At 43.1% G+C, this 278,229-nt stretch overlaps 8 protein-coding genes, 1 long non-coding RNA gene and 3 pseudogenes across 16 annotated transcripts; 6 read left to right on the forward strand and 6 right to left on the reverse strand.

The window, feature by feature from the left end:
- Positions 1-344: 344 nt before the first annotated feature.
- AKR1A1 (aldo-keto reductase family 1 member A1) lies at positions 345-11,254 on the reverse strand. Its single transcript, XM_081226024.1, has 9 exons — positions 10,889-11,254; positions 5,560-5,649; positions 3,717-3,836; positions 3,394-3,545; positions 2,602-2,797; positions 2,047-2,246; positions 1,701-1,773; positions 1,134-1,220; positions 345-510 (listed from the first exon to the last, which is right to left on the reverse strand). The coding sequence occupies exons 1-9, from the start codon at positions 11,078-11,080 to the stop codon at positions 445-447; spliced, it is 1,176 nt and encodes a 391-aa protein (XP_081082150.1). The 5' UTR covers positions 11,081-11,254; the 3' UTR covers positions 345-444.
- Positions 11,255-33,782: 22,528 nt separating this feature from the next.
- PRDX1 (peroxiredoxin 1) lies at positions 33,783-45,257 on the forward strand. The gene is made up of 6 exons (XM_081226336.1): positions 33,783-33,859; positions 36,326-36,442; positions 38,704-38,857; positions 39,600-39,722; positions 40,050-40,180; positions 44,902-45,257. The coding sequence occupies exons 2-6, from the start codon at positions 36,337-36,339 to the stop codon at positions 44,985-44,987; spliced, it is 600 nt and encodes a 199-aa protein (XP_081082462.1). The 5' UTR covers positions 33,783-33,859; positions 36,326-36,336; the 3' UTR covers positions 44,988-45,257.
- A 121-nt stretch (positions 45,258-45,378) lies between these two features.
- On the reverse strand, positions 45,379-50,504 carry MMACHC (metabolism of cobalamin associated C). Its single transcript, XM_081226335.1, has 4 exons — positions 50,374-50,504; positions 48,436-48,630; positions 47,553-47,705; positions 45,379-46,959 (listed from the first exon to the last, which is right to left on the reverse strand). Exons 1-4 carry the CDS (start codon positions 50,452-50,454, stop codon positions 46,546-46,548), a joined length of 843 nt encoding a protein of 280 aa, XP_081082461.1. The 5' UTR covers positions 50,455-50,504; the 3' UTR covers positions 45,379-46,545.
- A 645-nt stretch (positions 50,505-51,149) lies between these two features.
- On the forward strand, positions 51,150-54,127 carry CCDC163 (CCDC163 homolog). The gene is made up of 8 exons (XM_081214782.1): positions 51,150-51,245; positions 51,344-51,744; positions 51,795-51,825; positions 51,856-51,937; positions 52,101-52,213; positions 52,408-52,468; positions 52,749-52,816; positions 53,905-54,127. Exons 1-8 carry the CDS (start codon positions 51,168-51,170, stop codon positions 54,016-54,018), a joined length of 948 nt encoding a protein of 315 aa, XP_081070908.1. The 5' UTR covers positions 51,150-51,167; the 3' UTR covers positions 54,019-54,127.
- Positions 54,128-56,704: 2,577 nt separating this feature from the next.
- On the forward strand, positions 56,705-191,070 carry TESK2 (testis associated actin remodelling kinase 2). Of its 4 annotated transcripts, none has more exons than XM_081225800.1 (11): positions 56,705-57,032; positions 86,044-86,355; positions 121,278-121,399; positions 152,527-152,575; positions 176,816-176,962; positions 187,214-187,296; positions 187,523-187,607; positions 187,865-187,948; positions 188,162-188,248; positions 188,963-189,080; positions 189,401-191,070. In XM_081225800.1, exons 2-11 carry the CDS (start codon positions 86,134-86,136, stop codon positions 190,120-190,122), a joined length of 1,719 nt encoding a protein of 572 aa, XP_081081926.1. In that variant the 5' UTR covers positions 56,705-57,032; positions 86,044-86,133; the 3' UTR covers positions 190,123-191,070. The 4 variants fall into 4 exon arrangements, with proteins under 4 accessions (XP_081081926.1, XP_081081927.1, XP_081081928.1 ...); XM_081225802.1 differs by lacking the exon at positions 56,705-57,032 and having other exon boundaries at positions 86,142-86,206; positions 86,289-86,355; XM_081225801.1 differs by lacking the exon at positions 176,816-176,962.
- On the forward strand, positions 125,319-126,057 carry LOC308612172 (large ribosomal subunit protein uL30-like; annotated as a pseudogene). Its single transcript has one exon. The product of its transcript is annotated as a large ribosomal subunit protein uL30-like (transcript).
- On the reverse strand, positions 136,006-137,548 carry LOC308612745 (BCL2/adenovirus E1B 19 kDa protein-interacting protein 3-like; annotated as a pseudogene). Its single transcript has 2 exons — positions 137,263-137,548; positions 136,006-137,036 (listed from the first exon to the last, which is right to left on the reverse strand). The product of its transcript is annotated as a BCL2/adenovirus E1B 19 kDa protein-interacting protein 3-like (transcript).
- TOE1 (target of EGR1, exonuclease) lies at positions 190,977-194,574 on the reverse strand. The gene is made up of 8 exons (XM_081225810.1): positions 194,398-194,574; positions 193,524-193,666; positions 193,398-193,438; positions 193,156-193,252; positions 192,869-193,027; positions 192,340-192,599; positions 191,979-192,138; positions 190,977-191,899 (listed from the first exon to the last, which is right to left on the reverse strand). Exons 1-8 carry the CDS (start codon positions 194,447-194,449, stop codon positions 191,279-191,281), a joined length of 1,533 nt encoding a protein of 510 aa, XP_081081936.1. The 5' UTR covers positions 194,450-194,574; the 3' UTR covers positions 190,977-191,278.
- MUTYH (mutY DNA glycosylase) lies at positions 194,571-202,230 on the forward strand. The gene is given in 17 exon segments (XM_081225805.1): positions 194,571-194,727; positions 197,727-197,853; positions 198,397-198,548; positions 198,640-198,679; positions 198,793-198,866; positions 198,999-199,040; positions 199,122-199,193; positions 199,271-199,384; positions 199,470-199,567; positions 199,650-199,794; positions 199,879-199,942; positions 200,118-200,309; positions 200,414-200,550; positions 200,636-200,788; positions 200,965-201,006; positions 202,044-202,136; positions 202,138-202,230. Coding segments are annotated over 16 exon segments (1,596 nt in total). The 5' UTR covers positions 194,571-194,727; positions 197,727-197,732; the 3' UTR covers positions 202,195-202,230.
- Positions 202,231-202,968: 738 nt separating this feature from the next.
- Positions 202,969-204,816, reverse strand: HPDL (4-hydroxyphenylpyruvate dioxygenase like). The gene has a single exon (XM_081225808.1). The coding sequence runs from the start codon at positions 204,164-204,166 to the stop codon at positions 203,051-203,053; it is 1,116 nt and encodes a 371-aa protein (XP_081081934.1). The 5' UTR covers positions 204,167-204,816; the 3' UTR covers positions 202,969-203,050.
- Positions 204,817-207,392: 2,576 nt separating this feature from the next.
- LOC308612960 lies at positions 207,393-214,985 on the forward strand. 2 transcript variants are annotated; one of them, XR_014015188.1, is made up of 3 exons: positions 207,393-207,477; positions 212,621-212,729; positions 214,703-214,985. It is a non-coding gene; the product is annotated as an uncharacterized lncRNA (long non-coding RNA). The 2 variants fall into 2 exon arrangements; XR_014015189.1 differs by lacking the exon at positions 214,703-214,985 and adding an exon at positions 214,008-214,137.
- Positions 214,986-243,841: 28,856 nt separating this feature from the next.
- Positions 243,842-244,253, reverse strand: LOC308612560 (small ribosomal subunit protein uS8-like; annotated as a pseudogene). The gene has a single exon. The product of its transcript is annotated as a small ribosomal subunit protein uS8-like (transcript).
- Positions 244,254-278,229: the final 33,976 nt, after the last annotated feature.

Consider the following 278,229-nt stretch of genomic DNA (forward strand, 5'->3'; position numbering starts at 1 on the left):
TAGATGGGTGGGCGGGATGCAGGAACTCAAGACCCATGCCCAGAAGTGTGAAGAAACCACAGTATTCTCGATGCCCTGATCTCAGTCCGTAAGTGACCAACTTTTGGCATTCTCACTAAGACTACACTGGGATGGCATGTAGTGCTAAGAGATGCCTTTAGGTGGCGCTACTCCACTAATATACCTTATAATTTATGAAGGTGGACATGGAATTCAGCTGCACACTGGTTTCTCCAGAATCAAGAAAGATAAGAGAGTTTGGACTCATGGCAGGTCACACCCAGCATCCCTAAAAGAAACTGTTTCCATATCAGGTCTGACCAGACAAATAAGACAAGCAAGTATCATGGATGGATACTCCAATGGCTTTATTAACTCCTTCTTTCTGGGGATGGCAGGACGTTATAGCTGGAGAGATGAAAAGGAAGCCAGGAAGTTGTGGTCTCAATATGGGTCACTGAAGGGGTACAGAGGGTGACCTGCATCTCTCGGGACCCTCTTCCCATCCACCTGGAAAGAGAGACAGATGACTCCATTAGTAGGAGCTGACATTCCAAAGACCCAGAACATCTTTTCCCAAGAATCTTACTCAACAGCCACACCTGCGTACAGCACTATGACAGATGGCACTGACTGAGGCTAGGGCCTCAGAGAATGCGACAGTGCCAAGGGCATTCCAGCACCAAACCCACAGCCTGGTACGTGGCTGACCCTGCCCCTAAGAGTTTGCAGTCTCAGCTGGGATAAGGAACTCTATTTCCCTATGTGCAACAGGGAAACCTCTAACAAGGTTGAGAATGTCCCATTTATATCATTTACTGGGTTATTGTTATGTGTCAGGAAATGGGATCTTTTTACACATAGGAAGCTGAAGGTTGGAGAAGTTAAATAACTTGTTCTAGGTTACAAGGTATCGAGATGCAGGACTGGAACTCACAGGCTACATGCCTTATCCCTCACCCAGACTACTTCGTGGAGCTCAGAAAAGAAAAAAGAGCCCATTGTGTCCAGGACAGCAATCCTACCAACAACATCCTGCCAAGCCTGTGACCATCAAGGTTGAGGCCAGACTTAGGGCAGAATCCTGTCCCAAATCTCATATTCCCTGACTCTGGGGGGTGATACACACTCACCGTAAGCATGGGCACGATGAATCGCAAATTTTTATTCAGGGCATCCAGCTGCTTCATCTCCTCCAGGCTAAAAGTGAAGTCAAACACCTGGGGATGGGAGCAGGGTGGGGGGCGGGGGGGGGGTCGGTCAGGAAAGCCAGTTTTGCGAGTGGAAGTTGGGGTTCCAGAACAATGCCTTCTTAGCCAAACAGAGTCAGGGCCAGACTGTGTCCCAATGGACTAAAGAAGACAGGACAGGGGCTTTCCTGGTGGCGCAGTGTTTGAGAATCCGCCTGCCAATGCAGGGGACACGGGTTCGAGCCCTGGTCTGGGAAGATCCCACATGCCGCGGAGCAACAAAGCCCGTGAGCCACAACTACTGAGCCTGCGCGTCTGGAGCCTGTGCTCCGCAACGGGAGAGGCCGTGACAGTGAGAGGCCCGCGCACCGCGATGAAGAGTGGCCTCCTCTCTCCACAACTGGAGAAAGCCCTCGCACAGAAAGAAGACCCAACTCAGCCAAAAATAAATAAATAAATTTATAAAAAAAAAAAAAAAAAAGAAGACAGGACAGACACATCACCAAGTACCTGGATGTTCTGAAGGATATGGGAAGGTGTGACACTCTTGGGGATGCAGCTCACTTTCCGCTGGACCTGCCACCTGAGTGGGGGATTGCGGTATAGATGAGGAGGTTGGAGTCAGTACACATAAGCACTTTTTTTTTTTTGGTCCTCCATGCAGCCTTCTCTGAGCTCCTGGAACCCCTGAGCCTCATAGTAATAGGGAACATGCCTCAGAGTGGCCTCTCCCCAGATGACACGGCAGGATTCTCAGCCTCATCAAGGCATTTGGATAAGGAACCCCTCAACCCTTGCCTCCCAACCCAGAAGCCTTCTCCCTAACCTGACTGTCTTTCCCCAAGATTGCTTGTACCTGAGCAAGATCTGAGCTGGAGACCGGCCATGCTTTTCAGCCAGTGCCAGGACCACTGGCTCCTCAAGCAGGACAGGCTCATCAGGATCACGCCAAGCACGATCAGAGGAGCCCAGAGGGCTATAAGCAGTCACCTCCAGGCCGCGTGCTTGGCAGTGGGCAATCAGCTCATTCTGAGCCAGGTATGGGTGGCATTCCACCTGAGCCAAGAAACAACCTATCATCACGAGGTGGCCACAGCCAGCTTGCTGGCCCCACCCAGACATGCACATCGTGACCAACCCTGCATCACTGACCCCCTGCTTCCCCTCAACCTGCTTTTCTCACTCTCTAGACAGTTTTCCACTATTTCATTCTCTTCCCACACTTCAATGCCTTCCTTAAGCAGAGGATTTCTGCACCACACTTCTGACAACTTTCTAGCCATCTCTCTGAAGTAGAGCCATCATCTGCTCACTCATGCTCATTTACATACACACACACACATAGACACACATAGACACACACACACACACACACTCTGCCCCCAAACCAAATGATCTTTGCTGTGTTCACCTGCAGGACAGCTGGGCGCACAGAGGCCACACTGAGCACATCATCGATCTGCCGACTGCTGAAGTTGGACAGGCCCAGTGCCCGCACCAGCCCCTTAGCCACCAGTGCCTCCAGAGCCTTCCAGGTCTCCTTGTAGTGGGTGGAGTCATAGCGTATAGTCCCATCAGCATTCTTAGGAAAGGGGTTGTCTCCCCGCCTGAGTGAAAGACGGCCCCCTCGGTGTGGGCACAAATGCCAGGCTCCTGCCTACCTGCCCGTCTAGCCACGCTACATCCCATAATCCAAGCCCAGAAAGGGTAAAGGGCCAAGAATGAGAAACAAGCATGGTTTTTCACCTTTCCAGGTCATAACCCAAGTGTTAACTCTATATGGAATGCCCATCCCCCCTCTTCTTCTTCCTAGACACATTGTATCTCCTCTCCTCTGGAAAGTCTTCCTTAACTCCTTTCACCTTGGGGAGTTGCATGCCCCTGCAGCCTTCTTCAAGCACAGAGCACAGAGCTGATGGTCGGCTCCTCTCACACCCTCTGTGGGAGCTTACTCTACTACAACCCCAGGGCCTAGGTCAGCAGAAGCTAGTACATTTCCCTAATGTACAAAGGCAGTAGGAGGGACCACCCATGCACACCCTAGGATACACACCATGTGAGGCTGCACTCCTTTTTTGTAGTTAAACTGTAGCAGAAAAGGCTGAGTGTTCCTCTCCTGTTCTGCTACTGTGACTTACAAAAAGTTACTAACATGACTCCGCCAACCCCTGATTCCCTGGATGAAGACTCTGGCAAGGCTCACTCAAAGGCATAAGGCCAGTGCATCAGGTACAGGTCCAAATACTCCAGCTGGAGGTCAGCGAGTGTCTTCCGGAGGGCAGGCTCCACATCCTCGGGGTGGTGCTTCGTGTTCCACAGTTTGGAAGTCACAAACAGCTCCTCCCGAGGCACCAGCTAGTATAGGGGGCAGGGTCCATAGCTAGAAGAGCCAAGGGCACCCAATCTCACCCACCCTCACCTCTGGGAGAGGAATTAGAAGGAAGCTGATGCCAGATCCCTCTCGCCAGGCCTCAGCCCCAGCCTCTGAGTTTTCTCACCCCACCCCTCTGTAGCCCCAGTCCTCACCTTGCCAGGTCCCACATTCTCCTTCAGGGCCTCCCCAATCTCAGTCTCATTGCCGTAGATAGCAGCACAGTCAATGTGGCGGTAGCCTATACTCAAGGCATACTTAATCACTGCTTTTACCTGCCAGGTGAGAAAAGCAGAAGTTTTAGCTCTGTTGGTCTGGACCAGAAACTGCCCTCCTGAGGGTCACTGATGCGGGGAGGGGGCAGGAATTTACCACTGCAGTCATCCATGCAGTGGAAGTGAGAAGATGGCTCTAGTCTCGGGGACCAGAAGTCTCTTCAGAGACCCCAAACCCTTTGTCCCCACCCCACTAACCTCCAAGGTTTCTTCCAAGCAATCTCAGCAGGGCCCAGCTAGAACAAACAATGTGTTCTCAGCTAGATGCTCAGAAGGTGGATGGATACATTGACACAGGACAGAAGGCAGAAGTGTAGTCATGCAGACAGGTCCCCAGCCCTGGGGAGCTGGTTAGGGAAACATGATACACAGGTAAATAGTTCCCAGGGCAAGGCCACATGGAGAGAGACCCTTAGGAAGACATGTAGACCAAGAGAACTCAGGCGAGCAGAAGAGGTGATTGGGGAGAAAATGAAGGAAGGCAGAGAAGTGAGATGGAAGCTGGGCCCAGAGTCCCCCACCAGAAGAGAAGAAAGCAGACACCAAGGAGGAGGACAGGTCAGTCAATTTGTTAAAAACCAGACTAACATGGCATTAGGAGCAGAACCAAGGGTGTCAGGCCCCTGCCACTCAAGATCCCCATTTGGGTGTAGCTCTTACTATCCAGACATATGCCCCTCATACCTGACCCTACTCCCACCGCTCCATACCCTTCCCCATCCCCTCCATCCCTGCCCCCAATCTTGGCCCTGGCTCTGGCTGTCACCAACTGCCTTCATCTAGCTTCTGGACTTGTCCCAGGCCATGTCAGTGCCTGCCTACAGAACCAGGCTCCTAGGCAGCTGTAGGAAGGAAAGCAAAGGGAAAAAAGGCAGAGTTCATCCAGCCACACCACAAATCCCAGCCTAAATTCCAGAGAGAAGAGGCCATTCTCCTTGCCAGAGTCCCTCCCAAACTGCTCTAAACTCTGACTCAGATTCCAAGCACAAGGAACAAGCCCTGAGGAGATGCTCCACCCCAGGTGCAAGCTGAATCTCTACCTGTGTCAATCTAGGAAAATGTCTCCGCTCCCAGGCTCCCTGAGCTGGAAGGGTCTACACCAGGGGTTGCTAAACTCTAGCAGTTTTCTTTTGGTTTTTTTTTGGCCCTTGAGCTAAGAATGATTTTTATATTTTTAAATAGTTACATAAGTACATAATCACCTCCATTTTGCAAATTGTCTAACAAAATCTAAATTATTAACCACCTCGTTCTTTAAGAAAAAGTTTGCCGACCTTCGGTCTAAACAGTTGACCTAGTTATTCTTTAAGCCCTAATACCTGCTGTGTGCCTACCTCTGGCCTCAAGGAACCCAGCGTGGAACAGGAGACGTGATCACAGCACAGGGTGATAAGTGACATATTAGGGGTCAGCATAGGGCCAGGCACAGAGAGGTCCCATGCCTTCACAGCAGTGCACATCCAGTCAGGGAAAGGGCTCCTTCCTACACTCTAGGCAGTGCTGGGCCCCTCAACCACTCCTCTGAATCAGCTGTGGAAGCCAAGTGCTCACTGCTGGTCCCTTCTTGCCTTGTTTCTTCCCACTGCCCTCCAGGCTCATCCCACCTGAGGTGAAGTATAGTTGGGGGGGTGCTGCTAGAAAAAACACAGACACCCTCTCCTGAATAGTGCCTTTTCCCGAGCAGAGGAGCAAGGAGCTCCCCTCCTAATCTCCCATCTCTCACCTGGCCAGGCTCACTCTTCCAGGTGCCCAGTCCAACCAGGGGCATCTTCTGTCCAGTGTGCAGGAGGATACAGGAAGCCGCCATTGCCCCCTGAAACAAAGATGGGAAGAGAATGGTGTGGGGTCAGTGCTGCTGCTTGGGCCCACTGATCAAGACTCCTGTAAAACAGGAAGGGGGCACAGGGGTGATAGGAGAAAAAACAGAGTCATGTGTATATGCCTGTGAGCTGAGACAAGGTGCCTGGAACCAAGCAAAGCCGGTAACTCCTGGACAAACACCAACGGGACCACCAGCCTGGCTGCCCTTCTTCCATCAGGCTAAAGAGCTCTAAAACCTAAAAACAAAGGCGAGGTGGCTTCCCAGAAGTACCCAGCCTTAACTACATGAGGTCTCAAACCAGTGTAAGACAGACAAAGGCCTTTATGAGACAAAGTGAGACCCGGTGACAGAACTGGCTCAGGAAAGGGTCCCTTTTCAAAGGATGAAATGAATGTTCCCAAGAGGTTGTCAGAACTACAGAGACTCTGAGTCCCTCTTACAGAGGTCTGATTGGCCATGCTGCTAGGCCTGAGTGCGGTCTTACAAGGGAAGTATACTATTTTTTAGATGAAAAAAACAAGCTCAGAGAGGTAAAATTATTTGCCCCAAATCAACAGCTAAGTGGCAGAGCCAACTATTCAAGGAGGAGCTGATGGAAGAGGCGGGAAAAGGCAAGTAAACACAGACCTATAAAATACATGTGCATGTACACTCTGCTACAGAAAAACAAGTGAGTTCTGTAGGGCAAGAACCAGGGAATAATGACACTGGCTTTTAAGAATGAGTTGGGACAGTCCCAAGAGTCAAGGGTAAGAGTCTTTCCAGGAAGAGGAACTAGACACAGGACCTCAATGCAGCAGAAAGCAGGAAATTACAGATACATGAAAATTTCCAACTGAATGAAGCAGGTGGGTGATTGAAGCAACCCTGTTTGGAGAGCTATGAAAATCAGAAGTCTCCAAATGGGGAACTTCCCTAGTGGCGCAGTGGTTAAGAATCCTCCTGCCAATGCAGGGCACAAGGTTTCGATTCCTGGCCCAGGAAGATCCCACATGCCACGGAGCAACTAAGCCCATGCACCACAACTACTAAGCCTGCGCTCTAGAGCCAGGAAGCCACAACTACTGAAGCCCGCATGCCTAGAGCCCGTGCTCCGCAACAAGAGAGGCCACCGCAATGAGAAGCCCGCGCACCGCAAGGAAGAGTAGCCCCCGTTCGCCGCAACGGTAGAGAAAAGCACGTGCGCAGCAACAAAAACCCAACTCAGGGGGCTTCCCTGGTGGCGCAGTGGTTGAGAGTCTGCCTGCCGATGCAGGGGATACGGGTTCGTGCCCCGGTCCGGGAAGATCCCACATGCCGCGGAGCGGTTGGGCCCGTGAGCCATGGCCACTGAGCCTGCGCATCCAGAACCTGTGCTCCGCAACGGGAGAGGCCATGGCAGTGAGAGGCCCGCGTACGGGGGGGGGGGACCTCAGACAAAAATAAATAAATAAATAAATAAATAAACTTATTTAAAAAAAGAGTATTATGGTAGAGCAGGTAATTGGACAAGTTGTAACTATAACCAACACACCAAAATTGTCTTTCCTGGGCTTCCCTGGTGGCGCGGTGGTTGAGAGTCCGCCTGCCGATGCAGGGGACACGGGTTCGTGCCCCGGTCGGGGAAGATCCCACATGCTGCGGAGCGGCTGGGCCCGTGAGCCATGGCCGCTGAGCCTGCACGTCCGGAGCCTGTGCTCCGCAACGGGAGAGGCCACAACAGTGGGAGGCCTGCGTACCGCAAAAAAAAAAACAAAAACAAAAACAAAACAAAATTGTCTTTCCTAATACTTCTGACTCAGGAAGAATTTTATAGTCTAGCATAACCTTATGGAGGCTACCCTTTCTGCTGAAACAAAAATGTTCAATCTGGGCAGCAAACCACGGACCACTGAAAGCAATACTCTTCATTACCAAACTTCCCAGGGGCACCAACCTGCCCAGGGATCAGGCAAACATGTCTGGACTTCACAGGAGGAACTAGCCTGCTAGCTGCTACCAGGGTCTGTGGCTGGTTTCCTAGGCTTGATCTTCAACCCATGACCTGTTGACCTCTCCCAGATTTACCAGAACACAAGGGATGGCTCTGAAATTACACCCAGGCTGAGAGTGTGAACAAAAACCTGGCCTCAGAGGAAAAGGAAGAACCTCATGCTTGCCTCTCCCTTTTGCTTGTGAAACTGAAAACCAAAAAGGCTAAGGCTTGAGGTGGCGGACTGGTCCTAAGGCGTGCAGGTGCCCTGTGCCTATTCAGCAGTTCCCCCTGAAGACTGGAGTGCTCAGCCTGCCACTGAAGACTGGTCTGTAGCTCCCACTGCTCAGGCCACCGAGTGGGTAGGAACAACCACTGAGTGGTCTTAAGCTGTTCTTCCACAAACTCTTAAAATGGAAATAGGTTGATGGAAAATAAAGTTTCTAAAAAGAAAAAAAAAAAGGCTAAGGCTTGGAGGGGCAGGAATCATAGAGGTAGAAACGGCAAACACAGATCTGCAAAGAACAAGAGCTCCAAAGGACAGAACAGAAGGCAGAAGACAGATTTTTTCCTCTAGGACAGGAAGTCATCCTCTACCAGCTCCTGACTTCCTCATCTTCTGCCTGGTGCAACAGCCTTTCAGTCAGCCCTGCATTAATAGGCTCTGAGCTTGTCAGCATCTGCCTAGCTGGACCTCTGGCAGAATTCAGAAGCCCTCATGTTATCTTGGGAGAGGTTCTAGATGGAAAAGAGAGAAAAGCTGGGTGTGTGGGGAGAGGGGGGTGAGGGTAGTATCAGGATTCAGGTTTTATTATTCCCAGGTCAGTGCCTAGGTTCCTTCTCTCTGGGGCTCAGTCTTCCTTTCTCAGAGGAGGGCTCTAGAGCTGCCTTGATACAGGAAACTTGAAAACACAGGAAGAAGAGGAAGCAGTATTCACGTGAGTGTTCCCTGGCTGGATGGGCCTTTCTTCTTTGCTCCCCATAAATATTGATGTCCCTCAGCGTTCTGTCCTCAGTCCCTTCTCACTCCCTAGTCAAGCTCAAGTCTTCAGTGATCACCTTAATCACTAATTCTTCGCACCCCAGTGAATATATATATTCACCTCCCTCTGGACATCTCCACTTGTATATCCTACAGGTAAGTGAGACTCAACATGTCCAAAAGTATACTTATCAAATCCAGCAACACAGCACAGATTTCAAGCTCTGGGGTGGCACAGACCTGGGCTTGAATCTCAGCTCCCCCATTCTAAAGAGATTTTAAGTACTCTGCACAGTGCCTGACCATGTTCTTCTTTCTGTATACTCTATCTCACCAGGGACTCAAGGCCCTGGATGACAAGTGTTAAAGCAAACCAGACAACTTGTCTACAGTATAATCCATGGGGGTCTTAAAAAAGCCATCTAATGTATTTCAGTTTGTTTGAGGCACTTCTGAGCATTATCAGATTAGGGTTTCGACAGGTGATGGGGGGGTGGTTATCTTCTGGTTTCGAAGAAGCCAGGACGGAAAGCCACCTTAAATATGTAGCAGTGGCCAAGATTTGGTCTATCTGGCTGCATAAAAAATCCTGTAAATACTTGTAAATATTACAAAAGACACTGTTTGCTCTAAACTGTAATGTAAAACCTAAGATTGCAATAACACTTCCTGGACTTCTTTTTTCATTTTTTTTTGCGGTACGCGGGCCTCTCACTGTTGTGGCCTCTCCCGTTGTGGAGCACAGGCTCCAGACACGCAGGCTCAGCGGCCATGGCTCACGGGCCCAGCTGCTCCGCGGCATGTGGGATCCTTCCAGACCGGGGAATGAACCCGTGTCTCCTGCATCGGCAGGCGGACTCTCAACCACTGCGCCACCAGGGAAGCCCCTGGACTTCTTGATGTACGTGAAAAGAATATATACTTCCTAAATCTTTATCCAGCCTATCCCTGTCCAACTCCAGGGCCACTGCTCTAGCTGTGACCACCCCTCCCAGAACCAGGGATCTCTCTGCTTCCGGTGTGTCCCCTCTCCCCACAAAGCAGTCCCCAAATCTGACCATGTGATTCGCAGGATCTCTTCCAGTAGATCTCTCCTACCCTCGGGATAAGGTCCAGACTCCCTGGTAATACCCTTTATAACCTGGCTCCCACCTCCCCCATCTCTCCACCTCTTCATTTCAGACTCCATATTCCAGGCTTTGCAGAACCAGCCACCATATTTGACTCCAGGCCTCTGCACACTTTCCTCCCCCAAGTCCCACCCTTGCCTGGCTAACTGCAGGTCACCCTTCAGATAGCAGCTTAAATTTCTCGTTCCTCCCATGTCCTGACAGTTGTGCACATCACTGCATTTGTTTGTTCATTTTCCCTCACAAATCTTGGTACTCCTTGAGGTCAGGGCCTATCATCTACCTAAACCTGTAGCTGCTTGAGTGCCTGCTCCCTCCCCCACCCCACACACAGCGGCAAATGGGGGAGATCTTGTCAGCAGGAGGGTCATTTGATAAAGTCACTGCCTCCATCACCTTCTTCCTTTACTTCTTGGATAACCTGGAAAAAATCATCTCTGGAAAATAACAAAGCATTTACCATCATCTTCGGTTAAAAAAAAAAAAAAATCCCAGTGACTCCAGAAAGGATGATACTTGGGTTGCTCTTGTATTACAGATAAGAAAACTGAGACCTTGGGAAAAGTAACAGGACTGATCAGAATCATCAAGACTCTTCTAAGGGAGGTCCTGCAGCCCAGAGTATGGACAGGCTGAAGGGAGAGTTAATTTATACTAACCCCATCCGGTGAAGGTTCAGATTCTGTTCACTTTAACAGAGCAGTGGGTCAACAGAAAAACATGCCCTGGCTTTCCCAAACCCAAGGCAGGTGCCTAAGCAAGCGAACCCACGCCCCTCCTGCCACTTATGAGAAGCGTCTCTGCAATTCCACATTAAAGCCGGAGTTCCTCAAAAAATCGTGTTGGTGGGTAAACAAAAGGAAGATGGCAACCAAAACTTCCTGATAGTATGTGCCGAGAGCTTTAAGAGCTTTATCTCACTTAACTCTTATTACATACAGTTCTGATGTAGGAACTGATTTTACCGCTGAGAAAAATGAGGTCCAGAGAAACTGAGAACTTATCCAAGATCACTCAGCGAATAAGAGGAAGCTCAAATCAGAAACCAAGTCGGGCCGCTTCCTCAGCATTTGCTCTTCGCTCTAACCCGCGGGCGGACACATCTGTAGTGAAGGTTCGAGGCCACCTCCACTACGACAAAGATGGGGCAGCAGAAGAGAAACTCACCTCGGCACGAGCACAGGACGTTAGCAGGGAAGTATGGCTTTTCACCTCAGTCCTGTGCCCTGCTAGCGACCCAATGGGCCTCAGCTTCCCGGATTGGTGGGCAGCAAGAAACTGGCCTGAGCCTGGACACCGGGACTTAAGTCTGGCGGTGATGAAGAAGCTCCTCCCAGAGGAGGGGCTGGGGCCGGGCATTCAACATCACGCGCAGTGGTGGACCCCGCCCCTGTCCCCAGAAACAAGCTGGGGAGTGGACGCCTGAGCTGGGTGGTTGCACTATCTCTTCCTCAGGATGCTGGTGGGTAGATTGGCGGAGTTTGGGCACACCCCACAGCGCGAGTTTGGAGGACTCCCGGGCTAGTGAAGCCTGCGCCGACGGCCAAGTAAGCGGCCCCGGAGGCGGGGCCGGGGACGCCTCTGCCTGGCCCATATTGCACCGCGCGCCGCCGCGAGGCCGCTCTGGGCAACTTTTTCTCGTTCTGCGGCCAGAGGGAGGTGGCCCGGCTGCCACGTGGTGACATCTTCTGCAGTCGGCTCCTCCTAAGGACTACAGGCCCCACTCTAATCTATTCTCTTCCTTAGAGCCGGGTTGGCCAAGTTCCCTGAAAACGCCTAAGCTGGTCCCATTATTTGGTCAGGCAAACTGAGGTCCAGAGAACAGCCGCAACACAGAGGTTGACAGTAACAGGGAAGACCTTGGGACTACAGCCTTCAAGAGGTAAAAGTTAGTGCTCTCTGTATCCGGACTGTGGACCCTGGCAGCGCATTTATGTTTTATGTATATTTAGGCTTTATAAACATTAATTTATTGAGTCTTCACAACAATCCTGGAAGGGGAATGTTCTTTTTTATTCTATTTACTGCAAGCCTTTTTTATTGAAGTATAGCACACTGGTAAATGGAATATTGCCTGCCATATCAGGAAACAAAGGATGTCACGATCATCAGTGATTGAAGCTGTGCAGCCACCACCGAAGGTGAGCTGATGAGCCCTAAGGGAATTTAGGAAGGAAACAAAGAATACCTGCCATCTAGCAGCCATCAGACTGCAGCCACTCCCTAAGGTGAGCCCTGATTTCAAGACATGAAAACAGGATACTGGCCCCAGATAGCTGAGGTGCATAGCAAAGGCATGATTTCAGTGAGCCCAGACTCTTTCTTGCATCTTCCCATGCATAGAAAAGCGCTAAATTCCTTAACTTGGGATTTCTGGTTTTCTTTAATTAACAGTACCTGCCCTTTGTTGCAAAGCTCCTGTATATCCTAGCTCCCCCCTCGCCTCCCTGGAGCAGTTCTCTCAGTGTTACTTGAGATGCTGCCTTCTGGGCTTGAAGTCCTAAAAATTGCCACCAAATAAAACAACTCTCAGCTTTTAGTTTGTAAATATTTTTTTCATCGACAATACAGACAGAACAATGCACAAATCTTAAACGTACAACTCTGTGATTTTTTTTTCAACATAACCACCATCCAGATGAACATACAGTGTTACCAGCACACTTGAAGCCTCCTGTGAGGAAGGTATTCAGTACCATTTTACAGACTGTGCAGACTCAGCAAGGTTTCCCTTGCTCAGAGCCACACAGCTATTAAGTTACAGTTTTGTTTTTTGTTTTTTTGTGTTGTGTTTTTTTTTTTTGGCTGCGTTGGGTCTTCGTTGCTGCGTGCGGGCTTTCTCTAGTTGCGGCAAGTGGGGGTTACTCTTCGTTGAGGTGCACTGGCTTCTCATTGCAGTGACTTTTCTTGTGGAGCACAGGCTCTAGGCGCATGGGCTTCAGTAGTTGTGGCACATGGGCTCAGTAGTTGTGGCTCGTGGGCTCTAGAGCACGGGCTCAGTAGTTGTGGCGCATGGGCTTATGTGATTAGTTGCTCTGCGGCATGTGGGATCTTCCGAGACCAGGGATTGAACCCGTGTCCCCTGCATTGGCAGGCGGATTCTTAACCACTGCGCCACCAGGGAAGTCCCAAGTTACAGTTATGGGATTTGAAATCCCGTTTGCCATTTGGGCTGAGAGGTGTCTTGAATTTATGTTTTTCTTGGTGGAAGTGGGCAAGAAGCAGATTTGTCCTGATGTAGCTCTGCCTTTTTCTCCCCTCAACTCCTCCCCCACCCATCTGTACTCCCCCAGTGCCACTCTTCCCCATCTTTTTTTTTTTTTTTTTTTTTGCGGTACGCAGGCCTCTCACTGTTGTGGCCTCTCCCGTTGCAGAGCACAGGCTCCAGACGCGCAGGCTCAGCAGCCATGGCTCACGGGCCTAGCCGCTCCGCGGCATGTGGGATCTTCCCAGACCAGGGCACGAACCCGTGTCCCCTGTACCGGCAGGCGGACTCTCAACCACTGCGCCACCAGGGAAGCCCTTCCCCATCTTTTTTTACACCCAGATTACTCCCCACTGTCTCCCAAGTAGGAGTGGTGTCCTGATGGACTAAATGTCCGACATTTCACACCATCTATCCTCATAAAGACACTCAGATTCCAGCTTATGTGATTGTTACCGAGTCCAAGCTTGCTCTGCTCGCCGCACGACAGGCCAATGAATCAGAGGCAAGGTGCTGAGGCAAGGAATACCACTTTATTCGGAAAGCCAGCAGACGGAGAAGGTGGCAGACTAGTGTCTCTGAAAAACCGTCCTACCTGGGCCTGGATGCCAGTTTCTTTTATAGAATCAGAGAGGGAGAGGCAGTGAGGAAGTAAAGCAAAAGGGCCATCAGTCTTGCAAAACATCTCCTGGAATGACCAACCTCCTGAGGAGACGTGTTAGTTTCTTTTTTCTTGCAGCTACTCACAGGTGGGCTTGGTTACCTGAGGCAGGCCATTATATGTGATTATAATAACAAAAGCAACGAAAAGCAAAGGTTAAAGGCAATGAAACAGATCAGACATGGAGTCTGATTTAGATCTTCCCTGTTACACGATCAGAATTTAGAATCTCTCAAGTTCATCTTAGACCAGCAAAGACCATTATAAACAGGTAGGGCAAGGGGTCCCCAGAGAAAGAGAACTGTTACCAGAAAAACTGGGTTCATCCCTTGGTGGGTGTCAAGCCAAAAGACACAACCAAGCCAAAGATCAGGAGAAGGGAGAATTTATTATTGAAACCTAGCAGGACCCTGTAGGACTCCCGGGTACAAAGCCTTTCTGTGTCCCCCATTTCTTGTTTGTAGGAAATAGGCTTCACTCAGCCTCCATGACCTTCCCTAAGTTCCAAAGGGCAGGTTAAAACAGTTGCTAGGGCTTCCCTGGTGGCGCAGTGGTTGAGAGTCCGCCTGCCGATGCAGGGGATACGGGTTCATGCCCGGGTCCGGGAAGATCCCACATGCCGCGGAGCGGCTGGGCCCGTGAGCCATGGCCGCTGAGCCTGCGCGTCCGGAGCCTGTGCTCCTCAACGGGAGAGGCCACAACAGTGAGAGGCCCGCATACCGCAAAAAAAAAAAAAACAGTTGCTAATCAGAGAAGGGAGGGAATGCAGAAACAACAGAGGAACAATCAAGAAATACTAATGCAGCCTTGGGGCAGGGTCCTGGTTCCTCCTCAAGGAATATACATAACAATATTTTTGAGATCTTCTGCAGGAACTAAGGCCCCCACCCAGGGAGAGGATAGCAACCTCAGGCTGAGCACAAGATTCCTGGAGCATCGCCTTGTTACCTCACCACCAACCAATCAGAAGAAAGCCATACACCCTGCAGCCCTCACCCCAAATTTTGCCTATAAAAAGCTTTCGCCAAAAACCATCAAGGAGTTTGGGGGTTTTGAGCATGAGCCACCCATTCTCCTTGCTTGGTCTTGCAATATACCTTTCTCTGCTTCAAAGTTTGATGTTTAGGTTTATTTGGCCTCACTGTGCATGGGGCACATGCACTTTTGTTCAGTAACATTATTGCAACAAGTAAAGAGAACAACAGGGATCTTTCCCAAAACAGTGTCTCCCCCACAGCAAAAAAATGGGAACGTTTAAGCTAAGGGCACATGCATAGTCATGAAAGGGCTTGGATGGTCAACAGAGTCCAAGCTTTAGTTGATTAAAGTCACAAAAGTCAGAAAATCTCGACATCAGCATCCCTTATGTTCTAACTGATCTGGTGGTTGAGTGCTTCAGGCTAATCTTTTTTTTGTAAAACAGAACTGGGAGTCTTATCTTTGCTGTTGTTACTCCTCTGGCCTGGTAACTGTTTGTTCTTGCATAATTTTGTTCCCTTAAGATCACTAATTACTGAGACCTGTTCAAGGACAAGCACTGTGGCCAGGCTTAGATCACAAAATGGCTTAGGTCAAAAAGGACCCTCCCACAATCCACAATCTTCTGCCCCATCTAATGGACTCCCTCCTGCCCACTTCTTCCCCAGATCTGAGACTTTTGCTCTTAATTCTGGCCACTGGGATTGTTCCATGCAAGGTACAACACTAGCCTTCCAAGAGTTTTCAGAGCAATAGTCATCAGATTGGTGGTATATTGTCTTCTAAAAGAGATCGGCATGAGAACACACCATCCCTTTTACAGTCTTCCTCCTCCGTTTTAAAAAAGACAAACCTCTCAGCCAGCTCCTAGGATGCATTGCCCCCGTGTGCATTGAGGCTACTAAACAAAGGAACTTTTGGAAATACTGATGACTCTAATGACTGGATCATAAACCCTTATGCAAGTCATTTCCAATACTTTGTTTTGAAAACTATTGGTAAAAGCTGATAGACCATTAAAAATACTTTTGCGTAATAGATTTTGTGATTTTTGGAGTATAACTTGGAAAGAGTTAAAACAGCTAAGTGACATTGCTTTAGAAAGATTTCTATTTTCATCCACTTATTTATGTGAACAAGTTATCTCAATGCTTGTATCTATAAAAATGAAAAATAAGAATGGAATTGAGGGACTTCCCTGGTGGTGCCGTGGTTAAGAATCAGCTAGCCAACACAGGGGACACAGGTTCAAGCCTTGGTCCTGGAAGATCCCACATGCCGCAGAGCAACTAAGCCCGTGCACTACAACTACTGAAGCCTGTGCGCCTAGAGCCCGTGCTCTGCAACAAGAGAAGCCACCGCAATGAGAGGCCTGTGCACCACAACGAAGAGTAGCCCCTGCTCGCCGCAACTAGAGAAAGCCCGTGTGCAGCAACAAAGACCCAACACAGCCAAAAATTAATTTAAAAATTAATTTAAAAAATATTTTTAAAAAAAGAATTGGAGGTGAAGAAGTGGACAAAGTGCATATAAGCAACCTGTTTAGGAATTTTGCTATAGTGAAATGGGATGGTAGTTGGATGTGTAATGAAGTCAAAAGTGGGATTTTTTTTCTGCCTGAATTGGCAGATACATTAGTATAGTAGATTATGTGCTGATCCAGCAGAGTGAGGAAAACTGACAATTCAGGAGAAAGAGAAGATAGTTGCAGGGGCAACATCCTTGAGTAGGCAAGAGAGCATAGAATGTCTGCCTCAGATTGGAGGGCAGACGGATAGATACTTTTTTTTTTGGCCACACTGCACGGCTGGCTTGTGGGATCTTAGTTCCCCAACCAGGGATTTAACCTGGGCCCTCAGCAGTGAAAGCACAGAGTCCTAACTACTGGACAGCCAGGGAATTCCCCTGTCAAATACTTTTTAAAGTGATTGATGCCTCCTGATCTCCAGTATCTCATTTAATCCTCATGGTAATCCAGCATGTTGGTATTATCATCCTTATAAATTTAATTAATTAATTAATTAATTAATTATGTCTGCGTTGGGTCTTTGCTGTGAGCGAGCTTTCTCTAGTTGCATTGAGCAGGGGCTACTCTTCGTTGCGATGCTTGGGCTTCTCATTGCGGTGGCTTCTCTTGTTGTGGAGCACAGGCTCTAGGTGCCCGGGGTCCAGTAGTTGCAGCACGTGGGCTCAGTAGTTGTGGTGCAGTGGCTTAGTTGCTCCAGGGCATGTGGGACCTTCCCGGGCCCGGGATGGAACCAGTATCCCCTGCACTTGCAGGTGGATTCTTTTTTTTTTTTTTTTTTTTTTTTTTTTTGCTGTACGCGGGCCTCTCACTGTCGCGGCCTCTCCCGTTGCGGAGCACAGGCTCCGAACGCGCAGGCTCAGCGGCCATGGCTCACGGGCCCAGCCGCTCTGCGGCATGTGGGATCCTCCCGGACCGGGGCATGAACCCATGTCCCCTGAAGCGGCAGGCGGACTCTCAACCACTGTGCCGCCAGGGAAGCCCAACAGGTGGATTCTTAACCACTGTACCATCAGGCAAGTCCTATCATTCTTATTTTAAAGTGGGGTAAATTGAGTGTCAGAGAGGCTTAGCAAACTTGCTTAAAATGACAGAGTAATAAAGACGGGATTAAGAATTTTGGCTAGGGAATTCCCTGTCAGTCCACTGGTAGGACTCCATGCTTTCATTGCTGGGGCCCCAGGTTCGATCCCTGGTTGGGGAACTAACATCCCGCAAGCCGCCTGGTGTGATCAAAAAAAAAAAAAAAATGTGGCTAATTTCAAAGAGAGTGTCCGTTTCACCAAGATCAACAACGGCTGTTGAATCAGTGAATGAGAATGTGCACACAAGTGTACCACTCAAGAAGCTGGATAGTAGCCGTGTACACAGCTGTGTACAGCTGTGTCTGGAATGTTAGGCTAGGGAACTGGAAATCTCACAGACCTGAACCTCCAACCTTGAGGCTGCCCAACTAGATGGATTGTGAATCAACCAGGACAGGTGTTGTTTAGATGCAATTGCGTTTAAATCCTTGCTATACCCCTTAGTAGCTGTGTGACCTTGGGCACATTTCCTCATGTGTGAAATAGAGATTTGAATATCTACCTTGCTGATATGTTTTGGAATTAAATGAAACAATGGATGTAAATTGCCTCACAGTATACATAGTAGGGATTTAGTGAATAATTGTGATTGATTATTGTTTATATTCAGAGTAGACATGTTTGCAAGCTAGGCAGGGGTGACAACAGTCCCCTCCCCACCCAGTGAAGCTGCTGAAACTGCTCCCCAGACCTGAGAGAGATAGCAGGACTCCTGAATGGAAGAGGATTCTGCACAAGGGTTGCAGTCTCTTCTCTCTCTCTGTCTCTCTGACACACACCTGTGTGCACACACATTTACGTAGAGCTCTAGCTGTATTTGTATCAGGGCAGGATTCACAGTCACAAAGATCAATGCTGCAGTAAAGTGGTGGGAAGGAGGCTGCAGCCAACTGAAACCATTGGTCTGGGGCTGGAAAAGGGAGGGGAAGAGGAGGGAGTCCTGTGAGCAGGCCTGGCAAGGCGAGGGCAGAACCACGGCAGGAAGCAGACGGCCTGTCATATGGCAGTGCGGATTTCCCCTGGCAACTTCACTTCCCAATTTTACATCCTTCCATTGCACATGTGTCCCGCAGAGCCCGCCCCGTGCTAAAAGTGGGTAGAAGTGATTGATTGATTTATTCAACTGACAAATGCTTAATGATACCTACCACATGCCAGGGATTTTCTGGAAGGATTAATAGTTGTTGGTCAGGGAGCTAAACGGAGCTAGGGAAGAGCAGTCTGGGCAGAGGAACTAACATGTGTTAAGTTGTGGAGGAATGAAGTAAAATGTTACATTCCAGGAACTACATATGGTTTGATAAAAAGGGAGCATAGAGTTCCAGGGAGAAAAGTGGTAGATGAAACTGGAGAGGTAGGATGAGTCCAGTTCATAAAGAGCCTTAGTTACCACATTAAAATGTCTGGGTTAACTGACTAACCATATGGAAAAAAATAAAGGTTAGACTCCTACCTTGTACTAGACACAAAAGTAAATTTCAGGAGGTTTAAAGGTTTGAATATGGAATTCCCTGGCGTTCCAGTGGTTAGGACTCAGCGCTTTCATGCTTTCACTGCCGGGGCCCTTGTTCAATCCCTGGTCAGGGAACTAAGATCCTGCAAGACGTGCAGTGCAGCCAAATAAACAAATAAATAAAGGTTTGAATATCAAATAAATAAAATTTTTAAATGCTAAAAGAAGAAATAGGAGAATATTTGTACAATCTAGGGATGAAGAAGGCCTTCCTTAACTTTAAAGCAAAAGTTAGAAAGTATAAAGGAAAATATTGACAGTTTTTACAGATAAAAGTGAAAATTGTGCAGCAAAAGACAACATAAACAAGATTAAAAGACAAATGACACAGTAGGAAAAGAGTCTGCAATATTTAATTGTTGAAGGGTTCAAATATTACTTTGTAAAGAACTGCTAGAAAATCAATTTTATAAAGTTATTTATTTATTTATTTATCTGTGGCTGAGTTGGGTCTTTGTTGCTGCACGTGGGCTTTCTCTAGTTGCACACTCGGGCTACTCTTCGTTACAGTGCGAGGGCTTCTCATTGCGGTGGCTTCTCCTTGCGGAGCACGGGCTCTGGGCGTGCGGGCTTCAGTAGTTGTGGCACACAGGCTCTAGAGCGCAGGTACAGTAGTTGTGGCACACGGGCTTAGTTGCTCCACGGCATGTGGGATTTTCCCAACTAGGGCTCAAACCCGTGTTCCCTGCATTGGCAGGTGGATTCTTAACCACTGCGCCTCCAGGGAAGCCCCGAAAATCAATTTTAAAAAGACAAATATTTCGATAAAAATAGGCAAAAAGTTCTTAACATGTGGTTCTCAATATAAGAAAGAAAAATGGGGGCTTCCTTGGTGGCGCAGTGGTTAAGAATCCGCCTGCCAATGCAGGGGACGTGGGTTCGAGCCCAGGTCTGGGAAGATCTCACATGCTGCGGAGCAACTAAGCCCATGCGCCACAACTACTGTGCCTGCGCTCTAGAGCCCGCGTGCCACAATTACTGAAGCCCGCACGCCTAGAGCCCATGCTCCGCAACGAGAGAAGCCACTGCAATGAGAAGCCCTCGCACCGCAATGAAGAGTAGCCCCCGCTCGCCACACCTAGAGAAAGCCCGCCCACAGCAACAAAGACCCAATGCAGCCAAAAATAAAAATCAATAAATAAATTCATAAAAAAAGAAAGAAAAATGGCTATAAAAAGGTTATTCCAGGCTTCCCTTGTGGCGAAAGGAATTAACTACTCCTACACTCAATAATGTGAATAAATTTCCCAAACTTAATGTTGAGTGTAATAAAGCAGACATGAAAGAGTACATATACTGTATAATTCCATTTTTATAAAGTATGAAACCAGTAGAAACTAATCTATGGGGGCTTACCTGGTGGTGCAGTGGTTAAGAATCTGCCTCCCAATGCAGGGGACATGGGTTCTATCCCTGGTCTGGGAAGATCCCAAATGCCATGGAGCAACTAAGCCTGTGCGCCACAATTACTGAGCCTGCACTCTAGAGCCTGCAAGCCACAACTACTGAAGCCCGCACGCCCAGAGCCCGTGCTCCGCAAGGAGAAGCCACCGCAATGAGAAGCCCGTGCACTGCAAGGAAGAGTAGCCTCCACTCGCCGCAACTAGAGAAAGCCCGTGCACAGCAACAAAGACCCAATGCAACCAAGAATAAATAATAAATAAATAAATTTTTTTAAAAAAGGTTATTCAAACACACTAACAATGAAAGAAATACAAATCACTTTCCCTGTCAGATTGATAAAATTAAAAAGATCAAGCCCCAGTGTTGGGGACAGTGTAAAAAAAGAGACTTACCCATACACTGTTGATGGGAGTGCAAAATAGTATAATCTTTCTATAGGGTAATTTGGTAATATGTATTAAAATTTTTAATGTGCATCCCTTCCAAATTTCCTTCTGAACCAGGAATTTTAAGGAATTTAGTTAAAGGAAATAATAAAAAAGTGACACGGTTGTTTAGTGTGTTGTTTAGAGGAAAGCAGATTTACCCGAATGTTCATAAGAAGGGAACTGGCAAAACAAATCATTGTGCATCCACACAATAAAAGTGATCCAGGGCTTCCCTGATGGTGTATTTAAGAATCCGCCTGCCAATGCAGGGGACACGGGTTCGAGACTTGGTCTGGGAAGACCCCACATGCCACGGAGCAACTAAGCCCGTGCGCCACAACTACTGAGCCTGCGCTCTAGAGCCCTCGAGCCACAACTACTGAAGCCCGTGCGCCTAGAGCCCGTGCTCCGCAACAAGAGAAGCCACTTCAATGAGAAGCCCACGCACCGCAACGAAGAGTAGCCCCCACTCGCCGCAACTAGAGAAAAGCCCCGGCGCAGCAACAAAGACCCAATGCAACCAAAAAAAAAAAGAGCGATACAGCCACAGGAAAAAGTAGATCTGTAACTGTTGTAGTAGAAAAGTGTCCAAGATATGTTGTTAAATGGAGGAAAAAACAGAAAACAAAAAGGAGGTTATCGAAGGCAGGTTGGGCACTAGCTGTGCTCAGTTCATTCAGATTCAAAGATCAAAGTCCTAGGGCCTCAAAAGGCCAGGGTGCTACCACCTGCTTCTGGATCAAGGTTGTGCAAGGTAAGGGAGGAGGGTGGCCATGAGCCCGGGGTGGGGATGGGCATTTCTTCTCCAGCCCTGCCACAGCCATGACAAAGCCTAGGAGCCAGATACCTGCATTGGAGCCTGCATTTCCTTCTCCAGGCAGAATGTGGATGAGGGTTAAAACTCTGGGTACATTCTCGTGTCCTTCATTAGGCAAGAAGGTGAATTTTCTGAGCTCTGCTAGTGCTGGACTTTGGGAATCTGATTTCCTTTTTCTTGGGAATCTAGCAGATAAGCCTTTGCTATAAGGCTGTCCTTTTAGTCATAGACCAACTATAGCCAAGCTGCTTGGTTGTGTTTCTATTAGTGGAGAGGTATTCGAGTCCATTTCTGAGGATTAGAGGATCATAAGATTTCAGGGTCCCCAGAAATAAAAGAGTAGGCACTCAATAAATACTAATTAAGCTTCACATAAGCCTGGATTTCCAGTAAGATACTAGGAAGCAAAATAGTTTCATTAGATGAAATATTTCAGGATCTGAACATTGGACAAACCAAGCTATTATTATGTAAATGGCCAATTAGTAGCTAATTGGAACTCCCTGGCCAGGCCGCATCTGGAGACTCTCTTGAAATTGATGTAGTAAATCCAGCTTACAACACTTACTGAACAAAACATTCTCCAGTGAAAATCCCCACATTGGCCTTTCCCATCTAAGGTACTAGGGGCCCAATTCTTATACACTTAAAAAAAAGCCTGCAGTTTTTTTTCTGGAAAGGAGGAGGACAGAAGTCACAGCGCAATTCTCAGGCCCAGGTTAATTCCGTATAAGTAAATCTCCCTCCTGCCTGAAGAAAACAAAACAGGAATTCGAAAAGACATATGCACACCGATATTCATCACAGCGTTATTTACAATAGTCAAGATATGGAAGCAACCTGAGTGTCTATTGATAGCTGAATAGATAAAGAAGATGTGGTATATATATCGTGATATATGTGGTATATATTCAATATATCATGATACATGTGAGCCATAAAAATGAAATCTTGCAATTTGCAGGAACATGGATGGATCTAGAGGGTATTATGCTAAGTGAAATAAGTCAGACAGAGAAAGACAAATACTGTATGATCTTACTTATGTGTGAAATCTAAAAAATAAAACAGGGACTTCTCTGGCGGTCCACTGGTTGGGACTCTGCGCTTCCACTGCAGGTTCGATCCCTGGTCAGGGAAATAAGATCCCACATGCCTGTGCAACACGGCCAAAAAATAAAGTAAAATAATAAAACAAAAGTAAAATAAAATAAAGTGCAATAAAATAAAATAAACAGATAAACAAAACAAAATGAAAACAGATTCATAGATACAGATACAGGTTTCCAGAAGGGAAGTGGGGGATGAAATAGGTGAGGAGGAATAAGAGGTACAAAGCTCAAGTTAGAAAATAAATAAGCCACAGGGATGTAATATGAAGCATAAGGATTATGGTCAATAATATTGTAATAATTTTGTATGGGGACAGATGGTTACTAGACATTGTGGTAACTATTTCATAATGTATGCAAATGTCAAATCACTATGTAGTACATCTGAAACTAACATAATATTTTTAATTAACTAATTAATTATTTTGGCTTCATTGGGTCTTCATTGCTGCATGCGGGCTTTCTCTAGTTGTGGCCAGCGGGGGCTACTCTTCATTGCAGTGCACAGTGTTCTCATTGCGGTGGCTTCTTTTGTTGCGGAGTACGGGCTCTAGGCACGCGGGCTTCAGTAGTTGTGGTGCACGAACTTAGTTGCTCTGCAGCATGTAGGATCTTCCCAGACCAGGGCTCAAACCCGTGTCCCCTGCATTGGCAGGCAGATTCTTAACCACTGCACCACTAGGGAAGTCCCCTAACATAATACTGTATACCAACGATATTTCAATTTTTTAAAAAAATATTTATTTATTTATTTATTTGGCTGCACCAGATCTTAGTTGCGGCATGCAGGATCTTTGTTGCTGCATGCGGGATCTTCATTGCGGCATGCAGGATCTTTAGTTACAGCATGTGGGCTGTTAGTTGCGGCATGCAAGATCTAGTACCTTGACCAGGGATCGAACCTGGGCCCCCTGCATTGGGAGTGTGGAGTCTTAGCCACTAGACCACCAGGGAAGTCCCTCAATTAAAATAAATAAATAAATAAATAAAAGTAAAGCTCTATCCTGTCAGTTTTCCAGGCCATCCTCCGGACCAGAGTGGCTATGGTTGGCTCAGTTGCTTTTTTTTTTTTTTTTTTTTGCGGTATGCGGGCCTCTCACTGTTGTGGCCTCTCCCGTTGCGGAGCACAGCCTCCAAACATGCAGTTTCAGCGGCCATGGCTCACGGGCCTAGCCGCTCTGTGGCATGTGGGATCTTCCCGGACCGGGGCACGAACCCGTGTCCCCTGAAGCGGCAGGCGGACTCTCAACCACTGTGCCACCAGGGAAGCCCTGTTTTTTATTTTATATTTGATCTTGCTAGCCTATGGTGGAGGGGAGCAGGAACCTCAGTTCTTAAAAATGGGGAAATTGAGACATTGACTAATTCAGCAAGTACCCATACAGCAGTTTCTCTGCTCCTGACATGAATAAGGAACTTGTCATGAGTGTCCTCATGACACTCAAAGATAAGATCACCAAATGTGTGGCTAGCCACCTGAGAGCAATTCCCCTCTGCCTGAGGCATTCATGCATACTCCACATTCACTGAGCACCAGCTGCTTACAGACCATGTGCTGGATGCTGGAGATGCAGAGGTGAAGATGTGGCCCTACCCTCAAGGAATGGCAGTCCAATGCAGTGCTTCTCAATCTGTTATCTCTTCAATTCTATGAAGTACTTACTACCACCATAACCTTGACTCACTAAGATCATGGTCCATTGGGGGAAGGGAAAAAAATTAATAATTACAGAACGATGTGATAAGTGCTAGCTGTGATAGAAATAAGCACAAAGTATGGTGGAAATACAGAGGGAGGAACACTGAAAATCAGTTTGAGAATGGAGAGGTTGTCAGGAAAGGTATCCCAGAATGGTGACACTTTAGCCTAATTTTGAGAGACAAGCAGGAGTCAGGCAAAGAAGAGTCAGCAAACAGGATGTGGAGATCTGTAACATCATGATATACTTAAGGATTGCACACAGTTCTTTATAGTTCGAGCAGCTTGCAGTGTATGTGAGGGAGGAGAGACAAGGTGGAGAGCCTGGGTGTCAAGATATGGAACATTACACTGAACGCTTGCTAAGCTAAATACTGTGGGGAGATATCAGCAAGGGGGTTGGAAATCATATCACATAAGGAGCAGTTAGGGAAGTGGGGCTACTTAAATTGAAGAACTGAGAAGACAGGAGAGAAGAGTTTTGAAGAGTTTTTTAATGTGTGACTTCAGAATTAGAAAGGGCTAACTTTTATCCTGGCTTGGTAAGCCATACATGATGAGCAGGTTAGCTAGACAATTAGGTCGGTGGCCCAAACTGTTCAACCATTTGGGATGGCCCTGCCTCCTACCCAGTTCTGGTCTTAGATTAGAGTTCTCAGATTCCGGTGCGCTTGTCAGACCTGCTGTTCCTCTGGGGAAGATGGTAGGAAAGAATGTGGAGATGCCTCTAGTTGCAGAATTATGGCTTGTAGAGGGTCAAAGGAACGTGACTAATGGCTCCAGGAAAGGCGAGATCCCAGCTTGTGGTTAGACGTGTGGTTGAGGCTAGGAATGAATCAGTGAAGACTTGCCCAGAGGTAAAGCTGTCCTTTTCCATTTGTGTGCTTTCTCAGAAACTTTTATCCTTTGCCTCCCTTTTTCTCCCATCTGTCAGTGGCAAAGTAGGCTTCAGAAGAACAAGCCAAAGAGTCATTACAATGGGTGTGAGTCTTTCTGGTCCCAACATCATCGCTCTCCTAATTGCAGTGCTTCTAATGAGTGAGGCACTCTTTTCTGGAAGATTTGGCCAGGATGTCTAGAAGTAAAATATTAATGCATGAAAGAAGTAAGTAAAAGATTTTTTTCCCTGCTTCCAGGCGGAGAATGCCCTACCAGTCAGGACAAATGGGCCAGAAGGTTAGATAGGCTGGGAGACCTCAAGTCATTTATCTGACTTTCTCTAGCTGAGAGGTTCTCAACCTGAGGCAATTTTGTCCCCCAGGGGACATTTGGCAATGTGTTGGAGGGGGTGCCACTGGCATCTCAAGGGTAGGATATTGCTAAACATCCAGTTATGCACAGGACAGCCCCTCCCTCCAACAACTAATTATCAGACTCAAAATATTGATGGCACTGAGGTTGAGAAATAACTGATAAATGCTTATGTTTATAAAGATTTGGTTGTGGGGAGGATGAAGGTTTGAGCATTAGTACCTAAGGCATGAGGTGGCTAGAGGTAAAAACCAAGTTTAATTCTGTATACATAAGGTGCAAGTCCACTGCTAGTCTAGCTTACAGCTATACCATTGTTGATCCAGCTTGGGCACTTCCTTCACCTTTACTGTTCTGGTCTGGATGTATCTGTGCATTCATTCCAGCTCTCCTAAAATTGGAGGGGAAGGAAGATGGAAGAAGAGAAGGAAAATCAACACTTTATAGTTAGGTGTGGAGGGGTGAAAACTTGAGCCTAAAATCAAGAGTTTGATATTCTAAACACATGCCTCATTTAATTACGAACAGCAGCTTAGTATAAAACAGGACAATGGGGCTTCCCCGGTGGTGCAGTGGTTAAGAATCCACCTGCCAGTGCAGGGGACACGGGATCGAGACTTGGTCTGGGAAGACTTCACATGCCACGGAGCAACTAAGCCCGTGCATCACAACTACTGAGCCTGCGCTCTAGAGCCTGCGAGCCACAACTGCTGAAACCCACACGCCTAGAGCCGGTGCTCTGCAACAAGAGAAGCCACCGCAATGAGAAGCCTGTGCACTGCAAGGAAGAGCAGCCCCCACTCACCGCAACTAGAGAAAGCCCACGTGTAGCAACGAAGACCCAACGCAGCTTAAAAAAAAAAAATCAGGACAGTGATGGAAGAATAACAAATACCAAATCATACTTGAATTTAAGGTTTGGAATTTGATTGAAAATGTAGGATTGGGCAGTTTAATAAAATGAATTGCCACCTCTAGCCAGAGTAGGAAAACAACGTAACTTAGTCTCTTTTTCTAGCATTTCAACATCCTTACACAGCCACAGTCAGAATCCTAAGTTTCTTCTTTCAGATTCATCAAGGTCAGTTACCTATCTAATACCCTTCCTTTCTTCCTTCCTTCCTTTCTTTCTTCCTTCCTTCCTTCCTTCCTTCCGACAGATTCTCGATTTTGTTAGGACTGGTAGTATGCCCAATTAATAGACACAATTTCCAGCCTCCCTTACAGCTAGGAGCAGCCATGTGACATACTTAGGCAAATGCTGTGTAAACTGAGGGTTTCTGGGAATGCTTTGCCTCCCCATTATAGTTCCCACGTACTTCTGGATGCCTTTTTCCTTCTCCCTGCCTGGAATATAGGTATGAATTTGGAAGTAGAGCAGACATTTTGTGACTATAAGGTAGTTGTAAGAATAAAAGCTGCATGCTACGGATTTGGGATGAGAAAGTTAAAACTCTGGGTCCCTGATAGCAGCCTTGGACTGCCTACTTGTTAAATGGGAAAAATTAATCCCCTATTTGGTTGAGCTTGTTATTTGAGTTTAATCTGTTAGTTACAGCTGTATTCACTTCTAACAAACATCATCCTTGATAACAGTGTTTCGGTTGGTAACTGTAGGCCTTTGTGAGCCCCAAATATAATTTTATAAATTGAATTCTTTGTAAATTAAATGATTCAAGTGTTCTTTGAGCTGTTAAATGTAATGTTTTTCTTTCAGCGATAATTAAAAAAATTAACATAATCCTATTTTGAATCATCTGGATGCGCTCATAACTGAATGCTGCCCTGGGATTTTTATTTCCATGATTGCATTTGTTGTTACACTTACATTAAAGCATTTAGCTTTAATAGTTTATAGGTTTAACTTTAATGGTTTATAGGTTTAGCTTTAATGGTTTATAATTTTATGACAGGCTGCTATTAGGTTAGCAAGTTCTAATGTTAAGATGATCATTGCTCTAGGACATCTGCTTTATACTCACGTTGAATTGCCTTACCTGTTGCATCTAGTTAGCTATGAAGAAGGTGTGTCAGTTAACTGTGTCTACCACAGCAAATCAGTGCAGTGATATAACTACCGCTTTAAGCTAAGTGAGGGCCAGATGATGTCAAAAAACACTGTATGAACCAAGGATTCATGGCTAGATTGAATAGAGAAAGGTTGTGGGAGAACTGAGTCACCAACACAAGGTGTTGGCAAGTATAAGTATGCAGAACCCAGGGGGTGATGAACTATAACAGTATTAGGACCATATTCATGAAGGGTATTGCTTGAATGAAACTCATCTTGCATATTACAACTGGCAATAATTAATCAGCAACAAGTGTAGTAGTGATTAACAAGAAAAACATTTTCAGGAAGCAGTATTTTATTTCCTCTTTTGAAACAGTATTTTAAATTACATTCAATGTTGCATCCCAGGGTAACCTATCAAAATATTAAGTACCCACTTAAAGCCCTCAGCAACCAGCAACTTAGTAATGGATTTTTTTTTTTTAATCTAAAGGATTAGAGAAAACTCGGTAGTAAATCTCACAGGTGGCAGCATATATACCTACAAGTTGACTCACTTCTTAACTCATTCCTTTTTTGTTTGCTTTTTTGTTACCCTTTCCCAAGTGCAATAAACTTCATTGCTGATGGTGGAGATCAAAGGAAATTATTCTGGGTAGAAACAGTCCATCTTCATGAGTGACCCTTTGCCCACAAAGTGCTGTTTTGTTTTTGGTTTTGTTTTTGGTTTATTTGTTTTTGTTTGTTTTGTTTTTTGGTTTTTTTTGAGTTGCCTTTAATTGTTTTTGTCCCTCTTCTTACCCTCATAGAAAATCTTTGAGGTTCTGGTCTTGGCTCACCTCTTTCCACTTTCTCAGGGATTTCATTTATTCCTACAGTTTCAAGTATCCTTGATATTACAACTGTTGTCAAAAAATATAATTCATTAATTTATTTGACAAATACCTAGGGACCGGACTTCCCTGGTGGCACAGTGGTTAAGAATCCGCCTGCCGATGCAGGAGACACGGGTTCGAGCCCTGGTCCGGGAAGATCTCACATGCCGTGGAGCAACTAAGCCCGTGCACCACAACTACTGAGCCTGCACTCTACAGCCCAACGAGCCACAGCTACTGAGCCCACGTGCCACAAGTACTAAAGCCCGCATGCCTAGAGCCTGTGCTCCGCAGAAAGAGAAGCCACCGCAATGAGAAGCCTGTGCACCACGATGGAGAGTAGCCCCTGCTCACCGCAACTAGAGAAAGCCTGTGCGCAGCAACGAAGACCCAATGCAGCCAAAAATAAATTAAAACAAAAAACAGAAAAAACCTAGGGACTTCCCTGGCGGTCCAGCAGGTGAGACTGTTCGCTCCCAGAGCAGGGGGTCCAGGTTTGAACCCTGGTAGGGGAACTAGATCTCGCATGCATGCCACAACTAAGAAGCCTGCATGCTTCAACTAAGAAGCCCGCATGCCACAACTAAAAGATCCTGCATGCCGCAACTAAAGATCCCTCATGCTGCAACTAAAAGAAAAACCAAAAACCAAAAAACAAATATCTACTGTACCTATCATGTGCCAGGAACCATGCTGATAAGTATTAGGGTAATAACTTGATGAACAGGATAGGCAGTGTCCCTGCCTTCCCACAAGCTTACACTCAAGTTTCCACATTTCCAACTTTCTTCCTGGCTATCTCCTGCTGGAATCTCAAATTCAGCATGTCCCAAAGTGGACTTATTATCTCCTCCAAAATCTGTTTCATTACATTTCTGTGAATTGCACCAGCTTCATCCAATTCCCCTGGGACTCATCCTCGACTTCTTCCTCTCTTTCAATTCTCATAACTGATGCCCAGATCTTACAAACTCTGCCATCTGATCCCATCTCTCCACACTTGGCACTACTGCCTTCACTCAGGCTCTTGACCTCTTTCACCCAATCATGGCAATAGCTTCCTTCTTGGTTTCCTTATCCTATATCTTCTTGCTCCCCTAAATCTGTTTTCACTGCAGCTGCCAGAATGATAAATAATACAACCTGATGTCATTTTCCTATTCAAAACTCTTACTTTCTTTCTATACTTCCATATTCAATTTTGCCCCCTGGGTTAAAATTCAAACTCCTCAGCCAAGCTTATGGGGTACATCATAACCAATCTGTGTTCTTTGTCTCTACATTCTAGTCTTTGGCATTTACATTCTACTAATATTCAACTTTTTGTACTTCCCCAAACATATTATATTGTTTTCCACTTCATTTGCTGTTTTCTCTGCCTGGAGCTCTTTCCACACTTTTCTTCTCCTTAGCTAACTTTTTAGTGATCCTTCAAAACACCTCTATTAATAGATGGTGTTTTATTCATCTTTGCATGTCTGGTACCTAGCAGAGAATAGGCCTCCTGTAAATAGAAGAACAATAAATATATAACTAAACCTCTGTGCTGCTGATTTTCAAATCTACATCTCCAACAGTGACCTCTGGATACCTCTACCTGTATGTCTTGTGAGCATCTCAATGATGTTTTCCTCAAACCAAACTGATTATCTTCTCCTTTAAGAGAGGAGTCAGTAATAAGTTAGACTTCAGAGTCAGCCTGGCCAAACCAGGATAAGGCACAACTCCATTACAGTCTATGTAAAAAATTTAAAAAATATTTATTATTTATTTTGGCTGCACCAGGTTTTAGTTGCGGCATGTGGGATCTTCGTTGTGGCATGCGGGATCTTTAGTTGCGGCATGCGGACTTCTTAGTTGCATAGTGCATGCGGGATCTAGTTCCCGGACCAGGGATTGAAACTGGGCCTCCTGCATTGGGAGCTCAGAGTCTTACCCAGTGGACCACCAGGGAAGTCCCAGTCTATGTAAATTTGACACCTGCATAGTGTGCAACATGATGGCTCTGCTGCCTGGGATGGCATCTGGCTCCAAAACCTATTGAAGCCAAATCCGGCCTCTGTACCCTGACACTGAATTAAAGCTTGGAGACAGAATTTTGGTTGAAGTAGAAAAGAAGAGCTTTATTGCTTTGCCAGGCAAAGGAGGCCACAGTGGGCTAATGCCCTTAAAACCTGTGTCCCAACTTGGAGAGGGTAGTGAGAAGTTTTATAGTAATGGTTCACCGAGGGCATGATCAGCTTGTGGACATTCTTCTGATTGGCTGGTGGTGAGGTAAGTAGGAGTCAGCATCATCAACCTTCAAGTTCCAACTGGTCTGGGGTCTGTGTGCCTGTGGGCAGCATACCATTGTTAAACTTCTCCCACCTGGAGAGGGTTTCAGTATCTGCAAAACTCAAAGACATTGTTATGTGTATCCTTTGAGGGGGGAACCAGGACGTTGCCCCAAGGCTGCATTATTGTTTCTCTTGATTGTTTGTTTCTCCTTTGTCTGGAATCCCCTCCCTTACCTAATTAAAAACTGCTTGAATCTGCCCATTGGAACTCGGGGAAGGTCATGGAGGCTGAATGAAGGCTATTTCCTGTAATCAAAGGAATGGGGGACACAGAAAGGCTTTGTGTTCAGAAGCCCCACAGGGCCCTGCTTGGTATGACTATTAGTTGTTACTTTAGATAATTAAATTCTTTGGGCATCAGGCATCTCATCTATAAAATAGGTAGTACTCGATAAATGTTCATCATTTTTTAAAAAAAATATTTATTTATTTATTTTTGGCTGCATTGGGTCTTCATTGCTGCGCGTTGGGTCTTCATTGCTGCACGTGGGGCTTTCTCTAGTTGCGGCGAGCAGGGTCTACTCTTCGTTGTGGTGTGCGGGCTTCTCATTGCGGTGGCTTCTCTTGTTGCAGAGCACAGGCTCTAGGCGAGCGGGCTCTAGAGCACAGGCTCAGTAGTTGTGGCTCACGGACTTAGTTGCTCCGTGGCATGTGGGATCTTCCCGGACCAGGGCTCGAACCCGTCTCCCCTGCATTGGCAGGTGGATTCTTAACCACTGCGCCACCAGGGAAGCCCTCATCACTATTTTTAACCTCAAAACTTCTTCTCCTCTAGTGTTTCCTACATCACTGGTTAATGACATTACTCACATGGCACCAAGATATGAAACCAAGGAATCAGATTGAACTTCCTCTTTCATCTCACCCTAAATGCAATCAATCCAAAAGCCTGTAGAAATATTCTTTCTCTCCTTCTTCCCTTTCTGCTGCCAATGTCATTTTACAGTTCTGAGACTTCTCTAATCTGGACTTATTGCAGTAGCCTCCCAGTTGGTCTCTTTGCCTGTTGTCTCCTAGTCATTACATCGATCACACAGCTGCTAGAATCATCTTCCTAAAATGTGGTTCAAGTAGCTTAACTCCACATCTCAAAAATCTGCAATACACTCCAAAATTAATGAAGCACATCTCCTAGGCCAGTTAATGTGCCAGGTTCTGGTACTACAAATATAAATAAAACAGATAAAATCCTTCCCAGACTACTGGTGAACAAGAGAGGATAAGGGTCCTGTAGAAGGATAAAGTTCCCCTGCCCCCATTTCCAAAATCTTTACTGTTCTCTGAGGAAACAGATTCTACGATCACTTAATCAGACAGGTGTTCAACAGATTTCTTCTCTGTCATAATTGTTCTGCTATTTTGTTTTTTTATATTCCCACGAGGATTGGATGTTAATATTTCCCTGGGCCAGGATAACTCTTTTGGTTCTTAAATAAGACAAATAAGCTCAAGTGCCCAGCCTAGGGCCTGGCACATGGTAGATACAATAAATAGTATTTATCCTCTGGCTTATGTAGGACTGTGTGTTGTTGGTTTAACTTGCTCACAGCAATAACCATCCACTATTAAGTTCTGAATGTCTGTCTCCCCTGAGTCCTCAAGAAGAAGATGAGTAATGGCCAAAGAATTGTTCAGTCTCAGGAAGAGAATGAAAGAAAAAATCACTACTAGGGCTTCCCTGGTGGCGCAGTGGTTGAGAGTCCGCCTGCCGATGCAGGGGACACGGGTTCGTGCCCCTATCCCGGAAGATCCCACATGCCGCGGAGCGGCTGGGCCCGCGAGCCATGGCCGCGGAGCCTGTGTGTCCGGAGCCTGTGCTCCGCAACGGGAGAGGCCACAGCAGTGAGAGGCCCGCGTACAGCAAAAAAAAAAAAAAAAAAAAAAAAATCACTACTGTTGCATGGTAGGATGATAAATGCCAAAAAATTTTGAGGTGCTCAGCCAGCATGACACAGCACTTCCCTATTTCTTATCCTGCTATAATGTCCAAGGGAGTTAGGAGGATAGTGAGGGTTGGGGGCAGAAAGGGGGACACAATACTATTTATTAAACACTCCTATTTTATATCAGGTGCTATGTTGTGACGTAGGGACACAGAGATGGTTGTGACCCAAACCCTACCTTCCAGAAAGTCAGTCTAACAAGGAGAGATAGACATATAAACAAGTAAAATAGCTTAAAAGTTTTCTTTTTGCTATACAGGCTATTGTTTGGGCAGAAAGGAGGGAATGGTCAATTCTGAGGATGAGTGAAAGAATTTCAGAGGAAGTAGTGCTTCAGCTGAGTCTTCAAACACGTTTTCTGTAGGTCAAATAGAGAACGGGTTCCTCATGCTTGAACAAAAGCCTGAAGGCTTAAAATAGCTACACTCTGCTCTGGGTGTTACAATATAGGAGCAAGGAAGAGTTACAGTAGTAACAATGGCTAACACTTCTAGTGTATAATAAGAACTAGGTACTGTGCTAAATAAACTACAGGGATGATTTCAACAAAGAATAGTATTCCCATTTTACAGACGAGAAAAGTAAGGTTAATGGATTAAGACTCTTTTATGAAGGCCACACATAAAATAACAATGAAGAGTTTTAACTCAGGAATACAGAGCCCCAGTTTTTATGAATCACAAATCAGAGGGGTGAGTGAGTGAGTGACAAGATCAGATTTCAGAAAGATTCCCTCCAGCCACCATGGAATGGATGGGATGGGAAGTCATGGATAGCAGATAGAAAGCAGCAACCCTGTTAATCAGAACAATAAAAGGGAGGCTCTCTAAGCAATGAGGGTTACTGAGGATCAGCACGAGAACAGAGGCTGCGGGAATCGGTGTAGGGGGGGTAATATTTGAGAAATATTTGAAGAGATAGTTCTCAGGGCTTGGTTAGACGTGGTCTTCCGTGGGCAGCAGCTAGGACCCTTACTCTGGTTCAGGCCTTAAGGGCAAGGCGGAGGCGTTCGGGTTTGGAAGTGATCAAAAGAACGCCTCAAACCTCGGCGGCGCGGGGGGGATTGGTAGTCCGCGAGGCCGCCCCCAGCGAGGGAAAGCGCTGAGTCATACTGGCGGGGCGCGCTGGGTCGGGGCGGTGCTCGGGCCAGATTCCCCCCCCTTCCCTCTCCTCCGCCCGCGCCCCTGGCCAGCCCTGACTCTCGCGAGAGCCTTACAGGATATAAAAGCCGGCGCCCCGCGCATGGTTTGCGTGTGTGCTTCCTGACTGTCCTTTGTGCCTCGTGAGGAGTGGTGAGTATATGGGCAGCGCGGCCTCTGCGGACCGCATGGCCCCGTGCCCCACTCGTCGCCTTTTCCTCCTTCTCCTCCTCCTCCTCTTCCTCCTTCTCCTCCTCCTCCTCTTCCTCTTCCTCCTCCTCCTCCTCCCCCTCCCCCTCCCCGGAGCCTGCCTAGCTCAACTGGGGTTCTCTGACGGAGAAGGTGGCCGGGCGAGGTGGCCCTCACGTTGGACCCCCTTGTGGGTGCGGGGACGTGGTTGAAACCCGAGGCTAACGGCGGCTTGAGTATCCTCTTCCCCCGGCAACCAAAGTAGAGGGCGCTGATTGCTCGGCATGGCTTGGTCGTGATGGGGTTTCCTGCGGGTGTGTGTGGGGGAAGGTTCTAGAGTGGATCTGCAAACTGATTAGAAACTGAGGATACTCGTCTGTCCGTCGTGTATTAGGGGGAAAGGCTGTTCTCGGTCCTGAGCTGTGACTAGCAGTGGAGCTTCAGATACTAAGATTCCGTTTTCCGTCTTTAGTTCTCTATCTGCAGAATGGGTTTGTGGTGATCCTAAATGCCCTCGGTGAAGACTGCGCACTCATCTGCTGGTGCTTTCTTAAGTGCTAGGGTGGGGGGTGATGATGGGAGTGGCAGGGAGAGTACCTGAAGTGAGTTTTTGGGGAGTGGCTTCCTCCAGGGAAGTTCAAGGGGAGATTTCCTGAAGGGGACACACCGACTGGAAGTCCAGCAGCTTCCCATTCCCCACCATTGGTTGTGCTTTAGTGGTCGTGGGGGCCCCCTGGAAAATCAGGTTTGGACAAGAAAGCCATTTATGTTAGGGTCACATCCAGTGTTTGGTTGCCAAGTTGCTTTGTGCCTTGCTGGTTGGTTTTTTGGTTTGCTATTAAAGGTGTTAAGCAGTAAAAAGATTGTGTCAATCGATGCTTACAACGTTTCTTTTGGTTGTGGTATTATGAACCAAGAACTTGGGACTTGAAAAGTTAGTTTCTTGGCGCTTTCAAACTGATGGCTTACTGGGTTAAATCTTAACTTCTTATTTTGGTCTTGACCTGGGTGAATCCAGTGTAACATTACTCTTTGGCAATAAATTGACTCTTGTTCTACTTATTACTGCCCCAGGATCTTGGCCCCGAGGTAAGAAACCCACTTTTGAAAGGACTTCTGGGCCTTAAATATAACACCTAGAATTTTGAAATAGAGGCGATGCCATAAATCTTGGTCTTGTGTCCTGAAAAAGTTGGATTGGCTTTAGGGTGTGTGCTGTCTTGGGCAAATCTATCTGGAGAAAGGTCAAAGTGTGCTTACCACATTCTGAAGGCAGATGGAGGTGCAGTCCAGGGAAAGGGCAGCATGGCAGCTTCTGGGAGGCAGGTGCTCAGTGTTTATGGCATTGTGCATTTGCGTCCAGGTTTGAGAGTTTCCACCTCTTTCTCTCTCTGCGTGTGTGTAATGAAAATACAGAAGAAAATGTAATTGTACGAATGATGGTTCAGGAACAGTAAGAGTTTACTCCAATTGATAAAGAAATTTCCATTTTAAAATGAAAACATAACATTGTAAATCAACTGTACTCCAATAAAAGGTAAAAAAATAAAAACAAAAATAAACTTCGGGGGCTTCCCTGGTGGCGCAGTGGTTGAGAGGCTGCCTGCCGATGCAGGGGACACGGGTTTGTGCCCCGGTTCGGGAGGATCCCACATGCCGCGGAGCCTGCTCGTCCGGAGCCTGTGCTCTGCAACGGGAGAGGCCACAGCGGTGACAGGCCCGCGTACCGCAAAAAAAATAAAATAAATAAAAAAAAATAAACTTCAAATGCACAATACAAAAAAAATGAAAACAGAGCTGAGATTCAGAGGTGTGTAATATTTTTGTTTGGAAAGTTGGAAAGCTTGGTTCATGCTTCTTACTATTATAAAAGTTAGGGCTTCCCTGGTGGCGCAGTGGTTGAGAGTCCGCCTGCCGATGCAGGGGACACGGGTTCGTGCCCCGGTCTGGGAAGATCCCACATGCCGTGGAGCGGCTGGGCCCGTGAGCCATGGCTGCTGAGCCTGTGCGTCCGGAGCCTGTGCTCCGCAATGGGAGAGGCTACAACAGTGAGAGGCCCACGTACCGCAAAAAAAAAAAAAAAAAAAAAAAAAAAGTTAATGTAGGAACTTCCCTGGTGGTCCAATGGTTAAGACTCCACACTCCCAATGCAGGGGGCCCGGGTTTGATCCCTGGTCAAGCAACTAGATCCTGCGTGCCACAACTAAGGATCCTGTGTACTGCAACTAAAGATCCTGCGTGCCGCAACTAAAGATCCCTCACTCTGCAACGAAGACCCGGCACAGGCAAATAAATAAATACAAATAAATGTTATTGTATGCTCAGCATCACTGGACACTTTCTACAGCTAATTCTCTAAGTAGATGAAAGTTGCTGGTTATCTAGAAAAGTAAGGCTTGTTTCTAATTGACTTCCTCTTATCTTTTCCAGCTGATCACAATATGTCTTCAGGACATGCCAAAATTGGGCACCATGCCCCCCAGTTCAAAGCAACTGCTGTAATGCCAGATGGTCAGTTCAAAGATATCAGCCTATCTGACTACAAAGGTAAGAGTAGTTAGGTTCATTAATGTGGAATTATGTTACAATCTAGGGATGGCTTGTTCATTTTCTGTATCTCTTGTCATATTTGATTTTAAAATGATTTTTATATCTCCTGTGTCTTTAGGGTAAGAGGCTTTGTCTTCCCATTGAATTGAAGTGGTGATTATCATCAGTGAACATAGGGTAGATATCCTAAGTCCAAACTGCTTCTGGAGAAAGCATGTGTTTCATTATGTCTGGACATACATCTTTATTATTTTCCCAGTATTGCTCCTCAGTTATATTATGGGAGATATTCTCATTATCGTGTTATAAAAGGCCTTCAACAATTTAAAGTCTCAGAGCTAAAGTCTTTGGAACTGTGAGACTGTATATTCAGTTCAGTTTAAGAAATATGTGTGTCATGATTGCTGTATTAGGCAGAGGGCTTAGGCACATTCCCTTGACTGTTTTGCCCCCAGAGAAAAATTGATGTCACAATTAGAATAACTCCTTTCTGTTAAATAGTTTCAAGTAGACACCTAGCAAGTTCTAATGAGGCTCTTTTTACTTTGCAGTCATGGAGCAGCAGGGTCTTCTGGGACAATTGAAAATACAAATTCCTTAGAATGCAAACCTGAAACTCAGGTGTTAAGTATACCTTTCTTGGTGGTGTAACAGTCGGTTCCTAGTGTCAGCTTTTGGGTAGAACCTGTGACTAGGTTTCTTAACAAATTACACATATTGGTTGGAATGAGAGCAGATAAGTGGGGCCCTATGGAGAGAAGCTCCTCCTGGCAAACAAGGTAAGTATAGCACCATAGGGAGGTAACCCTGGCCCAAGGGCAAAGGCATGAGATGAGGTTTAGGAAGAGCTATTGTGTGCCCTCCAGGGCTTGACCTGCTGTAGCTTGTTAGGCAAAGCCGCTGAGGAAGGTTGTTTAGGTGAGTGTGTTTATAGTGATTTTGGCTTTCAAAGTGAATGTCAAAAGGACCTGCTTGTTTTTGACTTTCAAACATTGTTGCTATCTGGAAATAAGTGAATATTTGGAATTGTTCCAAATAGCTCAGCCCATTAGGTATAGTGAGAAGCTGCCCTCAGGTTGAAGATCTAGAATACTTCCAATTGGTAGTCAGAATGAGTTTCATAAAATTGCAACTAGAAATTCTGTTACCTACCAGGAGAATTTTTGGAACTTTTGCCTTATAAATTGTTTCTTTGCTTGTCCTGTCAGGCTTGTTTGAAACATGTCTGTGGTTATTCAGGTGATCACTTAAACCTTAGCCATCAGAGACTTCCCTGGTGGTCCAGTGGTTGAGTCCCCCTTCCAGTGCAGGGGACGTGGGTTCAATCCCCAGTCGGGAAACTAAGATCCCACATGCCGCGGGCATGCTGCAGGGCAACCTAAGCCCATTCGCCACAACTACAGAGCCTGCACACTACAGCTAGAGTGAAGCCCGTGCACACTGCAAGGAAGACCCCATGCAGCCTAAATAAATAAATAAACAAATCTTATCCATCGCATTACTGTGGTTCCTTGTGGAAGAGCTGCAGAGGTTCTGACTTTCTCTTGTTGGTCTTATTGCCTTGCAGCAGAGAATGCAGCAATTCAGCTCTTTCTGGGCACTGATTATATAAGCATTGGCATTAGACTGTCCAGTAGATAATTGCATCTTTGCTTTTTTTCTTCACTGGAGGACTTGGTGTTTGTGCTGATTTTAACTGTCCAAAGATCAAAATTAGACGGAACAGTGTTTATCTGTAGTTGGCAGCTAACATGGAGGCAGGAAAATAAAGCATGGAAACTGGAAGAACTTTTTCTTGTGGAAGAGGTTCTGACAGCTGCAAGGAGTCTTCTCTGTTGAGCATCTTGGCATTTTAACAAATGTGTCTGCCATCAACTTAAAAAGGCTTCTTTTTTCCCTAGGAGAATGTCTTCAGGTTTACATTCTCTATAAGGCAAGGAAGTCTGATTCTTTTCTTTTTTTTTAATACATTTATTTACTTATCTATGGCTGCGTTGGGTTTTCGTTGCTGCACATGGGCTTTCTCTAGTTGCAGAGAGTGGGGGCTTCTCTTGTTGCCAAGCACGGGCTCTAGGCATGCGGGCTTGAGTAGTTGTGGCACATGGGCTTAGTTGCTCTGCGGCATAAGGGATCTTCCCAGACCAGGGCTCAAACCCGTGTCCCCTGCATTGGCAGGTGGATTCTTAACCACTGTGCCACCAGGGAAGTCCCAGGAAGTCTGTTTCAAAGGCTAACTTGGGCTTTTTTTTTCCTCCCAGGAAAATACGTTGTGTTCTTCTTTTACCCTCTTGACTTCACCTTTGTGTGCCCCACGGAAATCATTGCTTTCAGTGATAGGGCAGAAGAATTTAAGAAACTCAACTGCCAAGTGATCGGTGCTTCTGTGGATTCTCACTTCTGTCACCTGGCATGGTAAACCTCTTGGTCCATTTGGTGTGGAGTTCTTTTGTTTTTCTTTTTTTTAATTATTACTATTATTATTTTTTTTGGCTGCACTGTGTGGCATGTGGGATCTTAATTCCCCGACCAGGGATGGAACCTGTGCCCCCTGCAGTGGAAGCGCAGAGTCTTAACCACTGTACCACCAGGGAAGTCCAGGCATATGGACTTTTTTTTTTTTTTTTTTTGCGGTAGGCGGGCCTCTCACTGTTGTGGCCTCTCCCATTGCGGAGCACAGGCTCTGGACGCGCAGGCTCAGCGGCCATGGCTCACGGGCCCAGCCGCTCCGCGGCATGTGGTATCTTCCCCAACCGGGGCACGAACCCGTGTCCCCTGCATTGGCAGGCGGACTCTCAACCACTGCGCCACCAGGGAAGCCCTGGACTTTTAAATTAAGCAGCAACTGGGACTGGGAGGCTTTGGCAATAGACTTTCTCAAGTATTGATTTCTGGCTCCTCATAGAAGGAGTACAAATGCTCTGATTTCTCTTGTTCTTACCGCCTGGCAGCAGAGGAAAAGCAGCTTGGATTACAGCTGAGTGTACCCTGGTGACCTTAACTGTCCTCAGCCCGTTATTTTACTGCTGGAAAAAGTTTGAAGTTTTCCAGGGAGTTAGATTAGGAATGTTGGACAGGAGAAGGAATAGTTATAGTTAATGCTTTTGCTACACAAGAGTTTGAATGAATGTGATTGTATGTGTGCTTTTTGCTGTAGGATCAACACACCCAGGAAACAAGGAGGACTGGGACCCATGAACATTCCCTTGATATCAGACCCCAAGCGCACCATTGCTCAGGACTATGGGGTCTTAAAGGCTGATGAAGGCATCTCATTCAGGTATATACCTGCTGGGGGGCTGACAGTCATCAGGAGAATTATCTGACTGGCTGAGGACCTTTTATTTGAAAGGTAGAGCCCTGATCTGTGGAGTCTTTTTTCTCATTTCATTTTTTTTTCCTGTTGTATTGAGAAATAATTGATAGACATCACTGTGTAAGTTTAAGGTGTATGGCATGATGGTTTCATTTCATTCTTTTATGCTGGGCCTAAGGGGAAGGCCAGTGCAAGTGTGGGAGACCAGCCTATTTCCATTTCTTCTCTATTCTAAGAAAGCAGTTTCTAAAACTGTACTGTCTCTCTCAAACCTTTAATACTTTTTTCCAGGGGCCTTTTTATTATTGATGATAAAGGTATCCTTCGACAGATCACCATAAATGACCTTCCTGTTGGCCGTTCTGTGGATGAGACACTGAGACTAGTTCAGGCCTTCCAGTTTACTGACAAACATGGGGAAGGTAAGTCAGTCTGCCTCGTGACAGGACAGCGGAGTGGGAAAGATGGGAGGAACAAAGTCTACCAGATAAGAAAAGGGTGATTATGTCTCTTGAAGAAGTTGCCATCTCTAGATTATAGTGGGTTGTGGGGGTGGGGCAGTGGAAAAGCCTGGGGAGGAGAATATAAAGGCTTCTTGTTCCAACCGCATATTCCCAGCTTCTCCCCTGATTATTTAGTATCGCTCACTGCTGCAGATTCAATTGATTAAAAGAGTATAGGAGGATCCCATAGGTGTGTTAAGGGCAAAACAAAAGGCTGGGAATCACACCTAGACATGAACCATGCCGCTCTTGACAAGTATTTACTGGGGGGAGAGCTTAATCCCTGTAGACCATATTTGTTTCATTGGGGTAATGTCGAACCAGTTTTGGAAAATGGAAATGAAAATAGGACTAAGATAACTTATCCAAAGACAGTAGGTAGAAACAGTTAATATATTTTTATCTTTTAAAAATCCATTCTGTTGGTGCAGTGTGGTTGTATTTGTAAGACTTACAATCAACAAATACCAAACTATATATATGCTCAATATAAAAATTTTTTTAAGGAAGGAGGGGTTAGGGCTGAAGGGTTTGAGATGAAATACCAAGGTTCTTCGTTAGAAGTTTCAGGATGAAAGACGATGTTTTTGTGAGTCTGAACATGACCGAGTAGATTTAATTTACGGTTTTTATCTAGCATTTGCTAGAGTGCAGGTCTTTCTTACTGCTCTAGCCCTTCTCTCCTTATATATTCTCTCATTGTAGTGTTTTGGTAAAGTCCTGAACTACTTGCTCCCAGCCTTTGAGTTTATAAGGCTGTAGCTTCTGACAGCTCCCCACCTCCGCCCAGTGTAGTTGTTGTTGGAATGAGATAACCTTATCCCAACTGGGTTGAGTTTTAAGAACTCAGCTCCTCCGTCTGCTGCAGGTGCTGGGTATGTAGGGGGAGGGGATCTTGAACCCCACCCCCACCCCAGCTTAATATGATTGAGGGTAAGATGGTTGTGATCAAGTGCTACTGATATCAAGTGCACAGGTGGACTTGGACAAATTTCTTGTCTTATTACATCTCATTTTCTTTCTCTAGAAAATAAGTAGTTCCGACTAGCTCTCTAAGGCTCATTTCAGCTCTGACCTTGTGAGTTAAAGGAGGTGGAAGTTAAGAGTCTGGATTAGTGGTGTTTGTTTGGGGGACCCAAAAGTGCTAGCTTGACTAGAGTGGAAGGCTAATAGGTAATGGGAATCAGAAGGCACCATTTGCAGAAGCATGTGTGGGCTTTACTCTGGATTAAAGGAGCAGACAGCTGCTGAGACTGCCCTCTGGTGGAGAATGAAGTTCAGTACAAAGACGGAAGGCGCTGTGGAGTGGCCAAGTCGGCCCTTTACTGGACTTTGCTAGGACCTTGCATAGACTCTTGAACCCAAGCTTTCATGACTCTGAAGCTTGCTTCCTCACACTCTTGTTCTCTGCTGCTTCCCATCCCATTAGAACAGGCACAGCTTTCTGTGCGCAGCCTTTTATGGCTTATAATATGATAGTTCCCACTTGAGAGCATGTAAATACCAACCAAGCAGTCTATATGAGGTGCTGTCATGTGTTGTTTATTTGACAAATAACCCTGCATTCCTATTTTTAAAACTGAGATATATAATTGACATGTAACATTATATTATTTTCAGGTGTACAACATAATGACCTTATGTTTGTATATCCTATGTTCCTATTTTTACCTAAAAATTTTTTTTGATCTTGAATTTTACACTTTTTTGCAGGGGAGCAGTCTTTAAGTAAACTACATTACATTTTAGCAGAGAGAAGGGTGGCACTGACAAATACCACAGAGAAATTTTTTACTGAAAAAATCCTATGTTCTTATTTTTAAGGACAAATAAACCAATATTTAAACACGGCATATATTCATAGTTAATGGTGGAACTGGGATCCAAATTCAAAGCCCTCCTTTTCTTAGGTAATTTAAAATGCTGAAAAAGTCATTGTTTAGGGCCTTCTGTGTTGGCGAGAGTTGTGGTACTTCAGCTGCACTTGAAAGCTGGTAAATGTGGGACTCAGCCAGTTCTTCTGGGCTCCATATTGATCCTGAAAAACCAGCACTGTTGGGTATGAGTGAAACATCCAAGTGTGGATCTTTCTGTCCTGTCATTAATTATTGGTACAGTCTTAAGTGCCAAGAGGCTTTAGTGCCAAGGAGACTAAATTGTCAAGGTCCTTCTTTCTGGTTCATTATTCCTCCTATCTTTGTATCATTTGTATTTCTGGACAGAAGAATCTTTGGTTTCCTTGCTGGCAAACTATGGGGTGGCTCTGGGTCTGGTCTCTGCTTTTATGTTGCTTTTTATTCTTGGAAGCTTGTTTATGTTTAGGACCTGCGTTCTAATCCTTTGGTGCCACTAAAGCCAATGACTGTGTAACAATCAAATGGAGATTTTGTAAAGCAGTTGGGTTTGCCATTTAGTGCTTGTTCCATCCATAACTTGTTCCCAGACTGCTGTTTGCAGTGTCTGACATCTGAGGCTGTGACATCCTTGGACTGAAAGGGGCTTCCCCTCTCTCACCTGAGCAAGTGAGATTTTTGCTGCTCCATTACTGGACTTTGCTGACTACATGCTTCCTAGAAGACTAAACAGCAAATAGAGTGGAAAATCAGAGATTGGTTCCCTTGCCTCACTTTCCTCAGGTTTGCCCAAGGAGCACTGCTAACTTAGGATCGTTGGAAAGGTTGCAAGGTTATGCTTTTCTGCATAAAGTGTGCGAAAGATTCAAACTTGGACCTTTTGCTTACCAGGGTATAGCAGGCAGTTACTTAGTGAAACAAGCAGGACCTGTTGTGGAGGTCCTGCCCCTTATTTCCGGCATTCTTGTTTGGCAGAGTTAGGAACACCGAGAAGGCAAACTGCTTGCTGCTTTCAGATCTCTGAAGGGCTGCTAGAGGGAAGAAGCAGCTTAGTGTTAGGGTTTACACAGTCCTAGCTTTGTCATTTGTTAGCTTATATTTTTTTGGGTATGGGGGCAAGTCACTTAAGGTTTTTTTTTAATCAATTTTTATTGTGGTTATATATAATTTACCTTTTTAAGTGTATAATTCAGTGGCATTAATTACATTCACAGTGGTGTACATCTGTCACCACTGTTTCTCTTTTTCATCATCCCAAACAGGCAGTAGTAACCATGAAGCAATAACTTAGCATTCCCCTTTCCCTCCAGCCTTTGGTAACTTCTACTTTCTGTGTCTATGAATTTGCCTATTCTAGGTATTTCATGTGAGTGAAATCATACAGTATTTATCCATTTGTATTTGGTTTCTTTCACCTAGCATAATGTTTTCAAGGTTTATCCAGGCTGTAGTATGCATCAGAACATTATTCTTTTTAAAGGCTGAATAATATTCTGATACACACACACACACACACACACACACACACACAAAATGTTAGGTCTATCCATCCGTTAACAGGTTAACAGGTTGTTTGCACCTTTTGGCTATTGTGAATAATATTGCTAAAATATTGGTGAACTGGTGTCTGAATCCTTGTTTCCAGTTACTTTGAGGCTATATATAGGAGTAGAATTGCTGGGTCACATGGTAATTCTATGTTTAGATTCTTGAGGAACTGCCAAACTGTTTTCCACAGCACATGCACCATTTTACATTCCCAGCAGCAATACCAAGGGTTCTTTACATCCTTCCCAACATTTACTTTCCTTTTTTTTTTTTGTTAAACTATAGCCATCCTAGGGGATGTGAAGTGATATCTCATTGTAGTTTTGACTAGTGATGGCATATTTTCATATGTTTATTTGACCATTTGTATATCTTTGGAGATATGTCTTTTTTCAAGTCCTTTGCCCACTTTTGAATTGGGTTATCTGTTGAACTGTGGGAGTTCTGGATTTCAATTTTGGCTATTAATCCCTTATCAGATAGGATTTATAAATATTTTTTCCCATTCTGTGGGTTGTCTTCACTCACTTCATAATGTCCTTTAATCTACAGAAGTCCTTAATGTCAATCAAGTCCAATTTACCTTATGTTTTTTACTGTTGTTTGTGTTTTCAGTATCATATCTAAGAGTACATTTCCAAATCTAAGGTCATGAAGTTTGACCACCCTGTGTTTTCTTCAAAGAGTTTACGGTTTTAGCTCATATGTAGGCTGTTGATCCATTTGCGAGTATATTTTTTGTGTATGGTATGAATAGATGTCCAATTTCGTTGTTTTACATGTGGAAATCCAGCTGTTCCAGCACCATCTGTTGAAGAGCATTTAAGCTTATTTTTCAAAAGGTGCATTTTTGAAGCATACATAAAATTACAGAGAACATATGAATACCCATTTACCTACTACCGTTAACAAAATCGTAATATTTTGCCGTACATGCTTTAGACAGATTATTTTTAGAACAAAGTATAAAGTTGAAGCTGTTACTTAATTTCTTTAAATTTCAGTTACTCTGTGAACAAATTAGGTATCATAGTAATTAGGTTTCTGGTGAGGATTAAATTACATATTTATAGTTTTGTACTAAAAGGCTGAGTGATCTCAGACTGCAGGGTGGGCTTCCTGGTGCCTGAATGTTGAAACTCTTTAGGGCTCAGATTTGGTTTTGAGGCATCCAATTGTCCTTGGGAGGGTGGAGCTCACCACTGATCGGGTTATTAATTAGTACCCTTTCTCTTGCAGTGTGCCCAGCTGGCTGGAAGCCTGGCAGTGATACCATCAAGCCTGATGTCCAGAAGAGCAAAGAATATTTCTCTAAGCAGAAGTGAGCACTGGGCCATTTTAGGGCCAGGCTGCAGTAGGTGGCCATGAGAACAAAACCTCTTTTGTACTACTGTTATGCTTAAAACACAAGACCTTGCACTCAGCCCAGATGTGGTGTGGGACAGGACAGGCCTTTCCTGCAGGGGTTGGGGAGGCCAGCCTTTCTTCCTCTGGAGGGAATGGCCTGAGCTGTATTATGGGGCAGGCAAACTGATGTGTATAGTAGTAGGGTATCACTTTCAGTCTTCTGTAGTTTGATTAAACTTGAGCTGAGACCTTGTTGATTCTTCATTTTAGGGGGACATTAGCCTTTGAGTGTAAGAGGAATTTACTTTTTGCTTTCCCTCTTTAGGGGAAAATGAGGTGTGAGAGTGCCTCAGAATCAGGAAATTATATTGAGGGGAAATGCAAGTAGATACAGAGAATGGACCTCAAAGCAAGGTGTTTCATTTCACCATATCTGGAGAAGAGCAAGGCCTACTACAGTACTGGCCAAGGCACTGCAATTTATGCTATAGGCTGGGTTGCAGGTTAAGAGCCCAATGAGATTACTGACATTTACTTTTACACTACTGGGAGGGCTGTATGAAAACCTGAAGCTTGGCCTCTTCTGATAAATGCCTGGTACTGGTTCTGTAAAAAGATCAGAGTTAGAGGCTTCAGTACCTTTGGAACTAAAAGGGGGAGGGGGAGACACACACAGTGCTGGTGTTCATAGGGTAGGCTTTCTGTGTCAGAAGCACAGTGCTGAGCACCTCTTGGCTTCCCTGGGTTTCTATCCTTGATTTAAGGGTAGTTCTTATCCTCATATCATTGTCCTGAGGGAGGGTTGTCAGTGGGGCAAAGGTGGATTCCTCCTGGGCTCTTGAGGCTAGGGCAGATTCAGGGCTGAGAATCCTGTATATCATGTGATACCCTTCTAGACACCTTCCAGACATGGCTACCCCAACCTACCTACCCTTCCAGTATTCAGACAAGCAAGAACTATGAGCAGCAGTATAGGATTCCTGGGGCCTTTAATAATAGCTTATATGCCAGGCACTATTTCATATTTATTCAGTCTCCATAATAATCCTCTGAGGCAGGTACCGTTATTTAGGGGATAGTTGCTTCTTAAGCCCTGTAACATGTAGCATCTTGAAGCACTGCAGAGAAATGGTAACAGGTAATCCATATTCCAGGGCAGGTGGCAAGTCTGGATCTGCTTTGGTCTTTTGACTAAACTTCTTTAAGCCTTGTTATCTTCATTTAAGATCTCTACTATAATTCTTTATCAAAAATGATCATCTTGGGGCTTCCCTAGTGGTGCAGTGGTTGAGAGTCCGCCTGCCGACGCAGGGGACACGGGTTCGTGCCCCGGTCCGGGAAGATCCCACATGGCTGGGCCTGTGAGCCTGCGTGTCCGGAGCAACGGGAGAGGCCACAACAGTGAGAGGCCCGTGTACCGCAAAAAACAAAACAAAACAAAACATCATCTTGTACCCAATAAAATCTTGTCTAGCCAAATAAGTCCCAGCAGGTGCCACTGTCATAAATGAGGATCCCACAGGGGAGGGGAGGGTATCAAGGGCCAGGGGATGCAGGTGGTGAGACCCTGGGGCTGAGCCAGCCTCTGCTGGGATTCTGAGGCTTACTGGGTATGAATGTGGTGAAGTGAAGCTCTTGGGATGTAGAGCTAGGCTCCTCTGAGGTCTGGGCCAAGCCCAGTGAGGCCAAGCGTTGGGCAGGTGGAGTGGAAAAGTAGGCCTTCTGCTCTTCTGAGTAGCGCTCTTGAGGTGGCACAGCATCCCGGTAAGTCCAGTCACGCCAATGGAAGTTGAAGCGTTCAAGCAGGGTGATCCGGTCCGCTCTTGCAGGTACACAGTCGAGGGGCTTTGTGGGTGGCAGATCCGGCACCTCTATTCCTCGCAGCAGCAGCACCCCTCGGATGGCAAACCAGCCCCCAAATCTGGGATGTATGCACACACCTGATATGTGCTGGGGAGTGGGTAAGAAAAAAACAGTCATGGAGGTCGTCTTGGCACCGAATCCAGCTACCAGCAATGCAAGCTAGGTTTGTTCACTTACTCTCATTTCTCATTCTGAGTCTACATGTGAGCCTCTGTCAGTCTTTGGACTCCTCTATTCCCTCTCCTGGACAACTTTTTTCATGAAGTCACTGACCACAAGGAAAGGTTCCTTGAGCTGAACTTCACCTTCCCAGTCTCACCACTCTAATCACAGCTCTGCCCCCTCCATTCTATCACAAAGACTAAGAACAGACTAGTTCTGACGTGATGTGTCCCTAGGAACCAGACCCCCCTGACCATGGTGCACCTTTGTCCTGGATTGTACCCATCAATTCCTTTACCCAGGGGAGGTGGAAGAATGACACCTGAAATCTTTTCTTTTGGCTGTGCCTCGCGGTTTGCGGGATTCTCAGTTCCCCAACCAGGTAATAAACCCGGGCCATGGCAGTGAAACCACGGAATCCTAAACACTAGGCCACCAGGGAACTCCTGGGACTTGAAATCTTGAGGGATTTTCCTTTCCTTTCCTTTCTCGGCCCCTATTCATATTTGCCCTCTGACCTGGGTTCCCCAGGGGTCAGACTCCACATCCTGTCGTTGGTAGTAATAAGCTGCCCCTGCCACATGGGCTGCTGTCTGGGCCAGAATCTTGGGGCGCCGGTTCGGGTGTACCTCGTAGTCAGCGATGATTTCTACTTGCATCTCTGGGAGGCTCTGTGATAAAGAACAAGATGGAAGCTTTTAGCACAAGAGGAATCATGACCATGTCCAACAAATCCTTAAGTTGTGTTAACACGGCCCTGTCCTCAGAAGTCATGTTTAAAGGGGAAACATGACCTTAAACTTGGAGTTGGGCTGGGGGCTCCAGCGTGAAGAAAACGATATTGTGTCTAGGAGGGCCCATGTTTGAAGGGAAATACAGTCTTGTTCAGAAACCTTTGAGGGGTGACTTGGCTCTGCCCTCTGGAGGCCCAGTGTGGAGGAAGACATGGCCCAGCTTTGGGGAGACCCAGTGTATGTGTAAGTGTGTATGTATACATGTAGTAAAGTGTGTAGTGGGGGAGTATTCTGTTCTCAAGAGACCCCAAAGACAGCATAAAGCTTCCAGGTCTAGGGCAAAGAAAGGTGAGAGATGCGTGGGGAATGTTGGGCTTATTCCCATTTCGCTTGGAGGCCAAGGGAAATCTGATCATATAGTTGTCCATCAGTGAAGGGTGAGTGAGACTGGTTTCAGACCTGGGGGGCTGCTAGAGGAGGTGGCCAAACCTGGGGTGAGAAGGCAGAATGGGGAGAGATCACATTGTCAAGGCTGGCTTTAGGATACCCTTCTGCCTGGGAAGTGGCTTCTAGCCCTAGGCAGGTCTAGATCCTGCACTAAGCTTCGAGGAGCTGGAAGCAGATGCAGGTTTTGAAGCTGGGGAAGGCTACAGCCAGCCTTGCTCACCTCTCTAACACGGCCCAGGTGGTAGGCCACACACTGGTCCACAGGGTCAGTCAGTGGTTGGAGGTGGCAGCTCTGCAGGAAGGGCTTGAGGGCCCGGTCAAACATGGCAGGTGTGCTGAGTACCAGGAAGGCCAGGGTAGGTCCTGGCAGGGGCAGGTGGAAGGCTGGAGGCAGGAGTGCATTGTACCATGCCACCTGGAACAGAGAAAATTCAGGCCACACAAGAGGGCCAACTTAGGCCTTAGCCAGGCCCATACCTTAGCTTCACATTCAAGGCTTCATGCATCTTGCCCAGCCTCCCATCTTATTTAATCAATGAAATTCTACTGATGTATGATGTGTGTTTATGGGGGCGCATCTGAATCTGACAGGGAGTTAAAATAGGCAAAGAATTCATAAAAAACTAAGGACAAAAAAAATTGATTATATTGTGGTAAGTGCAATAACAGGGCCAGTGAAGGCCCTCTGAAATTAGAAAAGGCTTCTTGGAAGCTGAGTCTTTAAGGCTAGGAAGGAAACTTACAGGCTGAGGTGGAGAGGGAGAATCTGGTGTGTGTTTTTAAATAGGTCCCAGTGTAAACAGAGGTAAAAAGTGCAAGGCATAGTTGGAGAATAGCAAATTGTCTAGTTTGACAGAAGTGAAGCATCTGTAGAGGGGAGCAGAGGGAGAGAAGGTTGGAGAGATCAGTAGGAGTAAGACTGTGACTGGCCTTGAATACTACCAATTTGAGGAATATGGGTCTAATTTGGTGACAATGAGGGGCTAGCCATTGAAGATTTAAGGAGTAAACTGACATGATCAGTTTTAGATCAGTCTGGCTGCAGTGTGGAGGATGGAATGGAGGCAAAGTGACAGCGAGGAGGTTACTGCAGAAATTCAAATGAGAAATAGTGGCCTGGACCAAGAGCATAGATGGGTTGAATGGAAGGGAATGGATCTGGGATAGGAGACAGATTGCTAAAGGTCTCAGTGGCTGATTGTATGTGGAGCTAGGGAGGTGAGAGAAGGAGGAGCTTAGGATGACTGGCAGGGCTGTATATGGCACTGTTCAATACCATAGCTCCCCCTATCCAGGCCTACCTGATTGCACCAGCTAGGCAGTCCCACTCTCCCCCATACCTGACACTCAAGCTCTTCCTGATATTTGGGATGTACATAACGTTCCAATCTATCTTTTCATATATAGTTCAACTCCATTTTTAACAGGGAAGCCTCTCTGAGGCTAGATCCAACCTACCTCTTCCTCTATAATCCTCTCCCAGCACTGCTGTGTGCCACTCAGTGGAAGAGGTGGAAGTGGGCTGCCTCTTAAGCATCAGGCAAAAGGCTCAAGCTGAGTTGATTTAGCTTTGTTTCCAAGCACAGGGCTCAGTGCAGGGGGCACTGGATATGGGGAAATGGACCTATATGAACAAGACTTCTGTGTCAGGCAAGTGTATAGTTTCTATACCCAGCTCAGCACTGGTGACTGGCAACATCATGAATGTAACCTTTTATTGGTAGATGGAACAACCCAGCCAATTGTTTGCTTGTTCAACACCATGAATGCCCTTCGCTAATCAGATGACCTAAATTCTAGCCATGCAAACATTCCAGACCTTGCCCTCCTCCCAACTCCTTCGGGAAGCTTCCAAAATGACTCTGGCCTCACAGTACCTTTCTTTCTGTAAATTACGTAGGTGACAAAGCCGCAGGGTTACTAGATCATATGGTGTCTCCTATTCATCAATCCGGCATTGTGTGAGGGTAAAAGGACAAACCTGCAACAGTTCTCTACCCGTTTACCCCAAGCGCCCGTTGAGACCCTGTCCCGATACGTCAAACGAACACGGGGCCAGAAGAGCTCGGGAAAGTTCAGAGGACTCCAGGGCCTCACGCCAGTGGCACCGAAGCCAACCATACACTTCGCCCTAAAACCACAGTAGGGATAAACCAACCTGAAAGGGGTAAACCTCGAAGCCAAAAGGGCACAACGTGTCCTCAATCTTCTGCTTCAGCTCTGCGACTTGCGGCTCCATAGCGCACGCTACACGCTGAGCCTGCTGGGGAATGGAGTCTCAAGGTAACTCGGGACGTTAAGCTTTGAGGCAGCTTGGACTCCATTTCCCAAGAACTACTGGGATCGGCAGCTGGACTTCGTTGGCTCTGCGCGATGCATCCTGGGATAAGTAGTTCATTCAGTCCTTAGAGACAGCCACTACAGAAGCAGAAAGACTCGGTTTCCCGGCAAGCTTCACGGTCGGGGTGTGACTGCGCGTGCTGCTTCCAGGGAAACGTAGTTTGGTAGCCTGCATCGCCAGCTGTCTCCAGTAGAGGTGAACTCAGTTTCCCAAGTGGCACCGTGGAGGCCAGAGCGAAGTCGGGCTTTCCCGGCCTACCGTAAGGTTTGAACCGGGCGGCGGCAGTAGTCGCTGGCACAGGTTCGGTGTGATGGTGCAAGTGTCGTGCGTCTGGAGAGGTCTCAACCAAGATTTGGTACCTTTCAACTCCCACCTCATATCTGCGTATCAGGGCATCCCGCTTCTCCTCCAGTTCCCCAAGGACGTTGCTCCCCTGACTAGTCCCAGAGGCGCAGTTTTGGTCTGATACTGCATCCTTACCTTTATTATTGCATCCCTCACTCACCTCTTTAGATCTGACGTTGTGGTCTTTCCTGAGCTGTGCCTTGGGTGTCCACAGTTGGGAGAGCAAGGGTATAAGATGCCAGGGAGCCAGAGCTCTGCCGCAGGCTATGAGTCGGAGCCTGAGCTGGTCTGAGCAGCTCAACGTGCTTCTCAATGCTACTGACGGAAATGTGGCCAGGATTAAGGTGAGGGGGCGCCTGAGTCCCCGCCCTCTGGTTTAGGGGATGTGGGTTAAGGGACTGCAAGACAGAACTCATTGGCCTGTACATTTGTTTTTTTGTAGCAAAGGCTATATCCCCTTGGAGTCTCCACCGCGGGTATTGTTCCTTTTTCTACCTATCCCTCAGCCTTTTCTCTTTCCAGAATCTGCCTTTTTCCAGTGCCTATGCCGTCCATTATTCCTTCCAAATTCCAGCTTTTTCTTTTCCTGAACAAACATTCCCCCCCCCCCCCCCGCAATAGGCTTTGCACTTGTCCCTTCCTTATTCCCTCAGCAGGAGACCTGACTGGGACCTGGATTTCCCCTCATTACTTACCTCCCCAGTCAGGGGTCCAAGCTCAACAGCCTTGGGCTCTAGAGACTCCCATTGTCCCAGAGAGACTAAGTTGGGCTGAGGCCCGTAGTGCATCTTTTCTCTGGGATGAAGTAACGATTCTTCGATCCCAGCTTGATCCCAGGCTCAGGTGAGGCATGGAATCCTACGTGAGTATGTTTGGGGTTTGCGTGAGACGAGGATACCAGGGTTTGGGGGAGCCCCTTACATAGTAGCTCATGTGGTTTTTCTGCCTGGGTAGGTGACTGAGGCACTAAAGCAGGCTGTGCAGGGCCTGCTGGAAGAGCGAGAGCAGCAGAAGTACCAGATCTCTGCCCTAGAAGGTATCTGATCAGTTCTTTTCTTCATATACACAGCCTCATATGTGTGAACACATTTTGTTGCACTCCTGTTGTGTGTGTACTTGTGTCTTGATTTGCAAGTGGAGTCTCTAGGCTCATGTGTGAAGTTCTTAGAGGGGCTGATCCCCAACTTGTCCCACTACAGCATCACTAAGTTTGCTGCAGGGGGGCCCAGAGCAAAGGGTCCTTCTCTTGGAGCAACGCCTGGAGGGGCTGAGAAGGGAACTGCAGGGCCTTCGAAGCCAGGTACAGGAACAGGCCTGAGCCCAAATACAAACAGGACCACAAAAGTGCAGTGCTACCATTGGCCTTCACCAAGAGCTGCAGAATGAGTAAGTGATGGGCAAAACCTCGCCTTCTTCAGGCCTCTGAACTCCTGGTACTCTGGTAGCCTCCTCTGGGCTTGTTAATTGGCTTTAGAATGACACTGCTGTCATCCCTGCAGGCCGTAACTGCTGTGGGAGGAGTCCGAGATTCTTCAGGAGGAATTGAAGTTGCTGCAGGACCAGCTGAGTGAGTAAAAGATTGGGGGTGGGTATGAAGTCACCTGTTCCCTTTTCTGGAAAGCCTTCTTGCTTTCCTAATAAATGACCATAGCTCCGACTGCTTGAGCTTCCTAGAAATCTGGCCAAATATTTTGTCTTACCTCTCATGGTGTGAGTCTAGTCTCCCCAGTCAGCTTGGAAACTTCTCAACAGCTGGACCAGAATGCTTCTGTCCTAGTTTTCAGTGCCAGAGAAGGGGAAGGAAGGAAGTTGGAGAACATCCCCCTTACATTTTCTCTCATCCACAGGCCAGCACCAGGAGCTGCTGCTGAAACAGATGACTGAGGGACGGCAAGCTCAGGCCCACAGCTGGAAGGTAGGACCAGGATCGGACCTATCTGTTCACATCTCCCTTTGGAGGCCCCTTCCTTTCTCTGTCTATCCTGTTTCACAGGCGGGCCAGGATACCCTCTCCTATCCCTATCTCATTCCTTCTCTTCCCTGTGCTGACTCCACCTGCCTCCAAAGCTCTTCTTCCCAAGCCCTCTGCTCCAGGCCATGAGAAACTATCTTTGTCCACATGAGGGTTCCAGGTGTGCTGAAGAGGCTAATTGTGGGGAGGGGGAGTTGCTCCTGGAGAGGGAGAGGTTTGATCCTACCTGGGCCCATGGTCTGGCAGATGTTGGATCAGCTGGAAAGTGGCCAGGAGGGCAAAAGTCACACCCTGGAGGCTGCCAGGACAGAGGTCCAGGAGGCCCGGTGGGAGCACGACCTCCTCAGGTCAGGGAGTATGGGTGCTTGCGGTAGTGGAAGGGATTTGTCTCACAGAGACCAGGCACTAGGGACCAAAGTTCAGCTATCTTAGATTTGAAATGGGCTGGTAGGGGTGGTATGGTAGGGGTTGCAGCCCATACGGGCAGTACTGGGCATTCTTTACTTGACACAGAGTCACGGAGGTATTTCTATATATTTGGAGGATAAAGGCGGAGGGGACTGGAGTCCTAGCCTCAGGAAGGAGGACAGTTCTGTGCTGGGAGGGCCCCCTTGACCCACCATCACCATCTCTGCCTTTGATTCTTTCCCCTTTGCAGGACTTCCGTTCACGTCCTCCAATCTAAGCTGCCCCTGGCTGCCACCTTCGCCATGTCTCTTTCTTCATCTAGCTCTGAAGTCAGTCTTCCAGACAGTAATAGTAGTTGGGAACTTTTAAGGTGGCTAGGTGGGGGTAAGGCATGGTTCTGGGGGAAGCTGAATCTGAATGGTGCCTGGATGCCAGCTGCCTAATTGTTGGACATTGGGTAGAATGGAGTCTCTGCCTCTTTCTTTGTGAATCCATCAGCCTCTGTTGCTCCTTATCCCAAGTCAGGCCTTTATGTCCTTCCCCTTCAGGGCCCACAGCCTAGGTCTGTATGTATCACAGTGCTTGCTGATGATTTGTTCTCTCTTCCCTTTCTTTCCTCTTAGATCTCCAGAGGCATACCCTTTCTAACCTGCAGCCCAACAGCTTTCAGCTCCAGGCCCAGAGCCCTATACTTTAAGGGCCCCAAGATGCTCCTGAGTGACTGTAAGGACTTGTAAGAACAGTAGGATGATGTCTTCTTTGCTCACCTTCCCCTCCAAGGTCCTGTTTCTGGGTCCCCTTCCCCTCTCCTCTTGATCTAGCTGGTGTTTGCCCTCCCTACTGAGGTTTGTCACTGCCTGTCCAGCCTTACCCACAAGCAATAAAATGGTTTAATCCTCCCTGATGTGTTTTCTGTGAATCAGCACCCACATGGGATAGACTCAGCTGTACCTTTTCTTCTTCCCGTGACTTGACTGCTTCCTGTCACCTCTCTCTCTGAAATCCAAGTTCATAGACATTTATAACTGTATCTTCTGAGTGCAAGCCCTGTGCTTAGTGGACGTTGGAAGGAAGAGCTCCCATTCTGGTGGGTAGAATGAGGTAGGACAATGCTCTGGGGCAGTACTGCTATGGGGATGCAGAGGAGGGCAAGACTGCATTTCTGCAGCAGTCTCCTCCTTAGTCTCTCTTCTTTCAGTCTCTACCTCTAGTCCAATGGCGTTCAGGGCTTTTTGACTGTGACCTCCAGTAAGAAATACAGTTTACATTGTAGCATAGTAAATATAAATGTATGTATTTATTAACTGAAACAAATTTCATGATTCAATACTATTCTTACTAAGAGTTATGCACTCTGATATTTCCCATTATATTTTTTAAAATGCTTTGTGGCTCTTGGTTCTGATCCTTCCACCACTTGGTTGCTCTCTGGAAGTATACCTTCCTGGGTAGACTAAGGGAAGCTTTACTTTTTTCTTACCTGGGCTTTGTATTCTAGACAGTGCAGTCCAGGGTTTCCCTAGAAGTAGCAGCATCTCACTGAGGTCTCATTAGGTCTCTTCCAGTGCTAAATACAGCCCCCAAAATAATGTCATTTATCCACCAAGTGGATGTTTATTGAGCATAATACATACCAGTCCTGGTATATATTTGTCCTAAGCTAAGATATGCAGTGGACTCCCATCTCTTAGCTCAGTCTAGCTGGGAAGAGGAGACAGTTATCTGAAATAAAAGCATAATAAAAGGCTGGGGTGAGTAGGGCAGGAATTACTTCCTGTTTTGGGGTACATTCAAGGCCCTGGCCTAATCAGCAGACAGGTCATGAAGGGTGGGCCTTTGACACCTGAATAGCTATAAGGCACTCCTCATGTTTTCTTCCCCCTCAGCATTAGGGAGATTGATGAGAATGGAATGGTAGAGATGAAACCTGGGTCAAACAGAACCTGTTCAAAAAAACAAAACCCAAAAGTTCCCATGAAGGCTCATCTTCCTGCTGAAGCAGATACAAGGAACCCCTGTCTTTTACATCTTTTACTGGGCAGGTGATATATCTGGCATAATGGCACTATTAAATCTACTTGCGACCAGTGCTCTACTTATTTATCAACTACTTTGCATCAAGGTCTGTGGAAGACAGGTTTGCAAGGGTGTCAGGGCTCCAACAGAAACACTAAATAGCAATGTGGAACAATGGTATTTGAACTGTCACCAGGTGGCAGCACATGATTTGTTGCCAGGAGAATGATACAGAAAAGGCTTGCCAAGGGGACTGGGCGATGGTGACCTCTTTTCTCCCTTTAGAGATTCTGTGAGCTATCAATCTTCCTAAAACAGTGTCCTGTAAAGGCTACTCTCCTGCTAAAGAACCTCTGATAATTCTCACAGCATAAAAAAGAAAGGACAAGTTTGGCATTTAAACTGAACCCACATTTAACCTCTTCTCTCTCCATTCTATCTCTTACCACACATCTTTCTTAAACTTTATTGCCACCAAAAATGCACACCACCTATACTCCAACTGTTCAAATCCCACTCATCTGTCAAGACCCTTCCAACAGGAGGCAAGTCTAAAGATGGCAGAAAGGAGGTCTCTAACCCCAGGGAACGTGGGTGCAGGAAGGCCATACTCCACTGTTTGCCTGCTCTTGCCCTGGAAGCTTCAATCTGCTCAGGCATGAGGTCCAGGCGTATGGAAAGCATGAGGAAATATGTGCCTGTTGAACAGCTGAATAACATTCTTATTCCCTACCCTGTTTTCAAGCCAGCTCAAGTGTTAACCTCCTGGAAGAAGCCTTCACCAAATCGAATCTCTTAGTTTAGAGGTATTGCTCGCTCAGCATTTATACCCATTGCTCTTACTATCTCAAGTCGCTAATAATTGTTTCAGTTTTCCCTCCACACTATAGTGAGATCCTGTCCGACTCTGCGTTCGTACGGCTTTTGCCTACTCAAGTCCTTATTCAGCTATATCTTCACCAAGCCAAAAGCCGCGCCAGTAGAATCCATTTTCTGTTGCCTTTATCAATTACCAAGCGCTTATATATTTGGCATTTTGATTGGCCCATTTTGTGTTTACTGTCCCGCCCTCTGAGAGGCTCCTGGGCTCGGGTTTTCCCCAGGTGTATTCCCTCCTTCTTGGTTCCGCCCTTGGTTCCGCCTTTCCCGCACACTGCCTCTTCTGTTTTTACTTCTACTTCCTTCCTATTGGTTCCCTTCCTCCTCCAGAGTTGGCGCTTTGGGCTGATGATTGGCTTGTCTGAACGCCCATTGTGTCCACCCTCATACCACGTGGCATTCCTAGTGCTAATTGGGCAATTCCACTAGCTCGTTTTTCCAGGATTAACGATTGATTGGCTGCTCTGAGGGAGGGCTTGAGAAGAGGGGCGTGACCGTTGAAACCCCGCCTCTGGCTTCCCTGCCCGCCTGAGCAGGAGTTTCAGTCGCTCGCGGCCGGGCAGCCCAGGGCGCTTCCAGCTGCGCTCTTTGGCTAGCCGGCCGGATCATTCTCCTGGCCTCGCCGAACAGGCGGGGGGAGCGGCCCCGACTGCGGGGTCATGGCAGTAGCCTCCTCGTCTTCCGCCGCCGCTGGCCCAGCCGAGTCGCCGGCTTCTGCGCGAGGGAGCCCTACCGCCTCCGCAGGCTAAGAGCCGCTGCCGCCTCCGAGCTGTGAGGGCTACTATGCTCCCTCTTTGCCTCCGCCTCCCCCTCCCGCCCGCGCAGGCACCCCTCTGGCTGCTCAGTCCCGCCTCAGGTAACGCCAAAGGAGCGCGTGGGGCACTAACCCGGGGCACCCCGGCCCGCGTGCGCGGCTGCCACCCGCCTGGGCTTCGGAGCATTGGTGCTCCGGTCTTTTAGCACTGGCAAGACTCCTTCGCTTCCCGGAGCCTCCTCTCAGCGTCTGGGGACACTCCTCGACCCCTTCCCCTACTCTTTTCACTTCCCTCAGGGTCCCGGGACGGCTCCTCCCCCCCACCCCGCGCCTTCTCCCTCCTCACCTTAGAGGCCCGGAACACGTAGAAGTTCCTTCGTATCTGGGACCTGGTCCCCGACTCCTTCAGGCACTTTCCCCACTTCAGAGACTCAGGACTTCTTCGTTTCCTCGGAGAACTCCCGTTTCTGAGACCTCCAGCTCCACCCTGTCAGCTCGCTCAGAGATCTGGACTCCCTCACTTTTCTCAAACGTAACACCCTCGAAAACACCCACTTCTACCCTCGAAAGATACTTCCCTCCCCTCAGACACTACTGACTCATTTTTTTCACTCCTCCCCTGTCATCCCTCCTCTCCGCATCTTTCCTTTTCCCTCCTCTGCCTTTTACCCTTAACTTTGAACACTCTGAACTAAGCCAGTATTCAGATTTAGCTAGAAGTGAAACCGGGTTTGTCGAATTTAAAAACCTTTCAATGATCCCTCTGAAAAAAACTTTGCTAAATAATTTGGACTTTATTCTGTAGGTATGGGAAGCCATTGAAGCTTTTAAGCAGGAGTTTGGTATGGTTGATTATCTCTGGTGAAAATGTGGAGGAAGAATTCAAAGTGAAGAGCGTGGAGGCAGAAAGCCTAGGTAGGCAGGAAAGTAGTGTGCTAATCCAGGTCAGAGGGGAATAGTGGTAGGAAAATGAAGAGAATGGCATGCAGTTCCATGAGATTTCAAAATAGAGTTGAGAGAGTTAGTGGGGGATTTCTAACTTGGCTGATGGGATGGTTTGGTAGTGTTAATTGAAATAGGGAACATAAAGAAGCAATTTTGAGGGAAGGTAATGAATGTGGTTTTGGACAAGTTTAGTTTGAGGTGTTTTTCAGGTATCATTGTGGGTAGATGGAAATTTGGGTCTGAAAACTGGGAGAAAGTTTGGAACTGAAAACATATATTTGAGGGTCAACAAAGAGTATATATATGGGGGATATTTGAAGCCTTAGTATGGGATGGTAATACTGAAAGAAGAGAAGAAAAGGGCTGTGGACCAGAAGGAATATCGTTTAAAGGGTAATAGACACTGAGAAAGAGAGGTTAAAACAGTGGGACAAGAACTGGAACAGAATGGCATTATGATAGAAGCCAAAGGAAGAAAGGGTTTCAAGAAGGGAGAGGGCGACCATCAGTGTATGATGTGGTGTATGACCAGTATAATGAGAATTCGGAAGAAACCACTGAATTTAGTAATTAGGAGATCACTTGCTTTCTTTGAAAGACACTTTAGATAGCGTGATGGTGGGAATGATGGCAGTAGTCAGATCGGGATGGATTGAGGAGCAAATGTGAGACAGTGACTAAAATTACTCTTTCAACAACTGTGGTTGTGAAGGAGAGCTGATAGTGAAACACCTTTGTTGAGGTTATGCTATATGCCAGGTATCATAAAGATGTGTTATAGATCACAACAGCCTTGTTTATGTATCAGTATCCCTCTTTTACAGTTGGGAAGGCTATAGGCAAGAATCTGAAAAAGTCTGTCTAGCTCTGAAACCTGTGTTCTTTCCACTATGGCACATGTGTGTTTTTCTTTTTAGTATGGTAGGTTGAGGGGAAATTTTATTTAGGAGATACGTTGGGCATTTCATTCTTTGACACCAAAAGGATAGACATCGAGATGGATAATGATGTGGTAGGAGGGAAGGAAGGTGAGAGAGTTTAAAAGATGGTTTTATTTTGTTGATGTGATCAGTTATCTGTGGAGACGTCAATTATCTTTGGAGACTGGAGGAACTATGGTGAGTTTCTGGCTTGAGTATTATGGCCATGGAAATATTCAATGGAAAATGAAAGAGGAATGGACTAAGGATTCTTTTTTAAATTAATTAATTTATTTTTATTTTTGGCTGCGTTGGGTCTTCGTTGCTGCACGTGGGCTTTCTCTAGTTGCGGCGAGCGGGGACTACTCTTCATTGCAGTGTGCAGGCTTCTCATTGCGGTGGCTTCTTGTTGCAGAGCACGGGCTCTAGGCGTGTGGGCTCAGTAGTTGTGGCTCGCAGGCTCAGTAGTTGTGGTGCACAGGCTTAGTTGCTCCGCGGCATGTGGGATCTTCCCGGACCAGGGCTCCAACCTGTGTCCCCTGCATTGGCAGGCATATTCTTAACCACTGCGCCACCAGGGAGGGAAGTCCCTGGATTAAGGATTAAATAAAAAAGATTGCTGACACATTTAAGCCCAGTTAAAGTTAGAAATATATATTTGTAGTGGGGCCCAGGAGCATGCATTTTCCACTCCAGCTGCCTAAGAGCAAGAGGGCAAAAAAGATGATTGGGTTGATCCAGAATTGGAATTTACAAGAAAGAAAGGTAAAATGGAGAGTAATTTTACATTGCTAGTGATAGTGTGGGAGGTATGATGGTATGATGCACTTTGAGCGTCAGAGCTGGGGCTGTGAGAAATAAAACCTTCATTGGGGCTGGTGTACTTGGAGAATAAGGAGACAATCAGAAATGTGGTTGAAGACTCGGTTTTGTAAGAAAAATAGAATGAGAAAGCTGAGAGTTCAGTATAAACATAGTTTCAACGTAAAACAAAAAACATTGTAGGGACTTCCCTGGTGGCGCAGTGGTTAAGAATCTGCCCACCAATGCAGGGGACACGAGTTCGAGCCCTGGTCTGGGAAGATCCCACATGCCGCGGATCAACTAAGCCTGTGCACCACAACTACTGAGCCTGTGCTCTAGAGCCCGCGAGCCACAACTACTGAAGCCCGCGTGCCTAGAGCCCATGCTCTGCAACACGAGAAACCACCACAATGAGAAGCCTGCGCACCACAATGGAGTAGCCCCCACTCGCTGCAACTAGAGAAAGCCCACGCACAGCAATGAAGACCCAACGCAGCCAAAATAAATGAATGAATGAACGAATGAACAAATAAATAAATAAATAAACTTAAAAAAACCCACAAAAAACCAGAGTGTAACTGTCTCAGTGCTGTTGAAGGGGAATAGACGTATAGATTATTGAAGTAGTGGGAGGTTAAGGGGCTATAAAGGATATTGATATGTCATCAATATGGATGTCATAGTTGCCCACAATGAAGCGGGAAATGGAACAGAGGAGATAATGGGTCCTATATGTGGGGCTGCTCAGAACTAAGGGACCCAGAATTGAGTTGGACATTCCTTGGCACTTGTTTAAAAGCAGTACTAGATGGTACAGATATTTGTGTGTGAATTAATGTCGAGATCCTTAAATACTTGATGCCCTGTATGTATGATGTATTATTCTCTCAAACCGATGTCTATTTGGGATGGTCTCAAACACAGATCTTTTGTGATTTGGAATATGATAGGCCTGTTTAGTTCTGTTTAAAAGTGTATGTGCTGAGAAGCTAGACTAGGGAATCTCCAACCCAGTATCCCCAGTGACATTTTGTACTTACATTATTTGTAAAAAGTAAATTACACATTTACATATTTACATGTACTCATTCCCTGACTTATTTAGAGTAGAAAGCTGACTTGTTTTAATTATTTTTTCTCTATGTGAAAGTGTTTATAAATATAATCTTCGTGTCGTACATTTCATCTTTCTGCAAAATGAATGTTGTGTTGGAATTTGAAATCTATGATAAGGGCTTTTATGAGAATTTTGTCTCCTTCTGGTAAATGAAGCCCAAGTATTACATTGTATAGTGTGGGTGATGGTGAATGTTTTGGGCCAACAATGAGTATTATACTGTTTTCCAAGTCATCATATGGAGATGACGTCAATGTAGTCTCACTGGTGTTATTTCTACTGAGCACTCGGAGTGGTTGTTTCAGAGAAAGGCTTACTTGTGATAATTTTTAAATCTTACATTCCTGAAAATTTCAGAAAAGCAGTGTGATATAAGGAAAAAAATGGAAGTCCTAACTGTCATCAACCCTGTTATGATTAGTTATATGATTGTAGGCAAATTTTTTATCCTCTGAGCGTTAGTTTTTTTTAATTTAATTTTTGAATAGGTAATACATTCAAATGGTTAAATAAATAGCCGAATATTTATATATTTTATATAAACAGTGAAAGTCTCACTCCTATGCCTATTCCTCATCCATGCAGTTCCATGTCCCTTGCCCAACCACTTTTACTGGTTTCTTTACACTCTTTTAGACTTCCTTTAGGCAAACGCTTACAATTATGAATGTATTTTTCCTACTTTTCATGCAAAAGTTAGTCCATAGTCCCCACTGTTCTGCACCTTCAACCCATTACCCCCAAAATGCTTTTTCACTTAATGTATCTTGGAGATCTTTCCAGATCAGTACATAGAGAGTTTCTGCTTTTTTTCAAAAAATCTGCACAGTATTTCATTGAATGGATGTATCATAATTTAACTAGTTCCTTATTGTTGTACATGTGTGTTGCTTCTACTCTTTTGATATTATAAGCAATTCTGTAATGGAGACCCTTGAACATGTGTCATTTTACATGTGTGCAAGGATATTTGTGGGATCACTTTATAGAAAGTGGGATTTCTAAGTCAAAGGATATATGCATTTATAATTGTGAAATATGTTGCCAAATTGCTTCCCTTTGGGGTTGCTCCAAAATGTGCATTGCCTGTTCACTCACCATTAGCTGTATCATAGCTAATACTTACATGGTACTTACTGTGTACCAGATACTGTTCTAAGTGCTTTATATACATTACTTCATTTTATCTTAATAACATCCTTTGAGGTAGGTACTGTTATTATCTCCATTTTTCAGATTAATAATTTGAGGAATAGAGACTTTAAGTGATTTGCCCAAATCATACAGTTACTGTGGCAGAAATTCAAACCAAGTATTCTGGCTTCAGGATTGGTGTTACTAAGATTATGTTTTACTGTTATCAAACTTGAATTTTTGCCAATCTGATAGAGAAAAATGATACCTCAGAGTAGTTTTAAGTTTTAAAATATTATGTTAAGGTTAAGGATCTTTTTATATTGTTTGATCACTCATGTTTCCTTTTCTGTAAACTACGTGTTTAAATTCTTTACCTGTTTTTCTTTTGAGTCATAGGTCTCTTTCCTATTGATTTTTAAGTTTCTCTCTCTTTTTATATATGATATAAATATGTATATATATTTATGTATTGATATATATGTATTTATATATGTATATATATCATATATACATGTGATAAGATAAATTTTTTTGTCTGGGGTATGTATTGCAAATATTTTCCCATTTTGACATTTGTCTTCTGACTTCTTTTATTCCCATGCAATACTTTTAGATTTTTATGTAGACAGACTTATCAATCTTGTCTTCTATGGCTTTTGGATTTTGAGTCATAGTTAGAAAGACCTTCTTCATCTCAGTCATTAGTTTTTTAATCTATCCAGTGGGAATAAGAAAATAGAATTATTGTGAAGGTCAAAGTGCTTTGTGAACTGTAAACTGTAAATCATTATACAGATGAAATATGGTGTTACTTATTAATTTGTCTTCTGAACAAATTGTATAGAGGTTGTCATCTCTTCTCCTGCATTAAATGGAATAGGATGACAAATTTTTGTTTTCTGCAGTGTGGGAAACTAGGGTGATATTGATCTTGTGGTCAGTGTTTTTCTTGGACAATTTGCATGGGATCTTTTTCAAAAGTAAGGCACAGTGGAAATCCTGAAGTATTTTTGCATACTTTAGTCTTTGTTCTTTGTATTAGGTATAATTGGAATCTGACTAAAAGTTCTCAAAAATTGTTTTGCTTTCACATTAGCTATGGTTGACAAATTTGCACATTATTTACTTTGGTTATTGTATTCCTACTGATTGGTAGGAATTTGTAATTTGGGAGGACCCCTCACTTTTGTGTGTGTGTGTAAGATTATAAAATTAATGCATGTTCATTGAGGAGGAATTGGGGAATAGAGATGACTTTAAATTATTCAAATCTCCCCAAGATTCAAAGAGTTAATAGCCAATGTTAACATTTTGGACTCTCAGGATTCTTTTTTTTTTTTTTTTTTTTTTTCGGTACGTGGGCCTCTCACTGTTGTGGCCTCTCCCATTGCGGAGCACAGGCTCCAGACGCGCAGGCTCAGGGGTCATGGCTCACGGGCCCAGCAGCTCCGCGGCATGTGGGATCTTCCCGGACCAGAGCACGAACCCGTGTCCCCTGCATCGGGAGGCGGACTCTCAACCACTGAGCCACCAGGGAAGCCCTCAGGATTCTTTTTGTGTATGTGTTTGCATTGTCATTACCAACTCCCTAGGGTTAGGCATAGTGCCTGGCCCTTAGTAGGTGCTAAATAAATATTTGTTGACTGAGTGAATGAAAGAATGAATATGTTTTTACATAGGAAGTACGGAATCTCAATGTCTTATTTATTTTCATTTTTTTATCCACTGTAGATTTTGATTCATATAGTAGTATTAAAATTTGTATGCCATAATTCATTTGGAGGTGAGTAAGTTCAAGTCTAACCCTCACGGAACTCAGAGTCCAGTGAAAGAGACAGATAAGCAACAATTAAAATACTGTGTGATAACTATAATAACAGAGCTTTGTGGAAGGCATTATCAAAACACAGAAAAAAGAGATTGAGGGGTCAGAGAACACTTCCCATATGAGATGATCACTGGAGAGCCATGTAGAAGAGGTCAAGAAGAACATGCCAGGGAGAAGGAATATTCCTTCTAGGTATTGAAGTGTGAGCAAGACTCTACAAGTAGTTCTCTGTGTTTGGAGCAGATTGTGTCTGTGGGTAGAGGAATAGAGATAGATGAGGCTAGAGATGTGGGCAGGGGGCAGATAAGAAAGAGCCTTTGTATCACACATGAAAAGTTCTCAAAAGTTTACTTATTTTAGAGAATAGATTGGGAGAGGTGTGAGAGTGAAGATAGGAGGACCAAGAAGATGTTAACTGAGCACAACAGCTGGAATGAGATGAACATCACTTAAGCCAAGTTAGGAGGGGAAAGCTACACTTGAAAGGAGGGTTAAGTCTGGGGGCTAATGATTAGGCCAGTTTTAGTAGAGCAAAGTCTTTGAATGCCAAGCTAAGGAATTTTATATGCAGCAAATGTCATTGAATTTTTAAAAAAAATTTTAAAAGTTTTATTTTTGGCTGCGTCGGGTCCTCGTTGCTGCATGTGGGCTTTCTCTAGTTGTGGCGAGTGGGGCCGACTCTTCGTTGTGGTGTGCGGGCTTCTCATTGTGGTGGCTTCTCTTGTTGCGGAGCACGGGCTCCAGGCGCACGGACTTCAGTAGTTATGGCACACGGGCTCAGTAGTTGTGGTGCACGGGCTTAGCTGCTCCGCAGCATGTGGGATCTCCCCAGATCAGGGATCGAACCCGTGTCTCCTGCATTGGCAGGCAGATTCTTAATCACTGCGCCACCAGGGAAGCCGCCATTGAATTTTTTTTTTAACTGTCATGTGTGTTATGTGAACTGTTACAGGTTGCAGTTTGCTTCCTTCCCACTAGTCTGAAATGATGTTGAAATCTTTCATGCTTATGAAATAGTAGAGATATTATCAAAGACAATTGTATTTAAACAGAAGTGAAATTTCAGACTGGAATATGACCCTTTATTTGAAAAAAATATATGTATATATATATTAAAGAACTATGAAAGTAGGCATTGTTTGAAAATACCTTTTATAATAGTTATGTACTCTTTCCTTTGGATTCTTAAGACCAGATAACTCTCTGGCATGGTAAGGCTCTGGTCTTGTTGAAGCTTTACAGCAAGTATAAGGAAATCACATTAAAAGTCCTCTTAAAGCTCCATAGTTACATTAGAGAATACATTTTTAACTGGAATTGGAATTTTTTTCCTGAATTTAAATCAGAAAGAAAATATTTTAAGGAAGCAAACCCCTTTCAGAAAGTTAAAGAAATGCCAGGGAGTATGCTGTAGTTAATATGAATTTGGTCGAATTACTACAGGTCAGCTTTTATATTTGTATTTCTGTATATTAATAATTAAATGCTTTAAGAGACTCATGTTCATTATACATTGATTGTGAAATTATGTTCAGTTTGCTATATTTATTGTCAATATAACATTACAGAAAGTTTAGAATAAGAGTAAAGAATAAGTCATAAATTTTCAACCCAAAATAACATTATCACTTTGGTATAATTCCTTTATTTTTTCCAGTGCATACTTTTATATAATTATAATCATTGATTATTCAATTTTTGTATTTTTGCCCCTCCCTCTTCCTACTTAACATATAAATTTCATCTCATGTAGTCTAAGCTATTGTAGTGGGAGGGATGAAAGGGTGATTTTTAGCTGTTCTAAGCTTTTTGTTGTTGTTGTTGTTGTTGTACGCGGGCCTCTCACTGCTGTGGCCTCTCCTGTTGCGGAGCACAGGCTCCGGACGCGCAGGCCCAGCGGCCACGGCTCACGGACCCAGCCGCTTCGTGGCATGTGGGATCTTCCCGGACCGGGGCACGAACCCGTGTCCCCTGCATCAGCAGGCGGACTCTCAACCACTGCGCCACCAGGGAAGCCCTGTTCTAAGCTTTTAATCTTCATTTTTTAAACAAAAGTAATGGAAGATCATTGTAAAAAAGCTGAACAGAAATTTATTCCATAAAAAATGAGTCTTGGGACTTCCCTGGTGGCACAGTGGTTAAGAATCCACCTGCCAATGCAGGGGACATGGCTTTGAACCCTGGTCTGGAAAGATCCCACATGATGGGGAGCAACTAAGCCCATGCGCCACAACTACTGAGCCTGTGCTCTAGAGCCTGCGAACCACAACTACTGAGTCCACATGCCACAGCTACTGAAGCCCGCGCGCCTAGAGCCTGTGCTCTACAACAAGAGAAGCCACTGCAATGAGAAGCCCACGCACTGCAAGGAAGAGTAGACCCCGCTTGCCACAACTAGAGAAAACCCGCATGCAGCAACGAAGACCCAACACAGCCAAAAATAAATTTTTTAAAAAAAGAGTCTTTCTTATAATCACCTCTTCCACCAAGATAAAGTTTAATATATGCATTCCTTTAAATTGTTTTTTTAGATATATACTGTTTACTATTATATTAAAAAATAAAAATACGATTGCACTATACATTCTATTTTGCCAACAGTGACACTGTCAAGTGACAATACCAATATATTGGTATTGTCACTTGACAGTGAAACTTGGACATCTCTCCATGTTAGTATATATAGAATTTACCTCATTCTTTTAATGACTATATAATACACTATTTGGATGTACTCCAGTTTATTTAACCTACTCTACTGATGGACATTTGGATTGTCTCCAGTTTTTTTCTGTTACTGACAACATGTAAGTTAATACATTCTTGTACATTTATCTTATGTCTGCTTATAGTAACTGTCACTTTTAATGGCTATAAAGTATATTCCCTTTAGTGGAAATAATACACTTGAGAGAGAAATAAGATTGAAAAATATTTTTTGGTGAATATTTTTTGACAATACTTCATGTTATTAATTTTGTTTTGCCTTTTATCAGATTCCTCCTTTGACCTTTGTAATGTAAACTATAGAAGAGCCTGCCCTAACCCCAGGAATATAACTTCCTTTTTCTCTTGATTGCTTTCTTTCCCAGCCTCTGAAATAGACTTCTAACCACTTTATCAGAAGAGGTGAGTTGCCTGTTTGACCTAAGTGGTCTTCTTAAAATCAAATAGGAAAATTTATCAAAATAAAGATTATCCTGGAAATTTATTTATTTATTTATCTATTTATTTTATTTATTTATTTTTGGCTGCGTTGAGTCTTTGTTGCTGTGCGTGGGCTTTCTCTAGTTGTGGCAAGTGGGGGCTACTCTTCGTTGAGGTGTGTGGGCTTCTCATTGCAGTGGCTTCTCTTGCTGTGGAGCACGGGCTCTAGGCACGCGGGCTTCCGTACTTGCGGCACGCGGGCTCTAGAGTGCAGGCTCAGTAGTTGTGGCACATGGGCTTAGTTGTTCTGCGGGATGTGGGATCTTCCCGGACCAGGGATTGAACCTGTGTCCCCTGCCTTAGCAGGTGGATTCTTAACCACTGGACCACTAGGGAAGTCCTATCCTGGAAATTCATAATCCTCTTAGTACTTTAGCATCTCAGCTTATTTGAATGGGTCTAATATCAATCGGTTGATCTTGTGTCAAGCTTCATGTTCCAGCATAAAAAGTTTTAGATACATTTAGTGTACTTAGAAGATCAGAAACTATGTTTTTTATATCCAGATTATGGGAAATAATAATCCTACTCAATTCTGTCCTAGTTAGATCATATATGTAATATTGTGTACATTTTTTTGCTATTGTGTTTTAGAGGAGCTTTGACAGTTTGGAGGGCAATTAAGGTTAAACTTTAAAGAAGATAACCGGGGAGCTCTTGATGCCATGTTTCATGGAAAACTTGAAAGACTTGTGTATATGTCCCCTGGAGAAAACTTGGTAACTGAAAAGGTATCATAAAGAAGAAAACCAGACTTAATTTGTTGTATACTTGCAGCATCCGGAACTAGGATTAAGCTTGGGCTGGGGAAGAGAGAGGAAAGGGAATTCATTTTTATTGAATGCTTACTGTGTGTTATGCACCCTGCCTTTTGCTTCATTTATGCATTTTTATCCTTTAATTCCTTAGTGTGTTGTCATTAATTCTCATTATAACTCAGTGAGATATCGTTAATATTTGCCTCTATTTTATAAATGAGGGGGAGAAGTTAAGTAACATGCCCAAGATGATTCAGCTACTAAGCTGGAATCAGAATTTTTAAAACTTGTCTTGATTAATTTATTTTGGTCACATACGTATGTTTTAAATAATATGTAACAGTGTTATTTTAGAAAAAAATTTTTTTCTGCTTTCATTTCATGAAATTTTATGTCTTTACATGCTTTTTCAATTTCAGTATCTTTGCCATCACTAGATCTTTTCTGAATTATCTAGCACAGTTTGCTGTGGTATATCATCTGCTCTTCCCTCTAAGCTCTTTTATTGTTTTATTCTAGCAAAATTTTTTTTAGTAGATCTTGAGATTTTTAACTTAACTGTGATGCTATTTATTTATTTATGGCTACGTTGGGTCTTCATTGCTGTGCGTGGGCTTTCTCTAGTTGTCACAGGTGGGGGCTACTCTTCATTTCGGTGCATGGGCTTGTCATTGCTGTGGCTTCTCTTGTTGCAGAGCATAGGCTCTAGGCATGTGGGCTTCAGTATTTGTGGCACATGGGCTCCAGTAGTTGTGGCTTGCGGGCTCTAGAGCGCAGGCTCAGTATTTGTCACACACGGGCTTAGTTGCTCTGCGGCATGTGGGATCTTCCCGGAGCAGGGATCGAACCCATGTCCCCTGCATTGGTAGATGGATTCTTAACCACTGCGCCACCAGGGAAGCCCTGGATTCTTTTTTTTTTAACATCTTTATTGGAGTTATAATTGCTTTACAATAGTGTGTTAGTTTCTGCTTTATAACAAAGTGAATCAGCTGTACATATGTCCCCATATCTCTTCCCTCTTGCGTCTCCCTCCCTCCCACCCTCCCTATCCCACCCCTGTAGGTGGTCACAAAGCCCCAAGCTGATCTCCCTGTGCTATGTGGCTGCTTCCCACTAGCTATCGGTTTTACATTTGGTAGTGTATATATGTCCATGCCACTCTCTCACTTTGTCCCAGCATACCCTTCCCCCTCCCCATGTCTTCAAGTCCATTCTCTAGTAGGTCCGCGTCTTTATTCCTGTCCTGCCCCTAGGTCTTTCATGACCTTTTTTTTTTTTAGATTCCATATATATACGTTAACATATGGTATTTGATTTTCTCTTTCTGACTTACTTCACTCTGTATGACAGACTCTAGGTCCATCCACCTCACTACAAATAACTCAGTTTCATTTCTTTTTATGGCTGAGTAATATTCCACTGTATATATGTACCACATCTTCTTTATCCATTCATCTGTTGATGGACACTTAGGTTGCTTCCATGTCCTGGCTATTATAAATAGAGCTGCAGTGAACACTGTGGTACATGACTGTTTTTGAATTATGGTTTTCTCAGGGTATATGCCCAGTAGTGGGATTGCTGGGTCGTATGGTAGTTCTATTTTTAGTTTTTTAAGGAACCTCCATACTGTTCTCCATACTGGCTGTATCAATTTACATTCCCACCAACAGTGTAAGAGGATTCCCTTTTCTCCACACCCTCTCTGGCATTTATTGTTTGTAGATTTTTTGATGATGGCCATTTTGACTGTTGTGAGATGATATCTCATTGTAGTTTTGATTTGCATTTCTCTAATGATTAATGATGTTGAGCATTCTTTCATGTGTTTGTTGGTAATCTAATGTCTATTTAGGTCTTCTGCCCATTTTTGGATTGGGTTGTTTGTTCTTTTTTTTTTTTTTTTTTTTTTTTTTCGGTATGTGGGCCTCTCACTGTTGTGGCCTCTCCCGTTGCGGAGCACAGGCTCCGGACGCACAGGCTCAACGGCCATGGCTCACAGGCCCAGCCGCTCCGCGGCACGTGGGATCCTCCCAGACCGGGGCACGAACCCGTGTCCCCTGCATCGGCAGGCAGACTCTCAACCACTGCGCCACCGGGGAAGCCCGGTTGTTTGTTCTTTTGATATTGACCTGCATGAGCTGCTTGTAAATTTTGGAGATTAATCCTTTGTCCTTTGCTTCATTTGCAAATATTTTCTCCCATTATGAGGGTTGTCTTGGTTGTCTTTTCGTCTTGTTTATGGTTTCCTTTGGTGTGCAAAAGCTTTTAAGTTTCATTAGGTCCCATTTGTTTATTTTTGTTTTTAGTTCCATTTCTCTAGAAGGTGGGTCAAAAAGGATCTTTCTGTGATTTATGTCATAGAGTGTTCTGCCTATGTTTTCCTCTAAGAGTTTGATAGTGTCTGGCCTTACATTTAGGTCTTTAATCCATTTTGAGTTTATTTGTGTGTATGGTGTTCGGGAGTGTTGTAATTTCATTCTTTTACATGTAGCTGTCCAGTTTTCCCAGCACCACTTATTGAAGAGACTGTCTTTTCTCCATTGTATATTCTTGCCTCCTTTATCAAAAATAAGGTGACCATATGTGCGTGGGTTTATCTCTGGGCTTTCTATCCTGTTCCGTTGATCTATATTTCTGTTTTTGTGCCAGTACCATACTGTCTTGATTACTGTAGCTTTGTAGTATAGTCTGAAGTCAGGGAGCCTGGTTCCTCCAGCTCCATTTTTCTTTCTCAAGATTGCTTTGGCTATTCGGGGTGTTTTATGTTTCCATACAAATTGTGAAATTTTTGGTTCTAGTTCTGTGAAAATGCCAGTGGTAGTTTGATAGGGATTGCATTGAATCTGTAGATTGCTTTGGGTAGTATAGTCATTTTCACAATGTTGATTCTTCCAATCCAAGAACATGGTATATCTCTCCATCTATTTGTATCGTCTTTTTTTTTTTGCGGTACGCGAGCCTCTCACTGTTGTGGCGTCTCCCGTTGCGGAGCACAGGCTGTGGATGCGCAGGCTCAGCAGCCATGGCTCACGGGCCCAGCTGCTCCGCGGCATGTGGGATCTTCCCGGACCGGGGCATGAACCCGTGTCCTTGCATCGGCAGGCGGACTCTCAACCAGTGCGCCACCAGGGAAGCCTCTATTTGTATCATCTTTAATTTCTTTCATCATTGTCTTATAGTTTTCTGCATACAGGTCTTTTGTCTTCTTAGGTAGGTTTATTCCTAGGTATTTTATTCTTTTTGTTGCAATGGTAAATGGGAGTGTTTCCTTAATTTCTCTTTCAGATTTTTCATCATTAGTGTATAGGAATGCAAGAGATTTCTGTGCATTAATTTTGTATCCTGCTACTTTACCAAATTCATTGATTAGCTCTAGTAGTTTTCTGGTAGCATCTTTAGGATTCTCTATGTATAGTATGCCATCTGCACACAGTGACAACTTTACTTCTTCTTTTCCAATTTGGATTCCTTTTATTTCTTTTTCTTCTCTGATTGCTGTGGCTAAAACTTCCAAAACAATGTTGAATAATAGTGGTGAGAGTGGGCAACCTTGTCTTGTTCCTGATCTTAGTAGAAATGGTTTCAGTTTTTCAGGATTCTTTTTTTTAATTGACAAATAGTTTATCATCTTTTGTTTCTGAAGCCTTTTTTGTTACTATTATGAGAAAAATGTAACAAACACCCATTTACCCATATAAGAATTGTATATAACAATTAACATTTTGTAAAATTTACTATATCTTTTTTTTTTCTGATATATTTTACCACAAGTAGAGACATGATATTTCACTTCTATTTCTGTGTGCATCTCCAAAAGGAAGTCTTATACAATCTTAATATCATTATCACACTTAAATTAATAGAACTTTCTATTATCAGCTAATAGTAGTTCTTATTAAAATTTCCCCAGCTCTCTTTTATAACTAGTTTGTTCAAATCAAGATCCAGTAAAGTATCATTACTGTATTTAGTTGTTAAAATTCTTAATTCTCCTTCAGAGTCAGAATTTGAATATAGTACTGTGCTTTCTCTATGCTTTCCTTTCCTTGTATCGAAAAAGCTTTGTAACAATCAGAACTTTTCAATAATAGAACAGGCATGGAGGAATTAGTGAGCTCTTTGTTAGTGGTGTTGTTTCAGTAGGCTGAGTTAACTTTGGCCTCTGTAGTGTCCAATCCAGTGGACACTTTTCTTCATATTATTTGACTGATTTGTGACATCTGATATGTTTGTCATTCCCACCTTTTTTTAAAAATAAATTTATTTATTTATTATTGGCTGCATTTGGTCTTAGTTGCTGTGTGCAGGCTTTTCTCTAGTTGTGGTGAGTGGGGGGCTACTCTTTGTTATGTTGCACGGGCTTCCAATTGTGGTGGCTTCTCTTGTTGTGGAGCACAGGCTCTAGACACACGGGCTTCAATAGCCGTGGCTTGCAGGCTCTAGAGTGCAGGCTCAGTAGTTGTGGCTCGTGGTCTTAGTTGCTCCGCGGCATGTGGGATCTTCCCAGACCAGGGCTTGAACCTGTGTCCCCTGCATTGGCAGGTGGATCCTTAACCACTGCGCCACCAGGGAAACCCTGTCGTTCCCACCTTTGACCTGTGTGACTTACTTCCTCTTGGTTTTATTCTTACCTGTGTTGTTTCTTTTTGTCCTGTATATGTTGATGTTCCCTTGGCCTCTTTTAAAAAAATAAAATAAATTAAAAAAAGATAAATAATTTGGCTGCATTGCATCTTCGTTGCTGCATGCAGGCTTTCTCTAGTTGTGGCATGTGGGCCCTAGGGAGCACAGGCTTCAGTAGTTGAGGCACATGGGCTCAGTAGTTGAGGCGCGTGGGCTCTAGGGCTCACGGGCTTCACTACTTGTGGTACGTGGGCTCAGTAGTTGTGGCTCATGGACTCTAGAGCACAGGCTCAGTAGTTGTGGCGCATGAGCTTAGTTACTGTGCGATGTGTGGGATCATCCTGGACCAGGGTTCGAACCTGTGTCCCCTGCATTAGCAGGTGGATTCTTAACCACTGCACCACCAGGGAAGTCTGCATGTATCTTTCTGAATTAGAGTTTTGTCTGCATATATGCCAAGGAGTGGGATTGCTGGATCATATGGCAACTCTATTTTTAGTTTTTAAAGGAACCTCCATACTGTTTTCCATAGTGGCTGCACCAATTTGTATTCCCACCAACAGTGTAGGAGGGTTCCCTTTTATCCACACCCTCTTCATCACTTATTATTTGTAGACTTTTTAATCATGGCCATTCTGACAAGTGTTTTGCATTTCTCTAATAATTAACGGTGTTGAGCACCTTTTCATTTGCCCATTGGCCATCTGTATGTCTTCTTTGGAGAAATGTCTGTTTAAGTCTTCTGCCCATTTTTTGATTGGGTTGTTTTTTTTTGTTATTGAGTTGTATGAGCTGTTTGTATATTTTGGAAATTAAGCCCTCATTGGTTGCATCGTGTGCAGATATTTTCTCCCAATCTGTAGGTTGTCTTTTCATTTTGTTTATGGTTTCCTTTTGCTGTGCAAAAGCTTGTAAGTTTGATTAAGTCCCATTTGTTTATTTTTGCTTTTATTTCTATTGCCTTGGGAGACTGACCTAAGAAAATAGTGGTACAATTTATGTCAGAGAATGTTTTGCCTATGTTCTCTTCTAGGAGTTTTATGGTGTCATGGCTTATATTTAAGTCTTTAAACCATTTTGAGTTTACTTTTGTGTATGGTGTGAGAGAGTGTTCTAACTTCACTGATTTCTATGCAGCTGTCCAACTTTTCCTAACATCACTTGCTGAAGAGACTGTCTTTTCTCCATTGTATATTCTTGCCTCCTTTGTTGAAGATTAATTGACTGTAGGTGTGTGGGTTTATTTCTGGGCTTTCTATTCTGTTCCATTAAGCATATGTCTGTTTTTGTGCCAATACCACACTGTTTTGATTACTGTAGCTTTGTACTATTGTCTGAAGTCTGGGAGGGTTATGCCTCCTGATTTGTTTTTTTCCTCAGGATTGCTTTGGCAATTCTGGGTCTTTTATGGTTTCATATAAATTTTAGGATTATTTGTTCTAGTTATGTGAAAAGTGTCATGGGTAATTGATAGGGATCACATTAAATCTGTAGATTGCTTTGGGTTTTTCCTCACCTTTAAAATTTTTTTTATTTATTCTTTTTACTTTTCAGTTTTTTTGGCTGTACCACGAGGCTTGTGGATCTTTGTTCCCCAACCAGGGATTGATCCTGGGCCATGGCAGTGAAAGCTCCGAGTCCTAACCACTACACGGCCAGGGAATTCCCATTTTGTTCACCTTTTTTTTTTTTTTTTTTTTTGCGGTACACGGGCCTCTTACTGTTGTAGCCTCTCCCGTTGTGGAGCACAGGCTCCGGACGCGCAGGCTCAGCAGCCATGACTCACGGGCCTAGCTGCTCTGCGGCATGTGGAATCTTCCTGGACCGGGGCACGAACCCGTGTCCCCTGCATCGGCAGGTGGACTCTCAACCACTGCGCCACCAGGGAAGCCCTGTTCACCTTTTTTTTTTTTTTTTTTTTTTTTTTTGCTGTACGCGGGCCTCTCACTGCTGTGGCCTCTCCCGCTGCGGAGCACAGGCTCCGGACACACAGGCTCCGCGGCCATGGCTCGCGGGCCCAGCCGCTCCGCGGCATGCGGGACCCTCCGGGATCAGGGCACGAACCCGTGTCCCCTGCATCGGCAGGCGGACTCTCAACCACTGCGCCACCAGGGAAGCCCCCCTGTTCACCTTTTTAAAGTCACTTCTTTGGGACTTCCCTGGTGGTCCAACAGTTAAGACTCTGTGCTCCCAATGCAGGGGGCCTGGGTTCGATCCCTGGTCAGGGAACTAGATCCTGCATGCTGCAACTAAGCTGCAACTAAAAAAAAAAGATTCCGCATGCCGCAACTAAGACCCAGCACAGCCAAATAAATAAATAAATAAATAAATATTAAAAAAAGAAAACAAACTTGTAATGCCCTGTACCTTGTGGGAACCCAATTAACATTTGACTTTTTTTTTTTTTTTTTTTTTTTTTTTTGCGGTACGCGGGCCTCTCACTGTTGTGGCCTCTCCTGTTGCAGAGCACAGGCTCCGGATGCGCAGGCTCAGTGGCCATGGCTCACGGGCCCAGCCGCTCCGCGGCATGTGGGATCCTCCCGGACCGGGGCACGAACCCGTGTCCCCTGCATCGGCAGGCGGACTCTCAACCACTGCGCCACCAGGGAAGCCCTAACATTTGACTTTTTAACAGAGGGGATTCTTGAATTGGCCAAAAGATTGGACTAGTTAACCTCTAAGTGCCTTTTCAACTTTCAACCTAAGTTTCTGTTTTATGTCATGACCTAGGGCCTTGTGGATTGTAGTTAAAACAGCATATAATATGCGTATCCAGAAGAGATAATAACAGTTTTAAGAACTGGCTTTTGATCTGTCTGGTACTAATATATGCCATTGTGTATACTCATGGCTAATTAAGTAGGAGATGCCACTTTTTATGTTAGATTGCTTTTGGTTTGAATGGAAACTGCAACTCATTATTTCACAGCAGGATGGCAAGTTCAGCAGTGTTGCTTTTATTTTTAATTAGGCAGTCATCCTGAAATGTGTCTGTATTTGCTGTGTTGGTCCATAGAAAGGACAGCAGTTGAGCAGACTGTGATGTAGATTTGCCATGTGGTTGGTCATGATATACAGCTAATGTACTTATCAGTATTCCTGTTCAGGAAAATGGCCAGTTTTCTGGGCTACATCTTACCCGTAATGAATCCTTGTTTTATTTTGAATTAGAGGGGGGATTTTTATGATGATAGAAAGAAAACAAAGTATGATTAGGATATTAGGATATTACGTTTGCATTCTTTTTCTACTCTTTATACCCAGGGTATAAATGTCCACTGAATTCTCAGAAATCCTTTTTACTCACTTGTGGGACTTCATTACCAACTCTGTACACACATGATTCCATATTTGGATGGATGTTGAAGATTATGGTTGCCGGCTGACACTTTGCCATATCCTGTTACCTGTTGGTTGATAGCTGTTCAGTGCGTTACAGGATTTTATTTACATCTACGTTGTTGTGAAGTTTCATCTGCTTCATCCCTGTGGAATGAAAGTGTAAGAAACAACTAATACTGTACATTAGAATGGAAAAGAAGGGCTGATTGGGGGTTGGCATATCTTTCCTGTCAGCTTGGCATCCATTCTTTAAATAGTCTGTTTAAACCAATGTTAATTAATTTATTTATTTAGTTTTTGGCTGCATTGGGTCTTTGTTGCTGTGCGCGGGCCTTCTCTAGTTGCGGCAAGTGAGGGCTACTCTTCGTTGCAGTGTGCGGGCTTCTCATTGCGGTGGCTTCTCTTGTTGCAGAGCACGGGCTTTAGGCGTGCGGGCTTCAGTAGTTGCAGCACGCGGGCTCCGTAGTTGTGGCTCGCAGGCTCTAGAGTGCAGGCTCAGTAGTTGTGGCGCACAGGCTTAGTTGCTCCGTGGCATGTGGGATTTTCCTGGACCAGGGCTTGAACCTGTGTCCCCTGCATTGGCGGATGGATTCTTAACTACTGCGCCACCAGGGAAGCCCAATGCTAATGTTTTGATCTATAGAATGTGATGAAGAGACTAAAGGCTTTTGCTTCAGCGGCTGGTGGTGTTAAATTAGGGTGGAGAATAGTAGTAGCTTTGTACCTAGCTAGTAAGCTGTAATTTTTCACAGAAATTTAGCTGTTTTTCTGGAGGAGACATGTCATAGTGGGAAGTATTTGGATTTGGAACTCTTGATTTGAATCCAGAGTCTGTCAGTAGTTGTTTGAATTTGTTTGAATTTAATCTCTCAGTGTTTTAATTTCTTTCTCTTTAAATTGGAGATGATAACACCTACCTTGCAGAGTTGTCATAAAGGTTATCAAAAACGCAAAAACATTTGGTAGAAGGCATGGCCTATGGTAAATGGTGGCTGCAGTTGTTATTATTTCCATAAGCATTTCAGCTGGGCATATGGTCTACTTGGGAGTCCTAAAAAAGTTTCTTGATTCTCTGGAAAATGATTTGTGGAATTCCTACTTTGAAAAGATAAAATATATAATATTGGTTATAGGATATTTAGTTCACTGACTTTTTTATTGATAGCTTTTCAAATTACTTTCTCCAATCAAAGCTTTTTTTTTTTTTTCTTTTTGGCGGTATGCGGGCCTCTCACTGCTGTGGCCTCTCCCGTCGCGGAGCACAGGCTCCGGACGCGCAGGCCCAGCGGCCATGGCTCACGGGCCCAGCCGCTCCGCGGCACATGGGACCCTCCCAGACCGGGGCACGAACCCGTATCCCCTGCATCGGCAGGCGGACTCCCAACCACTGCGCCACCAGGGAGGCCCCAATCAAAGCTTTTAATTGTACTTTCTTTGGGAAAAATAAATCAATCCCAGTGTAAGTGAAAATTAGCCTTTGAAAAGACAAACCTTCCTATGCAGAAAAGAAAGGAAAAAAGTTTTGAACTTTCCAGTTTATAAATACTGAAATTGAGAACACAATTACTAAAAAATTATTTGTGTCCTTGTAAGCAACATAATTTTGGCATTTTTGAAAGACTGCTGAAGGCTGTTTCCTGGTTTAAGAACAAAACTGATTAAGCTTTTCTGACACAGTGCTTCTTAACGGGGGCACTATTGGCATTTAGGGCAAGACAGTTCTTTGTTGTGCAGGACTGTTCTGTGCATTGTAGGACATTTAGCTTCCCTGGCCGCTGCCCACTAAAATGCCAATAGTGCCCACCCCACACCCCCAGCATTGTGACAATAGCTCCTCCCTGACAAGAACCTCCTTCCTCCTAAATCTTCACATGACCCTAATTGAGAACCACTGGGACTCTCGCTGGGATATTTTTAGGGAAGCAGCTCACAGTATCATCAGTTTCCATTTAGGAATTCCAAGTTTTTACAAGCTTAAAATTCTTGATCAACAATGTGTAGTCTCTTGAATCAAATAACCTCTTTACAGCGAGAGTAATTGTAGTTGTTTTTTTGTTCCACCCAAAATGTATACTTTAAAGGCACTATTTGTATCAAAAGGTAATATTCCTTAAGTGAGACCAAGAGAGGTAATCCAGAGTCTGAAAACAGCATAAAATCTCACAAGTTTCAAAGAATGTATTGTCTGATTTTAAAATTAGTTATTTTCAGATTTTAAAAAATAGGGCATGGTTTTAGAGTCTGTTCATACACACCTTTGCTGCCTTTTATGGCTAATTAAAATTTATCAGATTAAATTGAAAGCTATTTGTAACTTGGTTGGTTTCATTTAAAATGTGGTCATTCAGTATGCTGGCCAAGGAAGCAGAAGGCATGGTTTGGAAGTTTTCCCATGCTCAGCACTTTTCCAAAATGGATTAATAAAGTTCTTACTCCCATAAGGGGACTGTACTTTTTATCCCTCAACTGTCTAGTAATTAGTATTGCTTTAGCATATAATAGGGGCTCTGCAACTAAATATCAGTGTTTGTCATGAGTGCTTTTATATTTTAAGTTTGTGGACTTGAATAAGTAAGGCTACCCAAAAATTCTCCCAATGGTTTTGACTTTTTAGGCTAAGATATAAATATTCCTTGGACCAAAAACTATAGTCGAACTATTGCAGAATAAAAGTTTGAGAATCTTGAGACTTGGCTTGCACAGTGGGATGCTATTTATTTGCCAAATTGTTTTCAGTTTTTTGGGGCTGAGCATACTGCATAGCTGTTGTATTGGCAAAAGACTTTAAAAAAAAGAAAACAACTGTTAGAATTCTTTTTTTATTAGGAAAATTAAATATAGAAAAGAGTACAATATAATACCACCCAGAATTAACAAATATTAGTGAAAAAAATTAGCAAACATAGCATTTTGTGTTTGTTATAGGTTTGTTTTTTAATAAAAGGAAACAAAACATTATTGTTATAGTTGAAGTCTCCTTTATTTCCCTTCCTTATCTCACTTTTCTTCTTTCCCACCAAGGCAACTACTACAGTGAATTTAGTGGCTGGCTTTCTAGTTCATGCTTTTATCTTTTTTTTTTTTCTGGCTGCGCCTTGCGGCATGCGAGATCTTAGTTCCCTGATGAGGGATCCAACCCGAGCCCCCTGCATTGGAAGCACGGACTCTTTTTTAAAAAATATTTTCTTTTATTTATTTATTTTTGGATGCATTGGGTCTTGGTTGCTGCCTGTGGGCTTTCTCTAGTTGCGGTGAGCGGGGGCTACTCTTGGTTGTGGTGCACGGGCTTCTCATTGCGGTGGCTTCTCTTGTTGCGGAGCACGGGCTCTAGGCACACGGGCTTCGGTAGTTGTGGCTTAGTTGCTCTGCGGCATGTGGGATCTTCCAAGACCAGGGCTTGAACCCGTGTCCCCTGCATTGGCAGGCGGATTCTTAACTACTGCGCCACCAAGGAAGCCCCAGAAGCACAGAGTCTTAACCACTGCACTGCCAGGGAAGTCCCCCTAGTTCATGCTTTTAGACATTTACTATAAATATATATCTTTATATAATAGTCATAATAAGCAGCAGGACTTGAATGCTTACTGTTTGCCAGGCACTGTTCATTTAATCAATACCCCTTGGTGATTGTAAGGATTAAATGAGTTAATACATATAAAATGTTATAATATAGATACTAATTTATTTCCATTTTATAGATGGGGAACTGGAGATGTAGAGAGGTTTTGAAATAACTTGACCAGGTTCACATAGCTTCAAGTTACAGAGCAAGGATTTGAATACAGATTTGTTCTGGAGGCTATACCTTTAATCAGTATGCTGTCCTGCCTCTCTATAATATATGTTATTTTATATGTTTAAAAAATACATTTTTTAATTAAAATGGTATCATCCTGTAGGATGGTCCTACAGTTTTTTTGGTAACTTCTTAAAAATTGCTTTGAATTCAGTTTAAAAAAATTTATTTATTTAGGGCTGCATCGGGTCTTAGTTGTGGCACTCAGGATCTTTTGTTGTGGCTCACAGGCTTCTCTCTAGTTGTGGTGCATGGGCTCAGTAGCTGTGGCTCACAGGCTCAGTAGTTGTGGTGCACGGGCTTAGTTGCCCTGCGGCATGTGGGATCTTCCTGGACCAGGGCTCAAACCCGTGTCCCCTGCATTGGCAGGCGGATTCTTAACTGCTGTGCCACCAGGGGAACCCTACATCATCTTTTTAAAAAATTTTTATTGGAGTATAATTGATTTACAGTGTTGTGTTAGTTTCTGCTGTACAATAAAGTGAATCAGTTACACATATACATATATCACTCTTTTTTTAGATTCTTTTCCCATATAGGTCATTACAGAGTATTGAGTAGAGCTCCCTGTGCTATACAGTAGGTCCTTATTAGTTATCTATTTTATATATAGTAGTGTGCCTATGTTAATCCAAATCTCCCAATTTATCCCTCTCCCTCTTTACCCCCTGGTAACCATAAGGTTGTTTTCTACATCTGTGACTCTATTTCTGTTTTGTAGATAAGTTCATTTGTACCTTTTTTTAGATTCCACATTATACCACGTTGTCTTTATCCATTCATCTGCTGATGGACACTTAGGCTGCTTCCATGTCTTGGCTGTTGTAAATAGTGCTGCAATGAACATTAGGGTGTATGTATCCTTTTTTTTCTTTTTCAAATTTTATTGAAATGTAGTTGATTTACAATGTCATGTTAGTTTCAGGTATACAGCACAGTGATTCAGTTTTACATATACATATATATATGTATATATTGTTTTTCAAATTCTTTTCCCTTATAGCTTATTAAAAAATATTGAGTATAGTTCCTTGTGCTATACAGTAGGTCCTTGTTTGTTATCTATTTTATATGTAGCAGTGTGTATCTGTTAATGCCAAGATCCTAATTTATCCCTCCCCCCCTTCCCCTTTGGTAACCATAAGTTTTCTGTGTCTATGGGTCTATTTCTGTTTTGTAAATAAGTTCATTTGTATCTCTCTTTTCTTTTTAGATTCCACGTATAAGTGATGTCATATGATATTTGTCTTTGTCTGGCTTACTTCACTTAGTATGGTAATCTCTGGGTCCATCCATGTTACTGAAAATGCCATTATTTCATTCTTTTTTTATGGCTGAGTAATATTCCACTGTATATATGTAGCACATCTTCTTTATCCGTTCCTCTCTCAGTGGACATTTAGGTTGCTTCCATGTCCTGGCTATTGTAAATAGTGCTGCAATGAACGTTGGGATGCATGTATCTTTTTGAATTATAGTTTTCTCTGGATATATGCCCAGGAGTGGGATTGCAGGATCATGTGGTAGTTCTATTTTTAGTTTTTTAAGGAACCTCCATACTGTTTTCCATAGTGGTTCTACCAATTTACATTCCCCCCAACAGTGTAGGAGGGTTTCCTTTTCTCCTCAACTTCTCCAGCATTTATTGTTTGTAGACTTTTTTTTTTTTTTTTTTTTTTTTTTTTGCAGTACACGGGCCTCTCACTGTTGTAGCCTCTCCTGTTGCGGAGCACAGGCTCCAGACGCGCAGGCTCAGCGGCCATGGCTCAAGGGCCCAGCCGCTCTGCGGCATGTGGGATCTTCCCGGACCAGGGCATGAACCTGTGTCCCCTGCATCGGCAGGCAGACTCTCAACCACTGCGCCACCAGGGAAGCCCTGTAGACTTTTTAATGATGGCCATTCTGACTGGCGTGAGGTGATACCTCACTGTAGTTTTGATTTGCATTTCTCTAATAATTAGCGATATTGGGCATCTTTTCATGTGCCTGTTGGCCGTCTGTATGTCTTCTTTGGAGAAATATCTGTTTAGGTCTTCTGCCCACTTTTTGATTGGGTTGTTTTTTTTGATATTGAGTTGCATGAGCTGTTTGTATATTTTGGAGATTAATCCCTTGGTTTGGTTGCTTTATTTTACAAATATTTTTGTACACTAAGTTAGTTGCTTTATTTTACATTTTCTCCCATTCTGTATTTTTCTAAAGTTTCTTTTTCTTTTCCATCTCTGTCCAAATTGTGATTGGCCTGGCCTTCTCTGCACTCAAGTCCTGATCCTCTTTTATATGCAGATGACTAGCTTAACTCCTTACAACTCTCATAGTGGAAAAACACTGAACTAAGTAATAATGAAATGGAAAAAGCTTGAGCTTTGCTGCTGGGTGGACCTTTGTTCCAGTTCTGGTTCTACCAGCTCTGTTTCCTTAGACAAGTTACTTAACCTCCTGAGCCTACATTTGTTTTTCTGTAAAATGGGGATCATACCTGCCTTGGTGATATATTTTGAGGATTAAATGAGAAAGTGCCTGTGAAATTCTTGGTGTTTTTTTTAAAAAGCTATTAATATTCCCCTTCCCTGCTGTAGGGGATCTTCAACTCTTAGTGTACATAAGAATCACTGGGAAACTTGGTAAAATTTCCAGGCCTCACTCCAAGAGATTCTGATTTAGTAGGTCAAGGTTGAGACCCAAGAATCTGAGTTTTAAATGAAGTCCTTGGGTAATTTTGAAGCAGATGATCAACAGACATACTTTTAGAAGTGCATTATCCTTGGTTCTAAGTCTAGCTTTGCTAGTAAATACCTTATAGCTATGGGCACATTATTTACGCTTTCTGGTCCTTGTGTTTCCTAAAATATAAAATGAACTTCATGGTGTCTACTGGCTGTAAAATTTTTAAAATGTTGGTCTTATAATGCTAAATTTTTGATCTGGTGATCTGTTGCCACTTTTTGGCAGAGGTTCAATAGAGGTACTTAAATGTTTCATTCTTTTTTTCTTCTTTTTTTTGGCCGTGTCAGGTCTTAGTTGCGGCACGTGGGATCTTTTTTTTGTTGTGGCATGCGGGCTGTTCGTTGTGGCGTGCAGGCTTCTCTCTAGTTGTGGCATGTGGGTTCTCTCTCTAGTTGTGGCACTTGGGCTCCAGAGTGCATGGGCTCTGTACTTTGCAGCATGCGGGCTCTCTTGTTGAAGCCTCAGTAGTTGTGGCATGTGGGCTTAGTTGCCCCGTGTCACGTGGGACCTTAGTTCTCCGACCAGGGATTGAACTGGCGTCCCCTGCACTGGAAGGCAAATTCTTTACCACTGGACCACGAGGAAAGTCGCAAACGTTTCGTTCTTTAGGAACTTGGATTATTCTTCCTTCTGTGAAGACTGGTGACACTAGCTAAGCAAAAATAATTTGTTTTAAAGACACAGTTATAACTCATGGAACCTTAAGCCAGGATGCAGTTAGGCCTCAGGAATCAGGGATTAGAGCACATTAGGAAAAGCAAGAAGTTCTTGACTGTCTGTGCCTTTTTTTCCTCTGCAAATTTGCCTCAATCCCTTGGCTTTTCCTGCCTTCAAGCCTGCGTGGTAGAAAATCGCCATGGCCAACAGCTCCTGAGTTTACATGGTTTCCATTTTAGAAAGCAGCCAGACTGAGGCTGGAATATCTTAATTCCAATTCCAAATTGCCCAGAAAGGAAATGTGATTGGTCCATATTGGGTAGAATGCTACCAACTTTGGCTACAGCAGGGTCATATTGTAAGGATGTCCCTGCAAGCCCTGCTGCTAATTCTCCATGATTGGAGGTGGTAGAGGTATTCTGGGTTGGATATTCATCACATTTATGGAAGTGTTTCACTAATTGTAGAATCACAATGTTGTATTTTGCATAGGACTCTTACAATTGATTCTTTTTTAAAAATCTTTTTCAATACTAATTTTATTTTATTTTTATTAAAAATTTTTTTTATTTTAAAAATATTTTATTTATTTATTTATTTGGTTGCACTGGGTCTTAGTTGTGGCTTGCTGGCTTCTTAGTTGTGGCATGCATGTGGGATCTAGTTCCCTGACCAGGGATTGAACCTGGGGCCCCTGCATTGGGAGCGTGGAGTCTTAACCACTGTGCCACCAGGGAAGTCCCAAAATTTTTATTTTATATTGGAGTATAGTTGATTAACAATGTTGTGTTAGTTTCACGTGTACAGCAGAGTGATTCATTTATACATATACATGTAACTATTCTTTTTCAAATTCTTTTCCCATTTAGGTGATTACAGATTATTGAGCAGAGTTCCCTGTGCTACACAGTAGGTCCTTATTAGTTATCTGTTTTATATATAGAAGTGTGCATGTGTCAATCCCAGTCTCCCAGTTTATCCTCCCCCCATATTCCTGGTAACTATAAGTTTGTTTTCTACATTTGTGACTCTGTTCCTGTTTTGTAAGTTCATTTGTACCATTTTTTTTAGATTCCACATGTAAGCGATATCATATATTTGTCTTTCTCTGTCTGACTTCCTTCACTCAGTATGACAATCTCTAGATCCATCCATGTTGCTGCAAATGGCATTATTTTGTTCTTTTTTATGGCTGAGTAATATTCCATTGTATATGTGTACCACATCTTCTTTATCCATTCTTTTGTCGGTGGACATTAAGGTTGCTTCTATGTCCTGGCTATTGTAAATAGTGCTGCAATGAACATTGGGGCGCAGGTATTGTTTCAAATTATGGTTTTCTCTGGATATATGCTCAGGAGCGGGATTGCTGGATCATATGGTAGCTCTGTTTTTAGTATTTTAAGGAATCTCCATACTGTTCTCCATAGTGGGTGTACCAATTTACATTCCCACCAACAGTGTAGGAGGGTTCCCTTTTCTCCACACCCTCTCCAGCATTTATCGTTTGTAGATTTTTTGATGATGGCCATTCTGACTGGTGTGAGGTGATACGTCATTGCAGTTTTGATTTGCATTTCTCTAATAGCCATGTTGAGCGTCTTTTCATGTGCCTATTGGCCATCTGTGTGTCTTCTTTGGAGAAATGTCTATTTAGGCCTTCTGCCCATTTTTTGATTGGGTTGTTTGTTTTTTTGATATTGAACTGCATGATATGTTTGTAAATTTTGGAGATCAGTTGCATCATTTGCAAATATTTTCTCCCATTTTGTGGGTTGTCTTTTTGTTTTGTTTATGGCGTCCTTTGCTATGCAAAAGCTTTTGAGTTTAATTAGGTCCCAGTTGTTTATTTTTGTTTTTATTTCCATTACTCTAGGAGACAGATCGAAAAAGATACTGCGATTTATGTGAAAGAGTGTTCTGCCTGTATTTTCCTCTACCAGTTTTTAAAAAAATATTTATTAATTTGTTTGTTTGTTTGTTTAGGCTGTGTTAGGTCTTAGTTGGGGCATGTGGGAACTTTAGTTGCAGCATGCAGACTTCTTAGTTGCGGCATGCACACGGGATCTAGTTCCCCGACCAGGGATTGAACCTGGACCCCTTGCATTGGGAGTGTGGAGTCTCACCCACTGGAGCACCAGGGAAGTCTCCTCTAAGAGTTTTATAGATGCTGGGAAAACTGGACAACTACATGTAAGAAAAAATTAAATTAGAACATCTTTTTAACACCGTACACAAAAGTAAACTTAAAATGGATTAAAGGGACTTCCCTGGTGGTCCAGTGGTAAAGAATACATCTTACAATGCAGGGGGCGCAGGTTCCATCCCTGGTCAGGGAACTAGAATCCCACATGCTGCGGGACAACTAAGCCCCGCGCACCACAACTACTGAGCTCGTGCCTCAACTAGAGAAGAGAAAACCCGCATGCCACAACTAGAGAGAAGCCTGTGTGCTGCAATGAAAGATTCCGCATGCCTCAACGAAGATCCCACGTGCCACAACTAAGACCTGACACAACCAAAAATAAATAAATAAATGAAAAGTAAATCTTTTTAAAAAATGGATTAAAGACTTAAATATAATTGATTCTTGTGGAAAAAGTAGATGTAGGGAGAGACAGGCTAAAAGAAAAAGTGGGCTTTTGTTTTTATTCTTAGGTACCAGATGGGATGGAGCCTTCTGTAGTCACACTGCTGGACTGGGTTGTTTAATCAAGAGTGGAATTTTAAATTGCTTTTGGATATAGTTTTCTTCTTTTAAAATTATACAGTTTATACAGTTTTATAGTATAAAATATTTGTCATCCTTGTTTTATATATTTGGACTTAATGATTTTTCAAATGAAGAGAAAATTATATGAGGCTGTGAAGGGCATTGGCAGGAGCACAGGCTTTTGAATCAGACAATCTGGCATGTTAACTTTCTCTGTACCATTTGGTGACTGTATGATTGCTTGACCTCTCTGTGAAATGAACATAATAATCCTTATATCATGGATTATTTGAGAATCAAATGACATGACATATGTGTAACTCTTATAGTATGTTTCCTAGATAATAGGTACTCAACGAATAATAGATATATCACCGCTTTTCGAAGGTAAAAGCATAAAGTGTTTTTTAGATCTGAAAATCAGGCGCTAGAATATGAAAGAGGAAATATTTTTACATTGATAATGTACTGTATGCCTGTATTTATTATTCATTAATGGTTTTAATGAAATATCATTTTAATCTCTTATTTAGTGACGAGCCAGAAGAGAAGTAGAACTCAACAGAAATTTACTATGTGTGGAATTCATTCCTAAAAGAAGAAAAAAAGTGATTATTGAGACTATGGATCGGAGCAAACGGAATTCAATTGCAGGATTTCCTCCGCGTGTGGAACGTCTTGAAGATTTTGAAGGAGGTGGTGGAGGGGACGGGAACATGACCCAGGGGGGAAGAGTTTGGCCGTCTTCATACCGAGCTCTTATAAGTGCCTTTTCCAGACTGACGCGTTTAGATGACTTCACCTGTGAAAAAATAGGGTCTGGCTTCTTCTCTGAAGTGTTCAAGGTGAGTGATGATGCATCAGTTTTTCTCATATTGTCTTGTTGATGGTCAGTTTCACTGCAGAGTTGACAGTTGTGTTTAATTAAGACGTAGGCTTTGCCTTGTCAGAGTGCTATGGATCTTGAGCAGTGTTACAAACTGTCCTCTTGAGCTATCTATTAACTTGTAAGATATTTTATTTATTTTAATTATAAAAATACTACATGCTGATCAAAAACTAAAATAATATAGGCGCCTCTTCCACTCCCCCAGAATTCTTCATCATCCCAAATGGAAACTTTGTACCCATTAAAAAATAACTCCCTCCACTACCCTTAGCCCTGTTAATGTCTGTTCTGCCTTCTGTCTCTATGAATATGTCTATTCTAGGTATCTCATATTAATGGAATTATACAATATTTGTCCTTTTATGCCTGGCTTATTTCACTTAGCATAATGTCCATGTTGAAGCGTATATCAGAATTTCGTTTCTTTGGAATTCTCTGGTGGTCCAGTGATTAGGACTTGGTGCTGTCACTGCCGGGGTTCTGGTTTGATCCCTGGTCCGGGAATTAAGATCCTGCAAGCCACACGGCAGGGCAAAAAAAAAAAAAGAATTTCTTTTTGTATCTGAATAATATCCCATTGTATGTATATACCACATTTTCTTTGTCCATGATGGACATTTGGGTTGTTTCCTCCTTTTGATTATTGTAAATAATGCTGCTGTGAACACTGATGTACAAGTAACTGAGTCCCTGCTTTCAGTTCTTTTGGGTATTTACCTATAAGTGAAACTGATGGGTCATATAGTAATTCTATGTTTAGCTTTTTAAAGAAATTGTGGTAAAATACACATAACATAAAATTCACTATCTTAACCATTTTTAAGTGTACAGTTTTTTTTTTGTTTTTTTTTTTTTTTTTTGCTGTACGCGGCCCTCTCACTGCTGTGGCCTCTCCCGTTGCGGAGCACAGGCTCCGGACGTGCAGGCTCAGTGGCCATGGCTCACGGGCCCAGCCGCTCCGCGGCATGTGGGATCTTCCCAGACCGGGGCACGAACCGGTGTCCCCTGCATCGGCAGGCGGACTCTCAACCACTGCGCCACCAGCGAAGCCCTAAGTGTACAGTTTTAAGTATATTCACATTGCTGTGCAACCAATCTTCAGAACTTTTTCATCTTGCAAAACTGAAACTCTGTACCTACTAAATAATTCTTCCCTTCCTTCTCCCCACAGCTCCTGGCAACAACCATTCTACTTTCTGTTTCTATGAGTTTGACTACTCTAGATACCCTATATAAATGAAATCATGTAGTTTTTGTCTTTTTGTGATTACCTTATTTCACTTAGTCTGTTTTACTTTTTAAGGAACCACCATACTATTTTCTGTTAGTTGTACCATTTTACATTCCCACCAGCAACGTACAACAGTTCTCATTTCTCCATATTCTTACTAACGCTTGTTCTTTCTTCCTTCCTTCCTTCCTTCCTTCCTTCCTTCCTTCCTTCCTTCCTTCCTTCCTTTCTTTCTTTGTTTCTTTCTTTCTGATATTAGCAATTCTGGTGGGTATGGAGTGATATCTCATGTGGCTTTGATTTGCATTTCTCTAATGACTAGTGATGTTGAGCATCTTTGAATTGGCCTTTTGTGTATCTTCTTTGGAAAAATATCTATTCAAGTCTTTTGTCCTTTTTTTTTTTTTTTTTGCGGTACGCGGGCCTCCCACCGCTGTGGCCTCTCCCGATGCAGAGCACAGGCTCTGGACGCGCAGGCCCAGTGGCCATGGCCCATGGGCCCAGCCGCTCTGCGGCACGTGGAATCCTCCTGGACCAGGGCACGAACCCACGCCCCCTGCATTGGCAGGCAGACTCCCAACCACTGCGCCACCAGGGAAGCCTTTTTTGTCCATTTTTGAGTTCGATTTTATTTGTATGTAAGGGTCATATCCTTTATCAGATATATGACTTGAAAATATTTTCTCCTATTCTGTGGGTTGTCTTTTTACGCTCTTATAGTGTCCTTTGATGCACACAAGTTTTTAATTCTGATTATGTCTAGTTTACCTAGTTTTTCTTTTGTTGCCTGTGCTTTTGGTGTCATGCCCCAAAATAACTTCCAAATCTAATATCATGATTTTCCCCAATGATTTCTTCTAAGAGTTTTATAGTTTTAGCTCTTACATTTATGTCTTTGATCCATTTAATTTTTGTATGTGGTGAAAGGAAAGGTCTAACTTCATTCATTCAATGGTGCTGAGTTTTCCCAGCACCATTTGTTGAAAAAAACTGTTCTTTCCCCATTGAATGGTCTTGGCACCCTGTTGAAAATCAATTGATCATATGTGCCAGTGTTGATAACACTTTTATTTTATTTAAAAAAATATTTATTTAGGGACTTTTCCCTGGTGGCACAGTGTTTAAGAATCCGCCTGCCAATGCAGGGGACATGGGTTCAATCCCTGGTCCGGGAAGATCCCACATGCCACAGAGCGACTAAGCTCATGCGCCACAACTGCTGAGCCTACGCTCTAGAGCCTGCGAGCCACAACTACTGAGCCCATGTGCCACAACTACTGAAGCCCACACACCTAGAGCCCATGCTCTGCAACAAGAGAAGCCACCGCAATGAGAAGCCTGTGCACCACAACGAAGAGTAGCCCCCACTCGCCGCAACCAGAGAAAAGCCCACGCACACAATGAAGACCCAACGCAGCCAAAAATAAAATAAATAAAAAATAAAATAAATAAAAAATAAAATAAATAAATTTATTTAAAAAAAAGTCATTGCCATACCCAAGGTCATCTAGGTTTTCTTCTGTGTTATCTTCTAGGAGTTTTACAGTTTTGCATTTTATGTTTAGGTCTGTGATCCATTTTGAGTTAATTTTTATGAAGGTGTAAAGTCTATGTCTAGATTCATTTTTTTGCATGTGAATGTCTAGTTCTTCCAGCCCCATTTCCTGAAAAGGCTATTTTTGCTCCGTTTTATTGCCTTTGCTTCTTTGTCAAAGATGAATTGACTATATTTATGTGGATTTCTGGGCTCTCTATTCTATTCCATTCATCTGTTTATTCTTTCATCAATACAACGAAGTCTTGATTACTGTAGCTTTATAATATGTTTTGAGGTCAAGTATTTGTTCTTCTTTAACACTGAGTTGGCTATTCTGGGTTTTTTGCCTCTCTATATACACTTTAGAATCAGTTTGTTGATATATACAAGATAACTTGCTGGGATTTGGGGATTGCATTGAGTCTATAGATTAAATTGGGAAAAACTGACATTTTGACAATATCGAGTCTTATCCATGAACATGGAATACCTCTCCATGTATGTAGTTCTTCTTTGTTATCTTTCATCAGAGTTTTGTAGTTTTCTTCATAGATCTTTTACATATTTTGTTAGATTTACACCTAAATATTTTATTTTGGGGGTTGCTGATATAAATAGTAATTTGTAATTTTAAATTCTACTTATTCATTGCTGGTATATAGGAATGTAATTGGGCTTTTTTGTACTAACCTTGTATCTTGCAGTCTTACTATAATTGCTTATTAGTTTCAGGAGGCTTTTAAAAAATTAATTAATTAATTAATTAATTAGGCTCCCTCAGGTCTTAGTTGTGGCATGTGGGATCTTCGTTGTGGCATGCGGAATCTTTCGTTGCAGCACACAGGCTTCTCTCTAGTTGTGGTGCTCAGGCTCCAGAGAACACAGGCTCAGTAGTTGTGGTGTGCGGGCTTAGGTGTCCCACGGCATGTGGAATCTTAGTTCCATGACTAGGGATCAAACCTGTGTCCCCTGCATTGAAAGGTGGATTCTTAACCACTGGACCACCAGGGAAGTCCCTATGTGCTCTCATCATTTCTAGTGTAATTTGGTTTGATTTCCTTTTTTTTTTTTAAACATCTTTATTGGAGTATAATTGCTTTACAATGGTGTGTTACTTTCTGCTTTATAACAAAGTGGATCAGCTATACATATACGTATATCCCCATAGCTCCTCCCTTTAGTGTCTCCCTCCCACCTGATTTCCTTTTTAATCTAAGGATTATATAAAATGAGATTTTAAAATTTCCACACAGTAAGTTTTCTTTTGGTAATTGTTTGATATTTAATTTCTAATTTTAGTGCATAATGATCAGAGAAAATGGTTTATATGAAGTCTGCCTTTGGAGTATAATTTAGATTTTGTTTTGGTGTAATTCATGATCAGATTTTTTTGAATGCTGCAAATGTGTTTGAAACAAATATGAATTTCTATTTGTTTGCGTAAAGTTCTATATATCTCTGTTAGATTAAGCTTTTGTATTGTGTTATTCAGATGTTATATGGCCTTCTTTATTTTAGTCTAATCTATTTCTTTGAAAAGGTTCTATTAATAGTTCCTAATGTGTTTATAGATTACTCCTTGTGTTTCTCTCAGCGTGTTATTTGTTTACAGGCCATCTTGTGAAGTAGATATTAATAGAAATTCATTATTATCATTGGATTGTATGCTATAGATGGATTGTATATTTTATAAATGCTAGTTTTTTATTTTTATCCCACCTTATGCTTTTAGCTTTGATTTCTACTTTATGTGATATCAATATTGTGTACCTTCTTCCTCACTGTATGCATTTGTCTGTTGTTTTGGTTATTATTTTCCCAGTATGTCTTTTTCTATCTCTATTTTTATTCTGTCTGTGATAGTACATTTTTAATGTGTGTCCTGTGAAACAGTTTTATATTTAGGTTTTTTGATCCAAAATTAAATTTGCCCATAAAGAGATTGTAATGTTTACATTTCTTTTTTTTTTTTTTTTTTTTGTGGTACGTGGGCCTCTCAGTGCTGTGGCCTCTTCCGTTGCGGAGCACAGGCTCCGGACGCGCAGGCTCAGCGGCCATGGCTCATGGGCCCAGCCGCTCTGCGGCATGTGGGATCTTCCCGGACCGGGGCACGAACCCGTATCCCCTGCATCGGCAGGCGGACTCTCAACCACTGCGCCACCAGGGAAGCCCCCTGTTTACATTTATTGTGATTACTTCTGTCTTTATACTGAGTAAACTCTTAAATGGTAATTTAATGAGTATAGAATTTAGGACAGTAGTTATTTTCCTCAGCACTTTGAAATTACTCTTCCCCTTTTTCTTCTTCTTTTTGTAGTTCATCTCTATTGTTGCTAATAAGTTAATTCTTAGTCTGGTTGTTACCCTTTTTATTTTTCATTTATTTATGTATTTTTTTTTTTTTGCTTATTATATGTCTGTTTTATTGTGCCCTAATTCTTTTTTTTTTTTAAAGTTTATTTATTTATTTTTTTAATTAGTTTCTGCTTTATAACAAAGTGAATCAGTCATACATATACATCTGTTTATTTATGTATTTTTTTTTTAAAGACTATGGTTTCTTTTTTTTGGCTGCAGTGGGTCTTCATTACTGCACACGGGCTTTCTCTAGTTGTGGCAAGTGGGGCCTACTCTTCGTTGTAGTGCGCGGGCTTCTCACTGCAGTGGCTTCTCTTGTTGTGGAGCATGGGCACTAGGCACACAGGCCTCAGTAGTCGTGGCACATGGACTCAGTAGTTGTGGCTCACGGACTCTAGAGCACAGGCTCAGTAGTTATGGCGCACGGGCTTAGTTGCTCCATGGCATGTGGGATCTTCCTGGACCAGGGATCGAACCTGTGTCCCCTGCATCGGCAGGCGGATTTTTAACCACTGCGCCACCAGGGAAGTCCCAGGGCTTTTTTTTTTTATCTCTGTGCACTGCTGTATCCTCAGTGTCTAGAATTCTACTTGGCACATAGTACCCATTTTTCTACAAGGTTATTTTTCTTGTATCTTACTGATTTGTGGGACTCCTTTATATCTGTGCTATGAATTATAGATATTCTCCAAGATTGTAGTGCTTTTTTTTTTTTTTTAATTTATTTATTTATTTATTTATTTATGGCTCTGTTGGGTCTTCGTTTCTGTGCGAGGGCTTTCTCTAGTTGCGGCAAGTGGGGGCCACTCTTCATCGCGGTGCGCAGGCCTCTCACTATTGCGGCCTCTCTTGTTGCGGAGCACAGGCTCCAGACGCGCAGGCTCAGTAATTGTGGCTCACGGGCCTAGTTGCTCCACGGCATGTGGGATCTTCCCAGACCAGGGCTCGAACCCGTGTCCCCTGCATTGGCAGGCAGATTCTCAACCACTGCGCCACCAGGGAAGCCCCGATTGTAGTGCTTTTTAAGCTAGTTTTTAACAATTTTGCAATGTAGAAATAGTTCATTTTGTTTTTTACTGTCTTGACTTCTGTTTCTTTTATTATTTAGAAAGGCTGTCTGCACTCCTTTGTTATAAATAACATAATTTTTTTCTAATCACTTTTATGGTATTACTACTTATGTTTAAATATTTGATCCATCTGGAATTTATTTATTTTTTATATATATATATTTTTTGTGGTATGCGGGCCTCTCACTGTTGTGGCCTCTCCCATTGCGGAGCACAGGCTCTGGACGCGCAGGCTGCAGACGTGCAGGCTCAGAGGCCATGGCACACAGGCTCAGCGGCCATGGCTCACGGGCCCAGCCGCTCTGCGGCATGTGGGATCCTCCCGGACTGGGGCACGAACCCGTGTCCCCTGCATCGGCAGGCGGACTCTCACCACTGTGCCACCAGGGAAGCCCCTGGAATTTATTTTTTAAGATGTGTACTCACTTCTACCAGCAACATTTAGTTTATCTCAATATTTAATATTTTTCTCACTGATTGGAAATGTTACCTTTATTCTATACTGAATTTTCTTAAGTATTTTGGTCTTTTTCTAGACTTTATTCTATTGCATTGAACTGTCTATTCATATATCAGCATTGCAGCTTTATTTTAATATCTGGTTAGTCTAGTTCTCCATCATTATTCCTTTTCAGAATTTTCTTGGCATTTCTTCCTTTTTTTTTTTTTTTTTTGTGGTACATGGACCCCTCACTGTTGTGGCCTCTCCTGTTGTGGAGCACAGGCTCTGGACGCGCAGGCTCAGCGGCCATGGCTCATGGGCCCATCCAGTCCACGGCATGTGGGATCCTCCCGGACCGGGGCACGAACCCGTGTCCCCTGCATCGACAGGCGTACTCTCAACCACTGTGCCACCAGGGAAGCCCTCTTCCTTATTTTTAATGTGAGTTTTAGAATGAATTTGCCACTTTCTAAAAATACACTATTGCCATTTTTATTGAGATTTGAGTAAATTTATAGATTAATTTATAGAGAATTATTATCTTTATGATATTGAGTCTTTTTATATAACCACATGGCATGCCTTTTCATCTGTTCAAGTATTTTGTGTCCCTTTGTAGACATTAAAAAGTCAAAAAAATCTTCCACATTTCTTGTGATGTTTAGTATTAGTTTTTTCTTTTTTCTGTTGCAGTTGTAATTGAGAACTCTACTTCCATTATATCTTTGTGTGTGTGTGTGTGGTATGCGGGCCTCTCACTGTTGTGGCCTCTCCCATTGTGGAGCACAGGCTCCGGACGCGCAGGCTCAGCGGCCATGGCTCATGGGCCCATCCAGTCCACGGCATGTGGGATCCTCCCGGACCGGGGCACGAACCCGTGTCCCCTGCATTGGCAGGCGTACTCTCAACCACTGCGCCACCCGGGAAGCCCAACTTCCATTATGTCTTATGTTTGTTGTTTGCATATGAGGACTATTAATTTTTACATATTAATTTTTGGTGCATCTAGTATGCTGAGTTTTTTAATGTTTGCAATAGATTTTCAGTTGATTCACTTTGATTTTCCAGACATACAGTCATATCTGTGAATGATGATAAATTTATTTCCCATTTTTATATCTCACTTATCTTTTTCTCAATAAATTGCATTGATTAATACTTCCTAAAATGTTAAGTAATAGTGATATTTGACATCTTTGTGTTGTTCCTGACTTTAATGGAAATACTTGTAGTGTTTCCTAATTAAACATGATATGGTTTGGGGGCTGAAGTAGATATCTCTTTTTCTATTGGATCTTCAAAATCTTAACATAAAATCTCCTGTTTTGTGAATAATTATTTTTATGCAGTATGGATGTGGAATTTTTACCATATGTCTTTTCAAAGCCTGTAGTATGATTGTTAATTTTATGTGTCAACTTGACTGGGTCAGGGGGTGCCTAGATATATGGTCAAATTTTATTCTGGGTGTGTCTGTGAGAGAAAGTTTTGGATAAGATTATCATTTGATCAGTAGCCTGAGTAAAGCAGATTGCCCTCCCTAATGTGGGTTACCGTCATCCAATCATTTGAAGGCCCATGTAGAACAGAAAGGCTGACCTTCCTATCATTAGAGGGAACTCCTCCCTGACTACTTTAGCTGGGATATCCGTATTTTGCTGCCTTCCTTTGGATTGGAACTGAAATGTTGGCTCTTCTTGGGCCTTGAGCCTGCCAGCTTTTGGACTGGAACTTATACTATTGGCTCTCCTGGTTCTCAGGCCTTCAGACTTAGACTGAAATTACCAGTGGCTTTCCTGGGTCTCCAGTTTACTGACTGGAGCTCTTGAGACTTCTCAGTCTGTAACTGTGTGAGCCAATTCCTTATAATAAATCTCTTTGTCTCGGTATATATCCTGTTTGTTCTGTTTCTCTGAAGAACTCTGATACATATGGTGATACATGTGATACATGTATTTTCCTCTTTTGCTCTCTTAGTAAAGTGAATTATATTAGTAGGTAGCCTAATAGTGAGTTATCTTTGCATTCCTGGTGTATTATTCTTTAATGAGTTGCTAACTTCTTTTTTTTTTCTTTAATTATTTTCTTTCTTTATTTTTGGCTGTGTTGGGTCTTTGCTGCTGTGCATGGGCCCCAACTAGCTGCAACAAGCGGAGCCACCTTGCCGCGGTGCACGGGCCTCTCACTGCAGTGGCCTCTGCCGTTGCGGAGCAGTGGCTCTAGGTGCGTGGGCTTCAGCAGTTGTGGCACGTGGGCTCTAGAGCACAGGCTCAGTAGTTGTGGCCTACGGGCTTAGTTGCTCCGCAGCATGTGGGATCTTCCTGGACCAGGGATCGAACCTATGTCCCCTGCATTGGCAGGTAGATTCTTACCCACTGTGCCACCAGGGAAGCCCCACTGTGTTTATTTTTAAGGTTCATGATGAATTTAGCTAGTTTGGTCTCTTAGGAAATAATTAAGACTTATGAACTAGGGCAGTGGTTCTCAACTGGGGTCAGTTTTGCCCTCCTAAGAGATATTTTGCAATGACTGGAGATATTTTTGGTTGTCACAACTGGGCAGGGGGTGCTACTGGCATCTAGTGGGTAGAGGCCAGTGATGCCATTAACATTCTACAATGCACAGGATAGCCCTCCACAACAAAGAATTGTCTGGCCCAAAATGTTAATAGTGCTGAGGTTATAAATCCCTGGCCTAAAAGCACTAAAAAGATGAAAGTATAACATCTGTTACTGAATTTAGGAAGAATATACTTTTAGAAACAAAACAGTTTGGTTATACATTTAAAACCATTTGTGAGCTTCAAAGAGTTTCCTTTGATTGTTATTCTTTTCTTTTTCACGTTTTTAAAAACTATAAAACAGATTAGGGTAATTTCATTGTTTCTAGGAAAATGACTTAAAATATTTTGGATGTTAGTGAAACCTATTTAGGGAAGAACCGAGGTATGTGTAAGAAGAGGTGACATGAGTGTTTGTGTGTACATTTGTAAAGTAAGGGAAAAGAATGTAAAACCAAATGGCACAATGGCCCTAATCTCTTACCTTCTGGTAAGTGGAAAATCTATTCAGCTTTAGTGTAGCAGTGGCTGACAACCTGTTCAGTGTTTTAAATTAAGAGTGCTTCTGGTAGGATACAGTAGAAGGCTCTTAATTTCTTTTTTGTTTAATTAATTAATTAATTAATTAATTATTTTGGCTGTGTTGGGTCTTTGTTTCTACGCGCGGGCTTTCTTTTTGGTTGTGGTGAGCGGGGGCTACTCTTTGTTGCAGTGTGTGGGCTCTCATTTTGGTGCCTTCTCTTGTGGAGCACAGGCTCTAGGTGTGCGGGCTTCAGTAGTTGTGGCATACGGGCTTCAGTAGTTGTGGCTCGCGGGCTCTAGAGCACAGGCTGAGTAGCTGTGGTGCACGGGCTTTGTTGCTCCACGGCATGTTGGGATCTTCCTGGACCAGGGCTCGAACCCGTGTCCCCTGAATTGGCAGGCGGATTCTCAACCACTGCTCCACCAGGGAAGCCCTTAATTTCTTTTTATACTAGTCCTTGTTTTGTTTGGGAATATAATTGGAAGGAGGATTTCTAGGAAGATGACTTTTCCAGTCTCTTGAGATAACTAAAGTACCCCATGAGATACTAAAACACAGAATTATTTTAGTATGTATTGTGAAACCTATAAAACCTGGAATCCCATTCTAGAACAAAGTATCAGTGTGATTTCTTTTCGTTTTAATAAGACCTTTACTGAGAGATAATTCATATAGTGTAAAATTCTCCTTTTTTAAATACATAATTCAGTGGGTTTTAGTGTATTTACAAGGTTGTACATCCCTCACCACTGTCTAATTTAAAAATATTTTTATCATCCTAAACAGAAATCCTGTACTTATTAATAGTCACTGCCCATTCCTCCCTTCCTGCATCTCCAGGCAACCACTAGTATTCTACTTCATGTCTCTATAGACTTGCTTCTTCTGGACATTTCATATAAATGGAATCATACAATATGTGACCCTTATGACTGACTTCTTTTACTTAGCATAATGTTTTTAACATTGATCCATGTTACATCACGTATCACTATTTCATTCCTTTTTATGGCCCAGTAATATTACAATGTATGGGTAATAGCACATTTTGTTTATATAGTCATTTGTTGATAGACATTTGGATTGTTCCTATCTTTTGGTTATTGTGAATAGTGCAGCTATGAATATTTGTGTACAAGTATTTGTTTGAGTACTTGTTTTCAATTATTTTGAGTATATACCTAGAAGTGGAATTACTGGGTCATATAGTAATTCCATTTTACTTTTTGAGGTACTACCAGACTATTCTCCACTGTGGCTGTTTCATTTTACATTCTACTAGCAATGTATAAGGGTTCCAGTTTCTGTAAAACTCACCAAAATTTGTTATTCTACCTCTTTATTATTTAAAATTTTTTATTATTATAACTACCCTAGTGCATATGAAGTAGTATCTCGTGGGTTTTTTTTTTAGATAATAATTGATTTACAATATTATATTAGTTTCAGGTATACAACATAGTGATTCAAAAGTTTTATAGATTATACTCCATGTATAGTTATTATAAAAATTGACTATATTCCCTGTGCTGTACAATATATCCTTGTAACTTATTTTGTTTGTTTGTTTGTTTGTTTTGTGGTACGCGGGCCTCTCACTGTTGTGGCCTCTCCCACTGCGGAGCACAGGCTCCGGATGCGCAGGCTCAGCGGCCATGGCTCACGGGCCCAGCTGCTCCACAGCATGTGGGATCCTCCCGAACCGGGGCACGAACCCGTGTCCCCTGCATTGGCAGGCAGACTCTCAACCGCTGCACCACCAGGGAAGCCCTTGTAACTTATTTTTATACATAGTAGGTTGTACCTCTTAATCTCATACCCCTATATTGCCCCTTTCCCTTTCCCTTTCTCCATTGGTAACCACTAGTTTGTTCTCTATATCTGTGTTTGTTTCTTCTTTGTTATATTCACTAGTTTTATTTTTTTTAGATTCCACATACAAGTGATAACACATAGTATTTGTCTTTTTCTGTCTGACTTATTTCACTAAGCGTGATATCCTCCAGGTTTATCCATGTTGTTGCAGATGGTAAATTTCATTGTTTTTTATGGCTGAGTAGTAATCCATTGTATATGTGTATATACCACATCTTCTTTATCCATTTGTCTGTTGATGGACACAGGTTGCTTCCATGTCTTGGCTATTGTAAATAATGCTGCTATGAACATGGGAGTGCATGTATTCTTTCGAATTCGTGTTATCCTTTTCTTTGGATATATACCCAGGAGTGGAATTGCTGGATCTCATAGTAGTTCTATTTTTAGTTTTTTGAGGAACCTCCATGCTGTTTTCCACAGTGGCTGTACCAGTTTACATTCCCTCCAACAGCGTACAAGGGTTCCCTTTTCTCCATTTCCTCGCCAACACTTGTTATTTGTGACCTTTTTGGTGACAGCCGTTCTGAAAAGTGTGAGGTGATATGTCTTTGTGGTTTTAATTTTCACTTCCCTGATGGTTAGTGATGTTGAGCATCTTTTCATGTGCCTGTTGGCCACATTATGTCTTCTTTGGAAAAATGTCTATTCAGGTTTTCTGTCCATTTTTATTATTTTTTTTATTTTTTATTTTTATAAATTTATTTATTTTTGGCTGCATTCGGTCTTCGTTGCTGCGCATGGGCTTTCTCTAGTTGTGGCGAGCGGGGGCTGCTCTGTTGTGCGCAGGCTTCTCATTGCGGGGGCTTCTCTTATTGCAGAGCATGGGCTCTAGGCGCGCGGGCTTCAGTAGTTGTGGCACCTGGGTTCAGTAGCTGTGGTTCATGGGCTCTAGAGCACAGGCTCAGTAGTTGTGGCACACGGGCTTAATTGCTCCGCAGCATGTGGGATCTTCCTGGACCAGGGTTTGAACCCGTGTCCCCTGCATTAGCAGGCGGATTCTTAACCGCTGCGCCACCAGGGAAGTCCCTCTGTCCATTTTCAAATTGGGTATTTTTTTTTTGATGTTGAGTTGTATGAGCTGTTTACAAATGTTGTATATTAACCCCTTATCAGTCATGTCATTTGCAAATATTTTTTCATTCAGTAGGTTGTCTTTTTTTTTGGCTGCATTGGAGGTCTTCGTTTCTGCGTGCAGCCTTTCTGTAGTTGCGGTGAGCGGGGGCTACTCTTCATTGTGTGCAGGATTCTCATTGCCGTGGCTTCTCTTTGTTGTGGAGCACAGGCTCTAAGCATGTGGGCTTCAGCAGTTGCGGCACATGGGCTCAGTAGTTGTGGCTCGTGGGCTCAGTAGTTGTGGCTCGTGGGCTCTAGAGCGCAGGCTCAGTAGTTGTGGCACATGAGCCCAGTTGCTCCACAGCATGTGGTATCTTCCCGGCGCAGGGCTTGAACCCATGTCCCCTTTATTGGCAGGCGGATTCTTAACCACTGTGCCACCAGGGAAATCCTTTCCCTGTTTATCTATTTTATATATAGTAGTTTGTATCTGCTAATCCCAAACTCCTAATTTATCCCTCCTCCACTAAGTGAAGTGACTTACTTCACTTAGTATGATAATCTCTAGGTTCATCCATGTTGCTGCAAATGGCATAATTTTATTCCTTTTTATGGCTGAATAGTATTCCATTGTGTTTGTTTGTGTGTGTGTGTGTACATATATATACCACATCTTCTTTATCCATTCATCTGTTGATGGACATTTAGGTTGCTTCCATGTCTTGGCTATTGTAAAATGGTGCTACTATGAACATTGGGATGCAAGTATCTTTTCGAATTAGAGTTTTCTCCATATATATGCTCAGGAATGGGACTGCAGGATCATATGGCAACTCTATTTTTGTTTTTTTAAGGAACCCCCATACTGTTTTCCTTAGTGGCTGTAACAATTTACATTCCCACCCACAATGTAGGAGGGTTCCCTTTTCTCCAGGCTCTCTCCAGCATTTGTTATTTGTAGGCTTTTGGATGATGGCCATTCTGACTGGTGTGAGTTGATATCTCATTGTAGTTTTGACTTGCATTGGGCTCCATAGTTGTGTCTCATGGGCTCTAGAGCACAGGCTCAGTAGTTGTGGTGCACAGGCTTAGTTGCTCCGTGGTGTGTGAGATCTTCCTGGACCAGGGCTTGAACCCGTGTCCCCTGCATTGGCAAGCAGATTCTTAACCACTGTGCTACCAAGGAAGTCCCCTGCCCTTTTTTTTTTTTTTTTTTTTTTTTTTGCAGTACGCAGGCCTCTCACTGTTATGGCCTCTCCTGTTGCGGAGCACAGGCTTTGGACGTGCAGGCTCAGCGGCCATGGCTCAGGGGCCCAGCCGCTCCGCAGCATGTGGGATCTTCCCAGACCGAGGCACGAACCCGTGTCCCCTGCATCAGCAGGCGGACTCTCAACCACTGCGCCACCAGGGAAGCCCCTCACCTGCCCATTTTTAAGTTGGGTTGTTTTTGTTGAGTCGTAGGAGTTCTTTATGTAGTGTCCTTTGATGCAGAAAAGTTCTTAATTTTGTTGAGATTCAATTTTTAGTTTTCCTTTTGTTGCCTGTGCTTTTGATGTCATATCCATGAAATTGTTGCCAAATTCAATGTCATGAAGATTTTCCCTAATGTTTTCTTCTAAGAATTCTGTACTTTTAGCTCTTAAGTTTTGGTGGTATTGTAAATGGAATTGTCTTTTTTTCTTTTCTTTTCTTTCTCTCTTTCTTTCTTCCTTCCTCCCTTCCTCCCTCCCTTCCTCCCTCCCTTCCTTCCTTCCTGGGTCTTAAAAAAAGGAATATTTTATTAAAACAAAAGTGATTACAATGAAAGGGGTTTTAAAAAGAAAACTAAGAAATTGGTGTTTTGCTTGGGAGGATTCTTATACTCATGCAATGAGGACTCTTTCTGTAACTTCAACAGTGGAAATGTTGGAAGGATGCAGTGGCTGAGATCAAACTAAGAATGCCAATGTCAGGCGAAAGCCAGTTGGTGTCTTCCAAAGTAACAGAAGGGGATACTATAGGAAAAAACACAGGCAGAGCTGCAATCTTTTTGCCTCCTCTAGAAGAGAACTTTATGTGCTGTAAGGAGAATGCTCTAGCTACCCTGCGTTCTAAGGATAGGACTTTGTTTCTAGCAGTTTTTAAAAAATATTTATTTATTTATTTGGCTGCGCCAGGTCTAAGCTGCGGCACGTGGGATCTTCATTGCCACGTGCGGGATCTTTAGTTGTGGCATGTAGGCTCTTTTAGTTGCAGCATGCGGGATCTGGTTCCCTGTTCAGGGGTCAAACCCAGGCCCCTGGCATTGGGAGTGTGGTGTCTTAACCACTGGACCACCAGGGAAGTCCCTCTAGCAGTTTTGTTGTCGGGGGAATTGTTTTCTTAATTTCATTTTCAGCTTGCTTATTGCTAGTGTAGAATACAATTGATTTTTATGTATTTATCTTGTATCCTGTAACCTGGCTGAACTCTTCTATTAGTTCTAATAGTTTTTGTAGTGTGGATTTTTTTTTTTAGAGTTTTCTATATACAAGATCATGTTGCCTGATCAATATGAATCTTGATTGCATAGGTGATCTCTTGAGAATCAATCCCCAGACATACATTCCTTTAGAAGATTAATTGAATTTCTTTGGAAACAGCTTTTCTTGTTAACTAATACAGTTAAAATGTGTCTTCTCATATAACAAGGGGTATGGCTCCTTGTTTTTAAGCCCACCATATCAAATACTTTGTCATTTTGGAACCAGATTATATTCTAAAGGCGTTATTGATAATGATGTCAGTCTTGAGAGAATGGTACTCATAGTACTGATTTGATCATCCCCCCCAAAGCCTTGTTTGTCTTACTACTCTTGGGGAGATTTTCTCCTCTCCCGTATCTGGACCCTTGCAGTCTGAGCTAAATGCCCATATTCTGTGTCTTCATAGAAACCTATGTTACCTTATATTCTTTTGACATCATCTGTTTAAAGTGTCTTGTCATCCCACTTAGCTTTAAGCTCCATGAGAACAGGGACCATGTCCTATTTACCTTCATTTCTCCAGGATATAGCACTGTGCCTAGAATAGACAAGGCATTCATTCATCCATCTATCCATCCATTCATTCCTTCAGTATATTGTGGTCTTTCTAAATACCAGGCACTCTGAAAAGTGTTGAGATACAGTGATGATTAAAACTTGTTAATCCTGACCTTGTGGAAATTATAATCTAATGGTAAGCAGTTACATTAAATAATTACAAGGGTAATTGCCACATAAAGGGAAGCATAGTATATTATTTATTGTTGCATAACAAGTTTATCACCAATGCAGTGGTTTAAAAGAACACATATTATTATATCTGTTTTTGTAGTTCAAGAGTCCAGGTATGACTTAACTGGGTGCCCTGCTTCAGAGTCTCACAAAGCTGCAATCAAGGTGTCAGCTGGGGTGGCCATTTTACATGAGGCTCAAATGGGGAAGGATCTGCTGCCAAGCCTGCGTGGTGGTTGGCAGCATTCAATTCCTGGCATGCTGCTGAATTGAGGGCTTCTGGTCCTTGCTATGTTTCCTTATCCATATGGCAGCTTGATTCTTCAAAGGCAGCAAACAAGAGAGTCTCCAAGCAAGATGTGGGTTACAGTCTTATGTAACATCATTATATTTAGGTTGCAGTTAATTCTTTAATGTTTTTTTTTCTTTTTTTTGCGGTACGCGGGCCTCTCACTGTTGTGGCCTCTCCCGCTGCGGAGCACAGGCTCTGGACGCGCAGGCCCAGAGGCCATGGCTCACGGGCCTAGCTGCTCCGTGGCATGTGGGATCTTCCCGGACCGGGGCACGAACCCGTGTCCCCTGCATCGGCAGGCGACCTCCCAACCACTGCGCCACCAGGGAAGCCCCTTCTTTAATGTTTTAATTTACATTAAAGTCACTTTTCCCATATTGAATTTGTGAGGAGTAAGTCACTGATCTTGCCCAGGGTCAAGGGGCCAGAATCACATAATGGCATGACACCAGGAGGCGGGGATTATAGAGTCCAACCTAGAGTCTGTCGCCACATACAGATTGCAGTGGGGCTACAAAAAAGCCGTATGCTTAATTTGAAGAGGGATGATGGTCTTCTTGAAAAAGTGAAGTTTAAGTTGAGACCTGAAGGGTGAGTAGGAACTAGCCAAGTGAAGAAATAGGTTGGAGATGAGCATTTCTAGGAGAAGGGGAACAGTCTATTCCTAGGCCAGTGAATGGAGTCTGAGGTGCAGTTGAGAATTTGAGAGAAGTCCAGAATGGCTAGAGCAGAAGGTCAATGGGACATTGGTAAGAGATGTAAGCAGAGGTTTATTGTCGAGGACCTCATCATCTGTAGAGGTCCTAAAAGGTAAGGATTTTGGACTTTATCTTAAGAAACTTGCTTTTATTCAAGGGTGTAATATGTTCTGATGTGCATTATAAAAAATTACTGGCTACAAATATCAAATGAATTGGAGAGGGTAAGAATACATTCAGTTTGGCAATGGTCCAGGTGAAAGATGTAATGTGTAACTTGTGGTGGAGGTGTTGTGTGGTAGCAATGGGGGTGGAGAAGAATGAAATGATTTGAAATACTAGACGTGCTTTTTAATTTACCAATTTAAGTGTGCTTGTAAAAAAATGGAGAGATATTTAGAAGGTATTATCTGTAGCATTTGGTGAATGATTGGATGTGATGGTGAGAGGAAGGAGAAATCAAAGATGATTTCAAGGGACTTCCCTGGTGGCGCAGTGGTTGAGAATCCTCCTGCCAATGCAGGGGACATGTGTTCGAGCCCTGGTCTGGGAAGATCCCACGTGCCGCAGAGCAACTAAGCTCCTGTGCCACAACTACTGAGCCCGCATGCCACAACTACTGAAGCCTGCGCACCTAGAGCCTGTGCTCCACAACAAGGGAAGCCACCTCAATGAGAAGCCTGCGCACCACAACGAAGGGTAGTCCCCGCTCGCCGCAACTAGAGAAAGCCTGTGCACAGCAACGAAGAACCAATGCAGCCAAAAATAAATTAAATTAAAAAAAAAAAGAGATGATTTCAAGTATGAGCCCTGAAGGAGGAGCACATTTAATGATTTTAAATTTGGGTTGGTGTGAGGTGCTTATGAGATCTATATGTGGAAATGATCCATACACAGTTTCTTTCTTTCTTTCTTTCTTTCTTTTTTTTTTTTTTTTGCAGTACGCGGGCCTCTCTCTGTTGTGGCCTCTCCCGTTGCGGAGCACAGGCTCCAGACGCGCAGGCTTAGCGGCCATAGCTCATGGGCCTAGCCGCTCCGCGGCATGTGGGATCTTCCCGGACCGGGGCATGAACCCGTGTCCCCTGCATCGGCAGGCGGACTCTCAACCACTGTGCCACTAGGGGAGCCCCCCTTTTTTTTTTTTTTTTAAATATTTATTTGGCTGCATCGGGTCTTAGTTGTGGCATGTGGGATCTTTGTTGCAGCATGCTGCGCCTTTAGTTGCACCGTGCGGGCTTTTCTCTAGTTGTGGCGCATGGGCTCCAGAGCGTGCAGGCTCATTAGTTGAGGCATGAGGGCTGTCTAGTTGTGGCACGTGGGCTCTAGAGCCTGTGGGCTTAGTTGCCCCATGGCATGTGGGATCTTAGTTCCCCGACCAGGGATCAAACCCGCATCCCCTGCATTGGAAGGCGGATTCTTAACCACTGGACCACCAGGAAGTCCCAATAAGCAGTTTCTTATAGAGCTCAGAGAATAGATCTTGTTTGGAAATGTAAATTTAAGAGCAATTTACATACAGTAGCTGAAGCCATGGATATGAATGAGATTATACAGAGGGCTTGGGACCAAGCATTGAGGAACTCCAACATTTAAGGGTTGTGTAGAGGAAGGAAGAGCTGGCAAAGGAGTCTAAATAGGACTAACAGCAGAGGTAAGAGAAGCAGTGTGTGTATGTGTGTATCTGTGTGTTAGAATGAGTGGAAGAGTGAGACTTGAAGAAATTCACACCTAAGATGAACACAAAGTTTTGTTCATTTCACTGTACCCTGTATAACAATGCCCAACTTGTAGTGTTGGAAGGATCAAATGAAATATGTAGATCACCTTGTACAATGCCTAGTCCATCAAGCAAATAGTAGCTCTTAAAATTTTTGATATTGTTATTTTCTCTATTTCAGTTTTACACAACAGTTCAAATTTGATCTCAGGTCAGCCCACTATTTTTTATTTTATTTTACTAAAAATTTTTTATTGAAGTATAGTTGATTTACAATGTTGTATTAGTTTCAGGTATACAGCAAAGTGATTCAGTTATACATACATACATATTTTTTTCAGATTCTTTACCATTATAGGTTATTACAAGATATTGAATATAGTTCCCCGTGCTATATAGTAGGTCCTTGTTGTTTATCTGTTTTATATATAGCAGTGTATATCTGTAGTTTGTTAATCCAAAACTCCTAATTTATCCCTCCCCCACCCCCCTTTCCCTTTGGTAACCATATGATTGTTTTCTGTGTCTGTGAGTCTGTTACTGTTTTGTAAAATAAGTTGATTTGTATCATTTATTTAAAGATTCCACAAATAAGTGTTATAGTATGATACTTGTTTTTCTCTGACTTGCTTCACTTAGTATGATAATCTCCAGGTCCATCCATGTGGCTGCAAATGGCATTATTTCATTCTTTTTTATCAGCCTACTACTTTTTAGATGTGATTTCAGTTTTGAAGGTTATATGAAATCAGATGCCTTCTTTTCTTACCATTAGCATCATATTTTTCATAACATGAATGAGTGTTCCCTTCTTTATGCCTCCTATATACCGTGTACAGACTTTATCAGAGCAATGATACATCTTTGTTTACATGTTTGCCTTTCTCTGTTAGATCAAAACTCCCTATGTTTGTCATGTCTGTATGTTTAGCGCAGACTGCCACATAGAGGGCACTCACTAAATATTCGTTGCATGAGAAAAAAAGAATATATGTACATTATAAGAATACATTAAGAGGCAAAGTAGCTGAGAGACTGGAGCTAGACTGCCTTGGTTTGAATCTTGGCTCTACCACTTATAAACTTTCTGATCTTGGGCAAGTTACTTGACTTTTGTGCCTTGGTTTCCTCATTTGCAAAATGGAGATAATAATAGTGGTGTTGTTGAGAAGATATAATGAACTAGTATATATGAAGTACTTAGAATAATGTCTAGCACATAATACACCCTATATAAGGGCTAGTTACTATTTCTATTATATATAGTTAAGATCTGTCGAGTTCTTTGTGATAAGTACTGTGTTAAGAACTCATACACATTATCTTTTAAAATGACTACAACAATCCTATAAGTAGTTAGACTTCCATTATATAAATGAGGAAACTGAGGTTAAAAATATTTAGCATCTTGGGCTTCCCTGGTGGTGCAGTGGTTGAGAGTCCGCCTGCTGATGCAGGGGACACGGGTTCGTGCCCCAGTCCGGGAGGATCCCACATGCCGCGGAGCGGCTGGGCCCGTGAGCCATGGCCGCTGAGCCTGCGCGTCCGGAGCCTGTGCTCCGCAATGGGAGAGGCCACAACAGTGAGAGGCCTGCTTTCCGCAAAAAAAAAAAAAAAAAAAAAAAATTTAGCATCTTGCCAAATATATTACAACAAGTAAATGGAACAACTAGGATTTGAATTCCTATCTACCTAGTTGATGAATGGACTATTGTATCTAATTTTGATTTGGTATACAAGAAATAGATTATTTATTAACTTTTATGTATTTATGATATATTTCTGTACTATGATAGTATATATAATAAGAGTTTCTTACAGAGTTCAACCTGATTAAATTCATGTGGCAAGTACAATATATAACGAGGTATAAAAGATAAGACAGGGCTTCCCTGGTGGTGCAGTGGTTAAGAATCTGCCTACCAATGCAGGGGACACGGGTTCGAGCCCTGGTCTGGGAAGATCCCACATGCTGCAGAGCAGCTAAGCCTGTGAGACACAACTACTGAGCCTGAGAGCCACAACTACTGAAGCCCACGCGCCTAGAGCCTGTGCTCTGCAACAAGAGAAGCCACCCACTGAGAAGCCCACGCACCGCAACAAAGAGTAGCCCCCGCTTGCGGCAACTAGAGAAAAGCCTGTGGGCAGCAACAAAGACCCAACGCAGCCAAAAATTAAAAAATAAATAAATTAAAAAAAAAAGATAAGACAAAGGCTTAGGTTCCCACTTTCTCTCCTTGGTATATTTTCTGAAATTGACAGCACTGTATCTAGAAATGCTAAGCCGTAAGATTAGTAAACTTATAAACAAGAAGAGCCAGATATCTGCTGTCTGCTTGGTACTGAAAAACAGATTTTTTCACATTCATGGTTGTACATTTATTACTTAGTGCACATGGAGTTTGTCATGCAAACTTTAAATCTGTAGGGTGAACAGTTGTATATGGAAAGTAAAGGAAACATTTTAGTATGTGAATGTTATTTTGTTCTGGGGTGTTTTATTTTTGTGCTTGGGAATGTAAAGGTTTTGTGTTCTCTGGTAGCCTTGTCTGCTTTGTCTGAAAAGTAAGATACTGGATCTCAATATTGCTAGTGTTGCTGCTCTGGTCTCAGTGCCCCAAGTGACTATAATTTTTTATCCTCTCAAACTATAACTTGTGAAATTTGTATGAGAGTGAATCTTCTCTTTTAAATGTTGCAATCTGAATCTACAAGTACTTAAGGATTTTTCTCAGATTGTCTATATTTTATCCCTTTTTTTGGCCATGCCACATGGCTTGTGGGATATCAGTTCCCCGACCAGCAATTGAACCCATGCCACAGCAGAGAAAGTCCGGAATCCTATCCACTAAGCTACCAGGGAACTCCCAGATTGTTTATATTTTATTTCATGGTTGTGTTTGTGCTTCTCTATACGCCTTTCTGAGACCTCACTGTAAACAGTGTTTTCATCAGTACTGCATGTGACTCTTCTAGTAAGATGCAGTACCTGTATGTTTTAATAATTACTGTATCAGAAAAGAGTTAAGCTCTATAGTCTTAGAGGTGTATAAGGCAGCTTTTGTAAGGTGACTAAGAATTGGACAGTGAGGATGATGTGAGGCAGTACATGTTCTACCTGAAGATGAAGGTTAGGTGAAAGCCTATTAGGTATTTCTGATGTTACCAGTTTTCAGAGTTTTTGCTCTGACTGAGATGTCAGTTTATACCAAGGCCATTTGGGGAACAAAGTAGTGAGTTCTGGGAGTGATGTGAATCACCCTCAACTCCAAAACTTCCATGAGCAAGATTTGTGTGTGTGTGTGTGTTGGTGTGTGTCTGTTTATCTGTTCATCTATCAAACCAGCCGTTTCAGAATTAAACTACCCCATGTAGTTAGAGAATTAATGTAACTTTCAATATAAAGAATGGAATTAAAGGGTAATGAATGTAGAGAAAACCCTTAATTGTACAATATTACTCTGGCATGAATGCAGTGTTTTATAGGAATTGAGCACATTTTTAATCATCAGAGAATGTTTTCAATGTCAGAAACAGTTAAGGAAAAGAGTATGGACAGAGAAGACTAGAGCAGCAAGGACTGAATCTTCACAGGTCCCTTTACTTGGGGAGGATGTGGAGAAAAAAGAGACAAGCAGCAGTTAGAGACAGGTTCCTAAAGATCAGGGAAGCTACCAAATCTACCAAACATAAATTCCAAGGGGCTGACACCATATTATGGAGATTTACAAAAGAGAGAATAGAGAGGAAAGAACTTCCTTCCCGTCTCCCACCACCTTTTAAAAAGGAGTTTAGGGCTTCCCTGGTGGCGCAGTGGTTGAGAGTCCGCCTGCCGATGCAGGGGACGCGGGTTCGTGCCCCGGTCTGGGAGGATCCCACATGCCGCGGAGCGGCTGGGTCCGTGCGCCATGGTCGCTGAGCCTGCGCATCCGGAGCCTGTGCTCCGCAACGGGAGAGGCCACAACAGTGAGAGGCCCGCGTAACGCAAAAAAAAAAAAAAAAAAAAAGGAGTTTAACATCGAAAAGCCTGGGAGAAAGAGGATGATAGCAGTCCAAGGCTTTTTAGGGCTCTGCACCTTGGAAATGGTCTTTATTGCATATCCTTATTGTCTGTCAAAACTGCTTCTTGCTAAATTTCCTGTTGTTTTCCATGTTGCATTTATCTGGTTTTGCAACCTCTTTGAGGTACAGGGGGTTTCAGAGATGGAGCTGTCATGGGGAGGTTCAGTTTTTTGGGGTGAAGTGATATGTTTTAAAGGAGATTATTTGTATCACATGTGTTCTTAGGGTTTACAGACAGTAGTGTGTGATTGTAGCTTTTGGCCATATTCGGTACATTTACTATTTCCTCCAGAGCTGATGTGGAAAGTTGGGCTGCTAATTAGTAAGGAATTTTGCAGATGTGTCTGTGGGGTGAGCTCAGCACTAGGTGACATCAAGGGATAATTTATCAGGTAGAAAATTTTACTTTGTGCATATTGCTATACAAAAGTATCTCCCAAGATCCTTTACCTTAATTGAAAATCCAGCTGGAAAAACAAAAACTGGAAGCACACAAGTTGTATGTACAGCTTGGATTCGCTCAGTGCATAGATGTATTTCTGTAGATGATATGATATATGTAAGGCATGTGAGAGATATTATAAAAAGCTGATTTTAGAGTGTATTATTTTTGCAGTGAGGCAAGTGAGAGGGTTGGTTGCTTCCCCTTTGAGACCTCATAGCACTCTGCTGATACTTCTGTTCTAGCATGTAATAAACATTGCAGTTATTTGCTATCTTAATCATTCATTCATTTACTCAGCAAGTATTTAGTTAATGCTCATTAGGTGTAGGACATTGAGCTAGAGCTAGGGATAGAGAAATAAATAAAATCCCGCCCTAAAAGAGCTCTTTACTTAGGGTGGAAGACAGGAAATGTATTTAAAATATAGTATTTGCTGAAACAGAGCCTTTAGCAAGAGCCTCAAATTGCTTAATAGATAGTTGCTGAGTGTGTGAAAGTATGCATAGGGTGCTAAAGGATTTAATAAGGGGCACCAGTACAAACCTTGTTTGTAGAGGTCAGAGAGTGCTTCCCAGAGTTCACCCTTGAGTTTTCTTGAAGGAGAAGAAAGAGCTTGTCAGATAGACAGCAGGGAAAGTGCATTTCAAGCATGAAGAAAAGCATTTGCAGAGGCACAGAGGAATAAGAGCATGGAATATTTTCAGAATGGTGAGTGAAAAATTAGGTTTGATTCAAGTCTGGTGGGTGCATGGAAAGAAATGGCAAGCCTGTGATGAGTCTAGAGAAGTAGGCAGAGACCCGAAAATGAAAAATTTCTGTAGATATGTTTATTTTATTAGTTTTTTTCTCCCCCAAATCAACTTCTGTTTTGTTGAACCTCTTTATTGTTTCTTCATTTTCTATTTCATTAATTTTTTGTTTTTATCTTTATTATACTTTTTTTTCCTAGAATCTTTAGTTGAACTCTAAATTATTTATTTTTAACCTCTTACAGATCAGTTAGGATTGTCTTTGGCAGTATGCTACAGAAACCTGAACACAGTGGCTTTTTCAAATAATATATTAATTTTTTTCAGGAAATCTTGAGAAATTCCTATGCTTTACAACTGCTTGAGGAAGTCATCAACAATCCAGGCTTCCTCTAGCTGTCTCTTTAGTGTGCGGCTTTTGTCCTTTTGGTTACAAGATAGCTGCTCTTGATGCAAGCACCACATCTTTGCTTCAGGCTATAAAAAGGACAATTTCATCAGGAAAACATTAGCATTCCCAGAATCCCCCACCAATCAATTCCCACTTGCATCTCCTTACTAGGCTTATATCATCTGGCCACCCTAGCTGCAAGGAAGATAGCCAGATTGAACGTTTTAATTAAGCACAATGCCACCTAATTGGAGTTATGTCAGTCAAGAAAAGGGGAAAATAGATGTTGGGTAAACAATTAGTATTGCCCACTATGCTTATTTTTAATTATCTCTTTATTTTTGACTTTTAATTTTATTTCATAGTGGTCTGAGAATGTGATTCAACCATTATGATGTAGTATCCATGCATTTTGGTAAATTGTTTCATGTACACTTGAAAAAATCAACAAAATTTACCTTTGTGGGACAAGATTAGATCAAGCATGTCAGTTCTGTTATTAAAATATACCATATCCATACTCATTTCTTGTCTGCTTAAGCTTTCAGTTTCTGAGAGGTATGTTAAAATATCCCATGAAGATTCTGGATTTGTCAAATTTGCCTTTTATTTTGTCAGTTTTTGTTTGGTATATTATAAGGGTATGTTGTTAGATACATACAAGATCATGATTATTATTTCTTGACAAAATAATTACTATGTAGTGTGCACGCAGTGCTTTTTTCCTTAACCCACTTGTTTTCAACCCTGTCAGGCCGAATGTTCTTTGCATTATCTTGGTTCAAATTCTGTCTCTGCCATTTATTAGGTCTCTCATCTTGAAAAAGTCATTTAATCTCCCCTTGCCTCCGTTTCCATAGCTGTAAAATGGGAAATATTAATAATACATATCTCACAGAATTATTTTGAGAATTAACTGAGTTAATACCTCTAAAGCAGTTACACAGCAGAACCTAGTATGTAGCAAGTGCTATAAATTTAGCTATAATAGCAATTTTTTAAAACATAACTCTTAACTACCCTGAAATGAAATCGATAGGTAACTTTGGTAGTATTGCTTTATAATTATATAACATTGACATGATACCCTAACTGTATGATAAACGAAAAGTAAAAGAAAATTAAATTAGTAAAAATGATTTCAATATACACATTTTGGGGCCTGACTATGCTAGAAGACATAGTAAAGTGGTTAGATGCTTTTACCTTCCTAAACATGACAGGTTTAGTTTTAAGAGAGGACAGAAGCCACTCCATGCAAGGGGAAAAATTAAAGAGCAGAGATGCCAGTGAATATTGGAATAAAAGTGTAATAACAGGCTAGACTTACTTGTATGTGATAAGGGAAAGAGGTAACTTCAGCTGAAATAGGAATAGCTTGCCAGGACAAACTACAGACTGATTAAGGAGAGAAAACAGGGAGGTATAATATATCTTTGCCAACTTTATCATAGTGTTTCTTTCTAAATGTTCATTTAACCGGAATGTTCCATCAGGAAAAAAAGTTGTCAGAGTAGTCACATTGATAACTTTATTTGTGGGCAAAACAAAAACACACTTCTTATTTGTCCATGTTGTACTTTTGTGTTGGCCGTGACATGTGCAATCTTAGTTCCCTGACCAGGGATCGAACCTGGGCCCCTGGCAGTGAAAGCGCCAAGTCCTAACCACTGGACCACCAGGACTCCCCACTTTTTATTTATATATTTGATTTTTAAAAATAAAGGCTAAATAAATCACCATGAATATAAAAACTACAAATGGATTCTGATACAGATGTGTTACATTGGGATTCAGAAGCAGCATTGCCATTGGTGGTCTGGTCTTCTGAAATGTTGACCAATTCTTAATGATATTTTTAACAAAACAAAAAAGCAATTTTCCTCAATCTACAGGTAGTTACATTCCTAGGAAGTTCAGTATATTTTAAAACTATGCAAGATGACTTTGTTTTTATGTAAAATGCAGTTAGAATCCAAGCTTAGGTAATAATAAATATGTTCTTTATTTACATGAGTGTCTGGTAAGACATTTGCATTTCATACTGGACATGGAACAATGCTTCCTTGTGCGGTATTATCCCATACCTACAGGATGTCTAGCATCTCAGGCCTGCAACACTCCCTGCCCCCAATCATTGTTATAACCAAAACACTTCACCTGAAAACTTCAAAGACACCTCTGAAGTGAGATGTTACAGCCTCCTTTGAAAACTACTGCTTTAAACTTTATTTGCCTAATACTAATGTTGCTATACCAGCTTACTGTATACTTATTATACACTCACTGTGACTTCTTGGCTCTAAGTCCTAAGCCACTCATCTAATAGTTAATTTAATGATTAATTACTTTGTTACAGTTCTTACCTTGTTGTCCTTTTTTTGTTATTTAATTCTCCCCTTATTACTTCTCTGAGCTGGTCAGAGGTTTATGCTTTTCTCCCCCTCTAGAAAATAACCATCCCGACTCAAGTTATCCATTTAAATTCAGCAAACATTTTTTGAGCAGTCAACTACTAAATACTAGGCACTTTGCCAGGTAAGAGATTCTCAGTTTGGTTTCATACCACACTGCTAAAGGATGAAGTTATTCCATGTGATTTGTTATTTAAAATGGTTAAAGTATCAACATATGCAAATAATTTAATTTTAAAAATATAAATTAGAGTTGAATTAGAGGCACCCCTATATTTACTGTCACTCTCATTTGCATGTTAATATGCTTACTTGAATGGAATAAAAATGGATAGAGTAGTAGCTAATGGACATAGGATTGTATATAACCTGTAATCTGCTTTTTCTATTCTAGAGTCTACCAGTGTCTGTTGATAGTTATGTAATAATTGCCATACTTTTCTTTCCTGCTTACCTTTTAACAATTTTTGACAAAAATCTAGATTTGTCCATATGAGAAGAAGTCCTGCTTGTCAGAATGTGCGTTTTGGGGAGGGGGGGAGCTGAATAACTATTCTGGGGATAAAGAAATGAATAAGGCAGTCTTTGCTCTTAGGCATATAGGAAATTGTTCCGTATGCAGTTGTAGATTCTGTGTCTCAGGGAGGAGGTAAGTTCAGGATCTTTCTAGTTGCCACCTTGAATTGGAACTGCCCTTAGGTATATTGGAGATAAATAGATAGGTAGACTAACAGCATACAATATGCAAGTGCTGTAACAGAGATAAATAAGAACAGAGTACTAAGAAAACAGAGTGGAGCCATCCAACTTCTCTTGAAATAAAGTAAGATTTTCCCAGGGAAAGTGATGTTTCTTATATCTTGAATAATTGAAGGGATTTTGGAAGGGAGATTGGGATAGGGCTCAGGGGGTTGAGGATTACATCAAGGCATTGAGAATAGCATGTGTCAAGGCAAGTAAGTGTGGAGAGGGTGATACCTTTGGAAAGAATTACAAATATTAGTATGTAATAACTAAAGGTGAGGGGAGAAGATAGTGGGAATATACAGGGAGCAGAAGATGGATTTAGTTTTGTTAAGGAGTTTGGACTTTATTCCCCAGGTAGTGGTGAGCTATTGAAGAATTTTAAGCTGGAGAGCAACAAGATAACTTTGCAATTTGGGGACAAAGATTGCTGGAATATCTGACAAACTGATGTCTCATGTTGATCTGTAAGAGCCTTCTCAACATCTAGCACAGAGCCTTGTATATAGAAGATGATAGTATTTGCTATTATTTGAATGTGGCTGAAAAGTCTAATGAAAGATTATCAGTTACTTCCAGTTACTTACAGGCTGCATGCACACACTTGACTGACCTTTAGTTTGTGGTTTGTTCCCTTGTTTGTAGACCTTGAAGTCATCTTCAACACTGGTTTTATTTATTTATTTATTTTTGGCTGCGTTGGGTCTTTGTTGCTGCCCGCGGGCTTTCTCTAGTTGAGGCGAGCAGGGGCTACTCTTTGTTGTGGTGCTCGGGCTGCTGCTTTTTTCTTTTTTCTTTTTAACATCTTTATTGGAGTATAATTGCTTTACAATGGTGTGTTAGTTTCTGCTGTATAACAAAGTGAATCAGCTATACCTATACATATATACCATATCTCCTCCCTCTTGCGTCTCCCTCCCACCCTCCCTATCCCACCCCTCTAGGTGGACACAAAGCACCGAACTGATCTCCCTGTGCTATGTGGCAGCTTCCCACTAGCTATCTATTTTACATTTGGTAGTGTATATATGTCCATGCCACTCTCTCACTTCGTCCCAGCTTACCCTTCCCCCTCCCCATGTCCTCAAGTCCATTCTCTACGTCTGTGTCTTTATTCCTTCCTGCCCCTAGGTTCTTCAGAACCATTTTTTTTTTTTAGATTCCATATATATGTGTTAGCATATGGTATTTGTTTTTCTTTCTTACTTCACTTACTTCACTCTGTATGTATGGACCTTCACTCTAGGTTCATCCACCTCACTGCAAATATATGACTGAGTAATATTCCATTGTATATATGTGCCACATCTTCTTTATCCATTTATCTGTTGTGGACACTTAGGTTGCTTCCATGTCCTGACTATTGTAAATAGAGCTACAATGAATATTGTGGTATATGACTCTTTGAATTATGGTTTTCTCAGGGTATATGGTGTGCGGGCTTCTCATTGCATTGGCTTTTTGTTGTGGAGCACAGGCTCTAGGCACACGGGCTTCAGTAGTTGTGGCACTCGGACTCAGCAGTTGTGGCTTTGTTGCCACAGACTTAGTTGCTCCACGGCATGTGGGATCTTCCCGGACCAGGGCTTGAACCCCTGTCCCCTGCATTGGCAGGCGGATTCTTAACCACTGCGCCACCAGGGAAGTCCCATGGAAACTTTAAAAATCTGTAGAAAATTGAAAGAGTAATGCAATAAACCTCTGTAAGTCCCTTCAACTAGAATCACCAATTATTAATATTTTGTTACATTGCTTTATCTCTCTGTATTTTTTCTGGCAAACCACTTGAAAGCAAATTGCAGACATCATGACACTTAAATACTTTAGTATGTATCTTCCAAGAATATATTCTCCTACAAAGCCATAGTATCACTATTTATACCTTAGATAGTTAACCTTAATTCAGTAAAATAATTTAATATAGTCCCTATTAAAAATTTCCCTGGGAATTCCCTGGTGGTCCAGTGGTTAGGACTCAGCACTTTTACTGTCGGGGCCTGGGTTCAATCCCTGGCTGGGAAGCTAAGGTCCCACAAGCCTCAGGGCACAGCAAAAAAATTTTTAAAAATAAAAATAAAAAATAATTCCATTAAAAAATTTTTTTCCTGTTTGCCTCCAAAAAGTCTTTTATAGCTTTTTTTGATCCAGAATCTAATCAAGGTTTCATGCATTTCATTTCAGTGGTTATGACTGTTAATCTCTTTTAATCTGGAATATTCCCCCACACTTTGTTTGAAGAGTACCATCCAGTTGTCTTTTAGATATTCTGAATATGTCTAATTTTTTTCTTATAATTAGATTTGAGTTAAACATTTTGGCAAGTATAATACATTGTATCAGAAGGCTGATAATGTTACATGTCTTACTTTTGATAATGTTGCATGTCTTACTTTCGGTAATGCTAAATAAGATCCCTTGGTTAAGTGCTAGCCGCCAGACCTCTCCACTGTAAAGGTACCTTTTCCCCTTTGTAATAAATAAACAATCTCGGGGCATATGCAGATTTGAATATTGCTATTTTTACTTAAAATTACAAGTGTACATTTTCTATATCATCTCAAACTCATCTGATATGTTAAATTCTTATGAACATATAGTTTCTTGTTTTTATTAAAAACAACACCTATTTATTTGAATGTTTACTATGTGCCAAGCACTGTGTTAAGTATTTTATACACATTATTTTGTTTATCTAACATAACAACATCATTTTATCCTCCATGTGAGACAGAGACTATTATTCTCTTCATTTTACAACAGAAGACTTCAATGAGAAGTCACTCTAATCGTTTAAGTGTTAAAACTTGGATTCGGTCTGCTCATCTCCAAAGCTCGAGTACTTCACCACTCTGCTATGCTCTTCTTTAGAAAATGGATTTGAAGATCCTGTGGTAGCATCAGATGAGTTTAAAAGTCAAGGAGAGGTAGTAATTTCCTTACCTTGGTGATCCTCTCCCTTCCCCTTCGCTCCTCACATCTCCTCTTTTCTCTCCATCTCTTCTTTCTTTTCTTCCTTACCTTCTTTCTTTTTACCTTCCTTCTTTTATTTATAATTGTGATAAAGTATATATAACATAAAATTTACCATCTTAACCACTTTTAAGTGTATAGTTCAGTTCACGTCTTTGTGCTACACTCTCCAGAACTCTTTTCATCTTGCAAAGCTGAAATTCTGTACCAATTAAACCACTCCAAATTCCTCCCCTCCCCACAACCCTTAGCAACCACCACTCTACATTCTTTCTGTATGAGTTTGACTACCCTAGGAACCTCATATAAGTGGAATCATACAGTATTTGTCATTTTGTGACTGGCTTACTTCACGTAGCATAATATCTTCAAGGTTCATCCGTGTTGCAGCATGTGTCAGAATCTTCTTCCTTTTTAAGGCTGAATAATATTCCATTATGGTATATACCACATTTTGTTTATCTGTTCATCTGTCGATGGATGGATTGCTTTTGCCTTTTGGCTATTGTAAATAATGCTGCTATGAACTTGGGTGTACAAATATTTTTTCAAGACCCTGTTTTCAATTATTTTGGGTATATACCCCGAAGTAGAATTGCTGGATCATATGACAATTCTATATATTAAAAAAAAATTAAAGATATTTAAAGATATCAATCTCTTGGGAATCCTCTTAGTAGTAGTAACAATGATCTATGTGTAGAGGACAAACTTAGGCAGAAATAGGCCTTCCCTTTAATCTGAAAATCTAAGTAGATTTGAGGGCTAATTAATTTTCCTGGTTTTGACAACTTGGAATGAAGATCCTCCTGCATTTAGGCAGGTTCCGTATATTCTGTGAACCTCTAAATTTGATGGTACTTTTTTCTTTATCACCTGTAGTCTGTTCTGTACTTTAAAAAATCTATCCAAATCTATTAATTCTTGGAGATGTCACTGAAGTCCCATGAAGTTTTTCCCTAAGTGCATCAACATTCATATAAATACCTCTCATGATGTATTTGATTCTTTATTCTCTTTCTTATCTGACTAGTCATATAGCTTATTGTTTGTCCCTTTCTAGATGGTAAACTCCAGAAAATTTAAGCCAAATCTTATACTACTACTTTTCTGTTTGCATCCTCCCCCCAAATCTCTGCCACCAAAAAAAGATAAACAAAGAAAAGCACCACCCCCCAAAGAAATTACCTGGATAAATAAATGTTTCACTGGCCTTAGAAAGTACATTAGAAGTATCATTTAACTAACTGTTGCTGCTGTTGTTTTCACTGCACCCTTATGATGTGCCAGGCCTTCTATGCACTGCAAAACAAAGACAAATACAACATAGAGCCTGGTCTGAAGATGCTTTATAGCCTAGCGAGGAGGTATTTATGTACAGAACTATGTGATGAGTGGTATACTGGTGTTCCGAATGTTGTTCTGAGGCAGTATAAAGAGGGATACCACAAATAATTCCTAGAGAGAGTCAAGGAAGACTTCAGAGAGGAAGGGGATATTTGAGTGTGGCCTTCAAAGATAGGTAGAATTTGAGGGGCTAAGAAGAAAGAAGAAAAATATTTTATGCAAATGAAAGACAACTACAATGTTATGGACATGTTCATCACTTGTTTAAGGAAGTAAGGTGTTTTGGGTTTGTTTATTTATTTATTTATTTATTTATTTATGGCTGTGTTGGGTCTTCGTTTCTGTGCGAGGGCCTTCTCTAGTTGCGGCGAGCAGGGTCCACTCACTCTTCATCGCAGTGCGTGGGCCTCTCACTGTCGCGGCCTCTCTTGTTGCGGAGCACAGGCTCCAGACGCGCAGGCTCAGTAGTCGTGGCTCACGGACCTAGTGGCTCCGCGGCATGTGGGATCTTCCCAGACCAGGGCTCGAACCCGTGTCTCCTGCATTGGCAGGCAGATTCTCAACCACTGCACCACCAGAGAAGCCCGGAAGTAAGGTTTTTTATGATTAGTTTGAAACATTTTTTTTTTTTTTGCAGTACGCGGGCCTCTCACCGCTGTGGCCTCTCCCGTTGCAGAGCACAGGCTCCGGATGCGCAGGCTCAGTGGCCATGGCTCACGGTCCCAGCCGCTCCGTGGCATGTGGGCTCTTCCCAGACCGGGGCACGAACCCGTGTCCCCTGCATCAGCAGGCAGACTCTCAACCACTGCGCCACCAGGGAAGCCCTGAAACAGATTTTTATCCCTAAATTTCACACATTATTTTAATATTAAACTTTCTTTTATTTATATATTTATTTATTTATTTGGTTGCACCGGGTCTTAGTTGCGTCAGGTGGGCTCCTTAGTTGAGGCTCCAGGGCTCCTTATTTGCAGCTCACCGGCTCCTTAGCTGCAGCACATGGGATCCTTAGTTGTGGCAGGTGAACTCTTAGTTGCAGCATGCATTTGGGATGTAGTTCCCTGACCAGGGATCGAACCCAGGGCCCCTGCATTGGGAGCATGGAGTCTTATCCACTGTGCCACCAGGGAAGTCCCAATATTAAACTTTCTTAAAAGCAGACTTTAAAAAAAAAATCTCAGTGATAGTCTTCAGATGATGAAAAAAAAAAAAAAAGAGGAGTGAGTTTCAGAATGGAGAGCCCTTATTACCACACAGATGTTTTCTGTAAATAGAGTTGGAAAAATACTGTCAGTGTGTTCTTTGTATATAAATGTCTCTTTTAACTTATCCATGCAGGATTTGAAAAGGAAAGCCACTTCTCTTTCATCAATCACGAGGTACATGACAACAGAATCATTGATGCACTAGGAAGAGAGTTGGGTTCCAAATCTCACTAAGTGATCTAGAAGAGGGGAGAGACAGCCAGTGTTCTGCCTCAGTTCTTCTGTTCAGGGTTCCTGTGGCTCTTGAGTGTTTTGCTTCTTCCTTCCCCTTCTTGTGTCTGGCTACTCTGAAGCATTGTTTCTTTGAATTTTAAGATAAGCTGTGATGTCTGTTCTATATTAATACTAAACTTCTGGGGCTATTGTCATGTCAAAGAATTTCTGGAGACTGAAGAATTAAGTAGATTGTCATGATTTCTACTGGAATTTCCACTTGGTCAACTGGAAATAATATACTGAAACAATACTCTGAAAGTCCATAGGATGATGATATTTTTGCATAGCAAGTCCCTGTTGTGCATGATCTGAAGTGAATTTTTTTTTAATCATTCTTTTTTTATTTTATTTTATTTTTGGCTGAGTTGGGTCTTCGTTGTTGTGCACAGGCTTTCTCTAGTTGCGGCAAGCAGGGCCTACTCTTTGTTGCCATGCGCAGGCTTCTCATTGCGGTGGCTTCTCTTGTTGTGGAGCACGAGCTCTAGGCACGTGGGCTTCAGTAGTTGTGACACGTGGGCTCAGTAGTTCTGGCTTGCGGGCTCTAGAGCGCAGGCTCAGTAGTTGTGGCACATGGGCTTAGTTGCTCTGCGGCATGTGGGATCTTCCTGGACCAGGGCTCGAACCCGTGTCCCCTGCAATGGCAGGTGGATTCTTAATCACTGCTCCACCAGAGAAACCCTGAAGTGATTTTTTTTTTAACCAGAAAGTAATGAGGTCCTTGGTACTTCATAACTTTTCTACTTCCTCATTCATAATTTCTCAGTAGGAAACACATATCTAAGTGAATAATTGAGCTTTTTTTGGGTAAGGCAAAATATTTTCTCTGATAGTCTCATTTTGCTACTACTGACACCACATTTAGAGGCTGAAAACATAGTTAATTTTCTTACAAGTATTGTGTTTCTTTTTAAACCTGTTGAGTGTGCATTGAAATTATAAAATAATATTTTTACATGTAAAATAGATTGAATCTACAGAGAATGAATGTTTTAGAAGTCGACTTTGCTCTGTGCATATGGGTAATAGTGTGAGTGGTGTGGCTCATGTTTTTATATCTGACTTGAGTGTGTGTAAATAATTATAAGGTACTTTGTGTTGGGTTACTACAGTATTAGCTCCAAAGGATTCACTGCCTTCTTTCTGTATTTAACATGCAATATGTTTTTTTCTTATAGATATACATTTTATGGTGCTTGGGGGAGATTTTGAGGATGTGGGTTTAGTGTCCTATAAAGACAGTTTTATAGTTCATTATGTGTTATATAAGGCTTATGCATGAATCTTTTCTGTGCGCAATTAAAATTCCACAAAAGAGACTTTTTCCTTTCAGTTTGCTAAGACTCAGCAATGTTGGCCTTAAGAAACCAGCCTAATAAATCTTCCCCATTTTTTCCTAAGGTTTTTTTTTTTTTTTTTAAAGACATCATTTCTTGAGGTATTATTAACAGTGTGTTTCTAGCCAGCTTAATGTGAAACAATTTTGGTCTTCGATGGAATAAATCTTTGTTAATGGAAGTGAGACCGTAATGTAATCAGAGTTTATAGAAAAACATCCCTTACCATGTCTATTTTATCTAAATTGGCAGTAAAACATCTTGGTATGTTCTACACTTGGAGGCTTTGACCTCATATATAGGTGCCGCCCTTGAGCCTCTTTTTTTGTCCCATTTTATTTTCTAGGTGCGCCACCGAGCTTCTGGCCAGGTGATGGCTCTTAAGATGAACACGTTGAGCAGTAACCGCGCAAACATGCTGAAAGAAGTGCAGCTCATGAATAGACTCTCCCATCCCAACATCCTTAGGTAATGGCTTTTCCTTCCTTCTGGGGATCAGTGAGAAAGCTGAAACATTATTGGAGGCTAGAATAGTATTAAAAGCTGAAAAGAGGGATTCAAGATTTCATGCTAAATCTGTCTTGCTGGGATTTAGCTGTGCTCTAGGTCTTTTTCTACCTACTGAGACTTAATTTTCTGGTAATTAACTGCATTTAACAGGGCAACTTGGGACTCCCTGGTGGTCCAGTGGCTAAGACTCCGCACTCCTAATGCAGGGGACCCGGGTTTGATCCCTGGTCAGGGAACTAGATCCCACATGGCACAACTAACAATTCGCATGCCACAGCTAAAAATCCTGCATGCCACGACTAAAAGATACCTTACGCCGCAACTAAAAGATCCCGCGTGCTGCAACTAAGACCCAGCGCAGCCAGATAAACAAACAAATAAGTAAATAAAATATTTTTAAAAATTAAGGCAACTTCCTTATGTCTCTCAAATTGCTTTACTCTTAGTAGCAGCTCATTAGAACAGTTTCTACCTATTGCTGAATTGGTAATTTTCCCAAGAAAGATGATTTTAGTGGTTATTTAATTTTCTTAAATTGGTTTAGGAAGAATCATAATTAAATCAGTGAAAATAAAAATAAAATTATGCCCCCAGGCTATCTACTCTTAACTGTTAGCACTCACTTGAGGAGATATAGTTTACCTTTTTAAAGGAGAATTATTCGTATGTATAATAAGGTTATATAATCATTACTTTATAGTAATCAGTACAATCAGCTCTCCATATCGGCAGGTTCTGCATCCACAGATTCAACCAATCACAGCCTGAAAATATTTGGGAAAAAAATTCCAGAAAGTTCCAGAAAGCAATACTTGAATTTGCTGTGCCTAGCAACTGTTTATATAGCATTTACATTGTATTTACAACTATTTATATAACATTTACATTGTATTAGGTATTGTAAGTAATCTAGAGATGATTTAAAGTATATGGGAGTATATGCATGTGTGTAGTTATATGTGAATACTATGCCTTTTTATATAAGGAACTTGGGCATCTGTGGATTTTGGTATCCTCGCAGGGTAGGGGGTGGGGTGGTCCTAGAACCAATGCCCTGCAGATACCAAGGGGTTACTGTATATGAATCTTTCTCCCTCTATCTTGACTTTTTTTTTTAACATCTTTATTGGAGTATAATTGCTTTACAATGGTGTGTTAGTTTCTGCTTTATAACAAAGTGAATCAGTTATACATATACATATGTTCCCATAACTCTTCCCTCTTGCGTCTCCCTCCCTCCCACTCTCCCTATCCCACCCCTCTAAGTGGTCACAAAGCACCGAGCTGATCTCCCTGTGCTGTGCAGCTGCTTCCCACTAGCTATTTTACGTTTGGTAGTGTATATATGTCCATGCCTCTCTCTTGCTTTGTCACAGCTTACCCTCCCCCCCCCCATATCCTCAAGTCCATTCTCTAGTAGGTCTGTGTCTTTATTCCTGTCTTACCCCAGGTTCTTCATGACATTTAAAAAAAAATAAATTTATTTATTTATTTTTGGCTGCATTGGGTCTTCTTTGCCGTGCACGGGCTTTCTCTAGTTGCGGCAAGTGGGGGCTACTCTTCATTGAGGTGCGCGGGCTTCTCATGGCGGTGGCCTCTCTTGTTGCAGAGCACGGGCTCTAGGCATGCAGGCTCTAGAGCGCAGGCTCAGTAGTTGTGGCGCAAGGGCTTTGTTGCTCCGTGGCATGGGGGATCTTCCCAGACCCCGGCTCTAACCTGTGTCCCCTGCACTGACAGGAGGATTCTTAACCATTGCGCCACCAGGGAAGTCCCTATCTTGACTTTTTTTTTTTTTTTTTTTTTGGCGGTACGCGGGCCTCTCACTGTCGTGGCCTCTCCCGCCGCGGAGCACAGGCTCCGGACGCGCAGGCTCAGCAGCCATGGCCCACGGGCCTAGCCGCTCCGCGGCATGTGGGATCCTCCCGGACCGGGGCACAAACCCATGTCCCCTGCATCGGCAGGCGGACTCTCAACCACTGCGCCACCAGGGAAGCCCCGTATCTTGACTTTTTAGTGAGGTGAGTATATTTCTAAATGAAATCAAATAAGAAAATTTAAGTCAATATATATTAAAGTAGGGCATATGTGTAAGAGAGTTGGAAAAGTTAAAAGTGCAATTTACTTAGGGTTGTTTAAGGCTAATATTTATATTGGACTAAAGAGAAATCACATAACTTAAGTATGACTTACATGTGTGGTCAGTGATAGAAAATTATGGAATTAGATTATACTGCTTACTTGAAACTTTATACTTTTGTATAGAATTATTGGCTTCCTAGTCCACTACAAAAAACGTTCAGCCAGTAATTTTATTTATTTATTTATTTAAAAAATAAAATTATTTATTTTATTTATTTTTGGCTGTGTTGGGTCCTCATTGCTGTGCACGGGCTTTCTATAGTTGTGGTGAGCTGGGGCTACTCTTTGTTTCGGTGCACAGGCTTCTCATTGCGGTGGCTTCTCTTGTTGCGGAGCATGGGCTCTAGGCACGTGAGCTTCAGTAGTTGTGGTGCGCGGGCTCAGTAGTTGTGGTTCACGTGCTCTAGAGTGCAGGCTCAGTAGTTGTGGCACACGGGCTTAGTTGCTCCGTGGCATGTGGGATCTTCCCAGAGCAGGGATCGAACCCGTGTCGCCTGCATTGGCAGGCAGATTCTTAACCACTGTGCCACCGGGGAAGTCCCAGTAATTTTATTATGACTTTTTTCCCTACCCACAAATCAGATTAACAATTTTTTGAGCATCTAGTATATGCCTGGTGATGTCAGACATCAAAAAGGTATACATAAAATGGAATGTCTGCTAGCAAGGAATTTGCACTCTAATTGGAGATCTAGGACTTATATACATGAAAAGAGAACTAATAAAATCAGCCAGGACGCTACCGCTTGGGTAAACTCTTAAGTGATATAGAAGTTCAAAGGAGTCGGAGATCATATTAGCTTGGCAGAGTCAGCAAAGCTTTCTTGGAGGAGGTTGACTCAACCTGGAACTTGAATTATTTTTGAAGATTTATTATTTTATTTTATTTTTGGCTGCATCGGGTCTTAGTTGCAGCACGTGGGATCTTCCTTGCAGCTCATGGGCTTCTCTCTAGTTGTGGCACACAGGCTCCAGGACACGTGGGCTCTGTCGTTGTGGTACGCGGGTTCCAGGGCACGTGGGTTCTGTAGTTTGTGGCACGCAGGCTCTCTAGTTGAGGCACGCAAGCACAATAGTTGTGGCGCACGGGCTTAGTTGCCCCGTGGCATGTGGTATCTTAGTTCCCTGACCAGGGATCGAACCCACGTCCCCTGCATTGTAAGGCGGATTCTTTTTTGTTGTTTGTTTTAAAGACTAGGATTTAGTTTCAGTTTAAGGAGAACACTTATTTTAGTTTTTTGGCTGCATTGGGTCTTTGTTGCTGCGTGCGGGCTTTCTGTAGTTGCGGCGAGCAGGGGCTACTCTTCGTTGTGGTGTGCCAGCTTCTCATTGCGGTGGCTTATCTTGTTGCAGAGCACGGGCTCTAGGCGCACGGGCTTCAGTAGTTGTGGCACGCGGGCTCAATAGTTGTGGCTCACGGGCTCTAGAGCAGAGGCTCAGTAGTTGTGGTGCATGGGCTTAGTTGCTCCGCGGCATGTGGGACCTTCCCACACCAGGGCTCGAACCTATTTCCCCTGCATTGGCAGGCAGATTCTTAACCACTGCATGACCAGGGAAGTCCCAAGTCAGATTCTTTACCACTGGACCACCAAGGAAGTCCCTGGAACTTGAATTTTAATAGGATTTTAGAAGATAGGGAAGGAACTCAGAAAGGAGCAAAATAATAATAATAAATAAAGCACAGAGGTAAAAGCGCAAAGCTTTTTGAGGAGTCAGTGAATTAAAAACCCATTTGGCTATGGAGGGTGCGGATGAGGAGAAAAATAATGTTCCTGCTGTGCCAGAAACCCTTAAGAAAAAGTAAAGGAATTTTGCAGAGCTGAAGACCAAGTGCCTGGGAAAGAAGTTTGCCCAAAAGATGCTTCAAAAGGCAAGGATGAAGCTTGTCTATGAAGAAGCTAAGTGCTATCACAAAGAGTATAGGCAGATGTACAGAACTGAGATTCTAATGGCTAGGATGGTAAGAAAAGCTGGCAACTTCTATGCACCTGTGGAACCCAAATTGGCATCTGTCATCAGGATCAGAGGTATCAGTGGTGTGAGCCCAAAGGTCTGAAAGACGTTACAGCTCCTTACCTTTGCCAAGTCTTCAATGGCACCTTTGTTAAGATCAACAAGGCTCCATTTAACATGCTGAGGACTGTGGAACCATATATTTATTGGGGGTAACCGAACCTGAACTCAATAAATGAATTCAGGTGTGGTTATGGAAAAATCAACAAGAAGCAAATTGCCCTGACAGATAATACACTGATTGCCTGATCTCTTGGTAAATATGGCATTATCTACATGGAGGATCTGATTTATGAGACCTATACCGTTGGAAAATGCTTCAAAGAAGCAAACAACTTCCTGTGACCCTTCAAATTATCTTCTTCGTGAGGTGGAATGAAGAAAAAGACCACCCGTTCTGTAGAAGGTGGAGTTGCTGGCAACAGGGAGGACCAGATCAACAGCTTGTTAGAAGGATGAACTAAGATACCTATTATGATTATTTTTGTGATCTGGTCAGTTAATTAACAGTGACTGCTTTCAGATTGAAAAAAGATTTTTTTTTGACTAATAATAACAATGAGAAAACCACCATTTCTTGAAGTCTTTGTCGTATGCTGCATGCTTTACCTATTAAAAGATTTAATCTTCACAACTATTCTCCATTGAAGAAACTGAGGCCAAGAGATTATGTGTTGGCTGAGGTCTGTGGCTCTTTCTACCATGCTTCTAGAAGAACTCTTTCTATCATGCCTCTCCTAGAGGATTTGATGGGATAGTACTGGTAGATAAACATGGAAAGGTAGCATTGGGCCAGACTATTCAGAAATGTTTTGCATAAAGCCAAGAATATTTTATTTTATGCTTTGTATATTGGATTCTGAGCAGGGACTAGATGACAGAGGGTAACTGGTGGCAAATGTGGAATGGTTTAGTGTTGGGGAGACTGGTGGCCAAGAGATCAGTTAGGGGGCATCTACAGTGTTTGAGAGTGAGATGGTTGAGTGCTGATTTGATGTTCTGCTTAGGATTTTTTAAAAATAAATTTATTTACTTATTTTTGGCTGCATTGGGTCTTCATTTCTGCGCACAGGCTTTCTCTAGTTGTGGTGAGCAGGGGCTACTCTTTGTTGTGGTGCACAGGCTTCTCATTGTGGTGGCTTCTCTTGTTGTGGAGCACGGGCTCTAGGCATGTGGGCTTCAGTAGTTGTGGCACGTGGGCTCAGTAGTTGTGGCTTGCGGGTTCTAGAGCGTAGGCTCAGTAGTTGTGGTGCATGGGCTTAGTTGCTCTGTGGCATGTGGGATCTTCCTGGACTAGGGTTCAAACCCGTGTTCCCTGCATTGGCAGGCGGATTCTTAACCACTGCGCCACCAGGGAAGTCCCTGCTTAGGAATTCTTAAGCTGATTATATTTTCATCTTGTTTAAAAAGTAGTATTTTTATTGTTTTATTATTATTGCAGAAGGGATACATTATCATTATGGAACATTTAGAAAATAGAATTAGCAGAAACAGGAAAATAAAAATTTTCCTTAATCGTAGCATCTAGGGATCAAACTAGTGTTAACATTTGGTGTATTTCCTGCCAATCTTTTTTTTTTTTTTTTTTTTTTTTTTGCGGTACGTGGGCCTCTCACTGTTGTGGCCTCTCCCGTTGCGGAGCACAGGCTCCGGATGCACAGGCTCAGCGGCCATGGCTCACGGGCCCAGCTGCTCCGCGGCATATGGGATCCTCCCGGACCGGGGCACGAACCCGTATCCCCTGCATCGGCAGGCGGACTCTCAACCACTGCGCCACCAGGGAGGCCCCTGCCAATCTTTTTTATTCACCACTTCTTTTTTTTTTTTTCTTCTCTTCACTATGAACTTGACTGGTGATTGCATGGGAAGATTGACTTTAAACAAATTTTATTCCATGACAGCAAAATTTAAAAATATAGTTGTTATAGGGACTTCCCTTGTGATCCAGTGGTTAAGACTTTGCCTTCCAATGCAGGGGGTGCAGGTTTGATCCCTGGTCGGGGAGGTAAGATCCCACATGCCTCGTGGCCAAAAAACCAAAATATGAAACAGAAGCAATATTTAACAAATTCAATAAAGACTTTAAAAATGGTCCATGTCAAAAATTTTTTTTAAAAAGGAAAATATATAATTGTTATATAAGAAGTAGAATAGTATAGTATAATGATTAAAAACAGAGGCTCTAGATTCTAGATCAAGCTGCCTGGATTCAAATTGTGGGTCTTGGGAAAGTTACTTAACCTCTGAGATCCTTAGTTTTCCCATCTATAATGAGGTAAATTACAGTAAATCCCTCATAGAGTTGTTATTGAGGATTAATTTAGTCCATATAAAGCACCTGGCTTGTGTTAAGTGCCCAGTAAATGTTAGCTATTATTATTAGTTTCTTTTCTCTCGCTAGTTTTTTAAATGTCTCATTGCATCCCATCTGTCTTTTATCATTCATTCACTCACCAAGTATTTGTTGAGGGTCTGCTGCTGTTTTTTGTCATTTTTAAAAAAATTTATTCATTTATTTATTTTGGCTGCCCTGGATCTTAGTTGCAGCACTCAGGATCTTCATTGCAGCATGCGTGGTCTGTTTTTTTTTTTTTTTTTTTTTGGCAGCATGCATGAGGGATCTAGTTCCCTCATCAGGGATCGAACTCGGGCCCCCTGCATTGGGAGCGCAGAGTCTTACCCGTGGACCACCAGGGAGGTCCCTGCAGCTGTTTTTAATACATTCAAGGGTTTTCTGCTAGAGTAATGCTGTTGAATAGAATAGAACTTTCTGAAATGATGGAAATGTTCTTTATCTGTGCTGTCCAATAGCCACATGTGGCTAATGAGCATTGAAATGTGGCTAGTACAAACAACGAACTAAATTTAAATTACCCCATGAAGCTTAGTGGCTACTATATTGGACATCCTGGCCTACAGTCCATGTACATCTTTGCTCTTGTTTCATTAAATCTATATGTGTTTCAGCCTAGAAACGTGGTGGTGTGATGAATACCATTCCTATTCTGATGTCACCTTGATCTACTTTCTTAGCCTATCTCTAAGACACACCTTTCCCTTTTATACAAAAAATCATATTCTTTGCTGTCAGCTAAGTTTTCTAATAAGTAAAAGGTAGTGTTAATTCTATCTTGATCTTCACAATAAACCAACAAATGAGATAATGTACATAAAGCCTATGGATCTGTTACAGTCCACAGTAAGCATGAAAATTATTATGATTATTGTTAACCATGGTGGGTTTGCACTCTGATGGTGACTTTTTTTGTTCTGCATAAGCCATCTGTCTCAAATATAGTGCAGTTAAAAGCATGGACATGGATTACCTTTTTAAAGAAGTTCTTGTTGTTTATATCTTTCATGTTTTTGTGTCTTTACTTTCATTGTATATTTTGAATACAACAAAAGGAAATTATCCTCCCAGGGGCCTAGAGCAAGCAGAGTCCTCTTGGCTTTTGTTACCAGAGGAGTACTATAGCAGTAGAAGCATTTTTTATATTTCCCTAGGATGCCTTAAATATCAAACTATGCATAACTATGTTCCAGTCTCAAAATTCTTAGAATTTTTATTTCCTAAATGCTTTTCAAGTTGTCTTAGAAATTTATTGTTAATACTTTATATTTTTTATAATTCAAATTTTTTGTTACTATTTGTTAGTATGGCTCTTAGTCTATTTTCAAGCTGTTAGTATAGGTTAGTTAGTTTTTATAGGTGCAAAAGTTGAGGCAGAAGTATGAACCAAAGTTTTCCCTCATACTGAGATTATGAGATTTAAATTGGGACGAATCCATCCCTTGGAACCCTAGGATTTTCACAGATATGCCTCCTCAGGGGCTTGACCCCAGGAGGGAGGCTGCTGAGCAGATGAGGCTTTTGGTTTCCATTTTTGCTTCATCCAGCCAGAGTAGCTTCACTTTGTATCTGTTTTATATTGAACTTCCATATAAGAATTTTGAAGAAAAGGTTTCCACTTAAAAACAAAGAAAATTGCTGCATTAGTGATTTTGAAGGCCTACTTGGGAAAAAAGGGTATCTGTATGACCTGCCAGATGGTGGGCATCTAATCCTCTGGGCATGGCTTGGTCCTCTGCTGGCACAGCTATTTTGTGCCCAGCAGGAGTGAGTGAGCTGAATTTCTGCAGTTTTATTTCTCTCTTTTTCTTGACCCCAATCTCCCTACTTCCTCTTTTCCTTTTATCTTTCTCCCTTCTAAGATTTCTAGCTGGAAGGAAAGGAGTGGGCCTGACGAGTCAATAGAGGCAAGTAGGTGTGTATATTTTGTTTGTGTGTATGTATTTTTTTTAATACATGGATACAGTTAAGATTGGTTGTTTTATCATCAGTTGCTCTAATTTATCAGTTAAAAAAAAAGAACAATGAAGTGCTTTGTTGAGTGCAGGGACTGATAGTTTGGGCCTCTTGTGAATAAGGTTGTTTATGCCAGGAAGTCTTATGCTCAAGATCTGTAACCCAATACCATGCCTTGCTCACTTCCACTCCCCAATGGCCTTTTTGAGGACCTGTACCAAGATTTGTTCTCATACCTCTTTGTTATTCTTCATGCCATGAGAAATTTAATATTTCTTTTAGACTCCTTGTTCACATTCTCATGCTTACTTTTCTTTAGGCCACATTCTGGATTTATTTTCCTATCTACCAAATTTTTTCAGAATTGTTTTAGCTCCCCTTCAGAATCCATTTGCAACAACATGATTGCCATTTTGTTAAAATGAAGAATATGCTTTCAAATAACCAAATATTTGTTTGGAGCTACTCAGTCCAGCCCTGTGCTGGGTAATATCATGGTGCATAGAAGAGAAGTAGAGGGCTGTCTCCCAGACAGTCTCCTGAGGAAGCAAACTGAACATCTAGGAAACAGATTAATATCCGCTAATGCTATGAGGATACGGCAGGGTATTTTCCCAATCTCAGCTATAAAGAGAGCACTCTTTCCAGTTACCCATTATGAAAATCCCAAAGTCATCTTTGGTTATTCCTTTTATTCCTTGCTTCTAATCAGAAGCTGAGCTCTTGATTCTAAATCTTCAAAGACTTTTGCATCTATTCCTTCCTTTATGCATCTGTCGATTCAGTCCTCTTCACTTTTGCCTGGAGTGAGTTATTTTTCCTATCTTTTTGCCCAACTTTTCACTCTTTCTGATACATAGCTCTAATTGTATAGCTTATTTCTTAAAAACCTTTTGTGGCTCCCATTTATTTCAGAATTGAGTCAAAAATTCTTTAGGCTGACAGCTAATGTCTGATCTGTTTTTCCAGCCTTATCTTCAACTATTCCTCTTATGCACTTAACACCACTCCATGATTTCCTAATTGTGTTCTCATGGACAAGTTATTTGACCTCTGGGCTTTCGTTTCCCCTTTTGTTAAAGAAAGGAATGGACCAGGTTAGAAATCACATTGAGTTAATGTTGAATAATTTTTATTTTATTTTTAAAATATTTATTTATTTATTTGGCTGCACTGGGTCTTAGTTATGGCACGTGGGATCTTTGTTGCCGCATGTGGACTCTTAGTTGCGACATGCAGTCTCAGTTGCAGCATGCATGTGGGATCTAGTTCTCTGACCAGGGATTGAACCCAGGCCCCCTGCTTTGGAAGCACAGAGTCTTAACCACTGGACCACCAGAGAAGTCCTTGAAAAAAAAAATTTTTTTTTTTCTTTCTTTGCGGTACGCGGGCCTCTCACTGCTGTGGCCTCTCCCGTTGCGGAGCATAGGCTCCGGACGCACAGGCCCAGCGGCCATGGCTCACGGGCCCAGCGGCTCCGCGGCATGTGGGACCCTCCCGGACCGGGGCACGAACCCGCGTCCCCTGCATTGGCAGGCGGACTCTCAACCACTGCGCCACCAGGGAAGCCCTTGAATAATTTTTAAATGACCAGGTTTGAAAAATATATTATCTCAGAGTATGTGTGTGTGTGTGTGTGTGTGTGTGTGTCTGTGTGTGTGCTGTTCAGAATAAATGGGAAGCATTTAAAAATGATAGACTGGGACTTCCCTGGTGGTCCAGTGGTTAAGACTCTGTGCTTCCAATTCAGGGGGCCCGGGTTCAATCCCTGGTCAGAGAACTAGATCCCACATGCCGCAACTAAAAGATTCCACATGTTGCAACTAAAAGATCCCGTGTGTTGCAACAAAGATCCCATATGCCTTAACTAAGACCCGGCTCAGCCAAATAAATAAAATTTTAAAAAGTATTTTAAATAAATAAATAAAAATGATGGATTAAAGTGCATCTTTTTGATTTTATCATTGTAATCCTAGTGAGTAACTAGGTGAAAGAGTGTCGATATAGCCCTCAAAGCAAATTTTATAATACTAGCATATTGGTAAGGGGGGGTCTTAATATTGTTTACTCTTCTCTGTACTAAGGTAGAAAGTCTAATGACTTGGGAATTGAGTCTAAGTTCTAATTTCATATAACCAGCAAGTTTCTGTAAAATAAAATGTGGAATAAGCTTCAGTACTGTTTATGTCATCATCTGTGGAGAGTGAAGTAGTACAACCCCAGAAAGAAGGTGATTTTTTTAAAATTTATTGAGATATAATTGACATAATGGAAGATGATTTTTAATATAAACAATGGCTACCATTTATTGAGTATGTATTATGGACCCCTGTTGATCGTCTTCCTACCCCGCCCCCATTTTTTACTTTCTAGACCTCTCCCATCTCAGCAAATGGAATTGCCATTCATCTATTACTTATGCCAAAAACCTAGGTGCCATCCTTAATATCTTTCCTTTACACCCTACCTCAAACCTTCAAGTAGTTTAGCATTATCTTTAAAATATGCCCTGTCTGCCTACTACTTACTACCTCCACAAGCCAGCATCCTAGTTCAGTTCCCCTCTTGCCCCATGGTAGCCAGATTGAACTTTAAAAAGGTAAATCAGATCATACCATTGCCCACTGCTGAATTTCCTTCTGTGACTTTTTGTTACCCTTCAAATGAAATCTAAACTCTGGGCTTTGATGTACAAGGCCTTAATTTGTCCTGCCTGCCTCTCTGACCTTATTTCTGATCACTCTTCCTGTAGCTTACACCATCCTAACCACCACCCTTACTGACCTTTTTGTTTCTCAAATACACCAACCTCTTTCCTACTTTGTACTTTCTTTTCCCGTTTCCTTTAGTAATGTCTTTATCCCAGAATCATTTGGCATGCTTCTTCTGAGCTATCCCCTCCTCATAGAGACTTCTGTTGACTAGCCTGTCTAAAATAGCCATCCAATATCACTACTTATCCCCTCATTCTGCTTCGTCTTTATAGTTCTTATCATCTTTGAAAATATTTATTCATTTGTTTACTTATTGTTTATAGCCTCCAGGGTAGGGTGAGCTCCCTGAGGGTAGAACTTTATAATGTTCACCACTGTATTGAGTTAGCTAAAAAGTTCGCTCGGGTTTTTCCGTAACATCTTATGGAAAACCCGAATGAACTTTTTAGCCAACCCAATATTTCCAGTGCCTATAAAATAGTATCTATAGAAGCAGATACTACATAGAAGCAAGCCAGTTTGCATCACAGAAATGTACAAAACTTACAGTTCACCTCTGGATCTGAAGGTGGATGTCAGGCTTGGGCTGAAAATAGGAGGACTATTGAAAGTCTTTTCAGGGATAACAGGGCCTAAAAGTCACCATCCCCATTCTTTGCAACTAATCAGTTAAGTCTCACCCACCCTGACAAGAGATGAATTTTTATTTTGGGGAAAAAATTGAACCAGAATGTTAGAACGCTTACCTACCTTCATACTAGGTAAGCATCTAAAAGCATGCTAAAAGCATCTGACAGCAGATGGGGAAGGAATGTTATACTGAGAAGAGGGAGATGAAGGGATTGTCTGCATACTGAATGGTGAGGCTCTTGAGACTTCTAGTCCTCTTCTATCACGTGGCTCTTAAGCAGGTAGGAATCATCTGCCTCCCACCCACACCCCCACCACCTGCCAGGAAATTGGTGGATTTAGAGAAATTGAAGAGCCCCAAGTAAAAGAAGAAAACTTTAAAATGTAACTACCAAAAAACCTTCTAATTACTATCTTTAAATATATATCCTTCCAGGAGAGGTTAGAGAAGGAGCTGCATCTATGAAACAAGAATGGTATACTATAAAATAGGAATAATTAGAGAACCACAAAGATTCTTGGAAATTTTTAAATATATTTATTTATTTATATATGGTTCTATATGATTATTTACTTATGGTTTTATTTAAACCATTTGACTAGAAGGCCAAGGAGATAAAGTTGAGGAAATCATCCATTAATGGAGAAAAGCCAAAGATGGAAAATAAGAGAGAAAAGATAAGAAAATTAAAGGATCAATCTAGGAAGTCTGTTTTTGACTAATACAAGAACATTTTCTACAACTGAAGAACATGAACTTCCAAAGTGAAAGGTCCTACCAAGTGCCCAGCACAATGAATGAAAAAAAAGACCCGCCCCAGAGCATATGATTATGAAATTTTAGAATATGGGCAATAAAAATAAGATTCTAAGCACTTCCACTGGTAGGGGTGGGGGGGAACGAGATGCCATATAGAAGACTGAAAGTTAAAATGGTATCAGACTTCTCAACACCAGCTCTGGAAGCTCTACCAATGGAACAATGCTTTCTGAGAGAAAATTATTTCCTACTTAGAATTCTGTATCCAGTCAAACTACCAGTCAGGCATGAGAGTAAAGACATTTTCAGACATGCAACATTTTGAAAACTTTGCCCTTGCAAAAGCTTTTCTTTTGAAGCTTCTGGGGGATGTGTCCCATCAAAAACAAGGGGGTAAACAAAACAACTAAGTAAAAATAAAAAGGAAGGTGTAAGATCTGGAAAGAAGGATGATAGCAAGACCCAGGGTGACTGCTGGATAACAGTCTAGAGAATAAGCAGTCCAAACTGGAGTGAGAGGATCAAGAACTCCAGGAGAAATATTGGGGAGTGGGGTTTAAGGAAAGAATTCATGGATTTCCAGATGTGTTTGACATGGTGGATATTGATATTCAGAAGAATTTTACAATTCTCTTGGAGGCTTTGGGAAGAATTAATGGTAGGCATATAGTAACTAAGCAAATGAAAAATTAGGCAAAACATTAAAAATTGTGCAAGAAATAAAATGTAATTATAATATATTACTTGGCTTAGTAGTGATTATAATCAGTCATAATAATGTAAATGCTGAGTTTTTTTTTCTCCTAAGTATTGATTTTACCCAAAATTGTCTTTTACCCAATATTTGAAAGGAAGTAATTTAAGAGGGTGGAACCCTCAGCTTCCACACTGGAAAGTCAGTAGGAGGTCAGAAATAGCAGTATAAGTATGTTAGCTAGAGCTGTGTTGGTAAGTAGAAGAAACAGTAAAATAATTGTTACTTACTCAGGGGAGTAGGATTCAGTGGTGATATGGGAAGCCCTGGGTTCTATTTTCATTATATACCTATTTGAAGCTTTGTAAATTATAACTGAGGAAAATTAAGTTAGGAGGCAATTGCAGTCATCTAGAGAGAGCTTGGACTGTGGGTAGCAGTGTAGGTGGAAAGAAGTAATTGGATTCTGGATATTTTTGAAAGTAGAGGCAATAGAATTTCCTAATGGATTGGGTGTGGGATATTAGCACAAGGAAGCAGGAATCTAGAATGACTCTTATTTAGGTTTTTTTTTTTTTTTCTTCGGTACGCGGGCCTCTCATTGTTGTGGCTTTTCCCGTTGTGGAGCACAGGCTCCGGACGCGCAGGCTCAGTGGCCATGGCTCACGGGCCCAGCCGTTCCGCGGCATATGGGATCTTCCCAGACCGGGACACGAACCCGCGTCCCCTGCATCGGCAGGCGTGCTCTCTACCACTGCGCCACCAGGGAAGCCCCTTATTTAGGTTTTTGACTTGAATGACTGGGAGAATTGAATTGCCAGTAACTACATTGGGGAAGACTGAATATGGGACAGGTTTGGGGATGGGAGATCAGGAGATATCAAGTTGACAGTTGGGTAAACAAGTCTGGAATTCAGAGGAGAGGTTCAGGATGGTTGTGTCTCTTAGTAGTTAGGGGACCTTAGGTAAGTTATGTAACCTCTGTAATCTCAGTTTTCTCATCTGTGAAGTAGAGAATAATAATAGTATTACTGTACCAGGTTGATGGTGATGCCGAAAACTTGGCCTCTCTGCACTGGTGCCAAATCGAATCTCGGAGACAGAGTTTTGGGTGAAGTGAAAAGGAATAGCTTTATTGCTTTGCCAGACAAAGGGGGACACAGCGGGCTTGTGCCCTGAAAAACTGTGTGTCCCAACCTGGGGAGATTTGGTGAGGAGTTTTATAGCAGTGGTTCAAGGGTGTGGTTGCTGATAAGAATCAGGGTGTGTACAGGGCCTGCATGCCTTTAATCTGGCCTAGGTGGTCTCCTGATGAGCTTCTTGAGGTTAATCAAACTGTGATCTTCTCTGGAATGAAGAATGCTAATGTCTTCCATTTGTTGGGGGTTTTAGTTCTGTAGAAGAGCTCAAAGATATTGTTATGTGTATCCCTTGAGGTAGAACCAGGGCCCTGCCCCAAGGCTGCACTTTGTTTTTCTCTCTCTTTTTTTTTTGGTTAAAAATAACTTTTTATTGCCCAGGGTATTTTTTTCTAGTGTCCTATTTTGTTTGTTTGTTTTTGTTTTCTTTTTTAATAACTGTAAATTCAAGCTTAGAGAAGCTTACCTTTGTCTTGAAAAACAAAACAATAAAGCTTTTATATCAATTGCTAACCTGGTCTCATTTTAAGAGAATGATGGGAGTTATCTTGCAAGAGTAAAATTTATACCATGAATGATGCAGGTCTAAGTCTGATGGTACTAAAAGGAGACAACAGCATTGTTGACAAAATTAAAAATAATCTGCTGGTGGCATTTGCAGAAAAGAAGCCCTCGCAAATTTCTAAACAACAGTAAACTCTGTTAGGAAATTCTAAAGTGTTTTACGGGCCAAAAAGGGAATGAGGTTAGTAAAATGCCTCAACAGAGTTTGAATAAAATACTGGATTTGAGAGTTACTGGAACTTGGATATGTATAAATAGGGTGTAGGTTGGGTCTTGCTTACAGTGGTCTCAAGTTCAAATAAACTACTGTGATAGTACACCACTTCACAAGTCACACTCTTTCCCAGGGGCTCTTCTTTTCCCTCAGTAGGTACTGGCAGAAGGTGTGCTTAGTCGTTTTCCAGTGTAGATGCCTAGCCCCAAAGCCAAAACATGGGAGAGGAAGAGAGATGGAATGAACACCTTAAGAAATTCTTCAGAGAAAATCCCCCCTTTTTTCATGGCTCCACTTTTCCTCATGCTTAAGGAAATGGAATGTTTAGGGTGCCTGAAGTGGAACTCCTTAGGTGGAACGTTTTCAGGTCTACTGAACCAGTCAGATACCCAGTGTACGATTTTCTTCAAAGAATCCACTTCTTTTTTTTTTTTTTTTTTTTGTGGTACGTGGGCCTCTCACTGTTGTGGCCTCTCCCGTTGCGGAGCACAGGCTCCAGATGCGCAGGCTCAGCGGCCATGGCTCACGGGCCCAGCCGCTCCGCGGCATGTGGGATCTTCCTGGACCGGGGCACGAACCCGTGTCCCCTGCATTGGCAGGCAGACTCTCAACTACTGCGCCACCAGGGAAGCCCAAAGGATCCACTTCTTTCTCTCCTTCTGCAATTTCTTTTTCTGCCTGAGAGCTATGGTCCCTGCTGGTGTGCATTTCCACATCAAACATGATCTGCCCAACTTCTTGTGGGGAAAGACTATCTCAGTGAGAACTGCCTCTTGAACTACTCCGTCCAGATTCATGTTGTGCATCCAAAAGAATCTTTTCCATATCTCCATTGTGGATAGAAGATGAGGAGGGTACATGTTCTAGCCCCCCCATTTTTCCCATTGCCATTGTCATTGGCCTTGCTGCTGTTCATGGGGACCTCCACGCAGGAACTGCTGAGGCCGCTGGTTGGGGCAGAGACTGTTCACCTTCCTCACAGTTGTTGTCTGGGGCCGGCGGCTGCTGTACTGAGACGACATTGTCGCATCAGGACCATCTGGTTCTCGGGCAGCAACACTGCACTTTGTTTCTTTTCTTTTCTTTTCTTTTTTTTTTTAACGAATATCTTGTTTTTAAATTTTTATTTATTTTTTATTTTTGGCTGCATTGGGTCTTAATTGCAGTACATGGGCTCTCTAGTTGAGGTGTGCAGGCTTAGTTGCTCTGCGGCATGTGGGAATTTAGTTCCCCAACCAGAGATCAAACCTGCGTCCCCTGCATGATTCTTTACCACTGGACTGCTGGGGAAGTCCCCTGCACTTTGTTTCTTGACTGCTCCTCCCTTGTCTCTGCATCCCCTCCCTTCCCAGATTAGCAACTGTTTGAAAGGCTTCTGTGCCAAGGAGCCCCACAGGGTCCTGCTCGTTTCACTGGGAGGATTAAATGAAATAAAGTACATAAAGAACTTATCATGGGACTTCCCTGGTGGCGCAGTGGTTAAGAATCAGCCTGCCAATGCAGAGAACACAGGTTCAAGCCCTGGTCGGGGAAGATCCCACATGCTGCTAGAGCAACTAAGTCCGTGTGCCACAGCTACTGAGCCTGCCCTCTACAGCCCGCGCACCACAACTACTGAAGCACGTGCGCCTACAGCCCGTGCTCCACAAGAGAAGCCACCTCACCGCAGGGAAGAGTAGCCCCCTGCTCACCGCAACTAGAGAAAGCCCGGGCACAGCAACGAAGACCCAACGCAGTCGAAAATAAAGTAAATAGGGGCTTCCCTGGTGGCGCAGTGGTTGAGAGTCCACCTGCCGATGCAGGGGACGCGGGTTCGTGCCCCGGTCCAGGAAGATCCCACATGCCACGGAGCGGCTGGGCCCGTGAGCCATGGCCGCTGAGCCTGTGCGCCCGGAGCCTGTGCTCTGCAATGGGAGAGGCCACAGCAGTGAGAGGCCCGTGTACCGCAAAATAAATAAATAAATAAATAAAGTAAATAAATTTTATTTTTTTAAAAAAGAGCTTAGGGCTTCCCTGGTGGCGCAGTGGTTGAGAGTCCGCCTGCCAATGCAGGGGACACGGGTTCGTGCCCCGGTCCGGGAAGATCCCACATGCCGTGGAGCGGCTGGGCCCGTCCATGGCCGCTGGGCCTGCGCGTCCACAGCCTGTGGTCCGCAACAGGAGAGGCCACAACAGTGAGAGGCCCGCGTACCGCAAAAAAAAAAAAAAAAAAAAAAAAAAAAACTTATCACAATGCAAGGCACTAAATCTGAGCTATTATTTTTATTATTGATGCTGCTATTATTATAATCATCTGCAGCATCATATAATAAGCCTGTATAGCATAAAGCTTAAGAGTTAAGGATCCAAACAACAATAAATAGATAACGTATTAAGCAAAAAAAAAGAGTTAAGGATCCAGTCATGACTGCCGTTTGCTAGTTGTGTGACCTGGGGGAAGCCACTTAATCTGTCTTCAGTTTTATCTGTAAAACGGAGATAGTAATAGTACCTATTACATAATGTCTTCATAAGGATTAAATGAGGTAATTCCTATAAAGTATTTAGAACAGTGTCTGACACGTTATGAGTGCTCAGTAAATGTTATCTACTATTATCATTATTTGTGAACTCCTTAAAGAAGGAACCATCATGTTTATTTCTGTGGCCCCCACTTGATCCTCATTGCCTGGCACTGTGCTTAGTATATACGTGACAGGCCGTAAAAAAAAATTTAAGTGTTCTGTTTATCTATGGAGAGTACAAACCTTGCACTTAGTATTTACTTGATACATGCTTGTTGTATTGAATTGGGGAAGAAATAAATCATTGGGAGGTGTTTCAGAAGTATGCTCACATAATTTGAAGTTTGTGTTTATATTTTACTATTTTGTTGTGAGTTTATGAGTAATTGTAGACTAAAGGATAAATTTGGGAAGGGGGAAGAAGCTTTTTCAGTGCTTGGGGAGACAATCTATATACTTAGGTTTGTGGATTTTAGTTCTCTTCTGAACTTCCTGGATTAAAAAAAAAACATTCTGGGAACATTTAAAGTCACTGCACATATATGTATTAATAGTTCTGCCTTTGTCAGGAGACGTGGTATTTTGCTACTTGCATGGCAGTTTTGAGCAGTGTGGTTTAAGTTTTTCTATGAAATAAAGAAAATACAGAATGAATTCATTCTTAGTCTCATTTTACTTTCAGTTGTTATTCAAGATAGAGGATATTTTTCTCTCAGAAATCTAGGATGTTTTTATATTTATTAAACTGGTTTAATATTTATAAGCAAGCAGATCTAATTTAAACTTTTTAGATATTTGTATTGTTTCACTAAGAAAAAGTAAAATTTGACCATGAACTTGATTTGTCCTTTTGTTATTATATATAGTGCTATTGACATTATCTAGTGATGGCTGCAGAATGTTTATTCTGCCTTTAGCTATCTTAAAATTGGACTATAAAAACCATGGAGAGAAAAGAGAAAGCCAGACTGAACCAGCTCTGCTTAGTGTCACCTGATGTGAGGCTCTGGTGGTTAATGTCTGTTCAGTTGAGTTTTCCTTATGAGTTTTCGTATCTATGACCTCGCACAACCAGTTTTCCATGATGTAATACCTCTAAAACACGTTTGAACTGCAGCAAGCCTCACCCAAGTATAGTACTCCTTTTTTTATGGATCTAACATTCATAGCTCTTTTGGGCCTTGAGTTCTGAGCCATTTCCCTCTCTTCTCCTTTTTTGATTATTGGTAATTTTTTCTAGTCTAAGAGAGCGTTGGTATCTTTGCTTTATTTGGGAGTAAAATGCAAAGCTGTTCATTTTATTTTTTTATTATTTTTAAATTAATTAATTAATTAATTTATGGCTGTGTTGGGTCTTCATTGCTGCACGCAGGCTTTCTCTAGTTGTGGCGAGCAGGGGCTACTCTTCGTTATGGTGCGCAGGCTTCTCATTGTGGTGGCTTCTCTTGTTGCGGAGCACAGGCTCTAGGTGCGTGGGCTTCGTTTGTTGTAGCACACGGGCTCAGTAGTTGTGGCTCGCGGGCTCTAGAGCACAGGCTCAGTAGCTGTGGCACACGGGTTTAGTTACTCCGTGACACGTGGGATCTTCCTGGACCAGGGCTCGAACCTGTGTCCCCTGCACTGGCAAGTGGATTCTCAACCACTGCGCCACCAGGGAAGCTCCACACTTTAATATTTTATTGTAGGTTTATTTCAGGCCTCTTAATTGTTTTTTTACCAAACTTTGGAGTCAGACATTTTTCTGGAAAGACCAGTACAGGTCAGAAGAACTCTTATAATGTGGATGGTGCTTTTATTGCTCAAAGTTGGCAGTAGAAAGGCTTTTAAAGCTAACCAGTAAGATTTTCATTAGTTTACAGATAGACCGTTTTTTATGAATCAAAAATGAAATTATTATTGAACCACTGGCCTTTTTCTTCCATACTGATTGTCACAGAACAAAGCATAGGCTTTGGAGCCTAATAGATCCAGATTCCAGTACCTTCTCTAATCTTTGTCAAGTCACTTAAATACTCTGAACCTCATTTTCCTAGATGATAAAATGGGGGTAATTTCATCTCAGGTAGTACCTATAAAACACCTAGCACAGTTTCCAGGTATATTGTAGGTGAGCAATAAGTAGTAATTTTCTTGACAGCTTTGATACAATGGCCACAGACCTCTTACTAGGTCCTGTTATGCAGAATTGAAGAGGTCCAAGTCTGACAGTAATGTCAGTGTTTTGTTTTTCAGAATGAGGATAGATAGATGTGTTTTAGACTACAATCACACCTCTCCCTCATTCTTCTGTTTAGGTAATAAACTTTTGAGAAGGCATAACATTTAAACTTTAATGTTTAACTCTGAGCTTTATACATAACTGAGAATTCAATAAATATTTGACCCACTGGATGTAAATGCCACGAAGGAACATAATAACATTATTATTTTCCTTATGCTTGTTTAGAAAGAGTCAAATCCCAAAGTCTATCCTAGATCTGTGAGCATTATAACATAGAATAGTGACCCATAAATTTTTTTGATTGTGTATCTATTATTAGTTTTCTATGGCTGCTGTAGCAAATTGCCACAAACCTAATGGCTTAAAACAACATAAAAGTATTATCTTACAGTTCTGTAGGTCAGAAGTCTGATGAGTCTTACTGGGGTAAATTCAAGGAGGGCTATGGAGGCTCTAGGGGAGCATCTATTTTCTTACTTTTTTCAGCTTCTAGAGTCTGTTTTGCATTCCTTGGCTTGTAGTCCCCTTCCATCTTCAAAGCCAGCCAAGACCAGTTGAGTCTTTTTCACCTTGTATCCCTCTGATACTGACTCTTCTGCCTCCCTCTTCCACCTTTGAATACCTCTTGTGATTACATTGCACCCACTTTGCTAATCCAGGATAATCTCCCTAATTTAAAGTGAGCTGATTAGTAGTCTTAATTCCATCTGCAGTTTAATTTATTCTACTTGCCTACTAACATAACATATTCACAGGTTCTAGGGATTAGGACATGAACATCTTTGGATATCTTCTGTCTTCCATAGTATCCCATTAGGAAAACATTTTTGAGCACATCCCCAGGTGCTGCGATCAACCCTTATTAAATATTAGTAAAACTTAATTTCTCTTTTTCATATTAAAAAAGAGTAAAAATTGTAATTTTCTTTCCATTCTTCAGTCTTGCTTATTCCCCAGTTTTGGAGACTGCTGGCTAATAGTAGGGCCTTGAAAAGTCCTGCCTTGGAATAAGAATTTTAACTTTTAATTGAATTCAGTAAATATTTACTGAGCAGTAACTATGAACAAGGCAGTGTTTAAGATATATATAGAGACACAAAAGCTTGTTTCTTACTCATGTTCCAGGCCAATGCATGTTGCGTGGAGGTTGAAGGGGAGCTCTTTTTAACCTAGGACGAGGCCTCAGTTTCCTCTACTGGGTCTTCTGCATCTGCTGGCAGATGAAGGAATAAAGTATGGAGGACAGTGTTGAGGTTTTTAATGGGACAGGCCTGGAAATAATCACTTCTGCCCCTATACCACTGGCCAGAACTCAGTGTTATGGTCTTAACCAACTAGGAAATGTAGTCTACTTCAGGAGGAAAAAGGAAGTGAACAAGTAGCCATTCCCTTCCATACATAACATCCCTGCCCTCAAGAATCCTCTGACTGAGTGGAAGAGGTGGACAAAGCTAAAACATGTAGAAGGCAGGCCTGATAAGTGTTACAATAGAAGTTTAAATGGAGTGATATGAGTGTATAGGGAAGAGAAAGATTAATTTTGATTAGAAAGGTAGACTCATTCTAGCAACAAAATGAAAGTGGAAATGGGAGAATTCAGGACATATTTAGGGGAGGCAGGTTATATAACTGAAATATAGAGAATGCAGGTCGATGCAATAGATGAGGTAAGAGAGGTTGGGGTCAGATCATTCAGACTCTTGAATAACACGCTAAAGAATTTGGACTTTGATCAGGGGCTGTGAGCTGCCACAACAATTTTTTGAGTAGCCAATAGCTTCTTAAGTGGAGGGGTTGTGTCTTAATCATTTTTATATCCTTTTTATAACTATATGGAGAGGTAATATAACATTGTGGTTAAGAGCACAGACTTTGGGGGGGAAAAAAAAAAAAAGCACAGACTTTGGGAATTCCCTAGTAGTCCAGTGGTTAAAACTCTGCGCTTCCATTGCAGAGTGCGGGTTTGCCCCGTTCGGGGAACTAAGATCCTGCATGACACATGGTGCGGCCAAAAAAAAAACAGAGAGAGCACAGACTTTGGAACCCACTGTTTAGGTTTGACTCCTGGCTCTGCCACTTATTAGCTGTTATGACTTTGGGCAAGTTACTTAATTTCTCTGAGCCTGTTTCTTCATCTATATGATTAGGTTAATAAAAGTGTTACTTCATTGGGTTATCGTGAGAATTAAATGAACACAACGTAGGACTTACCTGGTGGCACAGTGGTTAAGAATACGCCTGCCAATGCAGGGGACACGGGTTCGAGCCCTGGTCCGGGAAGATCCCACGTGCCACAGAGCAACTAAGCCCGTGCGCCACACCTACTGAGGCTGTGTGCCACAACTACTGAAGTCCGCGCACCTAGAGCCCGTGCTCCACAGCAAGAGAAGCCACCGCAATGAGAAGACAGCGCACAGAGGCAAAGAGTAGCCACCGCTCACTGCAGCTAGAGAAAGCCCACGTGCAGCAACAAAGACCCAACACAGCCAAAAATAAATAAATAAATAAATTTATTACAACAATGAATATAACATAAAGTGCTTAGAACAATGCCTAGATGGTAAGCGTGCTTTGAGTTAGTTGTTATCATAATTATTATGATCATTACCAGTGCCTGGCACACAGTGGCACTCGGTAATTTTTGAGTGGTCAGAGTTGTGTTTTAAATTACCCAGCAAGTGTTTATATACTGTCATATGCCAGGCAAGAGAATGCTATTAAGAAGCTTATAGTCTAGTAGGGGAGATATAAGGCATATTATAAAACAGTTAAAGGTAGAAAATGATGATGCTATACCAGTGTGGTGTTGATGGCGTGCCTTGGCAATTCAGAAGCATGCTCGGTCAAAAATACTTCTACTTAGAGGGAGCCAAAGTCTCTGGTCAAAGTCTAGTTTACCAGTAGTATCAGAGCTGGGAGTTTCCTGTTGTAGTCTTACTAACTTTAGAGTAGTGATCAGCTAGCTATCCTTGGTCTACACTGAGCCTTGCCACTCAACATATAAGTCCATAGACCAAGCAGCATTAGCATCACCTGGGAGCTTTTTAGAAATTCAGAATTTCAAGTCCCCCCTGACCTATAGAATCTAAGTCTGCAGTTTACATGATTTCTAGGTGATCTGTTTCCACATTAAAATTTAGGAAGCACTGGTCTAAAAAAATCAAAAGCAACGTGAATGTGTGTGTAATATGAAATTAAAAATAACAAAGCTGAGTAATCTAATCACCCACTCTCAAGCATATCCATTAAGAAAGTGCTCCCAAGGGCCTCCCTGGTGGCGCAGTGGTTGAGAGTCCGCCTGCCGATGCAGGGGATACGGGTTTGTGCCCCGGTCTGGGAGGATCCCATATGCCGCGGAGCGGCTGGGCCCGTGAGCCATGGCCGCTGGGCCTGCGCATCCGGAGCCTGTGCTCCGCAACGGGAGAGGCCACAACAGTGAGAGGCCCGCGTACCGCAAAAAGAAAAAAAAAAAAAAAAGAAAGTGCTCCCTTCCCGAGCTAAGTAATTTTATCTTGCATGATTTGGGGTGGTGGTAGTGGAGAATAAGAATCAATCAGAATGTAACTTTTTTTAGATCCTGTCTCTTACCAAAAGTGATTTTAAGCTTCAGCCACAGTTTAGATTTTGATTAAAGAAGCAATAAAAATTTCAGTAAAAACTTATTGTTGATATTAAATGCTTTTCTAGGCATAAATCATTTCCCTGTTAAGGATGAGTAATATATACCTTTTAAAATATATTCTGTTTATAGCAACTGGAATGATTAACTCTGCTCAAGCTCTTCTTGCAATATAAAGCTAATGCCTGTCTCAGCTTGCCAGCTCTGTAACACCATTTTTGACATGGTGGTGGTGGAGAGGAAGTGAGGGTGAGGAGGCCTGGCAGAAAAGTTTCACATAGAGGTAGAATTGTGCGACACTACTGTGATGTGGTGATGAGAGTAGGAAGTGTGAGTAGGAAGTGTGGTGCTGGAAAGGAAGTGAGGGTGAGGAGGTCTGGCAGAAAAGTTTCACATAGAGGTAGAATTGTGCGACACCACTGTGATGTGGCGATGAGAGTAGGAGGTGGGGAAGACTGTCACATGAAGCCAGTGCCTGCCTGAATGTGTCGTCTGTGACATCTCTGTGGATGATGTGGTCATAGTGACAGTGGGTCTGGGGGGAAGGGAAGCAAGGGTGTATCACACCCAAACCAAATACTTTCAGCTTCTAGGAGATCCATAACTTTAGAACGTAGCCATTGTTTTGCTAGTAGAATCCTATTACCTAGCTTCTATATAAATATTTGATTAAATAAAGTAAACACCTCTTGGCTTTCCAGCCTTATACCTGCCTCTAAATGTTCTTTCTTATAAAATGAGTTTACATTGTGAAGCTAATTTGGTGATTACTGCTTTTTCATTCAAGAAATGCTTGTTTAGCATCTTAGTGCAAAGCATTGTATGTCAGGCACTGTATATAGAAATAAATTAGATGAGATCTGTACTCTTAAAAACCTTTCTTATATTCCAGTCTGGAGAAGAAGTCAGAAAGGTAAAGAGAAGAATAGCTAACATTCTCTAGTGCTTATTATGTTCCAGGAGCTCAAGTTGTCTCATTTTATCTTCACAATATCCATATAGGTTAGGTAATATTTACATTGCCATTTTGCATGTGGAAAACTCTGAAATACAGAGAGGTCATCAGTAAGTGGCAGAGCCAGGATTCAAATCCAAGTAGTCTGACTCCACACCCTGGACTACTTACTTCACTTATGCTAATGAGCAGTCTTTCAAAGAAGGATGTTAGCAGTACTGGGGGGCAGGAAGAGAGAGAAAGAGTACTAATGTTTACTGAGGGCATCCTGGAGATCGTTGTAGAGAAGATGAAATTTTAGCTGATCCTAGAAGGATAATTTTCAGTAAGTAAATGAAGTCTTCCAGCTCAGGGAGGAGCTTTCACTTAAGTTTCCAGGTCATAAAAATCATTCATGCCTTTCAACAAATCTTTACTGAGAGCTTCCTTACTGTGTGCAAGGTACTATACTAGGTGCTAGAAATACAGAGATAAATAAAACTCTGAATCTTCCACAGTAAGGAAAGTTACAAGAGAGTAATGTGGGCAAAGGGCAGGTTATAATGAGTTTAGAAACGAAGGAAGGTTAAAGATATGTAGATAGTGTATGTAACCTTAAAATTTGGTTACAAGTGCAAAGAGTGTATTAGGATCATATTTTAGGGAGAGGGACAAGGGAAGCAATTTTTAAGATGGGTAAATTTAAATATATTTGTAGGATAGACAGAGGAAAGGGAGAGATGAGTGAAGAATAAGGCTGATGGGAAAGTGTGAGCTTCCAAAGAGAAGCTGGAGCAAATCATGGAAAGTTTCAAGTGCTGTGGTAAGGAATTTTGACATTATTCTATGGGCAGAAGGGAACCATTGAAGGTTTATGAAGAAGGAAATGACATATTTTGTGTTTTGAAAAGGTAACTCTAATAGCCATGTAAGGGATGGCATAATTTAGAATCATTAATAATAACAAAATAAAAAACAATTAACCTTTATTTGATCATAGGCTAGACATTGCTAAACATTGTCCCTGAAATATCCATTTAATCCTCCTAACAATCCTTTAAGGTAGTGTTATTTTCAGGTCCATTTTTTTCAGATAAGGAAATGGAGATTTATAAAGGTTAAGTAACTTGTTTTAAATTCGCCTAGGTGGATATGGATAGATTTCTATGCTCTAGTGCAAAGGTGAGCAAACTCTTTCTGTAAAGGACTAGATAGTAAATGTTTTAGTCTTTGCAAGCCATACAGTCTCTGTCACAACTATTCAACTCTGCTGTTGTAGCACAAAAGCAGCCATAGAAAATACCATGTCTGGGCTTCCCTGGTGGCGCAGTGGTTGAGAGTCTACCTGCCGATGCAGGGAACACGGGTTCGTACCCCGGTCCGGGAAGATCCCACGTGCCACAGAGCAGCTGGGCCCGTGAGCCATGGCCGCTGAGCCTGCGCGTCCAGAGCCTGTGCTCCGCAACGGGAGAGGCCACAGCAGTGAGAGGCCTGTGTACCGCTAAAAAAAAAAAAAGAAAGAAAGAAAATACCATGTCTGTTCCAATAAAACTTTATGAAAACGAGTAGTAGGCCATAGTTATTAACCACTGTTAGTGCCCATTATAGTTTAGAAAGCTGTAGTGAAGGAAGAAACATAGCGTATTGTATTTTACTTTACCTCTTTTTGCTATGGAGGGGTAATGAGAATAGAATTATCCTTAGGTAGGAATACCATTTAATCTCAGAGAAGCATCCTTTCTGTAAGAGGTTCACTAGAAACAGCTATTTAAATATTTTTTAAATTTATTTTTGGCTGCGTTGGGTCTTCGTTGCTGTGCACGGCTTTCTCTAGTTGCGGTGAGCAGGGGCTACTCTTTGTTGCAGTGCACAGGCTTCTCATTGCGGTGGCTTTTCTTGTTGTGGAGCATGGGTTCTAGGCGCGTGCGCTTCAGTGGTTGCAGCACGCAGGCTCAGTAGTTGTGGCATGCGTGCCCTAGAGTGCACAGAGTTTAGTAGTTGCGGTGTGTGGGCTCAGTAGTTGCAGCACGTGGGCTCTAGAGCGCAGGCTCAGTAGTTGTGGTGCATGGGCTTAGTTGCTCCGCAGCATGTGGGATCTTCCTGGACCAGGGATCGAACCTGTCACCCCTGCATTGGCAGGCAGATTCTTAACCACTACGCCACCAAGGAAGTCCCTAGAAACAGCTATTTATGCATACAATTTAACCACATTCTGCAAAACACCCACTTAACCTTTTATTACAATTGCTTTCCAACAGAATTACCCCTAGAATGAAAATTCTGTGAGAGAAGGGACTTTGTTTTATTCACTGTCCTGTCCCTAATGCCTTACATATAGTGACCATTCAATAAATAGTTGTTGAATAAATGAATGGAATACTGACTGTCATAATTCCAGTGATTGGGGAATTGTATGAACACTTAGAGAACAGTGACCTATTTTTAAGATACCTCTACAGTAAAGAAGATGTGGTATATATACACGATGGAATATTACTCAGCCGTAAAAAAGAATGAAATAATGCCATTTGCAGCAACATGGATGGACCTAGAGATTATCATACTAAATGAAGACAGAGAAAGACAAATGTCATATGATATCACTTATAGGTGGAATGTGAAAAAAATGATACAAATGAACTTATATACAAAAATAGAAATAGACCCACAGACATAGAAAATAATCTTATGATTACCAAAAGAGAAGGGTGTGGGGGAAGGATATATTAGGAGTTTGGGATTAATATATACACACTACTAAATATAAAATAGAAAACCAAGAAGGACCTACTATATGATGCAGGGAACTATACTCAGTATTTTGTAATAAACTATAAGGGAAACGAATCTGAAAAAGTATATATATATATATATATGAATCACTTTACTGTACATCTGAAAGTAATACAACATTGTAAATCAGCTGTACTTCAATAAAAAAATTATTACCAAAAAAATAAAATGTCTTTAAGAAGAATAAAGAAGATACCTCTACAGCTGCATCTCCCCTAGATTGATCGTTTTCTCATTTATCTTGCCTGGATTTCCTTTGCTCTAGTACAGCTTCCTATCTTTTACCCAACTAGTTTCTGATGTTAACTGAAACTCTCAGATGCTCTATCTGCATAGCTTATAGATGCTATACTGTGCTGGCCAGAAACATTCAGGAGTCCAGATTCAGTCTTCCAGCACTCTGTGTTACTTATGTTCATTATTGTTTAGACTTCTACCTGTCCCACATTCCTCCCCTCATTCTCTTCTGTATTAGGTAGTGAGTTTCATAGTAAAGAAACTGACAGATGAAAAAAGTTAAATGTCCCACTTTTACAAAGCAGGGGATGGAGGTAGGGACAAAGGATGGGGAGTGGAGGGGAGAGTAGGCATACGTAGAAACCAGCTTCTGCCCAGCCACCTGTGACCAAATTGGATTCTTACCTGGTCCACTTCTAAGTTATAATTATGAAAATGGCTTACATTTTTTGAACTCTTACTGTGTACCAGTCACTGTGCTATGAACTTTACATTCATTATTTCATTCAGTCTTTCCAACAACCTTACGTTGTGGACACTTATCCTATTTTACAGAGAGGGAAACTAATGCTTGCCTAGTAAAGAGTGGAGGTGGGATTTGAACCCACACCATCTAACTTCAAAGCTCTTTTAACTACTCTGTTATTTCGCTTCCTATTTATTCCCAAGCCAGAGGTAAGTTTCAGCTAGTCACTGGAACCTGCATCCTGTTTTCCATACTACCTAGATATTTCATTGGGTTCTTTCCTTTCTCAAGTCCCCACTGTGTCTCTGGATGCACTTAGAGAAAACCAGTGGTCCAGAAACCACCTCTTGGAGAAACTCTGAAATTTCCACATTAGTAATTTTGGTTGAAGCAGCATGTTTTTAAAACTCTGCTGTGATGTTACAGCGACCAGGCATTCTCCCTCACTTTCTTTTCACTCAACAATTATTTACTGAGTGAGCAAACTATTTGCTAGGCACTGTTAGGTGCTTGAGCACAGGGAAGAATATGACCTGGACTCTGCCTTCCTGGAACTTTATGGTCCTTTCCAGCACAGTCACTGCTGTGCCTTCACTCTTACTTTAGTCAGTCTCTTCCTTTTCCTTTGCCCTTCTAAACTAGAACTTACTTGGGACCTGTGGGTATTGTTAATGAGACTTCCTTCTTGACAACCCAAGCCCGAACTGTCACTGACTTTATGTCATTTATTTTCTCCTACTTTATAATCATCAATCATAATAATTGATTTATGATTTTTATTTAAAAATTATTTTTATATATAAATGTAGCCTGTTGGTTGAAAAAACTTCAAATATGACATAATTATGTGCACTAAAAATCACCCTTTTCTCCCTCAGTACCATTTATTATTAATGCTTCTAGACATTTTCTATTAATATACAACATTTTTTTATACAAATGGGATTTTAAAGCTCGATGTTTTCATTTAATGGTATATTTTGGGTATGTTCTCATGTCAGTGCATAAAGTTTAGTTCATTCTTTTTAATGCTATATAGTATTCCAATCTATGAATAAAGCCATAAATTTTTAAAAATATTTATTTATTTTTGGCTGTGTTGGGTCTTTGTTGCTGCGCGTGGGCTTTCTCTAGTTGGGGCGAGCAGGGGCTACTCTTTGTTGTGGTGCACGGGCTTCTCATCGCTGTGGCTTCTCTTGCTGTGGAGCATGGGCTCTAGGCATGTGGGCTTTAGTAGTTGTGGTGCATGGGTGCAGAAGTTGTGGCCCGCAGGCTCTAGAGCACAGTCTCAGTAGTTGTGGAAACACGAGCTTAGTTGCTCCGCGGCACGTGGGATCTTCCTGGACCAGGGCTCAAACCTGTGTCCCCTGCATTGGCAGGGGGATTATTTTTTTTCTTTTTGCGGTACGTGGGCTTCTCACTGTTGTGGCCTCTCCCGTTGCGGAGCACAGGCTCCGGACGCGCAGGCCCAGCGGCCATGGTTCACGGGCCCAGCCGCTCTGCGGCATGTGGGATCTTCCCGGACCGGGGCACGAACCTGCGTCCCCTGCATTGGCAGGCAGACTCTTAACCACTGCGCCAACAGGGAAGCCCTGGCAGGGGGATTCTTAAACACTGCGCCACTAGAGAAGCCCTATACCATAAATATTTAACAAGTTTTTATTGGTGGGTATTTAGATTCACATAGACCGGTGAAGTAGATGTCCTTTTATGTGAATTTTTGCTCACCCAAATTGAGTATACTTGTAAGATAAATTCCTAGAGGTGGAACTGTTGGAGCAATTAAAATTTTTGCTAGATGTGATCAGTTAATTACCCTTTGAAAAAGTTGTGCCAAGAGCTCAACAGTGTTTCCTATCCCAGTTTCCTTACCTTCTGGACAACACTGAGCATTAGCATTCTTTTTTATTTTTTTGGCTGTGCCGTGTGGCTTACAGGATCCTGGTTCCCTGACCAGAGACTCAACCTAACCACTGGCCCACCAGGGAATTCGCCAAGCATTATCATTCTTAATCTTTGTTCATTGATAGATTTAAAAGGTAGTATCTCCTGTTTTAGTGTACATCTCTCTAATTATGAGGGAATTAGAGTACATTTTGATATTATTAGCCCTTTATTATTTTTGTGTGAGTTATACACGTACCTTTTGCTTATTTTTCTACTGGGTTCTTTTTTTTTTTTTTGGCGGTACGCGGGCCTCTCACTGTTGTGGCCTCTCCCGTTGCGGAGCACAGGCTCTGGACGCGCAGGCTCAGCGGCCATGGTTCACGGGCCCAGCCGCTCCACGGCATGTGGGATCCTCCCGGACCGGGGCACGAACCTGCGTCCCCTGCATCAGCATGGACTCCCAACCACTGCGCCACCAGGGAAGCCCTCTACTGGGTTCTTTTTAAAATTACATATTTAGAAGAGTTCTTTTTATGTCAAGGAAGTTAGCCCTTTGTCATCTAGCCAATGTGGGTGCTCCCAACCCCAGTTTGTTGTTTGTAAATTACAGACCATCAGATTGGGTAGTTCAACCTACTTACTTTCTAGGTGAGGAAACTGAGCCCCATAGGGTTAGTGACCTTTCTGTGTGTGTGAGCACGTAGTCAGATAATGGCAGAGCTAAACCAGCACCAGGTTTCTTTGCTTCCAGTTTGGTGCTTGTTCCATTATACCATGCTGTTTTTAAAGGCTTGCTCCTCTCCCTCTTCTACCATTGCTTTTTACTACTAGGTCTTGCTGCAACCAGATGTTTCATGATAAACTTAGAAAGTTGCAGGAGTGCTATCAAGGTTTGTTATACAGCAGGGGTCCCCAAGCCACGGGCCGAGGACCAGCACTGGTCTGCGGCCTGTTAGGAACCGCACAGCAGGAGGTGAACGGCAGGCGAGCGATCCAAGCTTCATCTGCCCCCAATGCTCCCCATTGCTCGCATTACCACCTGAACCATTCCCCCACCCCCACCCCACCCCCTTCCCGGGAAAACTGTCTTCCACGAAACCCATTCCTGGTGGTGAAAAGGTTGGGGACCGCTGTTATACAGGAGCCCAGTAGACTTCACAGGTATTGGATTGTCTCGCATGTGCAACTACACTAGTTATGTTCATGTCCTTTTCATTTGTTTAAAAAAACATCTGTTTCGTTTTGTAGGTTCATGGGTGTGTGTGTACATCAAGGACAATTGCATGCACTCACAGAGGTAAGACTTCAATGAGTGTGTTGAAGTGACTTCTTTGCCTTAGTTTCAGCATGTATGGTTCCACTGTAATTGTTACTCACATATGTACGCAAAATATGTGTGCATTTATGGTTATGCAAAAATGGCACGTTAACAATGTTTTCTTCTGTAGCCTGGGGACAGTGGCCATACCTATTAATACTCTTGGATTCCCTAATAACACGTGGTGAGTTCTCGGGGAATGAGTGCTCACATATTATATTGGTTCTTGCTGCCTAGATGACCCCCTCCTAAACTAAAGGATGGCATCACTTGGCTGCAAACTCTATCATGGCAACAAATTCCCAGACTACCCAGAAATTTGTGGTGTCCTGATCTAAAATTCCACTGTTGCTGCTCTAGTTTCCTGATTGAAGGAAACTACTCCTTGGAGAATTTACATCTTTATTCTCATTTCATTTTCAGCCTCTTATAGGCAGGTAGATATGTGGTAGTCATTACTCAGCCTCTGAGGACCAGAGAATCCTCTCTGGAACAAAGGCTTCCCAAATTCAGGTACTGGGTTACGAACTTCAGAATTTGCTTGGGTGCTTCTTAGATACACAGATTCCTGGAATACTCTAGGTTTAGTATGTCTTCAGAGGGCCTGTATGTATTCTTGAAAGCTCTTCAGATTATTCTAATGAGCATCTAGGTTTGAGGATCTGTGTTCTAGAATGTTTTCACATTTCTCCTTAAGAAGTACCAAAATACAAGGTGAAGAAATTTAGGAAGGAAAATTGTTTAACAGAATTTGCAAGAGCATTGGTTTCCTGCTGGCTTGGTACCTGGTATTAATCATTAATATCTTATCAAGGAGGGTCCCATGTGCCTTACCCTATGTCTTTTTTCTCAATTACTGAGGATACCAGAACGTGAAGTGTGTGTAGCTATGTCCTGCCTCTTGTATGGAAGACCAAAGAAAGTGGGTTAGTGAGGCAGTGAAGAGCATGGGCTCTGTAGTATTGATTGCCTAGGTTTGAATCTCCCTGTGCTGCAGTGTTTTCACTTGTAAAATGGGAATAATGATAGTAGTACCTATCCCAGGGAATCTAGATAGGGAAGAGGACTATAGCTGGGCCCTCAAGTATTTGAATTTTAAAAGTCTGGGGTAAAAGACAGATCGAAGAGTAGCTAGGGAGATAGGAAGAAAACCCAGGAGTGTGTTGGCCTGGAATGGAAAGGAAGGGGTTTCAGGGAGGAAGGAGTAATTAAGTAATTGTGGCAAATAACTGTTGGTTAGATCATGACCTCACAGTGATATTGTGAGGATGAAATATAAAATGCTTATTTAACACAGTACCTGGCATGTAGTGATTGCTTAATACATTTTAACTATTACAGCTTGAATTGTCAGTATTTTTCATTTGGTACTTAGTTCTGTACTGCTGTTAATGTCATTAGATTTTTAAAAAATTTTACAAGGTATAACATAACAGAAAAGCACACATGAAAAGTGTGCATCTCACTAGGTTTTCACAAATGAACACACCCATAACCAGCATCCTGGATCAAGAAACATTTTCTGTGTATTTCTTTTCTCAGAAATAAGTCTATAAATTCCTCAAAGACAAAACTCTCTCCTCTCAAGCCTTCTATCCACCAAAGCTCTGGCACTAATAAACTAATAAACACTTGTAAAAGTATTTGTTGCACTCTCTGTTTATATCACTGTTTTCTGAAATGTGAGTTCATTGGAAGGGCTTGTGTGTTGGTTTTGCTGACAAAGAAGAACATGCTTTGAAATCTGTGATCATGTCTCAAGTTTAAAAGTGGGTGTAGTAGAAACGGCAGAGATGTATGATCATAATGCAACATTCTTTTGGCCATGTTGCACTTAAATAATATTTTCTGTTGCTTATTAGCTTGTTTATAGCCATATACAACATACAGTAAGTGCTTTGTGAGTATATTTCCAGTATCATTAATGAGCTATTGGTATAGTTTATGATATTAACTATCTTTATTATGATGTTAATAGGCTGAAGGCCGTGAAGCCCAGGTATCCAAATGTTCTTGCTTGTTTTCAGAGGGGGATCAGCACAAGCCATCATGCCATAGATTTCTGGAGACTCCTAGGTTTAATTGCCTTATAATTTGACTTGACAGCACAGTTATTGGTTTCACTAAGGATCATAAAACTAAATTACTAATAACATCAAGCATACTGCTTGGAACTTGGATGATATTTAGTAAGTATTTCTTGGTTGGCAGAATGCCTGCCCTCCACAGTAATGTGAGCACCATTCCTTATTTCTCTTAAAATAGTTTACCAATAATTACAGTAGACAAGCATAGCTCTTATTAATGCCTATAAAGTATTGATATTATTAGGAAGAATATTTCTCATATACAGTGGTGATATAGACTTCTCTGGGCTTCAACCATTTCCACAAGTCTTCATTGTAATTGTAGGCGCATTAATTGAACTTAGAACAGTAAGACATTTAGGTGTGTTTTTTTAAACTACCTTTAGTAAGGATACACTTCTAAGTTTTTAAGCAAATGAGTATTTGTTAAAGAGAAAGAAGTTGGTAAAAGATCAGGTAGAGGGACTTCCCTGGTGACGCAGTGGTTAAGAATCCGCCTGCCAACGCAGGGGTCACGGGTTTGATCCCTGGTCTGGGGAGATACCACATGCCACGGAGCAACTAAGCCCATGTGTCACAACTATTGAGCCTGCGTGCCACAACTACTGAACCCCGCACGCCTAGAGCCCATGCTTCGCAACGAGAAGCCACCACAATGAGGAGCCCGTGTGCTGCAACAAAGAGTAGTCCCCACTCAGCACAACTGGAGAAACCCTGTGCAACAACGAGGACCCAAAGCAGCCATAAATAATATAAATAAATAAATAAATAAATAAATGTTCCTTAAAAAAAAAAAAAAGATTAGGTGTAGAACCTTTTGAGTTTAATAAGTTGAATTAAGAATCTAAAAGTGTGTCTTTGACTCAGAAGACCTAACCTTATCTTTCATTTGGTCACAAATATCAAGGAAGTGGAAATCTTTGGTTTTTAAAGACAGAAAATATAACCGTATGGTCAGTTAGCTATTGCTGTATAATATCCAACCACAAAACCATGCAACAATAAACATTTATTTCTGATACCTCTGCAGGTTCAGCTAAGCTGAGCTGGGCCCAGTTGGGCAGTTCTGCTGCTCTCACTTGTGCTCACTCATGCATCTGCAGGTCAGCTGGTGGTCTGCTCTAGGCTGGGCTTTGTGGGGCACTTTGCTCCAGCTGTTTCTCATTCTCTTCTGGGACCAGTGGGCTAACCTGGACATGTCCTTTTTAAGATGAAACCAGAATAGCAAGAGTATGCCAGCCCATTTGCACAAGTGCTTTTCATGATTCTGCTTATGTTCAAGTTTGCTTGGCCAACATCCTGTTGAACAAAGCAAGTCACATGCCCGAGTCCACACTGGGAGCATACTGCAAAGTTACATGTCAAAGGACATTGATTCAGTAAGGGGTGAAGAATTGGAACCTTTGTTTGCAATTTCCCATACCCTATAAATATCCCAGTCAGCACATCATAATTATCTGTCTTTTCTACCCTACTTGAGGGTAAAGACTTGCTCTCATTTTCAAAATCATAACTACCAGTTACTAAACTCCCACTATGGGCTAAGTGCTTTGCTTGGTGTTTTATATATTAGCTATAATTCTCACAATTCTACAGTCCTATTTCCTCTGTTTTATAGATGAAAAAACTAAGGCTTAGAGAAATTAAATGATTTCCCCAAAGTAGGATTAGATCCAGATTCATCTGACTTCAAAGCCTGTACTGTTTCCATTACAACATGATGTCCTTAATTCACGTATGTATTCCCCTTACTGCTGAGCACAGGTTCTTGTATGTGTAGCATGTGTAGTATTTGTAGAATTCGATTCTGACTAACTTTGTATATTTTGGGTTATTTGGGAAAGCTGTTTTCTGGTTACTGGATATATTAGAATGTATTTGGGTACAAGTAACAGAAAATAGTTAAATGGCCTTAAACAACAAAAGGACATATAAACTGGAATTCCAGAAGTTTATTAGGTTAGGGGTTGGTTTAATTCAACAGCTAAATAGATGTTATCCAGAACCCCCCCCCCACCTCTTTCCATCTCTTTGTTCTGTGCTTACGTTGTCAGCTTCACCCTAAGGTTGGCTGTCATTTATAATCAAAAAGTGGCTGCCACCAACTTACATGCTATATGTTTTCTCTTCTATATTCAAGATGGGGGGTGCTGTCAAAGAAAGAGAGGAGAGAGAGATGCTTTCAGACGGATTATACGACATCTCATAATTTTTTGTGTGCTTTGTTTTTGTTGTTGTTGTTGTTGTTTTGTGGTACGCGGGCCTTTCACTGTTGTGGCCTCCCCCGTTGTGGAGCACAGGCTCCGGATGCGCAGGCTCAGCGGCCATGGCTCGCGGGCCTAGCCGCTCCGCGGCATGTGGGATCTTCCCAGACCGGGGCACGAACCCGTGTCCCCTGCATCAGCAGGCGGACTCTCAACCACTGCGCCACCAGGGAAGCTCTGTTGTTTTGTTGTTATTCTTGTTTTTTAGTTTGTTAAGAAAAGCACAAAGAGGGAAATATCCTCATAATCAAACAGTTTGGGGAACCTCTTTGTGCAGAACCTCTTAGTGCCTAGAAGATTGGGAATTTGGGGGGATGAGTAGGGTATAAGGTTATGGGGCAGGGGCCTCAAGTGACAATACTCTGGTCCAGGGAGTCAGCAAAAGAATTGCTTGGCGGGTAGGATGTTTTGGGGTCTTTCTTGCCATTTCTGCCATGGAGAAACTATTCTTTTTTCCACTGTGGCAATGAGAACCACTTAGCTATAAACAGAGCAATTGCTTGGCCTCTTTACAGCGAAGTCACCTCAGCCAGGTAGATACTTGGTACTGAAAGAAATGCTCTTCCCTCATGAGGGAATGGTCAGCCCTGCAGGTGGCTGAAGGGAATTTTTTAATTCACACAGCCCTCCTCCTCTTCTCACTCACCATTTCCACCCCAACTCTACACCTTCTTTCTTAAAGAAGAGTTACTTTGGAAACTCCTTGTTTATGTGGGTTGATGTGTGTTGTTTCTGAGTCGGTTTCTGTCAGACTTGTAAGAAGCCTTATATAATCAGAGAGCTTACAATGAAAGGAAACTCTGTGGGTTCAGTGACCAAACTCATGCATTATTTATAAAAATGAGCAGCCAGACCCCGATTCCAGTTTCTTGGTGTGCAGTGATATTGCCATTAGTTTTGCCTGCTGCTTTTCTTGCTTTTGTGTGACCCAGTACAGAGTATTCTCCTGGCCTTATTTACCTTGAGCCAAATGCAAAGTTGTCTGGTGCCTGCCTTGGGTTAACTTTGGCAGCATACCCATACCCTATCTTTTAAGCATGTGGCTGCTTTTCCTGTCCCTAATATATCTTTGCTTCAATTTGATATGCTACTACATGAGTAATCTTCATTAGGCATACTTTGATAATGTGATGCTTCTGTTTAAAAACTTCTGTTTAGCATTCTAGACTCTCTCTAATCGGATTTCAGAATTCAAATTGCTCCCTTTAGTTGGGTGGGTCTTTTTTCTGTCTTCTACACATGCTAGCCTTAGATATGCCTTCCAGGACCTGGGATGCCCTTGTCTCTCTTCTCCCTTCCACTTTCCAAGTTATGTCAAATCCCTCTAGTGGAACTCAGTCTCTTAAATAGGGTCTGTATAATGCCCTGTGTGGCTGGGCCCATAGTATATATAAGAAAGCTGAATTAACTCCAGTGGAAAGAGCCAGAAGTCAAAAATAGTGTGAAATGTTACATCTCAAGTCCTTTCACAATTAGAAGTTTATTTCATTTATACTTGTAAAAATAGCTAAAGCTTTCCTATTAATACATGTTGGCATCTTCTTTACTTTTGAAAAAAGTAGCTTTTGTTTAACTTTTTGGTTTGGTCATTTAGTAATAAAAAAATCTCTAAATAAAATTGTGGTACATGTTTTCTGCCCTTATTTTTAGTAACTCCCTAAGACATGTGAGAAATAAGAATTTGCGGTTGGCAGTTTAACCCACAAATAATAGAAGAGTTCATTTAGTTTACTTTATTCTTAAAGAAGTTTTCCCCTGTCTTGCTAGCTTGCCTCTAGCTCATTTAGTCATTCAAAAAAAAAAAATTTACTGGCTCTCACTATGTGTCCAGCACTATTCCAGGTACTGGGAATATAATAATGAACAAATAATTATCTCTACCCTCATGGAAATTACATTGTAATGAGCAGGGGGGCGGACAGAGGAGTTAGATTAAACAGGAAAACAAATGGTAATATATATGGTGTTATGTGCTGTGGGGTTTGCAATTTTGAATATGTGGATAGGGGAAGTATCACAGAAGAGACAAAAATTAAGGAGGTAATGGAGCTAGCTATGTGAATATCTGGGGAAAGAGTATTCTAGGCAGTGGGAACAGTAAGTGTGAAGACATAGTGGCAGAAATGCCTGGTGCTGAATGTGGTCGAAGAACTCCAAAGACGGTGACGTGGCTGCAGCAGAGAGAGTAAAAAAGAACAGTAGTAGATGAAGGTCAGAGAGGAAACATGGGCCAGAGCACATAGTGTCTTACAGACCATCGTAAGAGTTTCAGCTTTTACTCAGGGTGAATTGAGAAGTCTTTGGAGGTTTTTGAGTAGAGTTGTGACATGATGTGACTTACCTTTTAACAGAATCACCCTGGCTATTGTGTGGTGAATAGACTGAAAAGGAGGCAAGGTTGAAAGCAGGAAGACTAGTTAAGAGAGACTATTGCAACAGGGTCCATGCAATAAATAGAGACTATGCCAAAAAAAGTGAGAAATGATGGTAAATTGGACCAGAGTGGTAGCAGTGGACCTTGTGATTCTGGATCTATTTTGAAAGTAGAGAAAACAGGCTTTCCTGATGCATTCGGTGAGAGGTTTGAGAAGATGAAATAACTCAAGGATAACCATAGTTTTTGGCCTGAGCATCTGAAGGATAGAGTTGCTGTTAATGGAGATGGGGAAGACTACAGGAGGTACAAGATGGGAAATGATCAAGAGGTCAGTTTTGAACAGGTTGAGTTTGAACCTGTTCAAGTTCAAGTTATCTCCAAGTGGAGATAACTTCATAGAGCCTCAAGATTCCAGGGAGTACTCTGAATGATACCTTCCTTGTGCACATTCCTGTTTCTGTTTATCAGCTTTTTCACTAGAAAATATTTTATTGATTTAGAAAGAGGCGTTTTTCAACTGCTGTATTACTTCCCGAGTAATAATAATGAAAATCATTAAGTCGTTTTTCTTATTTCAGTGTGCCAGGTCCTGCTAAGCCTCTCCCTTGGCGGCGGGGGTGGGGATAAATTAGCGTACAATCCCATGGAATATATGCTATTTTCCCCATTTTACAGGTGAGAAATCTGAGGCTCAGAGAGAAATTAATTTATCTGAGGTCTCTTAGCTAAGTAGTGGAGCTGGGATTGAGTCAGGTTCCACCTGACTGTAATCCAGTTTACTCGACTTTAAGCTCCTTGATCCTGGCTATTTTGTTCACTGCTGAATTTTCAGTAACTGGCACATAAAGGCATGCAATTAATATTAGTTGGGTGAATGGATAAATGGATGAATGAATGAAAACTGCTTCCCAACACTTGAGCTTCCAGCAGTTAAACTGTTATCCACAAAGACATCTGCCTCTTTCAGGGTTGTTTACGCCAGCCATTTGATGAATCTTTTCACAGTGTTGATAGTGATAGGACAGAGAAGGATTTAGAAAATGGTTTATGAGATTTCTATCTAATATTTCTCTTAATCCTCCCCATGATTGTGAAACTAGTGTGGCATTTGAATTCATAGATCTCTTTGTGAGTTTCGGCTAAACCTGTTTCTAACAGAAGTTTTGACAAGTATGTTTTTCTTAACTTGGTAAGTGGTATCATTCATAGGAATTGGGTCTGTGTTGGCTCTTGACAGCTTTTCCTACTTTGGATTCTGTAGCAAGTAGGACAATGGAGAGAGGGTGGTCTCCCAATATACCTCTCACACATTCCTACACCTGATACCTAATTACTGTCTGTACCTTCTGTGTTTACTTGCTCTTTATGTTGGTCTTTTCTTGTTATCATGGTCACCATTGCTTGCTTATATAGTAAATTCTTAGATCAGTGATTCCAAAGTGAATCATAAGCTTTTCTTTCCTCAACATGCTCATTTTAGCTCATTTCACCTTCTCATAGTAATTGCTTGTGTCTATTTCCTACTCAACAAATAATTATTAAGCAGACACTTTGTGTCAACGGCCAGTTTAGGTGAACTTCAAAAAGGAGAAGTTGTTCTGTGAAGGGGCAGAAAAGTTGTCTAAAGCCTTCTGTAGTACTTGGCACAAGTAGCTACTTCATACATGTTTATTAAATGAATTACTAACTTGTAAAAGTATTAGTTGAGTGCTTAGCTTTTCTACAAATGATAGTTCTCTTTTCCTTCATCCCTGACCTCTCCCATTTTCTACATCTTATCAGTCACCGTGACCTGACCATTTTACCTCTTACTACCCTGGATGCATTTACCTTAGGCCAGTTCCTTCTGCCATTGCCATCTCTTTCGCCACAACCTTCTAAACTAGTCTCCCTGTCAGTTTTGTTCCTCACCTTAAATCCATACTGTCCATATTGCGAGCCAGAGTGGTCCTTTTAAAATACAGATCTCTTTTTTAACCATCTTAGCAATTTTTAAGTGTACAATTCAATAGTTAGTATTAAATATGTTTTTATTGTTGTGCAACAGATTTCTGGATCTTCTTCATCTTGCAAAATTGAAACTCTATACTATTAAACAACTCCCCATTTCCCCCTTCCTCCAGTCCCTGGTAACTACTATTCTATTTTCTGTTTCTATGATTCTGACAACTCTAGGTACCTCAGAAAAGTGGAATCACACAGTATTTGTCTTTTTGTGACTGGCTCATTTTTCTTAGCTTAGTGTCCTAAAGGTTCATCCATATTGTAACATGTGACAGAATTTCCATCCTTTTTAAGCCTGAATAATATTCCATTGTAAGTATATACGTACTATATTTTACTTATCTATTCATCTGTCAGTGGACATTTGGGTTGCTTTTACCTCTTGACTCTTGTGAATGATACTGCTTTGAACATAGGTGTGCATATGTCTCTCTGAGACCCTGTTTTCAGTTTTTTTGCATATATACCCAGAAGTGGAATTGCTGAATGATATAATAGTTCTATTTTTAATTTTTTGAGGAACCACCATACTGTTTTCCATAGCTATCATACCATTTTACAGTCCCACCAATAGCGCACAAGTGTTCTAATTTCTCCACATCCTTGTCAACACTTGCTATTTCCTGGGTTTTTTTTTTTTTTTAATAGTTGCATTCTAATGGGTGTGAGGTGATATCTCACTGTGGTTTTCATTTGCATTTCTCCATCTCTAATTTGTTGCAGAGACTATCCTTTCCCTTTGATACATGAGGGTGTATTTCTGGGCTTTCTATTCTATTCCATTAGTCTATATGTCTGTCTTTTTGCTAACGCCACAGTGTTTAATACAAATCTAATTTTGTTTTTCCTTGCATAAACCCTTCTATGGCTCCTCATTTCCCTCAGGTTAAAGTCAAAACATCTAATCCTGGTACTCATTATCTCTGTGGCCTCACTGCTCATTCCTCTCTGACCTGTTGGTTCTTGTCTCAGTTGTGCACTACAGCTGTACTGAACCTCTTTCTCTTTCAGTCACAAATGGGATGTGACCCTTTCCACCTTCGCGTCTCTGCACCAGCTCTTCCCTCTGCCTAGGACACAATCCTTCCATCTCCCAATGGTCTGGCCAACTCCTATTTAACCTTCAGGACTCAGCTTAGATATTACTATCTCTGGGAAGCCTTTTCTAATCTCCCAAGATTAGTTAGGTACCCCTCCTACATGCTCCCATAATACAATACTATTTATCATTGACTTTAATTCACTGTTTGCTTGTGTATGTAGTTTATAAATCCCTTGAGGGCAAGGACTGTTTTGTTTGCATTGACATCCACTGGGTCCTGTATAGTGCCTGACAATGATAGCTGCTTATCATATATATTTTTTATTATCATCTTTAAAAAATTTTAAATTAATTAATTAATTAATTAATTTGGGTTGCGCCAGGTTTAGTTGTGGCACGTGGGATCTTTGTTGCGGCATGCGGGATCTCTAGTTGTGGCATGCAGGATCTAGTTCCCCGACCAGGGATTGAACCTGGGCCCCCTGCATTGGGAGCACAGTCTTAACCACTGGACCACCTGGGAAGTCCCTTATCATATTTGTTGATTGAATGAATAAATGAATAATCAGTGGCATTTTCTGGCTCAAAAGCATTCAGTGATTTCCTCGCTGATTACAGTATAGTTTTGTAACCTTAGTTGCTTACCAGAATTGCTTAGGAGCTTTTTAGAAAGTGCAGATGCCAGGACATCACACAAGGCCTCTTGAGTTAAAGTCTTGGGTGAGGCCCAGGCATCTGTTTTTAAAAATAAATTAACAAAGCACCATAAGTTATTTTGATGCACAGCTAGTGTTAAAACATGGAACTCAGGATTAACTCTTAGCCTGATATTCGGTCCTCTGTGCTCTAGCCTCATCCTGCCTTTTTTCTTCTAGTTCTCCTCCTCTTTAACAAGTACTCTATAACTCAGGCAAACTGGGTTTAATGTGTTTACTAAACACTGTGTGTTTTCCTGCCTCTTTATTCATATTATTTCTTCAGCCCAGAATACACTCTTTGCCTTTATCCTATAGAAATCTTCCCTCCCTTCAAGACTTGGCTCAAAGTCCACTTATTCCTCCATAAAACCTTTCCTGATTCTTTCTCTGCCACCGCTAACCCTCCCTACCTCTCCCTTATGTAGTCAAAATGTTTCCCTCCGTTGACCTTCTCTTACACTTTTTTTGGCACCTCTTTTTAAACATTTTGCCATATATTAAAGTTATTTTTGCTTTAGTTTCCCTGCACAAGCGTAAGCTCCTACAATAGAGGAGGAACCCAGGCTTCAGGGTCAAAAGACTTGGGTACAAATCCAGGTTCCACCATTACTAGTTCAATAGCCATAGACAAGTTATTTAAATCTCTGGGCTTGATTTCCTCATTCATAAGAAAAGGATGACAGGTGGCGTAGTGGTTAACAATCTGCCCGCCAATGCAGGGGAAACGGGTTCGAGCCCTGCTCTGGGAACATCCCACCTGCCGCGGAGCAGCTAAGCCCGTGCACCACAACTACTGAAGCCTGCGCGCTCTAGAGCCTCTGCTCGGCAACAAGAGAAGCCCACGCACCGCAACGAAGAGTAGCCCCTGCTCGCCGCAACTAGAGAAAGCCTGCGTGCAGCAACGAAGACCCAACACAGCCAAAAAATAATAATAAATAAATAAAAATAAATCAATTTATTAAAAGAAAATAAAGAAAAGGATGACAGAATGTTTCAAGATCTTGCAAAGTTCAAATGAGGTAACTGTGAAAGTGCTAGGTTAAACCAGTTGCTGGTTATTATATAATGGCAGGGATAGTGTTTTACTTATCTGTATGCTCCTAATCTCCCAGCAGTACCTTGTGTTTAGGACACTCTTTTATAGACACTGGCTGAATGATTGAATAGGGAAAAAGGAAGCAAACAACAAACATTTTATGTCATCTAAAAAGTGAAGTTGAGGTAAATTTTCCAATGCATTTTAGTACTTGTATGAATGGCTGGAACTCTTGCCTCATGAATGGAGTAATTTCTAAATGGCCTCTTAATTGTGAGGCCTCTTGCATAGTCATCCTTTTCCTCTGTAACTAATTTGCTCAACAGTTTCTTTTCTACCCAGATTAGCTAGTCAATCAAACGTACGTTTCTGGTACACCCAGAAGGAACAGAACCGCGCACTAACTTACAAATAAAACAACAGACATGTTACTTACCTGATAAGTCTTTAAGTCAACTAAGGTGTTTGGATGAGAAAATATTTCATTTTTTTAACCAATAATTTATTGTACTTGGCAGTATCAGGGACACTTTTTAAAAAAATAACTTTTTTCTGATTATAAAATCATGCATACTTGTTAGAGAAATAGCTAATATATCTGGAATGTAAAGTTTTGCATGCATTTTCTTTTTTTCATCCTATGACAACCCTGTGAGATATAGCTATTATGATTGCTATTTTATATAAAAGAAGCTAAGAATTAGATTAAATAATAACTGAAAAGCTCTTTTTCCATTTTTACCTACTGAACTCAATTTTCAAGTCTTAGTTTAAATTTTCACTGTACTATAGTGGCTTTCCCCAGTGATCTCCCTCCATCTAGATCGTTACTTAGATTATTATTCTCTTTGATAGCACTCTTTCCTTTTTGTAGCACATCTCATAACATATAGTTCTTCATTTATTTGAATGTTTGTTTATTGTCTCTCTCATATGTTGGTTCCAGTAGGACTGGGACCATGTTCTGTTTTGTTTACCACTAGCAACAAATAGGTAACAGGTCATTGAAGAGCTTGGGGTTGGTGGAGGAAATAGCAGGCTTCCTCAGGCACTGCTGTTTTATTAAGCTCAGGAAGCTAAAGACCACATTCTTAGATGTTGGAAAGTTGGAGTATTGGTTAGAGGGCACCACAGTTAAGGAGGACAGTTGTGTTTAGTATGATTATTCTCTTCCCTAACTATTCTCTTCATAAAGCTAATATGGGTTACTTTGGCTCCTTGGCAAAGATATTATAGAAGGACTTCAATTGTACGATGTGGGGCTTAGAATGGACTGCCTTTCAGGTCTATCCCATCATATTATATTGTTATTCCATACCCTTGGGCATTATTTTCCTCATGAGTATGTATCTTTGAAAAACACTGTTGATCCATCCATGAGATAAGTAAGGACAATGTATATATGTTGATACTGACTAGCTTATCCTGTACATAAGGTCATAGAAATACTTTTCTGAGAATACCTAAAAGAAAAGGAGATATTCATGAAGATTAGGGAGAAGAAGATTAAAAATTTGAGAGAGAGAAAGAGGCTGGATCATACAGGGCCTTATAGGCCATGGTGAGGAGTTTGAATTTTGTTCTAAATACAGCAGGAAGCAGTTGAAGGATTTTAGACAGGAGAGTAGTAGGATACAATTTGCATTTTAAAATAGCACTTTGGCTGCTCTGGAGAGTTGACTGTAGAGGGACGGAAGTGAGGGCAAGGAGACCAGTGAGGAGAAACTTATAGATTATATGAGAGATGTGAGTAGCTTGAACTGCAGTGGTATCTGTGAAGATTTTTAAAGATCTGTTTTAGAAATAGAAAGACAAGGTCTTGTGACTTAGGTAAGAAAGAAGTGTGAAGAATCAAATGATGCCCATTTTCTAGGTGGGTGGTTGTTTCATTTACTGAGATGTGGAAAACTTGGAGAGTGCTGCTGGAGAACTTCCTCAGCTGTGCGTGTATTACCTGGGATTTTTTTTTTTTTTAACATAACACTGTAATTGGCATAGTCTCTTCGCTACAGAAGACCAGACTCAGTCTTTGAGCTTTTCAGGGATAACACATCACTACATCTTAAAGCCCTTCCTTGGACAAGAGCTTTCTGGTCTAAGGTCTAAAGACTGAGGTAGCTGATGAGAGCTGATTCATGGAGAGTGTAGAAGGGATTTCTATATGTAGATAGATAGTTAGGGACCCTTAATTTGTTCATTAATTCAATTAGTATTTATTGGGGCTTATTCTGCTAGACACTGATCTAGGAATGGCATTGAACCTCTTCTCAGTGAACTCAAGAAGTGAAGTTAATTGTGTGTTAGGACTTTCTGAATTTATTTGGAAAGGGTTTAGAATTCAGTGCTGTGGTCATTCTCTGCTTTTAGTCATTTAGAAAAATGTTTTAGAATTTAGCATCCCTAGAACGCTTCTGTGACATGATATCCAGATCTGCTGCTTTGTTTGAATTGAGAGTTGGCCTTAGACCAGCATTAACTGCTTCCCAGAGAGTCCAGTGGCTGATAGAGGAAAGATAATTTGGAACATGGTAAAAAAAAATCTAGACTTAACTTCACTCAAGATTAATCATCTGATTTTTCTCATTTACTCTCTCTCTTTTTTTTTTTTTTTTGGCTGTGCAGTATGCAGGATCATAGTTCCCCAACCAGGAATCGAACCCATGCCCCCTGAAGTGGAAGCACAGAGTCCTAACCACTGGACTGCCAGGGAATTACAGAGGGCACATCATTCTGACACTTGAGATGGTCTGAAACCAAAGAAAAGGCTCTCTCTTTTTCCTTACAGCTGTAGATGCTTATGTGTACACCAGACCTCAAGTCTGTTTTCTCTGCAGTAGAACCAGAACTGGCTGAGTCCTCTATTCCCACCCCTTCCTTTGATAACTCCAACTAGTCTTTGTGAATTTTTGTGAACTTGCAGGTAATTAGTTACCTATCTGACCCTTAGCCTTCAGAGGAGATTTCTGCCTGTACTTGGAGTGACTATTGGGTTGGGAAGTTGTCTTCCACATAGCAAATTGGAAACCTTTCCTCCCTTTCTACCCCCCTACCTACCGTTTGCCACTAGAAGATACCATTTGAGCTTATAGTTGCCTCTAACTTTTGCTTGACTTCTTCCTTACCCAGAGACCAAGTAGTGTGTTGATATGGGCAAAAGAGGTAGAAGAAATGATTACCTCATTTGAGGACAGAGTTTCCTTTGATATAAATCACCTTAATTAGAAACTTAACCTCTTTTGGTTTCCATTTTCATTTTGTCCACTGTCAAGCTCTTACTCCTGAGATCTGCTAAGGGGAGGCAGGATGTGTTGTCTTCCTTAATAGATTGCTTTGTTCACTCTGAGCCCAATCACCAGGTGAATGTCAGAGGTTCCTGTCTGAAGCTGGAGGATGTGGGGTTGTAGTAGATGTGGGGTAGCAAGCTGGAGGGAAGAATGCTTTTAAACATGACCTTAATAGCCATGTTGCTGGTAGAGATATTATGGATTTGGGGATAGGAAAGCAATCTGGATGGAGTAGTCAAGAGCCCTGGGCTGATCATAAATCATGTCTGAAACCATTGATTGCTAGTAGAGCTTTATGGGGCAAAGAAAATAGTCTTATTGTTATCTTAGTTCATTTCTTTGAGAAGATTTGTTTTACAGATTTATCTTTTAATGTTTATTTAAACAAATTTGATTTTGATTATGAGATGTTTGCTCTAAGAACTAAAAATCTGTGGGAAAAGCTTAGTCGTTCCTTTTTTTTTTGTTTTTGTCTGTGTTGGGTCTTAGTTGGGGCACACAGGATCTTCGTTGCGGTATGCGGGGTCTTTCATTGTGGTATGCAGGGTCTTTAGTTGTAGTGCATGGGCTGTCTAGGGCTGTCTAGTTGTGGCACGTGGGCTCAGTAGTTGTGGCGTGAGGGCTTAGTTGTCCTTTGGCATGTGGGATCTTGGTTCCCTGACCAGGGATCGAACCTGTGTCCCCTGCATTGGAAGGTGGATTCTTAACCACTGGACCACCAGGGATGTCCCAGTCATACTTTTTTGAATCTTGTGGGTAAACAGTCATTTTGTTGTTTATAGTAGTTTACGTGCATAGAAAAACACTCTTACTACTTCAGGTGCGTTAAACAAACATGTTCTTAAAGTGGTGAATGGGTTATACTAAGTGTCTGTGGGAAGTGTGAGGAAAGGGGCGATATCTTATGGCCTCTTCTACTTGGCTTTCAGCTACTGATAAAAGAAATACCCTCTATAATTCTCAAAAGGAGATCTTAGATATATTTTTTAAGTCCATGTAATTCTGACCATTTTAAGGAATCTGCTGACAGAGTGTCAAAGGATCCTCAGAATTTCATATTACTGAGTGGCCAAACACACTGTTTTGTATTTTGCTTTAAATTCATTGCTACCATAGTATCTGCCATATAGTAAGCATTATTAAATGTTTGTTTTACATTATATTTATCAGAAAATTCCTCTCAAAGCACATTTCTCTTTTTGATCTTAAGTTACATTAATGACAGAATTGGGAGGGCTTCAAATAAAAGAGGGAACTTAAAATCTGCCTCTGTTTATTTAAATGTACTTAATCATTCATTTGTTAATTCAGCAATTTATTGTTTGTGTCACTGGATACTGGGCTTACAAAGTTGAGAAAGATCTGGTCCTTGCCATCAAGGTTATAGTACAATATGATAAGCAATAGTAGAAATACATAAAGGGGGCCAAAGTGGCACAAAGTGTGGGATGGGATATCAGGAAATGCTTTCCAAAATAAGAGACTCAAGCTGGGTTTAGAAGGATGAATAAGAATTAGCAAAGCTGTGAAGGGGACGAAGAGTATTCTGGACAATAAACATATATGAAGGCAGAGAGGGTGAAACATTTAAATATTCTGAAACACATTTTGGGTTCCCTTTCTCTTTGAATCAGTTCATTACTACTGACTGTTTGAGTCAGGCAGGTCCCGGTGGACCTCCTGGAGTGGAGGCTGAACTGTGGCAAACCCAGGCCTTGGCAGATGTGTGGATGTGCACTTGTAGTGGCTGTGGAACCTCGAGCTGAGAACAGGAGGCTCCTTTGGAGCATGAGCCTCCCACAGGGCGCTCTTGGGATGCCTGTCCTGGAATTACCCAGGGCAGTAACAAAGCTTTCTTTTCTTCTTTAAACCAAGCCAGCAGGATGGGATGTCTGCTAGCCTTTGTGTTTGGAGCCAACCAACAAATATACAGTGGCCAGCACAATGGCATTGTTGGGCTTCAGTGAAAACTAGGTCGGGGCCCAGGCCCTCTTCTGCAGAGGGCCCATCCAGAGAAGAGGTTTGACAAGCCACTGATTTGGCTATTTGGCATTGATGCTGATTTCTGATGGGCTTCTGACTTACTTTTGGTATATAAGATTGTAGGATCTCTTCCCGTTGTTTCTCTCAACACATCTATTTGGAATCTCTGAGTTGCCTTTGACTCTTCTTCCTCAGTTCTCATATCTACCATTCAGTTGCTAAATCCTTTAGATTCTACCTCTGCTTGTTCTAACTCTAGCCCACTTTTTCATGCCTATGACAGCATTCTAAGTCAGGCGTTTGGTCGTCTCTCATCTGAACTGATGCAGGACCCTTCAAACCTCCCTCTAGCTCCTCCTCTGTCCTGCTACCACCATGAGCTTTCTGAAATGTAGTTTGGGTCATGTATTAGTTTCCTAGGGCTGCCGTAACAAAGCACCACAATGTGAGTGGCTTATAAAGACAGAAATTTATTCCCTCATAGTTCTGAAAGCTAGAAGTCTGAAATCTAAGTGTTGTCAGGGTCTTGCTTTCTCTGAAGGCTCTAGGGGAAGATCCTGCCTTGCTTCTTCCTAGTTTCTCTTGGTGTTCCTTGGCTTACAGATGCATCACTCAAATCTTTGCCTCCATCGATACATGACATTCTCCTTATATGTTTGTATCTCCTCTCCTCTTTTTGTTAAGATATTGGATTAAGGATCCACCTTACTCCAATAGGACCTCATCTTACTTGATTACATCTGCAAAGGCCTTATTTTCAAATAAGGTCACATTCACAGGTACCAGGGGTTAGGAATTGAGCCCATCTTTTTGGGAGACATAGTTCAACACACAATAGATTATATTATATCTTTACCTATAAACCTTTAGTGGTCCCCATGATCTGCTAAATTAGCTATAGATGTTTCATCTTGGTGTTCCAGAACTTCTACACTAACAATAAATATAATAATAATAGCAATAACAACAACTAACATATTGAGAACTTCCTTTGACATTGTTCTAAGCATTTTACACATCAGTTCATTAAATCTTCATAATTCTATGGATTAGGTTCTATTATTATTCCCATTTTATAGATGAATGTTAAAGAGTAACCAACCCAGGGTCACACAACTCACCTCTCAGAGGTGAGATTCAATCCTAGGCAGTCTAACTCTGCAGTATGTGGGCTTCACCACTATAATGTACTGCCCAGCTTTACTTTTTAGCTTTATCCCTTCTCCCCTACTTATACTTTACGCAGGGAAAGAAAAACAAAAAGGAATTACTACTAATCTCTGCACTTTATCTTTGTGTTCCTTTTGCATAGACTGTCTTTTTTACTCCCAACCCTACATATGGGCTTCCAGGAAACAGAACTGAATCCTCAGTGGGTGATTAGCCAGGCCTATGTGGGGGAAGGTATTCCAGGTAAAGGGACCAGCAATGTGCACAAACGTGCAAGTAAGCAGGGGTCAGACCCTTATAAGCAGGAGTGAAAGACTTTGTATGCCATGCTAAGGATTGTGGATTTTATCCTAAGAGTAATGGGGCATCAGTGAATAATTTTAACAAGGGAGTGGCTTCAGGTTGGCATTTTAGAAGGTTAATCTTGGCTGTATTAAGGAAAATGGATTGGAATTGAGAGTTAAGTCTGTTCAAGATGTAAGAAGGGGAAAAGAAGACTAGTTAGAAAGCTAATGGCGTAACCAAGGGGAGGGATGATGATGATTAGATATTGTTAGTGGGGAGAATGAGTTGTGTACTGTGAGCTAAGCACTGTGCTAGACATACTTTGTATACCGTATCTCTTTTAATTATTCCCTGCCTTTGATTAAATACCAAATCATATTGGTTCTACCTCTGAGATGTCTCCAGATATTTAACCTCCTTTCCATTCTTGCTGCCATTGTCTTTCTCAGGCATTTGTTACTTCTCACCTGGATGATTCCAGAAGCCTTCTAACTGTTCTCCCAGCCTCAATTCTTTTTTTTTTTTTTTTGCGGTACGCGGGTCTCTCACTGTTGTGGCCTCTCCCATTGTGGAGCTCAGGCTCCGGACGTGCAGGCTCAGCGGCCATGGCTCACGGGCTCAGCCGCTCCACGGCACGCGGGATCCTCCCAGACCGGGGCACGAACCCGCGTCCCCTGCATTGGCAGGCAGACTCCCAACCACTGAGCCACCAGGGAAGCCCCCCCGCCTCAATTCTTGACCTTTCCATACAGTTTTACATTACTGTTAGAATATTTCTGTGAAGCATGTCTCATCATTATCCTGTATGAAAAAAAATTGTTAGTTGATTATATGTCATCTCTACTGGACTGTGAACTCGACTAGACTAGACTGTGAACTAAGGGCAGGGACTGGCCCCACTTAGTTTTATGTTTTTACGTAGTAGGTTTTCAGTGTTTGTGTAGGTGGATGGATAGAGAGATGAATGGGTCTACCTCAGGACAACTGTGCTAATTAAGTGGCAGCAAATGATCTCTGTTAGTTGGATGGCAGCACATTTATCTGCCTTGGGTAAGTGCCTTAGCTCTAGGCTATTTGGGTAGATTCTTCAAAAAGGTATAATAATTCTTATAGTTGATGCTTTCTTCAGAACCTCTCTGAATATGTCTTTGAACCACTGTTCATAGATGTTTGTTTGATTACAGATATCAGTACATTGATAATTCAAAGTTAAAAAAAAAAAGGTAACCGTTTGCCTTGTTCTTCTGACTGGTAATGATTGGGTGAGGTTATGATCAGAATCAGCAAGAATTGAGAACAGGACCCCTGGGTGTAGTGAATGTTACTTCAGGGAGAGGTAAGTATTGCCTAGTCCTGCTCCAGAATATTCTTTGTATGGGCATGTTTATGTGTCTGTCTGTGTCTGAGTGGTACCATCAGAGCCTATAGGGTGTATGTGGGAAGAACCATACTCTCAGCCTAGACAACTCTTAACTATCTTTTTAGGATCCAACCCAGGTGTTACTTTTTCTCTGAAACTTTCTAAACTCCTCAGTATCTACTTTCATACCCAAGTATTTACCTCTGCTAAAGGGTTATTAGTATTATTTACTTACCTATGTGTCTTTCATTGAACTTCTTTAAGGTGTAAACTGAGTGTTTACATACCTACATTTACTACGTGGATGGGACTCTTCCAATCACTGGGAGATATAATGTTGATGTAAATGGGCAGGTTCTTACTCTCATATGGGGGTGACAGGAATGGGAGGAGCGCTCAATAAATCTTTGTAGAAATAACCTGAATTGATATTCCTTTTTTTTTTTTTGGCCACACCGTGAGGCTTGCGGGATCTTAGTTCCCTGGAGACCAGGGATTGAACCTGGGCCCATGGCAATGAAAGTGCCCCTGGACAGCAAGGGAATTCCCTGAATTGATATTCCTGAGTGGAGAATTAAGTGTCCACTTACCCATCCCTTTGATGATTTTCTAGGGTGTTGGCATATGATTTCTTACATACATAGTAATATTGTTTAGTCACCAAACACACATTTGTTTACTGAGTGCCTTCTAAGAAAAGAAAGAGTCTTTAATGAAATCAAGTATCAAACACAAATGAAATGGCAGAAACTCTAACATTTTATTAGACCATGAAGAGGAGAGGTTTTGGTGTAGGGAAAGTTGAGGAACAGTCACTTAGAGGTATTGAAGTACCTTTAGCACATTTGATTGGCTGATATTATAGTTTTCTGAACTTGAAAGTTTAAAAGAACAACAATAAAAAATGTAAAATCTTCTCTCTCTAGTAGGCATTTAAATGTGTTGCCAGTGCCTTAGGTTGTTTTGTAGAGCTCCCAAGGGAGTGGTCTGGAAGAAAATGAAAGCAAAGCAGCTGTTATCCCCAACCCGGAAAGCTGAATGTGCTGGAACAGTTGTTCTTGCCTCTGCTTCCCACAGAAGGATTTGTTCAGAGAGCACACCAGCTGAGTCTGCACAGGGAGTTGCTTATAGGGAAGTGGACGTTCCCACTAATGGGCACACAGTGTAGCAACTTAGAAATCTTCCTTCTTGGCAGATCTCAAACTTCCTTTCCTCATACATGCAAAGGTCTTGAGACATTGAGAAGTTGTGGTTTCTGAGGGCCCAGAGGCTTATCAGCTCCACCAAAGTTTTCACCGAAGGCAGGCAAGAGAAGTGGGTTGTAACAATAAATTCCATTTGGTTTCCCTCTCTGGATCTGGTTTGTGCTTTATCCATCTTGCCAGGAAAAGTCAGAGCCTACTAGCCAGTGTGGTTCCTCACCTTGTCTCACCTCTCTCCTCTGCTCTCCACCCTGTGGCTTGGTCTGTGGATTTCTCAGGCTTTCAGAGACATGACTGGACAGTAATAAACATGTGTTTCTCTGAACCAGAATCAAGAGTCCTGGCTTAGCCTGGCCCACAGAGAATGCACATACAGTCTTTTCACCAGTCTTTTCTGCCTGGCCCTCAGTAGGAAGCCTCAGTGGCTCCCAAAGTCAGGCCTTCCATGTCACACCGTCACCATGCCAAAGAAGTGAACCACCACTTCTTCATATCTTTTTCGCTCTCAGAGCTAAAGAAATTTGTCTGCATGTTTAGCTGTCAGCTTCATTGCCCCCATATAGCTTGGAATTTGCAAGTTCAGTTTCTTTTTAGCAAATGAGCACCTCAGACGTAAACTGTGAACAGATTCAACTAGAGTGAATAGACGAGGGCACTATGCTAATGCTGTCGTTATGCCTCGTTTTGAGATTTCCAAAGCTAGATTATCAAGCAAGATGAAGCAGATCAACAGGTTTCCCTTTTGAGAAGTTTGGCATATTTTTAGCCATTCTCTCTGCCTTGCCAAACCTGATCCACTTCATCCAAGGATCTGAAGTGCTGCATCGTGCTGCCCCCAACTGGTTCTTTTTGGTGCTTATGTTACCACATCAGAAAATCTCATTATATGGAACTTATATTTTTTTCTTAGCACTTTCATGTATTTGTATTCGATTCTTATAATAACATTGTGAGTTATATGGATCATGGATTATCATACCTACTTTTTGTGTGGGAAAACTGAAGGGTAGCCTTATTAGTTGATTTGTCCAAAGTAAAATGGCGGTTGAGGCAGACTTGGACTAAAATTCAGATTTAAAAATGTGTGTGTGTGTGTGTACATATATATATATGTATATATATATATATATATATATATTTGGTTACACTGGGTCTTAGTTGTGGCAGGTGAGCTCCTTAGTTGTGGCTCCAGGGCTCCTCAGTTGTGGCTCGCAGGCTCCTTAGTTGCAGCATGTGGGCTCCTTAGTTGTGGCTCCAGGGCTCCTTAGTTGCAGCTCACGGGCTCCTTAGCTGTGGCATGCAAACTCTTAGTTGCAGCAGGCACGTGGGATCTAGTTCCTTGACCAGGGATAGAACCCGGGCCCCCTGCATTGGGAGCGTGGAGTCTTAACCACTGCGCCACCAGAGAAGTCCCTAAAATTCAGATTTCTTGCCTTCTCTCCCATTAGGTTCCCTAGTCTCTTGTAAATTCAATATCATCCCCACTCCAAAAAGGTATTAAGAGCTTAATATTAGGCTTAGAGGAATTTTCCCCTTTTTCTCCCTTGGAAAGAGGAGGGAGATAATACATCATGTAAGGTTTGAATAAATTCATGAATTTAATTGGCAAAAAATTCTGAGCTCCTGTTCTGCATGAGGCTCTCTGTACCCAGACACCATTGGCTCTCCAATGTAATGTAGGGGTAGAGCATGAACTCTGGAGCCAGACTGCCTGAGTTTGGACCCTGGCTCTGCTGCTTAATAATTGGGTAACCTTGAGCAAGCTGCTTAACCTCTAAATGCCTTTTGTAAAATGAGAATAATAGTACACTTACCTTAGGGTTATATGAAGATTAAATGATGTAATTAATGGAAAGGTCTCAGAGTAGTGCCTGGCACAAAGCAAGTACCAAGTAAATAAATATTAGCTGCAGCAGCTGCTGCTATTTTTGTTATTATTATTTATTATCTCTATATAAATAGGCTTATTTGCTCTTAAAAAAAGGGCAAAGCAGTTCTTCATGGGTATGTAGGAATGACGAACAGCCAAATTTCTTGAAAGAGTACATCTTCATGTCATTTCCCCTTAGCCTTATCTCCTACTCACTCCTCAATTCACTTTGATCTTACTCTGGTCTTAACCACTTTACTGTAACTGCTCTGGCCATGGTTGCCAGTGACTTCTCAGTTGCAAATTCAGTAGACACTTTTCAGGCTCATCTTACTTGATCTATAGCATTTGATACTATTGGTCATTTCCTCTTTGGAATGTTTTCCTCCTTTGGCTTCTGTGGTGACATTCTTGCTTGCTTCTTCTTCCTCTGCCTGCTCCTTTAAATGCTACAGTTGCTTGGGATTCTGGTAATTTCCCACCTTACATGTTAACCCCTGGGCAGTTCCATACATTCCTTAGCCTCAGTGACTACTTCAGCCCAATGTCATTGCCTCCTAAATGTTCGTCTCTAGCCCAGACTTTGCTCCTAAACTTCAAACTGACTCTGTATAGGACATCTCCACGTGCCCTTAAACCCAACATGTCCTACTTGAACTCACTATCTTTTAACATTGCCTCTTCTAAAAACCTGCTCCTCTCCCTGTATTCTGGATATTTAATAATGGCACCCAGGGACCAGAAGCCTGTGGTCAACCTAGGAGCTTTTCATTGCCCTTATTCCCCCATCCAGCATTCATCAAGTTTTTTTTGACTTTGCCATCTAAATCTTGAATCTTGCTCTATTCCAGTGCCTCCACTATTGCCTTAACTCAGGCATTCTTCTTTCACCAGGATTATCGCAATAACCTCCTAACCTATTTTTCCTTCTCCGTATTCTCCACTCTAATCCATCTATCATACCATTGCTAAAATAATCTTTTCTTTAAAAAACAAATATGAACATGTTACTCTTTTACTTAAAAGGCTTCTTTTGTTCCTTATAGACAGGATAAAGTCCATATACCTTAGCAAAGCATATCAGCCTCACCTGCCTCTCCTCTCATGCACTCTGGCCATATTGAGTAAATTAGTTTCCTGAGTACACCATGCTCTTCACCTATAAATTTACATATGCGGCTCCCTCTGTGTGGACTTTCTTTCCTGCTCCCCCAAGTCATCCTTTGGACTCCTTTATTTCCTTTGTGCAGCTTTCTCCGACATGCCTAGACTGAGTTAGTAACTTTATCCTCTGTGCTGCACAGTGCTGTCCTACCTGTACAAAGCCATCTTTTAGCATTTACTACATTATATTGTTTGTCTATATCCCTTAATAGATTGTGATCTTCTCAAAGGAAGGTGCAGCACCTACCATAGTGCCTGGATGCAGAATAAGCCCTCAGTAACTTCAAAAAAAAAATACAGTCTCTATCTTCTAGGTGTCTACTCTCTAGTGGTTTCACCACCACCCTAAGCATTCCTGACAAATGGTAGCTGGGTTTTCCTTCTGTTTTGCAGTATATCAACTCTGGAAACCTGGAACAGTTGCTAGACAGTAACCTGCATTTGCCCTGGACTGTGAGGGTGAAACTGGCTTATGACATAGCAGTGGGCCTCAGCTACCTTCACTTCAAAGGCATTTTCCATCGGGACCTCACATCTAAGGTACGAAGGCTTTACATGCATTACTCTTTGAGACACTGGCTTCCATTACCAAGAAAACTGTGTTAAGAAACCAGTCATTAATGTGCTTGAGAATGATGGAGGTCTCTTATAAATTCAACATTCAATCACAGAGGATACAGCTTATTACTATGTACAGCTAGTCCTTAGAAAGCCAATCTCGGCTCACAGTGGGCACCTTTCATTGCTGGGTCTGGCAGCACATACATCTTGAGAACCTTCACTCTTGGCTTCAGGTCCTGAATGTGTGTTGCAGGAGTAGATGGCATGAGGACACTTAAGAGGCTCTTGCCCTATAGGGGTGACAGCAGTCAAGGCGACGTGGGAGCCTGTCTCTTGTGCTCTCCCGTGGCCTCCAGCAGCAGTTCCGTGATGTTTAGTCACTGGAGTGTAGGTTTTGAAAGCCATAATGTACTGACCCATTTTCTTTCTGTGTGATTGAGTTTCTGCCATCCTGCCAGTTCCTCTTTGGCGTCAGCTGGTCTCTGTAGTATTCTCTTGCTGTCCAAATTGCTGTGTGACCAGGTTAGAAAAGAGTTGCTTTTAGAGGAAGTTGGCCATACTACAAGGCAGACACCTCAGGGCCAAGTAGCACAGGACATCACGTGACAAGGCTTATATAAATAGTACTGTTTTATCATTGATATGGGAACTATAAATCATCTAGTATAACTTCTGTCCAAGAGCTGATTTAAAGTCTTCTAGGGAGGTATTATAGAAGTTTTGTACCTGTCCAAGAATAGCTCTTATTTCATTCTGCACCCTCAGCACATACATATGCACACACACGCACGTGCATACACATACTCCTACAGCTCTTCTGTCATGGATAAGGGATATGGGAGCCTGTTATAAAAAAAAATTTGCAAAGGGAACAAAAGCAGGCTGTGCTCTCAGAGCCAATAAGGCCTAGAGCAGTGAGTCCCTGGCTACCTCACATTAGAATGGTTCTGGTGTTCCAAACAGCAGTACTGTCCCCGAGGGACCCTGGCCATTGGTTTGTGAGTACTACACAGAAAATAGCTTTGGGGAGGTGCTTGTAGGGCCCCTAGGTGTGGCAGGGCCATTTGTAGTCAGCTGCACTGTTACTAAAGGAGCAATAAGAGTGGCAGGTGGAATCTGGTGACCAGCTGAGACCTAGTTGTGAGGAGTCCTTTATCTTCATTGGTAAAAGCAAGGACTAGACAGTTGGACAGCTGGGACCTGGAAGGTGGTATCATTTCCTTTCATCAGACTTTTCTCCTTCCTTTGAATGTTTTAGAAACTCAAAACTTAGAAAACTGCACTTGTTCCAGGCAAATGGGTGGGGTTGTATCAACTTAGATACTGCCTTAAGTTGGTAGTATACTATCACCTTAAACATGCAACTAAAATCAAATTGCTGGGGCTTCCCTGGTGGCGCAGTGGTTAAGAATCCGCCTGCCAAGGCAGGGGACACAGGTTCGAGCCCTGGTCCGGAAAGATCCCACATGCCACAGAGCAACTAAGCCCGTGAGCCACAACTACTGAGCCCTGTGCCACAACTGCTGAAGCCTGCGTGCCTAGAGCCCATGCTCTGCAACAAGAGAATCCACCACAGTGAGAAGCCCACGCACCGCAACGAAGAGTAGCCCCAGCCCATTGCAGCTAGAGAAAGCCTGCATGCAGCAACGAAGACCCAACGCAGCCAAAAATAAATAAATAAATAAAATTAAAAAAAAAATCAAATTGTTGCTTCCTACTCAGAGAGCATCATTTCTTCTAAGGTGGAGGGAGGTCATGACAAGTTATCTGTTAGTCACACAGATATTTCCTGTACACCTACATGAGTGTCTCCGGTGCCTGGTACCATGAATGAAGGGATATTTGAAAAAGATAATTTCTGACCAGAGGTAGTCTTGTTGGGAGATAACTGAAAAATAGTTCATAGCATTTTAGAATTGAGTGTTTAGCTATAGACTGTAGGTTTTCAGTCAAAAGAAAGATCACTAGGCTAGGGTAGCTAGGCTTTCTGCAGGAAAGTCCTCCACTACCAATGAGTTCCTAAGAACTCATCATATTCTCTTCAGTGCCCCCAAAACACTTTATTCCATTGTGCTAGTGTCCAAGTGTGATTCTGTCTGGGATTGTCATAGAGTATGTATTGTAAAAATGACTAACCTTTTTGGAACTATAGGGTAAGACCACTATCCTTTGGTTTTCCTAATAGGGAGTGGGTATTCCCATGTCAGTTGGCTTGAGATGAGAAACTAGGAATTTAGGAGAAAGAACTCCCTGGGCTGTACTTTCTTGGGTCTGAACTTTAGGGGGTGGTGAGAACAAATGACTGCAACCTGGGGATAGGCTGGGAAGTACACTCTAGGGAATCTCAAGTTGAAGAAAAACTTCATTGCCCTTTTTATCATCTCTGCGCTTTTGGTAAACTTTTGTCCAAATGTTTTATCTTCATAGTGTTGCAGAGATTAAGGAGAAGGTTGTGTGTCCCCACCTAGACCAGAGCAGCCCCACCCAGGAGACCTGTGTGATGGTGACAGTGACCATAAGAATGAGAAGCCCAAGGGAGAAGTCTAAAGGGACAGAGTAGGGCTTTGAAATTTCCAAATTATCTCCTTATTGTCAACCTTGGGTCTGAGTTTGATTTCTTTAAGGACAATAAAAGGTTTACTTATATTTTAGCGTGTACACTTCCTATTATTATTATTATTATTATTATTATTATTTTTTGCGGTATGTGGGCCTCTCACTGTTGTGGCCTCTCCCGTTGCGGAGCACAGGCTCCGGATGCGCAGGCTCAGCAGCCATGGCTCACGGGCCCAGCCGCTCCGCAGCATGTGGGATCTTCCCGGACTGGGGCACGAACCCGCATCCCCTACATCGGCAGGTGGACTCTCAACCACTGCGCCACCAGGGAAGCCCCCTTCCTATTATTTGATGGTTCTATTGTGTCCGTGTCTCCCACCAACACATGAGTTTCTCAAGTGCTGCTCATATTCACCTTTTTATTCCTAGCACCTAACATATAGAGCCTGTCAGAGTAGGGGCTTCCTGGCCCTCTTTTAGAAAATGTGCTTGATGGCACAGAGGCCGAAACATCTGCTTGGGAACTGAGACTTTGAGTCCCACACCCAGTGTTTTCCCACCTCCTTAAATGACCTCAGTGCTCTTGGGTCCTTAGTGTCCCCAGTCTATTGACCTCATAGGAGTGATCAGTCCGGACTTTTCAGGCCAGAGCTAACAGGAAGGATTTAAAGTAGTAGGAGCGTGTTCCAGGTAGGTAAACCGGGATAGAGAGAAGCACATGCCTTTTTCCAAATGATCCTGAGCCATGGTAGCGGCAAAGAGGATCACTGGTTTCCAATCAGAGTGCCTATTGAAAGCAGCATTGCCTTTGTAGGATTCACACATCAGTAGTTACTGCAATACTGTTTTCAAGAGTGAAGAGTCTGTCAGATATAGCTGTTCTGTCTAATTTTGTAATTATTGTGATGCTGATGATTTACTTAGAAGCAAGTGGGATGCAGTGTGGCTTTAAAAACATTCCGTTCTTGAGCTCCATCAAGAAGTGGCAACAGCCGCACACAGGCTAGGAGTGGCTGGTACAACTGTACGTGAGCCTTGACTCTTAGGGGCAGCTGGGAGAGCAGTTTCTTTCTGCTTAATACTGTTACTGCCCAGGATCAGGCAAGCACCACTAGTCTTTTTGGATTTCCCCTAGGAGTGTGAATTATACCTCTCTTCTTGGTTGCTGGATTTTTGTTAGTTAGTTCGTTTGTTTGTTTTGGGTTTTTTTGGGGGTGGGAATGGTTTGTTTTTTTTTGTTTTTTGTTTTAACTCCAAAGAATCCACTCTGACCATTCCACTAGAGTGAAAAGCCTATCTAGCTGTGGTCTTAGGCTATACCCCACAACTAGGAACAGAAAATGCCAATTTTCAGAGACTGAAGAGAGCATGAATTAGAAACAAAGTTGAATGCTGGGGGGAGGTAGAGAGTGTTTATTAGGGAACCCTGTAGTCATTTTTTTAAAATTTATTTATTTATTTATTTATTTATTTATTTTTGGCTGTGTTGGGTCTTCATTTCTGTGCGAGGGCTTTCTCTAGTTGTGGCAAGCGGGGGCCACTCTTCATCACGGTGCGCGGGCCTCTCACTATCGCGGCCTCTCTTGTTGCGGAGCACAGGCTCCAGACGCGCAGGCTCAGTAGTTGTGGCTCACGGGCCTAGTTGCTCCGCGGCATGTGGGATCTTCCCAGACCAGGGCTCGAACCCATGTCCCCTGCATTAGCAGGCAGATTCTCAACCACTACGCCACCAGGGAAGCCCAAATAGTCATTTTTTTATGAAGAAAACCATCAACAGCCTTTGGGAACCATTTATACTGTGCTACTAGAGGACATAGAAATTACTAGAATGCAATCTGTACCATCCATGGGCTCTTAGTCAAGTTGGAGAGACAGATATGTGAGTAGATTATTTCCCAAGAATTATAGAAAAGAGAGGGGATCACACGGTGGGATGGAGGGGAGGGGAAGGGATGGGACACATTACAGCAAACCAGATAATCTTTTGAGACTTGGACTGCCGCCATCTCTGGGACATTTAGGAAGGCAATTCAGTCTCTGATCTCCCTGTGGTATGAAAAGAAACTTCTAACCCTTCTTGAGATGTAGAATCAGTACTTTCTTTCTAAGGGGGTTTATGGAGTGAATTTGTTGGGGGTAAGTGGAGAGAGTTGTTGGCACATGGAAAGCCTTTTTGTTGTTGTTGTTATAGAAATAGCTTTAGCTTAGAGCTAACACTCACAAATGGACTTGGCATTTCTCCGCTCAGGTGGTTTTATTCAGTGCCAATACTGACTGTGCAGCTGTTCTAGGAGACCTCAGGATCTGCTCTTAGGTGTCTACTCTGGCCCAGTTCTGAAGGATTTGTGTTGGCTTCCAGAAATGCATTCATGGACACCTTTTGAGTCTCTTGTCAGCTCAGCCCCCATTATGGAGAGTTGAATGTATGATTAGTGTATGCCTTTTCACCTGCTTTTTTTTTTTTTTTTTTTTTTTGCGATACGCGGGCCTCTCACTGTTGTGGCCTCTCCCATTGTGGAGCACAGGCTCCGGACGCGCAGGCCCAGCGGCCATGGCTCACGGGCCCAGCCGCTCCGCGGCATGTGGGATCTTCCCGGACCAGGGCACGAACCCGTGTCCCCTGCATCGGCAGGCGGACTCCCAACCACTGCGCCACCAGGGAAGCCCTTTTTCACCTGCTTTTGAGAGAAGCTTCAGTCATCTATCCAGGCTTTCATATAACAAACTTTTGCTAAGTTCTTTTTGTGTGTCTGTGCTAGGTTAGAGATACAGAGATGAATGGGATTATTCCCTGCCCTTGACGAGGCAAACATGTAAGTCTCTCTGCTACAGTGTGGTGTATTATAATAGGAGTAGGACAAAGAAGAACGGGAGCCAGGCAGCAGCAGTGCCTGGGCTCCTCTTTGAACCTGAAAAGGTCACCTGTCACCTCACGGAAGTCTGAATGGGCCTTTCTTATGTCTGCTGCTTATTCCAGGCATACTTTTGAATAAAGCATTCTTCATCCTCTATTTAGTGGACTTTGTATTCCACACAGCCTGAAAATTCGTCTGGCTTCTTCAGAACCCCACAGTGGTCTGAGCTTCATATTTTGTACTCTGTAGTCAAATAGTCTGTACTGGGGCCATGTCCAAGTTGGGTGAGAAATGCAAGCATTACACTAGGTGCCCTTGGATTAACCAACGTTGGAGGTAGGGGCCAGCATCCCAGATGAAGGGGTCTTATTGTATTGCCTGCACAAACAGTGCTGCCTTCTCCATGGGCCCTGGCCCCTTTTGCTATCTTAAGACTACATTGTTCCTGCCATGGCCTTGCTGTCTCTAGTGGAAAGCTTTTTAGGCAGTTCCTCTGGAGAGGCTGAAATCATTAGGAGGGATCCCTTTAGAGTCAGGAGACCTGCGTCTTTACCACTTAGAGTTGTAAGCTACACTTTTCTCATCTTAAATGTAAAAATCTCAGACCTGCCCACCTGACAATGTTGTTTGAATCACTTGGATTATGTTTATGAAAAATGTTTTATAATTCGTAAGGTACCACACAGACAGAAGTAGACAATCTTTCCCTTGCCCAAGGGGCTAGGAAGTATTCTCTAGGCCACTTCCTCTAGGCCACTTCCCTCTTAAGACATCCCTGCTTTGCTAAAGCTTACAGTCTATAGCTATAGGAAGGGACTATAGAAACAGATACTTTCATTATAATATCTCAAATGCTAAGGTTAGAGAGAGGAGAAGCATAGGGTGCTTTGAAAAAGGATATTTAACCCAAGCTGAGGGTACAGAGAAGACTTCTTGGAGAAGGTGATACCTGAGCTGAATCTTGAAAATTGAATTCTGCTTAGTAAGTATTGTGTGTGTGGAGTGGGGTTATATTCCAGACCAGACCAGACTGCATAAACAAAGGCATAGAGGCATAAATGGTCTGATGTGCAGACTGTGAAGCTGAAGTGGTAGGGGATAAGAATTGAAAAGAGAGGAGTCTGATCATATACTATCTAATTGGATTTTATCTTCTAGATAGGAAATGAAGAACCATTGTGGCTTTTTTAAAGTAACAGCTTTTTTGAGATATTACTCACATAAAATAAAATTCACCCTTGCAAAGTATACATTTCAGTAGTTTTTAGTATATTCAGTAATCACCACTATCTAATTTCAAAACTTCTCATCACTCCAAAAGGAAAACCCCATGCCCTGTTCTCCTCTGCCTTCAGCATTTGGCAATCACTAATCTTTTATCAGTTTCTATGGATTTGCTTATTCTGGACATTTCATATAATGGAATCATACAATATGTCATTGCCAGCTTTTAAGTAGGGGAGTAACACAGATTTGCATTTTACAGAGATCATACTGGCAGAAATGAGGAAGGTGGATTATGGAGATCAAGCCTGGCCCAAGCCACAGAGACCAGTTGGAATATTGCAGTATTCAGGGGAGGATGTGAACTAGGGTAATAGTAGTGGGGATGAAGAGGGAGGGACCAATTTGAAAAACATTTAGAAGCTAAAATTACTTGGAGTAAGAGTAAAAAGTCTAGGCTGAATCTCAAGTTTCTAGCTTAGCAAACTGGGTGGAAAATGGCAGTGCCAGCTGACATAAAAATATAGGTAGAGTTTTAGTTTTGGAGGAAAAAAGATGAGTTCAGGTTTGCATGTATGGAGTTCAGTGTGAATAATCCAGGAGGAGATGTCCAGAAATAGATGAGATGTGCAAAGTTGAAGCTTGAGGATAAAGGTCAGTGCTGAGGATATACATTTGGGAGTCATCAGCACAGAGGTGGTAATTAGAAAAGAAATGTGGAATAGCCTCCACAATAGAGCACAAGCTGTAGGCCCAAGATAGAACCCTGAGACCATCATCCTCGTGGGTTAGGGCCTGCATTGGAGTGTGTAAAGGTGGAGAAGGAAATCCATAGTGTCACAGAAGTCAGGAAAGAAGAATCAAAAGGAACAAGAATAGCCTGTAACTAGCCTCTAATGGCTAGTCTGTTAGCTCTAGGACCGCAACGGCTTAGTCTCTGCATGCCCAGTTCTAATATGATTCTTGAATCATATGTAAAAATGCTGAAGAAAATAATCAGCAATGTCAACAGCAGCAAGATCAAGTAATATAAGGACTGATTTTGTCTACTGAGCTTAATGCCACAGAACTCATGGGGATCCTCAGTGAGAACACTTCCAGCAGAAGCCAGTGAGGAAGGAATGGGAGATAAGGAACTAAAAACAGCAAGTGTTGCCAGCCAAACTTCACTAGCCTAGACCCCACTAAGGGCAGGCTCAGGAGTTTATTGAAAAACCCTATAGGAACTGATCCTGGTCAGAGTTGCTCTCCATTTTCCTTCTTGCCTCAGATACAGACTCCTAAAGTTTGCTCTTTTGGTTTTCAGTATCCCATCTCTGTCTTTGGCTCTAATGCCCAGCTGTTGGCTGTGGAGAAGCTTTAAGAGAGGCAGTGGTCACACTCCAGACCAGAGGCAGACCGGGCTAGGCAGGCTTGCCCCATGTTGTAGGGCCCTGATCATCCCTGCCGTAGTCATTTCTTAGCTGCTCAGAGAAGCTACTATGAAGTCACTTCCTTCTGGATGGGTGGTTTACAATGAGTGAACAAGAGGTCTCCATGAATGTGAGGATGGGGCAGAAACTGAACAGCTTTGACAAGGGCAGTATACTATGGTCCTGTTCTGTTCCTTACTTGCTGAATCTAAGCTGAATTTAACGAGGTTGTTTCTGAGGGCTATAAAGCAAATAGTAAATAGGACTTCAGACTGAGCCTTGGAGACAGGAACCTGAGTTGCTGGTGGAAGAGGAGGAGGAGGGGAAAAAAACAAGTGACAGATCTGAGGTGCCACTGCCTCACAAGCCAGTGCCCGATAGCCTAGGCTTTGGCTGTCTAATAGACAAGCTGGCCTAGAGCCCGTCTTCTCACAGACAGTAAAGTCAGGGAGCTGGGGTAGGGGTGGCGGAGTGCTGAGCCAGTGGACTGATGGGAGGGCCAAAGCCAGGACAAGCACAAGGACGGTGCTGCTTAGAAGCCATAGACACTTATGTCTGCCAGGAATCAAGGGTAGGAGAGGATGTAATGAAATCACATTACATGAAATCACATTTCCCTTCCAACTCAGGGAAAGAGAGAATAGTGTGATCACTTCAAAGCCAGAGTAAGGGACTAATTTGTACCTGATGTGGAGTAAGCAGGTGACTTGGCAATGCCTTGGCAACTGGACGCCAAGGCAAGGAAGAGGGAGGGCTGGTTTGGTGATATAGGGCCTTGCTGGCCCCAGAAATGTCCCTGGGAGCCAAGGATCCCTGCTCCCTGCTGCCTCTGGAGGAAGGTGGGCCGAGTGAGTTGCCTCCTGAGCCAGAGTGGTGTAGTGCCATTTTGAACGCAGCTATTTGGGGAGAGTTTGTTGCTGCTTTGTGTTTATTTTCAAGTCACTTGGGTCATCCTTTCTCTGGAGACAGCAGCATTTGTTCAATGAGCTTGTCCTGAGCCTCTCTCATGAATTGAATACTGTGAGGAAGGAAGGCCCAGCTGATGGCCTCTGCTAGGCTGTAAGAGGGAGTGACACAGAGGGGTTAAAGGAGTTGAGATGAGAGAGAGATGAAGGTAAGAGCTGGAGAGGTCAGGACTGGAAAGGTAAGCTTGTCTTAAAACACACAAAATTTTCTGAGGTGAAAAGAATTGGAAGAACATTCCAAATGGAAGGGAACAGTATAAGCAAAGGCAAAGGTTTGAAGGGGCTGTTCAGGCTTCCCAAATCAAGCTTGTCTGTTACAAGTTTGGATGAAGATGTGTACATAGGGGCAGCAAGGCACGGGGAGGTTGGTAGCTGGTTGGTTAGAGCCAGATCATGGAATTTTTTTCTTTGGCTGCGTTGGGTCTTCGTTGCTGTGCACGGGCTTTCTCTAGTTGCGGTGAGCAGGGGCTACTCTTCGTTGTGGTGCACGGGCTTCTCATTGCGGTGGCTTCTCTTGTTGCGGAGCACGGGCTCTAGGTGCGTGGGCTTCAGTAGTTGCAGCACGTGGGCTCAGTAGTTGTGGCTCACAGGCTTAGTTGCTCCACGGCATTTGGGATCTTCCCAGACCAGGGATCGAACCTGTGTCCCCTGCATTGGCAGCCAGATTCTTAACCACTGCGCCACCAGGGAAGTCCCAGAGATCATGGAATTTTAACGCCAGAGAAGAGGTTGGTTGTAATCTTGTGGGCGGTGAAAGTTGGTGTAGGCTTGGGCACTTGTCCTGTGCTTACATTACTTGGCAAGATCAGACATGGCCTTGGGTCTCTATGTTCTGAGGGAAGGATGAAGGGAGGCCAGGGGCCTGATGATAGCCTGTCTTCCTCCACTAGATTGTAAGCTCCAAGAGGACAAGGGTTTCTGTTCATCTGTTCATTGAGGTATCTCTGACACTTAGAACCATGCCTAGCACATAGAAAGTAAGATAAATATTTGTTTGGAGCATGATATAATCCTAGGGCAGCCACCAAAGATCCAGGCCTAACTTATCTCACATGGCTATCAGAGCCCTCAAGTCTGACCACGGGGGTCAGCCCAAGAGTGTGGTTTCACCAAGGAGCAGAGGACAAGGTGCCCTGTGGCAGGGAGGGGTGGTGGTAAAGTCTATGGCTGGCTGGTCCCACTTCTGAGCCACATTGTCTTCTTTTTTGGGAACCCTAGAACTGCCTGATAAAGAGGGATGAGAATGGTTACTCTGCAGTGGTAGGTGACTTTGGCCTGGCTGAGAAGATCCCTGATGTCAGGTGGGTAGCCTTAATGGGTGCTGGGGTCACAGAAGGGACTGAGGCAAAGGGAAGAGTCCAGCTTCCTCCTCAGCCGCCAGGACTTGGTCACAGCCCAACCTCAGCTCCCTAAATTCAGTCAATTCTAGTGTGTGCCCATCCTTGGGGGAGAGGAATTCCCAGTGGTCAGATATCTCATTGCACCTGCCAGCAGCAAGCTCATTTTCCATGTAATCTCACCCCACAGCATGGGGAGTGAGAAGCTGGCTGTGGTGGGCTCACCCTTCTGGATGGCACCCGAGGTTCTCCGAGATGAGCCCTACAATGAAAAGGTGAGTCTGGGGACCCCAAGGTCTGGTTCTCTGTAGAATCCATTCTTAGCAGAAAGTGTCCTGAGTCACACTTCATGTATGGGGTGAGGATCTACATCCTTCGTGCCAGAAACGGGGCTGGTACCTGTCAGCTGCCTAGTGAATGAATTGGATGAAATATGGACAATAGGGCCCAGGCCTGGGCTAGTGGACATGAGGGGCAGAAACCTCACCTCTCACCCCATTGAGAGGGAAACTGAGATCTCACTTCCCACCAGGCGGACGTGTTCTCTTATGGTATCATCCTCTGTGAGATCATCGCCCGCATACAGGCTGATCCAGACTATCTTCCCCGAACAGAGGTGAGCTCCAGGATGGGGATCAGTGCCACTGGGATGGGGCTGCTTTTGAGGCCATGGAATTGTTTTTTTCTTGGGTGGAGTTGCTGGAACTTAGTCTGTGGTTACTTCTCTGGGGCAGTTCCCAGACTCTCCTGAGCAGGCCAGGATGGGTGGAGGGATTAATGACCTGGCTACCAATGTCCCCTGGTCCTTCCCCACCATACCCATCCACAGAATTTCGGGCTGGACTATGACGCTTTCCAGCACATGGTGGGAGACTGTCCCCCAGACTTTCTGCAGCTCACCTTCAACTGTTGTAATGTGAGTATCTTTTTCCTCCTGGCTTTGGTTGGGGCTGGCTGAACCCTGTTCACCTGGTTGGGACTTTAGGGAGAGGCTGCTAATTAGCCTCACAGGGACCTGTTTTTCACTGATGAGTGACAGTGCCCACATTCCCTCCTTTAGTCCTGCCAGACTCTGGTCCAGAGCCTTGGACCAAGGAAAGGAGAATTGCTTTGTATTATCCTGTCCTCAGCTTGTAGTGTAGACCTACCATCCCTTGCCTTAGATATTGATGGAGCTCCAGTCCGGTTTTAGTTGGACTGTGTGTCCAGCTGGTCCAAGACCCATGAGAAAAGCTCTTGTTAGCCTTTATTTTATATAGCTCTGGGGTTGGACCTACCTGTTATGACTAAGGGGGTAGCTGGGCCTTGTCCAGGTAGCTTCCAGAAACATGTTAGCTGCAGAACTCTAACAAAGAATAGAACCAACCAATGTGAACATACACTTTTGGAGGGTTCTCTGCCAAACAAGGGGATAAGACATATACAGAAAGGCTGCTGAGATAGGGGAGGGTATTAGACAATAGCATCTTCCCTGACCTTAATTTTGGGACTCACTCTTGTGGTCTGGGGCCTTCAAAAAAGATCTCTTAGATGCACATCTGAATCTTAAAAGATGCCAGACTGACTCAAATGCCATCCTTGGGATGGAAGATGGGAGGGCAGGGCTAATGGCTGGTGTGGATGACTACAGATGGACCCCAAACTGCGCCCATCCTTTGTGGAGATTGGGAAGATCTTGGAGGAAATTCTGAGCCGCCTACAGGAGGAGGAGCTGGAGAGGGACAGGAAGCTGCAGTCCACAGCCAAAGGTAAGAGGTTAAACCAGAGTGTCCAACCTGACCCCAAGGGAGGATATTAGGATGGTGGGGGGGAGGGGGATTTCCCTCTAGGGCTGTGATTACAGGATCCCATGTCCAGAAGAAAGGCAAAGGAGCAGGGGATGACTGAAAAAGTCCTGGAGCTGTGGGCTGGCATATTGCCTCCCTTCTGAGTCTGTTTTCTCATTGGTGCAATGGGGACAACAGAACCTACTTTGCTTTCCTGAGTGGTGACACTTTGTGGTATGAAGTGCTGCTTCTATTTTTTATGACTAGTGAGAGTAACCCTGACTTGACTCACTATTCTTCAGGACTCTTGGAGAAAGGACCTGGGGTGAAGCGACTGAGCTTACTGGATGACAAGATCCCTCCCAAGTCCCCACGCCCAAGACGTACTATCTGGCTGTCTCGAAGCCAGTCAGACATCTTCTCCAGTAAGCCCCCACGTACAGTGAATGTCTTGGATCCCTACTACCAGCCACAACGAGGTGATGCTGCCCGAGCCCCCAAAATCAACCCTTTCAGTGCTCGCCAGGACCTCAAAGGTGGCAAGGTCAAGTTCTTTGACCTGCCCAGCAAGTCTGTCATCTCCCTGGTATTTGACCTGGATGCACCAGGGCCTGGAACTATGCCCATGGCTGATTGGCAGGAGCCCCTCGCCCCACCTCTTCGCCGGTGGCGTTCTTTGCCTAGTTCACCAGAGTTCTTGGATCAAGAGGCTTGTCCGTTTATGGGCCGAGAAGAATCACTATCTGATGGGCCCCTACCACGCCTCAGTAGTCACAAGTATAGAGTAAGGGAGATCCCACCATTCCGAGCATCTGCCCTACCAGCTGCTCCAGCCCATGAAGCCATGGACTGCTCCAGTCCCCAGGAAGAAAACGGTTTTGGGCCCAGGTCTCAGGGGGCCAGTCCATGCCTTGCAGGTGCCCCTGAGGAGATGGAGGTAGAAGAAAGGCCAAGAGACTTGGCTCCAGTCCCCTCTTCTGTCTCAGGCATAGGCCTGAAAACCCAGGGAGAGCAGGATGGGTAAGGGGCGTTAATCCCCACCTCACCTTGGGGATGGACCTTCAGCTGAAGCCACAGGGCCCCCTTGCTGCAGAGCCTTGACTCTTCCCTGGGGCCCACAGAGCAGGCAGGCTAAGCCAAGCCAGGCTCAGCTTTGGGGTTCCCAGTGCCCAATGGCTGTGTATGAGGTGAGGCAGCAGTGAGACGCCTTCCTAGTTAGGGCAAACAGCTAATACCAAGCCTCTGAAACCCAGCAAGGAGCTCTGGCCCCCACCCAGACTTCCCCAGACAGGACCAGAGGACTCCTAGTTCTAGTGTGCACTGGCAGGCAGCTATTACCCCAGGTTCTTCTCCTATCCCAGGTCTGTCTCCTTTCCTTTCCTGGGGCATATAAGCTAAAATGGATGGAACCTGGAGCTGACCAGGAGACCATAAAGGGCATGGCTATTTCTCAGACCTGAAGACTGGGGTGCTTCTTGCCAGAATGTTTAAGACACTTGAATAATTGCTGTTTGCACTTACTGCACGGTCAGACCACGTCACTACATTTCTATGCAAGGGGAGGGCAAGGCAGAGTGGTGGTCATGGCTCTCAGCTAACCTATTCAAAGATCTTTTCCAGTTGATTAATCTATTTTCATATTTATGAAGGAGTCTTAATGTTCTGCCCTATAAAACTTTCAACTTTGTGTTGGGAGTAGGGCTGGTTTTGTAGGCCCTAGGGCCTGCTCTATGTATTTGTCAACACGTGATACACCCAGTTGGTTAAATGGTTTATACGTGGACTGATTTCTTCCCTTTCTGCTACAGCTGGAGCTATGGGAAGACTCTGTCCTTATAGAGCCGCAATAAGAAATAACCAAAGATGAAGCTGGTCAAATATTTTCATATCTTGTTTCTGTTGATTTTTTTTTTTTTTTAATTTCCCAGGACACTTTGAGATTTAAAAATGAATAAAGTCTGTGTTACAGGTGCTGGTCAGCCTTCTTACTTGTATCCTTGTTCCTCATTCTCTGGGGTAAAGGCAAAGGTCCAGGAGTGATGCAGCAGTATCTCTGCCAGGACCCTGTCCCCGCCCCCTAGTAGTTGGGAGTAGGACACTCACCGGCTAGAGGGATCCAGACCCCTCTGTTCCACCCTCAGCTTCTCTTCCTGGGCCCTGAGTGCTGGGTAGAAGTTGGGTCAGCTGCTGCCCCAAGCCAGCTTCATCTTCTGGTTGTGGGCTTTGGAAGAACGGGAGAACTGGCTCTTAGCCACTGTGAGGGGGACAGCTTTGCCACTCAGGTATACCTTGTTGTGGCATTCAGGTAGCCATGGTTCAGAGTTACAGGGCTGGGGTCCTTGGCCCACTCCCACGTAGGCCATCACGTAACCTGTCATAAAGGCATCGAAACCAGCCCGATGCAATCCATCCCCAGGCACTGGGTTAGGATTGACTTGACTCTCTGGAGCTTCCGAGCTGGCCATGTCAGCTGGGTCAGGCCTTGCTGCTCTCTGCTCCATCTCCAAGTCATTTTTGTGACCTTGCTCAGAGCCAGGTTGGTTCCCAGTCTCATCCTCAGCCGCCTCCTGCTCAGTTTCCTCAGGCTTGAGGCCAACCCTACAGACCTGTTTGGTGGGAGGACCATCCTCAGTTTCCCCAGAAGTCTGTTTCTCAGGCAGGCCCAACAAAGACCTCCGCCGTTTCTCCCTACGTCGTCGCCGTCGCCTCTTGTCCTCCACCACAGCTTCATCAGTGTCAATGATAAGGTCAATATCATGGGACCGAGGACACTGTGGTCCCAGGGGGCACCAGCCATAGGCCTAGAGGTAGGAAAAAAGCTTAGAGAGGGGTTCCAGGCATCAAACGTCCCTCCCCCAGGAAATGGGCAGGTGCTCTCACCGAGAAGTTGTCACAGATGCTGGTGGAATGAATACGGTAGGTTGCAGGGGGCATGCAACAGCGGTAGTCAATATGGGCCCTCATGCTAGAAGGATAGCTGCAGAACTCCAGGGTGAGGTGTGGGCTGCCAGCTGCCCGCTGCTTCCCATTTTCCCGTTCACTGTAACATCGCAAGAGGGTATTGGCCCACTAGCATATAAGCTCCATGAGAGCAGAGGTTTCTGTCTGTTTTGTTCACTGCTGAACCCTCAGCACCTAAAACAGTGCCTGGCACATGACAGGTGCTCACTAAATATCTTAAGTGAATGAAATAGTCAAGCTTATACCAGGCCCCACCCCATTCTCTCAACCAGTTCCTCACCATTTCCGGAAGGCATATTCTAGGTAGGAGGCCACGAAGCGGGCGTGAAACTCAGCAGCATATTTGGTGTCATAAATGCCAGCTGGGAACATTTCACATAGGTCAGCAGTAAAGGTTCCCAAGCTCTCAGGCAGGTGTGCATAGAAATTCTGGTACAGGAACACCAAGTCTATAAGACCGTTGTGTAGTACCAGGGGCCGGCGGGCCCGGATTAGCTCCAGGAACAGTGTCCTCACTGATTGGCTCTGGCTCTCATCACCCTGGGTGGAAAGAAAGGGGTCATCAGGAAGGACAGAGTCCCCTAGGGAGGGAGCCTTGCAGGACACTTATCCCAGGCTCCCTCACCTGGAAAGCTCTCCCTTGCTTTCACCTAATTCAATGCTATTCACCAGTGTAACAGTCTTGTTTCCCCAGCTCTGTCACTAATGATTCCCCATACTCCCTAAGAAGCAGATCCTCCCCATGCACCCAGCCTAGAGTAGTAAGAAATGAAGTCACAGAAGGGGCAGTCTCTAGGCTGGAGACCTACCTTGTCATTGCCCTTGTGGTAGGGGATACCCTGGGCGTACTGCCGGTTGAAGTTGAAGCCATGCTGTACCAGGAACTGCACAGACTTTGGTTCTATGACATACTCTTCCATGCACAGCAGGGTCAGATTGAACACCTGGGCCAGGTATGAGTGTTCACCCTGGGAGAGGAAGAGATTCTGCTACATCCAGCCTTGGGAGAAAAAAACCTCATAGCTGATGTTCCCCAGGATCTCAACCCTCCTCCCCCCAGCCACAGACCCGGGATGCAGGTGAGATCAGCCCATACCTTGTCTGGCTGCTGCTTGAAGCAGGCGAGGCCCAGGGAGAGGATAGAACGGGTCCTGGCAGCATGACACACGGCCTTGTAACGTTCCTCGATGCACCTTGGGGTTGGGTTTGGGGGTGGCTGTGGCTGGGAGTTAGCTTCATGAAAGACCCAAACCACCCAGGACTGTGACCTCCACTACAGAGTTGAGGTCTGCCCCTCCTGCCAAGGCTAGGACTAAAGAGATCAGGGCTTATACTTACTGGTTCAGCAAACTCTTCCTGTCCCCAAGCCCACTCAGTTCCTATGGGGCAGTAAAGGGAGAGTTGTGTTAGGTCCACAGTACCAGCCCTTTCACAACCACCTGCTCTCCCAACTCCCAATCTCACCGTGTCCACAGCCACAAAGCTAGCCGTCTTTATGGCCAGCAGGAGGGATGGCCACATCTCCTTGAAGTTGTCACTTTGCACATCCACCACGGGAACCTGGACTACTAGCTCCTCTCCAGATTTTGTGCTTTGGCTGGCACCACCTGGGGATAAGGAGGGTGATGGATGTTAATGCTCAAGCAAGGGCCGAAGAGAAAAGATACCAAGCTAGGCCATGGCTGGGGGCAGGGGCAATTTCCCTCAAGGTAAGAAATGGCAGCTTTCTCCTCAAGCGTATCACATATGCTCTATACACAGGCCTTGGAGTGAACAGTGTCCTGAATTTGGGGAGAGAAAGCCTGGGTCTTCCAGTGGCTTATGTGAGACTGGGAAAATTTCTTCCCCCTCAGCATCAAAACCTGTAAAAGAGGAAGGTAGGACTAGATGATCTGTGAGGTTCCTTTTCCTCACATCCTGCAGGAAATATTTTGCAAGGCTTGAGGACTTCGGCCCCTTTAATATCCCAAAGGCTCTATACTACCGTTCATGGCCACAAGCGGCGGCAGTAGCCAGTATGCCCCAGAGCCTGATAAATAACGCGCCAATCCGTCCCACTTCCTGTGGACCACAACTCCCAACCTCCCCAACTTAACAGAGCCATGAGCTTCAGACTACATCTCCCGACATGCCCCCACATGCCCTGCACCCAAGACTCCAGGCTTTTGCTGGCGGAACCGCAGTGCTCACCGGGACTTGTAGTCTCCTCGTGACTGGTTCAGAAAGAAGGCGCCAGTCCTCTGAACCTTGAGATCGGTTTCTTAGAACTACGAGCCCGAGACCCTCCCCTGCCCCGGAGCGCACAGGCTTTTAAAGCGGCCCCTGGGAAGCCACTCACCGTCAGAGACGGCTGGAGCTGAGACTGCGCCATCGTCACCGTCGGCGGCCATGACACCAAGGTCCCTCGCTTGTATAGTCAGTGCGCCCGCGGGACTTCCTCTTCGTCTCCTCACTCTGCTCCCGCAGTCGGGGACGGGGCGGGGCTTCGCCCCCGGAGTCGCCGTCTGGTCGGACTTCCGTTCAGACCTCCCGGGTCTGGCGCGGCGGAGCCAGCCTGGCGCGCGCTAGGAGCCTATTGGCTGGCGTGGGCCGGTTCACCGCCCGGATTGGCCGGAGCCACGCCCCTTGGAGTTCGTCAGGGAGCTGGGCGCTGGAGATCGTGCAGGAGGTAATTTTTTCTCTGCGTACAACGCAATGGGAACGTGGGCCTTCGCGTTACCCTGTCTTCATCGATTCGGCCCCGGGGTGGGGATCCCCAGAGGATGTGGCGCTGCCTGAGCTAAGCTTAAAGCACGCGTAGGAGTTATACAAAGACCGGGGAGTGTAGGGGAAAGAAGGATATTTGGGAAGGGGCAAGCTGCCAGGGAGGGTGGAGAGCTCACGGCGTTCCAGGAAGTGAAAGAAGCCGGGGCGGAGATAGGAGATGAGGCTGCGGAGGTTGAGAGCGACCGGCTAGCAGGAACACTTTTGAAACAATCCGTGCGCGTGATAATAAGGATTTGAATTAAACCTCCGGCAGGGACAGATTGTAAGTAATCAGGAGATAGTTGACCTTGAGGGGTTTTGGACATGATTCCTGCTACCGTGAGTGTTGTCCCTACCGTAGACTAGCCCTTCCCCAAGGGCTCTGCTTCCCACCAAGGACTCTCAACCCTTTATCTCTTTGATTATTTGCTGTTTCCAGTCCATCTTCAACCTTTCTCTCGAGTCTTTTCATTATTCTGAATTGTTTGGATTTTTCCCATTCTGGAAAAAGGGGAACCTCCTTTTACTATACCCCATCCCAAATTAGTATTATATACAATTTGCCTGGCACCGTGCTCGGCTCTGTGACACAACAGCCAACAAAAGATAGCCAGTCCTTGCCTTCATGGAGTTTTACAGTTAAGTGGGGGAAGCAGACACTGATCAAAGAATCACAAATAAATATGGAATTAAAATTGGTATAAGAGCAACAGTGGAGAAGTACACAAGAGGGTAAGACTGGGGGGGATCTGATTTGGACATTTAAGTCAAGACCTGAAAAATGAGTAACTGTTAGGTAAAACATAGACGAGCCCTCCAAGCAGAGGAAATGGATTGGGTGAGGCCTTAAGGAGGACAGATACTTGGGGATTTTGAACCAACTATTTCAGGACAGCATGGCTGTTGCATAGTGAGCGAGGGGGATGGGGCTTGTTGGAGCCTACAAAGCTCATATTAAGAGGATTGGCTTCTAAGAGCAATGGGTGTGACAGCCAAAGCCCTCCCCAGTGGCCTACAAGGTACTTTGTAGTCCTAGGCTCTCCACTTTCTTTACTTCTCTGACCTCATCAACTCCTCACCCCTTCCTCATTCCATTCTAACCATGCTGGCTTCCTCGTTGTTCTACAAACACCTGGCAACCTCCTTAGGGCCTTTGCACTAGCTTTTTAAGATTCCTTTCCCACAGGTATCCATTCACATGGCTAACTCCTTCAACTGCTTTAAGTCATTGGTCAAATATCACTTTAATAAGGCCCACCTTGACCACCTTCTTTAAAATTGCAGCACTCCCACACCCCTACCCACTCATCCCCTTCACTGCTCTACTTTTCCTCTTTATGCGAGTGTTTATCACCTAACATCCTATATAATTTACTGATTGTATGCATTATTTATTTCCCATTAGAGCATAAGCTCTGGGACTTCCCTGGTGATCCAGTGGTTAAGACTCCATGCTCCCAATGCAGGGGACATGGGTTCAATCCCCGGTCGGGGACCTAAGATTCTGCATGCCACACAGTGTGGCCAAAAAATAAAATAAACCATCTATAGACTTCAAATAATAAAATTAAAAAAATAATAGTATAAGCTCCAGGAACCTTTGATGTTTTATTTACTGAAGTATTCCAAGGACCTAAAACTCTCCATAAATATTTGTTTAATGAGTTAATGGGGAGCTATTGAAGGTTTTAAGTAAAAAAGTGACATGATCATGTGTTAAAAGATTGCTTTAGTCTTTAGAGAACGGATTGTAGAATGAATGATGGAAGTCAGCGAGTTTGGTTAAGGAAGTTTGGCTAGGAAGTGGAGGGGGTGGGTCTTGTGGAAGGGATTGGAGGAGGAGGAGGGAACATTCCTCCATATAATGGGATAAAGGACAAGGAAAGTGCAGATGGAGGTATGTTTGTACATTCATTCATTCTTTTCTCAGAAGGAGGAAGCAATCTCTTTTGATGAAAATGAGGTGTGAATTAAAAAGTTTGAGGAGAGAGTTTGAACCAGAGGCTCAGCAGGGACTGCAGTATAGCCAGGTGCAAGCTCTGCAGGCAGACCTTCGGAGTTTGAATCGAAAAGTTGCTTAATCACAAGCCTGTTTCCTTATAACTGAAATGGAGGTAATCCTAGAACATACCTCATGGAGTTGTCAGGAGATTGAGAAATCTGGTAAAGCACTTAGCATAGGGTCTGACATATAACACTAACTGTTAGCTACTTTTAGGTATTAGATTAAACGCAGCCAGAACAGTAAGGAAAGAGTGAAGATCAACCAGATGTGTTTTCTCATTCATTACTAATGGATAGGGGGCTATGATCTACTAAATCAGGAGAAGATTAGGAATAAAAATAGCTCATCTCAGTGCCTGCCCTGCCTCCCCGCCCCCCCCCCCCAGTTTGCCATCTTCTCTCAGGCAAATCTTTCCCCTCTGATCCTTGGTTTCTCCTTTTTTTTTTTTTCCCCTTTGCGTTTTATGTTTTAAATCATAATCACAGAAGTTTCTCCTTTCCATAGAATGAGGGTTTGGACTAGATGATTACTAAAGGCTGTTTCAGTGTAAATGTGCTACATCTCTAAGCAGATAAACCTCCTACCTACACCTGTACTCCCAGGGATACACAGGTGCTCCCACACAGGAGGCTTTGGTCCTTGACTCAGCCCAGCCCTGGCCTCTTATTTTGTTTATGTCTCCAAGACTATACTAATGCTGGTCCCTCTGAGGCCACTTGCAGAACCTCAGCCCTACTGGTCATACCTCAGTGCCACAGCCAGCCAAGAGCAAACCCATGAGCATCTGGGGAGTGCTTGGAGAAAAGCTAGACACTTCATATGAATGGTGTGGGGAGGGAGGTAGCTTTACCCTCTGCGGGGCCCTAAGATTCAGCCTCATGGCGACTGACTACTTTGGCTGGGCCTTTCCATTCTAGTCAATCATGAGGAAGCCACGAACAGCTGTGGGAAGTCGAAGTCGTTGCAGGAAGCAGGCATCCAGCCAGGAGGGAAGGGAGAAACGTGCCCTCAGCAGCAGCCAGGCCAAGCCGTCTGCACCTGACGGTGAGGAGCTTGGTCTTAGAGACTCAGGGGCTGGTTTAATTGGCCATGAAAGGGGGCAGATTCAGGCTGGGAAGGGAGCATGGTATGTATCAAGGCATTAAAGAACTAATTAAGGTTCTAATTCTGACTTTCCTCTGTGGCTTTGGGATAATTGCTCTGAATAGCTGCTTTCTTACCAGTGACATGGCGTAGTAGTCTGTGCATTTCCTTCCTCACTTGGCTCTCAAGGGAACAAATGAGTTTATCAACCTGTCAGTGTTTTGTAAATGGGAAGGCCCTGCACAGGTATATATTATGCTTGGCTGAAACTTGGATTTTCATTATGACCCAGAGACAAAGGAGCCAGGGGTATCACCCTGGGAAATGAAGGCCAGAAACTTGGCTAAGGCTACCCAGGGCTAGAGACTCCAGGTCCCAAGCTCAAGCAAGGGCTTGGGGGTGGGGGAAGCTTTAAGTGGAACAGACTGAAACCAGGCCACAGTGCCCCAGATTGCTGGTGCACAGCCTGTGCAAGGACGATCCCTGAGTTTTCTGAGGCTCCAGCAGGCCTGGCCAGGCAGCAGGAGGAGGTGAGATTGCAGGCCGCTGTCTCCCCGTACCATCTATTCAGAGACACAGCTGAGGTCACAGTCTTTCGGAAGAGCCTGCTGAGCTGGTATGACCGAGAGAAGCGGGACCTACCCTGGAGAAGGCAGGTAGGTGGGTGAGGGATGGAGACGGTGGAGTGGGGGAGGCTGCTGCCCAGCCCCCTCCACACTAACTGCCCATCTGGGATTTCATTGGCAGGTGGAGGGTGAGGTGGACCTGGACAGGCGGGCATACGCTGGTGAGTAATCTCCTGAGAGCAGGGCTGCTTTGCCTGGACGCTCTCAGGTCTGGGTCTGTGGGCTAGGAGCAGGGCTGGTTAGCAGTGTCCTCATACCAACCCCTCTTCCCCAGTGTGGGTCTCAGAGGTCATGCTGCAGCAGACCCAGGTTGCCACGGTGATCGACTATTATACCCGATGGATGCAGGTGACTTCAGGGAATGAAGGGGAGGGCCATGGTCCAGACCCCAGATGACTCCTTTGGGGTGGGAATAAAGAAGGCTTCTTCCACCTCCTTCACCTTTGGCCTCATTTCTTTTTGCCTGCCTTCGGGCTGTAGAAGTGGCCAACGCTGCAGGACCTGGCCAGTGCTTCCCTGGAGGTGAGAGCCACCCTAGGGTCGGGGAATGGGGACTACTGAGGACCGACCTCTGATCCCTCTGACCTCTGACCCCACCCACAGGAGGTAAATCAGCTCTGGGCTGGCCTGGGCTATTACTCTCGAGGCCGGCGGCTACAGGAAGGAGCCCGGAAGGTAAGAGGGTGGCGGGGGGCATGGGAGCCCCAGGGCCTCAGGTATCTTATAACCTTAAGCCTTACCATCCCAATCAGGTGGTAGAGGAGCTAGGGGGCCACATGCCACGTACAGCAGAGACCCTGCAGTGTCTCCTGCCTGGTGTGGGGCGGTACACAGCCAGAGCCATTGCTTCCATTGCCTTTGGCCAGGTGAGCCCATAGCCCACCCCCATATTGTGCGTGCCCACCTTCCTTCCTCCCAGACCAGGCTGACTCCTGGACTTCTTTGTGCCAGGCAACCGGTGTGGTGGATGGGAATGTAGTACGGGTGCTATGCCGTGTCCGAGCCATTGGTGCTGATCCCCGCAGCACCCTTGTTTCCCAGCAGCTCTGGTAGGATATTGGAGTAATGGGGGAGATTGGGAGAGTTGTCTCCAAAGGATCTTTGGCTCGCAGCAACGTTCCCTTCTTGTAGGAGCCTAGCCCAGCAGCTGGTGGAGCCAGCCCGGCCAGGGGACTTTAATCAAGCAGCCATGGAGCTGGGGGCCACAGTGTGCACCCCACAGCGCCCGCTCTGCAGCCAGTGCCCTGTGCAGAGCCTGTGCCGGGCACGCCAGAGGGTGAGCCATCTGGGGAAGGGGCAGTCAGGGGTCCTAGGGAGTGACCCCTGCCCCGTGACATCCTGCCCTGTCTCTGCCTCTCAGGTGGAGCGGGAGCAGCTCTCAGCCTCACGGAGCCCGCTAGGCAGTCGTGACGTGGAGGAGTGTGGTGAGTGCCAGCCCTAGCCCTTCCCTGCACTGTCGAGGAGCTGCCTGTGGCTGCCTCATTCCATTTCATTCTACAGTCTGAGTAAGATTCTACAGAGCTGGGCCAAGGCCTGCTCTCTGGGCTTGGCACCTAAGCCCACCTGGCCTGAGTGGGGCTCTTGGATCTCTGTTCCCAGCTCCCAGCACTGGACAGTGCCAGCTGTGTGCGCCTCCCACAGAGCCCTGGGACCAGACCCTGGGAGTGGCCAACTTTCCCAGAAAGGTCAGCCGCAGGCCCCCCAGGGAGGAGTGCTCGGCCACCTGTGTTCTGGAGCAGCCCAGGGCCCTTGGTGGTGCCCGAATTCTGCTGGTGCAGAGGCCCAACTCAGGTACCTCGATCCTGGGAGTGCAGGGAGGTGGCATGAGCAACAAGGAAGAAATAGAGGCATCAGTAGCTAAGGCCTAACCGATACCTGGCTGCCCTCCCTCTCAGGTCTGCTGGCAGGACTGTGGGAGTTCCCATCTGTGACCGCAGAGCCCTCAGGGCAGCACCAGCGCAAGGCCCTGCTTCGGGAACTGCAGAGTTGGGTTGGGCCCCTCCCGGCCACCCGCCTTCGGCACCTGGGACAGGTGAGTGAGCAGAGGAGGGGCCAGGAATGATGGCTTCTGTGGCCACATCCACAGGTCTGTTTCAGCTTCTTGGCGCTCCCCCCAGGTGGTCCACACCTTCTCTCACATCAAGCTGACATATCAAGTATACGGTCTGGCCCTGGAAGAACAGACCCAGGTGACCATCGTACCACCTGGAGCTCGCTGGCTGACCCGGGAGGAGTTTCACACCGCTGCTGTCTCCACCGCCATGAAAAAGGCACTACCTTTGTTGTCTTCGTTGTACTTTTTGTGTTTCCTACATGTTCTAAGTGAACCTGTTACTATGTAAGCAAACAAAAAAGCATATTTTAAACAAAGGTGCTGGGGTATGAAGTTGAAGGCTCTTTGGGGTCAGATGCCAGCCCTGCACTTTCCTCCTCTCTTCTTGTCTAGGTGTTCCGTGTGTACGAGGGCCAACAGCCAGGGACCTGCAAGGTGAGTGTCTTGGCCCTCACCCAGTCATCTCTCTCCAGGACTAAATCCACAGGTTTTCAGTGAGGTAGATGATGCACGTTTGGGTGAACAGTCTCCATGACGGACTTCACTGGGGCGAGAGAAATAGTTCTTGACCAGACTTTACAGTCTGGGTCCAGGGTAGAGAGGGGACAAGAGCAAATGATGGAGACAGTAGTGTCACAGGTGTGTGAAATGTTTGTACAAGATTTTGTGCGGTATGAAGTGGGGAGCTGTCATTCTTATCTAGGAGGCAAGAATCAGGAATGGCTGCTTGGAAGGAGTGGCTGGTAACCTGGGTCCTGGAAATGAATTATTTTCTCCAGGTTTGGAAGGGGAATCAGCTGTAAAGACGTTCTTCCCAGGCCCAAGAGCAGTGTGAGCAAAGGTGGGGTACAGTACAGTCTGCAGCGCTCAAGGAGCTGTGAGCATTTGGTTTAGTTGGAGCGGTGAGCAGGGCCTGCCCAGGCCAGTCAGGGACGTGAAAGCCAGGCCACTGAAGCATTTTAGGTAGAGAGAGGAGTCATCTTTGCATCTTAGGAAGACTGCCTCGGGCTGCCTTTTTAAATTAATTATTTATTTTTGGCTGCGTTGTGTCTTCGTTGCTGCGTGTGGGCTTTCTCTAGTTGCGGCAAGTGGGGGTTACTCCGTTGCGGTGCGCGGGCTCTAGGGCTCTAGGTGCGCGGGCTTCAGTAGTTGTGGCTCATGGGCTCTAGAGTGCAGGCTCAGTAGTTGTGGAGCACGGGCTTAGTTGCTCCGCGGCATGTGGGATCTTCCCGGACCAGGGCTCGAACCCATGTCCCCAGCATTGGCAGGCGGATTCTTAACCACTGTGCCACCAGGGAAGTCCTCAGGCTGCCTTTTAGAGAGTTGATCGAAGAGTTAGATACTGGTAACAGGATGGAAGCTTTACCATATAAGGCTAGAATCTGAGCTAGATCAGTCGTGTGGGGGGAGGGGTGGAAGGAGAAGATTCTCTGTTGCCCCCTCAGTACCTCCTTCCTTCGGCTTCTGCACAGGGTTCCAAAAGATCCCAGATGTCCACCCTGTCCGGATGGAAAAAGCCTAGCTCAGGCCAGCAAGTCCTGGATAGTTTCTTTCGGCCCCACATCCCCTGCTGATGCACCCAGCCTCAACAGTGCAATGCCTCTGGAAGCCCCCACCCCCTGAGAATCCTGTTTAATAAAGTGCTGATTTTTGTAGTCATTCTGGAGACTTTCCACCTCCTCCTTAGCCCCCTCACTCCTCACCTCTGAGGGACGCAGAAAGTGGTAAAGTCCTGCTTGGTCCTGCTTGGTCCCGACTTGCACTGCTGAGCTCCTAGCCAGCCCTGGGCAGATGGAGGAGGGGAGTGTTCTGTCCTGAGTGATCTGTCCTCCTCCAGCCCCAGAAGAGAAGAAGGCAGCTGCAGGGAGCCCCTGCCAGTGGCTGACATCCAGCGCTCTCAGTCCATGTCTCTGGTCAGCTCTGATTGGAGTTGTGTTATCACCCTAGAGCAGGTGGTTGAGCTCAGCTCTGACTCAGCCCCTCCCACCTCAGTGGCTGGTCCCTAGGGAGAGGGGAATCACAGAGGATTTGTTTTGTCTTAGACTCCTACCTCAAATAATAAATCATTTATTTAGGGATACATTACATATGCAGTGAAACAAACAGAAAAGCAGAGGGTTTTTAATCATAATATTGGGGGTGTGGTGGAGAGAAATGGGGTCAGAGAAGGACACGAGGAGGGTTCAAAAATATTTGTTATGTTCTATTTCCTAATTGTGTAATTCCTTTATTCTTTACATTTTGCATATATGTTAGATATAGACAATATGAGAAATGTTTCACAGTTTAAAAAAAAATCCCATCTCTTTGGACCCCTGTGAGATTCAACTTCTGGCACGATGAGATGGAGGCCACAACCGGCCCCTAAAGACAAAACCTTTCACTCCAGGCCTCTGTGGGTGTCTCTCAGTTCCAGCAGGCCCTGTGCTGGACTGCCCAGTGCTCCAGGACAGGCGGCTACACCCAGCTTCAGCCCTTCTCAGGCTTCCTGGACCCTGGCAGCTTGCTCCTGCACGGACTGCCACAGGGCCCGAATGTTGCCCTGGCCAAATCCAGTGGCCCCCTGCCTCTGAATCAGCTCCAGGAAGAAAGTGTCCTCTGCAAAGAGGGACTTGGTGAAGACCTGAAGCAGAAACTTGCCTCTGTCACCATCTAGCAAGACCCCCTGTCGGGCCAGCAGGCTAGGCTCATACCCTGCAGCCAGGATCTGCTTCTCCTTGCCTGGCTGCTGGTAGTAGGCCTCAGGAGGCGTCAGGAGCTGACCCCCGGCCCCTGCCACCCCCTCAGTGGCTTCCATGATATTTGGTGTGTATAGCCCCACGTGCTGCAGTCCAGGTCCCCCGTTCCGGGCCAGGAACTGCTCCACCTGGTCCTGTCTGCTGGTGACCCCCAGCAGGGACTCGGCCAGCACGAGGGTAGGGACAGCACTACCCGTAGGGGCCCGCAGGGCGGTCAGCCTCAGCCCCCCGCGCCCGGACTCTGCTGCCACCTCCAGGCCCAGCTCCGGATCCTCACCTGGGCTCAGCGGCAGGTGGTGAAAGCCTAGACAGTCGTGGAACCAGCGCATCAGTTTTGGGGAGCTGCTGGGGGTGCAGGCCAAGGTCAGGTGGTCCACGTGGCTGACCCAGCCCGGGCCAGGTGCGGAGGGCACAGGCCTAAAGCCGGGCAGGAAGGGCCCACAGAAGCCAGTGCGGTCCAGCAGCGTCAGGCTGAGGTTGCCGGCCGGCGAGCTTATCACGGCGTAGGTGGCGGCGCCCTGCTCATCCTGCATGCTGACAGGGGGCACCGGCACGCTGCAGCCGAGCGCCGCCAGCGCCCGGGCGGCGGCGCCCGCGTCGGCCACGTCGAAGCACAGGTTCGTGGCACTGGGCACCGCATGATGCGGGTCCAGGCCGTACAGTGGCTCTGCGGGCCCCGCGCCCTCGTTCACCAAAAAGACCGCGTCGCCGCTCCGCAGAGCCAGCTGCCGCCAGCCGTCTGCTTCCCGCACCGCCAGTGGCTGGAAGCCGAAGAGGCGCTGCAGATCCCGGGCGAGGGGCAGCCCCGCGGGCACGTGGAAGGCGATATGGCACAGACGGCGGGCGGGCGCGGCCATGGCGGTCTGGATGGCGACCCCGGCCTGTCCTTCCCCTGGGGACAATCACTTGTCCGGGACTCGGAGACTCTCAGTCCCTGGCTTGTCGTCAGAAGCCGGTGGAGTCCAATTTTGCCGGCAGACCGCGTTCCTCGATCTTTTTCGGGGAGGAGCCACAGACGGACCACTTGGGGGCTTGCGGTTCCCTCTGCCGAACCACGCCAAACTGGAGCTGCCTGGAGACCACTGAGTCTGAGCTGCGGCTCTAGAGAACCACGCGGAGCCAGTGCAGGGGTGGGGCGAGAGAGGGGGGCGGAGCCAGTGACTGCCACTCTCCACCCTCTCGCTCAGCCTGTGTGGCCGAGAGTACACAGGGGACACGGGACTGACCCTTCCTATGGCCTCTGGCTGGGCCTCACTCTTGGGCACTGACCTTCCCACGGCCTCTGGCTGGGCCACACACCTTTGGGCACTGAGCCTCCCATCCCCGGACCCTGGAGATCACAATAGCTGCCTTCACTAGGTGCCAGGCACTGGGTTCCCACTCATGCCCCAACCTCAGAGCAAAGGGAATCAGCCCTAGTTGGGGGAAGAGTCCGAATTTTCCCTCTACAAGCACGGAATTTCTTAGCAATTTCATGTTTTAGCTTAAAATTTTTGGAGAATTTTGCTTTTAATTGCCTAATGTTCCTTTAAAATTTAAAATAGAATAAAATGCTTTAAATTACAGATTTTCACTCTTTCCCCAAAATGGTCCAGAGAAATTTATGTTATAGGAAGATAGGCCATTTATATAGCTCCTAAATGCATCTCTCTTTGGGGAAATCTTTCAGCTGCACCTTTTCAACCCCACTTCTCCCTTAACATTTTTTACCCCCTTGTCCCAAACAAGATTTGGAGAAAAAAACAGTGGCTCGGGATCTGAAAGGAACAGCTGCACGGGCATCCTTTCTCACCGTCCTGACTCTATTAGGACTAGAATAAGTCCTCTTTGCTCTTTCCAGCTTCCTGATTGGGTATTAGGCCAGAGGAGCTTTCTGGGGGCATTTCTGGCCTTGCCACTGAGAACTGTGTGAGATCACTGGATTGAGGAAATTAGGAGTCTTCTGGAACTTCACTTGGTAGCTCTTGAAGGGTTTGGAAGGGCATTCCAAGAAGGGCAAATGGCATAAGCAAAAGCTCAGTGAGGAATGTGAGCCAAACCCTCAGAGGAGCAATGGAGCATAAGGTTGGGGAGACAGTTGGGATGGATGCCTGTGGTCTGAGGCAATGCAAAAGAGATTCATTTGTCAGGCAGCCTGGTGTGATGACTTACTGTTGAGTTTAATTGGCAGGAGGGAGAAGGATGTGATGAGGGCACAGGGCTTAGAAAAACACCTGACTGGGTGTTCAGGCCTACAGCCAGGAAGGCAGTACCTGAAGCAGTGGTGAAAGGCACTTGGTGCTACTCTGCACTCCAGTGAATTTGAGAACATGGGCTCCAAAAGCCAGACAGACCTGGGTTTAAAAATCTACCTCCAACACTTACTAGCACATGTATAACTTTGGGCAAATTGCTTAACTTCTGAGTCTTAGTTTCGTCATCTATAAAAATGGGAATAATAATAGTACCTATTTCATGGGATTGTTGTGAATAAATGAAATAGTATATGGTGCAGCCTGGCAAAAGATCCTGGTTTTAGCCTGTGAACCTGGGCCTGACTGTGGGGTCAGGGCATACAAAGGGTTACTCCTCCCTAGTCCTGAGCACTGGGAAGGCACTGGGAGGGCTCTGGCTTTGGTGGTGGATTCTGGGGGAGAGGGCCCTGGGAATAGGAATCTGAGAGGGCTGGTACAGAAAAGGCAATGCTCTGCCCCAGCTATCATGATTGGGGCCCCAAGGGAGCAGCTTCCAGGCCTTTGGTCCAGGAGAAGGAATTTCCACTCAAGGGCTCCAGGTATGGACAGAGGGAACAGAAACAGGACCCCTGACCAATCACTTCTGACCTGGGGGAGGGTAGATTTCTGGAAGCTAAGTGGGGGTTGCCTAAAAGAAAAGGGTGGGGCTTCCCTGGTGGCGCAGTGGTTGAGAGTCCACCTGCCGATGCAGGGGACACGGGTTCGTGCCCTGGTCCGGGAAGATCCCACATGCTGCGGAGCGGCTGGGCCCGTGAGCCATGGCCGCTGAGCCTGCGCGTCCGGAGCCTGTGCCCCGCAACAGGAGAGGCCACGGCAGTGAGAGGCCCGCGTACCGCAAAAAAAAAAAAAAAAGAAGAAGAAGAAGAAAAGGGTGACCTTGTCTGGGGCACGCTGCCCTGCAAGGACACTGTGCTTGACTTTGGCCCAGTGCATAGACTGGGCTCTGGAGACCAGTTGGGGTTAGAGAACTAGACTCTACTTCCTGCATCCCTGCTGGCGTCTTGGCCGTGACCTCCTGGGATCAGACTCGTGTCCCCCTGCGATCAGGACCCTGCGGAACTTTCCCAAGATGGGTCCTCCGAGCCTGGCCGCGGTTGCACTCCTGGAGCTACTGATAACGAGGGTGGGCGCGCAGGTCGAGACCTGAGGGAACCGGCCGATACCACTGGAGGGCGCGCGCGCGGGTAGGAGAGGCTAGGTGGTGACGCCTCTCCTATACATCTGCCTTCTACAATGACGAGGTCAGCAGAGGTGGAGGCGGGGGCTGTGGAGGGTGGAGGAGTCGAACTCTCGGAGCTCTCAGACCCGAGGCACACTCGGCCCCTGCAGAAATCCTGACCCCCGCCCTCTCCCCGCTCCTTCCTCTCCCCTTCTCCTCCCGTCTCCCCTCTCCCCTCTCCCCTCTCCCGTCTCCCGTCTCCCGTCTCCCCTCTCCCCTCTCCCCTCTCCCCTCTGCCCTCTGCCCTCTCCCCTCCGCCCTCCCTCTCCCAGCCGCAAAGGAGGCCCCAAAGCTCGCACCTTTCAGGGCCCACCCCGCCCCTCCGCCCCACCCCGCCCCGCCCCACCCTCTCCCCTCCCCTCCGCCCCTCCCCTCCCCTCCCCTCCGCCCCTCCCCTCCCCTCCTCTCTCCTCCCCTCCCCTCCCCTCCCTTACCTCACCCCGCCCCTCCCCTCCCTTACCTCGCCCCGCCCCTCCCCTCCCTTACCTCACCCCGCCCCTCCCAAGTTCCCTCCTTCCTTCCTTCCCCTGAAATCGGCTCCCGGAAACTCCCGCCTTTCTGGCCGCGCCCATCCGGAGCTCCCTCCCCATCCAGGAGGCGACCTCAGATGCTCCCTCCTTTCTGGCCTTGCCACTGCCGTACCTCCACGTGGTTCCGTTCTTCTCCTTGAGCCCTTGACTTTTTATAAGGAGTGACCTGGAAGACCTCAGAGAAGGTGACTTTGTGTGTGTGTGTGTGGTAAAACACACATAATATTCACCACGTTACATTTTTAAGGTACAGTTCAGTGGTATTAAGTACATTCATGCCGCGCAACCATCACTTCATCCATATGCTGAACCCTTCCTCCACAGCTGACACTGTACCCTTGAGATAGCTCGCCACTCTCCCCTCCCCCCGCCGCTGGCAACCACTGTTCTATTTTCTGTCTCTGTTATGATTTTGACTACTCTAGGTACCTCATGTAAGTGAAATCATGCAGTGTGTGTGTGTGTGTGTGTGTGTGTGTGTGTGTGTGACTGGCCTATTTCACTTAGCATAATGCCTGTAAGTTTCATCCATGTTGTAGTATATGTCAGAATTGCGAGAAGGTGACTTTTGAGTTAATTCCTGAAGGAAGTGAGGGGGCAAGAGGAACAAATGTAAAGGCCCTGAGGCAGGAATGGGGCTGGTGTATTGGATCAAAAGGCCAGTGCATCTGGAATAGGATAGGGAGAAGGGGGAATAGTAGCCATAAGGCAAACTTTGGCTTTTACTCTGAACAAGATAGGAAGCCACTGGAGGGTTTAAGCTGACGGTTGACCGGATCAGAATCCACATTTCTATTGAACCTCGCTGGCTGCTGAGTTGATAGTAGGATGGAGGGGAGCAAGGGCAGAATGGGGAGGCCAGTGAAGAGGCTGTTGCTTCTAACATTGTCTGGAGGACTAGGGAAGGCTTCCCAGGAGAAGCTGAGACCAGAAGTTTGAGTAGGAATTGACAAGGTGAGGGGTACCTTTATGTGTTGGAGGTTGGGAGTGAAGTATTCCAGGTGCAGGACACGGCTTATACAAAGGTGTGGAGGTGAGAGCAAGTGTAGTTGATTGGCAGTTGTTAGTACAGTTGACCCTTTTCTTATTATTATTTTTTTTTTTTGCGGTACGCGGGCCTTTCACTGTTGTGGCCTCTCCCGTTGCGGAGCACTGGCTCCAGACGTGCAGGCTCAGCGGCCATGGCTCACGGGCCCAGCCGCTCCACAGCATGTGGGATCCTCCCGGACTGGGGCACGAACCTGCGTCCCCTGCATCGGCAGGCGGACTCTCAACCACTGCGCCACCAGGGAAGCCCTGCTTTACTGATTTTCCTCTCCTATATATCTTCATTCTGTCCCTTTTAAGAGAGATCATCAGGTCTCTCTCATCTTAAAAAAAAAGACAAACCAAAAAGCCCTCCCTTTATCCTGCTTACTTCTACAACTATTTTTGTATAATTCTCCTACCCTTCGCAGCCAAACTTATAAAAATAAGGATTTAAAAAAATTAAAGTATAGTTGATTTACAATATTGTGCTAGTTTCATGTGTACAGCAAAGTGATTCAGTTATATATATATATATTTTTTTCAGATTATTTTCCTTCATAGGTTACTACAAGATATTGAATATAGTTCCCTGTGCTATACAGTAAATTCTTGTTGCTCATTTATTTTATGTATAGTAGTTTGTATCTGTTAATCCCACACTCCTAATTTATTCGCTCCTCGACCCCCGTCCCTTTCCCCTTTGGTAACCATAAGTTTGTCTCCTATGTCTGTGAGTCTGTTTCTGTTTTGTATATATATAATCATTTGTGTTATTTTAGATTCCACATATAAGTAATATATATTTATCTTTCTCTGTCTAACTTACTTCACTTAGTGTGATATTCTCTAGGTACACCCATGTTGCTGCAAATGGCAATATTTCATTATTTTTATGGTTAATATTCCACATTTTTAAAAAAAGGTATTTATTTATTTGGTTGCACCGGGTCTTAGTTGTGGCAGGCGGGCTCCTTTGTTGCGGCTCCAGGGCTCCTTAGTTGCGACATGCATGTGAGATCTAGTTCCCTGACCAGGGATCAAATCCAGGCCCCTGCAGTGGGAGCACGGAGTCTTATCCACTGTGCCACCAGGGAAGTCCCATATACCACGTTTTTTTAAAATTTAACATTTTATTTCATGGAACTAACATATACAAAGTAAAAAAAAGTGTCTGAGAACAAAAAATGATTTTCCGAGTACTTTTTTCTTTCTAGTATTTCATTTATTTAATAAATATTTGTTTTACTCATACTACGATTGGGGAGCTTTGCTATCTGCTAAGAACACACACACATACTTGGCATTGCCCCTACTTTTAATTTAATTATGGATAATGGCTATTTGTAATAAGAACAAAGACTTCTATGCTTAACATACATTAACTCATTAAACAAAAATACTATAATCATGTCCACTTTGTAGACGGGGAGACTGAGGCAAAGAAGAGTTAAATAATTTGCACAAGGCAGACAGCTGGTAAATGGAGAGGATGGAATTTCAAATCTGGCTTAGTTTTTAGTTTTTAGTCCTTAACCATTATAGTGCATTTATTCTCTTAGCTCCCCGCCCACCGCTGGCGCTGCTCAGCTTGTGGGATCTTAGTTCCCCAGCCAGTGATTGAAGCCAGCCAGGCCCAGGGCAGTGAAAGTGCCTTTTTTTTTTTTTTTTTTTTTTTTTTTTTGCGGTACGTGGGCCTCTCACTGCTGTGGCCTCTCCTGTTGCGGAGCACAGCCTCCGGACGCGCAGGCTTAGCGGCCATGGCTCACGGGCCCAGCTGCTCCATGGCATGTGGGATCCTTCCGGACTGGGGCATGAACCCGTGTCCCCTGCTTTGGCAGGCGGGCTCCCAACCACCGCACCACCAGGGAAGTCCTGATGCATCCAATCTTGATGCATCCATTTCAATACATATAAATCTAGCATGTTATTTTTTTTAAATTTAATTTAATTTATTTTTTTATACAGCAGGTTCTTATTAGTTATCTATTTTATACATTAGTGTATATATGTCAATCCCAATCTCCCGATTCATCCACCCCCAGCATGTTCTTTTTAACAGATATATAATATCCTGTTGTGTGGTTGTTTTATAGCTAATTTAACCAGCCTCCTGTTGAGTATGCAAATTGTATTTCACTTTAGCTCTTTATAAAATGCCACAGTAAACATCCTCTCTGTAAGTCTTTGTGCATCGGTGAAGTACATTTGTAGGCTAACTTCTTGGAAGTAGAATTGTTGGGGTAAAGCCTGTGTGTATTTTTAATTTTCATAAATTCTGCCTAATTGCCATTCAAAAAAGTTGTACCTAATTACACTCTCACTGATAACTTTGATAGTTTAGCCAAATTTACTGGAAGAGTTGTCTACAGTTGTTTTCTCCACCTCTTCACCTCCTACTTACAGCACAACTCACTCTAACTTGGCTTCTCTCCACCACTTCACTTTAAAAGGATCTAAGGAGAGGTTGACTGCTCTCTCCTTTCTGAAACACTCTTGCCCTGGCTTTTTTGTTTGTTTGTTTGTTTGTTTTTGGTTTATTTTTTGCGGTACGCGGGCCTCTCACTGTTGTGGCCTCTCCCGTTGCGGAGCACAGGCTCCGGACACGCAGGCTCAGCGGCCATGGCCCATGGGCCCAGCCGCTCCGTGGCACGCGGGATCATCCCAGACCAGGGCACGAACCCGCGCCACCTGCATCGGCAGGCGAACTCCCAACCACTGCGCCACCAGGGAAGCCCTTGCCCTGGCTTTTATAATACCGTATTTGCCTGGTCTTCCTCTGCCCACTTGTGAATGTTGGTGCTGCTTAGGGCTTCAGTTACCATCTGCATGCAGATGACCCCCACATTATTTCCTTCTTCCTAATCTTTATCCACCTGCTTATTTGCCATCTTGATGTGCATGCATGTCCCACAGGCACCTCAGATTCAACGTGCCCAACATCATCCTCCTTCTGGTGCTCCCTTCTCAACAGCTGTTCCACTGCTGTCCAGTGGTCCTAGCCAGAAACCTGCAAGTCATTTTTGAACCTCACTGTCCCTCAACCTTCACCTCCAGTCAATCACCATGTTCCTGCCCGTTCTGTCTCCATAATGTCTCTCAAACCATCACATCTCTCATCATCTCCCCACACTACCCAAGTCCAGGTCCTCACTGTGTACCACCTGGACACTGCAATGACCTTCTACTTGCCTCCTTGGCTTTAGACTTACTACTCTCCAAACCAGTCTCCACCCTGTAGCCAGAGTGAGCTTTGAAAAATGCAGATCTGATTATGTTACAGTCCTGCTTAAAACCCTTCACTAAGTTCTGATTGCACTTAGGGTAAAGACGAATAAATCTCCCCTGGCTGATTAGGCCTTGGCACCCTAACTGCTGTCACCACTAACAATTGTTAGTCACCAACTGTTGTCACTACTAACCCCTTCCTTCGTACTGTAATTAGTTTCTTGAATGTTTTATGCTCCTTCCCACTCAGAGTTTTTGTCTTTGCTGTTCCTTCCTGCCTGGAATACTCTCTCTTTCCCTCCTGCCTTGACCTGGCAAACACCTTCTCAATAAGTAGGTCTCAGCATAAATTTAACTTGTTTGAGGATGCCTTCCAAGACCCTGAGACTTATGCCCAGTGCCTAACACAAGGGTTGGTATGTGTTGAGAGCTCAATAAATATTTACTAATGAACAAGCGAAGGCCTCAAGGGCCAGGTGGGTGATTATCAGACTGCAGTTTTTCACATGACCTCTGGGTGTCACCCTTGGCCTCAACTTAACCAGGTCTTGGCTGGGAACCCAGAAGGAAGGGCAGATATGATGCCCAGCCTGGCCCATCCATCCAGCAAACTGGGAAAGGTTATGGGAAGCCCAGCTACTTCCTGGGTCTGACACGTTCTCCATCTGCTGTGGGTCAGCTGGCTTGATAGGGTGACCGATCATACCAGTTTTCCCAAGACTGAACTGCCTGTGCTCCCAGGATGTGGAAATTTTAGTTGTAAATCTGGGACAATCCCAGGCAAATCAGGAGGATTGGTCACTGAACCATGGACAGAGGGACTGAAACCCCCACCAATGCACTAGACTAAGGTCCAGGCCCAACAGAAGAGCTGGCTCCACCCCAGCCAAGCTCCTTGCAGCAACACCACTGGTGGGCTGACCCTGTAGCCTGGTGGTTGTAAGAGTTTAGGGAGAGAAATTATATATACTTTAAAGGAATATAAAGAGACCAACTTATGTCTGACAATGTCTACCATTTATTCAGTGCTGCTGGGTATAACATACTTATACATATCTTTTCTAATCCTCACAGAAACCCTAAGAGTACAGAAGATTGTTTTCCTTTCAGAGATTAGAAAACTGAGACTCAAGAGACCAGACTCAAGTAACCAGACCAAGTCACGCAGCTGTTAAGTAATATGGTGAAATTCAAACCCTTATCTGTCCAAGTACAAAGCTTCAGCTATTTTCACTGAATCTTTAGCCTGGCCATTTCCTTCCTTCTCTGGTCACCATTTGAGAGCCCTAGGAGTGTGAGTAGGAGGCAAGAGGCAGGTGTGGGTAGAAAGGGTTGAGGAAGAGGGTCTGTGATCAGGGCCTGAGTGGGAGGTAGGGGATCCACATAGCATTGACAGCTTGCCTGTCCACATCAGAGAAGTCTCTGCTGTCTTGAACTAGGTGTGGGCATAGCCTTGGGACTCCAGGGAGGCCCCTTCACAGGCTGTTATCCTGACACCAGGCTGTATATTCATCGAGAAGCCAGGGCTGTTTCCCAGAGTCCAGGATGAACCCAACCAGGCCTTATCTGATTGCAAATGGACATCTGGACATGAGAGAAGCACAGGGGAGGGGCCATCAGGAGCTAGCCATAAACTCAAGAGATAAGTGAGGGGTGGGGGGATGGGAGGGGATGTGACAAGGGTCATGGTAAGTACAGTGCCTCGCCCAGAGTTTAGGCTCAGTGAGTGATGCAATTAATGAGATAGCCAACTGCCCCTCTTTCCCAGAGATATTTGTAAGGCTGAGTTTTATTTTTGCCCAGATGGTTGTTTAGGAATTGAACTGCTTTTGAATACAAAACAAGAGTTGGTTGTGTAGAAGCATGAGCAGAGGCCTGACTTTGGTTGTGTGGAAGAATGGGCAGAGGCCTGACTAGGCTGTGCAGTGGTCAGAGCCCTGATGAACACTTATTGGTCTGGCAGCCAGATATCCGCTCCACAGGAGGTGTGATAAGCCAGACTCTGGGATTCCTTTACATTAAAAAAACAAAATGCAGGCATCCTTCAAGAATTTTAGTTCCCTGGCAGGAAGGTGCTTTGGGCTGTGCTGTTTTACTTTATTTTATTGGTGATGTCCAAAGATTTTTAGGGTGCAAGATCTGTCCTGGATCATCTTGGCCTCAAACCTGCCAGCCCCTGGCACTGGTGTGGCCTGGTACCCCATGGCCAGGTTCTTCCCTGTGGCTCCACTCTGCCAGCCAAGCCATCAGATGGGTGGTACTTGAGCAAGTCTTACCCAGAGTTGGGCCATGTCTCTGCTCTTCCCTAGCTGACCTTCCAGCTTCCACTAGAGAACTGGGCCTTGTACATTCTAGGGAAGGCTGAGGATCTGGGTGTAAAGCAGGGGCAGAGAGGAGAGAAACCTTGCTTAAGCTGCCTTGTCCACAGGATTCCTCTTTCCTTCATTCTGAAAATACCTAGTTTGTTCCAACTGTGACGAAAGGGAAGAGGAATTTGTGAAAGTCACTAATACTGTACCATCACATTGATGTGGGACCTCTTGCCAGGAGCTCATGGAAGACAGTGACCTGGTGCAGTGGAAAGCACAAGACTTTAGGGTCAGTCAGAATTGGATTCTGTTACTTTCTTGCTGGGTAACCTTGGGAAAGTTACTCAACCTCTCTGAGTCTTGATTTCCTCAATTGATAAATAGGGATAATAATAATAATGATGATAATGTCTACGTCATATGTTTGCTTTGAGGTCTAAATTTGCTGACCAATGTAAATAAAAATATAATATTTATTGAGTGCTTATTATGTGGTAGGTCATGTTTAAGTGCTTTATAAGCATAATATGAACTCACATAACCCTATGAGTTGTGTACTTCCATTGTCCGTGCTTTATAGATACAAAACTGAGACTCAAAGAGCATGAGTAACTTGCCCACGCTGGTAAATAGCAGAGCCAGGATTTGGACCCAGGCAGTCAGGCTCCAGTTCACATGTACTTAACTACCAAGCCATGATGCCATATGGAGTAGGGCTGAATAAAGAATAGCTATTATGATCATAGTAATTTAGTATTAAATGCTTTTTATATCCATGGTGTTAAGTGTTAATTATTAGCATATTTGGATGCAACGTTTATCCCTTTTGTTCCTATTTCTTCCACAGCCATGGCAACAAAGGGCCTTGTGCTCACTACAGCAGAGCGTCCTGTCTTTGTCCAATCCAGCCCTTTACAACAGTCTCTGCAAATAACAAAAGATGCGGCCACTCGGCCGCCTGTCAGTGCTCCCACCAGAGCACTGAGAAAGGTTGAGGCCCCTCCAACTGGAACTGAGCTAGGAGAGCAGCAGACAGGTACATATCGGGTGACCCAGAGCAGGGCTTACAAAAGAGAGGTCATGCTTAATAAACCTGATTAATTTCTTTGAGTGGCAACAATGTAAGCAGACAGGGGTGAAAGGAGGGACAGTAATTTATCCTGATTCCAAGGCACAGGAGTGCAGCTAAAACCAACACACAGATTTTATGGAGATGCTGCTGGGGCCTGGAGGGTTCTGGTGGGGTTCAGCCTTGGGGGCAGCCAGAGGGAAACTCAGTGAGTTGTTCACAGTGACCTAGTGAAGAGGAAACCCAGAGTGGGGACAGACCACAACCTGCCTAAGCCATCTAACCTAGACACAAATCTGCCGTTAATTCGCTCCCAATGGCTTCCTGCCACCTATATATAATAATGTGGATGATAATAAAACCATGATGGCTGCGTTTATTTGATATCTACTATGTGTACGGTACTATACAAAAAGGAAACTGAGGCAGAAAGCTTAAGAAACCTACCTAGTCACATATGTACACAGCTGGGCCTCCAACCCAGTCTGCTCTCACATTCCAGTCCACTTGCAACTGTGTTTAATGATGCGTCTCTTCCATCAGACAGGAAGCCCCTCTGTAGCAGGAACTGATTCAACCTTTGCTCCTTTAGCCCTCAGTAGATGGAAATGCTGAAGCTCCTACGTCCTCTGTGCTTCTCTTTCTGAACACTCTTCCCTGGGTGAGCTCATCCTTGCTTTTGGCTTCAGGTCCCACCTCCTGGAGGAAGACTTCTAGAGAAGGGAGTCTAGAAGACTCCCTAACCTCTGACGCACCCCAGATGATTGTCTGAGCCCATGGTATAAATTCCTTCCTTCTTGCCAGTAACTGGTTTAGGAATGGGGTTATACCCAGTGAGACTAAGAGGACATTTGCTGGGGGGCTTCTGGGAAAGGTTTTCTCACTCCTAGGAGAGAATCACTGGAAGCTACATTACTAGTGGCTCTCTTCCTGGGAATGTTGTCAAGTCTAGATATGTCCTGGACCTACTGAAGCTGGTGTGCTCCTAAGCTGAGAATGGAGCCAACAGCAGGGATGGCAGAGTGGAGAGCTGGAAGGAGTCTTTGTCCTTGAGGGCATGAGTGCCCTGCCATCCCTGGAGGCCACCCTAATGCTGAACAAGGGAAATTAAATATTGTCACTGCTGAAGCTATTGAGAGTGGGCTTTCTGATATTTTGTGGTAGAAAGCATCCTTACTAATATAACCAGGGCAGCATTACGACTTTTCTGGGCCCCTTCCTACAGAACAATTTCTTTTTTAATTATGTTTTATGACTGCATTGGTGTAAAGATGAATATATTAATATTATCTATTAAAACATCTTTATTAAACTTTTTTTCTGGGACTTCCCTGGTAGTGCAGTGGTTGGCAATCTGCCTGCCAATGCAGGGGACACGGGTTCAAGCCCTGGTCCAGGAAAATCCCACATGCCGCGGAGCAACTAAGCCCATGCGCCACAACTACTGAGCCTGTGCTCTAGAGCCCGTGAGCCACAACTACTGAGCCCACGTGCCACAACTACTGAAGCCCACGCACCTAGAGCCCGTGCTTCGCAACAAGAGCAGCCACCGCAGTGAGAAGCCTGCGCACCACAACAAAGAGTAGCCCCCGCTTGCTGCAACTAGAGAAAGCCCACGCGCAGCAAAGAAGACCCAAGGCAGCCAAAAGAAGGAAAAAAAGGAAATAGAAGTGTCTTCTTTTTTTTTTTTTTTTTTTGTGGTGCGCGGGCCTCTCACTGTTGTGGCCTCTCCCGTTGCGGAGCACAGGCTCCGGACGCGCAGGCTCAGCGGCCATGGCTCACGGGCCTAGACGCTCCACGGCATGTGAGACCTTCCTGGACCAGGGCACGAACCTGTGTCCCCTGCATCGGCAGGCGGACTCTCAACCACTGCGCCACCAGGGAAGCCCAGAAGTGTCTTTAAAAAATAAAATAAAATAATTTTTTTATCTGATTTAAAGGAGATTAAAGCTTTTTTTTTTTTGAGGAGCCCTAAGAGTATTGGGGCACTAATGTGCCTACCCATGCCCATGTAGATAGACTGGTCCTGGATGCGACTCCCAGATAGTCATATCCAGGCCATACATCCTTTTTGACCTTCAAACCTGCATACCCCACTGCTAATTGGATAGTTCCACTTGAGTGTCTTACCTCAAATTCAGCATACCTAAGGCTGAACACACAGTTTCTCCCACACCTTTTCTTTGTCCAATGTTCCCTGTCTGAATGAACTATGTACTGACCAGCTAGTTGTACCAGCCAGAAACATGGGACCTCAACTTCTGCCTCACCCTGTGTCCAATCTATCACCAAATGCTGTCACTTTCCCTCTTAAAGGGCTCTTAAAAGCATTTATTTATTTCCCTCTCCATTCCTTTTTTTTTTTCTTTTATTTTTCTGACTGTGCCATGTGGCATGCAGGATCTTAGATCCCCAACCGGGGATTGAACCCGTGCCCCCTGCAGTGGAAGCACAGAGTCCTAACCACTGGACCACCAGGGAAGTCCCTCCATCTACACTCCTACCTCCACTGCTATTGTCCTAATACCTGTTAACCTGGATTACTGCCAGGACCCTAATGGTCTCCCTACACTCTCCCTGTAATCTTTTATCTACACTGTCCTCAGGAAGAGTTTTTTCAAACTGCAAACCTGATTCCGTCATCTCCTTGGTTAAAACCTGATGGCTTCCTGTTGCTCTTATGACATAGACCCAAACCTTCAGCGAGGCCTCCGAGGCCCTGCCTAGCATAGCCCCTGCCTCATCTTACCCTTCGCTCCTCTTACTCTGGGCTTCAGCCACATGCTCTTCCCTTAGCGCCTCAAACGCAAAGGCTCCATCCTGCCATTGGATCTTTGCACATGCTGTTCTTCCATTTTCTAGTCCTCTCTCAGCTCAAATGTGCTTTCTCAAGGAGGCCTTCCCTGACTCCTAGGAAGGTCAAGTGTCACTATGTGGTATTGGGCAAGTTTCTTAATTGCTTGGTGCCTCTGTTTTCTCATCTGTAAAATGAAGATGATAGGAATGCCTAACTCAGGTTTGTTGTGAGGATTAAGTAAAATGATGCATGGGAACCGCCCTGAGGTCGGACTGGTACAGTGCTCTGCTTGGACAATTGTCCTGCCCTCTGGCTCGCTTTCTAGATGAGGACAGTAGTGGAGAGACCCCCCCCTCCACTAACTCTAGGTGGTGATATTGGGGTGAGACAGACCCTAAAATGTTAGGGTTTCAAGAAAGAGCATCTACACAAGGGCACTCAAAGATTTCTGAGTGTCTTGAATGAAACCAAGGAGCTAATTGTGCCAGGAAGTCATTGACAATGGCTGAGGTTAGGCTGTGGTGCTCAGAGAGAGGGAGACATCAAGGGAACCCTCAAAGGTCAAGGAGAGAGGAAAGGTCAGTGGGAGCACACCACAGTTTTGTCAGATCTCTGAGTGGCCCAGAGCCCTGAGAATGAAAGACATTGGTTACCATGGGGTCTCTATGTTGGGTAAACCTAGGCTCCCATCCCACCCTGTCACTTGTGGGCTGGAAGATGGGGGAAGTCATTTCACTTCTCCTTGCCTCAGTTTCCTTATCTATAAAATGGAGCTAATAATTTATTTTTTAGATTGATAACAGGATTAAATGGGACTATTAATTTGCTTGGGCTGACATAAAGTAGCACAAACTGGGTGGCTTAAACAACAAATTTATTTTCTCATAATTCTGGAGGCTAGAAGTCTGAAATCAAATTTTCTGTAGGATTGATTGCTTTTAAGGGCTCTCTCCTTGGCTTATTGATGGCCATCTTCCTCCTATGTCTTCACATGGCCTTTCCTCAGTGTGTGTCTCCGTCCTAATCTCTTCTTATAAGGACGCCAGTTATATTGGATTAGGGCTCACCCATATGACCTCATTTTAACTTAATTACCTCTTTAAAGGCCCTATCTCCAAATACAGTCTCATTTCAAGGTACTGGGCATAAAGACTTCAGCATAGGAATTTGGGGGGCACACAACTTAGCCCATAACAGCGATGTAGACATAGGTTAAGTAACCAGCACGCAGCAAGGGCTCAGTAATGCTAACTCTTTTTTCTCTGTCATGGTAAAAGCAGACAATGGCAATGCACTCGGCCCCAGAACTCCACAGATAAATGTGGCTTTAAGCCGTTGGGTGCCTATGACTTTCCCAAACACTGGAGGCAAGGACTTCACTCTCCCTCTCTCCTCCTTGGGCTGGGAATTTTGATAAATCACATCATGTCCCAAAGCAATTGGGAACTCTGGGAGTTATTTTTAGTATATTGACTTAGCTAAAAAAATCTAAAACGTTACTCTGCCAATCACCAAAGCAATTCTACTCTGACAATATCTGCTTGCAGACTTTGCTAAAATGAACCTATAATTGATTTGGGTAAGGTAGCCCAAACTCAACCCACTAACTAATCAGTGTTTACCAAGTGTGAGTTTTTGTGCCAGATGCTGTGGAAGACACAAAGAAATCCAGGACACAGTCCCTGCCTCAGGACCTAGAGGCTTTGATTGGGATGTTAGCTCCTGTCTGGAAAAGAGAATAGAAAGCAGCCCCTGATGTGAGTGAAATGAAGGATCAGATAGAGTTTGATGTGCCTGTGGGACATCCAAGTGGAGCTGCCCAGGGGCCGGTTGGATGGACACCTGTGGAGCTCCAGAGGCTGGTCTGGTGATATAGGTGTGGGAGTCATTATAATAGAGATGAAGGCATGGGGAAGGGTGGTAGCTTTGAGGGATGGTATGGTACGTGTGGAGAGAAGAGGGCCAAAACTAAGTCCCAGTTTCATGGGAGAGAAATCTGACTGGCCCAGCCTGAGTCCAGTCAGCTGGGGTTAAGGGGTTAGAGTCAAGTCAGATAAACATGGCTTCCAGGGCCCCAGGGCTCCAGCTGTGTAGCTGGATGGGGGAAAGGGGATTCTCAGGGAAGGCAGTTGGTGAGCTGAGTTGGCATCAAAAAGATGGTTACCAGAGAGAGCATGCACTGATGGAGCTGGCACTCACATTTAGTAAGCACTCAATAAACATATGCAGAATCAGTGAGTATATTAGTAAATCAATGAATTAATGAAGGAATGAGTAATCTTGCCACAGACTTTTTGGTAACACTATTTTTTCTTTTTTTTGGCTGTGCCATGTGGCTTGCAGGATCTTAGTTCCCTGACCAAGGATTGAACCTGGGCCCCTGGCAGTGAAACTGCCGAGTCCTAACCACTGGACCGCCAGGGAACTCCCAGTAACACTATTTTTTAAAACTGATTTGCAGTTCACACACTATAAAATTTTCAGGAATTCCCCGGCGGTCCAGTGGTTAGGACTCAGCGCTTTCACTGCTGGAGGCCTGGGTTTGATCCCTGGTCGGTGAACTAAGCCATGTGGTGTGGCCCCCAAAGAAATTAAATTGAAAGTGTACAGTTCAGTGGTTTTTAGTATTACCACATATGTTTGATTTCGTGCTTCCTTCCATGAGACACAGATTTGAGTAGAGTCCTCTGTGGACATAGAGTACCAGTATGACTTCGTGTTTAGTTTCCCTTACACAGAAGGGAGTTTGAGGAAAGGAACCCCCTTCCCTTCTTTGGAGGATGCCCAAGGACAGGAGCTGGAGAAGGCCCAATGTGGGAAAGCTACAGAAGGGCAGTGAGGAGTCCCGAAGTTGCACACAGCATCATTGCACAGTGTCACTGCCCCCAACCCACCTGTGAGGCTGCAGCAGGCAGGATATGCAACCAGATGGCCCTGGACAAGGAAATACACGTGGACAGCAAGACCTTCCTCAACAGTGGAGGCTGGGACATTCAGAGAGCATGGACGGGCTTGGAAAGGGTTCATATTTATTCCTTTATCCCCTCCGTTGGAAGAGTAATGGACCCTCAAAGATATTCACATCCTAATCTCTGGAACCTGTGACTGTGTTCTGTTATATAACAAAGGGGAATCAAGGTTGTTAATGAGCTGATTGATTATCCTGGTGGGTCCAGTGTAATCACAAGGATCTTTAAAAGTGGAAGATGGAGGCCAAAGAGGAATCAGAGTCAGAGAGGGAGGTGTGACAATAGAAGCAGAAGCTGAAGTGATTCTATGTGAATAGTGATTCAATCATTGCTGGCTTTGAAGATAGGAGGGAGCCACATGCCAAGGAATGGGGTTGCCTCTGGCAGATGGAAAAGGCAAGGAAATGGATTCTCCCCATTTCCACAGTCCTGCCAATCAGTCAGTTGATTTTAACCCCGTGAGACCCTTGTCAAACTTCTGATCTCCAGAACTTTAAGATAACAAATTTGTGTTGCTTTAAGCTATTCATTTTGTGGTAATTTGTTACAGCAGCAATAGGAAACTAACACACCCTCCTAGATAACTAAAAGGGACAACAGCAAGATTCACTTTTAGGTCTTTGTTTCTTTTTATTCCTTTTGAGTAGTCTCTATTCTCTAAGATCTGCTGTTTTGTCCTCCTGGTCCCTATTTTCCCCTCCAAGCAGAGGACCTTTTGGGATGTTGCTGAGTCCTTGATCCCAAGAACATGCCTACCCAAGTCCATTTGTCCTTCCAAGGCCTGTCCCCAAATGCCACCTTCTGCTTGAAGCCCTCATCATTTTCCCCAATGAATACTATTTCTCCCTCTCAATCTCTGCGCCACACCCCTCACTGTGACACCTCTATATTCATGACTCAACTCTTCTAGGAGTCTACAATTATTTTTCCTTTGCTATTTTAAAATGCCAGGGGCTTCCCTGGCAGTTTAGTGATTGACACTCCACGCTTCCACTGCAGGGTGGCGTGGATTTGATTGCTGGTTGGGGAACTAGGATCCTGCATGCCGCATGGTGCAGCCAAAAAAGTAAAAATAAAGCCAGCCTTTGTAATCAGGGGAAGTCACGTATGGATGTCCCTCATTATCTGTGGGGGATTAGTTCCAGGACACCCCCCCTCCCCTGTGTGTACCAAAATCCATGGATGCTTAAGTCCCTTATATAAAATGGCAGAGTACAGTCAGCCCTCCAATTCCATGGATATGGAACCTGTGGCTTTTGGGGGGCTGACTGTACTTGGTCCTCAGTTTGGAGAGAGAGCTCAGCACAAGATAAAGAACAGAGATGTGTTTCCTTAGGACTCTATTCTAGCTCTTTCTTGCCCCTGCCAGCAGATGAAGTCAACCAGCATGAAAAGACAACAATTAATCCCATGCTGAAGGCCAGCTAGTGGCTGATTCACTCACTGTGTTGGCTATCTCTTGTGCTCACCTCATATCCTCTTGGTCCTGTTTTGACACCATTATTGCTGGGGAAGCAGCTTCACACATGTGTCATGTAACAGCACCTCACCTAATCTCCTCCAGGCATCTCTCTTTCCTTCTCAGGCTTCTGTAGGAACCACCTGGCACTCACACTGGTGCTTCTGGAAGTGTGAGGGTACTAACAACTCATGAGAAAACCCTTGACCCAACAGGATAGGAGTTGAAGGATAAATTCTCCCCTCCTCTGGCCTATGGGCAGACAATTTTGAGGTGGTTTTCACAGTTCTTCAGAAGGTTCCAGCAGGATCAAGCCCCAGTTTCCACAGCTGTGATCAACTCAAGTATGGACCCTTGAATTAGCTTTCCCTTCTGTGTTTCCCTATCCCTAGTTACCCCCTTTGGTCCCTGGGATTACTTCCTATAGTGAACTACTTGCCCCTGAACGGTAATCTCAGGCTGTACCTTCTGGAAGAATCCAGCCTAAGGTGTCCACCTTGGGGCTAGAGTCGTAGCTGTACCACATGACTGGACTGACCAATAGGTGAACAGCCCAAAGCCATTTTGAGTGTCAGCCCTGTAGGTCTGACCCAGATACAGAGTCTGTAGGAATCACTTATCTTCATATATCACTCCATCTAGATGCAGCAGCCTCTGAGGTCCCTTTTTTAAACACATTTTAAGGACCAAGTAAGCCATCCACAATTTCAACAAAGGCAGAAAGTGCCCCAGGCTATTCCTTACTATTTTGGAATCTTCTGTATTTTACTGCATGTATCAGGTACTCAATCTAAGCAAACTGAAATACTATACCTATTACACAGTTCCCTTCACGTGTTTCCAGGGAAGCATGTTTCTATTCCTGCCTAACACAAACAGTATGGTGAAATAATAATAATACTTTTTTTTTTTTTTTTTTGCGGTACGCAGGCCTCTCACTGTTGTGGCCTCTTCCGTTGCGGAGCACAGGCTCCGGACGCGCAGGCTGTGGCCATGGCTCACGGGCCCAGCCCCTCTGCGGCATGTGGGATCTTCCCGGACTGGGGCACGAGCCCGTGTCCCCTGCATCGGCAGGCGGACTCTCAACCACTGCGCCACCAGGGAAGCCCAATAATAATACTTTTGAGTGTTTATTATGTTCCAGAACTAAGTGCTTTATGAACGTTATCATGGTTATTGTTAACAACCTCCCCTTGTAATAGATACTATTATTAACGCCATTTACGGATGTGAAAATTGAGGCTCTGAGAGGTTAAGTAATTGCCTAAAGTTGTACAGCAAGTAAGTAGTAGAGCCAGGATTCAAATTCAGCATTCTGACCCCGGAGCTCAATGACAATGATCTACTGTCATGAAAAGAAAGACTACTGGAATAGATCAATGAAATAGAATTGAGAGCCCTCAAAAAACCCATACACCTGTGGTCAATTGATTTTTGACAAGGATGCCAAGACTATTCAGTGGGGAAAAAAATAGTTTTTTCAGTAAATGATGCTGGGACAATTGAACGTCAATAGCAAAAGAATAAACTGGACCCCTAACTCTCACCATATAAAAAATTAACTCGGGCTTCCCTGGTGGTGCAGTGGTTGAGAGTCCGCCTGCCGATGCAGGGGACAAGGGTTCGTGCCCCGGTCCGGGAATATCCCACATGCCGCGGAGCGGCTGGGCCCGTGAGCCATGGCCGCTGAGCCTGCGCGTCCGGAGCCTGTGCTCTGCAACGGGAGAGGCTACAACAGTGAGAGGCCCACTTATCGCAAAAAAAAAAAAAAAACCTCAAAATGGATCAAAGACCTAAATGTAAAACTCTTAGAATAAAACATAGTATAAATATTCTTGATGTTGGATGAGGCAATGGTTTATTGGATATGACACCAAAAGCTCAAGCAACAAAAGGAAAAAACCCCAGATAAATTGGACTTCATCAAAATTAAAAATTTTTGTGATTCAAATTACATTCCCAAGAAAGTGAAAAGACAGCCACAAAATGGAGAAAATATTTGCAAATAATATATCTGATGAGTCTAATGTCCAGAATAAATAAAGAACTCATAACTCAAGAACAAAAAGACAAATAACCCAATCTTTTAAATGGGCAAAGGATTTCTTTGTGTGTGGAAGAAATCTAAATATATTCATAGGGCTTAAATTTTTTTTTAATTTATTTTTTAGGGTGATGCACTTTATTTCCTAGCCTATTCAAATTTATTGGGGGTTTGGTTCAGTTTTACATTATTATTTTTTATTATTTATTTATTTTTATTTGGCTGCACTGCGTGGCTTGTGGGATCATAGTTCCCTGACCAAGGATTGAACCTGGGCCCATGGCAGTGGAAGCCCAAGCCCTAACCACTGGACCACCAGGGACTTCCCATTACATTATTATTTTTTTAATTGAAGTATAAGTATAGTTGATTTACAATATTATATTAGTAACGGGCAAAGGATTTGAATAGACATTTCTCCAAACCTGCTCAGTATCATTAGTCATTAGGGAAATGCAAATCAAAATCACAGTGGGATACCACTTTACATCTCTTAGGATGGCTATAATAGTTTTAAAAATGGAAAATAGCAAGTGTTGATGAGGGTATGGAAAAAATTGGAACCTTCATACATTGGTGGTGGGAATATAAAATGGTACAGCTGCTGTGGAAGACAGCAGTGTTGTAATAATAATAATTGCTATCATTTTTTGACCACTCTCCATGTGCCAGGCACTGGGCTGATTGCTTTAAATGCTTTATCTCTTTAAATCCTCAAAAAAGCCAATGAGGTTCAGTATAGGAAACAGAAACCATTCAAAAGGAACAAAAAGGAATTCAATGTGGGGAATTAGATGGTTACAAAAGAGCACCTGTAGGATGAGAAAAATCTAGGATAAGCCTCAAGGAATGATCCTCAGAATACTGAAGAAGTGACTTGCCACGGAAGTTACTCTGTCACAATAAGGTAGGTGGGGAATCAGAAGGCTGTCACTGGAATCATTGAGTTTGAGAACATATAATTGTAGATGTATTCTGAGGACCAGGAAGCTGCTGTAGCTGTTGCCACAATGGCTGTTTAACTCATCAAGCTGATGACTGGACATTGGAACATGTAGTCCAGTTATCACCTTTGCTGCTACTATTTTTTGACCCCCACTATGCAGACTGGAACTGGAATAGTGCTGTGGTAAAACTCCATGTTACCATAACCTTGAAAACAGCCAAAAGCCTAAGTTGATTTCCATTTTATGTAACTGCATTAATTAATGGAACCCAATTCTCATCCAGAACCCTAGCTGCAAGGACATTTGGGAAATGTAGTTATCTCTGTGGTACAGAAGGCATGCTAGAGGGAGACAAAAATGGATTATGAGTGAAATTGACTAAATCCTGATGTATCTGCTTTTCAGGTGAAAAAATGAAAGGCTTATAAGCATCAACTACTTTGTCCAAGGTCATGTAGTCAGTCCGTGGCAGGGTTGGGATTTGAATCCAGATCTGTTTTCCCAAGACCCATATACCTTAGAAGACTATCTCTGCTGGGTTTCTGTTTGTGAGTGGGGAGTGGGAGCACTGGGACCATGGTGAATAGACACTTTCCCAGCATCCTGACTGAGCATAAACCATTGTAATAGGCATGCAGTTATCATGCGTACCCTAGAGCACATCAGAGGTGACAGGAATGACACTCTCTAGAGAGAAGGGCTCAATAATTTGTAAAGGATATTGAAGAAAATGTGCAAAATAATTTTCTTTTTTTCTTTTCTCATTCAAAAGATGGCAGGCTTTGTGCTTTGATGCTTTGGGAGAGGTTTGGGACAAACCTTCCTAGCTTCTCTTTTCATTGAGGAGAATAAGGCTGGAGGAAAGAGAGGTGTCCCTCAAACTAAAAAGAGATTCTGTTGGTGTGGAGGAAGGAGAGGCCTGTGTTTTCCCCAAGTAAAAGGGCCTTTACCCTCCCCTCTAGACGTGGCAGGACTCTGAGGGCGTGGCTGTGTGGTCATCCCAAGACTATGGGCCTAGGCAGAGTCCTGTACCCCAAGCAGGGCAGGCAGCAGCAGATCTGAGAGGGTTTGTGAGCTGTGCCTTCACAGAGACAAGCCATATGGGCAAGGGACTGATCACTGATGACCAGAGGGGACTTCTGGACACTTTGGCCCTGGAATCTTCATGTAACCCCACAAAGGTTACACAGGTTAAGTTTCCTACATGCCCATTAGGAAGTTGCTTTATAGAAAATAAAGAAATGTGACATCTCTTTGAGGAGACAGAGACTTACCAGTACAAAAAGGCTTTATACAGATCTTACTCTCCTCCTCAGACTTCACTACAATCCCAACCCCCCCAACAACTCAGCAAAAGGAAGATTTATATGTAACTATTTAGTAGTATTGGATCATTGCAGTTTCTTTCAAGTACTGTATGTCTCTGAAATAAAAGAATAAAAATATGCATATAATTGAAAAACAGAATGCTCTCTATCCATTTGTATAAGAGAAGGAATAATTTCATTACTTTTTTGTTTATGGGTACTGTTTTGTTACTTTTCTTTCATTTTATAAAATGGGGATGAAATTCATATAACGTACAATTAACCATTTTGTAGTGTCCCTTTCGGTGTCATTTAGTGCATTCACCAATGTTGTAGACAACCACCTCTCTCTAGTTTCAAACTTTTTTATCACTCCAGAAGACACCCATTGAGCAATCCCTCCCCATTCCTCCTCTCTTCCAGCCCCTGGCAACTACTAATTTGCTTTAATGTCTTTATAGATTTCCCATTCTGGATATTTCATATAAAATGAACCATGCAGTGTGTGCTAGTTTCTGTCTGGCTTATTTCATTTTGCATGCTTTTGAGGTTCATCCAAGTTGTAGCATGTATCAGTGCTTCATTTGTTTTTATGGATAAATTATATTCCATGGTATGGATATACCACAATTCTAAAAATCCATTCATTCACCTTTTTGGCTATTGTGAATGGTGCTGCTGTGAACCTTCATGGACAATTGTCTGTTGAAGTACTCGTTTTCTTTTTCTTTTTTTTTATGTATTTTTTCTAAAGTCTTTACTGAATTTACCACAACACTGCTTCTGTTCCATGCTTTTTGGTTTTTTGGCCACGAGGCATTCTGGTATAAAAACATTTCCAAACTGAAAGTTTTTCTGAGAAAGAGACAAAAAGCTCCAGTCCAGACAAGACATTTGCAAACACTGACACATGAAATATATAGTTCCCGTTTACATTCAGATGGCCACCCACCTCATGTACTAGTGCTGGCTACACACATTAAAAGTCTTTCATGGCTATGGACATGGTGTTCTTGCTCTTCCTAGCATTCTCTGCCCAGAAGTTTCCTCTGCTCCCTTACATCAGCATCATTAAAAAGAATTGCCCATTAATATCCTCAGGTGAATAATTGTTGCAAAAAATCGTTAGTGGCATTAACTTTAGAAAGATTGTCAAAAGTGCAGTAGGGGTAGTTCTTACTTACAATCTGTACTTTTGTACATTACACTTTGATACCTCTAAATAAAGCATTTTGAATGTTTGCACATTTGCTGATAAGTGAACGTTTTGATCCATCATGCAACACCAAGCAACAGTTTGGTCTTTCCATTTTTGCTGGTTCAGTAATATTTGTCCAACTTTGATTTTTTTATGTATTTTATTGGTATTTTATATAAATAGGTGGAAAATTGAAAAATGAAATTGCTGGTAGTGGTGATAAAATATAAACATATTGCAATTGAGATAAAATGGTTACCATTCAGTTAAGCTGGAAGTGCTGACTTTATTCTCATTTGGATGAGACTGTAACTCAGTTCATTTTGTGTTGATTTGGATGGAAAAATAATTAAAGAATAGGTTAAAAAAATGCTGGAAATATATCATCAGATATGTAATTTGAGATTTTATATATATTTATACACATATATATTTGCACATTAAGAATAAATGTCTTTCTCTTCCTTGATAAATAGAAAGTTAAATTTTCACACATTTGATTTTTTTTTTTTTTTTTTTTTGCGTTACGCGGGTCTCTCACTGTTGTGGCCTCTCCCCCTGCGGAGCACAGGCTCCGGACTCACAGGCTCAGCGGCCATGGCTCACGGGCCCAGCCGCTCCGCGGCATGTGGGATCTTCCCGGACCAGGGCATGAACCCGTGTCCCCTGCATCGGCAGGCGGACTCTCAACCACTGCGCCACCAGGGAAGCCCCACACATTTGATTTTTATACAAGATTTTATGAACAAATCATGTATGAAAGTAGATTATTTACTGCTTACACTTTTTCCTGGGACACCACTGATCAAAACAGGCAAGGAACCTTGAGGGGAAAGTGGGAATTTTTCAGATCCTAAAGGCACAATAATAATAACAGTAGTAGTAGTAGAGTAGTAACTCCTGTTTAAGCACTTGCTGTGTTTCAGGCTCTATGCTTGCTGTGTCACAAGTCTAAAATCATTTCATTCTTAAAATCCTTAGTTGAAATCCTTAGTTATTATGTAGCCTCCCATTTTATAAAGTAGCATCCTAGAGTTCATAAAATTGAAACGACTTGTCCAAAGTCACAGCCAGTATGTAGAGGGGTTTATTGATTCCAAAGCCCATGTAGTAATCACTACCTTGTTTTACTCTCCTGTTTGCTCAATAGTCAAGTTTGAACAAACCTCTTTTAAAGTCAGATTATGACCAGATGATAAAACCTGTGTGAGAAAAAAAGAACGGCATAAGTCTCTGTGTCTTGCACGGATAGATGAAACGTTTTCAGGAACAAGAAATAATAAGCTTTGTTATAACAATTCAAAATAATTTTAGGGGCTTCCCTGGTGGCGCAGTGGTTGAGAGTCCGCCTGCCGATGCAGGGGACACGGGTTCGTGCCCCGGTCTGGGAGGATCCCACATGTCACGGAGCGGCTGGGCCCGTGAGCCATGGCCGCTGAGCCGGCGTGTCCCGAGCCTGTGCTCTGCAACGGGAGAGCGGGAGAGGCCACAGCAGTGAGAGGCCCGCGTACAGCAAAAAAATAATAATAATAAATAATAATTTTAATAAAAGTATTGAAAAGGGAAACAACAGAACACCCAATATATTATGAGTTAATGATAGGACATTTTGCAGAAGACTGGGGCCAATGATACATTTGCTTTGCTAACCTGCAATGTATATAGAATGCTATAGGTAAATAGAACCAACAACACAATAAGTGATTATCAAAATATTACTGTCATGTTGCATAGTTATCTGTCTCAACCTTAAGAGTGAATCTGACACAACATTATAAAACAACTATACCCCAATTAAAAAAAAAACTGAGTCTGAATAAATGTTTGCATTCCTTTTTTCTAAATTGGCCTCTTTCTTACAATGTGAAAGCAGCCCTTTTCCAAACTTATCTGGAGAAGAATTTGTAAGAAATGGAAGAACTGTGTTATTAGCTAATAGCCACTGTTGCAGCTATTCCACTTTCAGAGGCAGAAATGCAAACCCCAAATGTTGACCAAATGACAACATGCCAGAAAGATTTTGAAAATTGTATACAGACCACAGAGAGGCAGCTGGGTTTCTGATGAGCAGCATACTCCAGCAAAAGCCATTTCCATTCCTTCTGGAAATACATCAATTAAAGGAGCAAAGGAACATGAGGGAGGAAAGAGCGGCATGTTCCAGTCTTGGCTAACCTTCTACTTGGAGGAGCCAATGCAAGTTCTAGAAATACAGCAGCAGAATCAGAAACTGATGGCAATAGTAACTCAGAATATGAGATCCATTAGATTAAGTCTCAGTCAGTCTTGCTCTATTTTTCTTGAAGATCTTTTCTAGAAACGAATGCTGTTTGTATTTGACAGTTGAGAAGACATAATGAATGTATTTATTCAGTCAGTAAACATGTACCAAGTGCTGGGGATGGTGATGCTTGAGTGAGACTTGAAGTTGGGTAGGATGTATGGGCCATGAAGGGGGTTGGGAGGAGTGTGGAGGCTGTTCCAGGCAGAGGGAACAGTATATGCTGAGGCACAGAGGCAGATGTTGATGTTAAAGGAATGATTTTCTCTGTGGAGTGGGAAGAAATTGCTCTTCAGAAAAAGAATCATGGCTCATTTTCACTTTCAGGAGATAGATAGCATTTCATGGCACAGATAGGTGGTTCTTTTGGTTGAGGAAAACAATGTGTGATTCTCGGGGGAGGGAAGAGGAATGGTCAGGGAGAGAGGAGGGCAGAAGAGATGAGATGAAGACAGAAAAATTGTTCTGCCAGAGAAAGTAAGAAGTGAGGGGAATTTGGAGTTTGGGGGCAGCCTGGGGGAATTGGCCTGGACAACTTGGAGAGACTGGAACAGTGAGAAGAAATGAAAAGATGGGAAGGCCATGTCCAAGAAAGAAACTTGAGCAAAATAAAGAAGGCTTTGTGACCTGGAGAACAGGACAATCAGTGATAAGGAGAACATGAGTTCTTCCCAAGGAATATACAGAACATTGCCACAGACTTCTACATTCTGTGGGGCAGTGGCTCGAATAATCTTTATTTGGATATTAAAGAGTAACCCCAGCAGGCAGGAGGACTCAGGGTGGTTGCCAAGTGACACCGTATTCTTATATTTGCAAATTTTGCTGGCTTTTTCTGACTGGCAAACAATACTTTGTTCTTAAAGTTCTGCAGTTTGTGGGCTCCATTTTTTATATTTAAAAATAATTTAGGGCTTCCCTGGTGGCGCAGTGGTTGAGAGTCCGCCTGCCGATGCAGGGGACACGGGTTCGTGCCCCGGTCTGGGAAGATCCCACATGCCGCGGAGCGGCTGGGCCCGTGAGCCATGGCCGTTGAGCCTGCGCGTCCGGAGCCTGTGCTCCGCAACGGGAGAGGCCACAACAGTGAGAGGCCCACATACCGCAAAAAAAAAAAAAAAAAAAAAAACAGCTTCTTTAAAAAAGAAAAAGAAAAAAAAAAAAAAAAAAAAAAGAAAAAAAAAATAATTTAAATTAGTGAATTTGTAATTTATGTTCTGAATTTAAAATGATTTAAAACATAATATGTAAAATAAAATAATCTTTTTTTTTTTTTTGGCTGCACTGCACAGCATGTGGGATCTTAATTCCCTGGCCAGAGGTTGAACCCATGTTCCTTGCAGTGCAAGTGCAGAGTCTTAACCACTGGACCGCCAGGAAGTCCCTAAAATATAATAATCTTGAACAAATAAAATTATATACAAGTTTATGTTTTTAACCCAACAAAAAAGAATTTCATGTATTTAAAACATTTTCCCCAATGTCTGGTTTAAAAAGCACATTCTCTCTTATTTAAATATTTTTTCGGAATTTGCAAGCCTAACCTGCAGGCTGAATCAGTTCTCTGATCTAGAGGAAGGGCATTACAGGCGAAGGATGAAGCAAAATACCTGTTACTGTGCCTCTGCTTCATTAGTCCCTTAAAAGAGACTGAACCATCCAGGCTGCATGCTCCAGGGACTATAAAACAGTGTATTCTCTACGTTCTCCGACCTCTCCACTCCCAGTCCAACCTGTCCCTCCTGTTTGATTTGGACACACCAGCATTCACTCCCACTTCTCTGGCCCTGGACTTTTGTTCTGTCTTCAATGTCATGAAATGAGTAACTAGAAAACATCAAGTAGACAGAGTGTTCAGAGCTCAGAGGGGAAGTCTAGGTTGGAAACATAAATTTGAATTATTGATATATAGCTAGTTATTAAAGATATGGGTGTGGATGAAATTGTGTAGAGAGAGAAGGTTGAGTGAGAAGGGAAATGCAATAAAAATATTTACAGTCCTGGTCAGGGAAAATGAGTTGGCAATGGAGAAAGAGAAGGAGTAGGTGCAGAGGTGAGAGATCAACCAGAAGAGTGTGGTGCCACAGAAAGTACGAGAAAGTGTTTCAGGAAGGAAGGGATGACCAACTGAGTCATACTGCTGAGACATCTAGTAAGATGGACCCTGGAATGTGTCCATAGGGCTTGGCAATGTGGAGGTTATTAGTGACCTTGGTGAGAGAAATTTTGGTGAAGTGGTGTGGGTAGAAGCCAGGTTGAAGACTATCAAAAAGTGAGTAGAGGGCTTCCCTGGTGGCGCAGTGGTTAAGAACCCGCCTGCCAATGCAGGGCACATGGGTTCAAGCCCTGGTCCAGGAAGATCCCACATGCTGCAGAGCAACTAAGCCCATGCATCACAACTACTGAGCCTGTGCTCTAGAGCCTGTGAGCCACACTTACTGAGCCCATGTGGCACAACTACCGAACCCTGTGCTTCTAGAGCCCGTGCTCTGTAACAAGAGGAGCCACTGCAATGAGAAGCCTGTGCACCACAACGAAGGGTAGCCCCCGCTCGCTGCGACTAGAGAAAGGCCGCATGCAACAACGAAGACCCAAAGCAGCCAAAAATAAATAAAATAATTTTTTTAAAAAGTGAGTAGAATGCAGAAAATTGAGAAAGTATGAGAGATAATTCTTGACAAAACTTGGCTGTTGAGGAGAGAAGAGAGATAGGGTAGTAGGTGGAAGGGGTATTGGATCAAGGGAGGGATTTCCTATTTTAATGAGAGGATCCTAGCCTTTTGAGTTCTGATGGAAACAATTCAGTAAAGGATGTATTAGTTAAGATAAATTTAGCTGCCAGATAAACCTTCCCAATTACGCATAATGGCTCAAACATGATAGAAATTTATGTCTTTTTTTTTTTTTGCTTCTTCCTTGCTCCTTGTCAGAGTTCATGGAATGTGATACGTTTTATTGATAATACAAGCTTTAAGGAGTTTTGTTTTTTGAATTTTATTTTATTTTTTTTATACAGCAGGTTCTTATTAGTCATCCATTTTATACACATCAGTGTATACATGTCAATCCCAATCGCCCAATTCATCACACACACACACACACCCCGCCGCTTTCCCCCCTTGGTGTCCATACGTTTGCTCTCTACGTCTGTGTCTCAATTTCTGCCCTGCAAACTGGTTCATCCGTACCATTTTTCTAGGTTCCACATATATGCATTAATACACGACATTTGTTTTTCTCTTTCTGACTTACTTCACTCTGTATGGCAGTCTCTAGATCCATCCAGGTCTCAACAAATGACCCAATTTCGTTCCTTTTCATAGCTGAGTAATACTCCATTGTATATATGTACCACATCTTCTTTATCCATTCGTCTGTCGATGGACATTTAGGTTGCTTCCATGACCTGGCTATTGTAAATAGTGCTGCAATGAACATTGGGGTTTATGTGTCTTTTTGAATTATGGTTTTCTCTGGGTATATGTCCAGTAGTGGGATTGCTGGATCATATGGTAATTCCATTTTTAGTTCTTTAAGGAACCTCCGTACTGTTCTCCATAGTGGCTGTATCAGTTTACATTCCCACCAACAGTGCAAGAGTGTTCCCTTTTCTCCACACCCTCTCCAGCATTTGTTGTTTGTAGATTTTCTGATGATGCCCATTCTAACTGGTGTGAGGTGATACCTCATTGTAGTTTTGATTTGCATTTCACTAATAATTAGTGATGTTGAGCAGCTTTTCATGTGCTTCCTGGCCATCTGTATGTCTTCTTTGGAGAAATGTCTATTTAGGTCTTCTGCCCGTTTTTGGATTCGGTTGTTTGTTTTTTTAATATTTTTTTGTTTGTTTTTTTGTTTTTTTGTGTTTTTTTGCGGTACGCGGGCCGCTCACTGTTGTGGCCTCTCCCGTTGCGGAGCACAGGCTCTGGACGCGCAGGCCCAGCAGCCATGGCTCACGGGCCCACCCGCTCCACGGCATGTGGGATCTTCCCAGACCGGGGCACGAACCCGTGTCCCCTGCATCGGCAGGTGGACTCTTAACCACTGCGCCACCAGGGAAGCCCTGTTTTTTTTAATATTGAGCTGCATGAGCCGTTTATATATTTTGGAGATTAATCCTTTGTCCGATGATTCATTTGCAAATAATTTCTCCCATTCTGAGGGTTGTCTTTTCGTCTTGTTTATGGTTTCCTTTGGTGTGCAAAAGCTTTTAAGTTTCATTAGGTCCCATTTGTTTATTTTTGTTTTTATTTCCATTACTCGAGGAGGTGGATCAAAAAAATATCTTGCTGTTATGTATGTCAAAGAGTGTTCGTCCTATGTTTTCCTCTAAGAGTTTTATAGTGCCCAGTCTTACATTTAGGTCTCTAATCCATTTTGAGTTTATTTTTGTGTATGGTGTTAGGGAGTGTTGTAATTTCATTCTTTTACATGTAGCTGTCCAGTTTTCCCAGCACCACTTATTGAAGAGGCTGTCTTTTCTCCATTGTATATCCTTGCCTCCTTTGTCATAGATTAGTTGACCATAGGTGCGTGGGTTTATCTCTGGGCTTTCTATCTTGTTCGAAGAGCCAAAATAAATGAAATAGAAACAAGGAAAACAATAGCAAAGATCAATAAAACTAAAAGTTGATTTTTTGAGACGATAAACAAAATTGATAAACCATTAGGGAGACTCATCAAGAAAAAGACGGAAGGAACTCAAATCAATAAAATTAGAAATGAAAAAGCAGAAGTTAGAAGAGAGACCACAGAAATACGAAGCATCCTAAGAGACTACTACAAGCAACTCTATGCCAATAAAATGGACAACCTGGAAGAAATGGACAAATTCTTAGAAAGGTATAAGCTTCCAAGACTGATCCAGAAAGAAAGAGAAAATATGAACAGACCAATCACAAGTAATGAATTTGAAACTTTGATTAAAAATCTTCCAACAGGGCTTCCCTGGTGATGCAGTGGTTGAGTCCGCCTGCCTATGCTCTTCTATCTTGTTCCATTGATCTGTGTTTCTGTTTTTGTGCCAGTACCATATTGTCTTGATTGCTTGACTGCTTTTGCTGCATCCCATAGGTTTTGGATCATCGTGTTTTCATTGTCATTTGTCTCTAGGTATTTTGTGATTTCCTCTTTGATTTCTTGAGTGATCTCTTGGTTATTTAGTAACGTATTGTTTAGCCTCCATGTGTTTGTGTTTTTTACCTTTTTTTCCCTGTAATTGATTTCTAATCTCATACCATTGTGGTCAGAAAAGATGCTTGATATGATTTCAATTTTCTTAAATTTACTGAGGCTTGATTTGTGACCCAAGATGTGATCTATCCTGGAGAATGTTCTGTGTGCACTTGAGAAGAAATTGTAATCTGCTGTTTTTGGATGGAATGTCCTATAAATATCAATTAAATCTTTCTGGTCTATTGTGTCATTTTAAGCTTCTGTTTCCTTATGTATTTTCATTTTGGATGGTCTGTCCATTGGTGTAAGTGAGGTGTTAAGTCCCCCACTATTATTGTGTTACTGTCAATATCCCCTTTTATAGCTGTTAGCAGTTGCCTTATGTATTGAGGTGCTCCTATGTTGGGTGCATATATATTTATAATTGTTGTATCTTCTTCTTGGATTGATCCCTTGATCATTATGTAGTGTCCTTCCTTGTCTCTTGTAACAGTCTTTATTTTAAAGTCTATTTTATCTGACATGAGTATTGCTACTCCAGCTTTCTTTTGGTTTCCATTTGCATGGAATATCTTTTTCCATCCCCTCACTTTCAGTCTGTATGTGTCCCTAGGTCTGAAGTGGGTCTCTTGTAGACAGCATATATATGGGTCTTGTTTTTGTATCCATTCAGCAAGCTTGTGTCTTTTGGTTGGAGCATTTAATCCATTCACGTTTAAGGTAATTATTGATGTGTGTGTTCGTATTATCATTTTCTTAATAGTTTTGTGTTTGTTTTTGTATGTCCTTTTCTTCTCTTGTGTTTCCCACTTAGAGAAAGAAGTTCCTTTAGCATTTGTTGTAGAGCTGGTTTTGTGGTACTGAATTCTCTTAGCTTTTGCTTGTCTGTAAAGCTTTTGATTTCTGTATTGAATCTGAATTAGATCCTTGCCAGGTAGAGTAATCTTGGTTGTAGGTTCTTCCCTTTCATCCCTTTAAGTATATCATGCCACTCCCTTCTGGCTTGTAGAGTTTCTGCTGAGAAATCAGCTGTTAACCTTATGGGAGTTCCCTTGTATATTATTTGTCATTTTTCCCTTGCTGCTTTCAATAATTTTTCTATGTCTTTAATTTTTGCCAATTTGATTACTATGTGTCTCAGTGTGTTTCTCCTTGGGTTTATCCTGTATGGGACTCTCTGCACCTCCTGGACTTGGGTGGCTATTTCTTTTCCCATGTTAAGGAAGTTTTCGACTATAATCTCTTCAAATATTTTCTCTGGTCCTTTCTCTCCCTCTTCTCCTTCTGGGACCCCTATAATGTGAATGTTGTTGTGTTTAATGTTGTCCCAGAGGTCTCTTAGGCTGTCTTCATTTCTTTTCATTCTTTTTTCTTTATTCTGTTCCGCAGCAGCGAATTCCACCATTCTGTCTTCCAGGTCACTTATCCGTTCTTCTGACTCAGTTATTCTGCTATTGATTCCTTCTAATGTAATTTTCATTTCAGTTATTGTATTGTTCATCTCTGTTTGTTTGTTCTTTAATTCTTCTAGGTCTTTATTAAACATTTCTTTCATCTTCTCGATCTTTGCCTCCATTCTTTTTTTTTTTTTGTGGTACGCGGGCCTCCCATTGTTGTGGCCTCTCCTGTTGCGGAGCACAGGCTCCGGATGCGCAGGCTCAGCAGCCATGGCTCACGGGCCCAGCCGCTCCGTGGAATGTGGGATCTTCCCAGACTGGGGCACGAACCCGTGTCCCCTGCATCGGCAGGTGGACTCTCAACCACTGCACCACCAGGGAAGCCCCCTTTGCCTCCATTCTTTTTCCGAGGTCCTGGATCATCTTCACTATCATTATTCTGAATTCTTTTTCTGGAAGATTGCCTATCTCCACTTCATTTAGTTGTTTTTCTCGGGTTTAATCTTGTTCCTTCATCTGGTACATAGCCCTCTGCCTTTCCATCTTGTCTATCTTTCTGTGAATGTGGTTTTTGTTCCACAGGCTGCAGGACTGTAGCTCTTCTTGCTTCTGCTGTGTGCCCTCTGGAGGATGAGGCTATCTCAGAAGTTTATGTCTTGAAAACTTAAAATCTAAAGCATCAGATTTACTCCAGACAGTAATTCAGGACCATGAACTCCTACATCTTGTGGCTCACCCACCTTGAACAAGACTTCTATGGTTCCAAGCTTGTTTGCATCAAGCCATGAAAGGGAAAAGAGCATGAATGATATTCAAGGGATGTTTTTATGGGTCTGGCCTGGAAGTTGCAACTATCACTTCAGCACAGATAACATCAGTCACACGGAGCCATACTCCATACCTAACTGCCAGAGAGGTTGGGAAATTTAGTCTGGCTCTGTGCCCAGGAAGAGGAAGTAATGGGTTTGGTGAACAGCTAGCAGTCTCTGCTACAGAGGGAGAAGTTAAAGATGCGTGAGATGGCGTGGGGGTCGGAGAAGGGGATAATAGAAAGAGTGAGCTTTCTGAGAAAGCAAGAGAGGTAGAACCTAGGCTCGAGAGCCCATGAGGATAGATTTTTTTTCCCAGCCAGGAAAAAGGAGTAGGGAGGTCAAGGGTATTTACAAGAGAATGATCACAAAGATGGAACAAGGAGGGTGCTGATGGACAGAATGGAGCAAAGCTAACAAGTTGGAGGTTCTGATAAGGCCAAGAATGGCTTCCATGGGGATTCTTAAATAAATAAGCTGGAATGAGAGGGTCTTGTGATGTTTGCCCTCTCAAAAATGAGATGTTTGAACAAGTTATTTAGGCTGTGATTGGATTCTGATGATGACAAGGTCCATATGTAACCATGGACATGGGAGGCTGAGAAGGAATGGAGAAAATAGTCATTGACGGTGAGGAAGTCAAGGAAACTGAGAGCCCAGGACATTTGAAGGTTTAGCTGTGTGGGTACTGGTACTACCCAGAAGGGTAATAGGAGTTGTAAATAAGAGGAAGTCTTGACTCATATGCCAACGTCTCCAGAGGATGGAAAATGATAGTTTTGTGGGGAGGAGAAGATGGTGGTAAACCTGGATGAGGTGAAACTTCAAAGGCATATACGTTTTCTTTTACAAGAGGGAGAAGTAGTAAAGGTCTGGAAGTTGTACATGGTGGTGAGAAGGACACTGATTTCACTTTCCAATTTTCAGTAGGTGATCAATTAGAGAGGAAGCTTTGGCAGTGGGCAAGGGTTGGGGGGGAGAGAGAGAGAGAGAGAGGGAGAGATGTGGTATTCCCAAGGGACTACCAGGCTTTAGTTAGGCAGAAGGAAGAGGTTCCAGTCTAAGAAAAACTTGGGAATGTAGGTATCTAAGGGAGTTTATAGGTTTCAGAATGTAAGTTCAAGAAGATACAAAGGATTGATTGGGGAGCAAGGCCAGGAAGGAGTGCTGGATCAGTTGAGGGGATATAGAGAATAGGTGAGAAGGAGAGTTCCAAAGGTAGGGTGACCCTTTTGGATCGGATTCGTCCTGAGAATTCCTTGGTGAAAGAAGTACACACCGACTGAGCACAGTTGGGAGCCTTCTTGTGGTGATTTGGCAATAATACAGTACTGTGGCCCCTGCAGCTTCATATGGGGGTGCAGCACGAGGAGGGAGGTTAGACGACTCAGGGCATCTACACCCAGGTTCATGTGGAACAGCCACTCAGACCCAGAGCCCAACTCATGGTAGGTCGGTCCCTGCCTCTCTCACCACCCTCCTCTCACTTCATTGCTCTCTCTGCTCCAGACACTGCAGCCACCATTTAGATCCTCCATCCTCTCATGTTCTTCTCTTCTCACAGGGGAACATGCCCTTCTCTCTGCTCTCTTTCTCTCTCTCTCTCTTTTTTTTGTTTTGTTTTTTTTGGCCTCGCGGCATGGCATGCAGGATCGTAGTTCCCTGACCAGGGATCGAACCCACACTCTCTGCAGTGGAACCACAGAGTCTTAACCACTGGACCACCAGAGAAGTCCCTCTCTGCCCTCTCTTATTTGTCCTTCAGATCTTGACTAAAACATCCCTCTTTCAGGACACCCCAGGCTCCCCTATTATTCTCTCTCATCACATTGTGTACTTTTCCTTCACAGAGCTTATCACAGCTGTAATTTTGCAATTATTTGTGTGCTCATTAAATTAAAGCCTCTCTCCTCCTCTTGTCTGTAAATTCTATGAGGGTCATGTCTGTTTTATACACATGGTGTTCTAGTATTTGCACATAATAGGTGTGGTGGTTTTAAAATATGTCCACAAATGCTTTGACACTCCCCTTTCAAGGCAGAAGTCTAATTTTCCTCCTCTTGAATGTGGACCAGACTTAGTGACTTGCTTCTAACAAATAGAATGTGGTAGAAGTGACAGTATATGACTTCTGAGGTTATAGAAAGAATATGGCTTCGTCCTGGTGCTTTCTTGCTCTTGGATCACTTGCTCAGGGGGAGCCAGGGCATGCTGTGAGGTCACTCAAGAAACACTGTGGTAAGGCCCACGTGGAGAGGAACTGAGGTCTCCCACCAATAGTCAGCACCAAGTTATCAGTCATGGGAGGAAGGCACCTTGAAAGTAAATCCTCCAGCCCTGGTCAAGGCTTCAGATAGATGCAGCTCTGACCGGCATCTGACTATAACCTTATGAGAGAGTCTAAGACGGAACCACTGCAACAAGTTGCTCCCTATGAGAGATAATATATGATTATTATTGGTTTAAGCATCTAAGTTCTGGGGAAATTTGTAACACAACAATAGATAACTAATATAATAGGTTTTTAATGATTACTTACTGGATGAATGAATCAGCAAATTCATGAACACCTTTGTTGTTTGTTTTCTTTTTTTTTCTGCTTTGGCATCAATCAATAATGACATCAGTAATGATTCTAATAGGTGCCTGAAACTTCCTGTTACATATTCTCTGCATTTCACTTTATATATATACCTTTTCATCCTTATGAATGGGAGAAAAAAATGCAAACAAGTCAGCAAAAATACTTAACCCTTAAAGACTGCATTTATCTGTGTGATTTCAGTATAAGGAAAGACTATTATATTTGCTCTTCCATTACACACTACCAAAGATTAGTTGGCATAAAAGTAAAGCAGACAAGGCAAAATTCTTAAGGATCTTCAAATCATGATGAAATTTTGGTCAAGAGAGGTTTTTTTTTTTTTTTAAATAAATCTCTAGGGACTTCCCTGGTGGCACAGTAGTTAAAGAGTCTGCGCTCCCAATGCAGGGGGCCCAGGTTCGATCCCTGGTCAGGGAACTGGATCTCACATGCATGCCGCAACTAAGAGTTCACATGCCACAACTAAGGAGCCGGTGAGCTGCAACTAAGTAGCCAGTGAGCCACAGCTAAGGAGCCCACCTGTTGCAACTAAGACCCGGCACAACCTAATTAATTAATTTAAAAAAATCTCTACTGTAGATTTTTTTACACAGTTTTTATGTCAATAAAGTTGACTTACATGTTCCTGCATGCTTTGATCAAATGTTTGCACCTTTTGGGTTTAAAAGGCCAAGTACTTAAGGGTCATTAACCATTGCAACTGCTTTGTTTTTGCCTATGTCAACAGAACCCCCAGGATCCTTTCAGTCTCACAGAGACAGAGGGAATTTTCAAAGGGAATCTTGACCTAGTAGGATGTAACATTCATTGTTCCCTGTTATAGCCGCAGCACAAAAGCAATGGCTGACACACAGCAGGCATTCAAAAATATTTGTTGAATAAGTGAATGAGTGAATAAATCTCCTCACTCATCATAATGATTGAGATGTTACAAGCTGTTTCAGTTGCCTAAGTAGGCAAGAATACACAACTAATAATGCTATCTGGCAAAAAGAGAGGAAGTCTGAATTATGTAGCATCAGTCTGACAAGTGCAGTGAACTACTGTGTTATTGTTTGCTCATATTTACATTTTCTTCACAAAAATATAATTTTTGTTTTACAACTGTGTGGTCAATTAGGGGTGTGGCTAATTCTGTGGACTGGCTCATTCATCATCTGTTCCAGTCTCATTACAGTGTGTCTTCCTGGAATGAAGAGACTGAAAAGTTTAAAACTACCTTTCCCAGACCCCTTTGCTGCTAGGGTTCTGAATGAGACAAAGGTTCCTTCATTCAAATGCATTCACCGGGAACCTGAAAATGAACAGTTAAGAGGGAGAGTGTGAGGCATCTGTCTTGCTTGTTCTGATGGTTTAGAGGGAAGCAGTTTGATCTGGACCTGGAAGCAGAGATGATGGCTCCCTAATTTGGCAGGTCACTTCCTGGTATGGAAGAGGTGGCAGGATTCCAGAGCTAGTGCCTATGAGCGGTTACTCCCTGATTCAGCAGGTGGGTCTCCTGTTTTGGTAGGAGCAGCAGCCTCCTTCACAGCCCAGTTCTGCCAGGTGCATTGGAGAACTCACCCCTGATGATCAGCCTGGAGTCTGTTTCCTTAGCCCATCTAGCAACATTGTAAGCCATTTAATACCTTGTACTAAATCCCTTTCTGTCCAAGTGAATAGTTTTCTCTGCCGCTGAACCCTAACCAAAGCAAGGGACCAAGAATTATTATACAAGTGACAAAATGACGTATTACTATGTGGATCATTAGAATATGGATGTATTTTGATATTTATGAAATACCACATACTCTATTGTCAGGAAGATCCAGTTTCAAACAAAAATATGTGCTCTTGCTCAACATCATTAATCATTAGAGAAATGCAAATCAAAACTACAATGCGATATCATCTCACACCGGTCAGAATGGCCATCATCAAAAAATCTACAAACAATAAATGCTGGAGAGGGTGTGGAGAAAAGGGAACACTCTTGCACTGTTGGTGGGAATGTAAATTGATACAGCCACTATGGAGAACAGTATGGAGGCTCCTTAAAAAAGTAAAAAGAGAATTACCATATGACCCAGCAATCCCACTACTGGGCATATACCCTGAGAAAACCATAATTCAAAAAGAGTCATATACCAAAATGTTCATTGCAGCTCTATTTACAATAGCCAGGAGATGGAAGCAACCTAAGTGTCCATCAACAGATGAATGGATAAAGAAGATGTGGCACATATATACAATGGAATATTACTCATCCATAAAAAGAAATGAAATTGAGTTATTTATAGTGAGGTGGATGGACCTAGAGTCTGTCATACAGAGTGAAGTAAGTCAGAAAGAGAAAAACAAATACCATATGCTAACACATATATATGGAATCTAAGGGGGAAAAAAAGGTCATGAAGAACCTAGGGGTAAGATGGGAATAAAGACACAGACCTACTAGAGAATGGACTTGAAGATATGGTGAGGGGGAAGGGTAAGCTGTGACAAAGTGAGAGAGTGGCATGGACATATATACACTACCAAACGTAAAATAGATAGCTAGTGGGAAGCAGCACATAGCACAGGGCGATCAGCTTGGTGGTTTGTGACCACCTAGAGGGGTGGGATAGGGAGGGTGAGAGGGAGGGAGATGCAAGAGGGAAGAGATATGGGAACATATGTATATGTATAACTGATTCACTTTGTTATGAAGCAGAAACTAACACACCATTGTAAAGCAATTATACTCCAATAAAGATGTTAAAAAAATGTTCTCTTGCAACAATCTGTACATTGATTTAAAAAAAATCCTACAAAATTTGAATTCTACTGAAGAACTTTTTTGTTACTTGCTAATGCTATTAAGACTGTAGTTTGCATGCAACAGAGTTCTACTGGATTTAAGCAAAAGCAAAATGAATTTATATAATGTCCTCTCCTAGAACCCAAGGGCAAGGATGCAGCTGGAACTCAGGGATGACCTGGAGCCAGTGACTGCAGTGCTATTGAAAACCCAGGAAGCCCCTCTCACCAGCTCTCACCATTGTTTCTCTCTGAATATATGCTTCATTCTTTCTCTCTACTAACTTTCTCTGTATTCCAATAAACAGAGTTAAAAAAAAAAAAGCTCCATTTCCACGTATGTATCCTCCTATTTAAGAGAACAGATAGACAGACTAAAACAGGAATCTCCTAGACCTAATTCTAGAATCTTAAGGAAAGGCCATGAGTAGTCCACTTTAGTCAGGTACCCAGTTCAGCCAAGTCCACAGCTTAAGGAGGCCTTCACCTTGTTTTCTATGTAAAGGGTAGCCCTGGAGCACAACATTCTGTGGAATAGAATGTGAAAGATGCCCCTTGGAGTTGTGCCACCACCCTGAACCAATCTGCTGGAGTCTGGAGTCAGAGTCCCGTGATGAGAGCCTGGTAGTGGGTGCTCCGCTCCTGGCCTCATATAGATTGTGGGGAGGGGGAGGTAGATCTGGAGGAAGGGGAAGTTACCACATAAGAGGGAATTATTGGGCGCTCAGGTGACAAGCTCACTGTTGTCTATTACAAGAATGATATGCTGATTTTAACTATATTAGATAAAGGGTAGGTAAACTACAGCCCACAGGCCAAATCCAGTCTGCCCCAGGTTTTTGTAAATACAGTTTTATTGGAACACTATCATGCCTATTTATTTGCATGTTGTCTATGGCTGCTCTTTTTCTGTACTGGCAGAGTTAAGCAGTTGCAGCAGGAATCATACAGTTCACAAAGCTACAATATTTACTGTCTGGCCCCCTACAGAAAAAGTTTGTTCACCCCTGTATTAGACCCCAGCTACTCAAAATGAGGTTCCCCAAGCCAGCAGTCTCAGCATCACCTGGGAGCTTGTCAGACCTTCACTTGGAACTACTGACTCAGAACCTGCTTTTTTTTTCCCCAGTGAGGCATTTTATTTGCATTGTATGTATTACATCCCTAGAAAAAGAATCCCAAGATTTCCCCTCCCATGTGTTTTCGTCTCGCTTCTTCGTGGTTCATGCTGCTGGCTAAGGTTATCAGTATAATGAAACCAAACTGACTGGATGGGAGCAGGTTATTCTGCCATTTTTCTAGATCTTTGAGCTGTATATCAAATATGGGACTGATCTCCACACTCGTGTAACCTGTGAGGTTCATGACAATTTTCCCAACCTTGTGATCATCAGTGATTTCAAATTGGCCAATATAACCATGCTTCATCATCACAGCTAGAAACTGGATGATGGCTTTGGAGCACAGCCTAATAAGAACCTAGCATTTGCCTCTCTTTTTGGCATTGTTGATGCTCTTGAGAATATCAGCCAGGACATTCATGTGCACCATTATGATGGCACAGAAAGATGGCAGGCAGAACCTGCATTTTAACAAGAGCCCTAGGTGACTTGGAGGCACGTTAAGGTTTGAGAAGCACTATATTAAACTCCTCAGTGGCACAATCAATATTATTGAAACTTTTGTTCCACACAAGCCCCCTTTAACCTGTGGGACATGATGCAGTCTCCCAGGCACATTAGACTGGTGTGCCACCATCTCAGGATTCAATGCAGTGAGGTTTTTTTGGACTGTGTCAGGGCAGAGTATCATTGCAATCAGCCAGAATCAGTCCAGACAAAGGGATACCTGGCTACGGTTTGTTAGGTACCTACTCATTCATTCAATTATAACAAGGGCACACTCTGTGCCAGGCATTGAACTACAAATGGTGGACAAATTGGCCCAGTCTCAGCCCTCACAGTTGTGAGGCTTTCACACATCACCTCACTTAATTCTTCCTATAAGCTGTGAGGTGGGGACTTCAATCCCCATGAGGACACTGAGGCTCAGAGAGGTTAATGACTTGCTCAAACTCATGGGACTGGTGAGTGGCAGAGCTGAAAATAGAAACTATGTCTATCTGACACCACAGTTTATGCTTTTTCCTATGTGGCACTGCTAGACATGGTTCTAGGAGATTGTAATCTAAATTAGGTCTACAGCCAGAGAGCCAGTGTTCTATCGATAAGAAGCAGAGTACTCTTATCTCCCACTTCCCAGATACAGCCAAGGTGATGCTGCAAGATCGGGGAAGGCTGGAAACTAGAGGACCTTCTCTTCAAAGTGGCAGACTTGGCACCTTTATCTGTGAGAAAGACAGATGACTTTGGTTCAATTACTTCTTCCAGACACTTAGAATGAGGGATTCACCTAAGGTCCTAGGGTAGGACGAGAATAGCACTGCCCTGGGGAGAAAAGAGTCAGGGTTAATTCTTCCTCCTCCAAGAGACTCTCAGGATGAATCCCATTCACTGGTGTACCCCTGCCTTTCTGACCCTCCTCTCACCTGTTCTATACATCCCCTCCACTGACCCAGCCCTTCTTCCTTGCCTCACTTCTCCATCATTCCATTGTACCCTCTTGAACTTCCATTCTGAGACCTACAAATATACCTCTCCTATATCCCTATGTCCTCAATTAGAGGAGAAAGATGAGGTAGAGAGAAGGAAGTGAGAGAGGGGGGAGGGACCACAATGGAGAGAGATCTTGGGCTAGGCCCAGGTAGAGAGGGAAGGGACATGAGGTTGAGGAAGTGGCTGGGTAGGGGGAGGGGGAGGGAAGTGCAGGAATGACAGGCATGGAGTAGGGTGCTGTCTGCTGGAGCAGGAGGAAAAAGGCAGTGAGAAGCCTGCAGGGATGAGCCAAAAACAACAGCAAGATTATCATCCCATCCCCATCTCAATAACAGCAATCTTGTGAGATAAGTACTATTATCAACTCTAATTTATAATTGAGGCAACTAATAAATAGATGGATTGGGTAAATGGTTCCAGATCACATGGCTGTAAGTGGTGGAAGCAGATTGAAACAGAAGCAGGCTGGCTTCAAAATCTGCACTCTTATCTACCATTTTATATCATTTCATAAGGGCACCTCACGGAAAGCAGAAAGACGTGTTTCTCTTCAGATATCTCTGGTTCTGGACTAGCCAGTTTGCTTTCATTTCAAGCAGTGCATTTGCATTTTATTAATAAGCAGAAATTAAAAAACAATTACCTCAGTTTATCTTCACAACCTAAATCAAAGCACCCAGCATAAACAGTGTTTTTTTTTAAAGGAAAACTGTCAAAATTTAAATATCTAAATGAAATAAATTATTGGATTTGTTTTTGTAGCTGATTTCTGGTTCACACTGAAGAAGAATTTATTCTGACACTGTTACAACTTTATGTATCTTGATTTGACCTGTATATAGTTCTCAGCTAATGGGTAATACAAGGTTTCCTGGGAGGTGATGAAGATTAATCAGATCAAACGTAAGAAGGACTTCCAACCATTCAGCCCATTCAGCAGACATGCAATGAGCAGTTCTGGTGTGCTGTGAGCAAGGAAGACAAGGAAGAACAGGGCATCAGCTCTGAGCTGTTCAAAGTGGGCCAGGCAGACCTGCAATTAGAAAGGCTTCAGGATAGTATGAAGAAGCCTCCAGGAGTTCGAGCAAAGCAGGTGGAAGGAGGGAGCACAAACTGTGCCTGGGCTTGAAGGAAGGCTTTGCTGATGCTGCACAAGGAAGACCCTCTGTCTTAGTCTGTGCTCCCCTAAGTAGCCCCTGAGAAAGCACAAGGAGCTTATTTGAGGGTAATCCCAAGAAGTATGGTGAGGGGGTAGGAAAGTGAGACAGAAAAGGTAAGAAAGCCAATGAAAGGTTCATTCACAAGATGGTTACAGCTATGGGCAACTAGGGCTCCATCCTGCTGGGTGCCCTCTGAGGTAATGTGTAGAATGTACCTCCGAATTGTCCCATCAAAGGATGAGGAAGCTGGGGTATTTTCCACCAACTGCCACCCCGCACTGGTTGAGGATTGCTCCTGAGGGTGCTAATTCCCTATCACCTCAGCCTGCTTCCCACATGGGCCGAGTCCTCCTGCAGCAAGATAAAGCCTTCAGGCCGAGAGATGCCGGTGTGTGTAGCATAAGGCATCCATAGTCTTCAGAAGCTGCAGGTGCCTCTGGGCTGAGCCAGGGCATATGGATGGAGCACCAATACCTTTGGTTACACCCCCAATTAATATTTGTTTGTTTGTTTATTTTTAACATCTTTACTGGAGTATAATTGCTTTACGGTGGTGTGTTAGTTTCTGCTTTATAACAAAGTGAATCAGCTATACATATACATATATCCCCATATCTCTTCCCTCTTGCGTCTCCCTCCCATCCTCCCTATCCCACCCCTCTTGGTGGACACAAAGCACCGAGCTGATCTCCTTGTGCTATGCAGCTGCTTCCCACTACCTATCTATTGTACATTTGGGAGTGTTTATATGTCCATGCCACTCTCTCAGTTTGTCCCAGCTTCCCCTTCTCCCTCCTCAAGTCCATTCTCTATGTCTGCATCTTTATTCCGGTCCTGCCCCTAGGTTCATCAGACCCCCTTTTTTTTTTTAGATTCCATATATATGTGTTAGCATACAGTATTTGTTTTTCTCTTTCTGACTTACTTCACTCTATATGACAGGCTCTAGGTCCAACCACCTCGCTACAAATAATTCAATTTTGTTTCTTTTTATGGATGAGTAATATTCCATTGTATGTACGTGCCACATCTTCCTTATCCATTCATCTGTCGATGGACACTTAGGTTGCTTCCATGTCCTGGTTACTGTAAATAGAGCTGCAATGAACACTGTGGTACATGACTCTTTTTGAATTATGGTTTTCTCAGGGTATATGCTCAGTAGTGGGATTGCTGGGTCATATGGTAATTCTCTTTTTACTTTTTTAAGGAGCCTCCATACTGTTCTCCATAGTGGCTGTATCAATTTACATTCCCACCAAGAGTGCAAGAGGGTTCCCTTTTCTCCACACCCTCTCCAGCATTTACTGTTTGTAGATTTTTTGATGATGGCCATTCTGACCAGTGTGACGTGATACCTCATTGTAGTTTTATTTTGCATTTCTGTAATGATTAGTGATGTTGAGCATCCTTTCATGTGTTTGTTGGCAATCTGTATATCTTTGGAGAAATGTCTATTTAGGTCTTTGGCACATTTTTGGATTGGGTTGTTTGTTTTTTTGTTATTGAGCTGCATGAGCTGCTTGTAAATTTTGGAGATTAATCCTTTGTCAGTTGCTTCATTTGCAAATACTTTCTCCCATTCTGAGGGTTGTCTTTTCATCTTGTTTATGGTTTCCTTTGCTGTGAAAAGCTTTTAGGTTTCATTAGGTCCCATTTGTTTATTTTTGTTTTTATTTCCATTTCTCTAGGAGGTGGGTCAAAAAGGATCTTGCTTGTCACAAGGAAAGGAAACTACAGGCCAATATCACTGATGAATATAGATGCAAAAATCCTCAACAAAATACTAGCAAACAGAATCCAACAGCAAATTAAAAGGATCATACACCATGATCAAGTGGGGTTTATTCCAGGAATTCAAGGATTCTTCAATATATGCAAATCAATCAACGTGATACACCATATTAACAAATTGAAGGAGAAAAACCATATGATCATCTCAGTAGATGCAGAGAAAGCTTTTTTTTTTTTTTTTTTTTTTTTTTTTTTTTTTTTTTTGCTGTACGCGGGCCTCTCACTGCTGTGGCCTCTCCCGTTGCGGAGCACAGGCTCCGGACACACAGGCTCCGCGGCCATAGCTCGCGGGCCCAGCCGCTCCGCGGCACGTGGGATCTTCCGGGATCGGGGCGCGAACCCGTGTCCCCTGCATCGGCAGGCGGACTCTCAACCACTGCGCCACCAGGGAAGCCCGCAGAGAAAGCTTTTGACAAAATTCAACACCCATTTATGACAAAAACCCTGTGGAAAGTAGGCATAGAGGGAACTTTCCTCAACATAATAAAGGCCATATATGAAAAACCCACAGCCAACATTGTCTTCAATGGTGAAAAAGTGAAACCATTTCCACTAAGATCAGGAACAAGACAAGGTTGCCCACTCTCTCCACTATTATTCAACATAGTTTTGGAAGTTTTAGCCACAGCAGGCGGAGAAGAAAAAGAAATAAAAGGAATCCAAATCAGAAAAGAAGAAGTAAAGATGTCACTGTTTGCAGATGACATGATACTATACATAGAGAATCCTAGAGATGCTACCAGAAAACTTCTAGAGCTAATCAATGAATCTGGTAAAGTAGCAGGATACAAAATTAATGCACAGAAATTTCTGGCATTCCTATACACTAATGATGAAAAATCTGAAAGTGAAATCAAGAAAACACTCCCATTTACCACTGCAACAAAAAGAATAAAATATCTAGGAATAAACCTACCTAAGGAGACAAAAGACCTGTATGTAGAAAATTATAAGACAATGATGAAAGGAATTAAAGATGATACAAACAGATGGAGAGATGTACCATGTTCTTGGATTGGAAGAATCAACATTGTGAAAATGACTATACTACCCAAAGCTATCTACAGATTCAATTCCATCCCTATCAAACTACCAAAGGCATTTTTCACAGAACTAGAACAAAAAATTTCACAATTGCATGGAAACACAAAAGACCCCAAAGAGTCAAAGCAATCTTGAGAATGAAAAATAGAGCTGGAGGAGTCAGGCTCCCTGACTTCAGAATATGCTACAAAGCTACAGTAATCAAGACAATATGGTACTGGCACAAAAACAGAAATATAGATCAATGGAACAGGATAGAAAGCCCAGAGATAAATCCATGCACATATGGACACCTTATCTTTGATAAAGGAGGCAAGAATATACAGTGGAGAAAAGACAGCCTCTTCAATAAGTGGTGCTGGGAAAACTGGACAGGGACATGTAAAAGTATGAAATTAGAACACTCCCTAACACCATATACAAAAATAAACTCAAAATGGATTAAAGACCTAAATGTAAGGCCAGACACTATCAAACTCTTAGAGGAAAACATAGGCAGAACACTCTATGACATAAATCACAGCAAGATCCTTTTTGACCCACCTCCTAGAGAAGTGGAAATAAAACCAAAAATGAACAAATGGGACCTAATGAAACTTAAAAGCTTTTGCACAGCAAAGGAAACCATAAATAAGACCAAAACACAACCCTCAGAATGGGAGAAAATATTTGCAAATGAAGCAACTGACAAAGGATTAATCTCCAAAATTTATAAGCAGCTCAATAACAAAAAAACAAGCAACCCAATCCAAAAATGCACTGAAGACCTAAATAGACATTTCTCCAAAAAAGATATACAGATTGCCAACAAACACATGAAAGAATGCTCAACATCATTAATCATTAGAGAAATGCAAATCAAAACTACAATGAGATATCATCTCACACTGGTCAGAATGGCCATCATCAAAAAATCTAGAAACAATAAATGCTGGAGAGGGTGTGGAGAAAAGGGAACACTCTTGCACTGCTGGTGGGAATGCAAATTGATACAGCCACTATGGAGAACAGTATGGAGGTTCCTGAAAAAACTCAAAATAGAATTACCATACGACCCAGCAATCCCACTACTGAGCATATACCCTGAGAAAACCATAATTCAAAAAGTGTCATGTACCAAAATGTTCATTGCAGCTCTATTTACAATAGCCAGGAGCTGGAAGTAACCTAAGTTTCCATCAACAGATGAATCAATAAAGAAGATGTGGCACATATATACAATGGAATATTACTCATCCATAAAAAGAAACGAAATTGAGTTATTTGTAGTGAGGTGGATGAAACTAGAGTCTGTCATACAGAATGAAGTAAGTCAGAAAGAGAAAAACAAATACCGTATGCTAACACATATATATGGAATCTAAGAAAAAAAAAAAGGTCATGAAGAACCTAGGGGTAAGATGGGAATAAAGACACAGACCTACTAGAGCATGGACTTGAGGATATGGGGAGGGGGAAGGGTAAGCTGTGACAAAGTGAGAGTGGCATGGACATATATACACTATCAAATGTAAAATAGATAGCTAGTGGGAAACAGCCGCATAGCACAGGGAGATCAGCTTGGTGGTTTGTGACCACCTAGAGGGGTGGGATAGGGAGGGTGGGAGGGGGGGAGACACAAGAGGGAAGAGATATGGGAACCTATGTACATGTATAACTCATTCACTTTGTTATAAAGCAGAAACTAAGACACCATTGTAAAGCAATTTTACTCCAATAAAGATGTTAAAAAAAAGTTTCTTGTTGTGATTTATGTCATAGAGTATTCTGACTATGTTTTCCTCTAATCAATTAACGTTTGAATGAATGAATAACTGAATCAGAAAATGGAGTTGACATCTGAGCTGGGTCAAGGAGTGGAAGCTGAGTGCAGTGGGGCCGGAGTGGGAAGGTAGGACAGACTGCTATAATGGAAAGACATGTTTTAAGTTCAGATGAACATGGATTTAAATCTCAGCTTTACCGTTTCCTGAGTGACCTGGAATATTACATTTAAACTCAACTTTCTCATTTGTAAAATGAGAATAACAATATCTACTTCATAAGTCTGTTGTCAGGATTAAATAGAATAGTATCTGTAAAGTTACTGGCACATAGTAGGTGTTCTATACATAGTGGCCAGGATTGCAGTAGGCTGTCACAAATGGTAGCTACAATTGTTAATCCCTGGGAGCAGGACTGATGTAAGCAAATATTTAGTTCAGGGAGCAAGTGAGCTATGTCTTGGGCATAGTGACCTGTTTAGCTTGGCTGGAGGCTGGAAATACAGGTTGGGGCCTTGCCCATCTTTAAGACTCAGCTCAAATGGTACCTCCCCTTCACTTCTCACCACTGCATTCAGCCTTTGCTCCCACCTCCTATTGACACTGCTCTTACTAAGGCCAACTACCCCAATTTAACAGTCTATTTCAAAAGGTCCTTTCTTCCCAACTTTAACAAATTATGAAATATCACTGCATGCAAAAGACAATAGAAAATAAAATAATGATCTTCCATGTGTTCCACTATCCAGTTAAAGAAGTGAATTATTACAATACGTGAAGCCCTCTTGTATCCCTTTCTTCCTCCAATCTTCCTGCTCTTTTCCGGAGGTAACCAACCAGGTGTATATTTTTATAATCTGACTACATAAGTATACCAAAGTAATGTATGGTATTATTTTACATATATTCAAACTTTATGTAAGTGGTATCATACTATACTTATCCTTCTGCGACTTTTTTCATCCAACATTCTAGGTTTGAGATTTATCTACATTGGTGTACATCCTCTGCTTTAGTCATTTTACTGCTGTGTAGCATCATTCCAAATGTAACTAGGGACTTCCCCGGTGGTCCAGTGGTCAAGGATCCACCTTCCAATGCAGGGGACGTGGGTTCGATCCCTGGCTGGGGAACTAAGATCCCACATACCATGGGGCAACTAAGCCCACATGCCACAACTACTGAGCCCACGCGCCTCAAGTAGAGAGCCCGCGTGCTGTAAACTTCAGAGCCCACACACCACAACTAGGGAGAGAAAACCCACACGCCACAACTAGAGAGTAGCCCCGCGCGTGGCAACGAAAGTTCCTGCCGCAACGAAGATCCCGTGTGCTGCAACTAAGACCCAACACAGCCAAAAATAAATAAAAAAGATAAAAAATATACAAATGTAACTAATACTTTGAACAAGCACAACATTTCGGAGGTCACGTTAAAGCAGATTTTTTTTGTTTTCCACTGACCCCTTAAATTTATTCTACAGAGTTACTTCTTCCCTTGCTCCTAGATAAAATTTAGGGTGGGCCCCCTAACTTTTCTGATCACTCTTGGGTAGTGAAAAGTGTTCTGGTCTCTTTAGTTACAAAACACAGTCTCGGAAGGCATTTGAATCTGTGTCATGCGGTGCTTTGGTGAGTTCTTTGGAGTCTCACCTGCCCATAATGGAGATCTGTCACTGTCATTTCTCTGATGTGGGCAAAAACACCTTTCTCAAGTCTGGACAGCCACATGTAAATCAATGAAGTTAGAACACTCCCTCACACCAAAAATAAACTCAAAATGGCTGAAAGACTTAAATATAAGACATGACACCATAAAACTCCTAGAAGAGAACATAAGTAATACATTCTCTGACATAAGTCACAGCAATGTTTTCTTAGGTCGGTCTCCCAAGGCAATAGAAATAAAAACAAAAATAAACAAATGGGACCTAATCAAACTTATAAGCTTTTGCACAGCAGAGGAAACCATAAACAAAATGAAAAGACAACCTACAGAGTGGGAGAAAATATTTGCAAATGATGCAACCGACAAGGGCTTAATTTCCAAAATATATAAACAGCTCATACAACTCAATAACAGAAAAACAAACAACCCAATCAAAAAATGAGCAGAAGACCTAAACAGACATTTCTCCAAAGACATACAGATGGCCCATGGGCACATGAAAAGAAGTTCAACACTGCTAATTATTAGAGAAATGCAAATCAAAACTACAATGAGGTACCACTTCACACCAGTCAGGATGGTCATAATTTAAAAAGTCTACAAATAATAAATGTTGGAGAGGGTGTGGAGAAAAGGGAACCCTCCTACACTGTTGGTGGGAATGTAAGTTGGTGCAGTCACTATGAAAAACAATATGAAGATTCCTTAAAAAACTAAAAATAGAGTTGCCATACGATCCAGCAATCCCACTCCTGGAGAAAATATATATCTGGAGAAAACTATAATTCAAAAAGATACGTGCACTCCAATGTTCATAGCAGCACTATTTACAACAGCCAAGACATGGAAGCAACCTAAATGTCCATTGACAGATGAATGGATAAAGAAGGTGTGGTATATATACAATGGAATATTACTCAGCCATAAAAAAGAATTAAATAATGCCATCTGCAGCAACATGGATGGACCTAGAGATTATCATACTAAGTGAAGTAAGTCAGACAGAGAAAGACAAATGCCATATGATATTACTTATATGTGGAATCTAAAATATGATACTAATGAACTTATTTACAAAATAGAAACAGACTCACAGACATAGAAAACAAACTTATGGTTACCAAAGGGGAAAGGGGGTTGGGGGCGGATAAATTAGGAGTTTGGGATTAGCAGATACAAAGTACTATATATAAAGCAGATGAACAATAATGTCCTACTGTATAGCACAGGGAACTATAGTCATTATTCTGTAATAAACCATAATGGAAAAGAATATGAAAAAGTATGGCTCACACGTGCATTCTTTGCCCAGACCAACTCCTAGAGCACAGGTCCATTCTAACATGACTTCCGTACCTCTCCTCTTTCCATCTCCAATTCCCAAGCCTTTTGTTACCCTCAGTGTGGTACAAAGTAAAGAACAGTGACTGGTTTTCAAAAATCTTTTTTGCAAGTCCTGTATGGTGATTCCGCATTTCACTTTGGAATGAGACTAAAACAGTTCAATTTTAACATCTGTCACATATTTGATAAAGATACTATATTTATCCAGTCTCCTGATTATCACTTAAATCATTTGCAATGTTCTACTGTCATGAATAATGCATCAAGGAATAGTCTTGACTTCTTTTATTTATATCTCACATGTACCTATATATGCAATTTTATTTTGCATATATATCTAAGAGTATAGTTGCTTGACCAGAGGTATGTATATCTTAACTTTTACTAGATATTGTCAGATTGTTCTTCTAGATGGTTTTATGAGTTTTTACTCTCTAGAGAAATGTATGAGAGTTCCAATTTCTCCACATCTTCTCCAAAACTTGCTCTTGATAGACCTTCAGATTTTAGTCAATTTGATGATGATGAGGTTCAGGGCAGGCCACCCCCAAATATGCCACTTTGGCATAATGATTATTTTAAATTAAATTGAATTACTTAAGAAACAGCTGATGCAAAAAGGACACTCTGGGGGACTTCCCTGATGGTCCAGTTGTTAAGACTCCATGCTCCCAATGCAGGGGGCCCAGGTTCGGTCCCTGGTCAGGGAGCTAGGATCCCACATACTGCAACTAGAGAGCCCACATACTGCAGCTAGAGAAGCTCACACACCGCAATGAAGACCCAGTGTAGCCAAAATAAATAAATAAATAAATAAATAAATAAATAAATTAAAAAAAAAGAAGAAGGACACTCTGACCCTCCTTTGTACCCCTACAAACAGAAAGTAAATCTCCCAGGTGAAAGGTACCCACCCTGTACCAGGAGGTAGAGAGGAATCCTTATCATCAGCGATAGAGAATTTAGAGCCAAGAAGGCTGTATAAACAAAGCTTGTTACTTCTTTACTAAATTACTACCCCAAGACCAAACTTCTTTGTCTTGTCAATTTTTCACAAATTTATTTATTTTTCTGTTTGTTTGTTTTTGTTTTTTGTCTAAAAGGTATAAAAGTTGCCTTCTTTGGTCATGTCTTTGGGTCCTATACTTATGAGACCTCTGTATATAAAAAATTAATTTTTTTCTCTGGTTAATTTGTCTTGTGTCAATTTAATTATTAGACGAGTCAAAAGAACCAAGAGGAGTAGGGGGAAATTTTCCCCTCCCTGACAATGGTATGTTAACATATTTCACTCTTGTTTTAATTTACATTTTAATTTTCAGATTTATTCATCTTTTATTTTGTGGTTAGAACTTTTGGAGTCTTATTTAAGAACTCTTACTGTACCCTGAGGTCAAAAATATTCTAGATTGACCCCCCCTTTTTTGGGGGGTGCTGCATTGGGTTTTCATTGCTGTGCGGGCTTTCTCTAGTTGTGGCGATCAGGGGCTACTCTTCACTGAGGTGCATGGGCTTCTCATTGCAGTGGCTTCACTTGTTGCAGAGCAGGGCTCTAGGCATGGGGGCTTCAGTAGTTGCAGTGCATGGGCTCAGTAGTTGTGGCACATGGGCTTAGTTGCTCCGCAGCATGTGGGATCTTCCTGGCCCAGGGATCTAACCCGTGTCCCCTGCATTGGCGGTCAGATTTTTAACCACTGTGTCACCAGGGAAGTCCCCAAAAATATTCTCCCATAGTTTCTTCTAAAAGGTTTATATACTTTTTTTTTGTATCAAGTCTGATCTACCTGACATTGATAGGGATCTACTTTCCCCCCCATATTGGTAACTAATTGCTCCCCAAATATTTGTTGAATAATCCATCATTTTCCCCACTGATTTGTAAGGCCACCTTGCTATATATTAAGTTTCCATTTAGGTGTTGGTCTCTTTCTGGGCTTTTTATTCTATTTCCTTGTGGACATTTAAGTCCTTACCTTATTAGACTTGGCATTGGATCCTACTGACACTCTCCTAAACATTACTCTCCTGACCTCAGTAATGGTTCTTGTCTTTTCTCCTTTCTCTGGTTGCCATGTACATGTTGGTTTTCCCCAGGGGCAATTCTCTGTTCATGGCTTTTCTCACTCTACACCCATGGAGAAAAATCTTTTTTGCCTCAAAGCTAATTCAAGAAAAACATGTTTACTGACTGCATTTAAAAAATACACTTTTTGTTTTGCAATAGTTTTAGATTTGCAGAAAATTTGCAAGGATTGTACAGAGACTTTTTGTAGACCTTCACCCAGTTTCCCCTACTGTTAACATCCTGTCACCATGGTGCATTTTTTACAACGAACTAACCAACATTGGTACATTACTATTAACTGAAACACTTTATTTGGCTTTCACCTATTTTTCCCCAAAGTCCTTTTTATGTTCCATGATCCCATCCAGGATATTACATTACATTTAGTCATCATGTCCCCGTAGCCTATCCTGGCCTGTGGCAATTTCTCATACTTTCCCATCCTTGATGACTTTGACAGTTTTGAGAAGCACTGACCAGGTTTTCTTGCAGGATATGTCTCAGTTTGGGTTTGCCTGATGTTTTCTCATGGTTAGAGTGAAGTCATAGATTGTGGGGAGAAAGACCACAGAGGTGAAGTGCCATTCTCATCACATCATATCAAGGGTACATGTTTTTAACATGACTTATCACTGATGATGTTAACCTTGATCGCCTAGCTGCGTCAGTGTTTGACAGGTTTCTTCACTGTAAAATTGTGCCCCAACCTCTACCTCCATCACCCCTTTCTAAGTGCATTTTAAAAACTCAAACGGAATGAAAAATGAAATATATCTTCATTCAATACCATGGAGAAAAAAATGATCGTAATTTAGGTTACTCACTTTATTGACCAGAAGATTGTCACAAAGAAATTGACATTCCTTTTTATCCATTAATATTTTAATGTCTGGGCATATTTGATTTATCACTTATCCTGCTTTTAACTGTACCTATATGCTGATGACTCACAAATCTTTCCCAATTCTGACCTCTCTCCAGATCTGCCACTTCATGTATTCAAGCTCCTGCTAAATATTTTCCCTCTGATGTGTCAGAGACACTTCAAATTCAATATACCCCAAACTGAACTTTTCATATCCCCTCCATTACTCTCCCATCTTCTCCTTCAATGTTCTCTTGCTCAGTAAATGGCACCAAGTCTAACCGTTTGCCCAAACCACAAATCCACCCTCCACCTCATAGGCTGAGTGACTTTTCTAAAACACAAACCTGTCTATAGCACCACCTCCTTGGTTATAATATTTAATCCCATTCTAGGCTCCTGTTTCCCTCTCTGGTCTCATCTCTTAGCACTCCCGGTCTGTCCTTTACCCTCCACGAATAACAAAAGGCATGTGGTTCTTTGCACAGGTCCTGAGGTTTTGTGCCTCTGTGTTTTTATTCAGGCTGTTACCCTGCCTGTACGCGTTCCCTCCTCCACCTCTGCCCTATATCTTCTTATCCTTCAAGACTCAGCCTAGCCATTTCCTCTTTGTAAGCCTCAAGGCATCTTACCCCATTCAGTCTCTCCCACTAGACTGTGACTCCTGAGGGTGGGGACCATATGTGATTCATCTTTGTACCCAGCTCCCTCTCAGCTCAGCCTAGTGCCTGCCAGTCAGACTGAAGTCGCTCAGAAAATGTATGTGACCAAGCCGGTCTTCCATTGTGCTCCCAGGACACTTAGAACAGTCATTATCTCCTACCGTAATTATTAGTCAAAATGCCTGGCGTGCCACTGGAGGGGAGCTCCAGGAAGACAGGCTGAGTCTGATTCATCCTAAAGGCCCAGTGCTTGGAATGCTTAATAAGTATCTGTTGGACGAATGCTTGGAGTAGGAACATTAAAAATTGAATTGCTATGACTCTTCAACAAAACTTCAGCCAAACCATACTAAGGGAATTTTTCTTTGTCAGGAAGGCATTACCCAATCCACTTAAGTACATAAGAAATACATAGCTAAACATGGTGTGAAAATGGCTAAATAGGTAATGTGAGCATCACTGGGTAAAAAAATTTAAAGCTAAATTATTTCTCATAAAAGTAACATTACAAAATAGGCATCAATTTCCTTTAGCCAGCTACAGTAATCCACAATAAGATAGAATTAATCTATGCCTAAAGCATTACTGTTCAGAAAAAGTAAAAAGGTAATTGAAAAGTTGCAAAATTCAGCAACTGGAATCAGGAGTGCTCCAAGAACTAGGTCTAAAGGAGACTGAGAATCCAGCACTCAGAAAAGGAGAGGCTGGGCATGAATGGGAGGAGATGAGGGTAGGGGTGATGTAGGACTAAGTAGAAGAAAGTTTGGCAATCAGGACAGGAAGGAAATAGTTTGACGGTGGAAAGTGCCTGGCAAGTAAAATGAGAAGCTGGCAAAGGAAGGACAGGTGACAAATCAATTACAACATTGCCTGCCATTCTCTGGGCTTCGGAAATAAGTTGATGAGGTTTGGATTTAATAAATATTAAAATTCTAAGAACACTTAAGAACTGCCGAGGGAGGCTGTGGAACAATCATCATATGAGTAGATTTCTAAGGCTAGACTAGAACCCATCTATTATGGATGGTTTGAGACCAACACATCCATCCTGCTACCACAGAGAGAATTTAATAACCCTGCAGGCCTTCTTTTCAAACTTCTGAAAGGCTGGGGTGGGCAGGGAGGAAGGTTAAATGGTGCTAACTTTCATTCTTCTGTTTTATCACGGATTCCCTGCTATGATTATTGTATTAATTCAGGTACAACTGACAAACATTTTCTCTCTAAACAAAAGAAGAGATTTGTTTTTGTGAAGAATCCTTTCCAATTTTATTTTTATTTATTTTTAGTTTTTATTTTATATTGGAGTATAGTTGATTCATGATGTTGTGTTAGTTTCAGGTATACAGCAAAGTTATACATATACATATATCTATTCTTTTTCAGATTCTTTTCCTATATGGGTAATTATAGAACATTGAGTAGAGTTCCCTGTGATATACAGTAAGTCCTTGTTGATTATCTATTATATATACAGTAGTGTGTATATGTTAATCCCAAACTCTTAATTTATCCCTCCCCCTGACCTTTCCCCTTTGGTAACCATAAGTTTCTTTTAGAAGTCTGTGAGTCTGTTTCTGTTTTATAAATAAGATCATTTGTATCATTTTTTGGATTCCACATATAAGTGATACCATATGATATTTGTCTTTCTCTGTCTGACTTCACTTAGTATATTAATCTCTAGGTTCACCCATGTTGCTGCAAATGGCATTATTTCGTTCTTTTTTATGGCTGAGTAATATTCCACTGTATATATGTACCACATCTTTTTTTGTGTGTGTGTGTGGTACGCGGACCTCTCACTGCTGTGGCCTCTCCCGCTGTGGAGCACAGGCTCCGGGCGCGCAGGCTCAGCGGCCATGGCTCACGGGCCCAGCCGCTCTGTGGCATGTGGGATCTCCCCGGACCGGGGCACGAACCCGTGTCCCCTGCATCAGCAGGCGGACTCTCAACCACTGCGCCACCAGGGAAGCCCTTTTTTTTTTTTGCAGTACACGGGCCTCTCACTGTTGTGGCCTCTCCCATTGCGGAGCACACGCTCCGGACGCACGGGCTCGGCGGCCATGGCTCATGGGCCCAGCCACTCTGCGGCATGTGGGATCCTCCCAGGCGGGGGCACGAACCCGTGTCCCCTGCATCGGCAGGCGGACTCTCAACCACTGTGCCACCAGGGAAGCCTTTTTTTTTTTTTAAACATCTTTATTGGAGTATAATTGCTTTACAATGGTGTGTTAGTTTCTGCTTTATAGCAAAGTGAATCAGTTATACATATACGTATGTTCCCATATCTCTTCCCTCTTGCATCTCCCTCCCTCCCACCCTCCCTATCCCACCCCTCTAGGTGGTCACAAACCACCTAGCTGATCTCCCTGTGCTATGCAGCTGCTTCCCACTAGCTATCTATTTTATGTTTGGTAGTGTATATATGTCCATGCCACCCTCTCACTTTGTCACAGCTTACCCTTCCCCCTCCCCATATCCTCAAGTCCACGCTCTAGTAGGTCTGTGTCTTTATTTCCATCTCACTCCTAGGTTCTTCATGACCTTCTTTTTTCTTTTTTTTTCTTAGATTCCATATATATGTGTTAGCATATGGTATTTGTTTTTCTCTTTCTGACTTACTTCACTCTGTATGACAGACTCTAGGTCCATCCACCTCACTATAAATAACTCAATTTCCTTTTTTATGGTTGAGTAATATTCCATTGTATATATGTGCCACATCTTCTTTATCCATTCATCTGTTGATGGACACTTAGGTTGCTTCCATGTCTTGGCTATTGTAAATAGTGCTGCAATGAACATTGTGGTGCATGACTCTTTTTGAATTATGGTTTTCTCAGGGTATATGCCCAGTAGTGGGATTGCTGGGTCATATGGTAGTTCTATTTTTAGTTTTTTAAGGAAACTCCATACTGTTCTCCATAGTGGCTCTATCAATTTGCATGTATCTTTTTGAACTACGGTTTTCTTTGGATATATGCCCAGGAGTGGGATTGCTGGATCATATGGTAGCTCTATTTTTAGTTTTTTTAAGGAGCCTCCATACTGTTTCCTATAGTGGCTGTACCAATTTACATTCCCACCAAAATAAAAGATTTAATTGTTGGTCTTTATTGCTGTCCAATTTTTGTATACAGTCTTTGCCCTACATTTACATACGCATAACAGTAAAATTCCACTTGATAAGTATATTTGGAATTTTCAGTAACTTGAACAAGGGCTGGGTTAAAGTTGAACTTTGCTTAGCAAACCCTTTCCATCATGGATTAAAATTTGGATTTAGACAAAATTTGTGAGTACATGGGATCACAAGTATCCTTGAACACTTTGAAAGCACTATTTCTTGATAGGAAACTGAGGTGATGGTTACCCTCTGCAGCAGCATTTTAGGAGAGATTGCCTGTTCCCATGTTTATCTCCCCACTAGACTCTGAACTCTACAAGGGCAGGGACTCTGGTTTATTTGCTGGGTGTTCCCACCATTCAACCCAGGCTGGCGCATAAAGGGTGTACAGTGAGTTTTCTGATAAAATCAGTCAATCAGTGGAAAACCTGCTGGGATTTGGAAGTCCTGTTTTAGAACAGGATGAGAACTATCTTATTTTAGGGAGTTTTACTAAAGTTTATATCCAGGTTCCAGCAATTACTGACAAATGTGTGATCTAGGACCTTCACTCAACCTCAGAGCCTCAGATTTCTCGTCTGTAAAGTAAGGATAGTGGTAGTATCTATTGCATAGAGTTATTTTGAGGTTTCAGTGAGATAATGCAGTGTCCTATCAGATACCAAGTCTTCTATAAAACAGGGTCTCTCTACCTCGGTGCCACTGACATGTGGGGTGGGATAATTCCTTGTTGTGGGGACTGGTCTGTGCATTGTAGGGTGTTTAGCAGCATTTCTAGCTTCTACCCTTAGATGCCAGTAGTACCTCCAACCCCCGTTATGACAGCCAAAAATGTCTCCTGATTTGCCAAATGTCCCCTGGGAGGTAAAATCACCCTTAGTTGAGAACCACTGCTATAAAGTTACAGTAGTTGATGTGTTATTGGTACAAGGATAGACAAATAGATCCATGGAACAGAAGAGAGGGATCAAAAATAGACTCCTGAATATATGGAATGTGATATATGATAGAGATGGAACTACATATCAGTGGAGAAGAGACAGACTGTTTAGTAAATGGTGCTGGAGCAATTGGCTGAAAAAATTTACAATTCTATCTCATACCATTCATAAAAACTTATTGAAGAAAATAGGGGAGAATATCTTCATTATTTCAGGGTAAGAAGGATTTCTTAAACAGGACACAAAAAGCACAAAACATGAAGGAAAATGTTTATATCTTTTATGTCAAAAATTATGTAGGTCAATGCCATCATAGACAAAGTGAAAATCTAAGTGGCAAATTGGAAGAAATTATTTGTGACCTGGTATCCAATAAAAGATATGTATTTAGAATATAATGATAAAGTACCAATCAATACCTAAAGCCTGCTGTATTCGTTTCTTAGGCATGCTGTAACAAATTACCACAAACTGAGTGGCTTAAAACAACAGAAATATACCCCCATAGTTCTGGAGGCTAGAGGTCCAAATCAAGGTGTCAGCAGCTCTGGTTCCTTCTGGAGGCTCTAAGGGAGAATTGTTCCATGCCTCTTTCCCAGCTTCTGGTGGTTGCCAGCAATCCTTGGCATTTCTTGGCTTATAGCTGCATAACTCTAATCTCTGCCTTTGTTTTTACGTGTTCTTCTTCCTTGTGTCTCTGTCTGTGTCTTAACACGGGCTTCTTAGAACACTAATCATTATATTTGGGGCCACCTTGATCTAGTATGACTCCATCTTAACTTGACTGCATCAGCAATGACCCTTCCTCCAAATAAGGTCACATTCTTAGGTTCTGGCAGACATGGAGTATTTATTTATTTATTTATTTATTTTTGGCTGCCTTGGGTCTTCATTGCTGTGCATGGGCTTTCTCTAGTTGTGGCTCGTGGGCTCTAGAGCGCAGGTTCAGTAGTTGTTGTGCATGGGCTTGGTTGCTCTGCGGCATGTGGGATCTTCCTGGGCCAGTGATCGAACCTGTGTCCCCTGCACTGGCAGGTGGATTCTTTTTCCTCTTTTTTAAAAAAATGTTTATTTATTTATTTTCTTATAAGTCATCCATTTTATACACGTCGGTGTATACATGTCAATTCCAATCTCCAAATTCATCACACCCCCACCCCCACCCCCTGCCACTTTCCCACCTTGGTGTCCATACTTTGTTCTCTACATCTGTGTCACAAATTCTGCTCTGCAAACCGGTTCATCTGTACCATTTTCTAGGTTCCACATATGTGCGTTAATATACAATATTTGTTTTTCTCTTTCTGACTTACTTCACTCTGTATGATAGTCTCTAGATCCATCCACGTCACTACAAATGACCCAATTTCGTTCCTTTTTATGGCTGAGTAATATTCCATTGTATATATGTACCACATCTTCTTTATCCATTCGTCTGTCGATGGGCATTTAGGTTGCTTCCATGACCTGGCTATTGTAAATAGTGCTGCAATGAACAGTGGGGTGCATGTGTATTTTTGAATTATGGTTTTCTCTGGGTATATGCCCAGTAGTGGGATTGCTGGATCATATGGTAATTCCATTTTTAGCTCTTTAAGGAACTTCCATACTGTTCTCTATAGTGGATGTATCAATTTACATTCCCACCAGCAGTGCAAGAGTGTTCCCTTTTCTCCACACCCTCTCCAGCATTTGTTTGTAGATTTTCTGATGATGCTGATTCTAACTGGTGTGAGGTGATACCTCACTGTAGTTTTGATTTGCATTTCTCTAATAATTAGTGATGTTGAGCAGCTTTTCAAGTGCTTCCTGGCCACCTGTATGTCTTCTTTGGAGAAATGTCTATTTAGGTCTTCTGCCCGTTTTTGGATTGGGTTGTTTGTTTTTTTAATATTGAGCTGCAGGAGCTGTTTATATATTTTGGAGATTAATCCTTTGTCCGATGATTCATTTGCAAATATTTTCTCCCATTCTGAGGGTTGTCTTTTCGTATTGTTTATGGTTTCCTTTGCTGTGCAAAAGCTTTTAAGTTTCATTAGGTCACATTTGTTTTGGTTTTTTTTTAATTTCCATTACTCTAGGAGGTGGGTCAAAAAAGATCTTGCTGTGATTTATGTCAAAGAGTGTTCTTCCTATGTTTTCCTCTAAGAGTGTTATAGTGCCCGGTCTTACATTTAGGTCTCTAATCGATTTTGAATTTATTTTTGTGTATGGTGTTAGGGAGTGTTCTAATTTCATTCTTTTACCTGTAGCTGTCCAGTTTTCCCAGCACCAAAAGACAGAAGAGACTGTCTTTTCTCCATTGTGTATCCTTGCCTCCTTTGTCATAGATTAGTTGACCATAGGTGTGTGGGTTTATCTTTGGGCTTTCTATCCTGTTCCATTGATCTATATTTCTGTTTTTGTGCCGGTACCATATTGTCTTGATTACTGTAGCTTTTTAGTATAGTCTGAAGTCAAGGAGTCTGATTCCTCCAGCTCCGTTTTTTTCCCTCAAGACTGCTTTGGCTATTCGGGGTCTTTTTTGTCTCCATACAAATTTTGAGATTTTTGTTCTAGTTTTGTAAAAAATGCCATTGGTAATTTGAATGGGATTGCATTGAATCTGTAGATTGCTTTGGGTAGTAGAGTCATTTTCACAATATTGATTCTTCCAAACCAAGAACATGGTGTATCTCTCCATCTTTTGGTATCATCTTTAATTTCTTTCATCAGTGTCTTATAGTTTTCTGCATACAGGTCTTTTGTCTCCCTAGATAGATTTATTCCTAGGTATTTTACTCTTTTTGTTGCAGTGGTAAATGGGAGTGTTTCCTTAATTTCTCTTTCAGATTTTTCATCATTAGTGTATAGGAATGCAAGAGACTTCTGTGCATTAATTTTGTATCCTGCTACTTTACCATATTCATTGATAAGCTCTAGTAGTTTTCTGGTGGCATCTTTAGGATTCTCTATGTATAGTATCATGCCATCTGCAAACAGTGACAGTTTTCTTCTTTTCCAATTTGTATTCCTTTTATTTCTTTTTCTTCCCGGATTGCCGTGGTTAGGACTTCCAAAACTATGTTGAATAATGTGAGAATGGACATCCTTGTAGGTAGGTTCCCTCTATGCCCACTTTCTGGAGAGTTTTCATCATAAATGGGTGTTGAATTTTGTCAAAGGCTTTTTCTGCATCTATTGAGATGATCATATGGTTTTTATTCTTCACTTTGTTAATATAGTGTATCACATTGATATATTGTGATCATATATTGTGATAACATATATATCACATTGGCATATAGTTGCTTATAGTAATCTCTCATGATCCTTTGTATTTCTGTTGTAACTTCTCCTTTTCATTTCAAGTTTTATTGATTTGAGTCCCCTCCCTCTTTTTCTTTTTTTTCTTTTTTTTTGTGGTAAGCAGACCTCTCACTGTTGTGGCCTCTCCCATTGCGGAGCACAGGCTCTGGACGTGCAGGCTCAGTGGCCATGGCTCATGGGCCCAGCCACTCCTCAGCATGTGGGATCCTCCCATACTGGGGCACGAACCTGCGTCCCCTGAATCGGCAGGTGGACTCTCAACCTCTGTGCCACCAGGGAAGCCCTCCCTCTTTTTCTTGATAAGTCTGGCTAATGGTTTATCAATTTTGTTTATCTTCTCAAAGAACCAGCTTTTAGTTTTATTGATCTTTGCTATTGTTTTCTTTGTTTCTATTTCATTTATTTCTGCTCTGATCTTTATGATTTCTTTCCTTCTGCTGACTTTGGGTTTTGTTTGTTCTTCTTTCTCTAGTTCCTTTAGGTGTAACATTAGATTGTTTCTTGTTTCTTGAGATAGGCTTGTATAGCTATAAACTTCCCTCTTAGAACTGCTTTTGCTGCATCCCATAGGTTTTAGATCATTGTGTTTCCATTGTCATTTGTCTCTAGGTATTTTTTGATTTCCTCTTTGATTTCTTCAGTGACCTCTTGGTTATTTAGTAACGTATTGTTTAGCTTCCATGTGTTTGTGGTTTTTACGGTTTTTTCCCCTGTAATTGATTTCTAATCTCATAGTGTTGTGGTCAGAAAAGATGCTTGATATGATTTCAATTTTCTTAAATTTACTGAGGCTTGATTTGTGACCCAAGGTGTGATCTATCCTGGAGAATGTTCCATGCGCACTTGAGAAGAAAGTGTAATCTGCTGTTTTTGGATGGAATGTACTATAAATATCAATTAAATCTTTCTGGTCTATTGTGTCATTTTGAGCTTATGTTTCCTTATTTATTTTCATTTTGGATGATCTGTCCATTGGTGTAAGTGAGGTGTTAAAGTCCCCCACTATTATTGTGTTACTGTCGATATCCCCTTTTATAGCTGTTAGCAGTTGCCTTATGTATTGAGGTGCTCCTATGTTGGGTGCATATATATTTATAATTGTTGTATCTTCTTCTTGGATTGATCCCTTAATCATTATGTAGGGCCCTTCCTTGTCTCTTGTAACAGTCTTTATTTTAAAGTCTATTTTATCTGACTTGAGTATTGCTACTCCAGCTTTCTTTTGGTTTCCATTTGCGTGGAATATCTTTTTCCATCCCCTCACTTTCAGTCTGTATGTGTCCCTAGGTCTGAAGTGGTTCTCTTGTAGACAGCATATATATGGGTCTTGTTTTTGTATCCATTCAGCAAGCCTGTGTCTTTTGGTTGGAGCATTTAATCCATTCACGTTTAAGGTAATTATTGATGTGTGTGTTCGTATTATCATTTTCTTAATTGTTTTGTGTTTGTTTTTGTATGTCCTTTTCTTCTCTTGTGTTTCCCACTTAGAGAAGTTCCTTTAGCATTTGTTGTAGAGCTGGTTTTGTGATACTGAATTCTCTTAGCTTTTGCTTGTCTGTAAAGCTTTTGATTTCTGCATTGAATCTGAATGAGATCCTTGCTGGGTAGAGTAATCCTGGTTGTAGGTTCTTCCCTTTCATCCCTTTAAGTATATCATGCCACTCCCTTCTGGCTTGTAGAGTTTCTGCTGAGAAATCAGCTGTTAACCTTATGGGAGTTCCCTTGTATATTATTTGTCATTTTTCCCTTGCTGCTTTCAATAATTTTTCTATGTCTTTAATTTTTGCCAATTTGATTACTATGTGTCTCGGCGTGTTTCCTCTTGGGTTTATCGTGTATGGGACTCTCTGCATCTCCTGGACTTGGGTGGCTATTTCTTTTCCCATGTTAAGGAAGTTTTCGACTATAATCTCTTCAAATATTTTCTCTGGTCCTTTCTCTCTCTCTTCTCCTTCTGGGACCCCTATAATGTGAATGTTGTTGTGTTTAATGTTGTCCCAGAGGTCTCTTAGCTGTCTTCATTTCTTTTCATTCTTTTTTCTTTATTCTGTTCCGCAGCAGCGAATTCCACCATTCTGTCTTCCAGGTCACTTATTCGTTCTTCTGACTCAGTTATCCTGCTATTGATTCCTTCTGGTGTAATTTTCATTTCAGTTATTGTATTGTTCATCTCTGTTTGTTTGTTCTTTAATTCTTCTTGATCTTTGTTAAACATTTCTTGCATCTTCTCGATCTTTGCCTCCATTCTTTTTCCGAGGTCCTGGATCATCTTCACTATCATTATTCTGAATTCTTTTTCTGGATGATTGCCTATCTCCATTTCATTTAGTTGTTTTTCTGGGGTTTTATCTTGTCCCTTCATCTGGTACATAGCTCTGTGCCTTTTCATCTTGTCTATCTTTCTATGAATGTGGTTTTTGTTCCACAGGCTGCAGGACTGTAGCTCTTCTTGTTTCTGCTGTCAGCCCTCTGGTGGATGAGGCTATCTAAGAGGCTTGTGGAAGTTTCCTGATGGGAGGGACTGGTGGTGGGTAGAGCTGGTTGTTGCTCTGGTGGTCAGAGCTCAATAAAACTTTAATCCGCTTCTCTGCTGATGGGTGGGGCTGTGTTCCCTCCCTGTTTGTTGTTTGGCCTGATGTGACCCAACTTGGAGCCTACCTGGGCTCTTTGGTGGGGCTAGTGGTGGACTCTGGGAGGGCTCATGCCAAGGAGTACTTCCCAGAACTTCTGCTGTCAGTGTCCTTGTCCCTTGGTGAGCCATAGCTCCCTCTACCTCTGCAGGAGACCTTCCAACACTAGCAGGTAGGTCTGGTTCAGTCTCCTATGGGGTCACTGTTCCTTCCCCTGCATCCCGATGCACACACTACTTTGTGTGTGTGCCTTCCAGGAGTGGAGTCTCTGTTTCCCCCAGTCCTGCTGAAGTTCTGCAATCAAATCCCACTAGCCTCCAAAGTCTGATTCTCTAGGAATTCCTCCTCCCATCGCCAGACCCCCAGGTTGCTAAGCCTGACATGTGGCTCAGAACCTTCACTCCAGTAGGTGGACTTCTGTGGTGTAAGTGTTCTCCAGCTTGTGAGTCACCCACTCAGCAGTTATGGAATTTGTTTTTATTGGATAACACCCCTCCTAACGTCTCATTGCAGCTTCTCCTTTGTCTTTGGATGTGGGGTATCTTTTTTGGTGAGTTCCAGTGTCTTCCTGCCGATGATTGCTCAGCAGTTAGTTGTGATTCCAGTGCCCTCGAAAAAGGGAGTGAGAGCATGTCCTTCTATGCTGCCATCTTGAACCAATCTTGGCAGGTGGATTCTTAACCACTGCGCCACCAGGGAAGTCCCTGGACATGGATTTTTGAAGGACACTATTCAACCCAGACAGTCTGCTCTTTGAACCCCCAAATTCACATCTGTGCCATGTGCAAAATACCTTTATCCCGTCCCAACATCCCCTAAAGTCTTAACTCTTTCCAGCATCAACTCTAAGTCTCACGTCTCAACGTCTTAATCATCTGAATCAGGTATGGGTCGAACTCTGGGTATGCTTCACCATGGGACAAAATTCCTCTCCATCTGTGGACCTGTGAAGCTAGAAAACAAGCTTCCTGTTTCCAAATACAAGGGTGGGACAGGCATAGGATAGACACTCCTGTTCCGTAAAGGAGAAAACTGAAAGAATAAACAAGTCACTGATCTCAAGCAAGTTCAAAAACTAGCAGGGCAATTTCCATTAGTTTTCGAGGCCTGAGAATCATTATTTGTGGCTCTGTCTGCTCTCTGAGCCCAAGGAGGTCTCTTCAGCTCCTGCTTCTGGGTGCACCTCTCTGGCCTCTCCCTCTGTGTTCAAGGTACTGTCCTTGGAATCATTCTTCCTTTTACTCGAAGGATAGCACATATTTGCAGCTGAGTAATTCTGGCAGCTCATTTCCTGCCTGTAGAACCCCTGAAGTCTGACAGCCTTCCTGCATTTCATTCTGTCTCTATCCCCTTCAGTGCAGGTTAGCAGTACTTCTGTTGATATGACATTCTCAAAAACCTTTGTTCGTCTTCTGTGTATGTCAAAGGTATCCATGCCATTACACAAGAGGGTTCTCCACAGATCCCTCATGGGTAACCCATCTGTATTCCTGGATTCTGCTGAGGTGGTTGATTTGATCTGTAAGTCACACATCTAATCTCATCCACAACAGTGTGTCCAGCTACAACCTTGGCTCTGTTTCCAGAGTGTACATGTTATCTGAATATGCTGAAAAATTTCCCAAATCATCAAGTGTTTGTTCCTTTTTGTTTAATAGTTCTTTCCTCAATTTATTTCTTTCTGCTTACATTTTACTGTAAGCAGCAAGGAGAAATCAGGTCACACCTTCCACACTTTTTCTTGGAAATCTCTTGAGCTAAATATCCAAGTTCATTGTTTACAATTTCTACTTTCCACCCAACAGTAAAACACAATTCAGCTAAGTTATCTGCCATTTTATAACTAGGATTGCCTTTCTTCCAGGGTCTAATAACAGGTTCCTCATTTCTATCTGAGACCTCACCAGAAGTACCTTAACCTCTGTATTTCTAAAACAGTCTCTTCATGGCAATCTAGGCTTTTTCTATCATGTGCCTCAAAATTCTTCTGGCCTCTACCCATTACCCCATTCCAAAGCCATTTCCACAATTTTACGTATTTGTTACAGCAGCATCCCACTTCCTAGTACCAAAATCTGTATCAGTCAGGGTTCTCTAGAAACACAGAACCAATAGGGGAGATTCTTTCTCTTTCCTCCCGTCCCCCATATATGTTACTCCCACATTAGTGGGTGTAACCTCCTTTACTTAAAGTCAACTAGTTGTAGATGTTAACTACATCTACGAAATATCTTCACAGCAATATCTAGATTAGTGTTTGATTTAAAAACTGGGTGCTATAGCCTAGCCAAGTTGACATATAAAACTAACCATCACATAAAACTCGGAAAAGTGGACAAATAATAAGAAGAATGGCTGATTCATAAAGGAGGAAACTGAAATAGTCAATAGCACAGTAAACTGGTACAACCACTTGGAAATCTGGTGAAGTTAAAGATTCCTGTGTAAGTCGGGAAATAGGAGCTGTATCAGAAAACAGGAACCGTTCTATGTTTTCCAGGTATGAAAGGTTTAATATATGAATTAGGGGCTTATACAACCATTAGAAAAGCAGGGGAGTAAAGGTTGGAGAAACCACTATCAAAGATCAGGAAAGTGGGGCCGCATTTTATATATCCATTATCCTTCAGTAAAGCTGTTAATTAAAAAAAAATCAGGAAAATGCCACCAAAATCTCACCTTGAAACATCAATAATTGAGTAGTTCTCAAGAGCTTACTAGGAAGATGCTATAATTCTCAATAACCTGAGAAGCTTCTACCAATTGTCTTAGCCCGCAGCGGTGAAGCAGAAGCAGATAGCTTTCAAGAGCTCCCTGGGAAGCTACTATGGCTCTCATGTCTGCCCACATATCTGCTGCAATTATCTCCAGAGAATAATGGTCTCCCCTCTTCTGCTCTCCATTTCATCTTGGAGAACTTACCGTTTACATGCCTCAGACCACTAGACCCCTGGAAAATTCGTCAACGTAACAGTCTCCTGAATTTTTATGTTTGTTTCCCACCTTCTGGCACTCATGTGTCTTATAAAAGCATCCAATGTATTTGATAAGCAACTTCCTGTTCATTAGGTACAGTCAGCAAGATGTCATCAAGGCAGTGAATCAACTATCTATGGAAGTTGATTAGGTGATATGGAAAGGAGATATGATCAAAGTCTTTACAGTGTAGATTATGACAGAGATTTGGAGAGTTGACACAGACTTAAGGCAAGATACTGAAGGTGTAACCGTCTCTGCCAATAAAAGTGCACTGCTCTGGTTGTGTTTGCACATGCACACACATTCATGTGTCCCTCCCCTGCCCCCATGCACACCAGAGAGGGAGAGAGAGAGAGTGAGCGCTACCTTATCTCTGACAGTTAAGTGCTCCACTTGGTCTCTGCCACTCTTATCACACATTGAATTCAGGGAGCCCATTTCAATGACAGCATTACGCACTGTCATTTCTGACTTGTAGAGAATGGACAATACAGAGCCTTTCAAGGATGCTAGTGCTCCCCTCACCAATAGAATTTTCAGAGTCTGGGTGAAAATATTGTCCTATATTTTTAGGACACTGATGTAAGTGACCATTTTGCCATCTTTAAAACAGAAGTCTTATCTGTTGCCCTTTCAGACCACTTAATCTGGCTTTCATTCCTGTCATTTCAATGCTCTTATTTAAGATTACCAATAACCTGGTGTTACTAAATCCAAGGGACACTTCAACCTTTAGCAGCATATAACTAGTTTCGTTCCTGGCTTCCATGTTGCCATTCTTTTTGAAGAGATGTACATCTCTTCCTTGTACATCTTGACGGTTTCTTCTCTGTCCCAAGGCTGGCCCTTCCTCCACTATTCATCCTCTAATGTTAGGATACCTTAGGACTATTTTCTCAGCTCTTGTTTTTTCTTGCCACACTAACCTTTCTCCTTAGGTCATCTCATACATCTCAGGTCTTTACGTGGGTTGTTCTCTCTTCCTAGAATACTCTTCATTCCCTTGTTACTTGGCCAATTTCTGGTCTTCAGATGTCAGCCTAAATGTCACTGCCCCAGAGAAGATTTTCTTGATGCCTTAGGCTAGGTTAGGAACACGTTTCAAGCACTCAGTATTTCCTCTTTATAATAATTACATTTATAATTACTATTCCGTGTTTCATTTCCCACTAAATTGTAAACACCTTGAGAACAGGGGCAGTGTTAATACCTAACATAATCCCTGGCATATGAGTGGTGCTCAGTAAATATTTATGGATTATTCATAGATGAATATGGAAGTAAAGGTCAAATTTGATTTAGTTCAAATTGTTGAATAACTGTGGCTCAACCTTATTTGTTGATTAATCTATACATTATTATAATTTATAATAACTCCTTTTTCTTGTATTCTTATATACTAAGTCTCTTTCTAGGCAATATCTTCAATCCCATTGCTCTATTTTCATGTAATTATGCCAACATCATGCTGTTTTTAAAAAAAATAAACGTTTATTTTGGAATAATTTTAGATTTACAGAAAAGTTACAAAGGGAGTACAGGGAGTTCCCACATACCCTTCCACCCAGTTTCCCCCACTGTCAAAATCTTACATTACTTTGGTACATTTGTCAAAACTAAGAAACTAACATTGGTACATTATGGTTAACTAAATGCTAGACTTTGATTTTCACCAGTTTTTCCATTAATGTCCTTTTTCTGTTCCAGGTCCAATCCAGGGTACCACATAGCATTTAGTTGCTATGTTTCTTCAATCTCTCTGGTCTGTGATAGTTTCTCAGTATTTCTTTGTTTCTCATGACCTTGATGGTCTTGAGGAATACTAGCTAATTATTCTGTAGAATGTCCCGCAATCTGGGTTTGTCTGATGTTTTTCTCAAGATTAGACTGGGCTTATGGGCTTTTGGAAAGAGTAGCACAGAAGTGAAGTGCCCTTCTCATCATACTCTATCAGGGTAAATGACACTCATATGACATCTCTGATGATGTTAAGTTTCATCACTTAGTTAAGGTCATATTTGCCAGTTTTCTCCACTACAAAGTTACTATTTTTCCCTTTCCCTGTCCTGTCCTTTTATAGAGGGTCAGTAAGTATAGTCCACTTTCAGAGCAGAGAGGGCAGGAATTAAGCTATATGTCCTAAAGTTGGGATTTGCATTTACATAATTATTTGAAATTCTTCTGAAAGGGAGACTTATCACTGTATTAATTAAAGTTTTTACCACATTTAAGGTTTCTGTGAAGGGGTAACCATCACTCATTTTTTATTTTATATTCCTGCAGAAGATAGTCAAATTATCTTTAAATCATGTTATAATTTAAAAATTAATATGATGACTGATTAGAATTGCACTTAACAATACATTAATTGGGGAAGGACTGACATCCAGGAGTATGGTACCTGTCTCCATTTAGTCAAATCTTCCTTTAGATCTCTAGGAATTATTATAATAACTAATATAGCTAATAACTAATATAGTATATATATATATAACTATAACTAATATAATAGCTAATAACTAAGTTCTGGAAGCACATAAGCAGATGTGCAAGAATCTGTTTTGTAGTCAGACACTGCAGTCCTGTGGCTTGACGGTCATTCTGAAGAAGATAGAAATGATGTCCAGGCCACCCCAGGGAAGAAACTTATCAGAGATATAAAGTGTGATGTTGTTACTAAATTTTGCTACATCAAAGTAAAATATACAGAAAACAAGATTATGAAACTCAGAATGAGGTTTGGGGAAAAGGCTGCCAAAAAAAATGTGTTCAGTGAGGTCAGGGACCAGAATTGATTCATCTTTGTATTCCCCACTCTAGCACACGCTGGCAAACATGAGCACTTGCTGAATGTCTGTTGAATGAATGAATGAATAAATCAGCAAATAAATATTCACTTACAGTCTTGGCCTTAAATTGTTGGCCACACCAAAGACGTGTTTTGGTCATTGTTATGATACAGCAGCTTCCATGGATGATCCATTTCACATGCTCATATTATTTGAATGACTTGTCTGATTTTTCATTAGCATCAAGCATATTTCACATGCAAGTTTAAATGATGACAGAATCACTAAAAATGGCATAAGTTTAACAGCATTAAATGTATGCCTACTACCAGTCCAACATATTGAGATATAATTCTATAGAAAATTGTGTTTAAAAAGCAGAATCTAAAATCACATCCAAATGGTTATTTTAATGATAAAACAAATCGTTTGCACATGGTAACAGGCATATATTGTTTATGCTGCTTAGCATCCATTTTTTCTTTTTCCTAAGAGCACATATGTTTTGTTTTGAAGGAAACCACTTCTCACCAGTTCTCAGCCATGTGTTGGGTCCTGATAATTCAGGTCAGTCTGAACATCACCTCACTGGCAATAGTGGCTGGCTCAGGGTTGGACAGGTAACCCAATCGGAGCCCATTTGCTAGGGCTTGATGAGGTGTGAGGATGTGGGATCTAGAACTTCTGCAGCTATTTTGCTACCACACTGGGAGGGCCTGGAGCTTGCTAAGGTCACCATATGGAGCCTGAGGATAAAGCAACACAGTGTTAGGCAGAATAGTGTAGTTGAAAGAAACTTGGTACTTACTTGGTGACTTAGTTCAAGCTGCTGGGTCAAGCCTCATATGAAACTAGACTTAACAACAACTCCTTTATTGTTTAGTCATTTGCAGGTGAAATACCTGATAAATATACAGGCAAGGACTTGAAGGGAACGTGGGAAAATGAAGAGAGTTTTCATTTGTTGCAGTGGTGAGACAGAGTAATTTTTTTCTTTCCTTGACTTCTACTAATGTTCTTTATATGACTGACAAGGGTTTCTGGATGTTAAAAACAAAATCTTAAAAGACAAAAGGTCATAATAGGCATAGTATTATAAGTGTTGTACATTTAAAATATAGCATTTACATAAATATTATGACAGTTCTCTTAATTCTAACTATATTAAGCATGAACAAGTAGGAACAAGCAGGAGGCTCAGTGTTAGATCACATGCCCTCAGAATGAAAGCAAGGTTATACAAGTGCATATAGTGAATATATAGCTTACCAGTGACCTTACCAGTATTTGGCCCTTTTCAAATCTTAATAGAAAAAACAAAGACTGTAGGCACTAAATTTGGGTTTGTCAGTACATTAGAAGAAGAGAATGCAACTGCACAGCAAACATTTCACAAGTAACCATGCTTCATTTTGCCCTCAGATCCCTGCATTGCTGCCACCTCTGCTGAACCCCAACCCCAGCTCCCAGGAGTCAAGGGCTGAGCCTCACTCTCTGGCATCCTCCTTTACGAAGTATGATCCAAAGTAGTCCCTTACCCCTTTCAGCTGTCAGAGAGCTGCATTTCAAAGATCCTTTTGGTTTCTGATTACTTAGGAGAAGAGGGGGAATACAAGACAGAAGAAAGACTCCAGGGGCAGAGAGTGGAGGGAAAAGTGACAAGAGCCTCTTTAAGTAGAAATGCTTAAAGTGAAGCACACTAAGAAATGACAAAAACACTTTGTCTTTACAAAGACTAAGCAGTTTATAAAAGCAACACAGGCATCTTTGAAATGTTACTGGATTTTGTTAACACTGTCTCCAAAATACAGTGTATGTAAATTCAACTAACAGAAGTAACCCTAGGAGTGAAGAAAAGACAAGACCTTGTAATTTCAATTCCTCACTTTGTATATATGGACATTAGCCAAGGTGCCTTTAGGTGTGCTCAGTAGCAAAGCCACTCTACCCCCTCTGAGGGCTGTGTCTGTCTCATTTATGGCCATGATACAGGACACTTCGAGGTTACATCTTTGAGTTTGACCATTCGGTTTGATTCGAGCACCAAAGCCTTTATCACTTCTCAATGAATCAATATTTCTATTATTATTTATGTTTAAAACTCTTAAATATTTAGGCCCTGTACGAAAACCCCACAGCAAGAACCTGCACTCTGTTTGACCTAAAACTTGACTAAAATAGTGAACGGTTTTAGTGAATCATTGAGTTTGGAAGGATCTGAAAATGTGAGTTTTTTTCTGGTTTGTTTACAGAAGTTTCATGTATTTAACAACATAATTATATCATTTAGCTCATGCCTCCCCTTAACCCCTTCAGCACCCAGACTTTCCCTCTCAAAATAGCACATAACAACACTTTAGATTTTATTCAAGTATTTGAGAAGCATTTTTTTTTTTTTGCGGTACGCGGGCCTCACACTGTTGTGGCCTCTCCTGTTGCGGAGCACAGGCTCCGGACGCGCAGGGTCAGTGGCCATGGCTCACAGGCCTAGCCGCTCTGTGGCATGTGGGATCTTCCCGGACCAGGGCACAAACCCGTGTCCCCTGCTTCGGCAGGTGGACTCTCAACAACTGCACCACCAGGGAAGCCCGAGAAGCAATTTTTGATTGCCCATTTTGCCCAGTCCTTGACTTCTAAGTATTTATAGTCTGCTAAACGATATAGATAGGTAAACAGACAATTTCCATACAAAGTGACAGAGATAGGAGCACTATGCTCTCTTAGCCCAGGAGAGGGGAGGCTTCCCAGGCCACAAGACAGGATAGAATAAATGGGAATTACCCAAGTAAGGAAGGGGATAAAGGTCTTTTGAATCAGAAGAAGCAGCATGTACCAGACTCGAGAATTAAGTTCATAGAAATCGTGGGCACTTGTTGCTAATTTAGCAAGGCCAAATCGTACCTGGGGGAGTGGGGACAAAGTAGGTCAAGGGATAGTGACAGCACTTTACTCATTGTTTTTTAAACTGCACAAGACCCACGAATGGGTCATTAAAATGACATATTTTTTGAAAAAGGATAGACTAGAAAATATCAGAATGCTTCACATGCAATAAAGGTACTACTGGTAAGTGAATCTGTTGTTTTATGTTTATATGTGTGTGTGTGGGTGGGGGGGGGTCGCAATGTAAAATATATTTCTCACTGTGGGACATGGCCAAAAAAGTTTAAAAGTCACTGTTTACAGTATAGTACATTTTATTTATAGTTTACAAGGTGCTTTTAGGTATCCCATTTTTATTACACGGCCCTGCCTCCATTTTTATTTTTAATTTAATTTATTTATTTTTGTCTGTGTTGGGTCTTCAATGTGGTGCGCGGCCTTCTCATTGTGGTGGCTTCTCTTGTTGCGGAGCACAGGCTCTAGGTGTGCAGGCTTCAGTAGTTGTGGCTTAGTTGCCCCGTGGCATGCGGGATCTTCCTGGACCAGGGCTCGAACACCTGTCCCCTACACTGGCTGGCAGATTCTTAACCACTGCGCCACCAGGGAAGCCCCCTGCCTCAATTTTTATTTGCCATTTACTCATTCCTTAAATATTTATCACGTGCATATTTTATGCCCAGTGCTAGGAAACTCTCTGAGAGGAACTCACAGTCTATGGGAGACAGGTAAGTAAAGAGATAATAGGGAATTCCCTGGAGGTCCAGTGGTTAGGACCCCATGCTTTCACTGCTGAGGGCATGGGTTCAATCCCTGGTTAGGGAACTAAGATCCCACAAGCCGTGCAGCATGGCCAAAAACAAAAAAAGTAAAAAGATATTAATAACAGCTACTGTTTATCACAGTCCTCAAAGTGTGTCTTGTGAACAACTGACTTTGGAATCCCCAGGGGGAAGTGCTTATTGAAATACAGGTAATGGGCTGTGTACCAGACCTGCTGCATCAGACTCTCTAGGTGAAGATCAGGGATCTGCATTTTTAATTAGAGGTTCTCAAGAAAGTCTTATACACCTTCAGTTTGAAAAAGACCCATTTCCTGAGTGTGTGCTGGAAGCCAACATTGTGCTCAACACGTTGTTCTCAGCCACAAGGATCTTTTTTCATTTCCTTCAAAGATCCAACACCCTTGCCACACAGAGGCTTCCCACATACTGGCCTTTGATCTGGAATACTCTCACGCTTCCCAGGCCAATTTTAATCTATCCAACAGGCCTTCATTTTTTGTTTGTTTGTTTATTTATTTAGGTCTCTACGCGTGGCTTGCAGGATCTTACTTCCCAGACCAGGGATCAAACCCGGGCCCCTGGCACTGAAAGTGCTGTGTCCTAACCACTGTACCACCAGGGAATTCCTAGGCCTCAATTTAAATGCCACTTCCTTGGGAATTGTCCCTAATCCCCTAGGCTTCAGTGGGGACTTTGGTTATATGCTTCTTGGTGGCAGATGCTGAAATGGCTGCTCCGCCTTCAAAAAAGGACTGTTAAGAATAAGGTCAGTTGACAACCTACAGCTGTTAACTCCTTCAGTTCCACCTCAGCTTGTGAGAGGGGGTTACCATCTTCTCTGGTAGCTCCAGCCAGTGACTAAGACTGCGGTGTAAAAGCCTGGCCATTTCCATCCAATGTGGGGTCCTGTAATGTGCAGCCTTTGCTCCAGAGCTCCCCATGTACTGGCAAAGATTGTGACAGATCTGTATTGTGGTCCTCATGGCTACCCCTGCCCAATCCTGCTTCCTCCTTTTTCTTTTCATAGGTTTTAATCCCCAACAAATATTTCGCCATCCTGACTACATCTCAGCATCTACTTCCTGAAGGATTCAGCTGCCACACTTGTCTTGGTGTGGC

The sequence above is a fragment of the Mesoplodon bidens genome, assembly GCF_964165515.1.
Source record: "Mesoplodon bidens genome assembly, chromosome: 2".
NCBI classification, from domain to species: Eukaryota; Metazoa; Chordata; class Mammalia; order Artiodactyla; family Ziphiidae; genus Mesoplodon; species Mesoplodon bidens.

Coding starts and splice junctions, on each gene's coding strand:
- AKR1A1 (XM_081226024.1), bottom strand. CDS start 11,080: ATGCCCGGCCCCAGCCCCTCCTCTGGGAGGAGCTTCTTCATCACCGCC. Junction 3,546..3,716: donor AGAATGTGGGACCTGGCAAG/GTGAGGACTGGG, acceptor CCCCTATACTAG/CTGGTGCCTCGGGAGGAGCT. Junction 2,798..3,393: donor CACTGGCCTTATGCCTTTGA/GTGAGCCTTGCC, acceptor TCTTTCACTCAG/GCGGGGAGACAACCCCTTTC.
- PRDX1 (XM_081226336.1), top strand. CDS start 36,337: ATGTCTTCAGGACATGCCAAAATTGGGCACCATGCCCCCCAGTTCAAA. Junction 38,858..39,599: donor CACTTCTGTCACCTGGCATG/GTAAACCTCTTG, acceptor TTTTTGCTGTAG/GATCAACACACCCAGGAAAC. Junction 40,181..44,901: donor TACTGACAAACATGGGGAAG/GTAAGTCAGTCT, acceptor TTTCTCTTGCAG/TGTGCCCAGCTGGCTGGAAG.
- MMACHC (XM_081226335.1), bottom strand. CDS start 50,454: ATGGAGCCGCAAGTCGCAGAGCTGAAGCAGAAGATTGAGGACACGTTG. Junction 48,631..50,373: donor TCGAGGTTTACCCCTTTCAG/GTTGGTTTATCC, acceptor TCTCTGTTCCAG/GTGGCATGGTACAATGCACT. Junction 46,960..47,552: donor CTGACCCCTGGGGAACCCAG/GTCAGAGGGCAA, acceptor CCCACTCCCCAG/CACATATCAGGTGTGTGCAT.
- CCDC163 (XM_081214782.1), top strand. CDS start 51,168: ATGAGTCGGAGCCTGAGCTGGTCTGAGCAGCTCAACGTGCTTCTCAAT. Junction 51,938..52,100: donor CCAGATCTCTGCCCTAGAAG/GTATCTGATCAG, acceptor GTCCCACTACAG/CATCACTAAGTTTGCTGCAG. Junction 52,469..52,748: donor GTTGCTGCAGGACCAGCTGA/GTGAGTAAAAGA, acceptor TCTCATCCACAG/GCCAGCACCAGGAGCTGCTG.
- TESK2 (XM_081225800.1), top strand. CDS start 86,134: ATGGATCGGAGCAAACGGAATTCAATTGCAGGATTTCCTCCGCGTGTG. Junction 121,400..152,526: donor TCCCATCCCAACATCCTTAG/GTAATGGCTTTT, acceptor TTCGTTTTGTAG/GTTCATGGGTGTGTGTGTAC. Junction 152,576..176,815: donor AATTGCATGCACTCACAGAG/GTAAGACTTCAA, acceptor TCTGTTTTGCAG/TATATCAACTCTGGAAACCT.
- TOE1 (XM_081225810.1), bottom strand. CDS start 194,449: ATGGCCGCCGACGGTGACGATGGCGCAGTCTCAGCTCCAGCCGTCTCT. Junction 193,439..193,523: donor GCTTTGTGGCTGTGGACACG/GTGAGATTGGGA, acceptor ACTGCCCCATAG/GAACTGAGTGGGCTTGGGGA. Junction 193,028..193,155: donor TCAAGCAGCAGCCAGACAAG/GTATGGGCTGAT, acceptor TTCCTCTCCCAG/GGTGAACACTCATACCTGGC.
- HPDL (XM_081225808.1), bottom strand. CDS start 204,166: ATGGCCGCGCCCGCCCGCCGTCTGTGCCATATCGCCTTCCACGTGCCC.